Genomic DNA, 288,358 nt, shown 5'->3' with positions numbered 1-288,358 from the left:
CAGGTAACCTTTTAATGAGCGCGATCGAGGGTTTCTTGATGGTGCGGGGCCTGGCTTGGCCCCGCACGGACCCTTACAACTGATGTTCCTTTGTTGGGAACTAGAAGCAAACTGAATTCAGATGTCCGCTGGGCCGCTTATATAGCTAGCAATAACATTTTCTAGAATTCTTCTTTACTTCGTTATTAATTTTGAAAATATTTGAAAATATTTGTTCACCAGTAACAATTTTTAGGTAAAATCTAGAACAAACTACTTGAAAACTATACGACCTAAACTTCATGCTAAGGAATTTAGAGTAATTTAATAGTTTGACGGATTATGTCGAAACAAAGAAACAAATATGTCAAGGAAAATTTATAGTGAATTTTAGGTCGATTAGCTTTGAAATTATTATAAAAACATGAAATGATTAGAAAAACAGCAAGGTAAGTTTCAGGAATTATGAAACAGCAAGCGGGGCAGAGGTTTCAGACTTCGCACGCGACAGGAAAGTTCGCGAGAGCTTTAAGCATCTCCGTAACGTTATCCTGTGATTTTCAGGCGCAGATCAAGAAAATAGTAATTTAATTGGAGCCAGGGAATGCAATTTTAAAAGGTTCGATCAATTGGATTCTTACGCTAGAAACCAAAGAAGGGAGGAGTTACAGAGAAGTAATCCAGGCATGCAAGGTAAAACACTACATTACCCCAAAAACCACGGAAAAAAAAACTTTTACGTTAACTTCAACGGGAAAGTTTTTTTTTTAAATTTTTATTATTATTGTCTAATATACGTAAAAGTAGTGCAAAGTGAGGTGAAGTGCTAAAGAAAACATAGAATTAATTATTAAAGAAGAATTAGTGCAGGGTATGAGATGAAGTGCTAGAATAAAGTTAAACAAAATGAAGTAGGGAATTTCCTGTCCGTTCATACCTCTCTTTCAAAAATCACGCGATTATCCATCTCAGACATGAGTAAGGGGTTGTGGTTCACGTTCGATGACTCACACTCCTAAGGAAAAACTCTCAATGACCTATGGCTTGTTTTTTTTTGGGAGTAGTCGGCCGCTCCACTGGAAAAAATGATGAAAAATATATACAATCTAGTCGGTTTAGAGCCGACGAGAGTAAGAAAAATAGAGTTAGTATCTACTTAAGTTGTGGTAGGGGTAGACCTACCACGAGTATTGGGCATAAATAGAATGACCAAGTAGCTTAATATATATATATTTTTTTTTTATATTTTAGATTGGAGAACCGCTCCGGAAGAAGATGCCATGCGAGACATTGAAGTCTAGTCGCAAGCTGAAGCATATTAGATGCCTGGAAATATAAGATAAAAAAAAATAAAAAAAATAAACCTAAGATGAAGTGATGAATATTAATTTAAATAGGTATTAATAAAAATTAAGTTTTGAAGTCCTTAATGTGCCATTTATTTCTGGACCCATTAGGATCTTCAAGTATATAGACAAGAGGTGAGAGTTTTTGGATAACTCTGCATTTGATATATTTAGGGGCCAGTTTGGCACTAAAATAGTTGCCGGCATTGCTGAGGACGTAATTTTTCCTCCAAATTATATCGCCAACCTCAAATTCCTTAAAGGATTTTCTAAGGTCGTATCTAGTGCTGTTTTTAGAGTGTGCCTTAAATAGGGCGACTTGAACTTTATCGAAAATTGGGGATAAGAGCGCCAGGTTATTGGCATAAATATCTCTAGGAAGGAACACTATTTCGTCAAGATTTTGACAGTGTGAATAAATAGAACCACAAGGAATAGTTTCGCGTCCGAAAACCAAAAATGAAGGCGTGTAGCCAGTTACTAGGTTAGTCGAGTTATTCATAGCAGACTGAATTGTTGGGAGGTGAGTATCCCATGATCTATGATCATCACCAACCAAGGATGCTAGAGCAGTTATTATGGTTCTATTATATCTTTCTGTCGGGTTAACCTGTGGACAGTAAAGGGGATTAAAGTTAGCGAAGGGTATTTTATATTTATTAATTAAGTTGTGGAACTCACGTGAACGGAATTGAGGTCCGTTGTCCATGATTAACGTTTGTGGGACTCCAAAAACTAGAAACACGAAATTCTCTAGGTAGTAGATTATGTCTGGAGCTCGGGCACGCTTTAAAGGAAAAATTATACTGTATTTAGTAAAATAACAGTTTATGACTAGTATGTATTGATTTCTTTTTCTAGTCATAGGTAAAGGGCCTAGAAGGTCAAGGGATATACATTGGAAGGGTCGTGAACAAATTTTTGGTTTGCCCATAGGACCATAGGGTGAATGATTGGAGTGTTTGTAGGATAGGCATGTTTCACATGTAGATATGAGTCTAGCCACATCTTTAAACATGCCTGTCCAGTAATAGTGTTGTGAAAGTTTCTTGTAAGTCTTGAAGGTTCCCAAGTGAGGTGCCGACGGAAGTCCATGAAATTTTTCAATCAGCGACTTTCTTTCTGCAGGAGGTGGAACTTCTTTCCAAATGAAATCATTCGATAAGGAGTCTTGATTGCACCTCTGACGGAATAACTTGTTGTCTTTGAAGTTGTAGTTTGGATAGCTGTCGGGATTGTTTTGACAATCTGTAACAAGTCTGTTATAAAGTTCTTCGTCGTTGTTTCTATGCTGATTTTCTTGGACTATAGGTGCTGTATAGTGAAGATCCGAGTCTTTGTTATTGAAGCGTGATAGTAAGTCTGGGACGACATTATCCTTACCTCGTTTGTGCTTTAGAATGAAGTTGAAAGTTGAAAGTCTGAGAGTCCATCTGGCAAGTCTTCCTGAAGGATTAGATAAATTTGAGAACCATTTGAGGGCTGCATGATCGGTGTATACCGTGAACTGTCTACCGTTGTCGACGTAGCATCTCCAGTGCTCCAAAGCAGTAATTACAGCTAAAGTCTCGCGTTCAGTGGTTGAGTAGTTTTGCTCGTGCTTGTTCAGGGTCTTGCTCATATATGCGATGACAGCTTCTTTATCTTCATGTTTTTGAGTCAGAATCGCGCCGATTCCGTAATTTGAGGCATCACAATGGACGGCGAAGGGTTCTTCAAAGTTAGGGCAGGCAAGGACGGGAGTTGTAGCCAAGAGTTCTTTGAGTTTCAGGAAGGCTGTGTTAGCTTCAGAAGTCCAAAGGAATTTAGGAGCGTTCTTACCCGTAGCTGCTAGCTTGTTCAGTGGTGCTGCTATAGTGCTGAAGTTAGGTATGAACCTTCTAAACCAACTGCAGGTGCCGTGGAATCTTCTGATTTCTTTCTTCGTGGTTGGTGTAGGATAGTCTAATATAGCACGAACCTTATCAGGATCAGCCCTTAAGCCTTGTTCGTCGACGATGAATCCCAAGTATTTGAGTTCCTTTTTAAAGAATTGACTTTTTTCGAAGTTAATTGTTAGGCCAGCGTAAGTTAGTTTTTCGAGAACTTTTAGTAAAAGGGAGATATGTTCGTCAAAAGTTTTGGATACGATAACGATGTCGTCCAAATAGCAAAATACCTTATGTTCGAATTCTGGGGTAAAGAGTGTGTCCATAAGCCTTTGCTGCGTTGCAGGAGCGTTGGTGAGACCAAAAGGCATGACCACAAATCGGTACATTCCTCTGCCGGGAACGTAGAATGAAGTTTTGTCCTTGTCTGGAGGATGTAATGGAACTTCCCAGAATGCTTTAGCGATGTCGATGCTAGACAGGTATTTAGCTTCCCGCAGGTGATCCAAGATCTCGTTCATGAAAGGAAGGCTGTAGGCGTCACGACGAGTGATGGCGTTCAATTTCCTACTATCTACACAGAAACGCCACTCACCATTCTTTTTAGGGGTTATAATAACCGGTGATGACCAAGGGCTCTCGCAGGGTTCGATTACCTTCCAAGCGAGCATCTTGTCCACTTCGTTGATCAGCGCCTTTTGCTTCTCAGGAGAGAGTCGATAGCAGCGTTGTTTAATTGGAGGGGAATCACCGGTGTCAATCTTGTGGCAAACCAGGTGAGTTCTTCCAAGTTCGCCCTTTTCTTCAAAAGAAATCTGCCGAAAACGAGTAATTATATCTTTAGCGATGTTTTTCTGTTCAGACTTTAAGGCTTCGAAAGTAAAGATTTTTTCTTGTTCTAGTGTAATCGTGTTACACTTTAAGTCATCAAGAAAATTAGGTTTTAGTAAATCAGGAATCAAGTCAAAAGCTTTCCAGAAATCAACTCCAAGAATTATAGAAGGGTGTATTTCCGGGAATACGTGAGCTCTTATTGCGTGTGTTTTATTGTTAAAAGTCATGAGCAAGTCTATATGGCCAATTGAATGTAGTTTATTCTTCTTTTTGGCTGTAGAAACTGTAGTTGGACACGACTTAGATAAAGGATAACCCATTTTCAAAAGGCCGAAATGGGAGTTATTGCCCAGAATGGTTAATGAACTGCCGCTATCTAGTAAGCCAGAGAAGGGAATGTTATCTATAGTGAATGTTAAAAATGGTCTGTCACTATCTTGTTCTTCCTCATAGAGAACTGAAGAAATTTTATAGACAGTGAAAAAGTTACGAAGATAAGACAGCCAATCTTTCCAATCATTTGCATTAAAGTAATGAGCTTTATCTAAGTCGCGCTGAGTTAGTTTTTTGGAGAAGAACTATTTGAAGGATTGCATTTAGGGCAATCAGGGGACTTGTGACCTTTCAGACCACATTTGAAGCAAATAGGATAGTGAGGTTGGTTACAGGTGCTAAGGGAATGTCCATTGCTACGGCATCGGACGCAGAAAAGGTTAGCAGTAAATTTATTATTAATGCTATTTACTTGCTTTGAGAAATTATATCTGCCAGGTCTAACCTCCGAATTGAATGCAGATTTAGAATTATAATTAGAAGAGAATTTGGAAGTTGATGGAGTAGGCATATAGTTGAACTCCGAAGCCAGTTGGTCTACAGCTGGTTTGGGTTCTGTGAAGTTGCGGTCTCTGTCCAAAATATGTTCATAATTTTGGCATGCCGCTAGGAGTTCATCAATAGAATTTATTTTGTTGAGTGCAACAAAAACTGAGTAAGAAGGACGTATGTTTCTCAGGAGGATTGCCAGTTGTTCAGATTCCAGCAATTGCTTATTAAGGCGAGAGAACATGCCGTGCATAATGGAGACGTAGATAACGATCGCTTCACTTTCACCTTGCGTTCTAGCGTGAATAGCAGTCAAAAGTTTGTGATCGTAGTCCGTATTTCCGAAATCTCTAACTAATAAGTTAGAAATATCGTCCCAGGAAAGATCTGGTTTACGGATTTTTTGAAAGCGTATCCAATGAAGGGCTTTATCAGTGAAGATTTCAAACACTAACTCAGCAAGACGTTCCTTTTTAAGGTTGCGAGAGGTGCTGAATTCTTGTACCTTTTGAAGAAAAGATTTTGGGCAAGAGTCACCATTATAAGCAAGTTTCCTCAGCTCAGAGATTACGTTCGAAGGAGAAACAATTTGGAAGGTCTGTTGGCCGAGAGGAGATTTTAATTGTTGGGAGTTAGAAGTAGCTAATGATGTCTCAGAGGTCTCGGGCGCGGGAGCGTGTTGGGAAAACTGAGGGGTAGATTCCGCTGATTCAAATAGTAAGCCTTCATAACTGTTCTCCAAAACCTTGAATCTTTCAGAGAGAGTATTAAGATTATCTGCAAAAGGAGAGTCATGATCTAGATCAATACGATTAAATCTATAATGTAAGTGATTGATAAATGATTCCAACCTTTTAGTTGCATATAGCGAAGGTTTCGCTTGAAGCTGCTCAATTTTTGCTTGTATGAAGGTAAGGCAAGTCTCAATCTGTAATAAATCTTCCTGTGGAGGAATAATGGAATTAAGTACCTCCGATGCGGGTTGCGATTGACCCAAAACCTCTGCTTGCTTTTTCAAGGCAACCAAGTTTTCCCTAGGTTCCTCTAACCTAATGCGAACCTCATATTCTAGCTCTGCTTTGTTTAGATTAGCGTATTTAATGGTGCGTGCCATATTTGACTAAAGAAATAAAATAAAAAAATTAAACAGAAAGAGGCCGAAAAGTTATTTAAGATTTAAAGACACGGATTCTGTCTATAATTTAGAATTTAGAGGGTTAAGAAAGCCGGTAAATTTAAAAGTTGGGCGCCAAAACTGTCACGTTACTCCCTCCTCCACGTATATTGGAGGAGTGAGTAACGGAGCTAGGAGTGAGGAGGTAGAAAGGAAAAGATAGATATAACAGGGGTAGGTTCTTTATTTAACGGCTATTGTCTAAATATGACACGCTACAGATGGTTTAAATTACAAAAAGAATAAAATAAAGTTTATAGTCGCGCTAATAGCACGTGCAAGGCAGGAGCACGCACACGGATAGGCGCGCTGATAGCACGCGCAAGGTGAGGCGCGCTGGTAGCACGCGCACAGTAAGGCGCGCAGATAGCACGCGCAAAGGTAAGGCGCGCAGATAGCACGCGCAAGGTGAGGCGCGCTGGTAGCACGCGCACAGTAAGGCGCGCAGATAGCACGCGCAAGAGTAAGGCACGCAGATAGCACGCGCAAAGGTAAGGCGCGCAGATAGCACGCGCAAAGGTGAGGCGTGCTGGCAGCACGCGCACAGTAAGGCGCGCTGGTAGCACGCGAACGGTAAGGCTCGCTGGGTAAGGCGCGCTGATAGCGCGCGCACGGTAAGGCGCGCTGGGTAAGGCGCGCTGATAAGCACGCTCTTCAAAGAGGCGAGGCGCAGTGACAACACGCGCCTGTTGAGGCGAGGCGCGCCGATAGCGGGCGAGGCGCGGTGACAGCACGCGCCTGTTGAGGCGAGGCGCGCCGATAGCGCGCGCCTAGGAGACGAGGCGCTCCGCTAGAGCAACTGCAAAGCACCACCGGACTTGGGTGCGTGCAGAGAGCGCCAGACTTCGCCAGGAACACAGGTAACCTTTTAATGAGCGCGATCGAGGGTTTCTTGATGGTGCGGGGCCTGGCTTGGCCCCGCACGGACCCTTACAACTGATGTTCCTTTGTTGGGAACTAGAAGCAAACTGAATTCAGATGTCCGCTGGGCCGCTTATATAGCTAGCAATAACATTTTCTAGAATTCTTCTTTACTTCGTTATTAATTTTGAAAATATTTGAAAATATTTGTTCACCAGTAACAATTTTTAGGTAAAATCTAGAACAAACTACTTGAAAACTATACGACCTAAACTTCATGCTAAGGAATTTAGAGTAATTTAATAGTTTGACGGATTATGTCGAAACAAAGAAACAAATATGTCAAGGAAAATTTATAGTGAATTTTAGGTCGATTAGCTTTGAAATTATTATAAAAACATGAAATGATTAGAAAAACAGCAAGGTAAGTTTCAGGAATTATGAAACAGCAAGCGGGGCAGAGGTTTCAGACTTCGCACGCGACAGGAAAGTTCGCGAGAGCTTTAAGCATCTCCGTAACGTTATCCTGTGATTTTCAGGCGCAGATCAAGAAAATAGTAATTTAATTGGAGCCAGGGAATGCAATTTTAAAAGGTTCGATCAATTGGATTCTTACGCTAGAAACCAAAGAAGGGAGGAGTTACAGAGAAGTAATCCAGGCATGCAAGGTAAAACACTACAACGTCTCCCGACTTCCATCCTCATAAAGGCAATAGGTATGATTTTCTAAACCATGTACCTAGTTAGGTACTTGAAAATTTTGTTTAATCATGTAGATGTTACGAAAGTAAAATAGTTATTTACGATACCAGTGCGGAAAAGAGGAAATTCGAAACGTGTGGCGATAAATTGAAACGACCGCAGGGAGTGTTAAATCGACACGAGTTGCGAATTACCTTTTCGCACGTGTATCGTACAACGTTTTACAGTACATATGGCCCTTTAAACTTTCGACATATGCACGAAAAGTGCTCTTTACGCACTAGTTCGAGAAAGTAGCACCATATGTATTGTAAAATATATTATGCTCATGCCCCAAAACAGCCGATATGTTATAATAGTAACAAATGACGGTCTGACGTGACGTCTAATTTCCTAAAGAAAACTTGTTCCCATTCGCTCCTTGGGATGTGAAACAAAAGACGCGAGACGCGCGTATTACGCACAAGGCGGTAGCGGGGCTTACCTGCCTTAGGCGCTATTCAAAACAATGCTTAATTATGTACATTTTGTGAAACGATTCACTTTGTTTGCGGTAGAGAAACACATTAGCCTGAATACCTAAGCGAAATAAGACTACAGTTGTTATAAAAAATAACACGGACGGGACCAGTAGAATACGACAACTCAATTACGTTGAAAGTAAGGCTGTATTCGTTGCATGAATTTTTACGTTCGATATAAAGATTCGATTTTTTCCTATCGATAGAATATGATTCCTACGCATAACTATTAACTTAACAACATGTAAATAAAAATGGGTACCGCGTGTGTCTGTCCACCTGGGGACCACAGATGATTAATTATGCCGCAACCTAAATGATCCATGACAAATGACCCTGTCTTACACAAATGGTATCTTACGTATGTGGGTATACTTGACACAGCGACAACAACGTTGTCTCGTTTTGCGTTTTATGTATGACTAGCGAACCAGGCGTAGCCAACTTGCCAATCGCTTACGCTCCGTAGCGATCGAAACGCAACTGTCACTGTCGCACTAATATGGAAGAGTGATAGAGAGACACAAAGCGTTTCATTGTCGAAGCGATAGCGATTGTCACCTTGGCAAGGCCGGCTGATACACCTAAACCTTCCTCAAGAATCACTCTATTCGTAGGTGAAAACCGCATGAAAATCCGTTCAGTGGTATAGACATACAGACAGACGCGGTGGGGGACTATTTATAAGGTGTAGGATGTCGCTTTACATGATTTTTGTCAAAATTAACATATGCCCATAGCAAAATTGTACTTGTTATGCATAATCATAAACTGACTTAGAGTCAGTTTGTAGATATCAATATGGTTGTTTTCTTGTGTTACAGAGGGAACTCTGGGAGGGAAGGGAGGAAATAGGAATATAAGAACACCAATTACTAATAGTTACAACTGTAAACATAAATGTAGTTACAAATACTTACAAAATAGTTACAAGTGCATGGCCACTTTATGAGTAAATTCCATTCATAGTGTGTCCATGTAATTTTTTAGTTCACTGTACGTACAAATTGCATCAGCTAAAATGAAACAAAAACTATGGTTCACAAATAATTTTTGTTAATTTAGGTCTGACGCCTCACTGGAAAGTTTTGACAGTGGTATACCAGTCGCCCGTATCCGCATGTAATGCTAGCTTCCCAACGGCTTTCCCAAGGGTTATATAATTGGATTAAGCAAATCTGACAATGGTGCCCCTCTCCGCGGACTGTCAGCTATGTATAGGTAGGTACATTTACATTTAAGGCTAAAACTTCCTCCTATTGTATCGAATCACTCAAAAGCACTCGTAACTTTACACTGGTAACAGCGAATTTCGCAAAAGGAAACAAATAATAGCATGTTTATTATTTGTAGCTTAACTTAAATAAGGATTATTTTTTAACTTATACATTTTGGGAACATAATATCACGATTATTCTTTACAAAAAAATAATACAAAGGAAAATATTCTGAGAACGCATTGTATGTAATGACTTTCGTTCCCCTTGCTGATGAGTTTTTGTCGTAAAATCTGCATAGCTAAAGCAACAGAAAAAGTGGATACCAAATTACCTAAATAACCAGCAGTCAGGACTAAATTATACCTAACTCGGGCTAGCTCACTACTACATTGGGAGAACTAAGCTCAAAATTTCGTCCGACACGGTTGCTTTCACGAGCTGTAAGTATAGACAATTTGATGAATCTTTCTCTGTCACAGGATTAAGAAAACGCTTATGACAACGGACCCTCCCTGAGGATCCAAAGCTTTCAAAATAATAAATACTTAATAATTCTTTGTTACGCGTAGCCAAAAGAAAAGACTTGCTTTTGTTTTTCAATTTATAAAAAAAAAGCAAGCAAAGCTTAATCAAGAGGATTAATTCGGATTCGAGTTAGAACCTGTGTTGAAATAAATAAATGTAAGTCCATCGATCAATCGACGAGTGTCGGCCGCCAACCGCTTCCAATATTCACAGGGATTGCCTCGGGATGATTTATTGTCTCCGGGAATATATACTGAGTGGGCTTATATTGGAATATCGAGTGAATATTTTGTCAACCTTCTCCAATGGATAATTGCAAAATAAACTTTGTTATGTGCTGAATAAAGTTTAGACTTCGAAACAGCAAACATACGATAGTAAAGGATGACTCACTTTAGACCGGACCGGGACTGGGCCGGAGCTTCCGGCGCTTCGTTTTCTATGGAAAGCACCAAGTGATCACCGATCAGCCATCATAGAAAATGGCATGTTGGACGCCTCCGCCCGGGGCGGGGCCGGTTTAGCGTGAGTCATCAGATAAGCAGTTGATATGAATAAAATCTTCGGCAGGCATCTCAACAAATGACGTTGGCAAATCTGTTTGCAAGCGAAGTTAAGGCGCGGTGGAAATAAGCTAAGCCCGAGGGAACAATAATCTAATAAAATGCCGTTACAAAGCTGTTATCCAATGGATTACCTTTTGATGAATATAAAATCAGGGTAAAACGTATAGCGCGTTACTGACGTCATATTTATGTTTATTTTTTTATGTTTTCATATATTATGTGCGCTTCGTCTTGTTAGATATTGTAGAAGGTATATTGTAAATGAGAACGAACGTTCATTATACTCACGACGACGGTACCTATACAAATACGGCGATGTCTGTAGGAAAAGTGTCATGAAAGGTAATCTGGACATTTGTGTACCAACGAATGTTTTGAATGTTCCACTAACTTTGGGTACTATATTAGACAAGACTTAATAGGTAATCACCAGAGGATGCTATTATAGCTTTTGTATTTTTTTAGGTTGTAGTTTTTTTTTACCTAAAGCGACGAATGTGTGTGTGTGTGTGTGTGTGTGTATAACTTCTAATAAGTTTCCTCAACACGTTACTTGTTTATTCCCGCTATGAGTATCGTTCACCGTAATTGATTCACGAAACTTAGTTAGGTAACTGGCTTCGTATTCGCATACCGTTAAATTCACTTTACGGCTTCTGATAAAAAAGCTCGTTTCCTTAATCCAGAACAAAACGACGACTGCGCGATAGCAAAAAGGACGACCTTACCAAAGACTATGTAACTCCGTATTACATGGATACAGTCTAAGGAAAAAACGTGTCTCGGAAATCAAGAAAATTTGATTCTCGAACAGATGGCGCCACCACGTTTTACCACCTTTGGCCTACTCTCGAATAGATGGCATTGACGGTTTCGTTTGTTATTTAAAAATTGTAACGCATATCAGTCATTGGTCAAAATAATATAAAAATAATAAATGCAAATAATTTATATATAAATAACAAATTTAACAAATTCTACACGAAGTACCTAACTATCCTCAACTACTTTTCCTAAAGTGTTACGAGTAGAAACAAAAGGGATATGGCATGTTTAGTTAAACCTGTTTAATTGAATAATATATAGGTATGTATAAATAAATAGAAGTTTCCACTAATTAATAATTACAACCAAGTTGTCGGTATATACCGTATGTATATATTTTTTATTTTCAGACCTCTGCAACTGAATTTTATTTCAAATAATATACCAGTTTGTAGCCTGTTAGCCGTTATATGGCAGGCAATAAAACTACGTAATCCCGCGGGAGTAGGTACTCCGACTTACGTAGGTGCAAAGATAGATATAACTCCGTAATAGATGGATACAGTCTAAGGAAAAAACGTGCCTCGAAAATCAAGAAAATTTGATTCTCGTTCAGAGGGCGCTACTAGTTTTGGCCTACAGTCGTATATTGGCGTTGACGGTTTCGTTTGTTATTTAACAATTTTAACGCATATCAGTGAAAGAACATGGGTCAAAATCATAAAAATAATTAATACAAATAAAAAAAAACATTTATCTATATTTAAATACATTCTATCGTATTTTTATAAATCTTCATTTTTAGTTTTAAAGTGTGTCGACAGATGGCAGTGAATTTACTGGGGTTACAAAATTTACTATGACAATACCGCTCTAGTATAAGTTACTCTATGGTAGGTGCAAAGTCCAAGAACACAACTCACATCGTGTTAGCTTAGGTAGGTAAGTACAATGTACATAGGTAGGTACCATGTACTTGTACTCGCGAATGTTTGTGCCGTAATCACTTCAGAAGTTTTACTACGATTCTTTTGTTACTTTCAAAGACGTACGAGTGGAGTGGTTTTAAGTAGTTATTTGTGGAGTTTCTTCTAACTTGTTCTCATAATGATGTATTTATGTGAACTGTGAAGTACATACTTCACTTACTTAGATAGATGTAGATAAAGCACATACTTTACCTAATGTAAGTAATCCAAAAAGTAATAATAGATCAAATGTCCTTAATTTTTATTTATTTTTTATAAACTGATCGGCGATTGGCCCTAGTCACACCTGATGGAAAGTGAAGACAGGGCCTAAGATGGAGCTCACCGGTTCAGTAACAGCCTATTCACTTTTGCTTTAAAGAAACCGAGGTCATATTGATAAGGGAATATACAATATTGTAGTATTTGTATTTAAAGCGCCATAACGTATAGAAAAATTAACGTTCCTCTGGATTTAGTATTACCGTAACGTTTACATATACATAGTATATTTACATATGTTTTATTATGTTAAATTGGCAAATATTCCTGTGTGTGAAGTGAAGCTTTTACCTAAATGATCTCCAAGTTATTATCGATGTTTACGATGTTCTTGTTCAATATTAATTTTAGTAAATATTAAGTAATAGGTAATATTTACATAAACCTGGACGCTAGTTTTTTAAGGGCCACTTGCGCCAGCCAGGGTTAAGCCACTAACCGTTAACCGTTTAAGCTTGGAGTTACCATGGTTACCAGGTCAATCTAACACTGGGTAAACGGTTTTCACTGGGTTAACGGTTAACCCCGGGTTAGTGGTTAACCCCGGCTGGCGCATGTGGCCCTAACAGGTTTACACCCGGTTTGAAACGCACTACTCACCACTTGGCTGCCACTGTATTTATATCAATATTAATTTTTACTCGTCACCAGTTAGCGACGAGTGGAGGCAAAACTCTCACCTTTATTTGAAATAATCTTTAATAGAAAAAAACAGACAGCAGTACAGTTTGAAATGCCATTTAAATAGACTTAGAAAAAAATTATGTCGTAGAGAAGTTTCATTCTGGTCATCCTAAGCAGTTCCATTTCACCAAATAAATTTATCTAAATGCAAATGCTTGATTTCTAGATAAGCCTCGGTCCAGGTCCAGGTCCAGATCCGGGTTCAGATCCAGGTATAGAACAAGGTCCAGGGACGTGTTCAGGTCTCGGTCCAGGTCCGAGTCCGAATCCGTTCCGGGTCCGGATCCGGGTTCGAATCCGGGTTCGAATTCGGGTCCTGGTCCAAGTAAAAGTCGAAATCGAAATCTTAAAAAGCAAGTCAGGTAACTTGCTTAACAAACATAACGAAAAGGACTAATCGCCAAACGTGAACTATGCGTCGTTGAAGAGTTCCGTTCTGATCATCATCAGCAATTCTACTTCACCAAATGCTACTGTTTTTAATGTAAATGCTTTATTTTATGATGTAAATACATAAATGACTATACGCACGCCTGTAAGATTTGAGGAGATCCCTCGATTCCTCATAGATCCCATCACCAGAACTCGAGCTTGAAATAATTTTTAAGAAAAAGAAACCGACTTCAATGGGGGATGCCGTTGAAAGATTACTTATTGTTGATGGTGCACTCTTAGATTCCAGACAATGAAATGAAAAAGACAGCATCTTTTGCCTAATTATGTAGAAAAGGAGGTAAAACCACCCACTTTTCTAGTAGCATTTCGGTGGTTCTAGGGTCGCAGTTCTAACCTAACCTAACCCACTTTTCTGATAGCATTTCGTTTCTGTAAGGGTCACAGTTCTAACCTAACATAACCTACTTTTCTGATAGTTTTGTTCTGTGAGAATCGCGGTTCAATGTCCATGTCCGGCTGTCCGGGTCCAAGTTTGGGACCAAGTTCGGTCTGTGTTCGGATCCGAGTCGGGGTCCGGGTTCAAGTCCGGGTCCGAGTTCGGTCCGGGTCCGAGTAGGGGTCCATGTCCAGACCCGGGTCCGGGTCCGAGTCCGGATCCAAGTTTGGGTCTGGGTCGATAACGAAGAGAACAAATCGCCAAACGTGAACTATGCGTCATTGAAGAGTTCCGTTCTGATCATCATCAGCAGTTCCACTTCAACAAATGTCACTTTTTTAAATGGAAATGCTGGATTTGTTGATGAAAATACAAAAATCACTATATGTATGCCTTTCACATTTGAGGAGTTCCCTCGATTCCTCATGGATCCCATCATCAGAACTCGAGCTTGACAAAAATGTGTTTTGAAACCTAACTTGCTTAACAAACATAACGAAGAGGACAAAATCGCCAAACGTGAACTATGCGTCATTGAAGAGTTCCGTTCTGATCATCATCAGCAGTTCCACTTCATCAAATGTCACTTTTTTAAATGTAAATGCTTAATTTATTGATGAAAATACTAAAATGACTATATGTATGCCTTTCACATTTGAGGAATTCCCTCGATTCCTCATGGATCCCATCATCAGAACTGCGTTTTGACAAAAACGGGACCAATCTGTATGTATATACTTACAATCAAAAAAAGAATTTTCAAAATCGGTCCAGAAATGACGGAGTTATGGAGTAACAAACATAAAAAAAAGCCTACAACCGAATTGAAAATCTCCTCCTTTTGAAATCTTGAAGTCGGTTAAAAAACGGGGCCAATCTATATGTATATACTTACAGTATAAAAAATATTCAAAATCGGTTCAGAAATGACGGAGTTATGGAGTAACAAACATTAATAAACAAAAAATAACATAGAACCGAATTAAGAACCTCCTCGGCCTCCTCCTTTTGAAATCTTGAAGTCAGTTAAAAATAACCGATAGTATCAAACCATATATTGTTGGCGATGCAATGGATAGGCAACACGAACCTTGTAGACATAGACCTATTAGACATTTTAATTAAACGCGTATTGAAATATATCGACGTAGGGTTGTGCCAAGGGTTAAACTCGTCTAAAAAAAACATGTCTATAAGTTATGCAAACTTATACGAGTACTACGTCTTCCAAGGCTTCGTTGTAGTAGGTATATAGATAGATACAGTGTTATAACGGTTCTCTAAATCATTGCCGAATGTCATTCATTTCGCAACCAATTACCTATTCGCATAATTTCATTTCGCCGAATGATAAAGTGGCAACACAATAATTCGTTTGATTTCCAAACCTCACAGTTAGCAATTGCATGTTTGGCCAACTTGAAAAGACACTAAGTGTATTAAACTCGCGTTTTGTACACATAATTGATATTACTAACGGGTCTAAAGCGATAAAATTTCATTATTTTACCTTTTTTAGGGTTCCGTACCCAAAGGGTAAAAACGGGACCCTATTAGTAAGACTCCGCTGACCGTCTGTCTGTCACCAGGCTGTATCTCATGAACCGTGATAGCTAGACAGTTTAAATTTTCACAGATGATGTATTTCTGTTGCCGCTATAACAACAAATACTAAACATAGAATAAAATAAATATTCAAGTGGGGCTCCCATACAACAAACAAGATTTTTTTGCCGTTTTTTGCGTAATGGTACGGATCTCTTCGTGCGCGAGTCCGACTCGAACTTGGCCGGTTTTTTCAGGTTGCACTACTAACTGTGATCAAGGAATACTGACCACAGCTAGTGCAACCTGGCTGAAACGTCGGAAAAAAGGTAAAATAATGAAATTGTATCGCGTTAGACCCGTTGGTATTTAAAAAGATACTTTTTTAAACGCAACGCAAAAATAAAACCATAGTATAATTTGAATAAATTGCACAATTAAATTTTCTTGTAAGTTTTATGCTTGTCTGATATATGCCGTGCCGGTATATGCTTTATTTCGTAAACTCTGCCCTTCAGGGATTAGATGCGAAATTGCGAATCCAAGAGGGACGGGGTCAGTAGGACCGCGAGTGTTTTTACTGCCTAGATTTATATCAGATGTACAGGACGGCGGGAGAATAATGGCCTCGTTTTGAATGCATTATTGCCCTGTAGATACATATATTGCTTAGAATAATTGTCATGAAAATCCTATGTTTTTCAAGTTACCTTGCCGTACTCAAAGAGGATATAATAAGATAGAGCGGTACTATCATAGTAAATTTTGTAACCACTGTAAATTCACTGCCATCTATCGACATACTTTAAAACTAAAAATTAAGATTTATAAAAATACGTTAAAAAGTATTTAAATATGGATAAATGATTTCTTTATTTGCATTAATTATTTTTATATGATTTTGACCCATGTTCTTTAACGGATAATATGCGTTAAAATTATAAATAACAAACGAAACCGTCAACGCCCTCTATACGAGAGCAGGCCAAAGCTAGTGGCGCCATCTGATCGAGAATCAAATTTTCGTGATTTTCGAGGCACGTTTTTTCCTTAGACTGTATCCATCTATTACGGAATACGGAGTTATATCTATCTTTGCCGTACTGATATAACCCTCTCTTTTACGTCTTTGTGTATGTGTAACAATTAGAATAGGTAATAGTAGGTTGGCAAATCAGGTTTACAGGTGAAAGTAACCTACTTTCCGTTCATGTCATCTCGGATATGGGTGCAATGTATTGGTCTAACAAACTATTAAATTCACAATTCAGTGTTGACTTTGAACTGCAGCTTTTAATTGAAAATGGCTGAATGGATTATTCCAAATTTTATACCAAATGACTGTGAATATCCTCTAAACAATGTTCAAAAATAAATAACCAGAAATATTAAAAAATAAGAGAAGTACGTCAATTTGAATAACAGTATATAGGTACAGATTGCAAATTACTGAATGGATTCAGTAATTTGCAATCTAGAGCAGTTTAAATTCAACTCTGCATTGTGTAATTTTAGGACGTTTTTTTCTAATTTGTTAGACCAAGAGGTGAAAATGTTATAGTATGTTACATATTTCTAATCATCTCACAAAGTTTTTTGATTTGACACCGCACATGGTATCTTTAAGAGGCCGGTCTCGATTTTAGTCGCAAAAATGTAGAATTGATAGATTTAGACGGTGAAATTGTACACCTTTTGTTAACTAATTGAAATAACAAGTACTGGTTTCTATTAGCACGTCTTCTAATCTTGCCTTTTATCAGATAATTTTTTTAAAAACTGACTCACTAAATTAGTGATGTTTTTTTTTCTAATGGACATAAACGCGCGTAAAGCACTGATTTTGTCGCACTTATTTGTAAATTTCGTAGTTTGGACTGCTAAAAATGGTAAATTCGTATTACACATATTCTGTACTTGACCTTTATCAGATTACATTTTTGTTATATGACTAAGAGTTCGAGGAAATGAAAGTTAACGAATTCAATTTTCTCCATAATTACTTTAAAACAAGTGACAATTTCTCTGAAAATCTACTTAATTTCAACGTAATTTTGATACTTAAACAATCTACAACATTTGCTGAAACTGTTCTTATACATCAATTTGTATAATTTACCACCATAATTTTTTGATGAATTTTTAAAAACTGCCCCTTCTCTTCATATATTACCGGTGACGCACGCTCGCGACCTCATTATTAAAAGGCAAGATTAGAAGACGTGCTAATAACCAATACTTGTTATTTAGATATTACGTAACAAAACGTGTATAATTTCAACGACTATCAATCAATTTTACATTTTTGCTCCAAAATCGACTACGGCCTGTTTAAAGGAAAAAACAAATTTTATTTATACCGCCGACTTTATGACATCACAGATACTACCCCCACCATTTTCGCGCTTGTAATTTCATATATTTGTGTTCAGGGCATCATGCATGCATTACTGAATGCATTTGATACTAAATATACCCATATCCTAGAATCTAGATGATATGAGCGAAAATCGATTTCTAGAATACTTCTACACAAAATACCGACTTACTATAATTTGTTTTTCAATTTCAAAACACGTAATAGGCTCAAAAGGATAGATTCATTAATCTAATGTCTGACTAAGTACTATCTATCACCAATATGATGTATGTTGTGGTAATGTCGCAAGACACTCATATTAATGACTTCAACGCTATTAGGGAATGAAACGATGTGTCTGTTGTTATCATAATTGATGGAGCATTCGTTCTTCGGCTTGAGTGGTGTAGGTGGTCCCTGTCGCCATGGCGTCACCAACAACACTCTTCAATAATTTAGTTCAAGAAGAAGAAAATTGCTACATTGATACTGTGTCGACGGCCTACCTTTGGATGGAAGTGGTGTTCGGCCTCAACAGGCTGGTCTTATCCCTTAAAATAAAACAGATTTTTATTTTATTGGCATCTGCGTACAGTATTTTTTGGTGTGCTATTGTATTTTACGACGCATTCTTTTTTTTCCCTGTGTTCATAGACCACCTTGACACAGGCATAGATTCTGTACACTATCTATTGGGTGTCGTACTGAGTTCAATAGTTTGGAAGCGATTACAGCATTATTATTTGAAGTTACAGGATTTTGACACGACGATCGGTTGCAGACCAAAAATATCATCGTCATCGGTGGAAAACTTAATTTTGATGTGTATTGCGGTATCTCTGTCGATTCTTATTGTACCGTATTCATGGTACATGTACGACAAACTTGTCGTTTCACTGATGCTGTTGCCGGTGCGTCCTCTATTTCTAATTGAGATTCATTTCTACGGACACCTGCTGAGCCTGCTTGTTCCTCGGCTCCGACTGATCAATTATTATATGAAAATGTCATTGAGCCACCACAATAAAGTAGCTCCAAAAAATGACGAATTGACATTCAAGAGTGTTATTTCGCAGTCTCAAAATTGTCAAATGAAGAAATTGATGGACCTTTACTGTATGATAATCAACGCGTACGACATACTCATTGATGCTATCAAATGGCAGGTAAGTGACTAGTAGGGGAGATAGGGGACAGAATTATAATTTTTTCGTGATCAAAAGGGAACCCTTACAATTCCGTCATGTCATTTGTCCGTATATTGTACGTATATCACAGCAATTTTATTCGGAAACTATAAATTGTATTTTAATGAAATCTTATCTTAGAATATTTGCTTGTTACAGTTTGTAATGGTGCTAACTGCGTTGTTTATCTCCATTCTTAGTTTTTCATACAGCACCGCTTTGATGGTAATACGTAGCGAAGTAAGTATTATTATTATTTTATTTATCAGTCATTGTCTATTACTATTTATTTAGCAGTTCTGTTAGTATAGTGTAGGCAGTGTAGGCCATACCGGCTTGTCTCAAGAGCGTTGGCAAATACTAATATAGCCTAGGAGTCCTCACATCGCTGATCCCATCATTATTAGTTTAATATTTTTTATGTTCAAGTGAAATTTATCCAATTATGGAACGGGTAGGTACTCGAGTGACCAAGATAAAAAAAAATCATTCTAATAAATACAAATTTCTAAATGTCGAAGTGAAGTGGGCACCTCAGTGAAGGTGCCCATCCCAAATCATTTGCCAACGACAAAATGATAGGGGTATTTAGATTTGGAAGACTTTATAGGCAACGCTATTACTTACCTGTCAAGTCTCATTGAGATCGAGCCATCCTGACGGCCACGATTAAAGCCTACTTGCTACCGTATCATAATTTCACAAGGCCGTTCATTTACATGTTTGTCGAACACTGTCTTTAGAAACCTTTCTACAACGTTGCGATAGAGTCAGCGTTCCACTGTATCCGGCTGTTTCCGCTGTTCGCTCCGTGCGTCTTCGCCGACCAGATCCAGGAGGAGGTGCGCCGCTTGAGGGAGCTGCTGGCTTCTAGACTCTACGAGAACAAACTAGGTAACGTTTCAGTACCTTAATAAACAACATATTATTCCACTATTATGTTCGTGTTTTGTTCATTATGTTGTTGTCTGACTAGTATAATTAAGTAAAAAAAAAATGGTTGTCTGTAAAGTCGGATTACGGACGATAATAACAAGATAGAATTAGGAACAGTGTGATAAGGGAAAAGTGTGGACTGAACGAAGATGTAGTGACAAAAATTGAGAAAGGTATGTTGAGATGGTTTGGACACGTGGAAAGAATGAGTGAAAGAAGGCTAACAAAGAGAGTGTATAAGGGAGAGGTAGAAACGGGAGTTGGAAGGGGCAGACCTCGGCGGACTTTCTCTGATCAGATCGGGGAAATCCTGAAGAAAGGCCAGGTCAAGAGCACCCTAAACCGGCGAGCGTGTATGAGGAATGTTATGAAAGTGAAGGAAGCGAAAGAGGTATGTCAGGATCGCAGCAAGTGGAAATCCGTGGTCTCTGCCTACCCCTCCGGGAAATAGGCGTGATTATATGTATGTATGTATGTAATTTTGCGTGGTAACGTCATAAGAAAACATTGACGTAACGTTACCATGGAGATCTGTCCACAATATAGAATGTTACTTATTAGTATAATATCACGCTAGCTTGCGACCCCCCTGGTAATCGGCTGCTGTATTTTGTGGGCGCCTGCAACTACAGAGGTGTCGCATGCGCGTTGCCAATCTTTTAAAAACCAACATATACTATAGGTATAATAACAATATGTGTGCATACATAATTTATTAACAACTTTTTTATGTAAATTTTCTGATTCTTAAACCTGACGTTAGCATGGAGATCTGTCCACAACGTGACACTTTTTCGTGCATGCTACCGGTGTTCATCGATTTATAAGACGCTATCACGTCAAAATGAGTTAATTATTGTTAATATTGTAAAGCCTGTTAGTATATGAATTATACTAGGCTCCGGCTGTGGCTTACTCTTCATTGAAGCCGTTTGAATTTCATAAAATCATATCTTAACTAGTTACGTAGCTTCTACAACATTAGAAGCTTCTAATTTCAAGTTTCTACCTTGAACAGTTTTGACTGTGCGTTATCTACATAACGCGATTGTTTTTTGTATTTAGATGAGGTAGTTAATACCTTGTATATTTTCAGACAAGCCGGGTCGTAGCGTGGCGCGGGCGCTGCTTTCTCTGACGGAGGCGCGCGACTTGTCCTTCTCGCTGCTGCAAATTTTCGATATCGACATCTCTCTCCCTTTCAAGTTCATGGGACTGCTCTTGACTTACCTTATCATACTGTTACAGTTCGAAAAAGTTATCAACCCTTGAGTGTTTTCGTGACTTATTTTGTGTATTGAGAGTTAATTGTTTAATAAATGATCGTTTGTGTGCAACATATTCGTACTTCATTTACTTCATTTCGTGACATTTAATTTATCTGAATTTTAATAGTTCTAAACCATTAAAACAACTTGACAGGCACAAAACTTCGCGTTGTTTCAATGAAGAACTGTCAAATGTGAATTGTAAGATCGTTTTGGACATAAACTTTTCAAAATCGCAACGTTTCATGCTGCAACAAAATTATCCTGACTTATACAATTTAAAACCCAAAAATGACGAACCACGACCGTCAAGGGATAGAACATACTCGTAGACGTAAAACGATAAAAAACAATTTAGGCGTAAAGCCAGAAATTAGCAAGGAACAAAAGATATAACGCGCTACGCGAAAGCTGCGATGGAACATTTGACGATTGTGTGGCTTTTAACGTTTTACCTCAGTAACTCTGAAAGTATACTTGTGATTAAAATTTTGCTAGTCAAACCCCTCGGCTATATCACTAGCTATTTTTACTGCTATTGTATTCAGGGTAACGATACCTATACTTACAATTGAAAATAAATGAAAATTAGACAAGTTTTCGTGATTTTTTAGGGGTCCGTACTTGAAAAGGAAAAAACGGAACCCTTATAGGATCACTCGTGCGTCTGTCTGTTTGTCTGTCCGTGCGTCCATCCATCCGACCGCCTGTCTGTCAAGACCGTTTATCTCGGGACGCGTGGAGGTATCAAGTTGAAATCAAAACCATATACTCGTACTCAGGTCCCTAAGCTGATCAAATAATAATAATAATAATAAATTTCCAAATAAACATAAAAATATATACTTACGGGCGTTTATGACGCAAAAAACGTCGACACTCAAGGGAATCCAAATTGATAGGGTACTTCTCGTTGACCTAGAACTATGAAATTTGGCAAGTAACATCGTCTTACACTACAAATACAAGGAAAAATCTGAAAACTGTTAATTTGTAAAAAAAAAATCTTTTTGTATGGTATACGGAACCCTCGGTGGGTGAGTCCGACTCGGCGGACAAACACGACGCCGGCCCCAGTGCGTAGGTAATCCGCAATAACGTGGTAAAATTTATTGTCAGACTCGTTTGTGACATTCTTCATTACGGCACATTTCATTAATCTAGATTTTAAAAGTTCTAAACCATTTAAGTAACTCCACAGGCACAAAATTTCGCGTTGTTTCAATGAAAGCTAGCTGTGAAATGTGAATTGTAAGATCATTCTGGACATAAACTTTTCAAAATTGCAACGTTTCATGTTGCAACAAAATTATCCTGACATATATACAATTCAAACCCCAAAAACGACCACAAACCACGACCGTTAAGGGATAGAACATACTCGTAGAAGTAAAACGATAAAAACAATTTAGTTTTTAATCTTAAGAGGGGGCGTAAAGCCAGGAAATTAGCAAGGAACAAAATATATAACGCGCTACGCGACAGTTGCGATGGAAGATTTGACGATTGTGTGGCTTTTACCGTTTTACCTCAGTAACTCTCAAAGTATACTTCTGATTTTACTAGTTTAAATTTTACTAGTCAAATCCCTCGGCTATATCACTAGCCAAAAAAAATTGTTGACGTTGACCTATAACTATGAAATTTGGCAAGTAATATCGTCTTATAGTCCAAATACAGGAAAAAATCTGAAAACTGTTAATTTCTAAAAAATAAAAAATCTTAAATTTGTACGGTACGTAACCCTCGGTGGACGAGTCCGACTCGGCGGCTAAACACGGCGCCGGCCCCAGTGCGTAGGTAATCCGCAATAACGTGGTACAATCTATTGTCAGACTCGTTTGTTCACTACTTTACTGTACTCTAATCTATTACTGCCGTAAATTTATTACAGCGCTTTTGGTACCACTTTGAAATAGGGTGCTGGCAAATCACATGGTTGCAAATATTTGACATGACCGAAAATTGCCAGTCATCATTTTCCTCGCGTTATCCCGGCTTTTTGTCACGGCTCACAGGACCCTGGGGTCCGCTTTGCAACTAATCTCGAGAATTGGCGTAGGCACTAGTTTTTACGAAAGCGACTGCCATCTGACCTACCAACCCAGAGAGCAAACTAGGCCTTGTTGGGATTAGTCCGGTTTCCTCACGATGTTTTCCTTCACCGACAAGCAACTAGTAAATATCAAATGATATTTCGTACATAAGTTCCGTAAAACTCATTGGTACGAATATTGCCAGTAATAAATCATAAATCATGACAGTAATATAGTATTTGAATAATGTACGAGTATATATTTGTAATAATGTGTAATAATGTCTAGTGAAACTAACCGTGAATCATTCAAAACTCTAATGTGTAGGTATTCAAAATTTACATTTCATTACTTTTAGTGGTTGTACATTGTTGTTTTTGTTTGTCATTTATCGTTACTTATTTTCTACTCATTTCCTCAAAATTCTTTTTGTAACTGTGTTTCTCGTATTTGTTTTTCTATGTACAATAACAATAAAGAACACATACTCTTATAATAATTTAAAAATGGAAAAATCTAATCTTAATACATAATATTAAATTATGTAAAAATATTTTCTATAATATCAATACCCAGGGAGGAAAATGGGGACTACATTTGTGTAGAAGTTACGTTTGTAGATTAGAAGCGGTCGTCCAATATCGAAGTTAATATGTGTAACTCTGGTGTAATTTTATTTTATAAATAATTATGATTAACGTGTACTATAAACAACGTTGATGCGCGTTTCTATTACCTACTATATGAATTAATAATTTAAGAACTCTATTATTTACTGTGTTGCTTACTCCCTCTCTCTCTCGACAAAAGCCTCACGAAATATTGGAAATAGCGTACAGCAGGAGTTTTATAATAATTTGATACGATACAAACATTCTCTTTTTTGTACAATAAAGTGTTTACTACTACTACAGATGTCATGCATAATTGTTTTCCATCGTATTATCTCGGAAAAGTTCGTATTTGTCATGCTAGTTCAGTCAATGTCAGTACATTTTGTACGGACTGAAGTTGCAAAACACGTTCGTAAGTTTCCGTGAAAATACGATGGAAAACAATTTTACACTATTATATTTATTTTATTTTTTATTATTTATTGAGAAACAAACAGTCTTAAAGTAAACATAAGCAACTTAGCTAATAGCTACAAATTGATTTTTTATAGACCTATAGTTTCCTAATTCACATATAGAGGTACAATTAAAGAGTAATGATAAATAGTGCAAACTTGTAGTACCTAGTAGTTGTACATAATCAAAACAATAGTATACCAACTAATACAATAGCATATAAATGTATAAACAAGAGAAAAGACTTATACTTACACTTTTCACTTAGACTTAGACTTAGACTTAAATTACTAAGATTACAAGTACTTACTATCGGGTTGCTTGCAACATTTCACCCTTATTTTAATAAAGAATATACAGTTCTTTTAAACAAGCCTAATGAACTGCTAAACAAATCTGCGATTTACTGTCATGATTTATAATTCATTTCTGTAAATTTTTGTTCATGTCAAATATTTCCAACCATGTGATTTGCCAGCACCCTATTTCAAAGTGGTACCCAAAAGCGCTGTAATAAGATTACGGCAGTAATAAAATAGAGTACAGTAAAGTAGTGAGCAAACGAGTCTGGCAATAAATTGTACCACATTATTGCGGATTACCTATAGGCACTGGGTCCGGCGCCGTGTTTAATAGTACCTAACTGTCGAAATGACATAATAAAACCGGTCAAGTGACAAATACATAAATAACCCCATTGCGTCTAACATTGCTCTCACGGCTAAGATGATTCTAACTACATCTCATATTACTTACAGATTTTATAGAACAGAATTTTTACACGTTTTAATCAAGGGCAAATACTATAAAAAAATTCACTCGAAAGCTAGACTGTATTAGCTATCAAACTAAGCAAAACCGTAAAATGTTAAAGTTAGCTCGATAGAAAATAACAAAAAACCGGTCAAGTGCGAGTTGGACTTGCGTTCCAAAGGTTTCGTAAGTACATTACACAATTTTTAACAATGTTTCGTAGTTTCGGAGATAAAGAGAAGGGGTTGTCATTTTTTGCCTATCTTCTTGAATAACTTCTAAACTGTTTATCCTAAAATTATATAAAACATATATTTGAGATTCTCACAATGAGCTATTTCATATGATATGCAGGACGATATAGTTTGACAAACTTTCTAAAAAATTTTTTTTATTAGCCTGTTAGTGTGTCCCACTGCTGGGCAAAGGCCTCCCTTCTTTCCCGCCACTTGGCTCTATCCAGAGCACATTCCCGCCACTCCACACAGAATGTATCGAGGTCGTCCCGCCATCTCCGTTTGGGTCTGCCTCTGCCCCGAGATCCATCCTGTGGGATCCAGTCCGTGGCTAATTTGGCCCAGCGTTCTGGGTGCATTCGGCAGATGTGCCCTGCCCAGTCCCATTTCAGCTTAGCGGCCTTCACGCCCACATCCACAACGCCAGTTTTGGAACGCAGGTCCGTGTTTCTAAATACGGTCGGTTCTACGAACACCCAGTATGCTGCGTTCCATTGCTCTCTGGCAAACCTTTTAAGTCTGGTCTTTTCATTTTCAGTTATTATAAAAAGTATATTGGAGATTCTCACAATGAGCTATTTCATTTGATATATATATAACACGTTTAAAATTCATGTTTACGTCACATGCTGTCTTTGGGTCACAAACTTACATATGTGTATTTCGACTTAATTGGTCCAGTAGTTTCGAAGATGTATGTGTGTGACAGACGGACAGACAAATGTGATCACGAGTGATCCTATAAGGGTACCGTTTTTTCCTTTTGAGGTACGGAACCCTAAAAATCACGAAAACATGCCTAATTTTCATTTATTCTCAATCGTATACCGTTACCCTGAATACAATAGCAGTATAATTTTAATATAAATTAGCTAGTGATATAGCCGAAGGATTTGACTGGCAAAATTTTAATTAGAAGTATACGTTCAGAGTTCTTGAGGTAAAACGCAATCGCCAAATCTTCTGTCGCAATTTTCGGTACCTATATATTTTGTTATTTTCTATAGGTAAGTTGGCTTTACGTCCCCTCTTAAAATTAAACTACTTAAGGCTAAAATTTCTAAATTGTTTTTATCGTGTAACTACTTCAAGTGTGTTCTATCTCTTAACGGTCATGGTTCGTCGTTTTTGGATTTTGAATTGTATGTCAGGATAATTTTATTGCAACATGAGATCACCAGCAAAAAGACTACAATTTATAAACATTTATGTCCAAAATTATCTTACAATTCACATTTCAGGAGCGCTTTCATTGTAACAAAATTAAATGGCCTTTTGTGCCTGAAGTAAAATGGTTTAGACCTTTTAAAATCTTGATAAAAAAAAAGTCGTGAATGAAGTAAATGAAGTACCAATATGCACACGAAATATCATTTATTAAACAAATAACACTCAATACACAAAATAAGTCACAAAAACACTCAAGGGTTGATAACTTTTTCGAACTGCAACAGTATGATAAGGTAAGTCAAGAGCAGTCCCATGAACTTGAAAGGAAGAGAGATGTCGATATCGAAAATTTGCAGCAGCGAGAAGGACAAGTCGCGCGCCTCCGTCAGAGAAAGCAGCGCCCGCGCCACGCTACGACCCGGCTTGTCTGGAAGATACAATGTATTTAGTACCGCATCTCAATACAAAAAACAGTCGCGTTATATTTGTAGATAGTGAAAGACAACGCTCAATCAAAACCGTTGTACCTAAGGAGAATCATGAACTTTGAAGCTTCTAATGTTGTATAGGACTTATAAATTTAAACGACTTCAAAGGAGTAAGGCAGTTCTCACACTGGATGCGATTCCCACGTTGCTCCTATGTATGAGAGAGACAACGCTATGCGCTTATTATAGTGACGTCCCGCTCGCACATCGCAGCGTCGTGCGAATCGCATCCAGTGTGATAACTGCCTAAGAAACAGGCGGAGCCTAGCTAGTATAATTCATATACTAACAGGCTTTACGATATTAACAATAATTAACTGCATTTTTTACTTGTTCAATGATATTAGTCAGACAACGACATTATAAGCAAACAGCGGGCTTTAGCGAACATAGTAGGATAATGAAAGCTTGTGTCAGATATTGAGGGCACTCTATCCAGAGTTTCGGTGTGGGACCGGGACAATTTAGTGCGATTCAACCCCACCAAGACACAAGTTTGCGCGTTTACCGCTAAGAAACCCCATTTACTGTGGTCCCACAGTTCGAAGGCACAGCCCTTACCAAGTCAGGGAGTATTGGGATCCTCGGTGTCGACATTTCCAGTGACGTCCAATTCCGTAGCCACCTGGAAGGGAAGGCTGATCTGGCATCCAAAAAACTCGGTGTGCTCAATAAAGCACGGCGATACTTTACTCCGGGGCAAAGACTGCTGCTATATAAATCGCAAGTCAGACCCCATATGGAGTACTGCTGTCACCTTTGGGCAGGAGCACCTGGATGCCAGCTTGGACCCTTCGACTCAGTCCAAAGGCGCGCTGTACGAATCTTCGACGATGCCAAACTCACAAGCGGTATTGAACCTTTAAGTCTAAGGAGAGACTTCGCCTCCTTGTGTGTGTTCTACCGCTTGTACAATGGGCTGTGCTCTGAAGAATTGTTTGACATGATGCCAACGGCCGCTTTCTATCACCGCACCGCTCGCCATCGGCAGGGTGTTCATCCTCACACCCTAGCACCTAAATAGTCGCGTACTGTGCAGTTTAAGAGGAATATCCTCCCGCGTACGCTTCGGCTGTGGAATGAGCTCCCTGTCGAGGTTTTCCCGAGGGGCTACAGTATGGGGTTCTTCAAAAAAGGAGTGTACAGGTTTTTAAAGGGTCGGCAACGCGCGTGTAATATCCCCGGTGTTGCAGGCGTCTATAGGCTACGGTAACTGCTTACCATCAGGCGGGCCGTATGCTTGATTGCCACCGACGTGGTATAAAAAAAAATTATGTTGTCAATTAAGCTACTGATACGTTACTTAGTTTGTTCTCGTAGAGTCTAGAAGCCAGCAGCTCTCTCAAGCGGCGCACTTCCTCCTGGATCTGGTCGGCGAAGACGCACGGAGCGAACAGCGGAAACAGCCGGACACAGTGGAACGCTGACTCTATCGCCACGTTGTAGAAAGGTCTCTAAATGAACGGTCTATGTAAATGAACGGCCTTGTGGAATTATGTGGACTTCAATCGTGCGCGTCAGGATGGCTCGATCTCAATGAGACTTTACAGCTAAGTACTAATGGTTGTCCATAAACATCTGCCAAATCTGAATACCCGTATCGTTTCGTCGTTGGCTATGTTATTCCTTTACTATTTATTTATTTAAAATCACTCATAATGATGGGATCAGCGTTGTGAGGACTCTCTTAGGCTAAATTAGTATTTGCCAACGGTCTCTGGAAAAGCCGGTATAGCCTACAAACTACCTACTACTAACACAACTGCTAAATAAATAATAATAGACATATCCATATCCATCCATACTAATATACTAATTATACTAATATACTATTATACTATTATACTAAATATACTAATATACTATTATACTAATATACTATATACTAATATATACTAATTATACTAATAATATTATACATGCGAAAGTGTGTCTGTTTATCTGTCCGTCTGTCTGTTACTTCTTCACGCTTATACCGCTGAACCGATTTAGTTGAAATTTGGTATAGAGATAGCCTGAGTCCCGGGGAAGGACATAGGGTAGTTTATCCCAGTATGGGGAATCGATAAAAAGCAGATTTTGTAAAAAATAAACTACGCAAATTACTAACTCCACGCCGACGAAGTCGCGGGCAATAAATAGCTAGTAAATAATAATACTTACTTCGCTACGTATTACCGTCAAAGCGGTGCTGTATGAAAAACTAAGAATGGAGATAAACAACGCAGTTAGCACCATTACAAACTGTAACAAGCAAATATTCTAAGATAAGATTTCATTAAAATATAATTAATGGTTTCTGAATAAAATAGCTGTGATATACGGACACCATACGGAGAGATGAAATGCGGATTGTGAAGGTTCCCTTTTGATAACGAAAACATGATAATTCTGTCCCCTATCTCCCCTACTAGTCACTCACCTGCCACTTGATAGCATCAATGAGTATATCGTACGCGTTGATTATCATACAGTAAAGGTCCATCAATTTCTTCATTTGACAATTTTGAGACTCCAAAATAACACTCTTGAATGTCAATTCGTCAATTTTTGGAGCTACCACTTTATTGTGATGGCTCAATGATATTTTCATATAATAATTGATCAGTCGGAGCCGCGGAACAAGCAGGCTTAGCAGGTGTCCGTAGAAATGAGTCTCAATTAGAAATAGAACACGCACCGGCAACAGCATCAGTGAATCGACAAGTTTGTCGGCCACGTACCATGAATACGGTACCGTGAGAATCGACAGAGATACCGCAGTACACATCAAAATTAAGTTTTTGACTGATGACGATGATAATTTTGGTCTGCAACCGATCGTCGTGTCAAAATGCTGTAACTTCAGATAATAATGCTGGAATCGCTTCCAAACTATTGAACTCAGTACGACACCCAATAGATAGTGTATGGAATCTAACCCTAAGTCAAGGTGGTCCGTGAACATAGAGTAAAAAAAAAAGAATACTTCGTAAAATACAATAGCACAGCAAAAAATACTGTACGCAGATGCCATTAAAATAAAAATCGGTTTCATTTTAAGGGATAAGACGAGCCTGTTGAGGCCGAACACCACTTCCATCCAAAGGTAGGCCTTCGATACAGCATCGATGTAGCAATTTTCTTCTTCTCGAACTAAATTATTGAAGAGTGTTGTTGGTGACGCCATGGCGACAGGGACCACCTACACCACTCAAGCCGGAGAACGAATGCTCCATCAATTATGATAACAGCACACATCGTTTCATTCCCTAATAGCGTTTTAAGTCATTAGTATGAGTGATTCTTGCGGCATTACCACAACATACATCACATTGGTGACAGTAGTCGGACATTAGATTAATGAATTCGATCCTTTTGAGCTTACTACGTCTTTTAAAATTGGAAAACAAATTATTATAATTATTACTCATACACAAAAACGTAAAAGAGAGGGTGATGTTATGTCAGTACTGCAAGGTCTTTTTTTAAATAAAAAAACGCATAGAATTTTCATGAAAATTATTTTAAGCAATATACACGGTAATAACGCATTCAAAACGAGGCCATTATTCTCCCGCCGTCCTGTACTTCCATACTTATAATATTACTAGCTTTTGCCCGCGACTTCGTCTGCGTGGAATTAGTAATTTGGGTACCTTAATTCTTCAACAAATCTGCTTTTTAATCCATCCTTTTTTCACCCCCAAATTGGTCCACACTATACATTTCCACCCCATTTTTTACACCCTTAAGGGATGATTTCGGGGATAAAAGTTATTCTATATCCTTTCCCACAGCTCAAACTATCCCCATACCAAGTTTCATCTAAATCGGTTCAGCAGTTATTGATTCCCCATACAAATTTCCACCCCCCTTTTCACCCCCTTGAGGGGTGAGTTCTAGGATAAAAAGTATCCTATGTCCCTCCCCGGGACTCAAACTATCTGTATACCAAATTTCAACTAAATCGGTTGAGCGGTTTAAGCGTGAAGCGGTAACACACAGACAGACAGACAGTCAGACAGACAGACAGACAGTCAGACAGACAGACAGACTTTTGCATTTATAATATTAGTATGGATGAGGCGTAAAGCCAGGAAATTTGAAGGCAACAAAAGAGGACACACCGAACGAAAATTTACACACGCAGGTACCTACGTGTTTTTGTTTTTGTGGTTAACGTTTCTTTCCCTATGTTTATTATTTTACTAGCTGTGCCCGCGGCTTCGCCTGCGTGGAATTCGGTCTGTGTCAGTAAGCGGCTAATTCACCCCTAATTTATCTCCCTGTCCCCTGGAGACGGAACTTAAAGTAAAGTTGACAGATGGATACACTAGAGGACTGGTAGTCCAGATAAAATATTTTACAATTAGGTACCTACCACCAAAGATAGATATAACTCCGTAATAGATGGATACAGTCTAAGGAAAAAACGTGCCTCAAAAATCACGAAAATTTGATTCTCGATCAGATGTCGCTACTACCTTTTGCCTACTCTCGTATAGAGGGCGTTGACGGTTTCGTTTGTTATTATTTAACAATTTTAACGCATATCAGTGAAAGAACATGGGTCAAAATAATAAAAATAATTAATGCAAATAAAAAAAATCATTTATCCATATTTAAATACATTTTATCGTATTTTTATAAATCTTCATTTTTAGTTTTATAGTGTGTTGATAGATAGCAGTGAATTTACTGTGGTTACAAAATTTACTATGACAGTACCGCTCTATAATATTATATCCTCTTTGCTACCACTAAATAAAATTACACTCCAAAATGAATATTTTTTGTCCTTATTATATATATTTTTGACGTGATTTAAACGGCATAGAGTAGTAGGTGTATATCGAACGATACAGTACCATTTTTGTATTTTTACGTCCTTGACTGTACCTATCCAAATCGGGTACACTACATTTATTTATTTATTATTTCAAATAACAAATTGCACCTTACAGCTAATGCCAAAGTGGCACAAATTGAAATACATTAACAACATAAAGCAAGTAGAACATAGTCCTAGTCAATAACACATAACATACAACTAAGACACAGGTATAAATTATGATATGGTACTCTCAGGCATCTCTCTTTCTAATATCCTCTTGCATTCCATTATCACTCGCCCCATCGCACTCACAAACAAATCGCACTGTGGCTACGCCTCGAGCTGGGAGTTGAGCAACGCGTGCGCGCGCGCGACCGGCACCTGCGCGTGCGCCTGTGTGCGCGCCGCGCCCGCCGCCAGCAGCGGGTGCCGCCGCGCGCGGGTGTACTGGTTAGGTACATAATTCCGAAAAAATTTATTCCGAATTTTAGAATGTCGAATTTTATCATTCCGATTTTTAAATGCTCGACCCATCAAAATTCCGACTGTCATAATTACGAATGATGAAAATCACGAAGATTTATATTTCCGAAAACCCAAAAAGCCGAATTTTGTAAATTCCGAACTACATAATTCCGACTATAACAATTCCGATGGTGGCAAACACCGAATTTAACATTTACGATTTTCAAAATTACGAATTCGGAATTGCCCTTATTCCGAATTAACGTGATACCTATTTTAAATATCCCAATTTTTTAATTTCCACTTTTCTGGCAACAGTTCGTTTTCTTGGGGGTCGCAGTTCTAACCTAACCTAACCCACTTTCCTGGCAACAGTTCGTTTTCTTGGGGGTCGCAATTCTAACGTAACCTAACCCACTTTTGGCAACAGTTCGTTTTCTTGGGGGTCGCAGTTCTAACCTAACCTAACCCACTTCTAGCAACAGTTCGGGTTCGCAGGTTCGCAGTTCTGTCTAATTTATTATATAGTTATCAAGATAAAGTTTTTAACCCCTTTTTCACCACCATGGGGGATGAATTTTTAAAAACGCTAAAAGTAATTTTCTTGCTTTTTAATATAATAACGTTTTGCAAAGTTTTAAGTTCCTAGCTTAAAATAAAATTTGCACCCCAAGACAAACTTTCATCCCCTTTTCAACCCCCTGAGGGGTTAAATTTCCAAAAACGTCAAAATTAGTTTTTTTGTAATCGTCTATCATACCTTTCTAAGAAGTTTCAAAGCATTTGTAATGGATTCAAACTTTCAACCCCCCTTTAACCCTGTTAGGGGACGAATTCGTGAAAACGCTAAAATCACTTCCTGTATTATAATAATATGCCAATTATATGCCGCCGATCGTGTGCAATGCCTAACGTCGATATCCCGCCGCACGTCATATAGTGATTGCTCACTGCGACTATCCCCCTTCACCCCGGGCGAAATTAATACTATTATAACATCATCCATAGCGGCAAAAAATAGCACCGATGTTTACGGCCTATCCGCAAACCTACTTAAACAAGCTAGCCCGGTATTGAGCTTCGTACTCTCACAGCTATTTAATAATTGTATGCGGTTAGGATCATATCCAGACCGTCTGAAGAAAGTTAAGGTCTGCCCGTTATACAAAGGCAAAGGCAACAAAAAAGACCCTAAATCGTACCGTCCTATAGCTTTAGTACCAGCTCTCAGCAAGTGTCTTGAAGTGGGCTTAAACAAAAGGTTGCTGTCCTTTTGGCTGACTAGGAATGTTCTTTCGGACAGACAGTACGCTTATCGCCAGGGCCGATCGACCACCGACTTGGTAAGGGAAGTGACACACTGCGCGCTGCGCGCCCGCGAGGCAGGTCACCACGTGGCTATCATTTGCTGTGACCTCTCACGCGCTTTCGATACTGCCGACCACGGGCTTGTAGCAGACAAACTTGAGCACTACGGTATCCGTGGCCCTGCACTTAATCTCTTGCTCTCGTTTATGACCGGTAGGACCCAAGTGGTCGTTGGGGGAGGTGGCAGCGTCACATCGTCGGAGCGCCAGAACCTATTGGGGGTCCCGCAGGGGTCCTGCCTCTCAAACACCCTCTTCAGCATCCTTCTCAATGACCTACCGCTGGCAATAAAAGGTGCGGATATCTACATGTACGCCGACGACGTCACGGCAGTTGTAAGTACGCCTACGAAAAATCAACTAGGCGCCGTCGTAAATAGCGTAGCACTGCAGCTTAACGAGTGGTTTAAAACTAACGGTTTGGCACTAAACAAAAACAAGACCTGCTTCATGACAGTCAAACTAAACGGCCACCCCAGTGAAAGCCTACGCGTGTGTGCAGATGACTCCCCCTTACAGCAAGTGTCCTGTACTCGCTTGCTCGGGTTCCACATAGACAGCGCGTTTACATGGGAGCAGCACATAGATGAGATGTGCAGCCGATTGGGTAAGGCATGTTTCGCGCTGCGCCGCCTGGCACGAACAGCCGGCCGGGCCGCGGTGCGGGAATGTTACTTTGCAACGGTCCACTCGTTACTGACATACGGTACGGAGCTGTGGGCCCGGGCCGCTGATTGGTACCGCATTTTCTCCCTCCAGAAGCTTGCACTCCGCGGTATGGCCAGCAAGCCCAACGACGCCCCTGCCCGCGATCTCTTTATAGATTTTAAAATCATGCCCCTACCCTGTATACTTATACAACAGGTATATGTATTCACATACGATAATCGAGGGCTATTTAAGTGCAGAGGTAAAAACCTAAGGTACCCCCTACGTAGCAACAAACACGCAGATAGATTAGTAGCAGAGCGCCACAGACTAGCGAAGTCGGCGAAATCGGTCTATTGTCTCGGACCATCAGTATTTAACCGCCTCCCGGAATGCGTCAGAAATGCATCTTCCACCGCCGGTTTTAAATCTAGGCTAAACAAGTGGCTCCTTACTAATATGTTCTATGACTACAATGAATTTTTTGACATGCCACTTACCTTATAATATAATGATAAATTATGAATTTGAAATATATAAATGAATACATGAAACGTATAAATAATTATAAATTCTAAATATAATATAGTTAGATGAATGTAACAAATAAACATATATGTAATGAATTGTAAATATAATTGTCATTAAGACTGTCTGCCTAAAAAACCTCAACTTTACCACGTGTATGTAGATTGTAGGTTTAATATGTATAAAACATAAACAGACCTGTAACGATTGTTATCAATAAAATTTCATTTTCATTTTCATTTTCATTTTATACAAAGTTTCAAGTAACGCACTCAAAAAAAAAATGATCTCCATACAAACTTTCAACCTCTATTTCACCTCCTTAGGGGATGAATTTTCAAAAACGCTGAAATTAGTTTTCTTGTATTTCAATAATATATCTTCTTACGAAGTTTCAAATTGCTAGCTTAAAATAAATCTTGAACCCCATACAAACTTTCATCCCCTTTTTAACCCCGTTAGGGGTAAAATTTCTCAAATTTTTGTAGCCTATAACCTGGCCGTGGATTTTTTCGACAGATTAGTAAAGTTTGCATCAAAATCCGTTCAGCCGTTTTCATTTGTTGCGCGGTCAAATAAACAGACAAACAGATAAACAGACAAAAATTCTAATAACTGTTGGAATGTGTTCTGTTATCGATTCTAAGTATCCCCAGCCAATTTTTTTTCGAATATCTTCCATGTACAGACTTTCGACCCTCTTCCGCTTTATTATATGTATAGATAAAATTTCTCAAATTTTTGTAGCCTATCTTGCCGTGGATTTTTTCGACAGATTAGTAAAGTTTGCATCAAAATCCGTTCAGCCGTTTTCATTTGTTGCGCGGTCAAATAAACAGACAAACAGATAAACAGACAAGAATTCTAATAACTGTTGGAATGTGTTCTGTTATCGATTCTAAGTATCCCCAGCCAATTTTTTTTCGAATATCGAATTTTCGACCCTCTTCCGCTTTATTATATGTATAGATTTCCATTGTGTATCAATTCATAAACAACGAATTATAAAATACTAGCTTTTGCCCGCGACTTCGTCTGCGTGGACTTAGTAACCGCAGCTAGATTAAGAATAGCGCCTGGAGAAAATCTCATAGCAATCTAAATTTGAGCATATTGTGCACACAAATTAGCAGGCACTTCGTTAATTATCTCAATTCCACCCCGCTTTCTACTTTCTTAAGGGATGATTTTCGGGATAAAAACTATCCTATGTCCTTCTCAGGGACTCAACCTATCTCTATGCCAAATTTCATCTAAATCGATTCAGCGGTTTAAGCGTGAAGAGGGAACACAGAGACAGACAGACAGACAGACAGACAGACAGACAGACAGACTTTCGCATTTATAATATTAGTATGGATAGTATGGATTAGTATGGATAAATGCGAGTGTATCTGTCTAATACTTTATTGCACATAAGACAGGTTAAGATATAAGGTAGGTTAGGCTAGTCTCATATAAATCCAGGCAGTAAAAACACTCGCGGTCTTACTAACACCCTTGCCCCTTTTTTCGCATCTAATCTTTGAAGGGCAGAGTTTACGAAATAAAGCATAAACAGGCATCAAACACGAGCATAAAACTTTCAAGAAAATTTAATTATGCAATTTATTCAAATATTACTACGATTTTCTCGTAAATTAAATTAGCTATCAAGGAATCTAGCGTAGGTAAGATATTTGACAAACAGAATTTGTTTTGCTAATATTAAAAAAATGTGCATTTATACAAAGCGTACCCTCGTCAATTTATCAACATTTCTGTGTGAAATTAGATGTTCATCTTGCCTCACAATCAAGAATACTATTTATCTTCGACAACAACTCGGCGAAAAGGATCGTAATTTCGTACATAATACAATTTAAAGCCCTTTTTCGGAGACAGGTAAGTTTACTCATTTGACCGAGTGCTGAGAATTCCTTCCAATTTATATTTAAAGAACTGCTATTTATTATGCGGCTTTCGCTTCATATTTCGGGCGTAACTTGACTGGTGAAAAATTTGGTCACGGTACCGGTGTGTTTGTTGCCGACTCCCGTGTACCGCGGAGGGTGACGCGAGCGTCCTTCAGCCGCGACACGCTTTGTCTCTGCCTTCAAATTAACCGCGGAAATTTTTTAAAACGCCTTTGTTTGCCAGTGCCCGTGGCCGTCACCACAAGTGTTTTGGCAAAATGAGTTTTTTTTTAATGTAAATTAAAAAATTGGATATTAAAGGACAGTGCCGAATTTTGCCTAAGGATTCAAGAAGCATGTTATATAGGTTCTGATCAAAACTTCGTCTGCATGGAATGATGATGATGATTGATAAACTATCATATGCCCTTCCCCGGGTCTCAAACCATCTCCATACCATTTCATTTAAATCGGTTCAACAGTTTAAAAAGCCTAAATAGGTAACAGACAGACAGAGCGAGTTACTTTTGCATTTATAACATTACTTAGTTGAGATGATGAATTAGGTCCGCAGGTCAGTCCTCTTTACATAAGTATATATCAGTAATACCTATAGGGATATTACAGCCCCAAAACCAGTAAGAAAAACCACTATTAACTTTTTCCGTAAAGTGTCTGTTGATTCTAATTCTAAGTGCCTAGTTTTACTTTCAATCTATCTATCTTCTTCTCTCTATATACAGTGTGGAAAAAACGAATGGGCCCTGGATGGAAAGTACCTTTAAACCTTAAGTTAGCTCATTTTACTTAAATTCCTTTCCACATCCTTTTATTTTTAAAAAGAAATAAAACTGCATTCAAAGATCTTTTTAGGGTTCCGTAGCCAAATGGCCAAAAACGGAACCCTTATGGAATCGTCATGTCTGTCTGTCTGTCTGTCTGTCCGTCCGTCTGTATGTCACAGCCACTTTTTTCCGAAACTATAAGAACTATACTGTTGAAACTCGGTAAGTAGATGTATTCTGTGAACCGCATTAAGATTTTCACACAAAAATAGAAAAAAAACTACTTAGAGCTGAAACTCAAAAATTTTTTTTTTCATCAAACCACGTGTGGGGTATTTATGGATAGGTCTTCAAAAATGATTGGCCATATAACATATTTTAATTAAGTACTGATGATGCAAATTTGCCTTGCCTTTTAGTTTCCTCATATTCGATATCAAAAATAGATTGTTTTACTCCGGTGAAAGGCGCCAAGAATCATTTCATCCCTTTGTTAACAACCAGTTTAGCCACTTACTTATACTTTGCTCCATATTTTTTGTTATGACCTTATGCAATAAACCGAACCGATATTTTGTTATTGTCATTATTACTAATATAAAATTATAAATGTGAAAGTACTTAACTCTGTCTGTTACCTGATCGCGCTTAAATCGCTATGCTGTACTGATTTAGATGAAATTTGGTACGGAGATAGTTTGAGGCCCGGGGATCAACACAAAATAGTTTTTATCATTCTACCCAGACGAAGTCGCGGGCAGACGATACTAATAATATTTATTTATTTATTTTATTTTATTTATTAGGAAAACTTACAGCTGAAGTCACACGTTAGGTAATAACATAGAAGCAGTGAGCCAATTACAAGTTTCCACAGATAGAAACTGCGTAAAGTGCATGGTGTGCGAAATTACAACTAATAATACTTACTAACTTATAAATATACTTTACTTATCTTACTAGAGAGGGAAAATTGGTTTAAACAGTTAACAAGAAGAACAAAAGAGAGAAAAAAGAACAGGATAGAGATACCATGTTGAGTTAACACTTTTTCCACTGTTAACACTTAACAGTGGGAAAAGTCCTGAGTCATTAGCTTACGTATCGAACTAAAGCTATCGCAGAACAGATCGATGAGATCATGATGTTTGCAAAGCTGATTGAAAGACTTACCAGCTCTTAGAAGAAAGGAGTTTTTCCTGTAATTAGTATGAACGGAGGGAATATGGAAGGTTTTTTTGGTGCGAGAGGATATGCGTGGGGGGACTGTGAAATTCAAGTTGGCTAGTAGATCAGGACAGTCTACATGGTTCTGAGCAATTTTCATAATATATATTACGTCGGATATATTACGCCGGATGTAGAGAGGTAGCAGATGAAGTTTTGCACAATGCTGTTTATAACTTTGTTTTGGAATTTTGAATTTAAATCTCAGAGAACAATAAACAGAATATAGCGTAATCGTTTTATGTACATACTTAATTCTAACACATGTTGATTGCAGTGATACAAATAAAAATACGCTCTATTATCCTCAATGTTCCCATTCAAAATAATAAGAAAAAGATTGTAATAACGAGACTACATTACGGAGCCGAATACAATATCAACGTGACGTCGTCATCTAAGGGGCTGAAGATGTGCTGCTTCACTCCGCAAACATTAATATTCCGAACAACTTTATGTACCACAATGGAACTAATACGCTAGATTGCTTTACCAGTTTCGCTACATGACAAATTGCAAGCAATTCACTTAGCCCGACGACGTATTTAATCTCTTCGATTGGTTTTGTGCACTGGAAAATATATGCGTTTCCACTTGCAGCATAACTCAAACCTCTAAGTTTAATGAGAATACTGAAGTATGGGGAGAGAAATGCGGCGTTAGTGTACAGTTAGTCTAAGGCAAAGAAAAATAGGTGGAATCGTTGGATGCAGAGTTCAGGCAAAATTCTATCTCAAAAATGTGTATGTTTACGCTGTACTACTACTATGTACTTGTTCTTAGATTAATTATTTTATTTTATTTTATTTTATTTAAAAATTGAAATCAGGCAACAAAGCCCATATTACAAACACCTTACAGACTAACATATATATGCATTTTATTAAACTTAAAAAATAAAAACTACTTAGGCGACAGAACGACGTGGCTCCGTTGAATCGTCTGGTCTTGTGTCGGAACCTCCGAAACACGACACCCTTCTGCTAGAAGTCGGCGCACTTGATGGTCCCCTGCAGCGATCGCGGCACGCGCACCACAAAAGAGTTGAAGTGCACGTAGTGGCGCGACCGAAGCTGGAACACCCTCAGCGTGTAACCGGTCTTCTGGTGTACATACTCCACCGCTTCAGCAGCCGAGGCGGTGTAATGCAGGCGCGACACATACAGCGCCTTACTCGGTGTAGCAATCCGAAAGCCAGAATTAGCCGGTTCGGCGGTACCACACTCGAGTCCACGGGCGCGCCTTTTTTCTTTCTTGACACCAGAGTGAACTCCTCCTCATCCACACTGCCACCAGGGAGCTTTTCTTTGGGAGCCGCTTGCTCTTTCGGTACCTTCAAAGGTACACTAACCCGGTTCCATGCGACTTTCGGATTAATTTTGGGAACTCCTGACGGTAGTACTCACTCACTTAAAATTGCAACACGGCAGTACCTATCTACTGTGAGCCCATGTGTAGTAAATTGCCCTATGCCAATGTGCAGTGAAACGAAGTTCCTTGGCTTTATGTTGGATTCGAATCTTAACTGGAAGTGCCATGTTGACCAGCTATGCAATAGATTGAGTAAGTCTTTGCGTTGCGGAAGTTGAAACCCCTTATTTCGTACGTTTCATTAAAATCGGTTTACTATGCTCACTTCCACTCACTAATAACGTATGGTGTCCTTATTTGGGGAAACTCTACGGATGCCAATCGAGTGTTTATAATGCAAAAACAGGCAATGCGAACGCTAGCGGGTATGTGAAGCCTAGCCATTCACGCGGAGACCTTTTTGTGACACACAAAATATTGACACACTCATTATATTTATTCTAAATTATTATTTATGTTAGAAATAACATCTTTGTTTAAACGCGTTGAAAGGTTCATATGTATAATTTGTAGAGGTTTTGTGTAAATGTGTTGAAGTACCCGTACGAAGCCGGGCGGGTCGCTAGTTAATGTATAATTAATGAAATTAATTTATTTGGATGATCTTGCTATTATATAAATTTATTTCTGACGATCACAATATAGATTATTATAAATTGACATTAATTTAATTTGTACAGTAATCATATGTTGTGAAATAAATATATCTAATCTATTATTTATACCTTTTTTTAGGGTTCCGTACTTCCGTACCTCAAAAGGAAAACACGGAACCCTTATAGGATCATTCGTGCTCTGTCTGTCTGTCAGTCTGTCTGTCTGTCCGTCTGTCACAGCCTATTTTCTCCGAAACTACTACTTACTGGACCAATTAAGTTGAAATTTGGTATACATATGTAAGTTTGTGACCCAAAGACGGAAATGTAACGTAAACAAATGAATTTTAAACATCGGGGCCACTGGGGTAAATGAGAAAATTAAAAAATAAAGTTTTTCGAACTATATCGTGTTACATATCAAATGAAAGAGCTCATTGTAAGAATCTTAAATATTTTTTTTATCATTTTAGGATAAACAGTTTAGAAGTTATTCAAGAAAATAGGCAAAAAATTACCATTCCCCCCCTTTATCTCCGAAACTACTGGGTCTAATTTAGAAAAAAATACACAAAAATAGTTCTTTGCTTATTAGAAATGTGCAGTCAAGCGTGAGTCAGCCTTAATTACTTAGTTTTGATCCGACCCCTACGGGTTTTTTAAAGACATTTCACTCACGTTTCACATAAAAAATACATTGTTTAAATTGTGTAATGTACGGAACCCTTGGAACGCGAGTCCGACTCGGACTTGGCCGGTTTTTTTTTTAATCTGACTTCGGCTCTATTACATTAGGGTAATTAGAGCGGTAGGACTGTGTGGGGAAAATCCAGGACCCTTCCGCATAACACGAGACGGTTTTGCTACGCTATTTATTTATACCGTAATACAGCGTATTCAGCGTAGGTCTACGCTGTGTCTACCAACACAACTGCGCGTAGCAGCAACAAACGTAGCCGGAGCCAATCGTAGCATGCCTGCCATGATCTGATGTATGATCAAGGAATTTTTATATGTACACAAGGAACGTACTGCCAAAAACGTCAATAAATAAAATGTGCGCTATATTTAACCATTTTTTTTGTAATTTCAGAGTTGCTGCTACAGTACGAGTAAAAGTTGATCATAGAAATGAGTTCAATTGCGTACATTATTATATCTTGTATCACCTAAGAATGTCACCCAGTATTTTTCGAATGAATCTTTATTTACATACAAGATATATACAGTAGTACTACGTAAACGAAATTAAAATAGGCCCTTGAGGCATTGTACCAAGGATGCTGGCGGCATTTCCTCGCTGTATCGCAATGCTGATACGTTGTGCGAGGAAGCCGCCAGCTCTTCTGTCACCAGTTACGTCAACCAGACGCTTCGCGATTTCTGCAAACAAATTAAATTAAGATAAAAGTGAAAAACCTAATGAGGGACTACAAAAGTTACCATAATACTCGTATACAAATGTCTGTATTTGTAGGGAAGATAAAGATTAAAAAAGGTTATCTTAAATTAAAATACCTGAAGTACTTTTGTACATACCATATGTATCATTTCACAACACATTTAAATACGTGTAATTAAGCAGCGGCGAATAAATCAATGCTATAATTATTAATAGAACACAATATAAACAATAATCGCCCTAGGGAATTCGTGTCATCGATATGTAGCTGTCAGCCGCCCCGCTAGACAATAGCGTGTAATGGAACACCTAGTAGCGGTTGTTCGCGATAAACCTACCGGTGATTGATTGTGCGGACAAAGGCGGGTACTTGCCAAGTGTTCACATTAGTTAGGTAAACGCAAGAGTCGAGTTCAAGGGCATACCAGAGTAAATACACACGCGCGCGGACAGGGCTGATTGGCAGTGCCGGATTATCCTTTAGGCAAACGTGGCACATGCCAAATAGGGGCGCGGGATTAATACTCGATTCCGCGCTCCTCAATAATTCATCATCAAGACCACCTGAGGGGCGCCAATGAATCCCATGACGCGGTTAATGTTCGCGGGTAATGTGTAGTTTATGTGGCTACTACACAATGAAAAGCATTAAAATACGAGTGACGAGGATTCCACGAGTATTTTAGTGCCTACTTAAGTACATTTACATACCTATATCTTATCTACAGAAATAAAAAAATTGTTCTAATCACAGTTCATTTTAGACCTCTTCGTAATTTGCGGTTTTAAGATTTATGATATGTGTGCAGATAAAGATTAAATTATGTCTTTCTTTATGTCGAACTTGTTACCTAGACTAGTGTGGTTAGTTTTGCACATTGTAATTTTTGGCGGAGGCAAATATATTTTTCCTTAGTCTCCCGTTGATCACGAACGCTGTAAAGGATTTGAAACGTCGGCAACGGCATGTATTTTAAATTCATTACACCCGAAATAATCTGTTTACATAGTATTATTTCATAGACTAGTTGCCTTCATTTAAACTTGTTATTTTGAAAAGACTCAAAATGATTGTCTCAGTAATTTTGTCTATCAATCCATTGGTTTATATAAACATAGTATTTCAAAAGCGGAAATGTTCGGTAAGCAATCTTTACTTATTTACCTTGAGATATTATCCGTAATAACTTATCAGAGCGCCGTTAGTTATGCTAGTTGGCTTAAGTTTTGCTTATTTTGAGGCTAGTAAGATATGTATATATAACGGCAATAGACTCGCCTGTGCTTGGCGATTGAAATCATACCACAGAACTCTCCCAGAGTTTCCGTGAAGGATCATGTGACAAATAACAGCAAACTATCTTAATTTAGTCGTAGTTAAGACAGGATTTACAATGCCTTGTGTTACGTAGATTAAAGCGTTACAATATCATATTACGATTCATAATTGCGTGTAATATGCAAATATTGAAAAGCATATCGCCACAAAATATATAACGCATGATCACACCGACGAACATGCCAATTTATCACCAGGAAACCACTATATACTGTCAGTGTCAATATTTTTATTTTATCTACGTCAATATTATTCCCTCCCTATAATAATTATATACAGAAGCTAACGGCCTGTATCTGTGGGTGCATCGTAATTTTAACTTTACGTTATCGATAACCGATACTACCTTAATTACATTCAAACTTAGAACATCTCTCTGAGAAACAAAGAAATTTGATTTGGCCTCTATTCTAATATCAGTCGAGACGATGTTTTATTCGAAATGAAGTGTCTGTTGTAAACAATTTTATGAAATTTCGCATGTTACTTGATGTCGAACGATATAGCAGTCGGCCCCCGACTCTAGTTTTGTCTCTGAATAAAAAAAAACAACGAATGCGTGACATGTCCGAAAAAGTGCATTACCGCCATTTGACGTTTAATTAATTTGTAAGTATAAAATTACTTTGTTTTGTTGAAGCTTATGATATTGATGTAGTTGTAGATAAAGCAGTGTATGTAACTGTACATAATTAGGCATTAAAATATGTACTCTTGTGATTTTTTTATGAAACTCATTTCATTCGTTTCATAAACCCACACTCGTATTTTAATGTCTTTCTACTACTATTAACTACTATTAATGTGGTGTGCAAAGAGGCATTGCATAGACAAACACGAGCGGCCGTAGGCGCCGTAGCACTACATATCAGCCGCCTGAAGGTGTCGGCATGCTACGATTGACCACGCTACGCTTTGTGACCGCTACGCGCAGTTTCATTGCTTATATTTACATATACATATGCCGTATGTTGTACACATGTTGAATTTTATTACTAAATCTAGTTCTCTCTTTGTGGTCGCTCCCTCATGACTGAGGATCGTGGTCATCAGTGGATGTGGATGCTCCACACCTGGTTCTTGTAATCTGCCTCCATCGGTGCCTGTCCATCGCGTTTCTGACGACCGAGCAAAAGCTGGTTGAGGATGGGGCCCCTTTTATTTGATCGCTCCATCTAGTTGGAGACCGTCCCCGGCCTCGTTTGCCCTCCGTGCTTCCAACAATGATCAGCTTTTCAAGGCTTTCATCTCCCCTCCTCATTATGTGGCCGAAGTAGGACAATATGCGCTGCTGACAGACTGTGGATAGGCGAGTTTGGACACGAAGCTGTGAAAGGATCGATACATTGGTGCGCATGGCGGTCCAGGGTATCCTTAACATACGCCTCCAGCACCACATCTCGAATGCATCGATCCTTTGCCTTTCTCGGGCTCGTATCGTCCATGTTTCCACGCCATACAGAAATATGGGGAATACTAGAGCGCGTACTAGCCGGGTCTTGGTGGCGCTGGTTATACCTCTCTTCTTCCAGATGACATTCAGTCGGGTCATAGCTTCCTTAGCCAGACCAATACGCCTTTTTATCTCCGGTACGCAGTCGCCATCATCGTAGATAAGTGCGCCCAAATAGACATAGTGGTCCACGATATCAACCCCTGGGACGATGTTAACTATTCTGGGCAGTTTTTTGGCACGGTCTACTACCATTAGCTTCGTCTTGCTCCTGTTTACTGTGAGACCCATTCGGTCGCTCTCCGTCTCAAGTCTCTGAAACAGCTCCTGCATATCTTCCACAGACGTCGCCAAAAGGACCGTATCATCGGCATACCTCAGGTTTGATATCCGCTTTCCTCCTATGGGAAACCCCTTGTCCCAATTTTCCAGTACCTTCCGGATGATATATTCACCATATATGTTGAAAAGGGCCGGGGAACTTGTTTTGAACACACTGGAACAGTCGGTGCCGATTCTGACAAAAGAGCGGTTCTCAACATATAGGTGCTGAATCAAGCCAATTAAATGTTCCGGAGTTCCCATCTCGCGCAACACAGTCCACAAGTTGTCCCACTGCACGCAGTCAAAAGCTTTAGTGTAGTCTATGAAACACAAGACAACTGGGCAGTTAAATTCTCTGCTTTTCTCGATGACTTGGCGGATGTTAAGAAGCTGCTCCCTTGTGCCCTTTCCTTTCACGAAGCCAGCTTGTTCCTGTACTAAATCTAGTTAAATAGATAGAAAATGAGCAATTTATCATCTTGCATTGCGATACAGCGAGGAAATGGCGCCAGCATCCTTGGTACAATGCCTCAAGGGCCTATTTTGGACTAATCCCAATAAAGCCTAGTTTCCCCTCTGGGTTGGAAGGTCAGATGGCAGTCTTACGACTGACTTACCCTTGACTTCCAAGTTTTTACAAACTAGTGCCTACGTCAATTCTTAGGATTAGTTGTCAAGCGAACCCCAGGCTCCCATGAGCAGTGGCATGGTAAAATTATATTATATATAATTAATTATATATTATACATATTACAACAAAAAAGCTCTTCGAGTACCAAAAGGATCTCGATTTTGCTGAAAGCAAACATGACGCAGCGAAACTTCGAGGCTTATTGTGGAGTGCTTAAAATACATATTCATTTACGTCGACTTTTGTGTCTAATTTGAGTAATCTCCCGCTGTAGAAAGCTCTCTTTGCCCTTGTTTAATTAATTGGATAGATGAAAGTAGTACGAATAACTCCGGTTACCTTTTAGATCTCGCGTAAACGGCATTATTTAGTTCTAACTGATTTCCGAACGAGAATAGGCAATAACAAGTGCGAGCGGACTCGCCCACCAGCCACCAGGGTTCCATACTTTTTAGTATTTGTTGTTATAGCGGCAACAGAAATACATCATCTGTGAAAATTTCAACTGTCTATCACGGTTCATGAGATAACGCCTGGTGACAGACAGACGAACAGACGGACAGCGAAGTCTTAACAATAGGGTCCCGTTTTTACCCTTTGGGTACGGAACCCTAAAAAGATACCCATTAGTCACTATCCCAACAAACAATTAGGGAAAACTTAGCACGTATTTTATAACCTTTAGACATAGAACGGCTGTACAATAGCTGCAAAGTCTTAGCCCACTGGCTGAGGTGACATAAAAGTGTTTAAGAGGTTCAGCTATAGCTTTAAGACCCACAGTGGCTGTTTAGGCCGCTATTATCCATGTTAAGCAGCTAGTGTTAAAGCTCAGTGAATTTTATAACCTTAACATCTATATGAGTTCTAAACAGTTGCAATTTGTACTTAAGGTTCTAAACAGGCGATAAAAAATAATTATAGCTCCTTGTATCGCAAACGTTACTTAACTCCCTTGTATCACTTACAGTCGAATAGAGAAGTTATTAGTCGCTATTATAGATCATGTAATCGCAGACGAGCGTTATCCAGTACCTTAGTACATCTTACACTGTTATAAGAGACTAACTTACAAGCTAACTGACAGATGAATCAATTAGCAATAATAAGCAAATCAAAATCTATAATTTAGAACGTAAATATTGAATAAAAATGCATATCTTTACTTAATATTGACGTAATGTAAGTTTTACTATACTTAAAATCGAACTTCGCGAAGATTGTTAAATTTTTCGTAAATTAAATACCTACGGTGGACCACAATTAAAAGAGCTATTGCATTTTGATAAATATGCCACGGATCAGAGGGTCTTTCAAACTTTGTTAATACTACATATTTATAGCTATTCACTGTGTAATGAATTTCGCCGTCATAAATCTGTAGATAACGCTGGCACCAATGCACTACAATATTTCCTTTTATTTATCCGCATTAGACTTCACTTCAAACTGTAACAAGATAAGCTTACGAACAATAATACAAAAATGGAAACTTCTGCAAACAAAGCAGATAGTGACAAAGGAAAACAATGTGCCTTCTTGAGTGTTACAAATTTTGACCAGAAATGCTAATATACCATCTAAAGCTGAAAGTATCATCTATATAGACCTATACTACTACTCAATTAGTTAATAATCACTTATTTGACACCCCTTTACCTCTTAAGTACTTAATCAACGCTATTATAGCACTACTATAGCGCTCTTCTATCTCTTATTTCAACCTCTAACCCTATTGTAGCGCCGTTTTGCAACGGTAGGTGATAAATATGTGTGCCTAATTCGGGGGTATTACGGGGTTATAGCCGGCTATAACTCCTATTTTACAACGTCATTAGAACCTCAGGAGTAATCAAACGCTTATATAGATATCTTTTACCCGTTATATTTAGCGCCTAAGGTTAGTTGGGATATGGACTAAACTTGATTTAGATAATATTAAAAAAGAAAGAAAGTACAAATAAAAGTGAGAGCGCACTATTTGCCAACAAACTGTCTTCAGTTTGGCGAAAATATTGTATACCTAGTCCTAAGTGTTTTTTTTTAATAATAAAAAAAAATCTGAATTATATTAGGTATATAATGTAATTTTTTGTAGGATCCATTGTTATGACCACTGACCAACTTAGGATAATAAAATAAATGAAATAATATATTATGGGACAGTCTTACACAAATCGCCTTAACAGTCGGACTTCGCAGTAAACTCAATAAGGCTTATGAAGTTATGACGTGGGTATAGTAGACGAAATATATAAATAGATATCATATTAAATCCCTGTAAGTCAGATCATAAAACATTTCAAAAAGAAGTGCGTTCATAAATTAAACAAAATTTTAATAAATATATTTTTTTATGTACGATCCCTTTGAGTGTAACGGTCTAACAGAAAGTGTTGGGAAAATTCAAGAAGATTAGGATATTTGTTAATGGCTTATTCAAAATTGCAGACGTTTTCCTAAGTAAAGATAACATAAAAGGTTTTTGTAGAGAAACCTGAAGAATATCATTAATCACGTCTGTTGATCTTCCCTTAGACAAGTTTGTATAAAGTGTATTCATAAAACAGTTCCCTTCTAAATTTCCGTCGAACAATAAATGTCGCCTTAAGGTTGATTAATGAATTTAAAAACAGCTATACATAGAGATTAAGTCGGCAAAAACTTTCAAGACGCAATTAACGACCGTTATCAAAGGATTACGGCCATTCAAGTTCTCCGGACTTTGTCCAAAGGGGTTTACAATAATTAAAGTACGACTGAGAAGAAGATAATTAAATACACCTATTTACCACTAGAGCAGCTATATCTGTGTTAAGAAATATTCTTATAGGATTAAGAACTTAGCCTTTAATTTTAAGACTTTAACCTAAAAACATCTTCTCCTCATTTTACCTTAACGCCCTTAGGGTATGATTTCCGGAAATAATAGTAGGTAATCAAGAAATTCAGGTATCAACTAAATAATAAACTAAAGTAATATAGCCCAAACTTCTAACCATCCAAAATTCAAAACTTTCACATAATTTATAATATTGATTACTTACTTTACCAATGTCTTTACCATAATATTTTAATAATTACATTTATATATTTATTTTAGTTAAGGTTTAGGATAGGTAGTATATTTTAGTTACGTTTAGTTTATAAGTTTTGTTACTATATTTATAACTAACGAATTAAACGAAATAATCAACATATATAGCAATATGAGAATTATTCAATGTACCTACATGACGACGTGATTGTTGAGCTTGAGTTACGTGCAGCCTTTATGACTGCGGCATCTACGACCGAGGCTCACTTTATTAGATGTTTATTTGTAAAAGTCATTTACATGAGATGTTATTGAAGTTATACAGGAAGCTTCCATGACACCCTGTCAGGGCACACAAATTGTCTTATATCTAGCTTATTACTAAATTACATTTAAATTTCATTTACAGGCCATGCATGCTATTATTAATAATTGGTTAGAGAGATTTTTTGTATATGTATGAGGTATAAATATTGGATACTAAACATCTTATTTACAGCTTTCCTGGAAGCAAAGCTATAGCTAAAATTCCGATTTTACGAAAATCTAATCGAATAATATAAAACTATCATTATTCTAAAGAGCAACTAAAATGTTCTAAATAAGTCACTACAAAAATCCACAAATCCCGAGTGGCAGAATGTCAAAACTTGCACGCTAATCCGACCCACTCTGACATTACAGTTAAGAAGCGCCCATAAAACAAAGCAGGTGTAGCGGCAAAGCGGCGCCAAACGGGCAGCCAAGCAGCCAGACCACTTTAAATTGCTGTGTTTCAAGATTTAATTGCTGACCTCCCTAATTAGGCTGCCCTTTAATGTATGTTGGCACAAATTGGGCTTTCCGCTCGCAGACCCCCATTTAAATTCTACAAAATCGCATACTTATGTATGGAGCACAACTGACCGGATACACCGGACTAAACTTTGACTAAAGTTTGGCTCGTCAAAAGCTTTGAGAACTATTTGCTCCCTTCCAAAGTTACGGTTAGATATCTACCCAGTGCTCACATTACGCTTACTGGATCTATGAAAATGAGAACCCTTTTTATTTATTACACGACTGCCCAAAAAAGAGAGTGTTATGTTTTCAGCGTTCATGTTTGTATGTATATATGTATGTGAGTTTCTTTATTCCACCATAATTTCTAAATGCCTTAACCGATTTAGATGTATGATATATCATTAGAATCCTTACGTCATTCCGGGTGACATAGGCTATGTGACGTCATAATAAAATAAATATGGCGGACGTTATACACAATAATGCGCGACATTTGGAAAAAAAAATCTTGCAAACTTATCGAGTGGGGTATCAAAACTGACTGTACCTGTGTATTTTATTTCGATTGCAGTCGGGGGACCTTTTGATTGGGAAAATGCACTACATCAAGGTCCCCCGACTGCAATCGAAATAAAATACACAGGTACAGTCAAGTCATAAATGTGCATAAACCTTTGTATTTACTATAAATGACCGTAAGTGTACATTTATATTCCAATTTAAATTCATAAAGTTATGTAACTAACACTAACATCAAAATTATTTTTAGCTTATGAAATAAAACTATGCAAACGGATTATATCGCGTATATTGAATTTATAATACATCCCGACGTTTCGAACTCTTTACAGCGTTCGTGGTCAACGGGTGACTGAGGAAAAATTACAAAATGCAAAAATACCCACATACTAAAATAATGAACAATCATAGACTACAAACTTTAAGGCTGGTTGTACATGCAAAATCGGTTCATAAGGCTAGTTATACACTATAATTATTTTTCAAGTAAAGATATATATATATACGCGATAAAACTATGCCGGCTCCAACCCTACACCACGGACCCGAGAAGATTTAATTCCCTCCTAAATTGTAGGAGGGTATCCCAATATGGGACCGGCAACAAACTCGGCGGGACACATCTTTTCAAAACATCAGAATGTCCAGCATCATCCAACACTACGGTCTCACAGTCTATGTCTCGCTTGCTCCTTTATCAGGTGGACTACAGGATCCCAAGCTGGTGGTAGAGAAAAGCCATCTTCCCTATTAAAGTTTGGATATTTCTTAATCTCAATGGCCTCGCGCAGCATTCTGGGTATGTAACGCTTCTCCTTGGCAAGAACCAGAGGCTTATCAAACTTGATTGAGTGATTGGCTTTATCCATGACATGCTCACAGACAGCAGACCTAGGTCGACGGTGCTTGACATCAGCTATGTGTTCCTTCACCCGAGTGGAAATGCTCCGTTTCGTCTGCCCGACATATGATAGGCCACACTCACAGTCCAGCCTGTACACTCCTGCAGTCTGTAGAGGGGTATTGCATTTTACAGGCCTCAGGAATTGTGACATCTTCTTCATTGGCTTGAAATATGTTTTTATAGAAGCACGCTTCAAGATGTGGCTGATCCTGTCCGTGACCCCCCTGACAAAAGGCAGAATGGCAGGCCTGCGCTCGACTGTGGGGATCTTAATGTGGGACCTCTGGTTGACCCGCGGTATCCTGAGCTCGTTTGCCTGGAGCGCGCGCCTGGCATGCTGGAGCTCCATGACCAGCATCTGGCCGCGGAGCTCCAGCATGCCAGGCGCGCGCTCCAGGCAAACGAGCTCAGGATACCGCGGGTCAACCAGAGGTCCCACATTAAGATCCCCACAGTCGAGCGCAGGCCTGCCATTCTGCCTTTTGTCAGGGGGGTCACGGACAGGATCAGCCACATCTTGAAGCGTGCTTCTATAAAAACATATTTCAAGCCAATGAAGAAGATGTCACAATTCCTGAGGCCTGTAAAATGCAATACCCCTCTACAGACTGCAGGAGTGTACAGGCTGGACTGTGAGTGTGGCCTATCATATGTCGGGCAGACGAAACGGAGCATTTCCACTCGGGTGAAGGAACACATAGCTGATGTCAAGCACCGTCGACCTAGGTCTGCTGTCTGTGAGCATGTCATGGATAAAGCCAATCACTCAATCAAGTTTGATAAGCCTCTGGTTCTTGCCAAGGAGAAGCGTTACATACCCAGAATGCTGCGCGAGGCCATTGAGATTAAGAAATATCCAAACTTTAATAGGGAAGATGGCTTTTCTCTACCACCAGCTTGGGATCCTGTAGTCCACCTGATAAAGGAGCAAGCGAGACATAGACTGTGAGACCGTAGTGTTGGATGATGCTGGACATTCTGATGTTTTGAAAAGATGTGTCCCGCCGAGTTTGTTGCCGGTCCCATATTGGGATACCCTCCTACAATTTAGGAGGGAATTAAATCTTCTCGGGTCCGTGGTGTAGGGTTGGAGCCGGCATAGTTTTATCGCGTATATATATATATCTTTACTTGAAAAATAATTATAGTGTATAACTAGCCTTATGAACCGATTTTGCATGTACAACCAGCCTTAAAGTTTGTAGTCTATGATTGTTCATTATTTTAGTATGTGGGTATTTTTGCATTTTGTAATTTTTCCTCAGTCACCCGTTGACCACGAACGCTGTAAAGAGTTCGAAACGTCGGGATGTATTATAAATTCAATATACGCGATATAATCCGTTTGCATAGTTTTATTTCATGAGTAACTATCGCGGTAACCGAAGACAATATTTTATTTTTAGCTTTTCAGTTCGCTTAAATCCAGCAGTGTTTTTTTTAATTTTTTAATTAATTTATTTTATTATTTAGAATGATTTTTTTTGCTATAACACAAAGCATAAGTATACACAAATTTAAGTCAGGTGTTCCATGTTTACTGACGTAGAAATATATAAGAAAGAAATACTCTAATTCCAATCCCTGTAAACGACAGGTATGTAGGTAGGTAGGTACCTATGTATCCATAGAGGTCATCTTGGCTAGGCCGACAGTTTTGTCTTATGCGACAGTTCTGTCTATTTGTTATCTGTCATCTCTGTGTAGCAATCAATATTTCATGAATATTCTGTCAACTCTTATGAGGCAATCTACAGGTACCTATACCTAAGTAGAATTTGTTTTCTTTAACAAAGACAAATCTAAAAAAAATACCGCTAGATCACATAATTTAAATTTATCGCGGAACTATTACACTGCGTTTTAGCAATTATTCTTAGCAAAAAATATGAAACTAGTCCGAGGAAGTCTGCAAATTGAAATTTTCGCTCACGGCGCGGGCAGGCAGTGTGCCAGTTGAAAGCAGGACACTTTTCTTTTTCAGTCTCTTTGCGCGGAGCCGAGACACTTCATTCGCCCGCAGAGCTAAATCATGACACATTGTTGCTGTAGGACAGCAACACAGATTTTCTTTTAAAATTCCAACTGGATTATCATCTTCCATCTTATTGAGAAAAGTTTAGCGATTGAAACCTCGCCGTAGTTCCACATCCAACTCGAGATAAGTAAGATGCTCTCTACCCAGTTTCATGGTATTGAAAGATTTATTATTTTGTTTTTAGTTTATTTCTTCAAACTTCGGTCTTGCGGATGTTATCACTGATTTATTTTCAGTAAGTTTTGTGACCAGCTAGCCACGACGGGAAAATGAAAGATGAAAAAAATCTTATAAAAACTTGCGCTCGCTGTGCATTTTTATAAAAGTAAAACTCTTCAAACTGAACTCGACTATTCATACTTCGATATTTGGTACTCCATTGATACTAAAATATTTAAAAAAAAAGTAATTATGTGGTTTTATGAAACCACGATGCAAGTGAAACTTTTTTTCGGATTGTAGGCATTTAACTGAAAAGTTTCGGAAAATTATTCGATTTAGGGTATTAAAATCGCGTTTTTAATCTTAACTTAATCAATATCCTTCAAGGGCTGCAAGTAACTAGTATAAGTAAGCTGTCCGATTACGCATAGGTTGTTATGGATCTCACCGTCACTTTACACTGGGGTTTTCGAGATGTCTTCACGCTTGCCAACGCCAACCAACCAACGGTAACCAAACCAAAGTAGCCAACGGTTGGGAATTGTTTGACGGAATCGTGACTTCCGTCACGTCAAAACAAAAAGTCGTATGTGACTGTAAACTTCCTATGATGATATGACTATTTGCCATTTACCGAACAATTTGACAGATAGAGAGTTTGACGTATTAAACGTTACCGTATTTAAGGTTAATTAGCTCTACTGTCCTTAAAATGTATGAAATTACAAGCAAATGTCAGCCTTCGTAAATTAAGTATTAGTCTAATAATGAAGCTTATTTTAAAGACTATTAACTCTGAGTAGGTACTAAAATAAGATAAAAGAATAAGGTAAAAGAGAATTTTACTAATGCTGTAATTCTGTAATGCGACATGCTAAAGACGGACTAAAAAATTTGAGGCGATAGAATAATAAGTAATAAGTTTCTCTTTAAAAATACTAAAAAATTTGCTTATGGGCTGGAACTTTAAATACCTATATTAACCTACTAATCTACTGTTTGCCGTTCTTTGCTTATTCAATAAAAAACAAATACTAAGGACATTTAACCCCGCCCTATAAAATAAAACGTTAAGGTGGTTCACATCCTAACACCGCAATCTACCGCAAGTCCCGTAGCCCCGAGGGGATTAGGCGACATACAACATCCTTTGATTGCGATCTCGTAAATGAACACAAAATAACAAATAAGTGCGAAAATTCTGTTCACACCGATAAAAACATTGAACACGTACTCTCATAACTTTTAAGATCAATTTAAATGTTGTATAATGTTCTGTGCGGTTTACAAAATGTGTGCTCAAGTTGGTACGAGTTGTGTAATATGCCAGTTATTCGATACATATCAAATTTAATAGTATTATTACCAGGCATCGTAAACTGCGAGCGAAATCCATTAAAGTAGTAGGGTTGTTAGTGTTGTTGCTTGTCAAGTCAAGTCAATCATTACGTCATTTAAATGGATTTCGCTCTCAGTTTACGATGCCTGATATTTACTATAAACTTAATTTTTAGGGTTCCGTACCCAAAGGGTAAAAATGGGACCCTATTACTAAGACTCCGCTGTCCGTCTGTCCGTCTGTCACCAGGCTGTATCTCATGAACCGTGATAGCTAGACAGTTGAAATTTACACAGATGATGTATTTCTGTTGCCGCTATAACAACAAATACTAAAAACAGAATAATATAAATATTTAAATGGGGCTCCCATACAGCCAACGTGATTTTTTTGCTGTTTTTTTCCGTAATGGTACGGAACCCTTCGTGCGCGAGTCCGACTCGCACTTGGCCGGTTTTTTATATTAGTTTTAATTTCCAATTTGACATTAAGTACTTAACATATATTGTATTTTTTTATTATTTTAATGAATAAACTTAGTGTAAGTAATTACTAACAAACTATATGGGCCTATTTTGACCTGAAATAAATAAATTTAATTGAATATGGATTTCCAAAGTAACGCCTGATTCTACAGGTTGGCCCAAAAACTTGTTGACAAACAATGTTTAGGGATAATTTTCTTAGTCGCATCCATTAATTACTTGAGGAGAATAGGGAGAGAGAAGGGTCAAGCCGAATCTCACAACTCTCCACGTGTGGGGAGAGAAGGAGTTTAAAAAAATATCGAGTTATTACTTTGGAGCAAAAATAATAGGTATAATAAGAGGCAAATAAAAAAAAGGCCAAGTGCGAGTCGGACTCGCGCACGAATGGTTCAGTACCAATACACAAAAAAAAAACCGGCCAAGTGCGAGTCGGACTCGCGTTCCAAGGGTTCCGTACATTACACAATTTAAACACTGTATTTTTAAGTGAAACATGTGTTAAATGCCTTTAAATAACCCGTAGGAGTCGGATCAAAAACTAAGTAATTAAGTCCGACTCACGCTTCACTTCACATTTCTAATAGGTTTTCCTGTAATCTATAGGTAAAGATCTTTTTTGCGTATTTTTTTCAAAATTTTAGACCCTTCGTCATTTTTTGCCTATTTTCTTAAATAACTTCTAAACTGTTTATCCTAAAACTATAAAAAATATTTGAGATTCTCACAATGAGCTCTTTCATTTGATATGTGGTAGTGCCTTTATACCAATATTTAAGCGAAAAAAAAAGATGCGGGGAGATATGTATGGGAGCCCTCAAGACACCAGAAGGGAATTGAAATATTAAGTGGACTGTATCTAAAATTAACGAGAAGTACTTGTTTGACGCTTAGAATTAAGGGTGTTAGAAGAAATGCCTGCGCACATACCTTTGGAGCTCGTTGTGTGTCTCTTCGGCTGGCCAGCACTTCATAAAACTTTCACCAAGACTTCAGCGTCAATCACGTGTATCACATTCACTCCAGTTCAACAGTTTTTGCTAGTTTTCACACATTTTGATTTATTCAAATTAGAGACGATGCTGTTAGTCAAGCATCAATTCGGGAACTGACTTCGCCAAGATGGCGTCTCATATAAGTGCCGTAAAACGAGACGGCGATACGGCTTTGTGCGCGTTGGCAAAGGATAGGTAGCTTGGAAGGGTTTAGAGCGTTTTCACAAGTACCTACATTTTTAAAGAATTAAGAAAAAAAATAACTACCTTAAACAAAAAATATCAAATTTGAAACTCAACAATATGTAACACGATATAGTTTGAAAAACTTTATTTTTTAATTTTCTCATTTATCCCCCGAAAGTGCCCCCGTGTTTATAATTCATTTGTTTACGTTACGGACATCTTTGGGTCAGAAACTTACATATGTATACCAAATTTCAACTAAATTGGTCCAGTAGTTTCGGAGAAAATAGGCTGTGACAGACGGACAGACAGACAGACGCACGAGTGATCCTATAAGGGTTCCGTTTTTTCCTTTTGAGGTACGGAACCCTAAACACGCCAAAAATATCACGTTTGTTGTATGGGAGCCCCAATTAAATATTTATTTTATTCTGTTTTTAACCGCCTTCAAAAAAAAGGAGGTTCTCAGTTTGACCCGTATGTTTGTATGTATGTATGTATGTTTGTTCGCGATTATCTCGCGTTTGGCTGCACCGATTTTGATGCGGTTTTCAGAAAAGTGTTTGTTACATTCTGGAGAAGGTTTTAGTATATATAGAGCTGAGCAAATGCTGAACCCTGGCTGTACCTAGTGGAACGCAGGTTTGGTGCAACATAGGCACACGCTGTTTTGGTCTTCCGACACGTCTTGATGAGCAATTGGGAGAGCAGTACCCAAGATGGAGCTGATACTGAACCCTGGCTGTACCTTGTGGAACGCAGGTTTGGTGCAACATAGGCACACGCTGTTTTGGTCTTCCGACCCGTACTGATGAGCAATTGGGAGAGCAGTACCCAAGATGGAGCTGATGCTGAACCCTGGCTGTACCTAGTGGAACGCAGGTTTGGTGCAACATAGGCACACGCTGTTTTGGTCTTCCGACACGTACTGATGAGCAATTGGGAGAGCAGTACCCAAGATGGAGCTGACGATGAACCCTGGCTGTACCTAGTGGAACGCAGGTTTGGTGCAACATATGCACACGCTGTTTTGGTCTTCCGACACGTCTTGATGAGCACTTGGGAGAGCTGACCCTGACTACCTAGTGGAACTCAGGTTTGGGGAAACATAGGCATCTACTGTTTTGGTTAACCGACTCGTCGTCGTGTGCCTATGTTGCAGATGGATCGATCAACTTTTTTTAACCGCCTTAAAAAAAGGAGGTTTTCAGTTTGACCCGTATGTTTGTGTGTATGTATGTTTGTTCGCGATTATTTCACGTTTGGCTGAACCGATTTTGATGCGGTTTTGAGAAAAGTGTTTGTTACATTCTGGAGAAGGTTAAAGTATACATGGATGGTTTGAAAAACCAATTGGACCCGGTAGGTGGCGCTGCTATCGTCTTTGATTTGCTGAAACCGATTTAGATGAAATTTTGTGATAAGATGAAATAGTGGTAGTCGGAGTCAGTCAGAGTCCTGGAGCCTGGAACTGGAATTTTTTTAGGCTGCCGGACCCTCAACCCACCAACCGGAGCGGACTGCAGGAAAACAAGAAGATTTGAGGAGAATAGTGTGGGAATGCCGCCGGGACAGTAACCTGCAGCTCCAACTTCAGGGAACTGTGCTGAATGAACGCGACACGTGATCGACAGCCCGCCTACCTCCGGTCGGGCGTCCCTACACTACATCTACATCTACAACCGGAGCGGAGCAACAGTTGACGTCCACGAGGGCGGTTTATGTGTAATGAACCCAGGACACATAAACCTTAACCACTTTACGAGTTATCGCCCGGGATGCGATGACCAACGAAATTGATCCTAAGTCCCTAAATATTTATTTAACAGAACAACGTTATTTTTCCACTGCTGTTGTTCCCCAAAGATATATCTCTATGCGCCTTATTTTAGGAGTATTTACTAACTAGAGTTGGCTTTCTAACAATACATGTTTTCTGTCTGTCTATCTATAATGGTCGAGTTAAAGGCGATAATCTGTGGCGATACGTACCTTCTGTATGTGACCTTCTACTTTGTCGCCATATGTTCTCAGGATGCAGTTCAGGACAAATCCCCCAGTTACTGCGATCCGACGTAGAATAACTGAATAAATAATAACTCGTACATACAGTCGCCATCAGATATATCAGAGCGGCCGAGGTGCTCAAAAATATCTGAACACGCACTAGCGCCTTGACAAAAGAGGCGTGTTCAGATATATGTGAGCGATTTGGCCGCTCCGATATATCTGATGCGACTGTATGTACGAGTAACTTGCTGCATGATGCCAACTTTTAAAACAGTTTTACTAACTTTGTTGCATTTAATTTTTTACAAGCAACGACCTGCGGCAACGTCTACGTAGAACTGTCTCATTTATATAACTAAAACTATAATTGCGTTGCGGATATAAAATTATGGTCCCTGAATAAAAAACAAATCACTTTAATGTCAAAATGAAAACTAACATGGGTATGTTGTGGGTAGTCGTAGCAAATGTGACTTATTGGTATGGTATTCGACTTTAATTCATATTCTCTTTGGTTTAATGAATTTCGTTTTGTTTTCCCGGCACTTTTCAGGGCGCCCTCATAAACATTGCCTTGTTCTCAAATAGAATAATATACGTACCAGTTTTTATTTTTCACTTCCACCAATGAAAATCTGAAACTTGAAAGCTGACCCCGGCTCTCCGGCAATTATATTTAAAAATAGGGAAACGCCGAGCTAAGGCCGCTTCTTGTAGAATTCATGCCAATTATTAGCTGGATAGCCGGCAATGCGCGGCCCGTTCTTTGAGAGATTTTTTGAAACGAAAGGATCTAAAAATAATGCACCGTGATTATCCGTGTCAAACTAGAAAAATCAGTGATATGATGTCAGTGCTTAAGCCAGCAATGCGGATATTCCAATGTTTAATATACTATGAAAACGTAGGTTTTGGGGTACTTCGGATGGGATTTCAGTGGGTAGGGAGGATGTACCTACGTAATATTCTTAATTGGACAAGGAAGTTATAAATAAAGCTAGCATTTTTGTTGCAAAAACTAATAGGTAGCGTTATGATTTTATATTGAACTAGCGACCCGCCCCGACTTCGCACGGGTTACACAAATCCTTAACAAATTTTACACCTACACCTTCCTCAAAAATGACTATTGATAGGTGAAAACCGTATTAAAATCGGTTCCATAGTTTTTTACTTCATTGCCAACATACATACAGACAGACGCGGCGGGGGTTTTATTTTATAAGATGTAGTGATTACACTTTATAAGAACAGGTACCTACTGACATGAAGTCAAACCGATTTTCCCCCAGAAAACAGTTTATAGGATTCAAATTATACGTCACGCACGTCCATTCTACCTCTATTCTATTCCTTCTATTCTATAAGATTTATCGCAGCAGTATTTTTTAAGAAAGTGACTGCCATCTGACGTCTATACCAACGCCGTGGAAAAAATAGGCCCTTCTTGTATTTTAACGTTCAGACACGTTTTCTAGCGAAAAAAGTGTCCCCAAAATGTTTTGTCCGTTTGGTTACGGTTTTCAATACAAAACCTTCTATGACCGTAACAAAACGGACAAAAATAATTTTATGAAATTATGGGGACACTTTATTTCTCGTATTAGGATCGAAAAAGCTCGTGATTCTGAATGGCAATAATGTAAAAATTCCAAAATCTAAAATGCAAGTTGGGGGTAGGGACATTTTTAATTAGAAATGCCCAATAGCGAAAATAAAAACTCACGCAGTGCAATTTAGAGCCATAAGCATGAAGTATGCTTAGAGATGCAAACGAGAGAAAACTTTATCTATGTAGTTATAAAACTTCTGTGAAAAATTCGTTCAACGAGAAAATACTTAGACGACGCGTTCATAACGCGGTAAACTACTCGCGCCGCGCAATGCTCTCGAATTCGCTGCGACAGTTCTTTATGTTATTCATAAAGCCTGCCAAGCGCCGCGATTCGTGCAAACCACTGGTAGCAAACAAAGCGTACGGTATTCCTGATGGTAAGAAGTGCAATCTATACTACACGCTTGCAGGGGTAAGTGGGGGTTAGTTCATCTCAGCTAGTTTTCCTAAGAGACCAAGGGCGCCATGTCAGGATTTAGTCACTTTTTAGTCTCGAGGTCAATTTATAAAAGAAATGAGGTAAATATTGTGACAAGAAGTTTTATGAATTACTTAACAGGAGTAATGATGCCAGCTAGGGCTCCTAACTTAAAAAGGAAATACCCCCTTTAAAACGCTGAACTGTAAGCATCCATGTTTTCGTCTCAATCTCTAATTAAGACATATAGACGTAATCCAGTGTTTGATCCTAGTAATTAAACTGTGCTTTAATCTACGACTGATCAATAAACTCAGTGCTAATAATATTTTCTTGTTTTACTTAAAACTTCACACCAATAGGGATCACCCACTGCCAAGCCCTATACAGGCTTTTCTTTTAATAACGTGAAGATCCAACGGGAACGGGTGACGGGTGACGGCTCAAATAGGATGAACATAAATGTTGCATTAAGATTGCATAAGTTTGTCTTCACGAAAATATGAGCCCTTCGCAGGACAAAGATGATGAGGAGATAACTACTTTCAACGAAAGCACCGCTACATCGACGCATTTAGAGATTTGCATAAACACATACCTAGTATACCTACCTAGTTATTGTGAATGGTGTGGTAGAAATGCTTAGTCTGCATTATGGGGCAACTCCCTTTATGTATTTCCCATCGACAAGCTGAATTTCAAATTTATCAGACCACAAACAGCGAACATACCTTTAGGGGTATTAGTTAATTCATATACATGAATACTATGCAGGTACCTATTCTAAGCACCGTTAGCGCTAATTATAGTCGTATTTAGCACGATATCAGACGCAGCATGGGCGCGTTTAAATGTACGATAGGTAAATAATTAATTACTTTAGCGTCAGTTAATCGCGTGTCTGCGATAGCGCACTAAGAGAGGTATATTCGGACTTTACAAATTGACCTTTTTTAACATCACTCCTTGGGTGTCTCGCTCGTACTAATTCATAGATACTATATAGGTACTGTTACCTACTATATAATATAAAAAGAATGTAATTAAGAGCCAACAGGAGCTGAGCGAATTCTCAATTTTGAGATTTCAAACTGATTATCTCCGTCGCGCTGACGGGGGCGGCGCCGCCATATCCCCGTGTGTGTGGTGCACGCACACAGACGCGCACGTCATTTGCGCTCACGGACCTTATGCCTGCAAGTCGCGTCGCGGTCGCGGCCCGCTATATAGGCATATCATAGGCTATAGCTAGTTCTTACAAACTTTTTCTGTTAGCTTAGCTCGCTACCACCACTGAGCGTTTACTTATTTCCTGTTATTGTGATTTAACTTCTTGATTTTAGGTAGCTGAATTCAATATCCTTCTACAACCTGCAATCCAAATAACATTTTGACTTTTACAGGAGAGTAAAAAACAATCATTTCTTTTCTCGTTTCCGTGCGGAAAGTATCAACTTTCGACACGCTGTGCTATTAGTACCTACATTGTGCAACGAGGGGGGTAAGTGAGATTTTGTAAAGGAGGAGTTTACAATATTCTTACCCCCGGAGTTACACACAATGGTTTTCGTTACACTTGTGATGAAAAACTAAATTTTCAGGGAAATAATTATAAAATACGGTGACATTTCAAATATTCGTCCGCCATATTGTCATTTCTTGACAGGTTAGGCATCTAAGGCACAGACCTTCGGCATTCAGCCACGATTGAAAATTTTGTGTAAAAATATTTTAAACGGCTATTAAATTAATCCAATTAAATATTATAAACAAAAATACTAAATTATAATTGTCAGTATTTTAGAAGTAAAACTCCCTTACACACCCTTATACTTTAAACAAAGTATTTTACTTATAACTTACTTGGTTCGTACTTCGTATGAATTAGTGACATATCTAATTAAAAAAAGAAAGCTATAACTCCCGCGGGAACAATATAGGCCTTTTGTTTTCCCTTCAGTACACCTGCATGAAATAAGATCTTTTCGAGCAAGTGTGATGAAAAACAAATTTGTCGCTCTCCGGCTTCGTTGATTAGAAAAAAAGAAAGATAAAATTAGATAAAATCAGGTTAGATAAAATTATCATAACAAGGAAACATGTGACATGAGATATTTCTTACGTTGATGTAATTATACAGTTTTATTAATGGTCCGTTTTTTATTTATGAGTCAGATAAGGATTACTTATCTTATGTTATATATAAGGATTACTGTCTAAGCTGTTAATTATTTTGTTCAGGTGCATGATTCCATTTTGTTATTGAGCGCTTCAATCGCCAACAAACTGGTTACAGTTTGGCGATGCATAAATTTTGTTTGTAAGCATGTACCCTTTGTGTAAATAAATTAAAAAAAAAAAAAGATTTTGATTAAAATAGGTATGTTTGAAGAGCTCCTAATCCTGGTCGGAATGAATAAGAAACCCCAATTTGGGACAATAGTCTAGTCTACAAAACGTTCAAGGTGGTTAAAAATATAGTGTAAGCTGTTCGCATTAAAAAACCGCAAATCGATGTACAGGTTAGCCGTTTGGTACACGTATACTAGAGGTCAAAACAAAATTATCGACCCGCAGTTCCTAAAAAAAAATCCCTTGGGAGGGGAGTGCTGAAACTTTTTTTTGTATAAAAAAACTTTTTTTTTTAAACCTATCGTATTCTTCTCTTATCTATCATACGAAAGGGCTTTTTGAAGCGATTCTGAAAATATATCACATCATTACATTTTAGCCATTTTTCTTAAATTGAAACAAAAAGAATTTTCAAAACATACCAAGTTTGGGCTCCTCCAGATACGATATGGCTGATTTTTTTTTGTACAATATACCAAAAATGATACGTGATTTCCTCATATCTAACCCAAAAAAAGGAATTTTAAAAATAATTTTATTTAGTTTTTTTTTTAAATACAAAGTGACACAGTTAGGTTTAAAGATCTTTATTTTCTCATAAGAATACATAATATTCACTTACACGAGAATTAATTGTTTTTTCACGCAAAATACATTTTATCGGTGAGCGCACACTTAACCTATAACAAATAACTTAATACTGTAGGTATTAACATATATGACTTAAACTAAAAGTATACAAATTAAACTAAATTAAACAAAAAACACTTTTTTTTGGTTTTTTTTTTGTCGGGTATATCAATAACTTATAAACAGAACAATTAGCAATGGAATGCGAGCGTAGTTGCTACGGCCCGGACCGGCCGTTCTACTTCAATACCTATTTTACGAGACTTATGGAACTGTACTGCAGATACGGTACATATTAATCATACAAGGATACGTAATATCCATATATCCAACGGGAAATACCTCTTTAACCCTTTAACTTGACCCCAAACTTGGTATGTTTTGAAAATTCTATTTGTTTTAATTTACAAAAAAAAATGGCTAATTTGTAATGATTTGGTATACTTTTAGAATCGCCTCAAAAAGCCCTTTCGTATGATACCACACACGATAGGTTTTTGAAAAAAAAATGTTTTATTCCATACAAAAAAAAAATGTTGTAGCACACCCTTCCTAAGGGATTTTTTTAGGAACTGCGGGTCAAAAATTTTGTTTTGACCTCAGTATGCGTGTGCCAAACGGCTAACTTGTACATCCATTTGCGGTTTTTCTTTGAAATTGGGCTTGTACGGCTGCCACTAATAGAGATACTAACTCCTAAAAATACGTATGATACTTCATTAGATTCGGAATGATGTCTAGAAAAATTTATTCGAAGCATTCCCACATAAAAAAAGTTCAAAAGCTATTAACAAAAAACGCAAACGTACCATTACGCAAAAAACAGCAAAAAAATCACGTTTGTTGTTTGGGGAGCCCCACTTAAATATTTATTTTATTCTGTTTTTAGTATTTCTTGTTATAGCGGCAACAGAAATACATCATCTGTAAAAATTGCAACTGTCTAGCTATCACGGTTCATGAGATACAGCCTGGTGACAGACTGACAGATAGATTGACAGACAGTCAGACAGACAGACAGATATTATTTTAAAGGTATTAAATATTCTTTTAAAAATTAGAAAAAAATATGGTGCATTTAAAACATATCATGGAATATACTACGGTTATAAGTTGATAGTATGTAAAGTTATTTTTTCAACAAGTTAGGCAATTATTAAGTAACCACATTTTTCTCGAACTTTCGTCTTTGTTGTAAATAAAAAAAAAAGAAAATAATTAGCGTAAAAAGTATTTCGCCTCGTGGAGCCCTTTTCATATACATACTTACTAAGATCACGTCATAAACGATTTAATAAAAGTAATACTTTATTAAAAATAAATTTTAGAATAATAGTGAAAATTGTAAAATATAAAACAATATTTTAACCAATTTTAACAAATTACTAATTCTTTTTACAATCAAATGTATGAATACGTACTTAGAACTGATACTTTTCTAAATAACGAATAAATGGACTAAATTGTGTAATTAATTTTTAGTGCAAATCACCACAATTTGCTTCTAAAGAGCAAATCAGTGACCAAAAATTATATATGATTTTAATGTTTCGTTCATATATTCAGATTTGTGTATGAAAATGTGAAACTATTATTTCTAAAATAAATTATTCGTCCCTAATTTACACAATAATTATACCAAATTTGATCTCATAGCAACAGATATGTAGAAATAGAGGCAAACTGGACCGCAGAAGCCGACTTTTCCCCTCCCTTTTTCGCGGGTTACCAGGACTTAATCTCGTAGCTAGTGCGTCAGCTCAGCTTTGTATGAACCAAGGAATAATAAATAGTGTTAAACGATATCCCCTGAGGCCAAAGTGCATACTCACTTTACTTACTTCGTCTACTAAGAGGCAAATCGCGACTTTGAAAAGGTTTATCGATCTTATCACATCACTAGATTATCGACATTTAATGTCGACTATTGCCCATCACTTTTCTGTCTGTGTACGTATTTAGAAACTTGACCCCGCCCCTAAAATTAGTGCGATAAGAACAACTGCAGCTTAGGCGAAAAATCCTGCGTAAAAATCTCAAAAATCGAGGTTTTGTACTCGACTGTTTCCTCCTCCAAAACTTAACCAATCGTAACCAAATTTGGAAATCTAAATGATTATGAAATTGTCTGTGTCGGACTGTTTTGATTTTTTGGCTAATTGATACCAGTTTTGAATACCACGCCTGTCATTGCGGCATAGTCAGTGAGGCCATTTTTGGCCATGTGTGAAGGGCTCTAGCGCCTTAAAAAACAAAAATATCAAAAAAAGCAAAACACACCGACACAGATATTGACAATATTAATCTGTGTTGAAAAAATCATTGCTCTAGCTTCAAAAACCACGGAGGAAACAGTCGAGTACGTTTGTATGGAGAAATGACCACTCCTGTTGGCTCTTAATTCTGTGTGTGTGCGTCTGTTACCACTGAACTGACTTAGAGGTAGATTAGATTTAGTATGTAGACAGTATTGAGTCCTGGAGAAGGACAAAAAAATAGTTTATATCCCGGAAATCATCCCTTAATAAAGGGGTTGGAGATTACTATAGAAGTGGAATATGAAAATATTAATTTTGCACAGACGATGCCGCGGGCAGAATCTAGTAAATACATAATACACATATTGATGTGATGATACCAAAACGAGATCAATACGTAAAGTTCTAATAGGCGTCGCTAATATCTGAGTGAACTTTAAAGTAATATGTTTTACTTATTCTGACTTTCCTTCCCAACTAAGTAAAAGGTTACGACTATTACGACCCTTATTAACTTAGCAATAAAGTCCAAAATCTGCCATACAAACTGCCAGCTGCCCTGCCGGCGCGCCCCCGACCGGCGCGCTCCCGACCGACCCAAGTACGATTTTCTTTAGTCTTGAATAAATAAATACGGTAACGGTACCTACAATATTGGATATTTTTGTATATTTTACTCACAATCGAAGTGAAAAGTAGTGTATAACTCAGGCATAAATGTCCATTTCTATCCTCGACTATATTGGCCTGAATGAAAATGGATCGCTTTAGCCCTTGTTGTACAATCTACTATTGTTATTAAAGATAGTAGGTACCTACTATCGTATAGCTACACTCGCCCGCTCGGCGCACGAAAATGTGATAATGCAAGTTGCTCCTTACTTTTAAGATAATTAAATTCCATCCTTGTAAAGGTCGCTGAAAGTCGGCGGGCGGCTTATTTCTGAATTTCAGCTGAAATTCATCCGTGCCCGAGGAATTTACGAACTTTCAACCCGTTTCATTGGACGTTTTAACTAACGAGATGCACGATTACCTGTATCCTATGGCTCGCACTAATATGCGAGTCCGAGCGAGATGCATTGAAAGTCAGTTACGTTCTCTATAGCATTTATGTCAGTGCCACAGCTGAGGTATCGAGTTGCAATTTAAACCATATATACTTACTCAGATCTACGGTCCCTTGAAGCTGTGAAAAATCAAACTTCTAAGTTAACGTAAAAAAATACGGCCGTTTATGCCGCAAAAAAAGTATAAATTGCGACACTCTCAAGGGAATCAAAATTGATAGGGTACTTCCCGTTGACCTAGAGCTATGAAATTTATTTGGCAAGTAATATCGTCTTACACTACAAATACGGGGAAAAATCTGAAAACTGATTAATTTGTAAAAAATAATATTGTCTTCGGTTACCGCGATAGTTACTCATGAAATAAAACTATGAAAACGGATTATATCGCATATATTATATTGAATTTATACTACATCCCGACCCCCCGATTGTAAAAATAAAGAAAATAGTGATATTTGTACGGAACCCTCGGAGGGCGAGTCCGACTCGCACCTGGTCGGTTTTTTAAAAAAGGTTATGGCCTGTAAGCTAGTACTTAAAGCATTTGGTCTAACAGCTGATTCAGGCCGGTAGCCACAAGACCGTGCGTGACTACCCCCCAAGAAGAGGGGGGGAAGGGGCGGTTCCCCAGGTCTAATCTATGCTATATTTCTTCCTGCTCTTAGCAACCAGGGCAAATTGTATATCATTTTAGTGATAAGTATAATTTAAGGTTGAGGAATCCATTTTTAAAATAATTTAAAAAAAACTGATTTTTGCACAATAAATTAAAATATATGTAACATTTTGTGATAATTTTTGCCTTTACAATCACAGTGTGTCAATTTGCACTGAATAAAAATTGGACAATTTAGCCCATTTATTCTTACTTATTCTTACAAGTTTCACTTGAAAGTCGCGTGGCGGTGACGATTTTCATATAATTAAAAATGTTTAAAAAAACACACAATGTTTTAATGCTTGTTCCATGCGTTTTCCTCTATTTTGGTACAAATTTGTCTTGTTATACAAACTTTCAAAAGTATTATAATTTTAAAGACAATATTGTAGAGAATTTTATGGAGAATATACTCCTAGACATTTTTATTGTAGCTTTCACAGTTTTCATGAAAATTTATAAGAACTAAAAATGGTGATATAAGTGGGGGGAGGGAGGAAAACAATAACTTCTCGGCGTGTTTCTACTTCTATTTATTCTTATAAACCTAAAAGCTATATGCATGTCAAGTTTCGGGCTTTCGGCCGGATGGGACCATACCTCCATACGGAGCCGCACTATTCCGCACAGACTACAAAACAAAACTTAAATAGATACTATCTCAAAGCAAGTACTTACATACACTATACAGTTTTTAATATTCCTGAGTACAAGGCCCTCTGACGTCATACCAAACAACTTACGTAATTTAAAACGTTTCCCGTCTCCTCCTCCTTTCTTTCGGGCCGTTTTCTTTAGTCTCCATTGATTTGCATGTTCGGTTATATAAGCAATGATACCTATTATAATTAAGTACTGTACAAGTTGCCTTTAGTCTCTTCTAGGCAAGCGAGACATGTGCATGTGCTAACGAGCTCTCGCACAACGAAAGACAAGACAAGATGTTTAATAACGATTATGACAACAATGAATTGAATGCGAAAATTAATCAAAAATAACAGATTTCTTAGCTACGGCTAGGTATAGAAATAAACATGGAAGTATTTTTTGTGATCTTTATGTACCTATGAGTATAACCTATCTATAGTTATATAATATAATGACTTGGATCCAAGTAATAATTTTATTAAAATTAAAAACAAATTAATGGAATTAATAACATTGATATACCTACCTATTATCCATGCATAGATCGTGATCGGCAACGCAGGCTTCGTCAAGTGGACACAAAAGCAAATCAGCAACAGGCTTCGTCATCTACCTACAAATGATGTAATCCGCAACAGGCTTTGTCAATCTTAACCACTAAATTAAACTATTTAGGCTATGGTGCCACCCCGGACCGTAGCCGGCCCAAACGTCCCCATGACACTGGCAGCGTTGCCCCGCTGAATTGCCAAGGAGATCTGTTGGACCAGGTACGATCCGGAGCGAGGATTGCAACCCCTATCTCTAAAAACGATATTCCTAAGCAGATCATGAAACGCTGGCATTTCATGATCTGCCTAGCGACCACTAGCCATATCGTACAAACTTCAAGGTGTAATATTAATAGGCAGATCATGAAACGCCGGCATTTCGTGATCTGCCTAGCGATCACCAGTCATATCGTGCAAACCTCACGGGGTGATATTCCTAGGTAGATCATGAAACGCCGGCATTTCATGATCTGCCTAGCGACCACCAGCCATATCGTGCAAACTTCAAGGTGTGATATTCCTAGGCAGATCATGAAACGCCGGCATTTCGTGATCTGCCTAGCGATCACCAGTCATATCGTGCAAACCTAACGGGGTGATATTCCTAGGTAGATCATGAAACGCCGGCATTTCATGATCTGCCTAGCGACCACCAGCCATATCTTGCAAACTTCAAGGTGTGATATTCCTACTAATGGGTACGATCTGGCAACACTAGCGGACGCAGCGCCACATAGAATGCAGCGCCACCAGTGGTAAAAAATGCAATTATTTTACGATGCGCCCGGTATGAAGCTAGGAATTTCGACGAATAAATTGCTCCTATCGATCTGCCGCCTCTTTTATAAGGCATATGTGATATGCCTGGGTTAATCTTAGTCAGATCATGAAATGGCGGCGTTTCATGATATGCCTAGGCATATCTCAATGAAATTATTTTACGATGCGCCCGGTATGAAGTTAGGAATATCAACGAATGCAATTGGTATGATTGATCTGCCGCCTCTTTTATTAGGCAGATCGTGATATGCATGGGTTAATGAAATGGCGGCGTTTCATGATATGAATTTTACGATCTGCCGCCGACATATATAAAGACGGGCCTTACGGGCACTAAGAATGGTGCTAGTTGAGTCTAACGCGACTACGCACGCGCGTAGTTGCGACTTGGGTTTGCACGACGGATCCGTAATGTATGGGAAGATACGCGGATCCGGATCCGGATAATTTCATACATTTCGGATCCGGATTGCAAACCCTAGTTGAGACTCATCAACCAATCGCGTTGTGGCGTCAGACTGCACGATTGGCTCGAATTCGTGTGCGTGACACGTACTGGCACCATTCTCAGTGCCCGTCTTTACGAAGTAATATATAAGTCAATGGTGCAGCCGGGATAAAAACTTGAGTAATATTAGCAAACCTTAAACTAAGTACTAGATGTTAAAAACTTAACGAAATGAGTTCATAATGACAGTAAATGTCAACTTACAGTCACTCATCCATTTAAATGTAAGGAATTATTTTACTCTGAAGCCTTCATTAAATATAATTTCTAATGAATGAATCTAGTAGTGAACAGACTTCCAAAACGACCGAGTCGTCAGATGACACGAACTGTGAAAAATACGATGAAAGCGACGGGCCGAGGAAGCCTTTTGTCTTGCGTCATGTGGTTGGAGACAGGAAGGCTGGTGGGAAATTGCTTGTAACCTACAGCCTGCTGAAAACCTGGCCTGAAGTCTCTAGGGTTAACTACCTTGAAAGTCTCTCGGAATATATGGTCGGAAGTAAGCTCAAATCCTAATAAAAATTAATTATTAATTTAATGACAGACCAAATTAAATCCTTAAAAATAATCCAGTTTATATGTGAGATATCCGCAACCCAGGGTTCATCTGGTACAGGATTTTTTGGGGTTATGATCCCAAACATTGTATTTTTTTGTAGGTTTATATCACTCATGCATCAGGCAAGTGTGGTTTTATATATTAGTCGATTTATTCAAATCCGTAAGTATTACATTCTGATATGCGCTCAGATCATGAAAGGAATTTTTTCCATGATCTGAGGATATGACTAACGTACACAAGCGTTGGTGGCCCTACGACACGTGCGACGTTCTATCCGGAGGTCATTGTTTTGAACCTTTGTTCATTGAATGAGTTTGTCCGAACTATATAATATATATGCAATTGTTATTCGTACAACAAGAGAGCAAAGTTTTATATTTTTTCGAGTGCTTATTTTAAGTCCCGTGCAAGCGAAAGATTGTATGTATAATCTAATTTAGAATTTTGAGCGTAGTAAGGGACTAATTTTTTTTTATTAAGAATTCATACTCGTACGTTCTTGGAACGATGCGTTCTGGCGTTTTTCGGAGGTTTATTATAAACCGTCAGTTGATACACCGCTGAATATCGTTTTTTTCTGTCTTTTTCTTTTTGCTAACGACGTGAAAGGGACAGAGAAAATAGAATCCAAGTATTACGAACTTGTACTAGGCCCCGCATGTTGAAAGGACGTTTAAATATAAAGGTCGCTAGAATGTCATTTTGTTTGTAAGTAGCAAAGTACCCTTGTTCGAGCTGCTGAGGTGCAAAACATCTTTTGATATTTAACAGTGTCAGTGTGAAGTCCCCAGCCCGCTTGTGGCCAGCGTAGGACTATAGCTCCACCTCTCGTGCACATGAAGATATTTACACTCAGCAGCGGGATGTATATAGCCTAAATAATTATATAATATTTATTTAAATATGACGCAATGTAGGTACATCAACATCACAATAAATTACACAACTAGCTTACATTACATAATATAAGACTGAGTGTATTTGCCGGATTTGTACTTTTAGGTGCAGTTAGCAGCTTAAGACAAAGTTTAACAGCCCGTAGCGGATTCACGCTGCCTTGTCAGTTGCTCGAAGACATACGGAGTAACCCAGAGGAAATACCTATCGAAGCAGTAAGCCCAGTCCTTCCCACCACACTATATGACGAAAAACAAATCAGAAAATTTTCAGGCTTTTTTTTTCAATTCTACAAGAAACTCGCTTCATATTCCAATTCCCACTACGGCTTCGAAAATTAAAAATTCATTCACGTTTACGGGCTCCGGAAAACGACACGAAATCTGTTCGCGTACATTATTATATAATTATCATATTTTTCCAACTCCGAATCAGGCATACCTGAAAGTTGTTTGGCGTTGCATGTAAAATTCATGAATATAAACTTCGGCACGAAATATTGTCGTCAACAACCCCCTTGGCAATATAATATGCGGCGCAGGTAAAAGGGCCGTTAAACATCTTTTGAGGTGATGTAGGGCTCAAAAGTAACGGCAGGATCGCGTCCCCAACAATTTGATGTACGTCCCCTTGAGTAGGGTCACATTTCATCACTCGCCGCGACTGGTATTTCCCCGAGGTAAAAATATCTTATCGGATGTCGTTTTAACTTAAAATACTCGTACTGTGATTTTGCCAACCGAGAAAAATCAGAGAGCTCATTTGAAAGGATAATAAATTTTGTTGAGTTGCGTTTGTTTGGGTCTGATTAAGTCTTTTGTCAGTTACCGTACCCATTACACACTATATTAATCTTACCTTTTTTATCACAACGTTGCGTCCCTATATAAAGTTAAGGTCTTATCCCAAATATTCCATTTAAAAGGTATATATACTATAAATACTGCGTGTTAGGTTAGTAGAGTCACTTATTTTGTCAAAATTAAATTATGTGGATGCGGTATTTGGACCACGACTTCTTTGTAAAACCAAAAGACTTATACAACGTGTCCAAAACGCCTGTGCTCGCTTTTGTTTCTGCATTCCATTGCGGGGCCACGTATCACCATTCCTTAATCAGCACAATATCCTAAAAATGCACCACCGCCGTAAGCTGCACCTTGCTTCTTTACTCTTTGGAGTAATAAACTGTCAGACTCCTATTTATTTGTATGAGAAGCTTTCCATATCTGAGTCACGCTGGGGTCGGCGGTCTGCGACTCAACTTCTAACTCCTAGACACACATCAGCAGCCTTCAGAGGCAGTTTTCGTTACGCAGCCACTAGGTGTTGGAACAACATCCCACCTCCTATCAGAAACCTGCAAAGCATTCATAGTTTTAAAACAACTTTAAAAAAGTTTATGCTTAAACATCAATTTAACGAGGAATGCCTCAAACTTGAGACAAGCTACATTTAGATTCAATATAGATTATTATATTTACATAAGTGTATTAAGTATGTACTTACTGCCTTTTTTGTCCCTTCCGCAACCGCCACTCACTCTCATTTTTATTATTTAACGAATTGTTGTTTATTTTTATTTTTGCATCTTGTTTGTTTTAATTAATCTTGACGTGTCTTTTATTATTTGTTTTATACTGTGTTAGTATTCTTAGAACTGCACTAGTTCATGGCCCCGACGGAAGATCAGCGCTAGCCCAGCCAGGCTAGCACCATGCTGAGTCGGGACCATTTCGTGGCTTATATTATTTATGTTGTGTTTCCTATGTACGTGTTTTCCTCTTTTTTGCCACGAATAAACGCTATCTATCTATCTATATATATATAGCCGTAACAGAATGCATCCATTCTTAGTTCCCCCATAACGTGACGCCATTGATGAACGAAGAGCAACTGTGGGGCTGCTTCTACAACTTCCCTGAGCTATACGAGGACACGTACTCGCCGTCGGTGCACGTGCTCCGGCTGCGCGACGTGGCCGAGCTGGTCGGCGGGACCCTCACGAGGGACATGGTCGCCGCCTGCCTCACCTACCTGGACCGTACTCCGATACTGGGAGACTACGTTTATATCAAATTGAACCTCACAGGAAAGGTTAAAACCCTTATTTATATAATTTGTAAAACCATCTTGGATTGTAGTCTCTATAAAATCTTATTTATATAATATATGTAACAGATTTTTTTAGAATAATGTTGGATTTATATACATACTTAGACTTTTTTAAAGCTCTCATTACAATGCGGACTGTTGATTTAATTGTAAATGAAATCACTCTCATTTTTCACTGTCTGTTTTAATTACAGCGATTACAGAATATTGACGTACTGCAACATTATAAATATTTGGTGTACTTGGATTTATCGTCGAATCTGGTGTCAAACCTAAGTGTTCTGTCGCACCTTCTCTACCTGCAATATCTGTCCGTGGATTTCAACAGACTGGAAACCGTATTGGAGTATAGCACACGTAAAAAAAACATTAGTCTAGTATCGATACGTGAGTTGGATTACCTGTCCCGGGTGTAGAGGTGGAAAGGTTAACGGTAACGTAATGTACTCGTACCCAGCGGCCCCGCTCGCGCTCAATTCGATAGCTCTCGTTTAGCTCGCGCTAACCGGAGAGCGGGCGTTCCCGATGCAATGCGGGAAACGTGGTCCCGTCTTGGCACAAAACACCGGGTTTTATCCATTACAGAAGGTTTTCCTATTTACCGACTGGCTGTTCACTGATCTCCTTATTTCCAGCGACTTCGTCGTAAGCCGATCAGTACCGCATATGATTTTTCCAACCGGAAAAGCAATCGATTCTGCGAAAACAATTCGACTTAGCTATGTAGAAATACTATAAAATCTTAAAGAGTGGTTTTCTATTTCAGCGCAATGGTTTCTCACAGAAGTTCATTATAAATACAACTCAGTGAAAAAGATAAGAGACCTAGCTATGTTTTGGTCGATTACTATTTTAGACTTGTCTCACAACAACATCAAAAGTATAAGCGGGCTGCAAAGTTTAAGGTTTAATTCATATCATTCTTGTTGTCAGTTACACGTTTGCTCACAAACAAGTACCTACTCATGACAAACTTTTCTAGATATCTTCGTCATCTAGATTTATCGTTTAACCACATCCAGCGCTTGGAAAACTTGAACCATCTACGATTATTGTGGCTGGATGTGTCTTACAACAACATTTCGAGCTTCGAACTAGGATCAGACGAGGGACTTTGGACGTTATTGCAACTTGACTATTTAAATTTGAACGAAAATAATTTAAAGTCCATGAAGATATTTTCCGGATGTACGAGGTATGTATGAGATATTGGTTAAAAATATTTTCCAAATGTATAAGGTAAAATATATCAGTCTCGGTTTTATAAGTAATAGTTACTATTTTTAAAAGCATTTTTCAATAAAGAGACATGTCAAGATTTTTTACCCTTTTTCTGAATTTTCTAATGATATATATATATTAATAACGGGTCACTCACGTATGTTAAGTCGAAGTATTTCTAATGATAAGAAAAACGATGTACATATATACTCGTAAGCAAGCATAAAGCCGGGATTCCATCAGTGTGCGGCACTGTGCGGCACAAGCATTTTTGTACTGAATTTGCTTGTAAAAGAGAGGGCCGCGCGTAAAAACTAAATAGACACCATAGCTTAGCTACCTGCATATTTAACAGAAAAACATAACAAATATGCTAAGTATAATTATCAAAGCATTATATTATAAGTAAATATAATGCGTTCTCATTTTTAGGGTTCCGTACCCAAAGGGTAAAAACGGGACCCTATTACTAAGACTCCGCTGTCAGTCTATCTGTCCGTCTGGCACCAGACTGTATCTCATGAACCGTGATAGCTAGACAGTTGAAATTTTCACAGGTGATATATTTCTGTTGCCGCTAAAAAAACAAATACTAAAAACAGAATAAAATATATATTTAAGTGGGGCTCCCATACAAGAAACGTGATTTTTTGCCGTTTTTTGCGTAATGGTACAGAACCCGACTCGCACTTGGCCGGTTTTTCTATGATATATTGTCGCTGCTCCTCAACAGACGCTATGGAGCCAGTCCATAAGCTAAGGTAAGGACGCGAAGCCCGAAAAATTTCGTACATTGTCCCTCCTGTTCCTGTGTCTATCGCACGCATAATTATACTTACAGCGCGGGTCAGCAATATTATTATTACGCTTCTTCGTGCTTAGCGTCCTCACTTTAGCATGCCAACACTCGGATACTTTTACCAGTGGCGTAGCGTGAAACAAACAAATACTAAAAACAGGATAAAATAAATATTTAAGTGGGGCTCCCATACAACAAACGTGTTTTTTTTGTCGTTTTTTGCGTAATGGCACGGAACCCTTCGTGCGCGAGTCCGACTCGCACTTAGCCGGTTTTTAACCTCGACGGAACGTTCATTAGAAGGGATTGTGAGTTTGACGCTTGACCCGCTTGACCCTTCCGACGCGCATGCTCGACCACCAACGATTTTTTCTTAAGTACTATAAAACATAATTTACGAGTTACGGCGTAGTTCTACTTTTACATATTGTGTATACTTAATCACTTCATTCGCAGAGTACGCGAACTCCACGCCCGCAACAACAGGCTCGGCTCACTGCTTGAGCTAGCAGTTTACATGCGCCAGCTGCGCCGGCTCACTGTGCTCGATCTCCGTGCCAACCCCATCTGCGACGTGCCCGGATACGCGCACGTCGTCTGTGATACCTTCCCGCTACTCCTCAACCTGGACGCTAAGGATCTTGATCCTGTCCGTCAAGTAACTAACCTAAAATAATATACGAGGAAACTAGAACTTTGAATTTTGCCTACAAAATTATGATGCATCAGGTAAACTAGCTTTGATACATAATTTGATGAATCTGTTACGACTTGACCCCTATAACTTAATCGGCGGAGTGCATTGGACCTGTGTTCAAATCTGCACTTTTTTAGGGTTTCGTACCCAAAGGATAAAAGCGGGACAACTTTATGGACGGGACTCTATTACTAAGACTCCGCTGTCCGTCCGTCTGTCTGTCTGTCTGTCCGTCTGTTCGTCCGTCTGTCACCAGGTTGTATCTCATGAACCGTGATAGCTAGACAGTTAAAATCACAGTTTCACAGATGATGTATTTTTGTTGCCGCTAAAAAAACAAATACTAAAAACAGAATAAAATATATATTTAAGTGGGGCTCCCATACAAGAAACGTGATTTTTTGCCGTTTTTTGCGTAATGGTACAGAACCAGACTCGCACTTGGCCGGTTTTTCTATGATATATTGTCGCTGCTCCTCAACAGACGCTATGGAGCCAGTCCATAAGCTAAGGTAAGGACGCGAAGCCCGAAAAATTTCGTACATTGTCCCTCCTGTTCCTGTGTCTATCGCACGCATAATTATACTTACAGCGCGGGTCAGCAATATTATTATTACGCTTCTTCGTGCTTAACGTCCTCACTTTAGCATGCCAACACTCGGATACTTTTACCAGTGGCGTAGCGTGAAACAATCTAGCCGTGGGCGAAAACCACATCTGCGAGGCCCTTTTCAGTGTGTTTTCCCAAGGTAGTAAAAAATATTGGGTTTGCGAGGCCCCCCCTAAGTGCGAGGCCGACGCCTAGCTACGCCACTAACTTTTACGCAGACAAAATTTGCAAGAAAATAAGACCAATTTGTTCCTTATACATTGGTTTGAGATACATATGCCCTAATTTCCTTTTCTTAAATATTAATATGATACAAGATTAAACATAGTTTTCAGACCTAGTAACCAGAAACAACTTTAAATATTTTTTTACTTTTTGATATTATACTAGGCCTCTGAAATAGTTCGCTATAAACCACACTCATATTTTAAGACCTCATATTTAAGATTTAAGAACTAATATTTTAAGATCAGTTGCATAGACTACTATACCCACATGTGTGTTACGTAGTTAAGCTTGCGCTTAATACTAAGATTGGTATAATGTTTCTCTGTAATTTCAGGGAAATTTCCCAATACATCATCATCATCATCATCACTTAAGAGCTTTGCTCTTGTCGGTGGAGTAATTGCCAGTCCTTTCATTCCTGAGCCAGTCTTTTGATTTGCTCGTACGATGCATTCTCTTTTACTTGGCTCAGATATGTGATTCTAGGCTTTCCACTGCCTCTCGTCTTTTCAATTTTTCCTTCCAGGATGTTAAGGAAAAAGTTGTCGTTTCGTATTAGGTGTCCTAACATCTTGCCTCTCCTATTCCTTATGGTATTTAATAAGCTTCGCCTTTCTCCTACCATATTCAAAACCTCTTCATTCGTCTTTCTTTCAGTCCAGCTAATCCTTTCCATCCTCCGCCAACACCACATTTCGAAAGCTTCCAACCTTTTTCTGTCTTTTTGTCTCAGTGTCCACGTCTCACTCGCATACAACGCAATGCTGCAGATAAACACTTTTATCAATCGTTTCTTGGCTTTTTTGGAAATGCGTGCCTTAAGTAGGTCTTTTTTGTTATTGAAGGCTCCTTTAGCCATAGCGATTCTCTGCTTAATGTCTTCGGTGCACCTAGAGTCATTGGTTATCACGCTTCCTAAATATTTGTACTGATTGACTTGTTCTATGGGTGTGTCCTGTAGTATGATGGGTTTGTAAACTTTTGGGCGGTTCGATGCTGTCAGAATGTTTTTTGCAACTGTAAGAGTTTTAGTTTTTTTGCAATTTATTTTAAGTTCGAATTGAACAAAAAATTTCGAATTTAAACTGTTGTGAGACATACTAAAAATTTCATCCATTTTGGAGACTAGTTGCTGTAATTGACTTCGGTTATTGGCAAATGCCGCGATATCGTCCGCAAAACGTATGAAATGAATTTTGTTTCCGTTTACTTTAATTCCTCCTAAATCTGATTCTGTTATAATTTTTATGGCCTGTTACAATCCCAATACATACCTACCAGAAATAGAATTTGTATACCCGTCATTTCTGTAGTACCTAGCGCATCATATTTAACTCGTTTGACAAACAAAGCGAGCTTCGTTATAGTCTCAAAAATAAAATCCGCCTCTATTTTAAATGAATGCGGCATGTTTGCGATATTCGTCAATACCCGCGGTAATCACTGGCTTGACTGAAAATTTCTGGTTTAACACATATATATTTTATTTACTAGCTGTGGTTTATTTATTTAATCGTATGGCGATATAGTCACATAGGCAAAAATTATGTACAGTATAGTATTTTATTTTATTTTATAAGGCAACATCCAAGTTTTGCAACCACTGCACAGCATCGGGCGTCAGGCTGGCTGTGGTGATGTGGTCATATAAAAAACATGGAAACCATATTCATACGGATTACAATAACAGAAACTTACTTATTATTAATTCAATTTCCGAATGACTTTTTTAAGTGATAAAAAATATTCAATATTATTAATCTTTTCGCGTAGAGTAATGTTTTTGAACGTTTGAAAAGAACTTTAATTTGTATTCCATTCAGTATCAAAAACTCGTATCATACGATAAACTTTTAGTGTGTAAGAAGAGAGAGAGAGAGTTTTTGATACTGAATGGAATACAAATTAAAGTTCTTTTCAAACGTTCAAAAACATTACTCTACGCGAAAAGATTAATAATATTGAATATTTTTTATCACTTAAAATCGTATCCCTTATAAAATTACATTTCATTAAACAGAGCAGATTAAAAATGGATACGTGCCCGGACGTGACCACGTTTGCGTGTCGGCGCCTGCTGCGGATGCTGTACGTGGAACAGTTGTCTCGCGCCCGCGTATTCGTGACACCGCCCGCGGACACGGAAGAGGTTCCCCTCGTCGTGTTCGTTGGAGAAGAGGCCGTCGGCAAAGGTACCGTGCACACATTCTGCTGCGAAAGCTGTAAGTTAAAGAGCTGTCTTGTGCCCGCGTGACCGTGACACACATTCTGCTGTGAATGCTCTAAAAGTTTATCGCCATACGTGGAACAACTGTCACGTCACACGGAAGAGGTTCCCCTCGTCGTGCTCTTGGGAGAAGCAAAAGATATCGCGAGCACATGTTCTCCATCTCATCTTAGGGCTTTCCCGCTTGTAGCTTAAATAAGCCCTACGGAGTCTTCTTTTTGGTAACCTGATCCAAAGAATTTTCCCAAGCTTTTGAGCCTTATTTACGATAACGACTGCTATCTATTTGTCCAAACCAGAGGAAAAGCTAAAAAAATCCTTTGCTAGTAAATATCAAATTATAATTCATTCCTATTTGTACTTATGAGGAATATATCGTCCGCATGTCTTGATACAGCTTTTTTCGTCTTGAGGTCGCCTGCATACACGGAAGTTCCGAATTTCGTGTACGTTGGACAAGAACCCGTTAGCATACTTGCCGTGAACGTATTCCTACTGATATATTCGGAACAGCTGTTACGGACGTATCCGTTACGCCCGCGGACACGATGAAAATGCCCCTCATCATGCTCGTCGGACAAGAAGTCGTGCGCAAATATTTGCACACTGTTTTCAGACTGTTGAATATAATTAATGTTATGCGCGAATATTTTTAAATTAAGCTTAGAATAAATCTAAAAGTGGAAAAATTACTGCCTTGGGTGAGACTTGAACTCACGGCCTCTGGATAGATACTCCAGCGCTCTGCCAACTGAGCCACCAAGAACTCATCCATAGTCAGCAAATCTTCCCACTATATGGGTCTAGGGGACCATAGCGACATCTACCGTAAGAGCGTTACACTTCTTAAGCGGCCACCGGAGTTCCAAGTCATATTAGAAATTCACCAGCTACGATGTGCTACCCATTCTAAATTAATTCTTAACCAGCAGAAACGTCTGCGAACAATGCTATTAAGCTCAGAATAAGTTTAAAAGTGGAAAAATTAATACTGCCTTGGGTGAGACTTAAACTCACTGCCTCTGTTTAAATTGTTTCATTTCATTAATAATAATAATAACTACCTATCGCGGTAACCGAAGGAGATACCGGAAGACCAGCGTCAGCGTACTACTTCTGTAGGACATTATGCTGATTGTTCACCTTTTTCAGTGTAATTATATACAGTGTACAAGTTAGTTATAAGGCCTTTTTTTCTCTTTCTTTCTTTGTATATATTGTATAACTGTGTACTTATACTGAAATAAATGATATTCTATTCTATATAAATTTTATGAATATTTCACAATCATAACCTTGTAGTTTTTCTATGCATGTGCTGTTTATACAAATCCTTCGCATTTATTGTACTCGTAAATCTTGTATTTTTCAGTTGCACAACCGTGCAGACATAACTACTGTCGCTGTGCTGTCGATAAGGTTTATCATTCCAGTCCATACGGAACACAAGGCGTAAATCGTCAGATGTTAACGCTGCAGTCATTTCTCATCTGGTGCCTTTCTTCTTATTTCCTTTTTTTTTCCTTTCCTTTCCATGAGTTTATTAGTCCTAATTTTCATAAAACGTAAATATGCAAAATCCTCCCTGGTTGACATTTGTGAAACTTTTGCACAGGCTACTTCCACCGTATGCCGTTGGTTAAATAAAATGTTTATGATGAATAGAGCCACCTTGATAGTTGGCTATTAAATAGATATACGCCTCAATAAGGCCAAAGGGTCCTACAAGGTCTGGACAGAGCAAGTTTAACGGGCGCTCAATATTAATACCAAAACTTATTGATACTAGAGGACTTCACTTCGAACCAAGTGCCTAACCGTCTAGTCGGCCGTTGACCATTCACAATACCCAATAAGCTTGTACCTAGTGAAATAACTGTCCTGTCCAATCTTGTAGTGTTAATTTACCCTAATTAGCTTATATTATAATATAACAAATTAATTTATAAACAATAAAATGAACTGTCGAATATCTTAATAATGTAAATCATATCGTTAAGAGGCGGCTAATGCAAAATTGTAGTTATTAAATATATAGAATTTTTATACGTTTTAATCAAGGAAAAATGCCATGAAAAAATCACACGGAAACTAGACTATATTGGCAAGGGCTGAAGTCTGCCCTAGCAAAACCTTAAAATGCTAAAGTAGGCTCGATAAAAAAACACAAAAACATGTCTATAATTTTCATTTATTTTTAATTGTGTATGATACCCTGCATAGCGTAGCAGTATAAATTTAGTATAAAATAGATAGTGATATAGCCGAGGGACCTGACAAGCAAAATTTTAAACAAAATTTTATTTACAGAGATATAGGAGATATAGTCGAGTCGAGTCAAGAAATAGTCGTAAAACGTAAACCCGCGCGGTGGCCAAATCTTTCGTCGATAGTTTCGTGCGGCGCGCTATATCTTTTGTTTCCTTCTAATTTCCTAGCTTAACGCCCTCTCTTAAGGTTAACTTTAAATCGTAAAACTACGACCCAGAGGCCTATTCATATAGAATAGTAATTTCTTGTTATCAATTTGTAATAGATTTTTCAACACACTTGCTCAAAACGACGTTTTTATTCCATCGATTATTGGCTCATAATCCTAGATATTAAACACGCGTGCTCTTTCAGTGTATTATTCCACTCGTGCTTTTTCATTATATTATCCGACTGAGTTAAGAAGGTAACTGATTGCTAATAATATGCATGGAAAGAGAGCCTTCTTTAATTGGTCGGACTGGCGGGCACCGGCGCGCCCGACCGCCTGCGCGGTGCGCGGCCCGGCCGGCCCGCTCGGCTCGCCGCCCGCGGCCAGGGCGAGGGGCGGCCGGCAGTATGACAGATGCAACACACAATACTAACTGTTTTAACTATTAAAATTTGATTAATATGACTATCTTTTTTTTCTCGTAAGTGTGTTGAAAAACGTCGTATGAAACGCGTATGCATTGGTCTTTACACACATCGGCTTTCTTATTGCGCGCTCGCTTACAGCTCGCGCGCACAATATCGCCTCGTGTGAAGTGACCAACTTAGCACACTTGTATCATAATGTACTATTATCTGTCAGCTGTGAACAGTGACATTTCTGGTTGGAGAATTCTTTGAAGACTAAACAGGAAAATAAATCAAACTAGATTTGTATTTATATACACTAAGTAACAGGCGTCATAATAAAGGCACCAAAATACTACTGAAAACACCCAGACACCAACTACGCAAAATAGTAGGATTAATTACACGACATTAACACACTAAACAAACACCTACAATATGGGTAAAACAGACAGCCCCATGTGCAGAGCGTGTATGGAAGAGGAAACAGCAAAACGGGTCTCTATTGTTTCCCATATAGTTTTAAGTCATAATGTATTGTTTGTCCACATTTTCGTTAGTCATAATTTGTTTTTTCTCAGAAACACGTAACTTTTAAAGATTGCCACAAAACAAACCTAACCTAACCAAACCTATCTATAGGAAATCCTGAGGAAAATCCTGAAAAGTTAACGGTTTCAGAATCATGACTAATGATAATATGACAATCATTACATTATGACAAAACATATTCTCCTAGACTGTAAACAGGTAGAAGTATACAGGAACCAATACCTAGGGGACTCCGTGCACACTAAAGGAGGCAGTTAGCAACCTGAAGACACTGCTAGGTTCGTGGAGGGATTAGGGTGACTAGAGTAGTACTACCTCGTGTTCTAGCAAAATAGGCGCAATGGTTGTGGATTTGCGGAAAATGCCCAGCGTAACTAAGTAACAGGCGTCATATAAAGTTTTCCTCGCTGCATGCTATGAAACCCGGTTTACGTCTACTATAAAATAACCCATTCACGGAGCATAAACTTGTTGCAATATTGGTATGATAGGTACACCGTAAATGTTGCAGGCTCTCTGGCGCGCCGACTTGCTGCCGAATGCGACTCGAAGATAAAACTTGGCCGCCAGCACACAACAGCTGGTTTCCATACCCCGGTATTTATATAATAGGGGGGGTATTACTGTAATGTTCTGCTGCCCGAAAGCAGCACTAGCAAAAATTGTAAACCATAGAGTATACTTATACATACTACGCCTTAAATAGTTTTTTGACAAGTTTTCACTATGAAGTTAATGTTTGTTTACAGAGGCTTACCTAACGCGAAAATCGAAATGTCGTTATGCAAGATTCACTCGATTATGCAAGAGTGATAGAGAGACAGACGAAATTTCGATTTTCTTGTTTCGCGGTAGGCCCTCAATATGTGCTAGTAGCGCCCCCTATGCAGAGTTTTGCATAATATCCCCTATTGATTGTCATTTCCAAAAACGCGCCTTTTCATGCCTAAAGGGTAAGGCTCCGTTTCATTGGTCGATAACTCGGTCGATGCGGAGACTCCCCAGCAGGCGATATAACGACTAGTGCAAATTCATAATGGCATGCGTTTATGGAAAATGTCCCGCAACCCGCATACGGGCCCTGTTGAACAATAAACACAATTCCCCGAAATTTCTCCCTTGCGCGCTTTGAGCGTTTCAGTGAATAAAATGAAATGCTAATAAAGAGCTCTTACTTAGACAATAAAACCGAAATAGTTAAATTTTAAGCTTTAAAATGTTTCTCATAAAACTCCTAACATCTTATTCGAACCAATTCGAACATTGAAACGCGTTTTAGTTAAGTTTTATGTGGTATATAAAAGCCTCCCAGATGTTGGAATCCTTACGTTCAACCGTAGTCTGGATAATCCTGCTAAAACAGTTTGCCAACACGGCATTCTCGGAGTTAATCAACGCTTTATTTATCCTGTTTCATATTTTGTCTTGCCAAGATTATGCCAAACTGCTGAAATGGTCTTAAGTTTTGTTAAGCATTTTTAAATTTACTTTACCAGGGCGACTACATAGAAGTTTCTCGGCAAAAGTTCGATGACATGTTGCTCGCGGGCGAGTTCCTTACCTACAGTGAGATGGACGGCGAATCGTACGGACTGAGTTAGTAATACATTTTTACTTTAAAGCAGGTGTTTTAAACCAGTGAGGTACAAGGAAGGCGAGGACTGCATTTGCACCATGTGAAATATCTAAAAACAACGCTCAGATGTTTTATTATGTTATTATTTACACGAATTTAAACTTTAATTTAAAATCAAAATACGAGTACTAGTCAACCATTTGACGCGAAAAAAAGTTCTAAATGGAATTAACAATGTGTTTTTATCCAAGGTATCGTATTGTATTTCCTCACTTAAAAATTTAACTACTACCTACTTTACGCCACATTACGGCCGTAGCAGCATTTTCCTTCCATTTACTTAGTGAAAGTCATCCGTAGACGTTGAGCTTGTTATGTGATCGCATAACGCTACGGCGCTCGTGCTCCTAATATTAAATTCTCCTGCTAAAATTTCAAATATTAGAATTTAGTAGTTTTCACTCGTTTTAGAAGATATGCTAAGTAAATGTTCAATTATAATTGGTGACACGGTATTTTCTTGGCTTCAACTGCGGTGCCATGATTGATATCTAGGTACCCGTTGAAAATTGGATATTTATCAACACAGAACGTATTCCATTTAATACTCGTAAACCTTGGTTTTGTGACAAACATTTTTGTAACATGGATGAAAAATATTTCTTTATGTTTGTTCAACAAATACATTCAACAACCCAGATTAATGTAAACATGTGGAAAGCCATAACTATCTTAACATTTTTGTAAAAACATTAAAAACGAGAAAAGTAATAAATAACAAAAGAAAAATTACTGTTAAGAAGGAAAAGCGTAACATTTATTTGTTTACTATCCAAATGTATATTAATAGGTAGTTGTTTGTTTAACGATGGGGCAAAGTAGTTGTTTAACATCTCGTAATAATAATATTGATACTCGAACAAGCAAAAGATGACTAAATTTTACGTGTCACAACAAAAACAATTGACATCTTCGAAATAATTCATGCATATACCTATTTATTTTGTGCAATAAATTTATACTCACATAAATTATATGGCTGTGCAGTCATGTGGTTATCACCATAAGTATTAAATGCTCTCTAGTCCCGATGAAACGAACTAGCTCTAAAATCCTTAACATATTTTCACTGCTTTTGATATTTCTATTTAAACGTTTTATTTTGACGTGCCATATCATATCTTAGGAGGTCTATACATATGTCGGCGGCCGATCTTAAGACGGAGATCGTAAAATTCCTAGGCATATCGTAATAGTTATTTGTTATACAAGGGTGCAAAGTTGTATTTTACCCGCGAGTGTGGAATTGAAACATGAGCAAGCGAAAGGATTCTATAGTTGAACAACGAGCGAAGCGAGTGGTTCTAAAATAGAATCCTGAGCGTAGCGAGTGTTTCAACACACGAGAAGTAAAATACATTTGCACCCGTGTGTAACACAAAACTTTTCCCCTCACTATAGCGAGGAAAGTGCAACATCCACAGCTAACGCCCGCATCTTCATCACTGGAATCACTATTTTTTTTACGATATTATAACAGAAAACACTAGAAATTCGATTTTTACGTGAGTCGGTGAGAAGAACAGTAAAAATTTTGTTGACAATGTTGACATTTCTGTTCTGACGTTCAGAAATGTCAACGATGCGTTTTGAAATTGCATCGACTCAACTTGTGCGTTCAGAATTATATTTAACATCATTACAAAAAATCTAACGTTTCCTATGGAATTTTAAGGTTTATGACTTAAAATTATTAAATAAAGCTAAATTTGGTATTTTTTATTAGATTCTCAAACCATTTATTTAATGATAATTAATATCGAACGAACCATTATCATGAGCGTTTTACGTTTTGTTATCTGTCAAGCTACTTAAACACGCTCCATCCAAGGTCAAATTACTTTCCCCACTAGTGGATAAAATGCGTTTTTCCCCGCTTGTTTTAAAGGATAATAGACGGCTTTCCGAGCTAGTGAGGGGAAAAATATCTTTACAAGTCTCGTTCCCTGAGTCGACGGAGCCGCGTTATGCGGGGTTCCTATTTCTGGACAGTTTTCATTGTTTAAAAAAATTATTAACAAACATAATTGCAGGTCGCGAAGAGGCATTCATATCAGACGGCAAGGTGCGTGTCTGCAGCATGAATCTCATAAGTGCTTTGATGCTGAAGCTACGAGGACGACGTCCATATTTGATTCTGACCACATGCCATGACAAGAACGCATTAGCTGCCAGACAAATTCTACGCAAAGCGTAAGTACCTAATTCGGTTTACAGCCACATGGAGGTGAATCGACCTCCACTTCGATTCGACTACATGAAGAAATTGTTATGGTTTTGATACGACCTTGACGATCGACTTGGTGATTGAGACGCGTCTCACGCAGAACTCACTTCGAATTTTCGCATGCACCAGTCCAGTCAGCGTGAGCGATCTTCAAGGTCGTAACAAAAAAAGATGATGGTTTTGTTTTACCCTCGCAATTTTAGATTGTAAGCGCTTTACACGTTTATCACACTAATGCGGATCTGCACGTCGCTTCGGTGTATGAGCGAGACAGCGCCATGTACGTAAGTCGGCTCATAAGTTCTGTCACTGGCCTTTAAAATTTAAATTTGGAACTCCTAAAACAAAAACCGTTCTGCATTTGAATTTCGAATCTTTATTAAATATTTGAGTAGTATAATTTTGCAATTTTCTGTTTTCTTCAACATGGAGTGGACGCTTAAAGATAGCCGTACCGCAATAATTGCACTATATCGTTGTGGTCACTCGCCGACTAAAATTTTTAAGCTACTTGAAAATTTAAAATTCTCTCTAAGATTTGTGTATCGTACCATAGAAAGATACAGTGAGGTCTCTAGTTTAAATGACAAGAAAAGAAGCGGTCGTCCGCGTACAGCTAGGACTCCAGCGGTTGTACAAGCAATTAGGGCACGCATTGCCAGAAATCCCGCTAGGAAACAAAAAGTTATGGCCCTCCAGATGGGTTTGAGCAAAAACACGGTGAAAAGAGTGCTTAATCAAGACCTGAGACTTCGTGCTTATAAACGAAAAACTGGCCATCTGCTCAATGGTCGGCTTAAAGCTTTAAGGCTTAAAAGATCTAAAGCTTTATTGAAGAAGTACGCTAAAAATAAGCACCGTTGTATACTGTTTTCGGACGAGAAAATTTTTGACATAGAAGAAAACTGTAATAAACAAAATGATAGAGTGTACGCTCGCAATAGTAAAGAAGCGTCTAATAGCATTCCCCGTATTCAAAGAGGTCATCACCCTTCATCTGTGATGGTTTGGCTGGGAGTTTCTTATGCGGGCGTCACTAGTATGCATTTTTGTGAGAAAGGAGTAAAAACTAGTGCCAAAGTGTACCAATACACGGTGCTGACTAATATTGTAAAACCACTATCCCATACGATGTTTCTAAACCAGCATTGGGTTTTCCAGCAGGACTCTGCTCCAGCCCATAAGGCAAAGTCTACACAAGCCTGGCTCGCCTCCAATAAAATCGACTTTATACGGCATGAAGATTGGCCCTCCTCTAGCCCAGATCTTAGACTCCTTTAGACTATAAAATATGGCAGTATTTAGAGGAAAAGGTGTGCTCAAAACCTCATGCAAATCTAGACTCGCTGAAAAAAATCTCTTGCTACGGCAGTGGCCAATATCGACATGAAAGTGGTGCGTTAATCCATTGACGACTGGCCACGAAGACTTCAAGCCTGTGTAGATAATTATGGCGGTCATTTTGAATAAATGTTATACATTTAGATTCTCTAGTTTATAAGCTTTCAAACGCTGTACAAATTATACGGAATAAACTTAAACTTTTGATTTTATTTGATACTATGTATATGACAGAACTTATGAGCCGACTAGGTATATAACGATGTCCCGCTCGCATACCGGAACGCCTTGCGGATTTGTATCCAATATACAAGACTGCCTTACACAACACATTGCAATATTCCAAAATATGCACTGAGGTGGCTGTAAACGTTGAACAACTGCTACCGGGGTACCGAGACAGCATACTCGTACTTTATTTGGGCCCCAAATTTACAAACAAAGAAGACTGTAGGTACCTAGGTATAAATTATTCTATAAGCATTTACCTACCATATACATTTTTATAAATTATTACCTATGTCTCTTCTAGTCAAGTCACGTTTATATGAATGCCAAATTACACCCTGAAAAGTACCAATCATTGGCGCTCTTTGGAGAAAATTCAAAGTCACTATTGCTGTCCCACCTTGGTGTCCAACGGTGTGATGCCGATGATGGCGTAGCTCGTAGTTACTCTATGACAACATTTTCATATTTACGTTATGTTAATCTTATCACTCTTAATATTTCTGCGACTCCTATATATGTATGTATTTATTAGAAGTTTTATGAAATGTTTTCAGAGTGCGCAACAGCGAATACGAAAAGCGCACGTCAAACGAACCAATCCCACAGCCTTCCACGCTCCATGTGCTGCTTTCTGGACGCATTATCATCAACGGCATTCTTAATGAGATCATAATGGTATGTAACGGCGGTGGTGGAGATGACATGGTAGTGAAACAAATAAAGTGCGTCGAGATCTAGCGAGCGTATGCAATACGCATCTTTGCAAAAAAACATTGTAAGACTAACGCATGCATTCGCTAATGACGAACTAATGACACGCTTTCCCGTTCTGGACGGAAGATGATGAAGAAAGATGATGGAAGCGGTGTATTAATCAATAAGCAAATGAAGGTGTTGCTTAGATGCTCAAGGCACCACTTTTAGGGAAGCAACAAAAATCTTATTTGGATGAGCTTCGGCACCACATCATAGAAATGCCTAGGACATCATCATCTTCCTCGCGTTGTCCCGGCTTTTGCCACGGCTCATGGGAGCCTGTCCGCTTGGCAACTAATCCCGAGAATTGGCATTGGCACTAGTTTTTACGAAAGCGACTGCCATATTATCTAACCTTCCAACACAGAGGATAAACTAGACCTTATTGGGATTAGTCCGGTTTCCTCACGATGTTTTCCTTCACCGAAAAGCGACTAGTAAATATCAAATGATATTTTTAACCGACTTCAAGATTTCAAAAGGAGGAGGTTCTCAATTCAGTTGTTTTTTTTTATATATTTGGAGATCCAACAGCTGTGACATTAACATAAAAATTATAGTTGATACAGGAAGCCAATTATAGGAACTCACAGGGAGTGACATGATACTAAACTAATAGGTACTATAACTAAGGTTGCGCACTATCGCAGCCACATATGTGAACAGAGCGTATACAAACGATAACTAATAAGGGAGTAACTAAAATACAAATTAACTTAGCAATGAAGACTAAGAGGCAAGAAAAAAAAAAGAGAATACATAAGTGCCTATTATTATAGGCATTCAAGAAGGCGACAACAAGCTCACTCAAAAGACTCAAAATATCTCTGCACTAAATTACGTCTCACGCTAGGAATTCTACAGTTGAATATATCCACATCAAATTCTTTAGACAACTCATTTAGGTTACGACTGGCGCGCGTTAAAAAAATTGTCAAAACGCAGTTCTGATGATGGGATCTATGAGGAATCGAGGAAACTCCTTAAATGTTAAAGGCATACTGATTTTAGTGCTGGTAGAAGTGGAACTGCTGATGATGATCAGAACGGAACTCTTCAATGACGCATAGTTCACGTTTGGCGATTTGTCCTCTTCGTTATGTTTGTTAAGCAAGTTAGGTTTTCAAGACACATTTTTGTCAAGCTCGAGTTCTGATGATGGGATCCATGAGGAACCGAGGGAACTCCTCAAATGTGAAAGGCATACATATAGTGATTTTTGTATTTTCATCAACAAATCCAGCATGTACATTTAAAAAAGTGACATTTGATGAAGTGGAACTGCTGATGATGATCAGAATGGAACTCTTCAACGACACATAGTTCACGTTTGGCGATTTGTTCTCTTCGTTATGGACCCAGACCCAAACATGGAGCCGGACAGCCGGACACGGACCCAGACTCGGATCTGGACATGGTCTTAGACCTGAACCTGAAACTGGACCCGGACTAAGACCCGGACCCGGATCCGAATCCAGACCCGGACCCGGAAATGCTACTAGAAAAGTGGGTTAGGTGGGTGGTTGCATTTGAACTGCGATCCTCACAGAACCGAACTGCTATCAGAAAAGTGGGTTAGGTTAGAACTGTGACCCTTACAAAAACGAAATGCTATCAGAAAAGTGGGTTAGGTTATAACTTAGAACTGCGACCCTTGCAGAAACAAAATGCTAATAGAAAAGTGAGTGGTTTTACAATTAGGCAATAGATGCGGTTTTTTTCATTTCATTGTCTGGAATCTAAGAGTGCACCATCAACAATAAGTAATCTTTCAACGGCATCCCCCATTGAAGTCGGTTTTTTTTCTTAAAAATTATGTATTAGTTCCGAAAAACTCATTGGTACGAGCCGGGGTTCTCGAACCGCGACCTCCGGATTGGAAGCTGCAACGCTCATACCGCTAGGCCACCAGCGCTTTAACCTCCTAGGACATCAACATTTCTTAATCCAGCACAACTGAATTTTTCATTCACGTAGGTACGAGTATAAGCTTACTATTAAGCATAAACACAAACGAAAAATTTGGAGTTATAAAGGAGGTATAAAAATGGCTTCGCATAGTTCATGTGTCTTTTCGTCGTCAGTTTATTTTTCCCGAACTTGGTTTGACACGCTATATTTAGATTTTATTTTGGCGGTGTAAATCGTGTAATATCTACTGTAGGTATTTGTATTTTTTATTATTGCCAGAGTCTGCCAGAAGAGAAGTACAAGAGCGAGTTTGCATTGGATTCCGAATGTTCGCTGCTTGTGGAGAGCAACCTGCGGCAAGGGATGCGAACATTCGTCAGAGGCCCCGACCTACTCACAATACTCACCGATTCATCCGTAAGTGAACAAGTCTTATTATATACTACGTAACAGTAGACTATCTATTATAGTTTAAACTTGTCAGACGTTCGGTCGGTGTTATACCATAAATTGGCATAGGTACTAGGTATTTTTTGTGCACCAGGAACACAGTATTACGTACATACAAAGTAAGTAGCAGTGCTATTAGGGCTGTGGTGTTAATTATGTAATGTTGAACTGCCCGAAATTGGGATGGAGCGAATAACTTAGTTGATTTTACGTACATAAGTCCCATGAAACTTATTGGTATGATCCCATGTCCTCCGAACTTTAAATAACACATGTTCAATCTAATGGGCGTCGCCGAATGTCTACCTATATTAATTCTGATACATATGGGTCGCTTAACTTCAAACTCTGGTAAATCCATTCGACCCTCTCAGCAAATATCTTAGCAAAATCGGATTAAGACTAACTGCGAAATCTCTAGAACAGTCCAGAAATTTGGTATGTATATAAATTAAAGGCCCCTTTTTCATGTCCACACCATTTGACATTTAGGGACATCGAGGAATCGTTTGAACAAAACGTCAGTAGGAGATGAATTAGCACAACTTTTTGACTTCTGAGCCATATTTCTTTGAGATGGCTTCGATTTAAGGACATATTGTCGTAGACCTGTTTTGTGTGGAATTTAATAAGCTTTCACTTTGCTACACACAATAATCATATAAAATCCATAGCTACAGAGAAAAAACAAAGAAGACGTATATTTTTTCATATTCCGTCTGCTCCCCGTGGTCCCCGAATCTCAAATTTTAAGACACGCAAACAGGGATCCCGGAAATTGTAGGTGTCAAACACGAATTAATAAACTAGGTGTCAAATTTGATTACTGTCACTATTGTCAAACCCCATTTAAGACCTAAAATCTGTTTTTGCAATCACATTATTTAGCCCTAAACATTTTTTCTTCGTTACTTTTAGAAAATTTGTATTGCATAACACTCGTGTAGCAATTATGGATCTACTGATGTCTATTTTATTGAAATCCGTTAAATAGTTTAGGCGCCAGAAGAAAAATAGTTTTCCCCTCACTAGCTCGGAAAGCCGTCTTTTATCCTTTAAAACAAGCGGGGAAAAACGCATTTTATCCACTAGTGGGGAAAGTAATTTGAACTTGGATGGAGCGTGTTTAAGTAGCTGGACAGATAACAAAACGTAAAACTCTCATAATAATGGTTCGTTCGATATTAATTATCATTAAATAAATGGTTTGAGAATCTAATAAAAACTACCAGATTTAGCCTTATTTAATGATTTTAAGTCATAAACCTTAAAATTCCATAATAAACGTTTGTTTTTTATTAATTATGTTAAATATAATTCTGAACGCACAAGTTAAGTCGATGCAATTTCAAAACGCATCATTGACATTTCATCCTTCAGAAATGTCAACATTGTCAACAAAAATTTTACTTAATAACTTCTCACGTAAAAGTATAGAATTTCCAGAGTTTTTTGTTATAATATCGTAAAAAAATGAGTGATTCCAGTTGATGAAGATGATCTAACGCCTGAGGATGTTGCACTTTCGTCGCTATAGTGAGGGGAAAAGTTTTGTGTTACACACGGGTGCAAATGTATCATCTTCATCACTGGAATCACTCATTTTTTTACAATATAACAGAAAACTCTGGAAGTTGTGTATTTTTACGGAGTCGGTGAGAAAAGTTTTTAAGTAAAAAATTTGTTGACAATGTTGACATTTCTGACGTATGAAATGTCAACGATGCGTTTTGAAATTGCATCGACTCAACTTGTGCGTTCAGAATTATATTTAACATCATTATAAAAAAAACAAACGTTTCTTATGGAATTTAAAGGTTTATGACTTAAAATCATTAAATAAAGCTAAATTTGATATTTTTTATTAGATTCTCAAACCATTTATTTAATGATAATTAATATCGAACGAACCATTATCATGAGCGTTTTACGTTATTTTGTTATCTGTCAAGCTACTTAAACACGCTCCATCTAAGGTCAAATTACTTTCCCCACTAGTGGATAAAACGCGTTTTTCCCCGTTTGTTTTGAAGGTTAAAAGACAACTTTCCGAGCTAGTGAGGGGAAAATATGATTTAATTTTCGGCGTCCTCTTAAGGCGGCTGTATTGATTTTTCTTTAAATGAGTGTACACAGGTTGTGAATGGCAAGAGGAATCTACCGATACGTCATTTTAAAAAATCCGTCCAGTATCCTAAGCTACAGGGTGTACTGAATCATCAGTACATAAACCCATAACCCTACTTTCTGTGTAAGTCGCAGTCGAGTAAAATGTTGATATTAACAAATGTATAAACAAAAGTGGAATTCATATTCCTCCAAGTTTCCTATTAAGAGAATATCCCCTGAAAGGACATAAGCGCTAAATCTGGATTCAGCAAGTATTTTCTATAACAAGATGTATTTTTTCCGCAAAGATATCTAGGGCTTTATTGTGTAGAATTTAATAGACTTTAATGTTGCCTTACACCATATTCTCATAGAGAACGTAGATTTAGAGTAAAACGCGAATTTCGCCAGGATGGTACACATTTTTCAAGATGGCTGCGATTCCTCGAGGTCCCCAAATGTCAAATGGTTTGGACATGAAAAAGGGGCCTTTAATTTATATATATATATATATATACCAAATTTCAAGACTGTTCTAGAGATTTCGCAGTTAGTCTTAATCTGATTGTGCTATCTACCCTATTACCTTTTCTTAATACCAAAATCGCATAATCTGACAGATAGATTTACCCGAGTTTGAAGTTAAGCGACATATGCATTTAGTAAAAGTCAGTGATAAGTGAGGCATAATTGTTTACATCGACCTCAACTTACCCATCCATGTCATCGTCATCATTTCCATGTCATCTTTCATTCCTTTTTAGGGTTCCGTACCGAAAAGGTACAAAAGGAACCCTTATGGTGCGACTGTCCGTCCGTCTGTCTGTCACATTGCTAAAATCTCGAAAACTACTTAAGCTATCGATTTGAAATTTGGAATAGTCATGAAGAACGCTAACCCAAACACATTGAAAGTGTAATTTTTTAATATATCTTTTATTCATTATGGAAAATGCCCAATATAAATAGGGGGCAAAATTTCAAAGTCTAGTTGCTATGTCGAATGGGATATCATTTGAAAGAGCTCAAACTGAATATTAAAAACATTTTTTTTTTCAGTGAAAAAAAAATTACTTATGAAGGAGGGATTACGTGTCAAATTGGGTTAATTGTTCACTGCCTTTCGTTGCAAATATCTAGTAGCTATGTACTTCGCATATTGGTCGTTTCCCATTAGCAACGGTAAATCGTTTCACAATTATGAGGTAATTTGGAGAAAAAATTAAGCAAAGCAATCTGCTCATCAAATTATACCTAATTAAATTTGAAATGTGTCATTTCCATCAAGCGGAAAAACTTGCATAGAAAATTAAATATCTAATACAAAAAAATTAAGCGGTCCTCGCGAAAAGCTACAGAAAGTACCTGGGCCAATTTTAATGCAGTTTACTAAAGTGGGTACCATCTGGGAATTATTACCTTGCGTATGTCCTCGAATTTTTTGATATGAGGTACGAGCTATTTGTGACAAGTTGAAAGTCGTCAAAGAGATATATGATTGGATTGTCCAGCGTCAACCACAAAACTATAGATATAAGTACCTAGCTAAATAGAAAAAATCGAAAAAGTGCGACTCGGATTCGCCCACCGATGGTTCCGTACTTTTTAGTATTTGTTATAGCGGCAACACATCATCTGTGAAAATTTCATATGTCTAGCTATCACGGTTCATGAGATGAGATACGGACAGTGGAGTCTTAGTAATAGGGTCCCGTTTTTAGGGTTCCGTACCCAAAGGGTAAAAACGGGACCCTATTACTAAGACTCCGCTGTCCGTCTGTCTGTCTGTCACCAGGCTGTATCTCATGAACCGTGATAGCTAGACAGTTGAAATTTTCACAGATGATGTGTTTCTGTTGCTGCTATAACAACAAATACTAAAGAGTACGGAACCCTCGGTGGGCGAGTCCGTCTCGCATTTGGTTTTTTACCCTTGGGTATGGAACCTTAAAAAGTAACAGATGTTAAAGTAGGTACCTAATCGGCGTGGGAGCAATGTCTGGCAAATTGGCAATCCAATTGGTCAATAGAAAAGGTGTGAATGTAAAGCTCAAAATTTGTAACTTCAATTTCGCCACATTTTTTCTATTGATAAATTCGTTTTGCCAGACTATATTAACGCTAAAATAATGAGTCAAGTTCTTATTATTGCTTATTAACTATTTTAATCTGCCATTAGAGATGTCGGGGCCAGGTCATTAGTTTGATCATTATAGAATTGATCACTTCATGATACTCCACACTGGCGTTCGCGGCTTCGCGCCGCGTAGTCTGGAGCGCGCTTAAGATCTGGTCTGGCCACAGCAGACATAACTATAGGTCTGTGCGAATAGTAGCCAAGACGGGCAATGGGGTTGGCCGGTCGAAGTGTTTAGCAGATGGCGCCAGCATAGCTTGCCCTGTCAATCCCTAGAATTGTGTCAAATTTTTGTTTTTTTAATGCCCTGGATGCCAGCCCTTTACGCCAAACCTCATACTGGCCACAGTGGGCAAGTCACAGCGAATCAATTAATTCCATTCAATATATACTATGCGAGGTGTTCGTAAATTGTACATAAAGTGGAGTTCATAATTATAAGGTCATTTCTTCGGTGAACCAGTATTCCGAAAACTGCAGTATTTGGCAAGCCACTGGAATACAAGTCCCTGGCTTACCAAGAAACCGCAAGGAGAGTCTCGGCCATCTGGTTAAGCCTTATTAATAGATACACTTGTTTGCTATATTACTCGGGTTAGGTTAGGCCCTTGTTTGTCAGAACGTTCTTTAGAGTAGGTACGTCATTCGTCAAAACGACTACTCTTGAATTTACTTTACACTTTTCTTGTAAAATTGAGTAATTCGAATGTCGATACGAGCTCCAACTCTCCAGAGAACTAAGAAATAGCCAGGTAGTTTCCTTGCGCAGATGCATTGCCCACGAGATGGTGCACAAACCAGGTATTATGCCTACAGGTGTGCAAGCAGTGCAAGTTGAGGAAAGATGCCAAAAAATTGGAAAAGTTCAGGAAATTTTCCCGGGAAACAAAGGAAACTTTGATTTTGGAAATAAAAAACTACGCTTCCGATACAAAAATAAGCGAAGTTGCTGAAATTTTTTCATGTGGAAATTTCGCAATTTTCGAAACTTTCCGACGGCACACCAGTAATTGCGCCCATCAGGCATAAGTACTCACATAGTTAATTTACGTTTACGACAAAATAAAAGATAACAAGATCACCAAATTGACCAAATAAACATAAGTTGTTATACTTGTTATGATATAAATATAATAATGTACTTAGGATACATGGTGCGCAATAAAGGTTGAGTAGTACGGCTCGGGGCGTCGTACTTTAGTAATAAGACGGCCTTTGCGTCTGTTTTTTTTTAGATAATTTTTATTTTATTTTTTAATTGTTGATGATCGTTTATTGTTACTGTAATATAACTTGAGCTTGACGTGTGCGAATTCTATATGAGGTAGTCTATGTATATGCCCTCTTGTCATCGGCCAGGCCCGGCCGTTTTTCATTTCCTTATTGAATCCTTTCACCGCCAACTAAAAAGGGCATCCTGTCAGACCAGCTCCGTCTAGACCTAACCGTCCTCCGTCTAACCGTGGTTTTCATAATATTAATATTAGTATTAGTATGAATATGCAAAGGAACTCAAGACGGCATTAAACTGTACCTAAAACCGTTTCTCATTATGACCTATCGTTATGTCTGCTGTGGCCAGATCTTAAGCCCGCTCCAGACTACGCGCGCGGCGCGAAGCCGCGAACGCTAGTGTGCAGTCGATTTCGCTGATTAGCGAACTAGACTCCACACTCGCGTCAACAGGCTGTATCTCATGAACCGTGATAGCTAGACATATGAAATTTTTACAGATGATGTATTTCTGTTGCCGCTATAACAAATACTAAAAAGTACGGAACCATCGATGGGCGAATCCGAGTCGCACTTTTCCGATTTTTTCTATTTAGTAGTAGGTACTTATATAGTTTTGTGGTTGACGCTGGACAATCCAATCATATATCTCTTTGACGACTTTCAACTTGTCACATATTTGTGACAGCTATTAGACCTGTACCGCTGGCTATATTTTGACCCCTAGGTTATAAAAATATTAAAGTCAATTCTGTTTTCGCTTATGAATACTTTGTTAAGATGTAAATCTTACATTTTGTTTTGTGTCATATATATAATTTGCTTTTCTAGTAATTTGTTATTTTGTGGTAATTATTTTTTATTTTGAATTATCTTGGAGAAAAAAATATTCGAGAGAAAACATGTAACTGTGTTGCATTTAGGATAGAGTTTTTAGTGTGAAAACATAGTTTGTGTCAATTACGTCCACTGCAATCTGATACTATGTCATAATATTCTAAATGACACAAAAAAAAATTAGAGTTAAAAAAAATTACTTAGGTCGAATTTGATCGTTTAAATAGGTCCATTAAATGATTTTGTGTCTTATTAAGGCATAGCTTCATAAGATATTTGATGATTTCGTTGTAACAGGCTGTCACCGTTACAAAAGAATATTAAAGATATTAGAGTTTACATCTTATTAATTTGAAATGCGGGATAAATAAGATGTATGAATTTGTGTCACTTGCATCCACTGCATAAACAAATATTACAAAAATATTATTTGCGTTCAAACGAAGCTAGCGGGCGGTCTGAATGGGCAACGGAGGCCGTGCAGGGTGGGGCCGCGGCGTGACCTTGCCGTACGCAACGCATGTTTACTTCGCCTGTGCGCCAAATTAACGCAACTTATTCAAAGAAGTTACGCAAACAACACAACAACAAGCAACAAGCAAGCAAAGAATGCGTCGAATTATCTTTTACCTATTTAAAACTTATAGATATTGTACAATGTCACCATTATGCAAAAGAACTGTAAGTACATGTTTGATTTGCGAGCGAGCTGGCAACATTGCGCAGGGAAATCTTAAAAATATCGCGTTTACGTGAACGCCACATACATTTGGAACAGTGATAGGGAAAAGGTACCACTAAAGTAAAATTTGGTTATTAATACCGTGACTTTCTTTCATTCTTTGATAAAAAAAATGCTATTTATGCAACAAGTGCGGAAATCATCTTTACGCACGTGTATCATACAATGTTTTACTATGCATTGTGCGAGTAAATAAAAAAACATATCATGGCAAATAAGTTTAATTATTAAAAGGAGTGTTTTAAATCGACACGAGTTGCGAATTACCTATTCGCACGTGTATCGTACGTTTTACAGTACATATGGCCCTTTAAACTTTCGTCATATGCACGGTAAGTGCTCTTTTCCGCACTAGTGCGAGAAAGTAGCACCATATGTACTGTAAAAAAAAATTGAATACAAAAAGCACTAGTGCGGAAAAGCAGTACTTTCCGCACGATATGGCTCCGTAGGAAACGCACTTTTCGAGCACATGCATTGTAAAAAAAAATATAGGACTGTATCTCCTAAACCATGCGTCGTAGCGCAAAAATAATAAAAATTTCGTTCCCCTTTATGAAGCCCCAAAGTAATATACTAAAAACACAATGAAAAAAAAGAAAACAAAAAAATCTTTATAGGGCTGCATCTCCTAAATCGTGCATCGTAGCGCAAAAATAATCAATGTTTCGTTCCCCTTTAAGAAACCCTTAATTAATACTTAAAAAAAAAAACAAAAAAAACAGGAAAAAATCTTTATAGAGCTATATCTCCTAAACCGTGCGTGGTAGCGCAAAAATAACAAAATTTTCGTTCCCCTTTACGGAACCCCAAAGTAATATACAAAAAACTCAATGAAAAAAAAAACAACAAAAAAATCTTTATAGGGCTGCATCTCCTAAACCGTGCATCGTAGCACAAAAATAATCAAATTTTCGTTCCCCTTAAGAAACCCTTAATTAAAACTAAAAAAAAAACCAGGAAAAAAACTTTATAGAGCTATTATAGCTATATAAGTCTTGTCTGAGCAACCATAATTATCTAATTTCAGTAGTGGAAACTGTTTTGGCTTATGTATGTATTTAAGTGTAATTATCTATATGTGTCATCTTTCGCTGTTTGTTTCCCATTATCAATAAAAAAAAAATATATATATATATATATATAGATATAAAAAAAACAGCTAACAATAAAAATAATACCCATTAGTTCCATTATCATCTACTTGCCAACGTTTAAATGCTGTCTTCAACAATTCGAGTTAGGTATTTAAGTTTTGCATGCTTTAAATTGTATTAATGTTAAATTAAGTTTAAATTGTATCATTAATGTTAGTTTCTGAGCAACATAACTGTTATCATTCATTAGTGGAAACTGTGTGGCTTGTGAATGTGTTATCTGATTTTCTATGTGTGTTGTTTTTGGCTGTTTGTTTCCCTAAGGTTTAAATAAATAAATAAAAAAATAATATCTCCTAAACCGTGCGTGGTGGCGCAAAAATAATAAAATTTTCGTTCCCCTTTATGCAACCCATAATTTATATTTAAAAAAAAACGCAAAATTAAAAAAAATATCATTATAGGGCTGTATCTCTTAAACCATGCGTCGTAGCGCAAAAATAATTTAAAAAAAAAACCCTTTAAGAAACCCGTAATTAATACTTAAAAAAAAAAACAAAAAAACCAGGAAAAAAAACTTTATAGAGCTGTATCTCCTAAACCGTGCGTGGTACCGCAAAAACAATAAAATTTTATTTCCCCTTTATGCAACCCATAATTTGTATTTAAAAAAAACGCAAAATTTTTAAAAAAAATCTTTATAGGGCTGTATCTCCTAAACCATGCGTCGTAGCGCAAAAATAATAAAATTTTCGTTCCCCTTTATGCAACCCATAATTAATATAAAAAAAACGCAAAATTTAAAAAAAAAAACATTATAGGGCTGTATCTCTTAAACCATGCGTCGTAGCGCAAAAATAATTTAAAAAAACCCTTTAAGAAACCCGTAATTAATACTTAAAAAAAAAAAAACAAAAAAAAACCAGGAAAAAAAACTTTATAGAGCTGTATCTCCTAAATCGTGCGTGGTACCGCAAAAACAATAAAATTTTCGTTCCCCTTTATGCAACCCATAATTTATATTTAAAAAAACGCAAAATTTAAAGAAAAATCTTTATAGGGCTGTATCTCCTAAACCATGCGTCGTAGCGCAAAAATAATAAAATTTTCGTTCCCCTTTATGAAGCCCCAAAATAATATACAAAAACACAAGAAAAAAAAAAAGAAAAAAATAATAAAAAAACTTTATAGGGCTGTATCTCCTAAACCGTGCATCTGATGGAAGGAATGCAAATCATAGCGCCTGAAAATGTCGTCGAGCAAACACGCATCTACGCATTGATGCATGTACACAAATGTCAGTCCTTGCTAACGCCGATACGTGACACGACATAATTCAGTCTTATGTACTTGCTTATTTTTTATTATAATAAAGTTAGTTAAACAAGTTAAACGCGTTAATTATTTACAACAGGTTATGGGCCGTCCCTGCCTGATATAGTTTTTGAAAAGTACAGTGTAATAAAAGTGAAAACGAAAGTTAAAGTAAAATTAACATAACCTCAATTGCCGCGTACAAAAAAAAAACAAGATTTTTTTCAGCTCAAATTTATAAAAAATTGACAAAATGATGGCTACAAACACATTATCAATACAAAAATTAACTGGTAGAGATAATTTCTCGACATGGAAGTTTGCAATGGAAGCGTATTTGCAACATGAAGATTTGTATGAAAGTGTCACTACAGAAGATTATAGTGACAAGAAAAAAAATACAAAAGCGAGATCAAAAATAATACTATCGTTGGAACCACAGTTATATGTACATGTGCAAGAAGCAACAACAGCAAAACAGGTATGGGACAAATTGTGCAAAGCGTTTGAAGACTCAGGTTTACTAAGAAAAGTTGGGCTACTAAGAGATTTAATAAATACCAACTTAGAATCAAGTACAAACATTGAAGATTATATCAATAAAATTATGTCAGCAGCACACAAGTTGAGAAATATAGGTTTCAGCGTCGATGATGAGTGGCTCGGGACATTAATGTTGGCAGGATTGCCCGATGAGTACAAACCAATGATTATGGGTATAGAGAGCTCAGGCATAAAAATTAGTGCAGATCTGATTAAGACTAAGCTACTACAAGAAGTAAAAACAGCAGATACTACTACCGCTTTTTATGCAAAGTCAAAGAAATATCCGAATCGGTTCAGTAAAAGCAAGGATAGTCACTCAGGGAAATCTAAAGGCCCCCGTTGTTATAATTGCAACAATTATGGGCATTTGGGAAAGTATTGTTGGTTTAAAAATAACAAAAAAGAAGAAAAAAGCACTTCAAATGGTTTTGTTGCTGCTTTTTCAGCTACTACCGGTAATTCTGCTGATGACAAATGGCTAGTTGATTCTGGCTGTTCATACCACATGACAATGCATGAGGAATGGTTAGAGACTAAAACAACTCCACCTGTGCAGAGTGTCAAGATAGCAGACAAGACAATACTCAGAGTCCAAGACTGCGGAACGTTGACCATCCGGGTACCAAGTAAAATTTCAGGACAGTTTGATCAGATACAGGTAACAAATGTATTATTCATTCCTGATTTAGCCGAAAATTTACTGTCATTGAGCCAAATAATTAAAAGTGGAAACAGAGTTGAGTTTGATCGATATGGATGTTCAATAATCAATATGAGTGGAAATATTGTGGCAAGAGCAAAAGAAGTAAATAATACTTATGAATTAATAACCGGCCCAAGTGGGCATGCAATGGCAGCCACAACAGAGGACAAATGCGTCTGGCATCAGCGTCTTGGTCATATTAATTACAATGACTTAGAGAAAATTCCACAGTATACACTTGGTGTAAAGTTATCTCCACAGGGAAAACCAGATGATTGTACTTCATGTTTAAAAGCAAAGCAGACCAGGCAACCGTTCAAGAATGAAGGTTCTCAGGCAACACAGCTGCTTGAAGTTATTCATTCTGACCTCTGTGGCCCAATGGAGAAACAGTCTATCGGAGGTGCCAGGTACTTTTTAACATTTATAGATGGTTATTCGAGAAAAGTATTTGTCTATTTCCTAAAACAAAAAACAGAGGTATTAGAGAAGTTTTTAGAATTTAAAAGAAGAGTGGAAAATGAACTTGATATGAAAATAAAAACTCTTAGAACAGATTGTGGAACAGAATACAAAAATCATAAGTTTGATCAATGTTTGAAGAGTTTCGGGATAAAACATCAAACAAGCATACCTTACACACCAGAACAAAACGGATTGAGCGAACGCATGAACCGCACTGGTAGAACGGGCTAAATGCATGATGTTTAATGCTTCATTACAGACGGAGTACTGGGCTGAGGCTGTAGCCACAGCCGCATACATCATCAACAGATCTCCTTGTCGCTCTCTACCTGAAGTAACTCCAGAAGAATTATGGACCGGATCAAAACCAGACCTAAGCCACATGAAAATTTTTGGATGCCGGGCTATGGTGCACATTCCTAAACAGAAGCGACACAAGTTTGATCCAAAATCTAGAGAATTAATATTTGTGGGGTACAGTGACTGTACCAAAGGCTACCGATTTGTTGATAAAAGAAGTAAAGAAGTAATAATGAGCCGTGATGTAGTATTTTTGGAAGAGACAGTTGGACAAAACAAAACTATGGATAAATGCGAAACTGAAAAAATAAGAAAATTGCCTGAAGAAAATGAAACTCATGAAAAGCTAAATGAAGAAATAAGGGCAATAAAGAATAATAGGGATGAGAACGAGGAAATACATTTTGAAATAGAAGAAGACATACAACAGCCTAATAATGAAGAAAATCAGAGTGAATTAAGTGACACTGAAAACAATGAGGACTTTAGCGAGGTATTTGAAGACTCACGTGATATAGATGAGACATATGTCCCTTCAGATAACATTACTGCAATAAGTCCTGAAGTGCGTCGTGTGAATTTGAGACCTCGCCAACGCCATCATGTCGTTGATAACGTAGAATCGAAGTCATATTTATGTCTCAGCTCTGAATCAGCAATGAGCTTATTGGATAATGATCCTCAAGACCATGTAGAAGCCCTACAATGTGAAAATTCAGCTTTTTGGAAAACTGCAATGGAAGATGAATATCGATCATTAATTGAAAATAACACATGGGCTGTTGTAGATTTACCAAAGGGCAAGAAAATTATTCCCTGCAAATGGGTATTTAAAACTAAAAGGGATGACGTTGGCAACATTGCTCGCTACAAGGCGCGCCTCGTCATTAAAGGCTTTAGACAAACCAAAGGCATTGATTATCACGAAGTGTACGCTCCAGTGGTACGCTATGCATCGGTAAGATATCTCATTGGCCTAGCAGCTAAATACAGCTTAAAAATCCACCAGATGGATGCGGTCACAGCATTTCTCCAGGGTGATGTAGAGGAAGAAATCTACATGGCGTTACCACCTGGTTATGAAGTAGAAAACAAAGTTTGTCGACTTAACAAGGCCTTGTATGGTTTAAAGCAAGCGAGTCGACAGTGGAATAAAAAGCTAAATGCTGCTCTCTTAGAAATTGGTTTAAAGAGATCAAGCATAGATCCTTGCATATACTATAGACTTCAAAGTGAAGATGATGTATTGTTTATTGCAGTATATGTTGACGACATACTCTGTCTATTCAACAATGAAAAAACTGTTAAGTTTATTAAAGAAAAACTAGGAGAAAAATTTAAAATAAAAGATCTGGGTCCAGCTCAACAATGTATTGGCTTTAAAATAACACAGAGTGATAATCTGAATACAATTTCCCTCGACCAATCACTTTATGTTGAGAAGATATTGCACAGATTCAAGATGTATGATTGCAAGCCAGTACCTACACCTTTTGAAGCTGGCGTTCAGTTGAAGAAGCCTGAAAATGAAAATGAAATTCAAAGAAACATACCCTATCAAGAAGCTGTGGGATGTTTACTGTACTTATCACAGGGTACACGTCCGGATATAACTTTTGCCGTCAATTCTGTAAGCAGATTTAATAATTGTCCGACAACTCAGCACTGGGCAGCGGTCAAGAGAATATTTAGATATTTGAGAGGGACAATTAACTTGAAACTCACATTCAAGAAAGACAGCAATGGCATAACTGGCTATTGTGATGCAGATTGGGCCAGTGACACATTAGACAGAAGATCCTGCACAGGATATATTTTTATCTTTCAGGGTGCTGCCATAAGTTGGAACTCTAAAAAACAGGCCACAGTAGCACTCTCAACTACTGAGGCAGAATACATGGCTATGAGCTCGGCTGTTCAAGAAGCGCTTTGGCTTAAACAACTTGAAGATGATTTCTGGCATAAATCTTCAGGTACGCCAATAACTTTGTACTGTGATAATCAGAGCGCTATTAGTATTTCAGGTTCTGGTGCCTATCATGCTCGGAGCAAGCATATCGATGTGCGATACCATTTTGTGAAGGACAAGATTGCTGCCAGAAAAGTAAACGTCGAATACATCAGCACCAATGGCATGATAGCTGATGCACTTACCAAAGGACTACCTCGCCTGAAGCTAAGTAACTTCACCGCTGCAATGGGTTTGCATTCAGGAGAGGATGATGGAAGGAATGCAAATCATAGCGCCTGAAAATGTCGTCGAGCAAACACGCATCTACGCATTGATGCATGTACACAAATGTCAGTCCTTGCTAACGCCGATACGTGACACGACATAATTCAGTCTTATGTACTTGCTTATTTTTTATTATAATAAAGTTAGTTAAACAAGTTAAACGCGTTAATTATTTACAACAGCATCGTAGCGCAAAAATAATCAATATCCGTTCCCCTTTAAGAAGCCCCTAATTAAGATTTAAAAACGCAAAAAAGAAAAAGAGAAAAAAATCATTTTAGGGCTGTATCTCCTAAACCGTGTGTCGTAGCGCAAAAATAATAAAATTTTCGTTCCCTTTTATGAAACCCCAAAGTAATAACAAAAAACGCAATGACAAAAAAAAGAAAAAAAAACAACAAAAAAAACTTTAGGGATGTATCTCCTAAACCGTGCATGGTAGCGAAAAATAATCAAATTTTCGTTCCCCTTAAGAAGCCCTTAATTAAGATTTAAAAACGTAAAAAAGAAAAAGAAAAAAATTTATATAGGGCTGTATCTCCTAAACCGTGCGTCGTAGCGCAAAAATAATCAACTTTTCGGTCCCCTTTATGTAACCATTAATTTATACAAAAAAAACGCAAAAAAAAGAGATTTTTTTTTTTATAGGGCTTTATCTCCTAAACCATGCGTCGTAGCGCAAAAATAATTAAATTTTCGTTCCCCTTTATGAAGCCCCAAAGTAATATACAAAAAACACAATGTAAAAAAGAAAAAAAGAAAAAAAACTTTATAGGGCTGTATCTCCTAAACCGTGCGTCGTAGCGCAAAAATAATCAAATTTTCTTTCCTCTTTATTCAACCCTTAATTTATATTTAAAAAAAAAACGCTTTCACTAAACTGCTGTAACTCGGAAACTTAGAATCCACAAAGGGGACTTTACTAAATTATGACACATATTAAAGCCTGACCAGTAATATATGATCATTGTCAAGAGGGCGCTGTTCATTCTCATGTATAGGGTGACAGTTCAGTATAGTATGAAAAAATATTGTATTTAATTAACATCATCATCATTGTAATTAATGTTGCTTGCCACGCTTAAACATAACAAAAATCACAATAAATTGCGTGTTAAAATAAACTTAAAAAGTCTACTAAAAATCGAAACAAAAGTAATTTTTAAGTCGCTGATGTGACATTCTCAATCAAAAGGTAGGTACCACTTTGTCGTTTACCATAAAGACGAAATTTGATTATATCTTTATACAAATAACCTGTCAGAGAAAGTGGTACCTTTTGATTAGGAACGTCACAAATGTTGGTCAGTATGAGGAGTGCAGCCTACAGTTTATTTTTAATTATATTTATATACCTACTACGGTAAGATTCATAAGACAATGTAATTATGCCTCCGAATGAAATAAATACACTGTATCGCAAAACTAAGTGGCGAGACAGCTCATAATGCCATCTCTTTCACTCTTGGTTGGTCTTAACAAGGGTAAAGGAGATAGTATTAAGATCTCAGTCGCAAGCTGATATTGCGGCAAGTATAATAAGCACCCCACCCCCGTAGGTACCCTTCCCCGCGCACGCCCTTCTTGCTCAATTGAGTTTTATTTTGCCAGATAGTAAAAAAACCGTGGATCAAAATGACCCAAATTATGAATGATGTCTCAATGTGGTATTATAATATTGTAGACGTAAACTTAATAATATGAATTTTTTTTTGTGGCAGATACAGGGTGTTAATTAGAAAAAAAATGTTTTTAAATAAAAGCGGTGGATGAATTTGACACAGATTTGTTTGAATAACATATAACAATGTTCTCTAAAGTACAACACTTCACTTACCGACTCTAATATTTTTTTAGGCGTTTTAGGATCAATATTAGGTATTTATTAAATGCTATTATACCCGTGGATGAAAATGACACAAAATGCGTGTGTACGTCGGAAGCCACTTTGCCTTTACAGGGAAACAAAGAATTTCGTCTCTAATATTTTTTTTACAGAATGCTGATTGAAAAAAGAAATACCTAAATTTCTACCTAAGCAAATACCTAGGATGACACAAAATATTATTTTTAGGTTTAGTATATGGTCTGGAAACTATATATAAAAAATAAGCAACATTAATATTCTTATAACCTCAGAAGTTATTGGTACAGGTCTATATTGCTCGTACCTCATATTAAAAAAATTCGAGAACATACTCAAGGTAATCATTCCCAGATGGTACCCACTTTAGTAAACTGCATTAAAATTGGCCCAGGTATTTTCTGTAGCTTTTCGCGAGGACCGCTTAATTTTTTTTTATTAGATATTTAATTTTCTATGCAAGTTTTTCCGCTTGATGGAAATGTATTTCATTTCAAATTTAATTAGGTATAATTTGATGATCAGCCTGCTTTGCTTAATTTTTTCTCCAAATTACCTCATTATTGTGAAACGATTTACCGTTGCTAATGGGAAACAACCAATATGCGAAGTACATAGCTACTAGATATTTGCAACGAAAGGCAGTGAAAAATTAACCCAATTTAACACATAATCACGACACGCTCCTTTAGGAAACATTTTGGCTACATACCCTTTATACTTATACCGGAAAAAGTAGTTATGTACCTACATGCTACAGTCAACGGGCATTAAGAGGTACCTACTCAGTTGTCTAAACGTCTTCATTACAATAATCTTGTCTAGTATCCATTTGCTTAATATACTATGTACAATCAATCAACCAATTAATCTTTTATTGATAAATATTTTACATGTCAATACAAAGTTACAGCTAATGGGAACAGCATTTTATTATTAATATTAATAATGAATGTACTAAGTACAACCCTAATTCCTACACGGATTAGTGGGCTAGAAGCGTCCAAGTGTCCACCCCTAAAATGATTCATACAAGCCACAAAATAGAAAAGATTATCAAAGCCACCTACTTGACATATCAGATTTCCCGACACTCATACTGCCCACTTAATACTTACAGCCCATAAGTAGGTACAATTGAATTCTAAAGTAAGTTAATTCTTTATTGCACTTACATATATGTAAGTAGGTACCTAACCTAAACAAAACAAGGTCATTTCACAGAAGAATGCTTATATTCAACGAATGATAACTTTGCAACAACACATTTGAACTCGACAACTCCCTTAAATGGGGAAGGCAGCTGTCAAAATCACATTCCCAATGAGAAAACTATGAGCAAACCTTAAACGAGGTAACTTGAACGACGAAAGTACGAAACCAGTTTTAAGTTGTTTTGCGTAAATTGCCCGCTTAATGTTCCATCTCGGCTTTGTTCAGACATGGGGATCCGCTGTTTTCCGAAAACCGCCCAAATCAAAAGCATAGGAAGGGAAGCTTCCATGATTGTACCTGTATGGTTTCCCTATATTAGATAGGAAAACCACCCATCTTATCTCTTTCTTTCTTATGATTTGGAATCTAGAAGAGCACAATACAACACCTACAATTAGCTTTCAGCGGCTCCTCTTGCTGTATTTGCAGAGCGAGACATCTGTGTACCGCAGGAGGAGGGAGCGAATGCACAGTCAGGAGATGGACGCCAGCCTCTACTCTATTTACAAGCGGTCACAGGATTCCTCGGCGGCTATGAACATGTCGTGCGACGAACGAAAGAAGTAAGATTATTATATATATAATTTATTCGAAAAACACGATAGGTACATTTCTCCAAATTTTGGCCCCGAGGGCTGCAGCCAGCCTCCACTTCTTTTTCGTGGGCCGGATTGTATCAAATTTGGTATTTTTCGCACGCCGAATTGGCTGTTGCCGTAGTTTGACGACTCCTCTTCTAAAGGCACAGGTAACCACGTACCACGTAAGCTGCCGATTCAGTGGGTGTTTCTCACATTACAGCTGCCTAATCGTGTCTTTTTAGGGTTTCGTACCCAAAGGGTAAAAACGGGACCCTATTACTAAGACTCAGCTTTCCGTCTGTCCGTCTGTCTGTCCGTCTGTCACCAGGCTGTATCTCATGAACCGTGATAGCTACTAGCTATTAGCTAGACAGTTGAAATTCTCACAGTCCTCACAGATGATGTATATATTTCTGTTACCGCTATAACAAAAAAATACTAAATATAATATTTAAAATAGTTATTTAAGTGGGGTTCCCATACACCGTGATTTTTTTGCTATTTTTTGCGTAATGGTTCGGAACCCTTCGTGCGCGAGTCCGACTCGCACTTGGCCGGGTTTTATTTTTTTGACACTGACTTATTGGAAACAAATACGTAGGTATAGGTATCCTATCCTACTTATTAGGATTTTAAATGTATTTCCGTTCACTGTTTAAATCCTATTACTAGGTATATAGTTTCGCTTTTATTTCCGAAGTAAGTTTTGACCTTGTAGCTACTAAACTTCTTATATGGTACAGCGGTAGCAGAAAGAAAGAAACTGATCAACCGAAAACAGCATTTGGGCGCAGAAAAACCGATCCTGGACCTGGTACTAGATCAGGATCAGGGATGTTGCGAATATTCGCATCCGCATCCGCAACCGCGAAACTTCCGCATTATTTTCAACATACGCATCCGCATAAAATCGATGCGGAGCTTAATGCGGATGCGGATGTGGAACAGGTAGGTACAGTCCAAACGGCGGCGTAAGTGCTAGGTAATTTCGTCATTAGCCAATAGGAATCTCGTTTCGTTTTTGTGATTCGTCGATCGAGCACTTTAGCCTGTGACGGATAGCGACAAGAAGTGAATAATTTGTTTTATTTGGAATTTAGTATAGTAATGCGATTGTGGGGCACCTATATTCTTGTTCAAATATTAAGTTTCGTTTTATTCTTAAATAAAAATTACTAGTGACGTTTTTTTATGTGCCTAATCTCGACATTCGCATCCGCATCCGCGGATGTCAAAAAATCGGCATCCGCAACATCCCTGATCAGGATCACGGCAGATAAGTAATAATCATTACTATGTTTTTTAGGGTACCGTACCCAAAGGGTAAAAACGGGACCCTATTACTAAGACTCCGCTGTGTGTCTGTCTGTCCGTCTGTCAGCAGGCTGTATCTCATGAACCGTGATAGCTAGACTAGATAGTAGATTGCAGTAACTTAACCCTATAATAAATAAGAGCGAGATGACATTCCGCTGTGCCCTACTCATATAAATCTATTTCACTTTACTTTGGAACACCCACGCATTTGCATACATCACTACATAGTATAAAACAAAGTCGCTTCGTACTGCTGTCTGTCTGTCCCTATGTATGCTTATTAGATCTTTAAAACTACGCAACGGATTTTGATGCGGTTTTTTAATATAGATAGAGTGATTCAAGAGGAAGGTATATCAGCATTGCACCCGTGCGAAGCCGGGGCGGGTCGCTAGTATTTAATATAATTTTTCACCTCAGCAGCTCGAACAAGCCTACTTTAATCACTCCCTGGAGTGACGAAAGTGCAACTTTCCTCACTCCAGGGAGTGAAACAAAGTAGCTTTTTAATTTAGTGAAGGCCATGAACTGCCACTTCATACTTCTATTACAATTTTTTTTTTGTTTCTCTGTATTATTCTGTGTACTTCGAAATACATTTTAACCTTTAGTATGTTCTCACTACTGAGGTGAAACATTATATGTGCAACACCAGAGCAAAGTTATTTTACATCTCGTGTTTTTGAGTCTTTCGCTTTCTCGGGACTCAAAATAAACACTCGCAAGAAAAACCAACTTTCCTCTCTTGTTGCACAAATAACTATTGTTATGTTATAGCTTTCGACAGCACCAAGTCATCAAAATCTGTTACTTTTCCGAATACCTTTGGTCCGGCCACTGAACCAAAAACCGAACAAGACCAGCAAAACTCGAAATACGGTGAGCACCAAAATACAACACCACAATACTCACTGTAGGTGTAGGTTAGGTAGGTGTACAATTTGTCAGACAACACACAGAATTATTTCCATTAAAAGTCAATACGTGTAAAACTAGAAGTCAATATAGAAATAAGCTGCTACTACCTAGACCTAACTTAGCTATGTATAAGAATGGACCACAGTATAAATGTATCCAAATTTTTAATAAAATCCCTAATGCAATCAAATACGAACTAAATGAGAAAACTTTTAACTCTAAACTGAAAAGCCTATTAATAGAAAATTGTTATTAAATTACTCTACCGTCACTGGAAGCTTTATAATTGAGAGAGCATATCTGTTTCCGTCGAATTATCACCAGTCTAGTGCTTTATTTGACTCTTGTTTCTGGCAACAGTGGCGACACCTGGCGGACCGCGCCATTTTTACACCAGGTAAAAGATGTCCGGTGAACTGTTTGTCATTGGCATTCAGTTTCCCGTCGAAACAACAAGTCCGCAGCGAGTCAGGCTCACTGACCCTGCGGCCATTACAATTTAAATTTTAAAAAATGAAATGAAATTGTTACGTGTGATTCCTTAAATCAATACGTTATATTAATTAAAGTGAATTTAAGTGTAAAAAGTGACCACGTCACGTAAGTACCTTGATTTCTAATATTAGTAAAATGAGTATGTGGTCATATATTTTAACAGTTTTTCTGTTCGGACCACTACCTACATTTTAAATTATTGTGCCAAATAATTAACCAATTTATTATAGTGCTTTATTTGCAGATCTTTCTATCCGATTATACTTTTTGTGAGAAATTATACAATCGCTTGCATTTTTGACGAACGCTGAGAGTCAAGACGCAAATTTAAATTTGCCGTTCACTTTGATATTGAAACGAAATTAAAGGAACCTTCGGTCCCTAAGACTCCAGTATTTTATTTAAAATGCTTCTTGACGTTCAACGCTTGGGAAGCGCAGCATGGTCTGAGGGTAGATACTCTGATATACAAAAAATTTACAATCATACTCCAGGTTTCATAGACCTGAAAACAAACGAAGAGGTAATCATGTATATGCTATATGCATAAACTGATGACTATTAGTAAAGGACAGCAAAACCTGATTAAATACTATGTTGTTGATGAAAAAGTGACACCAATTCTTGGCAGGAAAACATGTGAAAAATTAAATTTAGTAAAGAGAATTGATGCTATTACAATAAATGATGACTTGTTTGAAGGAATTGGTTGCCTGAAACAGTACAAATATGATATTGATTTAGTAGACAATCCAAATTTACCAATATGCCCGGCACGTAAAATTCCCCACACCATAAGACAAAAAGTAAAAGCTGAGTTGGATAGCATGGTGGAACAGAAAATAATAAAACCAGTGACAAAGCCTACACCAGCTGTTTCACCTATGGTTGTAGTGAAGAAAAATGACAAAATAAGACTGTGCTTAGATCCCTCAGATATAAACAAAAATTTAAAAAGGAGACATTACCCACTTAATACTCTTGAAGAAATTGCGGCCAGAATTCATGGCTCAAAATGGTTCACACTGCTAGACTGTAGAAAAGGATTTTGGCAACTGCAAGTGACACCCCGCACATCAGAGTATCTCACATTTAGTACACCCTTTGGAAGATATTCTTGCTTAAGAATGCCCTTCGGCTTAGCATCAGCTCCAGAAGTCTTCCAGCAAGTTATGAGCTCACTCTTAGCGGACCTGGAAAATACAGAGGTGTCAATGGATGATGTACTTCTACATGCTCCCAGTAAAGACGAATTAGAGAAGACTACACAGAGAGTACTAGAAAAGTTTAGGAACGCAGGTCTTAAACTTAATAAGGAAAAGTGTGTGTTCAGTACACAAGAAGTCAAATTTCTGGGCCACATAGTAACCAGCGAAGGCTTAAAGCCTGATCCGGAAAAAATAGAAACCATCACAAAAATTAAGAGACCAGAAAACGTAAAAGAACTGCAACGGTTTCTAGGATTAATTACCTACTTGTCAAAATTCATAAAAAATATGGCAGACATTACCAGCCCCCTGAGACAATTATTACACAAAGATGTAGAATGGGTTTGGGATCAACCACAAGAACAAGCATTCATCAAATTAAAAGAGCTGTTAAAAAACCCACCTGTTCTGGGATTTTATGATCCTCAAGCACCAATTTTGCTCTCAGTTGATTCTAGTAGTTATGCCTGTGGTGGTGTAATGATTCAAAAAGAAAAACCTATTGCTTACTGTGCTAAATCTTTCACTAAAACTGAGCAAGGCTATAGTCAGCTGGAAAAAGAGGCCAATGCAATCTTAGTGGCTTGTAAAAAATTCCATAACTATATCTGGGGTTGCAAGGACTTAACAATAGAATCTGATCATAAACCTTTAGAAACAATTTTCAGAAAACCACTTACCAGTGCACCACCAAGACTACAAAGAATGTTATACCAGATTTTGCCATATAATCCCAAAGTGACATATAAAAAGGGTTCGGAGATGTATGTAGCCGACACTTTGAGTCGAGATTGTGAGAAGCTAAACTGTGAAGATGTTAACTCAGAAAACTTACAAATATGTGCTATTGTGCCATTTTCAAAAAACCGCAGAGAAGAAATCAAACAAGAAATTGAGAATAGCAGTGAGTTGAAAAACTTGAAACAAATTATACAAGATGGGTGGCCTGAAAAAATGGGGCAATTACCAGATAACTTAAAAAAATACTGGCACTATAGAGAAACACTCAGTGTATACAACGACCTCATTTTCAAAAACGACAGGGTACTAGTACCCATATCAATGGTACCACTAGTGATGAAACAATGCCACCTGGGTCACAAAGGTATTCAAGGCACAATACGGCTCGCCCGAGATAACGTATTTTGGCCAGGTATGACTACGGATTTAGTCAATTACACGAAATCTTGTACAGCATGTGCAAAAGTACAAAATGATAATCCAATGGAGCCTATTGTTGTACAAACAGCACCAGAACGCCCTTGGAGTCTTGTGGCAACGGATTTATTTCATTTGAAAGGCAAAGACTATATAGTGATAGCAGATGGCTACTCAGGTTTCTTTGACTTTAAGGAACTGAAAAGAGTTACCAGCTGGGACATAATTGACAATCTGAAATCTTGGTTTGCAACATTTGGAATTCCAGATATACTATTGACTGATGGTGGTAAACAATATGACTGCCAAGAGTTTAGACAATTCAGAAAGGAATGGAACTTTGAACACAGAATATCAAGTCCACACTTTCCACGCTCCAACGGATTATCGGAACGCTATGTTCAAGAAGCAAAAAACTTAATGAAAAAATGTATGGAAGACAACACAGACTTACAATTAGCGTTACTACATCACAGGAACACACCCCGACTAGATCTTGGGTCACCGGCACAAAGGATGTTTAATAGAAGGACTAAAACCTTACTTCCTACAAACAGTAAACTCTTTATACCAAAAATAATAAGAAATGTCACTAAACAATTACAAAAAATTAAAGAAGAGGAAAAGAAATATGCAGACAGAGGAAAAAAGGAAAATAAAGAGTTTGTTAGTAATGAAAACGTGATGCTACGAAAAGGTCATCAAAACTGGGTCCCCGCAAAAATAGTGACGGAAGAAGGTCATCGAGCCTACAAAGTAGAGACTGATGATGGTGCAATTTATAAAAGAAACTCCTGGCACCTAAAACCGACAGCCAATTCTACAGAGCTGGCCACAGAGGCACCAGAGCCAGGAACAGAAGATCCAGACACTGTTGGGCAGCCATCACCTATAGACCAGTCACCAGTCGCTGTAGGGCAGCTGTCACCTATATCACCAGCAAAACCCACACTGACTGTGTCGAGTCCAGAAATACAGCAGCTACTGACAGCTCCTCAAACTCGAAGTACTCGCAGTGGCCGGCTAATCATCACGCCTGCTAGATATCGCTGAAAAGGAAGGATGACATGGAAGCATGGAACGCATCCTTAACGCCGGCCGGAGGTCTCCCGCGTTTTCCATCTGTCACTGTCATTATTGTCAATACATGCATGATGATGCAATGTACAATGTTCTTGTTAATAAATCTTATATATCTCAATAAAAGTATTATTTAATATTACAGATACTTTACGCCATCTAGCTTATTCTGATAGAATCATATGCAGCTATTACATACTCCATTTTGAAACAAAAACAGGCGATTCAAGATAGATTTCGTAGTCTTTTATCGTGGGCTAAAAGTATGAAATTTTTCTTATGAATTAAATACTAGTTGATGAGCTCGATTTACAAAAGATTTCCTCTGATCTTCTGCAATTAGTTTGTGGTTACCGCGCCGAAGCTATTGAAATACGCAGAGAGGCCATTACAAGCCAAATTAAAGAGCCACTTGTCAAGGCATTAGTAAACAAAATCCCCCCTTGCACAACTAATAACATTTTTGATGCTGATTCTTTTACATCACCTCTTGAAAAGGCAGGAGGAGTTTGAAACATGTTTGGCCTCTTAAACATAATGATATTACCAAGGCAAATCAGCCTAACAGCCGCCCCTCGCGGGGGCAAGGCATACAAAAACCTACAATTCCATCGCGTGGAATTCAGTGCAATGCGAGCTCAGGGTACTTTTCCTTGCAAAATACGCATATGCAAACCTGTACCGACGCACCCTCGCGGGGTGTATGTCATTGGCAAAATTGTCAACAACCAAATTACCCTTGGGTCAACCTTCAAAAAAACCACCTTGCTTACCACACAAGTGGAAGAGCGTAGTTTCAAAATTGAGGCTCGCGGCCCGGTCGTGGAGGTAAGTACTAGAGGATGAGGAAATTCCAGTAGAGGTTACAAAGGCAACCAGAAACGGCAGAAACCATGACTCGGAACCGTTTCAAGTAGGCCGGTAGCGCACTTCCTCATACAGTGGAAGAAAATGGGAGCACCAGTATTTCTGGTGCTCCCATTGTCTCATTTGCTATTGCATTAAAGTTAATACGAGGGTATCGCATACCATTCCTTGCATAACCACTTCTGGTGTATCCCAATTTAAAATCAGGCCCCTTTCATCACACTCCTGTGTCAAAAGAAAATTTCTTCAATTGTGCACTAGAATTAATATTTATTTATTTGCATTGCTATTTTAAGAAATGGATAGTGATCAGAGAATGGGTGAGCTTCGCAAGCATATTGCAGTTGGCAATGTCAACACTCTTTGCCAAGATAATAATTGTTTTAAAAACAAACGTTGCCTCAAAAATTGCTTTCCCTGATAACGAGTCAATCCTGTCAGAGGTTAGTGGTGAATTATATAAATAAATAAATATTTGGGGACAATCTTACACAGATTGACCTAGCACCAAACTAAGCAAAGCTTGTACTATAAGTACTAGGCGACGATATATACCTATATACATATATAGAAATACTAGCTGTGCCCGCGGCTTCGCCTGCGTGGAATTCGGTCTGAGTCAGTAAGCGGCTAATTCACCCCTAATTTATCTCCCTGTCCCCTGGAGACGGAACTTAAAGTAAAGTGACAAATGGGTACGCTAGACTCTAGAGGACTGTAGTCCAGATAAAATATTTTACAATTAGGTACCTCCGTAATAGATGGATACAGTCTAAGGAAAAAACGTGCCTCGAAAATCACGAAAATTTGATTCTCGATCAGATGTCGCTACTACCTTTTGCCTACTCTCGTATAGAGGGCGTTAACGGTTTCGTTTGTTATTATTTAACAATTTTAACGCATATCAGTGAAAGAACATGGGTCAAAATAATAAAAATAATTAATGCAAATAAAATAAAAAACATTTATCCATATTTAAATACATTTTATCGTATTTTTATAAATCTTCATTTTTAGTTTTAAAGTGTGTCGATAGATGGCAGTGAATTTAGTGTGGTTACAAAATTTACTATGACAGTACCGCTCTATAATATTACATTCTCTTTGCTACCACTAAATAAAATTACACTCCAAAATGTTTTTTTTTGCCCTTATTCAAATTTTTGACGTGAATTAAACGGCATTGAGTAGTAGGTGTATATCGAACGATACAGTACCATTTTTGTATTTTTACGTCCTTGACTGTACCTATCCAAATCGGGTACACTACATATTTCCGAAAAAAAATTATTCCGAATTTTAGAATGTCGAATTTTATCATTCCGATTTTTAAATGCTCGACCCATCAAAATTCCGACTGTCATAATTACGAATGATGAAAATCACGAAGATTTATATTTCCGAAAACCCAAAAAGCCGAATTTTGTAAATTCCGAACTACATAATTCCGACTATAACAATTCCGATGGTGGCAAACACCGAATTTTACATTTACGATTTTCAAAATTGGCAACAGTTCGTTTTCTTGGAGGTCGCAGTTCTAACCTAACCTAACCCACTTTTCTGGCAACAGTTCGTTTTCTTGGGGGTCGCAATTCTAACCTAACCTAACCCACTTCTGGCAACAGTTCGTTTTCTTGGGGGTCGCAGTTCTAACCTAACCTAACCCACTTCTAGCAACAGTTCGGGTTCGCAGTTCTAATTTATTTATGCCGAATTTTTATGCCAAAAATATTTTATGCCGAATTTAACATGACGCGGCACGACAGGTACCCGTAATAATTACTAAAACGTGAGTCTTCATTTGAATATCACGGACTTCATTTTTCCAATCTTGTAAAAAACCGAATTTCTGAATACCGAATTATTTTATTTCCGATCGGACAATGATTTTTCGGAATTTAGGAATTCGGAAAAAAAATATTTACGGAAAAGTGTAAAATCGGAACTTTAAGCTTTCTGTCAAGTGACAATCGGATTTAAAGTTTTCGGAAATAGCACATTCGTGCTTTTATTCCATCGTATTTTTAAAAATCGTAATTTTGATATTTCGGACTTATAAATAATCGGGATTATGAAAGTCGTGGTTATAAAAATCGGAAAAACGTATTTCGGAATATTTGGGTGTTCCCATTAAAATCATGTCATCCAAATCGGTCCTCCAGTCAAATCAGTCTAAGCATGACGCCGGCGGCGGGCAGTGTCTGCCCCTTTTTTTTTGTTTTCGGAGTGGGAAATGCAACTGCGTAGCGTCTGCCCCTACGACTTGTTGATAGTCATAGCGAAGCAGACGCTCACGGGGACCTGTAGGCGCTTAAAGCGGAACGGGAAGTTGCTCGGAATGAGGGGGATACGCAGGATGAACACGGCTTCTCCGGCGCCACACTCCGTCAGGATCTGCGTCTACATATGTATTGCGTACGATGTATTTGGGATCACAATTGAGACTCGCGCTGGCTTGCCGTTTCAGCCGAAAGCGAAGCGACCTGCCTGGCTAGAGCGCCACTGAGTCTCTCACCGTGGTTTTTCTTAGACTCCTGAGACCGTGCCCCTTGTGGCCGCAATGCATTGCGAGACTTTCGCGAAAGATTCGATTTTTTTCGGGAAGGCATGGTAACGCGTATAAGTCCCAAATCGTTTGACATTTACTGAAAAATGTTTTTTTTTAAAGTACCCACCTTCGTGACCATTATTAAGAGGAAAGGGCACGGCCGCTTCTCCATGCAAACGCAGTCTCCATTTTTTGGATAAAAACTACCCTATGTTCTTCCACGGGACTCAAACTATCTCTATACCAAATTTTATCTAAATCGGTTTAGCGGTTTAAGCGTAAAGAGAAATTAAAAAAAGTTTTTTTCATATTTTTTGTGTTTTCACTCGGGAATGGTGTCATTTTGATATCATAAATGAATTCGGCATACCCGATTTATACAAAAACGATACCTAACTTGGCCTAGTAGCTAAAATGATATAGTTATCAAGATAAAGTTTTTAACCCCTTTTTCCATGGGGGATGAATTTTTAAAAACGCTGAAAAAAAAAATTCTTGCTTTTTAATATAATTAACGTTTTGCAAAGTTTTAAGTTCCTGGCTTAAAATAAAATTTGCACCCCAAGACAAACTTTCATCCCCTTTTCAACCCCCTGAGGGGTTAAATTTCCAAAAACGTCAAAATTAGTTTTTTTGTAATCGTCTGTCATACATTTCTAAGAAGTTTCAAAGCATTTGTAATGGATTCAAACTTTCAACCCTGTTACTTTTAACCCTGTTAGGGGACGAATTCTTGAAAACGCTAAAATTACTTTTCCTGTATTATAATAATATGCCCATTATACGAAGTTTCAAGTAACGCACTCAAAAAAAATTGAACTCCATACAAACTTTCAACCTCTATTTCACCTCCTTAGGGGATGAATTTTCAAAAACGCTGAAATTAGTTTTCTTGTATTCCAATAATATATCTTCTTACGAAGTTTCAAATTGCTAGCTTAAAATAAATCTTGAACTCCATACAAACTTTCATCCCCTTTTTAACCCCCTTAGGGGTAAAATTTCTCAAATTTTTATAGCCTATAACCTGGCCGTGGATTTTTTCGACAGATTAGTAAAGTTTGCATCAAAATCCGTTCAGCCGTTTTCATTTGTAGCGCGGTCAAATAAACAGACAAACAGATAAACAGACAAACAGATAAACAGACAAAAATTCTAAAAACTGTTGGAATGTGTTCTGTTATCGATTCTAAGTATCCCCAGCCAATTTTTTTTCGAATATCTTCCATGTACAGACTTTCGACCCTCTTCCGCTTTATTATATGTATAGATACATACTTATATACATAGAAAACACCCATGATTCAGGATTCTCAGGAACAAATATCTGTGTTCATCATACAAATAAATACCCTTGCCGGGATTCGAACCCGGGACCATCGGCTTCATAGGCAGGGTCACTACCCACTGCAGACCGATCGTCAATATATAGTTAATGATGTCAATGATGCTCCGTGCTCAAAATGAAGGCTCAAGGCATTCTAAGTGTAGCACTAACCGTCACCAAGCTTCATTTCTCCTCTTTTCCTTTTATCGGACGGATCAGCTCGACCAATTTTCAACTTGAAAGCGCTAAACGGTTTATATACTGATCGAACCGTTTCACCACATAAACATGCATCGGATACCCGACTTCCTCAACCAAATGACGGGGTGTGCAGGTATATGCCATAATAATCATAATATACTTCCACGTACAAGTCTCACGTTTCACGCACGTACGCCAAGTGTATTTTCTATACTGACAAAATTGACAAAAACGTTGTCAATACTGACAAATTGGGTAGCTCAGACCTTGCGGCAACAATGGAATGTCAGAATTGTAGTTTACCTAGACGATTTTCTGATTGTCCATCAAAATGCCATACTACTAGATCATGTCAAAATCTTTATTCGAACCCTCATAAGTATCGATGGTAAGTAAATTTCACCCTGCCAGACCCATCGAACACATCGTTCCTAATACCGCAAAGTGTGTCGAGCGATTAAATTGGTGGGTATAAAGTTGACAGGCGTCAACAACTCTACATCACCCTCCCCACCAATTTTCTAAAACCGATGTCCGGGTCGCAGTTGAACGACCTAGCTCTTTCGGGAGCTTCGGAACCTTCATTGCAATCAGAAAGAAATGTTAGCGATTCTTCATGTTCTTCAAGGTTACGCTCACCTGTTGCATCACAGTTTGATGCGTATACAATGCGACAACAGGACGGCCGTAATCCGTCTAATGAAAGAAGGGGGATCGAAATCGTTAGCCCTGGTAAACATAACCCATCGGACTTTAGATCTTCTAGATCAAAATCAAATACACTTTAGCATACATTATCTACCGGAGAAGTACAATTGTCAAGCCGATCAATTATCGCGTCGTCACCTACCGCCGGAATGGCACTTACTACCGGCTTGCGTGGATACAGTTTTTGCGAAGTGGGAAATACCGGTGGTGGATCTATTCGCCTAGGCAACAGCCCACATGGTACACAATATTATGTATCCCGAGACCTGAAAGACCCTCAAGCGATGTACCACGCATTCAGTATTCCGTGGAACTATCCACTCGCGTGGGTATTCCCACCACCTTTTCTGATGCCCATAGTCCTCGCTCACTTGAACCAATCGACCGGGATATTTCTGGTAATGATGCCTTGCTAGGGAAAAAATGTTCTGGCGGGCAGATCTCAAAGCCCGAGCGCTAGCAAGGCCGCTTACTCTGAGACACCTGCGGAAGAAACTCAATCTCATCGACACGTCGACAGGGTTACCACCTCCCTAAGTCGAGGAAATGATTCTCGAGGTTTGGAAGTATACTCTGTATAAGTATACTCTCTAGTCATGGAGCTCAGATCAATTATCATTGCTTAACAATTCTTGCAGAAAAATGACTTTAAGAACTTACAAAAAAGCTTGAGCTTGGCAACGTTGGATTTCTTTGGCATGTACAAATATATATATATAAACTAGCACAATTTTTATCGGATTTACATCAAATAAATAAATTATCAGTATAATACCATACTTTTACACAAGTCAGTCGTTTCTACATTGTGTAACACTGAAACATCAAGTTGTTTGAGTTCACATGTTCTGATAAAACATGTTCTTAAGTCGATTTCCTTAACGTGTCCTAAAACGACTAAACCCCCATTTTGGGATGTTGATTAACTGATAATTCTTTAACAATGCTTTCCAAATAATGTGTCATACTGCCACTTTACTACTTCTTTGCTCTGGTAGGCGCATACATAATTTAACCTTGCTTACGATTGACTATGACAACTGTATAAGATCAGATAAATGTATCATTTTTTGGCCACAGTTTGGCTCAAAAATAGACTAGTAATTACAGGCAGTCAGGTTGGAAACTATTAGCAAATACGAGTAACAGTATGCTAAATCTCCCTTTTTTGGATAGAAAGAACCATATCACTTGTAAATGACAGACGTAATGCTGCTAAATAAATCATTTAATTTGTTCATGACAAGTGTCAAGAATCGGCCGCAGCCAGCCTCACGGACGATCATTGCTAATTAGATAAAAACTTTGTTTAAAGAAGCGAATTTCTTTAAACCGAACATAGCAGCTGCCCAAGGTAGTATTAGATCAGCTGCAGCTTCAAAAAGTTGGTGGGAAAATCATTCCCTTGATGACATTATGGCTCGTGGAAACTGGCAATCAGCTAACACATTTCCAGCGATTTTACAGGAGACAGGTAGCAAGAACAAGTATTTCTTCTACAAATGTCACACAATTGTTTAATTCTGTATAGGTATTACGATCATTGATTTATATAATATAGTAATAGTAAAGTAAATTTCATTTCTCAGGCACTGTGCCTGGTTGCAATCATTGTACCTGATCGTTCAGGCAAGCGTATACAATTAAAATAAGTACATAAATAAATTATAATAAGGAATAACTATAAATCATTACATTTGAACTACTAAGTGTAAAATTATCTGTTTGAAGAATAAAATAATTGAAATCGATATTTCAGTATCATATATTTCAGTCATCATAAATTCAGATACTAATCAATCACATTGGCGCTATAATACATTAGAATTAATCTAATAAGGGGCGACACCAGGCGATAACAAACAGGTCTCAATTATAAAGCTTCCAGTGACGGTAGAGTAATTTAATAGCAGCGTTTTACCTGAAATAAAACGCATATTAAAATACTTACCTCACTGGAAGCTTTCATTTAATTTCTGCCTGGTGAAATTGAGCCAATGACAAACAGTTCACCGGACATCTTTTACCTGGTGTAAAAATGGCGCGGTCCGCCAGGTGTCGCCACTGTTGCCAGAAACAAGAGTCAAATAAAGCACTAGACTGGTGATAATTCGACGGAAACAGATATGCTCTCTCAATTATAAAGCTTCCAGTGAGGTAAGTATTTTAATATGCGTTTTATTTCAGGTAAAACGCTGCTATTACACAGTCGAATCATTCCTGGAAGATAATACGTTAGATAAATATGACATCGAATTAGTGTAAGACTGTTAACTTGACATATTGCTGCCATAACTTTAATATTAATTGACATTCATTAAATAAATAATAATTATAATAATTTGACAAGTTAATTCAATCAGACATTATTATCGGTGCATTGTTGACGTCGCTATTGTTGAAGTTACTAAATTAATTTATGAGACTAACTAATAGGTTACTGATACGCTAATATGTTATTTTTATTATGTTACCTTAATTACAATATGTAGATTAGAATTAATAGAATAGAAAAACTGTACTATTGTGTGCCCTTACAGGGTGTCATGAACTGGCTATATAAAATGTAATACCTTATTATGTACATGACAATGCAATATTGAATAAATGACTAAATGACTAGGATCGCACCGATCCGGTACTATCGGATCGTTCTGACAAGTATGATGTATGTATATATTACTGTAAAAGCCCGAAGTCCCTTCCCAAGTATACAGTGTGGAAAAAATGAATGGGCCCTGGAGGGAAAGTGCCTTAAAACCTTAAGTTAGATCATTTTGCTCAAAGGAAACATTCTTTTATTTTTTTAAAGAAACAAAACTGCATTCAAAGATTTTTTGAAATTCGCTTGTTTCACCCTGAATCGAACCGACTAAAAATAAAAATAAATAAACACGGTATTTTATTCTATTATTCGATACAGTTAATGAATGATAACATTTCTCCAAGAAACATTAGGTCTTACACTCGTCTGTCGTACAAAATATCCATAAAATCGAATATTATTTTAGACAAGCAAAATTGAAAAAAAAAATGAAGTCTTTGAATGCAGTTTTGTTTATTTTCAAAAATAAAAGAATGTTTCCTTTAAGCATAATGAGCTAACTTAAGGTTTTGGGGTACTTTCCCTCCAGGGCCCATTCATTCTTCCACACTGTAATACTAGCTAGGTATATCAGGCGGGGACAAATGGGAATGCACCGCAGTGGCGTTAGGCTGGATACGAACCGGCATCTTCAGCTACTCGGCTGGACCTCTTGTTCCCCGAGTTGTATAAGCTATGAACTTATGAACTATCATCCCATTTTTTGCAGATCAGGAAAGTAAAGGCATATCCATTAGTAAATGCCTCGCCGATAGTCCACCAGCGGCCATAGGCTCGCCAACCAAGGGAATTTACGATAATCTAGAGGATGCGGACCTGTGGCTTGCGTTTCTTCTGGAGACGGGACTGCTTGAGATGAGTGAAGCAGGTTATTGACTAATGTTAATCGACATTATTCGCCGTTCGTCTCGCACACACTTATAAACATCTGTATGTACATATTATAGCTAAAAATGTTCAAATCAAAAGCACAGCTAACACTTAGGTATAGGTATCGCCAGAAGAGTTGAGCGAATGATTATGACTAAACAAACTTGTAACGATAGTTATTAAAAAAACATTCATTTTCATATGATTAGATTACACACAACACAGCGTCGGAAAAACAGTATATTGAATGAATGAATGAGTGACTACTGACTGTGACTTGAGCGCACGATATTAGGTAACCTAAAAAAAAATTAAAAAAACCTTGAAGAAACTTTTTGGTCGATTTTGCAGTTGGCTGCGGTTCAACTTGCTATCTTACGAAAAAGAATACTAATTTTAAAAACTCCCTATCATTTTTCACCACACGAGCTGGTAAAGGCTCTCTTGATTGTTCAAAAACTGATGAGAAAGTTGCATTTTATCCACATGGGGGGCAAAGTAATCTCATGCAAATTTTGAGTTGTTTCCTTGTGTGGGCTGGTAGAATTAACAGTAAAATGATGATTTGGAATGAAAAATGTTTAATAAATTTCATTTAGATTTGATTTGATCTTGTTTGATATTTTACAGTTAGAATTTCCCTCGCGTTGGTGTGGTGAAAAGTTTTGTATTTCACTTGGTGGCAAAATTTGCCTTGAAACTCTCGCAACGCTCAAGATTCCACTTTTCGATCCACTCGCTACGCTCGTGGTTCAATTATGGAATCTCGCTTCCTCGGGTGTCAATATTAGCAAGAGCGGTTAAACAACAACTTTGCCCCCTTATAAAACAACTATTAGTACCCAATATCGTTATTGTATACGTGACTTCAACTCTATAGTATCCAAATACCCATAGGTAAGTATTAACGAACGAGTTTAACTGCGAGTACTACTAAAATACAGATAAATATGAAATTTCAATTGTCAATGTTCGCGGTAGCCTGAACCTTTAGGAAGATTTTTAGCGGGTTCTCTTTGCAGGTCCAAGCCCATCCGTTCGGGTGGCCACCCGTCGGCTAACACTAGCAGACAGCCCAGAATCTATCCTTCAGCAGCTTACTTACTACACCAAGGTACCTAATATTCTGTTAACTTAGGATTTAACAGGATCGCGACAGGATTAATCAGTCGCGCCTAAGATTTGTCAAATCAGTGAGTAAGCGGGTAACTTAACAGATATTTAATAATTTAACCTTTATTGCACAAATGAAAACCTTACAATACAAAAGGCTGACTTAATGCCACAGGGCATTCTCTACCAGTCAACGTCGAAGTTCAAATCAAATAGAGAAACGAACGAAGTTTATCGGGATCATAGCAGTGACATTAGTGACACATACTTTTTAGGGTTCCGTACCCAAAGGGCAAAAACTATTAGGTACTAAGACTCCGCTGTCTGTCTGTCTGTCCGTCTGTCACCAGGCTGTATCTCATGAACCGTGATAGCTAGACAATTGAAAATTTCACAGATGATGTATTTCTGTTGCCGCTATAACAACAAATGCTAAAAACAGAATAAAATAAATACTTATTTAAGTGGGGCTCCCATACAACAAACGTAATTTTTTGCCGTTTTTTGCGTAATGGTACGGAACCCTTCGTGCGCGAGTCCGACTCGCTTTTTTTAACTTCCGCCGTCGTTAGGTACTATTAAACAGACGCTGCAGGCTATGCTTTAATTCAATAAGATATCAATTTCCATTTTACCGGGAACAAAGGAAAACCAGCAGCATTAAATGTAGTTCCTATTGGTAGAATTGAAAGTCGACACTATTCGTAGCCAACTGCCAAGCCATGGCAAAATAATTGAGGCTCATATTACTTTCCAGACGCCCACGGCGACAGTTTCCGCAACTTTGAGAGACGACTACGAGAGTATACACCGCCTGTGTCCAGGATTGTTTCATGATACTGTTAGTAAATAGTTTATAAACAGCGAGTTGTTATGTTTATTATTTTGACGTCTGTCCAAACGGCGGCGGGAAAGCCATCAGAGATCTGGGTGCCTAGCCAAAATGCCAATCGTTTACGCTTTGTAGCGAACGAAACGTCAATGTCTCTGTCGCACTAATATAAAAGAGTGATAAAGAAAGATGACCATATCGTTCGCTACGGCGCGAACGATTGGCATCTTGGCTAGGCACCCTGCTATTTCATGGCGCAGGAAACCTACGTGTCTAGGAATATGAGACACCGTGTGAATGCGAGCCGCTTTTATTAATCAATTTTTTATTCAGCATAGACTGCTTAATACGTTTTGAAATAATGGAAAAATGGAACACTGTCTCGAATGTATCCAGCCTACAGTCATAGAGACACGAAGAGGTTTACTGCCGCTGAGTAGGCACAGATTTCAAAAGTAAAGTTAGGCCCGTATGCGAACATGCGCACCAACGGAATGTGCACAAACGCCATTTGCGCACCAATTTTCTGGCCACTACGTAGTGCCCGTAAGGCCTGCATTTACAATAGTTATTTGTTATACAAGGGTGCAAAGTTGTATTTTACCCGCGAGTGTGGAATCGAAACACGAGCAAGCGAAAGGATTCTATAGTTGAACCACGAGCGAAGCGAGAGATTCTAAAATAGAATCCTGAGCGTAGCGAGTGTTTCAACACACGAGTAGTAAAATACATTTGCACCCGTGTGTAACACAAAACTTTTCACCTCACTATAGCGAGGAAAGTGCAACATCCACAGGAGTTAGATCACACTTTATCACTGGAATCACTTATTTTTTACGATATTATAACAAAAACTGTATTTTTACGTGAGAAGTTATTAAGTAAAAATTGTGTTGACAATGTTGACATTTCTGACGTATGAAATGTCAATGATGCGTTTTGAAATTGCATCGACTCAACTTGTGCGTTCAGAATTATATTTAACATCATTATTAAAAACAAACGTTTCTTATGGAACTTTAAGGTTTATGACATAAAATCATTAAATAAAGCTAAATTTGGTATTTTTTATTAGATTCTCAAACCATTTATATTTATATACCATTTATATCGAATAATTAATATCGAACGAACCATTATTATGAGCGTTTTACGTTTTGTTATCTGTCAAGCTACTTAAACACGCTCCATCCAAGGTCAAATTACTTTCCCCACTAGTGGATAAAATGCGTTTTTCCCCGCTTGTTTTAAAGGATAAAAGACAACTTTCCGAGCTAGTGAGGGGAAAAGTAATATTTATATATCAATGGGAGTAGATACTTTTTCTGAGAGAAGACAATCGCCCGCATGGGAATATCTCTCGTTATGCTGACCGCTGCTTTTCGGACAGCCGGACGATATCGGCCTGTCAGTTGTTCGGAACTGTCAAATTTTTGTTCTAACTGACAGGCCGATATCGTCCGGCGGACTGATAGTCAGTGGGCCTCTTAAATTCCTCACAGAAGCTATTATAATATTTGATTCGCGCTTTTCATATACGGAATTGGAATAAATCAACTACAATACAACAAACTTCAAATATAAATGTATCCCTTTTTCAGGCGTGTAGCCTAATATATCGATATCCTTTTATTAGAAATCAACCTTGGTACTTTGATGTAAGGTTCAAATTAGATTCCGCATGTGCGAAATACTTTGATCTGCTTACATTTCCTATGTAGCGTAATTTGTCTAGAATATGTATGTACATACATTACCATTAGTCTACTAATTATAATTTCCATAATCTGGCTTCTCACATGTACCTCGCTTGCAGATTGCCTTGGATGATTCTAAGGAAGCCTTCCGCAAAGCCAAGAGCATTATAAAACATATCGTCAACTCACAGAAGGGATTGGGCCCAATGTTTGACATTGACTTCGCCAATAATCTTGATTATTACCCCACTGTGAAACAAAGACTGGAAGATATTCGTCAGGAGATAGCGCCCCGACAAATTTTCCATTAAAATTAATGTGTTAAAATAAGAATTGTTTTATTGCGATATAATTAAGTAAATTAATACATAATAATATATAAGTAATATACACAAGTGGACATGAGACACGGTGTACTGCGAGAATGGATTCCTTTATTTGCCACTTTATAGCCTTAAATAACACTGTACGGTACAAAACGTCCCACGTCACGATCATTTGAACACCATGGTGTCCAGCATCGCTCCTAGATTTTGAACTATATTGTTTGACATTAGGACATCTACTTTCTCTTCTAAATGCCTCTTGGGATCCTGCTTGCCTACGTTCTTGATGGCGAGCTGTTCGGGCGTCATCTTTTCCTCATCTTCCAAGGCCTTGTTATAATTCTTAGCCAAGTCTAACATGTCTGTAACTGTGGTTTCGTTGATCGCGCAGTGCTCCTTATAGTCTGATAGTGTGAGTCCGTCCATCCAGGACTTTTTGTGAAGATTCAGCAGCATTTTCTGTTCCAATTCGTTCTTACGGTAGTTTATACTGATGGAGTAGTAATGACGATTCAGGCCATGGATGAGCGCTTGTACTGAGGGTTTTTGAAGATGTCCCAAGTTGGAGGTGGTCTGTCTGGGCTCCTGGCCGAGAACCATCATGTTAGGGTTGATGAGACGGAATGCATCGATAACGACCTTTCCTTTGACGGACTGGATGGGGTCGACGACGACGGCGACGGCGCGCTCGGAGAGGGCCTCGAATGACTGCTGTGTGTTGATGTCGACGCCTGACAGCCAGCAACCGAATCCAGGATGTGAGTGGTACCTGGGGCGGAATTAGTTCGTTTTATTTTAAATATATTGCTAGGTTAATAAGAAGAGCTATTCACATGTTACAATATTCCAGTAGCATTTGGTTGTTGGCGACTGCGACGCGCGACCGCGACCGGCGACCGCGACCCACTGTTTTGTATGGATTACTATGAAACACTGACGGATGCAAGCGACCGCGTCGCGCGACCAGTGGGTGTGGCCAGCGAGCGACACAAGCCGCGCGACGCGGTCGCTCCAGAGGCAGTATCGTACACTGCCGAGAGTCGAGACGCACGCAAAATGGCGGCGTTTTCTTCGCAGAAGGATGAGATATTGGTGGAATTAGTGTCTAAAAACCCACCTATAGATGATGTAAGGCTCAAATCTTACAAAGATAACATTGTGAGACAAAATATTTGGGAAGAAATAGGAAAAGCATTGAATAAATATTTATAACTGTTGAATAATTATATTTCTATTTGTAGTTAAAACTTCCGACATCTTGAAACAACCGTCCTGTACGGCAAAGGCAGCAAAAGTGAGCTTGGGTCGTCGGTCGCCTCGCCTTGGTAGCGATGATCCATATGCTATCAGTCGCCGACCGACAGGCGACTGTGGTCGCAAGGCCGCGGTCGTGCGTCGCGGTCGTCAAGAACCGAATGCTACATGCTACCTTCTGCATATGCATACAGTTCTGGTCTTAGACCATCAACTATTGAAATATTGTAGGAATGAACACTACTCAACAATATTAATTTCTGAAATAAAACTATGAAAACGGATTATATCGCGTATATTGAATTTATAATAATAAGTAGGGGACAAGTTCTTACCAGCCAACCACCATTTCCGGGCGTCCTGTTTGCTTCAGCATGTCCAACATCTTAGCTTGAAAGACAGGATCTACAGCCTCTACTGACACACCTGTACCAGTCTGAGGCATCGCAAATACATCTATCACGCGAACTGTGTAGTCATCCACAAATTCACCTGGAAATATCACATCAAGATGGTTGGCAGGATTCATAAACAATAGTATTATGACAAAAGTTTTTCAAGTTTTATTGTCAATAGAAGCATCTATGTATAGCTGAATGAATAGGAACATTGATACTTATTTAGAAATTTCAGTTAAGAAATTATTGCTTTTTAGATATCATGTCCACATTATTGCGATTTATAATGCCATGAATATTATCTCTGGTCCTAACATAAAAATAATATGCCCATAAACTGTAATCACAACACATCATATACCCGTGTATATTTGTGCCGTTATCAAGAACATTTTCGTAGGTTCACATTCCTGCATACAAAAGGTTAGCATGATGTTAAATGGACTTGTCTCAAAGACCTTGGGGCAAATAAGGTTTTTTAGGAACTTGATAAACTAGATTTAGGTATAAGAATGGAACAAGCCTTATAGAAAAGAAAATCACAAAAAAAGAAGATGAATTAAAATTGCTAAGAGGACCTAACTTGTGAAGGTAAATATCAAAAACAGACAACAGTGGAAGTTGTTGAAGAAGACAAGGTAACCAGCACACCAAACCGAGAGACAAGGTAACCGGCACACCAAACCGAGAGACAAGGTAACCGCCACACCAAACTGAGAGACAAAGTAACCGGCACACCAAACCGAGAGACAAGGTAACCGCCGCACCAAACTGAGAGACAAGGTAACCGGCACACCAAACTGAGAGACAAGGTAACCGGCACACCAAACCGAGAGACAAGGTAACCGCCACACCAAACTGAGAGACAAGGTAACCGGCACACCAAACTGAGAGACAAGGTAAGGTCTTTAGTTCTAGAATACTAGTATTTCAAACTAAAAAAACATTGATCATTTGTATTAAATTGAAATAAAAGGGCTATAAATTAGTAAATAATAGGTAATTCTTAACAAAAACATTTTAAGACAATCCTTGGTGATCATGGTATTTCAATAATGCCATGTCATCAAATCTACAAATGGTCATATTTTCTACTTAATCTAACTCCTAAGCAGTCAAAATGGACTAAAACATTACTTATGAGTGAATAAAAAGGCTGGCCCATATTTGTGTCATGTAAACCAAATTTAGGTTATGATTGTTTGTTGCTACAATAGTAAACTTGTAAATAAAATAAAGCAAAATTTACCTAACATAAGACCCATGACCTCCATGGGGACACCAGCACGACCATGTTTCAGCATTTTAAGGAGGGCCAAAGACGAAATGTATACTTGTTCGGCGGTGTCCACCACCGGAGCGTCTGTAGGCGGGGGCGCCTGCGACAGCCCCGTCATCCCTCCGCCGAGACGTAAAAGACGGTCCATTATACTCTTATTACTTGTATTTTCTGTAAAACAATACAAACACTAATCAAAGCGCAATAACGAGTAAGCACCAGCTTCCTCGATGCCGTTCACACATCACTAAAACAAAAACACTTGTTTATTTTTTATAAAAATACGCTATGACAAACTAAACTTTACTCACAGAAAACTAGATTCATTGGCTGTACTCGAGATATTTCAATAAATCTGTGAGTTCGTGGATTTTCTAAATGAATGAATGTGAATGTGAATGACAATTCGTTTACGTCGAAAATGCAAGCTCACGTAAAGCTGTTCTGTTGCCTGTAGAAAAAAAAAATCAAAGCGTAAAAGACTACCGCACGGCACCGCGACTGGTGCGGCGCGGGCGCACGTATCACTATGTGTACAAAAAATGTAAATGGCCCTCCACACTCATCGCGGCGCGAAGCCAGTCGCTAATCAGTGAACTAGGCTCCACACTCGCGTTCGCGGCTTCGCGCCGTGATTCGCGCATGAGTGTGGAGGACCCTTAAGGTGGTCGCCGTACGTGCGGGAAGAACGCAGCTATAAGTTAGAGCGAGAAAGAGATATTTTGACCGCACCAAGGTCGCGATGCTGTGCAGTAGTCTGGTTTTTATTTTTTTTAAGCCTACTAAGTGTCCCACTGCTGGGCAAAGGCCTCTCCCCTTGATTTCCACGACTCCCGATTTGGTGTTTCCTCGGGCCAGTTGTTCAGGAAGCTGTCCAGGTCATCCCGCCATCTCCGTTTGGGCCTGCCCTGTCCACGCCCCTCTACCGGCATCCACTTGGTTGCTAAGCTAGCCCACCTCTCCGGATGCATGCGGTGGACGTGACCGGCCCAGTCCCATTTGAGCCTAGCGGTTTTCTCGCCTACGTCAGCGATGCCGGTTTTTGAGCGCAGCGTGGTGTTTCTTATGCGATCAGCTAGTTTAACACCTAGAATGCTGCGCTCCATAGCGCGTTGGCAAACCTTCAGTTTGGACTTCTGGATCTCTGTGAGTGACCAAGTTTGGGCGCCGTAGGTTAGAACAGGCAGAACACACATGTCAACGAGTTTGCGCTTCAGTGACAATGGAAGGTTACCCTTCATTAGCTCTTTCATAGACCAGTAGCTCTTCCAGGCATTTTGAACACGGCGCTCAACTTCCTTGTCTTGCCTGTTACTGAAAGAAACTAGCTGGCCCAAGTAGATGTACTCGTCAACATAATGTATGATCTGCCCGTCTACCTCGACACTATCTCGTGTCTTGCTATTGGTCATCACCTTTGTCTTTGCGCGGTTCATTTGAAGTCCGACCTGAAGGCTTGCGTTGCTCAGATCTTGGAGCATTTTCTGTAGTTCTGCTGCAGAAGGGGCAAAGAGAACAATGTCGTCGGCGAATCGAAGATTAGATAGCCTCCTATCACCGACGACTATTCCCTCAGCCCCCCAGGAAACCGCCAGGCTCTTAAAAACTTCTTCGAGGGTGCTTGTGAATAGTTTAGGAGACAGCGGATCACCCTGTTTAACACCTCGTTGTATAGGGAACGACGGACCGGAGTACTGAAGTTTTATATCGGCGGTGCTATTACTGTATATATTTTTGATTAGGTTTATATAGGTAGGATTAATGTTTTGATTTATGAGTGCGGTTACTATGGCAGAATGGGTTAAGCTATCAAATGCTTTCCTGTAATCAACAAATGCTAAATACAGGGGGATCTTAAATTCATTATACTTTTCAATGATTTGGTTGAGTGTGTGGAGGTGGTCGGTGGTGGAAAATCCGGGACGAAAGCCTGCCTGTTCGGGGGGTTGATGTCGGTCGAGCTGCCCAGCAATACGACATTCGATAACTTTAATAAATATTTTGTAAATATGAGAAACCAGACTGATGGGGCGATAGTTGCCTATGTCGAACTTATCGCCTTTCTTATACAAGAGTATCATATGAGAATGAAGCAGCTTTTGGGGTAATTTTCCTGTTTTTATGATGTTATTGAATAATTTGGTAAGGGGAAGTAAAAGGTTGGTCTTTCCGAAAACAAGTTCTTCTGTGCTAATTCCGTCAGCTCCAGGGCTTTTATCGAACTTCATCGTGGACATGGCTTTACCCACTTCCTCGGTTGTGATGGGAGAGATAGTTTCAGCACAGTAATACTCTGGTGTGCTATGTGAGTTGGATGGCTCCGAATATAGAGAAGTATAGAATTGTGTGCAGATGTCCATAATTTTGTTCCTGTCACTATGCTTTTGGCCATTTTCATCCTTTAAGCTGGTGATCCATGATTTCCCTTTCTTTATTCCATTTTTTGCGGTTCTAAGTGATCTATTATTAATTAGTGCTGTTGCGACTAGATTAGTGTTGTGGTTGCGGAGGTCGGTTCGGATGCTTCGTTTAGTCTTCCTGTCTATTGCACGGTACTCAGCAGAGCCTATTTCGAAACCAGTCCGCTCTTTTATTAAATTTCTGGTGGCATTTGATAATACAGTGCGTTTCTTTTGGATGGTCTTGATTTTACTATTCGCGGATTGAATCGCATTCAAAATGTTGTCATATTGAGTTTCTGTATCGTCGACGCCTGTATTTAATGTGCTAAATTTGTTTTGCAGTTCCAAATTATACTGATCGTAGTTAGCTGTTAGTGTGGCTCTGTCTAGTTTTTTGTGTCGTCTTGAGAATATGTTTTTGCGGTGTATTTTAAAATTAAATTTTAAGGTGGTCCGAAGAGGTCGGTGGTCTGAGTTAAATTGCATTTTATTTAAAATTCCTGTATTACTTATTATGTCGTTGTTTGTGGTAAGTACGAAATCGATCTCGTTTTTGGTTTGCCCATTTGGCGACACCCAAGTCCAGCGGCGTTGTAGTTTTTTTGGAAAGAAGCTGTTGCTGACTTTTAGCCTTTGCCCAAATGCGAACTGGATCAGGCGAGAACCACGTATATTCCGGTCTCCCAACCCGTATGGTCCGAGAATTTCATCGCTGTCCAGTTCTTGTCTGGGCCCTATCTTAGCGTTGAAGTCACCGAGGATAATACTCCAGGATCCTCGATGCTCCTCGCAAGCCTTGTTTAGAAGGTCGTAAAAGTCCTCAACCTCGTCGTCGCAGTGCGCGGATGTAGGTGCGTAGACTTGGATCACCGTTAGGGTCTGGTTTGGTGCTAGCCGAAACTTGAGAACTGCAATTCTGTTGGAGTAGCTGCAAAATTCGATTATATAGTAGTCTGGTTAGAGTTTTAAAAATTGTAATGGCCTCTCCAACATCGCCAAAGAAGGCATGTGATTTGCAATAATGTCTGACAAGAAATGAGGTTGGCCGGTCGAAATAATGAGGGCTAACGCGTATGAATTCGCCGCTAGGGGCGCTAGTGTAGATGGTGGTCTTTTCCATAGTTCGAAATGTCAAATGTCCCTTGTCACTTCAATGACTGACAGCTATTCTTTAGTCTTTTGGACCACCATCAACAGAGACGCCAACTGGTGAGCAAAAAAACGATAGCCCTCATTAGCAGATGACGCCAGCATAGCTTGCCCAATCCTGAATGAGGGCTAACGCGTATGAATTCGCCGCTAGGGGCGCTAGTGTAGATGGTGGTCTTTTCCATAGTTCGAAATGTCAAATGTCACTTGTCACTTCAATGACTGACAGCTGTTCTTTAGTCTTTTGGACCACCATCAACAGAGGCGCCAACTGGTGAGCAAAAAAACGATAGCCCTCATTGTGTCAAATTTTTGTTTTTTTAATGCCCTGGATGCCAGCTCTTTAAGCCAAATCTCGTAGAAAAAGGGGCAAGCTATGATGGCGCCATCTCTGCAAACCAGTGACAGTTGGCAACCCGCGCCACTTCCTACGTAACTGCTAAAGCTCCCTCCACACTCGCGAAGCCGCGACCGCGAGTGTGGAGCGCCTTTGCAGATCTGCGATCGACTCCACACTCGCGTTCTCGGCTAACCCTAATGACACGCAGGGTTGCCACTTTTTCATTTCTACTCTTTTTTGCCAGACTGTAGTCTTATTGCAAGGGCCTGACACTTTGATAGAGAAAGATAGTCTTATTGCGATTCCTATAAGAGGAAAAAGGAAATAGTGCCATGCTTTGTCCTTATCACCGACCGGGTTTTTTTCATGGTCGGGTTATAGCAGCATAGGTAGGAGGCGATGGCGAAATACCGAAATTTATAAGAGTGAAAGAGAAAAAGGATTATGCTGCCATACATTAACCTGTCAATACATGAATATGTCTTTCTCTTACCCCTGGTCGCTCGGTTTCATGTCTATAACTACTATACTATGTCTATGTCTTATTGCGATTCCTATAAGAGGAAAGAAAAAATAGTGCCATGCTTTGTCTCTATCACCGACCGGGCATTTTTTCATGGTCGAGTTATGGCATCATGTGGGCATCATAGCAAGTAGGCTATGGCGAAATACCGAAATTTATAAGAGTGAAAGAGAAAGACATTGGACATGCAAACCGGATAAATTGAGTAGTAATATATCTATACATTTTATATGAATATTCATTCTCTTACCCCTGTCGCTCGGTGGCGCGTCTATAACTATTTGTATATACTATGTCTATGTTCAAAATATTTTTTATCAACTGTTTTGCATTTTTTTTTTATAAACATTTCAAAATAACTGTCTGGTCAAACCAAATTATCAGTAAAAGGAACAAAAAAACTCCTTTTCTTTTGGGTGCTTGTAAAATGTGTAAAGGGCCCTCCACACTCATGCGCGAATCACGGCGCGAAGCCACTTAAGTGTGGCGTCGATTTCGCAGATTGTTCACGCCTTCGCGCTTAGTTCCCCGTTTTTTGTCGGTTTATTAGCCTGCGTCAAAAGGTCCCTCCACACTCATGCGCGAATCGCGGCGCGAATATTTTACGGTTTTACAACAAAACAATATGGAAAAATAGATAGCTAAATCACGTATGATGCCATAGATAACTAGCAGTTAAACTCGATCAGCTGATGATTTTCCGCCATCTTTACGCGAACCAAACTGCATAATCGCCGTGAAGTTTGCGAGTGTGGAGTCGATTTCGCTGATTAGCGAACTAGAGTCCACACTCACGTTCGCAGCTTCGCGCCGCAATTCGCGCACGAGTGTGGAGGGCCCTTAAGACAAAAATATTAACGATTGATTTCTTGGTGATTACTCGTTTAAAGCTCGCTCCAGACTACGCGGCGCGAAGCCGCGAACGCGAGGGTGGAGTCGATTTTGCTGATTAGTGAACTAGACTCCACACTCACGTTCGCGGCTTCGCGGCGCAATTCGCGCACGAGTGTGGAGGGCCCTTTAGACCATTAATCTCGTAAACAACTGTCATATAGTTTGTCAAAGGACTGTCTCATTTCAAACATAGACAGAGAGAATCATACTATCTTTGTCGTACACTAGTACTAGCACCCAAAAGAAAAGGATGAGTATAGTTTTTTTCGTTCTTATTTACTGTCAAATTGGTTTGACCAACTATAAATATCATATTAATGTCAGTGTCAATGTCATTGTCAACATACATATTTTAATACTATCTTGCCATTCTCATAGTAATCGAAATAATAGCAAATAGCCCAACATTCAAGAATTCTGAATTACATGAAAGTTTGAAACTTACTTAATAATGACAGAGGAGAAGACGGTACTGTCTAAAAAATTATCTGAAGGACCGCATGGCTTAGGTTAGTTCAAGTTTACGTAAACTATTCATCCAATAGTAAAACGAAACTACCCATGTAAATTATAACATTTATGCTTTAGGTGATCCTGATGACCGCAGCCTGAGAAAAGTCGAATTGGAAGTCATGATACCCAAATTAATGAGGGATAAAGCTAAAGCAGAGAAATGCATTAAAGAGGTTGCAGAATTTGAGAAATGTGGTAAAGAGGCATCCTTGTTAATGGTGGTTAAATGCCGGAAAGAAAATGCTGCCCTAAAGGACTGCCTCTCTAGTTGGTATCGCAATGAAAGCTTTAGAGCATTGTGCACTGAAGAATATTTAAAAGAAAGAAGTGAATTTAGGAAAACCGGAATCAAAAAGTCAATAAGAAGGGCTTAATCATATTTTATTTGTAAGATACCAAATGTATTAATCAATTTCATCATTTACTATTATTGGAATGTTCCTAGTAAGATGTATTTCCCGCACACTGTACTCCCTTAATCCTTCTGGCATATTTTCTGGATATGCACTGGGCTCATCAACTTCTGCAATCAATACTTCCTGAAGAGTAGAAAATAATAAAATGTACATAGAAATATAAACAAGTTAGCAAAAAACATTCATAATTGTGTTATTATTGTAAATAAAAATAAAATTTATATTTTAATCAGAGCCTCTACAGTCTACAACATAGGACTAAGGGTCAGTTGCACCAACCACAATTAACAGACTGATCAACGTCAAGCAGCAGAAAACTATGAAACTTCCCATACAATGAAATTTAGCAAACGCTAAAACGGTGACAGACGGTTTGGTGCAACCCAACCTAAGTAGATTTAGAGACCTCACTCTAACTCAACATTTATAGTTGGTCAAACCAAATTGGCAGTAAATGAGAACCAAAAAAACTATACTCATCCTTTTTTTTGGGTGCTAGTACTAGTGAAGACAAAGATAAGTATGATTATCTCTGTCTGTTTGAAATGAGACAGTCCTTTGACAAACTATAGATTATTTCTCATGCCTAACATATAAACAGAGAAAGGGCTTTCAATTTTTAATTACCCTGTGTATACTAGGTGCCCATGAGGAACTCGAGAGATTTTAACCACAGATTTCTGAGGCCAAAAAAAAGGAAATAAAGTTGTTTGGGTCAATTTTGCCAAAAAAAAATATATTTAGGTTTTTTTTCTAATTTATTAATGTATGAGTTTGCACTACTTAAATAACAATGAAAATATGTTTTTTTTACTGGTTTTAACTGAAACTATACGAATTCCAAGTTTATCATTTTAGTCTTTAAATATGATCAGCAATATACTGTTAAAATCTCTCGGGTTCCTCATGGGCATATTGTATAATCTATCATTTAATGTTATTATGTATTAATTTTAATTTACCTTTGTAGTAGTAGTGGCCATTCTCACATGCCCAAGAACTGACACAAAATCAAATTGGTCTTTTTTGCATTTTACTACTATTATGTAATCAGAATGCATTACTCCAGGACCCTCTCTGTACAACACTGAAATCATCAAAGATAGATACAATGTAATGAGCCATTAATAGGAAAATTCAGTAGCTCCAAATTTAACTACAATACAAAAGCCGTATTTACCATAGTCTCCACCAAATTTGATTCCTGATTTGACAATGTAACCCTTAGATCTGAAGTAATGATAAACAACATATTTGGGGACAAACTTCTTATCCATATTTGTGAACAAATTCCAGCATTGCTCTATTGTGAGCATCTTATTACCACTACCTATAACTTGTAAACAACCAAGACCATAAGAAAGGAAAAAAGCCTCTTCCAAACTCAGCATTAGCTTTTCTTGAAGCTTTATATTATTTATGCAGCATTTTGGTTTTAGATTTTCAATATAATTACCCTCTTCGGTATCACTGTCTGGAACAATAGCAACCAATTCTTGGTCACTATGTGGCTCAAAGTTATCAAAATGGCCCTGCTCACTGTCCAAAGCATCATTACTAGCACTATTACTATCATCACTAGACACCAAGTCTATTACATCTTTATTGCCAATTTTTCGGCTGTCATGCTTTATCTTACTGATCAACCCATCCATGTCTGTTAATAATTTGTCTACAACAGATTTCCCATGGTTATCAGCAAACTTTTTATACCAATAGTTCCGTTTGAGAAACTGCCGTTTGCGCATAATTAGGCTATAAGCACTATGAGCTGCTCTTGGCTTGGAACGCGAAACGGAGCCCTTGCCAAAACACCCCATGTGATACAGCAGAGCCATTTCATCTGGCGATCTCACCTCGACATTAAATCCATTGTAATATCCAGTAAATACTATCCGCATCGAGCTATCCACCGGAAAACGGGCAGATTCCACTGCGATAGACAGCACGTTATTTGGGTCATTACTCTGACATTCGTCTTGTGTTTGTGAAGAAGTCATGACAATAGAACTGGCCGGTTCCCAAATTTATTTAAAGTCGTATGTGTCACGCCAGCAAGTTCAAACGCAAATTTCATGTATCAGTCAGTTTTTTGGTAGTTTCGGCATTATTATGCACTTATAAATTTTCGGCAACAATTATACGGTTTCGAAATTGTTAAAATGTCTGAACCAAGTAGACGCAAGAAAGAAGATAATGTAGAAGAATATCAGTGTAAGTACTTTTTGTTTTAAACACAGACCAGTACCGTTAAATAGCTAAATCCAATCCAAACGACCTTGCTAAATTTATCATTTAGTTTTTGACTTTGACTTGACTGCTTTGACAGTAAATTTGACGTTTACTGAATACCATAGAGAATAGGTACTTGATTTTTTTTTTCGTCCTGATGGACTTGGTTTATTGATTCCTAAACGAAACGAAATGACATTTTACCTTTTTCTAATATTGCAGCTCTGATCAATTCCCAAGGTAGACAACATAAAAAGTTATATATTTGTCTCTTTTTTTCTCAGCATGGAGGGTATACAACAAAGAAGGTAAGAAAATATATGTTTTCGCACTATACCAACGTCACTTTATGTAGTCACAAGACCTCTCAGCTGAGGCTGTCGTCTTTACTTGTATTTGGGATTTATTGAATTCCTTGATCTTTATTCCAATTATTATTGGCTTGATCATAATTCTATGATATCCTAGCCAAAATGGCTAACATCAACGAGGAAAATGTTAGTAAACTTATTGGCGAAGAGAATATCGGTAAGTTCCTGCCCATTGTACCTTAACTTGCTAGGACCAATTTAATGGAAAAGATAACGTGATTACCACTCCCTTGTTTTGCAGATATGATTGCCGCCACCAGCGTCCTGCAGCTAAGGGCCAGTGAAATCCGTCAAACGGATATAAAATGGCAGTCTTATTTGCAGTAAGTAAAACTAAATTATTCCAGCTTAATCCATAGATGTGCTTATAGAATTAGGTAAATGTGAGGTACATTATAGGTCACAGATGATCACGCAGCGCGACCACGACTTCGTGTCGGCCCTAGACCATGGCAAGAAGGACCTCCCTGATAAGAACCCCGAGGAGTGCTGCTCAGTGTTTATCAACCTGCTCACCCATGTCAGCAAGGACCACACTATCCAGTACATTCTGGTCATGATTGATGATATCCTTTCTGTAAGTATTTCTTGGATAATATTATTTTTCTACAAGTTAGACCCATTCACTTACTTTTTCACTAAACTTTAGTTGTGGTATATGGATGTGACAAAATAAAGTTTTGTTTTTATTGTGATCATTGTCCGTCTATAGTTAAAAGGACTGCTTAACTTTTAGGTAACGTTATTGAGATGAAAATTGACATACTACATGGCAAGATTATAATTAATAAAAAAAAGTTTAGTTCTTTAACTTTTTTTAATTAATTATAATCTTGCCATGTAGTATGTCACTTTTCTGTTCTATTCTTATAAACAAACATTAAAGATTTCAGCTAGCAAATGGTTTGTTGTGCAAGTTACTGTTAATTTATAGTAAGAAGACAGGACAAAAAATTGAAATCAATGTCATACCAGGTTCATGAATTTTGGTGAAAATAAATCATTCCAGGAGAACAAAAACAGAGTGAAGATTTTCCGCGAGCACAACAAGTCGGGACAAGTCTGGCAGCCTTTCCTGAATTTGCTGAACCGCCAAGACGAGTTTGTGCAGCACATGACTGCCCGCATCATTGCAAAGCTGGCCTGCTGGCACCCGCAGCTCATGGACAAGAGTGACCTCAACTTCTACTTGACCTGGCTTAAGGAACAGCTCAAACACAATGTAAGTTACTAATTTAATTATGAGCCTTGTAAACTCTGTTGATAATTTCTGGATACTGACTATAAAAATAATGTTCAATTCGTATTATTGTATTTGTATTACGTAATTGTACGTATTGTGTAATTCATATTTCATTGCCGGAATTTACTGATACTTTGTGAACATATTCTGTTTGTTTATTATATATATTTTATTATAGCCTCTTTATTTCCATACTCTTTTCAATTATTTAGTTTCTATTTTAGTTTTTAAATTTGGTTAAAATATGTTTTAAGGTGTTGTTGTTTCTGTTGATTTTTCTTTCTTGGGGTGTGGATCCCGTTTGGGTAAAGGCCTCCTCCCATTTCTTCCATAAATATCTATGTTTGGCATTGTACATCCAGTCTTTTCCGGCAACTACTATGTCATTGGTCCACCGTTTGACAGGTTTTCCTCTTCACTGGTAATGGTCCTTTCCATCTTGTTGTTAGTGTTGTCCATCTGTTATCTGTATACCTTGAGATGTGTCCTGCCCATTGCCACTTGAGCTTTAGAGCTTGTGTGAGCGCATCCTTTACGTTTGTTTTACTTCTTATAGTTTCGTTTCTAATTTTATGCATTTTGTTAATTCTCAGTATGCTTCTTTCCATAGCTCGTTGTGTAGTGTTTATTTTTTGTTTGTTCTTGCTAGTATAACTCCACATTTGGCATCCATATAGTAAACTGGGCAGAAGGCATGTGTCCATTACTATTCTTTTTATCTTCATACTATAACAGTTGAAATCTGACATTAATAGCTTAAAAATATACAGGGTATTTTAATCTCAGTTGAGCACATTATCACTTACAAAATTACCACTTAGAAATTAACAACTGCAATACACTAACTGTTATCTAGACATGCGGTAGCCTGTCTAGCCAAGTTCAAAGAAAAAATAACTGGCGACACAGCAACCGTGTGTAATATTACAACAACCATTTCGAGTTACTTTTGACCCCTTCACAACTTGAAACCTATTTAACTTACACACATGAAATTTGACACATTTATTTAAGCATCTTACCTTGTCTAGAATACACAATTTCATAAACATAGCTCTAACAGTTATTGATAAATTCACGTTTAAAAACCGGCATTTTTATGACTGTCTGACTCACTTATAGATCAAAAACCTAACCCACTTCCAGATGACCTGGAAACTTGAAATTTGGCAACAGGGTAGACTATTAGGTTTATATAGAGGGTAAAATCTGAAAATTGAAAATGAATCTATAATTCGATGGAAAAAATCATATCTTGATAATATTAGATTAATTAAGACTTGCCAAAAACCTAACCCACTTCTAGATGACCTAGAAACTTGATATTTGGCATAAGGTAGACTATTAGGCTTATACAAAGGTAAAACTAAAAATCTAAAAACTGAAAATGTTTGACAAAAGGGAATATTGCGCGAAACTTAGCGCAGAAGGTGCCACTACCACAACCTGAGAGTCTATCGCGAAACAAGAATATCGAAATTTCATTATCTAACATCTCTGTCACTCTTGCATATTTGAGCGGTAAAGAGGCAGATAGCGAAATTTCGGATTCGCGTTTCCCGGTAGGTACTCTGTAAAGAAACCGCCTTGATGCAGATGCATCATCATCATTGACGTATCTTATTATCTCTGAAAACTTGTCAAAAAACTGTTAAAGGCACAGTATGTATAAGTTACTCTATGGTTCACTAAACGGGCTAGTGATGCACTCTGGTGGCAGAACATTGCAGTAATATCCCCTATTGGCCGAGCGTTAGCGAGTGTCTACTTTTCAACTTGGGCAAAACTGCTTTCGTATGTCCAGATGTTCTCATCTGGAGGTCGCATTTGGGTCAAACCCACGAGAATTGGAAAATCGGTCAAACACAAAACTGTGTTCACGTCTTTCCTGTAGACATACCCAAACGAACGTTAAATAAGAAAATTAACCTTTATAACCTTTAAGTTTTGGGTATGTCTACAGGAAAGACGTAAACACAGTTTTGTGTTTGACCGATTTCTCAACCGATTCTCTAGACTAGATTATTAGCAGGTTTGATAGATATAATTTTTTGTCGTTTTGTTTTTCGGAAGGTTTTCAAAATGACAGAAATGTCATAAAGGACTTAAGCGCCAGTAGGCTTTATGGCGCTTAAGACCATTGTGAGTTCGCTGTGATAATGACTCGACGTAGTATGTAGTTTATATTATAAAAAAAATTAAGGTGTCGTGAGGAGGAAATCACTCGAATATTTTAAATTCACTCACTCAAATTAAATGCATTCACTGGGAAATGCACTCTAATAAGAATAAAATAGCACAAAAAAACCGGCCAAGTGCGAGTCGGACTCGCTCGCCGCGGGTTCCGTACAAATTTAATTATTTTTATTTACAAATTTATAGTTTTCAGCTTTTTTCCTGTACTTGTAGTGTAAGACAGTATTACTTGCCAAATTTTATAATTCTAGGTCAACGGGAAGTACTCTGTTAATTTTAATTCCCTTGAGCGTCAAAATAAACGTTTTTTGCGGCATAAACGGCCGTACCTTTTTCTTACGTTAACTTAGAACGTAGAAGTATGATTTTTTCACAGCTAGGGGCTGTAGACCTGAGTATATGGTTTTAATACTTTTAATATCAACTCGATACGTGCCTTTACATACTTGAAACTGCAGTCTTCGTCAAAGCAAACTTAACATTATTTAGAACGGTCTCAGAGGTCTTTCCTAGAAGTACCAGGTATGGTAATAACCTATTTACAGAACGCGCAAACACCGCGCTAAAACGCAAAAGCGTATTTTGCTTAGCGAGCAAAATGTATAATTTTCATTTTCATTATAGGTAATTCAAAATGTAACATATATAAAAAATACCTTGACATGTAATTCAATTATTATTATTATTTTTTTCTCTTTTCAATGTATTTGAAATGTATTTATTTTTTGTAATGAATGATTTTACTGTTATAATTTAAGCTTGGCAATATTTTTAATGTTTTTATTTTTAAGATTTATCATGTTAGTTGAGTTATTTTAAGAACATGTTTTTGTACGCCAAAAGGCAAAATATAGTGAGGCCAATTTTATAATTTTATACACCACTGTAACAGTTTTACCTATGTTTTACAAATAAACACTGACTTTGACTTTGATACCTAGTAAAAACTAGCCTAGTCAAATCCTTTATAATTTCAGGAGTTTCTACACAGCACAGAATTTGGCACCCATATAGATATCAATTCTTTTGTCGGCGAGTCAACAACGACACATTGTATATATTGAACTTGGCTGTCATTTCACATTTATATTGTTGTTGGGATTTTATAAGTAACTGGAAAATATAAACAGAGTTTATAAAGTCTATAGATGATTTATATGTTTGATTGCATCAAATAATTTGTGATTTTGTTTTTTTTTATTGAGTTATAGAGTGACATGTCATTTTGTCGATAACATCATTGCTTGGCTGTTATTTTAACTGCTAGCATGAAATTTTAGCACCTACACTTCACTGAACAGTTTTTTTATTTTGACAGGCACTTGCACCTATTTGATTTATTTGCAAGGAAACAAATTCAAATTTGTACAAATTATTAAACAAACTATGATCCACAAAAGCTTGTAACTTATAATAGTAGCGGAAATCTCTTTCATACTTTCTTTTATGGATAGGAACTTCCATTTGGTACAAGTTACAACCCTTATTTTGATCTGTTGCACTGTTTCTATTTTCAATACTTCCTGTTGTAGTACGTCAAATATAATAAAATTACTAACAGACTATCCTGTAGAATGTCTAGATCTTTTATATTTAAACAGATTTTAATATTTACTTCTATTAGAAATTAGATTCAACACCACACAGAACACAAAGTTACCAAATCACCTAGATATTTAATAATATTAACATACTTGCACAACTTTAGTGCGGAGCTGCATGTGCATCTTCATCAAAGCTGCAGTAACACCTTAACAGACTTTATTTCTTAAACAAATATTTTTAACATTATGGAAAACTGCTGGCAGTTTACTTAGTTAAGGTGCGTCTAGATATTGTTAAAGCGCCATTTGCGAAAGGATCGCTAACTGCTTGCCTACATTTCGTATTACGATGATCGGAGCATTCACCGATCTGAATGCAACTTCTTTGTAGCAGAAAACCATGATGTTAAAATATAGTAAATAAAGTCATTAATCTAGAGCAGTTAACAAGTCGTGTTCATCGCGTATCATCGCCGGGGCAATCGCATGTGCACTGTTACTGAGAGGTTTGTTTTCTGGTAAGGCGGAGAAAATGTCTGCCGAGTTAGCGCATGCCGAGCAGGTTATGTTGGCTCACGAGAAACCGATTCTGGACAAACACAAACACAAGGACAAGGCCCCCGAAGCCCAGGGCAAATACCACAACCTTTACGCCTCCTTCGATGACCTTGCGCCGCTCGAGGACCTGCCCCCGGGCTCCAAGAAGGTACTCTGTGTAGCCGCAGCTCTCAAGAGTGTGTAATAACTATGCTAACCTGGTTTTAAAGCTGTTACTAATTTATTAATATTTCTTGTGCTCATTAATCGTTTAAGACCGGCTTAAATCTTAACCAACTGTAAGTAGAGTGTTGTGTGTATAGTATACAGTATACGCCTGAGCTTCAGACTTTGTGTAAATAATAATAAACGCAAATAGATGGTCTATTTATAATTTGCACAACAAATAGCGGTTACGCCGGCGCTTTCCGCAGCGCACGAAAGTAAAATTCGCAATTAACTCAATCAATGTGCTGGTCACTTACCTAGCCGGTTATAGTAAAACTAAATTAATAAAAACCTATCTATAAAAAAAAGTAATGTAATTTTATGTTTATGTAATTACTTAAGGGATTAATTACGATGGGGTTTTGGTTCCCGTGTTGCTATTTGTTTTATAGATTACTTAAATGTGAAGCTTAAAGCACAATGGGCTTAGTTTATCAAAAGAGGAATACGAATAACTCTACGGCATTGCTTTTTAGCCATATCCGTGGTCCAGTCAAATTGACGCGTATTCAATTACGTTCCAGTATCTCGCAACTGACGCGCGCGGCTACAATGCAATATCAACCTTCGTGCATTTCGAGAAGGTTCACGTTCAGATAGGCGTGGCGTTGAAAGGGTTATATCAATACCGTTCCAAGCAATACGTGTCGAGTTCGCTGGTCCTTTGAACTCTCAAGCAGCATATGCTAAAGTTGGACTTGCGTGGTTTTCAGCACATCGACTACATCCAGTCGGTGGCGCGTTGCCTGCAGATGATGCTCCGCGTGGATGAGTACCGCTTCGCCTTCCTCTCCGTTGACGGCATCTCCACGCTGCTGTCCATCCTCGCCTCTAGGGTCAACTTCCAGGTATTGTTATTTATATGAATTTATCTATTATTACCTACACTTAACATTTTGTTGTAGGGTAAATTGTGGAAAGGGCTTATGACTACCACAAAAATGCATATTTGGTTAATTTAAATGCCAAAAAACCAGGATTTAAAGAGGGACCCCAGCAACCCTAACCATGGCAACGAGTGACAAGAAAAAGTTGATTCACCCAGTAGGTAGTTTAGCATGAGTCCCATCGTTGACTAATTGTGTCGTAGCGTAATAAAGTCGACTAATGGTTAGTTTAGAGTGTTTCCAATAATACGTATCTTAGTCTTATGCTTAAATACGATATTTTGAATCACGCGGGAAAGATGATACAAGCTAGATTCATTGGTAACTTAAGGACACAAACGTCTATTGAATGCAGTATGTGATGAAACGCATCAAATTATGTCCTTGTTCTCAGGTCCAATACCAGCTGGTGTTCTGCCTTTGGGTGCTGACCTTTAACCCGCTGTTGGCCGAGAAGATGAACAAGTTCAACGCCATCCCCATCCTGGCCGACATCCTGAGCGACTCCGTCAAGGAGAAGGTCACGCGCATCGTGCTGGCCGTGTTCCGCAACCTCATCGAGAAGCCGGAGGACGTCCAGGTATGATCTATTCATCACTAGGGACAGTTGTGCTGATATTAAACCTTATAAGATAAACAAGCTCAATGCCATTTTTATCCTGACATTCCTGGCTGACATCCTGAGCAACTCGGCCAAGAAGAAGGTCCAGCGCTGAATAGGGTTTTTTAAATACTTTAACATAATATTTCATGGTCAATATAGAAATTTGCTTTTTCCATACATTCAACTATGTCTGATGAAAATTTCTGGCGTCGGCTATTGTCAACTCAAAAGTCGCGGTGTGTAAGGGCCCTTAGGTTTAGAGCGTTTGAGTCCATTGTACGTTACGAATTATATTTTTAGCTTTTGTGTTTCTTTAATACAGTCGAAGACATTTGATCCTGAAAAGATCGGCACTTGACGCCACAAAAAAGTTAACATACAAATGAATGTATGTTATTTGTCCAGGTGGCAAAGGAGCACTGCATCGCCATGGTGCAATGCAAAGTCCTGAAGCAACTGGCGATCCTGGAACAGAAGCGCTCCGACGACGAGGACATCATGAACGACGTGGACTTCCTCAACAACCGCCTGCAGGCCTCCGTGCAGGACCTGAGCTCCTTCGACCAGTATGCTACTGAGGTCAAGAGTGGACGGTAAGTTATTTAAGTCTAGTGTGTTTTAGAAGCGCTCCGTTGACGAGGACATCATCTGTGTTATTATTAGAATATTTGTAGAATAACTACGCTAAAACGCGCTGTCAAAAAGATCGAACTCGGTATATGGGTCACATGACATGTATATGTAGCTAAAATGCTGAGTTTTCTGATTCAAACATGTGAAGTAAATTTCACTAGCGTCGAGCACTTTTAGCCTAGTCTAGTTCATACGAAGCCATATAAGGTAAACGTCCGAGTGCTCGACGCGGTAATAGTATATATGTTCGATCTTCTATGAGGTTCTCTTCAATAAATTCACCTTTTATGATGTAACTAATTTTTTATTACTTTGGAAAATTACAATATATATATAGGTAAGTATTATGTGTGTTCGCGTGACCGCGCTCGGATCGCGTCTGGTTTTGGGAGGTGGGGCGCATCCAATAGTGCAGCCCGCTATCGGTGCACAGTGGGCCTTTTGTGTGTCTGAACATGCTCCGCGCCTTGAAAGCTCCTGCTTTCAACATTGTTGTTGTTGGTCAGTATCCTCTCCGTCCTTCAGCAAAGGGCATATGCAGGAAATACCACGTCGAACTAGGCCCTTTCGTGTGCGTACATCTACAACGCGGCATAATCCATCAGAGCCTTTGTGTAGCTTTTCAATGCGGCCGAGCGGCCATGTCAACGGCGGGCCGTGGGGTTGCTTCACCAAGACGAGCTGACCCGGCTGGAGGTTAGGCTGTCGCGAGCGCCATTTGGTACGCTGCTGCAGGAGGCTGACATACTCGTGGCTCCATCTGGCCCAAAAGTGTTGGCGCACTTGCTCCATCCGTGCGTATCGGTGCAACTGGCTCGGTTTGGCTTCTTCGAGGTTTGGCGTTGGCAGCGAAGTCAACGATCGTCCGATCAGGAAGTGCCCAGGGGACAATGGGGACAGGTCGTGAGGATCGGAGGATAAGGGACATAAAGGCCTACTATTCAAAATCGACTCAACCTGAACAAAAATCGTCTCCAGTTCGACATATGTGAAGTGCATATTACCAATTATTCTTTTAATGTGATATTGCGGGTGCGAATCTGAACTGAATGTGTTCATTAGCAAACGTTTCTGAGACAGAGTTATAAGAGCTATGAATAACTTGGCCTATTTCGTTACTAGCCCCCAGAAAGTTTCGGCCATTGTCCGAAAAAATCTCGTAAGGCTTTCCTCTCCTTGCAATAAACCGCTTAAGAGCCAAAATGAAACTTTGCGTGCTGAGATCACTGGCGAGTTCAAGGCACCTTTGTTCTCAGACAGCACATTATGCACAAAAATGATTTTATTAATTGGGCTCCACGCCCTTTTTTACTTAAAATTAAGAACGGACCAGCATAATCAATGGCCGTGGATTGAAATGGGTACCCTGGCGTCACGCGCTGAGCGGGCAGGTTTCCCATAAGTTGAGTCGCAACTGCTCCTCGCAAGCGCTTGCAAGTTATACATGTTTGATAAGTTTTGCGCGCTAGCAATCGTCCGCCTATTATCCAATATTCTTCGCGAACGCTTGAATGTAGCAGCTGTGGCCCGGTATGTTTTAATTGTTTATGGAAATGTCCATATATTAACTTACTTACATAATGTTTACCGTCTAGAATTATCGGATGTTTTTTATCATATATATAATCCGAGTTGGATAATCTGCCGCCAACTCGCATAACACCATCTTCATTTAGGAATGGGTTTAAGGACAAGACCTTTGACCTTTTGCTTATAGGTAAATTATTTTTTAATAAATTTAATTCGTCAAGAAATGAAGTCTCTTGCGAATATTGTACAAGCTTAGTTTCAGCCGCATGCAATTCTGAAACACTTAATGGCCCTTGAAATTTATTCTTAGGCTGTTTACAATTATTTATAAATCGTAATATGTACGCGACTGACCTTTTCAAGCGATTGAAGTTCGAAAAGTTTTCTAATTTAATAAAATCCATTGACGCGTTCTTCCTCAGACTCGCGCTCATTACTTGAACAGTGGATTTAACTTCCGGTATATTTGAATTTAATTCAATTGAATTGTCTTGAGAAGGCCAGTCACTTTCGTTACACTTTAGAAAAGACGGCCCTTGAAACCACATACCGTCAGATGTCAGCTGATCGGGCAATAACCCGCGACTAGCTGCATCAGCTGCGTTTTGACCAGACGGAACGTGGTTCCATTGAGCGCCGCGAGATAATTCCGTTATCTCAGACACTCGATGTAATACAAAGGTCTTGAGTTGCATTTTATTTGATTTGTAAATGTTTAACCACGAAAGTACGATTTTCGAGTCGACCCAAAAATACACTTTATCAATATTCTGTCGCAATGACTTCCTTATTTTGTCGTAAAGTCGACAGGCTAACAATGCGCCCAGTAGCTCCGCACGTGGGATAGTAACAGCTGGCCGAGCAGGCATGACCTTGGCCTTGCCACAGAGCAACCGAACCACTACTCCCTTATCGCTTATCGAGCGAATATATGCGCACGCGGCGTAGGCCAATAAGGAAGCATCCGAGAAAAAATGCAACTCAATATTTTCCGCCTCAGGTTGCAATACATAACGATCAATTTGGAACGAAGTCAAAATATTTAATCCGCGCACGATCTTATTCCACGTTTGCTTTATATCGGAAGGCACTTCATCGTCCCATTCCAGGTGCAATGCCCAGATATTCTTTAAAAGTAATTTAAATGTGATTGTGCAAACACTTAACAGACCCAAAGGGTCAAATATGCTTGCAATCGTGGATAAGATAGTACGTTTTGTACACTTAGAATCGGCATTGTTTACATCTTTAACGCCCTTCGAGCAGCTGATTAACAACTTATCCGCCGCTGGGTTCCAACGAATTCCGAGCGTAGAACACTCGTCATTAAAGTCGACATTCGATTGCTCGTTAAAGTTTTCCTCATCTTGAAAGAGTTGAATGCAATTAGATTTTATTTTACGTAAATTCATCTGCGCCTTTGCTAAGGTTTGTGAGACCGATGTTAAAATATATTTTAACTGGTCGGAACTGTCCGAGCCCGTAACTAAGTCATCTACATACATATCTCTCTCAATTATAGTTTTTATATGCGGATCGTCACAAGTCTTAGCAATTTCATATAAACATCTTATGCTTAAATAAGGCGAGGACGACATGCCGTAGGTAACGGTATCGAGGCGCAGATATTTAATGGGTTCCGTACTATTTTCGCGCCATAAAATGACCTGTAAATATCTATCATTTTCGTTTACTAGGATTTGGCGATACATTTTTTCAATATCTCCGATCAATACATATTCATGTTGACGAAAACGAGTGAGAATTGAAAAAATGTCATCCTGTATTGTTGGCCCAACCATTAATATGTCGTTCAACGACATACCCGACGATGTCTTCGCTGAACAGTCGAAGACGACACGACAACGTGTCGTGGCCGATTTTTCACGTAAAATTGGGTGGTGGGCAAGAAAATTCGCGACCTCCGGTTTTTCTATTGGCGTAAGGTGCCCTAACTCTTGATACTCGCGGATAAAATCGCAATATTGTTGTTTTACGTGAGGTTGCCTTTCAAATCGTTTTTCTAAATAATGCAATCGTTTTTTAGCAATATGAAAGGAGTCACCTAATTTCTCGGGTGACTCTTTTAGAGGCAAACTCACGCAAAACCTGCCGTCTGGCAATTGGTAGGTATTTTCGAGGAAATGAGCTTCGCATGCTTCTTCCTCGGCTGTCCACTTCTCCTGCGGTGGCAGCTCCTCTAGTTCCCAGAACTTCCTTAACTGGACGCTGATTTCGTGGCTGAAGTTACAATGAACTTTATTGCCTAGCCCGTTATTATTATTTGACATAAAAGTGGTTGGACCGACAACAAGCCATCTGAACTGCGAGTTCTGTAGGAACGGTTTATTTTTTCCTAGCTTTATTTGTTCTTATATAAGAAGACCCCAAAAAACGTCGCCCCCTAGTAACAATTCTACTGCAGAGGGACGATAAAATGACTCATCCGCCAAATCTACGTTTTTAGGTATATTTAATGATGAAATATCGACCTCGTTTTCAGGGACTTCGTTGCCTACATCATCGACTACGGAGCAAATTATAGGTATTTTTATTGACCTATCCCTGGATTGCACTTCTATCGTGCACCGTCGTAACGTTGTAAAAGATAATTTATTAAGGCCAAAGACCTCAGTCTCATATTCAAAAACAGGAAGATTTAATTTTTCCTGTAATGACCTTTTTATAAACGAAGATTCACTTCCACAATCAAGTAACGTACGTACGCGATGGCACTGATTATTTTTGTTTACAATATCTACCATAGCCGTAGATAGCAACACCTGCGTTGCGTCCGACGAACAGAATGATATCGGAAATGCATTTTTTACTTGATTGTCACCGGCTGTTGAGGTACTAGCCTGAGAGGTACTAGGTACCTGTGAATTGTTTGGTACATACGTTCGATGTAATAATGAATTATGTTTACGTCCACATATTTTACAAGGATTCGCTCGGCATTGAAATGCACGATGACCACCTCGAAAACAGACTGGACACACCTTTGACTTATATATTTCGTCACCTCTCACTTCTGGTGTCATTTCGAGAAATTTATTACACGTAGATATACGGTGGTCACCTTTGCATATCAAGCACGATGATTGAGGCGAGCTGGTTGTCGTTGGGTTCGAAACGGCTGCGACAAATGTTTTTTGAATTTTATCTAATTTCTTTTGAGGCTGTTTCGTTTCAGGCCTTTCAAAGTGACTGCCGCTTCGAGCCAATGACTCCAGTATATCGGCCCTGCTACGAAGAAAGTCAGTGAACTCAGATAGCTTCGGCGAGTCTTCTAGACTGTTTCTTTTTTCCTCCCATTTTCTTAATGTGATCGGGTCAAGCTTGGAGGAGCAAAGAAAAACAATAAGCGTATCCCAGCAATCTACCCTCTCGCCGAGGCTCTCAAGCGCTCGTAAATTTTTTGTTACATTATCAATTATGTTACGCAAACACTTATCTGATTCTCTTGTCAAAGACTCTATGCGGAATAAGGACTGCAAATGGTTATGAACCAGTTGACGCTTGTTGTCATACCTATTACACAATAAACTCCAAGCGACGGCGTAGTTGGCGGCAGATATTTCCAACGATTTAATTACAAGCGCGGCGCTGCCCTCAAGGGAGGTGCGCAGATAATAGAACTTATTTATATCATTTCAAGAACTATTATTATGCACAATAGACGTAAAAGTATCACGGAACTCAAGCCATTTGCCATAATTTCCATCGAAAGACGGCAGCTTAATTTGGGGGAGTTTAATATTAATTTGATGGCTTGAATTTCGGCTACTAACACTTCCATCGTCAGCATCAGCAAACCTTTGTTTGTGCATCTCTATAAATTCTTGCGCGCAATTGATAAGATCAAAGAAATCGTTTTCAATCTGTATATTTTCAGTCAGCTGATCGTTATCGCTGGTTATCGATTCTATCTTTTCCCGTAAGTCATCAAAATTATTAAAAACAATTTCAAATCTGCTCAACCGCAATGCCAGCTCATTAACTTGACTGGAAGTAATACTTGTATTGCTCTCAAATTCCGCATATTTATTTTTAAACACAGTTACTTTACCCTTAATTACACTACGTTTTTTTAATAAATCTTTTAACTCTGCTTCAGACATTGTAATGAACAACAAGTAATAAAAATGTTATAAATACCGTTTAATCCGGCAAACCTTGCAGTTCAGATTCAAACCCGTGCAACGTTGATAGTCTTAAGAATGTGCTATCACGCCGATGGAGTGGCCGATGCGCGTGATCCTTTGTTCTCCGCGCCGCGTGGCAACTGTCGGCCCGGCCGCTCGACTTGTTTACGCAAAACCTGGAATAGTCGGCGAGTGCAATAAGTACCTATGCAATTACAATGCAAATTTATTCTTTATTGATAGCTAAATGGCTATATGTTATTAAAGGGATTTGATCTTTTACTTTAAATGTCTTACTTTTGCACAAAAAAAGGGTAACTTTCGTTTCACTATTTTTTCGGTGGAAAGGAGTTAGAATGAGTGGAAGGATGGAACGGGCACTCCCCTGAAATACGTAGACCAGCAGGCAGCAGGCAGGAGTCCACTTTGCCTCCACGTCACGCCTCCTCCTCGTGGACCTCGTGGTTGCAGGTTACGTTGTCCTTAAAGTTATTGCGCCTCCGCGCAATGTCCTGTCACGGTCGCCAAAATTATGTTCGATCTTCTATGAGGTTCTCTTCAATAAATTCACCTTTTATGATGTAACTAATTTTTTATTACTTTGGAAAATTACAATATATATATAGGTAAGTATTATGTGTGTTCGCGTGACCGCGCTCGGATCGCGTCTGGTTTTGGGAGGTGGGGCGCATCCAATAGTGCAGCCCGCTATCGGTGCACAGTGGGCCTTTTGTGTGTCTGAACAGCATGGGCACTCTATGTCAAAGTGACATGGCATTCGAATGAAGAAAAATCTTCTTAGTTTGAATTTAAGCCCTGTCACTTTCACATAGAGTGCCCAAGCCATATACTAGTACCGCGTCGAGCACTCGGACGGTTACCTTACGGCAGTTATAAAATGCAACTCTATTAACAGCTATTTAAAGTTCAAATTTAAACAAAAAAATATATGACATGCACTAGAGTAAGTACTGTATTTGGCAGCATACAGAGACAAAAGTTTGTTCGCAGATTGGAATGGTCGCCCGTGCACAAGTCCGCCAAGTTCTGGCGCGAGAACGCGGCGCGCCTCAACGAGCGCGGGCAGGAGCTGCTGCGCACGCTCGTGCACCTGCTCGAGCGCAGCCAAGACCCCGTCGTGCTCGCCGTCGCCTGCTACGACGTCGGCGAGTACGTGCGCCACTACCCCAGGGGCAAGCAGTGAGTACACCTACACCTGCCAGTGCCGGTGCCAGTGCCACTCACCAACTCAACGAGCGCGGGCAGGAGCTGCTGCGCACGCTCGTGCACCTGCTCGAGCGCAGCCAAGACCCCGTCGTGCTCGCCGTCGCCTGCTACGACGTCGGCGAGTACGTGCGCCACTACCCCAGGGGCAAGCAGTGAGTACACCTACACCTGCCAGTGCCGGTGCCAGTGCCACTCACCAACTCAACGAGCGCGGGCAGGAGCTGCTGCGCACGCTCGTGCACCTGCTCGAGCGCAGCCAAGACCCCGTCGTGCTCGCCGTCGCCTGCTACGACGTCGGCGAGTACGTGCGCCACTACCCCAGGGGCAAGCAGTGAGTACACCTACACCTGCCAGTGCCGGTGCCAGTGCCACTCACCAACTCAACGAGCGCGGGCAGGAGCTGCTGCGCACGCTCGTGCACCTGCTCGAGCGCAGCCAAGACCCCGTCGTGCTCGCCGTCGCCTGCTACGACGTCGGCGAGTACGTGCGCCACTACCCCAGGGGCAAGCAGTGAGTACACCTACACCTGCCAGTGCCGGTGCCAGTGCCACTCACCAACTCAACGAGCGCGGGCAGGAGCTGCTGCGCACGCTCGTGCACCTGCTCGAGCGCAGCCAAGACCCCGTCGTGCTCGCCGTCGCCTGCTACGACGTCGGCGAGTACGTGCGCCACTACCCCAGGGGCAAGCAGTGAGTACACCTACACCTGCCAGTGCCGGTGCCAGTGCCACTCACCAACTCAACGAGCGCGGGCAGGAGCTGCTGCGCACGCTCGTGCACCTGCTCGAGCGCAGCCAAGACCCCGTCGTGCTCGCCGTCGCCTGCTACGACGTCGGCGAGTACGTGCGCCACTACCCCAGGGGCAAGCAGTGAGTACACCTACACCTGCCAGTGCCGGTGCCAGTGCCACTCACCAACTCAACGAGCGCGGGCAGGAGCTGCTGCGCACGCTCGTGCACCTGCTCGAGCGCAGCCAAGACCCCGTCGTGCTCGCCGTCGCCTGCTACGACGTCGGCGAGTACGTGCGCCACTACCCCAGGGGCAAGCAGTGAGTACACCTACACCTGCCAGTGCCGGTGCCAGTGCCACTCACCAACTCAACGAGCGCGGGCAGGAGCTGCTGCGCACGCTCGTGCACCTGCTCGAGCGCAGCCAAGACCCCGTCGTGCTCGCCGTCGCCTGCTACGACGTCGGCGAGTACGTGCGCCACTACCCCAGGGGCAAGCAGTGAGTACACCTACACCTGCCAGTGCCGATGCCAGTGCCACTCACCAACTCAACGAGCGCGGGCAGGAGCTGCTGCGCACGCTCGTGCACCTGCTCGAGCGCAGCCAAGACCCCGTCGTGCTCGCCGTCGCCTGCTACGACGTCGGCGAGTACGTGCGCCACTACCCCAGGGGCAAGCAGTGAGTACACCTACACCTGCCAGTGCCGGTGCCAGTGCCACTCACCAACTCAACGAGCGCGGGCAGGAGCTGCTGCGCACGCTCGTGCACCTGCTCGAGCGCAGCCAAGACCCCGTCGTGCTCGCCGTCGCCTGCTACGACGTCGGCGAGTACGTGCGCCACTACCCCAGGGGCAAGCAGTGAGTACACCTACACCTGCCAGTGCCAGTGCCAGTGCCACTCACCAACTCAACGAGCGCGGGCAGGAGCTGCTGCGCACGCTCGTGCACCTGCTCGAGCGCAGCCAAGACCCCGTCGTGCTCGCCGTCGCCTGCTACGACGTCGGCGAGTACGTGCGCCACTACCCCAGGGGCAAGCAGTGAGTACACCTACACCTGCCAGTGCCGGTGCCAGTGCCACTCACCAACTCAACGAGCGCGGGCAGGAGCTGCTGCGCACGCTCGTGCACCTGCTCGAGCGCAGCCAAGACCCCGTCGTGCTCGCCGTCGCCTGCTACGACGTCGGCGAGTACGTGCGCCACTACCCCAGGGGCAAGCAGTGAGTACACCTACACCTGCCAGTGCCGGTGCCAGTGCCACTCACCAACTCAACGAGCGCGGGCAGGAGCTGCTGCGCACGCTCGTGCACCTGCTCGAGCGCAGCCAAGACCCCGTCGTGCTCGCCGTCGCCTGCTACGACGTCGGCGAGTACGTGCGCCACTACCCCAGGGGCAAGCAGTGAGTACACCTACACCTGCCAGTGCCGGTGCCAGTGCCACTCACCAACTCAACGAGCGCGGGCAGGAGCTGCTGCGCACGCTCGTGCACCTGCTCGAGCGCAGCCAAGACCCCGTCGTGCTCGCCGTCGCCTGCTACGACGTCGGCGAGTACGTGCGCCACTACCCCAGGGGCAAGCAGTGAGTACACCTACACCTGCCAGTGCCGGTGCCAGTGCCACTCACCAACTCAACGAGCGCGGGCAGGAGCTGCTGCGCACGCTCGTGCACCTGCTCGAGCGCAGCCAAGACCCCGTCGTGCTCGCCGTCGCCTGCTACGACGTCGGCGAGTACGTGCGCCACTACCCCAGGGGCAAGCAGTGAGTACACCTACACCTGCCAGTGCCGGTGCCAGTGCCACTCACCAACTCAACGAGCGCGGGCAGGAGCTGCTGCGCACGCTCGTGCACCTGCTCGAGCGCAGCCAAGACCCCGTCGTGCTCGCCGTCGCCTGCTACGACGTCGGCGAGTACGTGCGCCACTACCCCAGGGGCAAGCAGTGAGTACACCTACACCTGCCAGTGCCGGTGCTACTCGCCATGTCGACCGCGTCACATAGTCCCCGCTTACCATCAGACTAGCCTTAACTTTATTTGCTACCGAAGGGGTATAGATAAAGTACGAAAATTTTGTTCAATTTTTAACGTACCCATAAGTGCTAATATTGCTTTTATAGTTATATCAAACCGCTGCGCTCGTAATGTGCTCACACCTACCTGGCGTTCCGGCGGATAGTTGTGCGTGCTCGTTCACTGAAAAGATCGCACCAAACTAGTACAATCTCACAAATGTACTAGTTCGGTTTTATTTTTATTTTTGACTTTTTTTTAGTTTACTGAGAGAAACTGAGCAAAATAATAATGTAACGGAATGGAGCGCAGTTGCAACGGAGTGTCGGCTACGTGTTATCTCGCTCATATTAGCCAAACGAGAACCGTTCGGTCGGTTTGGCAAGCGCTCGGCATTATGTAGTTCGGTCCGATCACTCGGATCGCTTTAAAACTCCATGCTTTGCTGTCAATGTCACTCCTCGCTCCCATCCCGTTTCGCGTGTAGTGTACTAAAATGTACTAAAAGCCGTAACAGACTACCGCACCGCACTGCGACCTTGGTGCGCCGCACCCATAAGTGAGAGCGAGAAAGAGATCTCTTTATATGTTCTTTTCTCTCTATATATGGGTGGGTCGCGGTGCGGTGCGCTACTTACGGCTCTAAGAGCAGAATCATTAGGGAATAGTTCAGTCTAGTACAACGGAGGGAATACTGTCTTTTTGACTTTAGTACATGTACTACACAAGCCTAGCGGCGAACGATGTCCTAACACTTCTTTAGTTATTACTTTGCGTGCAGTTTCCCTACGCACTTCGAATATAGCGCGGATTATCAATATTATGATATTAACAGTGGATTAAATATATTAAAACGGGACACTCACAGTGATCCGTTTTAATATATAAGTACAATATGTCCGAGCCTCGAAAGTTTTATAATTAATATTTGCAGTGTGATCGAGACACTCGGCGGCAAACAGCGCGTGATGCACCTGCTCAGCCACGAGGACCCCAACGTGCGGTACGAGGCGCTCCTCGCCGTGCAGAAGCTTATGGTGCACAACTGGTACGTAACGTAATGTTGACATTCATAATAGGATTTATTGGAATTCATTGGTCTTGAAACATGATAATTCTTGAAATAACATGACAAAAATTAAATTATATTAGCTCAAAAATCTAGAAACGCGTGTCAAGCCAAGTTCAAAAGAGAACTGGCGACGCAGCGACCGTGTGTTATATTACACGAACTATTTGGAGCCACCCCGGCGTAACTTAATATCTATTAAATATAAACATATGAAATTTGGTTCATTTAATAAGACCATTTATTAGGGCTAACTAGAACCCCAATTTTCATGAATATCACTCAACCGGTTATTAAGATATAAACATCTAAAATCGAATAATCGGGATTTTTCCTACTGACTGACTGACTGGCTCACCTAACATGACCTAGCAAGTTGAAATTTGGCATCCAGCTGAGTAATTGTGTGGTTACGAACCTAAGATCAAGAAACAGTTATTTTTACTATTTGAAAATTTTCCAAAAACAGTTTTTATGGTTCCGTAACCCAAAGGGTAAAAACGGGACCCATTACTAAGACTCCGCTGTCCGTCAGTCTGTCTGTCTGTCTGTCCGTCTGTCACCAGGCTGTATCATATGAACCGTGATAGCTAGACCCTGATTAACAGTGATGATAATGAGTGATAAAGTCGGTGCCACACGGAGTTAATGACCTCAATCATTATGCTAATACGGATATGCCGCGGGAATCCCGGGAATCGTGTTGCATATACTTCCTACTACATTGTTTCTAATTTTAATAACCTAATGAAATTATTTTATATTAGAGTATAGTATAATAATTAACAGGGGTGAAGGTTTTACAACAAACACTGAGCATTACACTTTAAATCACAAGTCGTGATGTGCGAACTTAATGATCCGAGGAACATAAATAAACATATTTTCTACTAGAAATGGGTTCTTAACCAATTCCTTATCATTAAACTAGAAAAGCATGAGAGTTTTGAATGATTCACGGTTAGTTTCACTAGACTCACCCGTGAACATGATGCATGTAACTGCGTCGAAATATCGGGAGCTCACAAATAATACAAAAGGTAATCATGGTCTATATCCCGGTCAATATAAGTCTAGTAGAAAAGGATGGCATTAACTAATAAAGGGACACTGTTTGCCGTCTCTTTCGCGCTAGTTTTTTCAACTATGCACCCGTTGCACGACGCTAACAATAGAAAATCCAGCAGTGACCTTCGACAAGCCAGAGGTAGTCAGGTAAAGGGTTACTTATCACTTTAGATAACTTAGATAAGTATATTTTAAGCAACACTATATTTAACACGGGTGCAAAAAATAAGCGGTATAATAATATATGACTTATAATTTATACTGGAAATTGAAACAATAATGAAACAATCGTTTAAAGCGTATCAATGTTTTTAATGAATAATGATACAATTTACACGATGCGATATTCAATGTTTAAAAGTCTTTTTATAAATAAATAACACTCAATACATACTCAAATTACTTTTTCGAACAAGATCGCGGCATTTGACATATAGTTGGTCAAACCAAATTGGCAGTAAATAAGAACAAAAAAAACTATACTCAACCTTTTCTTTTGGGTGCTAGTACTAGTGTAAGACAAAGATAGTATGATTCTCTCTGTCTATGTTTGAAATGAGACAGTCCTTTGAAAAACTATATTTGCCTAATATTACGCAATTTTTGACTTATGTTTTTTTTTAGGGAGTACCTCGGCAAGCAGCTCGAAAAGGAACAAATCGACAAGCAGGCGAGCACTGTCGGAGTTAAGGCTTAAGCAATATCTATAATATATTTAAAGCTTTGTTGTTATAGTGTATTTAGATTACGGGCTTCTATTACTGTTACAAATGTACTAATGATATGATCTAACGCTGTTGAGTGTGACCATGAATACATTTTACACGCCCAAACTTGTAAATAAGTCCCAATTGATGTTACCTAATTTCAAATATTAGCAGAGTATTATTGTTCAGTCGATATTTTAAAAGCAATTTGATTTATTTATTGTACACCTACAGTTGTTTTTAAAAGTAAGAAAGTCTAATGATTGTCAATATCCACATTCCTATTTATAATTGTTATATAAAAACGATTAATGTATGCTTCAAGATAAAATACTGTTATAATTATTAAAAGTAAATAAAGTGTTAGAAGAAATTACGTAGCAACTTAAAGTTGTTGAGAGCTACGACAGTATTGTGAATAAATTAAATAAATAGCGCAAATAGAGTTTCATTTACTAAGTTAGCAACTGAGAAGACCAGTTTTATAACTCGTTTACATGATTCACATAAACTACCTATATAGGTACTTCACAATAAAATGTTAAATTTATAGGATACTAGAACGTAGTGATTATATGCTCTTTGCTAGCTCCTGCATGCAACTTCGTCCGAGTAGAATGATGATTTCCGTGATAAAACTGTCCTGTCCTTCCCTAGGACTAAAAAATATCTCCAAACAAAATTTCATCTAACTGTTTAGCGGTATCAGGGCCGTTGCATAATAAACTACAACTAATATTACAAGCGGAACTCCTTTTCTAATTTCACTTTTAGAAAAGAAATTCCGCTTGTAATATTAGTTGTATAGTTGGTCAAGCAAATCTTGTCAGTAGAAAAAGGCGGCAAATTTAAAAAATGTAGGTGCGAAGAGATCGTCCCATTGAAAATTTGAATTTCGCGTCTTTTTCTACTGAGAAGATTTGCTTGACCAACTATAGTTTATTATGCAACACGTCCGTTGTCAAACACATTTTGCTGAGAGGGACAGAGATATAAAGTCTGTCAAGTCGCTTATTACCAAGATAGCAGAAAATGTGCTGTGAAAGGACAGGTCTAATATCCCCTTTACTTTTTTTGCATTTATAATAAAGCGATATCTCTGTCTCGCTCTTACTTATGGGTGCGTCGCACAATGACCTTGGTGCGGTGCGATGGTGTGTAACGGTTTTAATATTAGTAGAGATGATTACATTTTTTCGAAACACATTCATGTTTTAGAACGAGAGTAATATACGATTTTATCACTCTTTCGCGGCTTTAATTCATTTTCATTATTTTTTATATTTGCTATCGTGTATGAACCTCATAATCAACCTGCAACATATACTTGGTCAAGCAAATCTTGTCAGTAGAAAAAGGCGGCAAATTTGAAAAATCGCGGGTTAGCAACACTACGTTTGAATTGTTCGTAAATCGCGTGTCATTTATATCTTATCTGTGGAGCTGTTTTGTTCACATTTCATCGTTGTTCGATGTACATTGCTGCTTTTTGTGCGTTTCCTAGGGATACCATACTTTAGTTTGCTTTACATTGCTACAGACATATCCAGCTTGACAGACTATATATGCAATGTTTTTTAATGTAGCTCAAACAGACAATACTTAAGTTGAAAGAAACGTTAAACGTTAGTGTTTTTAGTTAAGTATTCCTTATGGCATTGTAACTTTTAAATTGTATGTTGATATGGGTGCACAACTGTACGTGTTGCCTGAAATAAAACTTTTTTTATTTTATTTTTAAAGGCAGTATGGCTTAGAGCTTTAGCCTGTCCAGATGCCCCAGAATGACGAAAAAAATAATGAAGAAACGTCAAATTGACATTCTAATTCAAATTGTAATTTGTATTTGGTTTATACGAATTGTAGGGTCTATTTCATTGTCTTTGCGTTAAATATTAAGTGAAAAATAATGGATAGCAACGTTTTAATTTTAAAAGACTACAAAACAGTACCAGACGTAGTGCTTGAATATGAGCCTACGTTAAAATTTGGGCATATACCTTTAGTTATTGATAATGGTAAGTTGTTGTTTGTAATATCTATAATTTATTGAAATGATTCTTTTCTGTACGAATGTTAAAAATTGGAAAATTCTATCAGGATCGTACCAGTGCCGTGTGGGTTGGTCAATATACGATGAACCTCATTTAATATTCAAGAATTTAATAGCAAGGCCTCGCAAAGATAGAGTGAAGAAAGATGCTGAGCCGCCGGTAACGCCGCCAATACAAATCGGAAATGATATTATTAATATAGAAGCAGTGAGGTACAGACCAATATAATTAACAAAATAGATTTTATAACATGTATAGGTACACAAAATGTTTGCGTGTGTGTGTGTTTTGTTAAGCTTTCTTATAATAATATTTTTTGTGTAATTTCAGATTTCAGTTAAAAACCCAATTTGATAAGAATGTGGTGACACATTTTGAGGTGCAGGAGCAAGTCTGTGACTATATATTCTCTCACTTGGGCATAGACAATGAAGGAAGTGTACCCCATCCAATTGTTATGACGGAAGCTTTTGTTACCCCAAATTACTGCCGACAGTGTAAGTTATTTCCTATAATGTATGCTGTTGCTGTGTATCTTTTTTGCATGACATGTGCAAATTTATTAACTGTTGTATAGGTAAAAACCGGCCAAAAGCGAGTCGGACTTGCGCATGAAGGGTTCCGTACCATTACGCAAAAAACGGCCAGAAAAATCGCGTTTGTTGTATGGGAGCCCCACTTAAATATTTATTTTATTCTCTTTTTAGTATTTGTCGTTATAGAGGCAACAGAAATACGTCATCTGTGAAAATTTCAACTGTCTAGCTATCATGGTTCATGAGATTCAGCCTGGTGACCGACAGACAGACAGACAGCGGAGTCTTAGTAATAGGGTCCCATTTTACCCTTTGGGTACGGAACCCTAAAAAACTGGATATGCCCTATGTCTAAGTAGCTTTGTATGATTATTAATAATTTTACGTCAAAATTCAAGTACTTAAGTATACAAACTAGCAACCCTAGGAAACACTTCTTGCCGAATCGTGTGGTAAATGTGTGGAACTCTCTACCAGAAACTGTTGTTAGTGCACCGTCAGTGAACACTTTCAAAAATAGACTAGATATACATTTTAGAACTTTGAAAAGTGCAAAATAAAATACAAGTGCTATATACACGCATCAGCTCCAAGAGCTGCTAGTGTATCAAATAAATAATAAATAAAACTTCAACTTATGTATACAATTCAATTCAATTATTTATTTCAGGCAAATGCCCATATAATTTGTTAGTAATACAATTAAATTAATCTTAATATGCTAATGTTAGTAAACACACATTAAATTACAAATAAAAATATATATCACTTTTAACTATTTACATAATGAAGACTGCCACATTCCAAACACTACTGCTGTACATGCAACAGCATCCAGTGGTGTTGGAACGGGCAGCCTCTCGGCCAGCACATGCAACAGACTGTACCGCGCAACCGCCGCATCAGTGAGGCAGTACACTTACGCATTATGGCCTGGAATCCATCAGTTCGAGCTTCCGCAAACATACCTGATGCACTGCAGAAGCGCGGCAGACCCAACAGTATCCTAAACCCATTATTATATTGTACTCTCAGGGTGTTGAGAGTACTCTGCGTATATCTTACCCACAGGCTGCACGTGTAGAAGCTCTGGCAGTAGGCCTTAAACAATGTTATTTTGACTTCTTTTGTACACCGTGCAAACCTGCGCTGCAGGCAAGCATATTACAACGCGCAGCCATGGAGCGTCTCTCCCTTTCCACGTCTGTGCCATCTGAGAGGTCCGCAGTCACCCAATGGCCCAAGTATTTGAACTGTTACTTGGCATAGGCTGAAAGCTGTTTTAAAGTTTTTTTTTTACTTTTTGAAATTCTTGAGTTCCTTAATTGGCAGGAAAGATTACGCCTTTTCTTATAATCCTAAATTCATACAAATGAGTCCTCCACAAAAAAAAGGTTCACCTACTACAAAAATCTTCGATTTCAGTGATGTCTGAGCTGCTATTTGAAGGTTACGGCGTGCCGGCGGTGAGCTACGGGGTGGACTCCCTGTTCGGCATGTACAGGAACGACATTGGGGACACTGCTCTCATTGTCAACTGCGGCTACCACACTATACACATCATTCCTGTTATAAGGGGACAGGTTATTGAGGAGCATGCAAGGAGAATTAATTTAGGTATGGGTCACTCAGACATTGAACAGAAAATTAAATGCAGATATAATAATTAATTTCCAAGTGCCATCTCCATTTTTAAGCTGCCATAAAGCCAAGCTTTTATAGTTTTGTCTGGAAGTGGAAATCATAACCATTAATTGTAAACCAGTGTTTTTTTTTTAATAGAAATGTGAGTGTGGTACCCTGCATAGGCGTAATTCTATAAGGAGTTTGATAATTATCTCTCAGTACCTAGAGTACCTACCTACACTGTGCTTACGTTTCCTCAAGGCCTATATGTATTCAACAAAAGTTGTACAAGTATCTTATGCCCACAGTCCCATAGTACCTAAAATTACTAGAGCACCATAATATAATATCAACTAGAAACTTGATCATTAATCTGACTAAGTGATTATTATCATATGTAATGTTTTCAACTAAAAGGTACTACATTGTCAGTTGTCGATAAGGTTGATTTTAAATTCAATCTTTATGGAAATGGCACCTTATTGACAAGCGACCATAAGTACCCGTTTGGTTTATAATGGCACATATATTAAACCAGGTGGTAGTGAGATGGTCAGCTACCTCCACAAACTTCTCCAGCTGAAGTACCCGGTGCACGTGAACGCCATCACCATGTCGCGAGCCGAAGAGATCCTGCAAGAACACTGCACCATAGCCCTGGACTATCAGGAGGAGATCAAGAAGTGGGCCAACCCTGACTACTATGAGGCCAATGTGAAGAAGATACAACTGCCTTATGTGCAGACAGCTAGCTCGTCGGGTTTGACAGGTAACAATTGTTAGAATACATTATTTTATGTATGTTACTGCCATCATGTGTGTGTTAGGGTCGGCAACGCGCATGTAACACCTCTATAGTCGCAGGCGTCCATAGGCTACGGTGACTACTTGTTTACCGCGACGTAGTATAAAAAAAACATAATGAGGCGTGATGAAGAGATCTTGCAGGAACACTGTATCATAGCTCTGGACTATCTACGACTACTAGGTGGCAATCAAGAAATTGGCTAACAATACACAGCTGAATTTTATTGTTTTGTTGATTAGCTGATAGGCTACTGTTTTCATCTATGGTGAGATTTTATAAAATACTGATATTTTAAAACGATAGTGTTTTTGTTTATCCCTATAAACCCTAGAGTTTTAAATTATATATGTATATATAGTTGGTCAGCAGTAGACGATCGGGGCGGCCTCGTACCACATGGAGGCGATCAGTTGAGAAGCAGGCTGGCTCAACTGGACTCGGCTGGAAAGAGCTGGAAGTCGCCGCTCAGGATCGCGACAAATGGAAAATTCTTCTGAGAGCCCTATGTCCCTAATGAGGGATAACAGGATTACATCATCATCATCATATAGTCAGGGACCGGACAACCCTTTCCGCGATAAAACCCTTTCAATGGGCGTCCCTTAAACACGGCTAACACATTGAAAGACTTTCCCTTTTGAACTGCAAGCCCATTCATACCCCTACCTTTGACTAACCCTTACCGAAAAGCTAACCAAAAATAAGGCTAGTCCTTAATAAGGGTTACCCTTATCTTTAAGCGCTTTTTATAAAAGTTTCCCTTTGCGTGAAAGAGACAGGATTAGTATATATCTACGCTAGTGTATGAAAAGGAAAGAAAATACGTGCCTAGTCAAAGAACGCCGCCGTCGCCGCCGGATTCGAAGTAATGTGTGCTTTATGAACAAGGTAGACGACTTAAATTAGCACGCTTATATGCTAAAAGGGAAGCCCTTTATAAGGCTAACCCTTATAAGCAATATGCAAGGTGTTGGTGAGCGGATGATAAGAGTTATTTAAGGGTATTTGGGCTACCGATTACTCAATATTTATTGAATAACTGTGTACAGAGATGTTGGCAATAATACATTTAGGAAGCAACAGTTTATCCATCACGGACGTACAATATACTTAAGACTAACCTATAACTAAATAACAAAATTAATACATGCATGCACTATTATCATAATCGTGAAATTCTTTTATGCTGTAGAACACTCTACTAATAAGCCATTGTTAGCTTTGTATAAGGGTTTTTAAAAGCAAAATTAAAGGGTTTCATCTGGCAAAGGGTATGGTGAGTCAAGCCTTATGCAATACCCTTATAAAACCCGGATAAGGGATAGCGGGCCGGTCCCTGCATATAGTTGGCCAAACCGAATTGTCAGTAAACAAGAACAAAAAAAAAACGATCCTCTTCGTTTTCTTTTGGGTGCTAGTACTAGTGTAAGACAAAGACAGTATGATTCTCTCTGTCTATGTTTGAAATGAGACAGTCCTTTGACAAACTATACCTATTTTTCTTACAGCTGAACAGCAAAAAGAAAGAAAGAAAGAGATGGCTCGGAGGCTACTGGAAATTAACGCGAGAAAAAGAGAAGAAAGACTGGCGGAAGACGAGGAACAATTGAACCATTTACTTTCATTACAGGTAAATAATTTGATTGAAATATAGGCAGCGCGTATGTGTTAAGTTAGAAACTGAAATGTATAAAACTCTGACGTTTTTTCTTTTAAAAATAACTACGCGATGCGATACTTTGTTTGAAGTATTTATTGTGCAGGATATGATAGAGGGCGGTGACACGGATGAGTTCAACGAGGCCATCAAAGGATTGGACTTTAAAAGCTATGAGGACCTTCAGGTACGTTCCCAAAAACAATAAAATGTCTAGACTAGTATTAGTCAGATTTAGACAGACTATGGTATATACTTGATAACTCGAGGTGGATTGGTTGGTTACATTTCCCACCTCCCTACCCTAAACGCCTCACGTAAATAGTCGATTGGAGCCAAATCACACTAGAAAGAGAGGGGGGGCCCAAATGTCTGGGTGGGGGGCTTCTTACATAATAAGTGGACGCTCTCTATGAGTAATCTGTAAATGGTCACAAATATTTAAACACAACTCTATTGCTACCCATCATTATTCTAACGTCCTGTATATCTTTATTACAGAAACAAATAACAAATCTAAACATACGTATAGAAAAAAATAAGCAGCGTATTGTAGCGGCGGCGACGGCCGACGAAAATATTGAAGTGCGTCCCACCGGTCGCTTCCAACCTCCATCGGACCCTGAAGCTTTCCAGATATGGCTCAACGACACAAGAACGAAGGTAAAGTTTCTTTTGGTTATTAACTTATTATTAAAACTCTATAATTGGGTAGTTGACAATTTTTTTTAATGGTATCAGTCGGTCAGGTTTGTTTTGAGGATCAAATGTCTGTATGGGACCCATTGTCTTAAAGCAATACAAAAGTCACAAATGATGGCGGCGCCCCCGGCGGGTTGGTCAACGACACCCGTAACTCTTGAGGCCCTGGCACCTGCTCCTTGCTAAATTCAATTTTAAGACAGTTTTTTTCTCGATTTTGGCCACCGTAGCCTATGGAGACTAACAAGCAACGCTAAGCGGTTTTCGTAGGGTATGGATGTTGCTATATGAAGGGTGTCACATGCGCGTTTCTGATTTATGAAGCAATTGTTTCTACTACAACATAAAATAAAATGTTTTTGTTGGCCAACCAATCACAAAGCAGATGCGACGCAGTTTATGTAGGCTAATTTGCATTGAATCGAGTCTCCTTAAACAAGAAATATTTAATCCAAATGTATGAAGTTCTATTTTCAAAATTTTTATAATTCACTAAGCCGTATCGATAAAATTCTTATGCTCGAGTCGGAAGTGCCATAGACTATCCAACGTTGAAAAGAGTAAGGTTGTAGTGTTGCATATGAAGTTGTAATACACAGATTATAGTCGACGTAAAATGAAAACAGTTCTAAAAAATTTTCAACATCCCTATTGCGTAAGTTAAGGTTGGTTTTGTTACAGTATCGCGAGTTAGTCACTCGCCGTGAAGCTCGGCGCGCGCGGCGCGCGGCCATGGTGAAGAGGCGCACCGCGGCCGCCGCCGAGCGCATGCGCGTCATCTCGCGCCTCGCCGCCGCCGGCGACGACTTCGGCAACCAGGACTCGGACTGGGACGCCTACAAGAGGTATTTTTTATTTTTATTTTATTTTATTTATTTGGAGATCCAACAGCTGTGACATTAACATAAAAATTATAGTTGATACAGGAAGCCAATTATAGGAACTCACAGGTAGTGACATGATACTAAACTAATTACCGACTAAATGTTACAGTATGAGCTAGTGTTGCGCGGCATTATTCAAGCTCCTCGGACTCGGAGCGGCGCGTGCTCGGACCATTGGCCTTAGCTAGGGACAGCTCGGACACTCGACTTCGTAATATGCATGCTCGGATGTGTCGAAATGTATTTGTCAAATAGAATTAGATCCAGAAGAAGATACCCATCAAAAATATTATACATGTAAAAAGATGAAAGTCTCGCAACGCAATTCTTCTACTACAAAAAAGTTTTCAGATGTAATGTGATGTGATACCAAGTCGGTTATTTTAGTCAGTGCCAAGGGGTGTTAAAACCGCATCAATATTAGACATATTTAATTTTTTATACATACAATGACTTGATCATCGCCATTGGGACAAAAAAAAACAAATAAAATAATAAGTAAAAATGTTTCTTCCAGTATCAGCCGCGAAGCCGACTCGGACTCTGAAGCGGACGGCGAGCGGCTGGTAGAGTTGGAGGAGACGCTGCGCGAACACGAGCCGCCGCCGCCCAGCGACCAGCGCCACCAGCTGCACCTCGCCATCGAGCCCTTCAGGCTAGTCACGTCTTCATAGTAGTACAGGAGGCGCTGCGCGAACACGAGCCGCCGCCGCCCAGCGACCAGCGCCACCATCTGCACCTCGCCATCGAGCCCTTCAGGCTAGTCACGTCTTCATAGTAGTACAGGAGGCGCTGCGCGAACACGAGCCGCCGCCGCCCAGCGACCAGCGCCACCAGCTGCACCTCGCCATCGAGCCCTTCAGGCTAGTCACGTCTTCATAGTAGTACAGGAGGCGCTGCGCGAACACGAGCCGCCGCCGCCCAGCGACCAGCGCCACCAGCTGCACCTCGCCATCGAGCCCTTCAGGCTAGTCACGTCTTCATAGTAGTACAGGAGGCGCTGCGCGAACACGAGCCGCCGCCGCCCAGCGACCAGCGCCACCAGCTGCACCTCGCCATCGAGCCCTTCAGGCTAGTCACGTCTTCATAGTAGTACAGGAGGCGCTGCGCGAACACGAGCCGCCGCCGCCCAGCGACCAGCGCCACCAGCTGCACCTCGCCATCGAGCCCTTCAGGCTAGTCACGTCTTCATAGTAGTACAGGAGGCGCTGCGCGAACACGAGCCGCCGCCGCCCAGCGACCAGCGCCACCAGCTGCACCTCGCCATCGAGCCCTTCAGGCTAGTCACGTCTTCATAGTAGTACAGGAGGCGCTGCGCGAACACGAGCCGCCGCCGCCCAGCGACCAGCGCCACCAGCTGCACCTCGCCATCGAGCCCTTCAGGCTAGTCACGTCTTCATAGTAGTACAGGAGGCGCTGCGCGAACACGAGCCGCCGCCGCCCAGCGACCAGCGCCACCAGCTGCACCTCGCCATCGAGCCCTTCAGGCTAGTCACGTCTTCATAGTAGTACAGGAGGCGCTGCGCGAACACGAGCCGCCGCCGCCCAGCGACCAGCGCCACCATCTGCACCTCGCCATCGAGCCCTTCAGGCTAGTCACGTCTTCATAGTAGTACAGGAGGCGCTGCGCGAACACGAGCCGCCGCCGCCCAGCGACCAGCGCCACCAGCTGCACCTCGCCATCGAGCCCTTCAGGCTAGTCACGTCTTCATAGTAGTACAGGAGGCGCTGCGCGAACACGAGCCGCCGCCGCCCAGCGACCAGCGCCACCAGCTGCACCTCGCCATCGAGCCCTTCAGGCTAGTCACGTCTTCATAGTAGTACAGGAGGCGCTGCGCGAACACGAGCCGCCGCCGCCCAGCGACCAGCGCCACCATCTGCACCTCGCCATCGAGCCCTTCAGGCTAGTCACGTCTTCATAGTAGTACAGGAGGCGCTGCGCGAACACGAGCCGCCGCCGCCCAGCGACCAGCGCCACCAGCTGCACCTCGCCATCGAGCCCTTCAGGCTAGTCACGTCTTCATAGTAGTACAGGAGGCGCTGCGCGAACACGAGCCGCCGCCGCCCAGCGACCAGCGCCACCAGCTGCACCTCGCCATCGAGCCCTTCAGGCTAGTCACGTCTTCATAGTAGTACAGGAGGCGCTGCGCGAACACGAGCCGCCGCCGCCCAGCGACCAGCGCCACCAGCTGCACCTCGCCATCGAGCCCTTCAGGCTAGTCACGTCTTCATAGTAGTACAGGAGGCGCTGCGCGAACACGAGCCGCCGCCGCCCAGCGACCAGCGCCACCATCTGCACCTCGCCATCGAGCCCTTCAGGCTAGTCACGTCTTCATAGTAGTACAGGAGGCGCTGCGCAAACACGAGCCGCCGCCGCCCAGCGACCAGCGCCACCAGCTGCACCTCGCCATCGAGCCCTTCAGGCTAGTCACGTCTTCATAGTAGTACAGGAGGCGCTGCGCGAACACGAGCCGCCGCCGCCCAGCGACCAGCGCCACCAGCTGCACCTCGCCATCGAGCCCTTCAGGCTAGTCACGTCTTCATAGTAGTACAGGAGGCGCTGCGCGAACACGAGCCGCCGCCGCCCAGCGACCAGCGCCACCAGCTGCACCTCGCCATCGAGCCCTTCAGGCTAGTCACGTCTTCATAGTAGTACAGGAGGCGCTGCGCGAACACGAGCCGCCGCCGCCCAGCGACCAGCGCCACCAGCTGCACCTCGCCATCGAGCCCTTCAGGCTAGTCACGTCTTCATAGTAGTACAGGAGGCGCTGCGCGAACACGAGCCGCCGCCGCCCAGCGACCAGCGCCACCAGCTGCACCTCGCCATCGAGCCCTTCAGGCTAGTCACGTCTTCATAGTAGTACAGGAGGCGCTGCGCGAACACGAGCCGCCGCCGCCCAGCGACCAGCGCCACCAGCTGCACCTCGCCATCGAGCCCTTCAGGCTAGTCACGTCTTCATAGTAGTACAGGAGGCGCTGCGCGAACACGAGCCGCCGCCGCCCAGCGACCAGCGCCACCATCTGCACCTCGCCATCGAGCCCTTCAGGCTAGTCACGTCTTCATAGTAGTACAGGAGGCGCTGCGCAAACACGAGCCGCCGCCGCCCAGCGACCAGCGCCACCAGCTGCACCTCGCCATCGAGCCCTTCAGGCTAGTCACGTCTTCATAGTAGTACAGGAGGCGCTGCGCGAACACGAGCCGCCGCCGCCCAGCGACCAGCGCCACCAGCTGCACCTCGCCATCGAGCCCTTCAGGCTAGTCACGTCTTCATAGTAGTACAGGAGGCGCTGCGCGAACACGAGCCGCCGCCGCCCAGCGACCAGCGCCACCAGCTGCACCTCGCCATCGAGCCCTTCAGGCTAGTCACGTCTTCATAGTAGTACAGTCGGTGCTCTCAGGGTCGATACAGTCGGACTGCAACTTGAATGGGAACAGTCGGCGTGCAGCTACCATACAAATTGTAACGGGTTGCAGTCCTGTATCGGCCCTAACATAAGTAACCACTTTTCTATACAGCTGGTATGGCGACGTGGGTAGGTACTTAAATTGGGGCACTTACTGTACCTAAATAAAACGAATTATCTATTACGCTGTTTTTACCCGTCTTCGTGCCCCAATTTAAACGAGCTTGGGCGGAGGCTTAATGCATGCATGTGACGTGCAGCAAAGAGCTTCATTGTCGGCATAGGCACCTATGTTTCGCAGCGTATTATAACAAACATAAAGACAATATTTGCGCGCATGTTTGATAAAAAATCAATTACCTAATGTGTCGTAAAATCATCATACATGGTTCCTCCCATTGGAGCGTTTCCAATCGATAATCGCTAGTTGAAAATAAAAAATGTATCCAAATGACAAGTGACATGGTTACTTCTCATATATGATTTATTTTACTATTCGATTGGTGTTGACGATTAACGATTGTCACCTTGGCGAAGTTCTGTAGACTACTCATAAAGTACCATATGTTTGATTAACAGGGCTCCAGAGCTGATGTTCCAGCCGTCGATGATGGGCAACCTGGAGGCGGGGCTGGCGGAGACCCTGGAGTACGTGTTCAAACATTTCAGCCCCGAGGACCAGCTGCTGCTGGCCAATAACGTCTTTCTTACGGGGGGCTGCTCGCAATTTCCTGGTAAACACCATTAGTATTCATTCATTCTCTCGCAGTGTCCGACGACAGCGACTCTGTCGATCAATCTTCTTCGCATTATGGAAGGCCCGGGTATGGCTCGCAAAGCCAAACTTCCTCTTGAAGACGCACTATGCAAATGTGGTAATCAAAATGACTTCCTATCATTGTAAAAAAATAGGTTTCGGCATTATTTTCTTTGTAGCTGCTTTTATTGTTAACCGTTCCTAGTTAATTACCCCTACTTGTTTGATCAACCATATTGATCCCAGAGTCATGCAGGCCTGCATAATAAAGTCATAGCTATAACTTTATTAACGTTATTATAAGTTCCATAGTGGTCCAGCCAAGGTTTCACTTTGGCTACTGTACTTCACGCGTTGTGCTACTGTCATCTGGGATACTAGAACGTAGTCAAACATCAACATTATTAAATTCCAGGTTTAAAAGAAAGACTAGAAAGAGAGCTCCTAGAAATGCGTCCGTTCCAATCGACGCACAAAGTGGTCACCGCTAGAAACGCAAGCCTGGACGCTTGGTACGGCGCTCGCGACTTCGCCGGCAGCAACGAGTTTGAAAACTGGTGCGTGTCTAAAGAAGACTACTACGAGCTAGGGGGAGAGTACCTCAAGGAACACCACGCGAGCAACAAGTATTTCAAGAGTCCTGCACCTATTGTTGACAATACTTTGGCTCCTGCTGGCGACGCTAATGTGGTGAAGGAAGAAATTGTTGTAGACTGTTAGTAGTTCTTAATTTTGTGTTTCTATATAAGCCGAAATTTTAAATGGTTTTATTATTAACAAAAAGAAGATTCTCAGTTTAACAATATTTCACACTTTTATTTACTAGAAAACCCTTATACCCGGAGAGTCGCCTTATCAATGTGAAAGTCACATGCTTTTAGGAACAGTTGTTTGTGTATTTCCACTTGTCCCCACCGGGCATATAATACGCGTTTGTCCCCGCCTCATGTATAGCGGTGGTCACGTAGGGCAAGGTTTTCGAGTGCTACTCCCGACACTCGTGCGCGAATCGCGGCGCGAAGCCGCGTAGTCTGGAGCGGGCTGTATACCATACTAGTCCAAGTCAAATTGCCCAGTCGGAGTCTACTTAGCTGAAATCGAAACCGTAACCATTGAATAAAATAATCCCACCAAAAACATTTTCATGTAAAATGTTGCCAAAACAAAACCATAATAAGGCTCGCACTGTCAAAAAGTTATCAGATCTCTTGTAGAGCCAAGCTTCTAACTCTACGAGCCCACAAACTGATATCTGATCTGATAACCTTTTGACAGTGCAAGCCTTATGGTTTCGTCTTGGCAACATTTTACATGAAAATATTTTTGGTGGGAGTTCACTTCTTTTTAGGGTTCCGTATCCGTACCTCAAATGAAAAAAACGGAACCCTTATAGGATCACTCGTGCGTCTGTCTGTCTGTCCGTCTGTCACAGCCTATTTTCTCCGAAACTACTGTACCAATTAAGTTGAAATTTGGTTTACATATGTAAGTTTGTGACCCAAAGACGGACATGTAACGTAAACAAATGAATTTGGAAAGCCGTCTTTTATCCTTTAAAACAAGCGGGGAAAAACGCATTTTATCCACTAGTGGGGAAAGTAATTTGACCTTGGATGGAGCGTGTTTAAGTAGCTTTCGACAGATAACAAAACATAAAACGCTCATAATAATGGTTTGTTCGATATTAATTATCATTAAATAAATGGTTTGAGTATTTAATAAAAAATACCAAATTTAGCTTTATTTAATTATTTTAAGTCATAAACCTTATAATTCCATACCAACCTTTGTTCTTTTATAATGATGTTGATCATAATTCTGAACGCACAAGTTGAGTCGATGCAATTTCAAAACGCATCATTGACATTTCATACGTCAGAAATGTCAACATTGTCAACAAAAATTTTACTTAAAAATTTCTCACGTAAAAGTACAAAATTTCCAGTTTTTTTTTGTCATAATATCGTAAAAAAAAGAGTGACTCCAGTTGATGAAGATAATCTAACGCCTGTGGATGTTGCACTTTCCTCGCTATAGTTAGGGGAAAAGTTTTGTGTTACACACGGGTGCAAATGTATTTTACTTCTCGTTTGTTAAAACACTCGCTACGCTCAGGATTCTATTTCAACTATAGAATCCTTTCGCTTGCTCGTGTTTCAATTCCACACTCGCAGGTAAAATACAACTTTGCACCCTTGTATAACAAATAACTATTAAACATCAGGTCCACTTTTGGGGGGTAAATGAGAAAATTAAAAATTGAAGTTTTTCTAACTATATCGTGTTACATATGAAATGAAAGAGCTCATTGTAAGAATCTTAAGTATATATTTTTTATAATTTTAGGATAAACAGTTTAGAAGTTATTCAAGAAAATAGGCAAATAATGACCATCCCCTCCCCCCCTTTATCTCCGAAACTACTAGGTCTAAAATTTTGAAAAATTACACAAAATAGGTTTTTACCTATAGATCACAGGAAAACCTATTAGAAATGTGCAGTCAAGCGCACTTGGTCGGTTTTTTAAGTTGCTTATGACTATCTTCCATCCCCTAATTTAAAGGGTTGGGGGTAATTTACTATTAAAATCCTGAAATACGTGTTCAGCGGCGGTATCATGGTCGCATTTTTGTCACTTGTCATGTCATGCGTCACTTTCGTACTTACATACTTGTTAGAACATGACAGGCATGATGACAGATGATAAAAAACTGACCATCTTAGCCCTACTGGAGGCATCTTTTACACATCCGTTTTTACTGATTCCCCATACAAACTCCAATCTCCTTTTTCCCCTAACGCTCTTTTTCACCCCCTTACGGGGTTATTTTGGAGTTAAAAACTATTTTATATCCATCCCCATAACAAAAACTATCTACACGCCAAATTTCAACTAAATCAGTTCTCCACCCCCTTAGGACTAAAAATTTAAAGTTTTTGAATTTTTCTGTTGTTTATGTACCTATACTAAGTCTATCTTACAATACCAAATTTCAGCTTCCTAGGATTTCAGGAAGTACCCTAAAGGTTTTGATGATCATCAGTGAGTGACGAAATCGGGGTTTTTTAGATATGAATAAAATCTAAAGTATACGAGCTATGTAATCGAATTTTTTTAATGCTTAATAAGTCTACTAATGACATCATATTTTGAATCCGATAATTTTGTTTATCTGGTATAATCCAAAGGGACCGGACAACCCTTTCCGCGATAAAACCCTTTCAATGGGCGACACTTAAACACGGCTAACACATTGAAAGACTTTCCCTTTCGAACTGAAAGCCCATTCATACCCTTACCTTTGACTAACCCTTACCGAAAAGCTAACCAAAAATAAGGCTAGCTCTTAATAAGGGTTACCCTTATCTTTAAGCGCTTTTTATAAAGGTTTCCCTTTGCGTGAAAGAGACAGGATTAGTATATATCTACGGTAGTGTATGAAAAGGAAAGAAAATACGTGCCTAGTCAAATAACGCCGCCGTCGCCGCCGACGATCGCTCGGATTTGAAGTAATGTGTGCTTTATGAACAAGGTAGATGACTTAAATTTACACGCTTATATGCTAAAAGGGAAACCCTTTATAAGGCTAACCCTTATAAGCAATATGCAAGGTGTTGGTGAGTGGATGATAAGGGTTTTGTAAGGGTATTTGGGCTACCGATTACTCAAATGTGGTAGCTTTATATAAGGGTTTTTAAAAGCAAAACAAAGGGTTTCGTCTGGCAAAGGGTATAAGGGTGAGTTAAGCCTTATGCAATACCCTTATAAAACCCCGATAAGGGATAGCGGGCCGGTCCCTGTTCCAAACCCAAGTTATGAGGGTTCAAAAAAAACGACGAAGCGCTTCGAGAAAATGTAGGCAGTGCCCTTGCGCTTCGCTTTGCTCGTCTTGGCGGGGGCACTACCGTGCCCCCAGATACATGTTTATGGGTCTCTACTGTTTTCCAATTCTCATATAGTTTTAAGTCATAATATATTGTTTAACCACATTTTCGTTAGTCATACTTTGGTTTTTCTCTGAAACGCGTAATTTTTTAGGATTGCCATAAAACAAACCTAAACTAACCTATCTACAGGATAACCTGAGGAAAATTCTGAAAAGTTAACGGTTTCAGAATTATGACTAATGATAATATGACATCATTACATTATGACTTTCAATAATTATGTCAAGCAAAGGGACCCCACATGTTTATATATCAAAGAAAATAGATAGTACGGAGTCACATATATCTTTGTTATATATATAACTCGATATTCTTTTCCATCATAAATATTTAGATTAGCAGGTTCTAGCTAAGGGTGATATAAATTAAAACAAAAGATCTAGCCACAAATATCATGGCACGTTTATTTTTCTCCACTACATGGCGACTTCTAAAAGAATCGTGACTTGTTATTTTGCATTTCACATAGTTTCTTTTTTTATTAGAGCTCTGCAAATGAGCACTAAAGAATAATTTTACAATGTATATTTTTCCATAAAATTAAATAAACTCTGTATTTATTTTGATCTCGATATAAATCACTATAAACTGAAAAAAATTTCAAACACTTTGTTAGTTCGCTAATTATGTTGGATGAGACTATAATAAAGAGTACATTTAAAAAATCACATTAAAGCATATACATAATGCTGACTACATAGACACTCTTACAGCCCCGCCTACTGTTTAGGTTGCATACTCAAAGTATAACAATAAACAATTATAAACAAAAAGGATACCTAATATAAGATTTATAAGAAAAAATCAAAAATATTTGATAAAATATCACAAGTAGTCAGACTATAAACAAGTAAATAAATGATTATTGTAAAGGAGGCTGTAAGAGCGATATTCGCGTGCAGTTTAATACACCACAGTTAACAGACCTAACTTAAAACTAGCCTAAAAATTTTAACAATAAGAAAACAGTTTAGTAGTTAAAAGTATTGGTCATTAAAACTCTGAAGAGCTATAACTAAATGACAAACGTACCAAAACCATCATGCCATGATGTTTGCTTAGAGACATTTTTAATAAAAATTTGGAATTAAATTATGTAAAGTACTCCAAAATTTGGTTAAGTATGGCTTTAAGCCACGTATAATTTTATTATAATATAGATGATAATTGTAAAAACAATAGTGACTTAGAAATAGCTCTCAGTATACAAAAAAAAAGTTAAAATCCTTAGGCTGTACTCTCATAATGATTACAATGTAAGCAACGCAATAATTGGCAAAGCGGAAGTTCGCATAAATCTAATGATACAATAGAACTAAATATATGTACCTTAGACATTATGATTACACAAGGCTCACTGTTATCTGCTCGTTAACCTACACGACCCAATGTAACTCGTAGACGGCGCGGGCCGCCTCTAGAGCTAGACTAGGACTCGGCCTCAAGGAAGTATACATTACACTCACGGGATAGGATATGTACGATTTCAATAACTGAATGTAAAAGGGGCGTACAAAACAACGGCCATCGCAACAACCGCTGACGGTAAATGAATAACAAAAAATATAACGCTGCCAATATGAATTCAAGTGAGTATTCTTACGTTTCAATGTGGATTTCATTCTTTTTTAAAGTAATTCAGTCTTTTCTACGTTTGAAAATAAGTAGAGGAGACGATAAAAACTATTTTTACGGTTACGTAAATTGAAATGGCTCATTACTTCTCTATATATAGTAACTAACATCGGTATGTAAAATAGTTTAGCCGTGAAGGAACAAAATAATAGATCCTCTACCTTATTGCCAGACCATACAGTTTATGTTCCTTCACTGCTGTTATATTATATATGGGTTCTAGTGTCTTACGAAATATACTCCCAGTGAACAAATTCACCAGATTATGTAGACGAATGTACCTGCATTAATCGAAAAAGTCAGAAATATATTTCGTAACAAACAAGATCTTGCGCCAACTTCTGGAATGGCTCGGCTAGGGTGAGATACCATAGCTCATATTATCATATATGTATGTATAATTTCAAGTGAAAACATTAATAAAGAAAGTGAACAAATTATAACGAAAATATATTATTAATTCTAGAAAATAAAACGCGATCACCCTCGCCGCGCCACATAGAAGTTGTAACGCAATATACATTTATATATTTTATATGTACCTAAATCGCTATGTTGGTGTTCCTATTTCCATTCATATATCTATGGATAATACATGGTGTCAACGCTGTGAAGCACCTAAAAGGTAGTGCTACACAATGTCGTTACAAACTATGTTTTATAATTTTCAATGGTGAGTTACAATGGTAGCTGAAAGATATATACTACTCGTAAAACTCAAGTTAGTTTGTCTAAATAATACTGTTCTCAATGGCTTGGTAAGAAACTTACTAAAAGTGTACAAGAACTTGAAGACAATTATCTGATAGTCGTAATTTAAACTTATATTTTTATTTCTGGGCAACTAAATGCATCCGTCGTATTCATATGTATTACCGTATTTTATCTTAAAATATTGTGTACATATTTTTTATTTAAAATGATAAATGAGATATTGGCCTATTTTCTCGTGTTTTCTTTAAAATACAGAACTATCAAAATATAAAAAAATATCGAGGACTATCAAACAACATCCATATGTATATTATTATATGTACATACATCTACAAGGAAATTTTGTTTTTTTTTTTAATACCCAAAAGTAGTCCCGCACTAAGTATTTTAATTTTAGTCGAACGATGTTTTCCTCAATTTCGACTCGTATTATTGGTAGACGACTCGTCGTTAGTCCCTATTATTTCTATCGTGGATTGTTTTCTTTCCATATCAATCAATAAATAAACCCTACTAATATTTACAATTTCTAATCCAGCACATGGACACACGCAACAAGATGGAAATAAAATAATGCATCTATGCAACAAGGTAAACAATAACAAGGAGAAAAATAAATCCAAATAAAACAAATAAAAGTATGATGTCGGTACGTAACACACTAAGAGAAGGCGAGACTCTTACAATATTCTATTTCCAATTCTACCCTGACCTGCAGACTTATCTAAACTTACTCTACCACTCATTTACAAGAAATGGCACCAATCTATCTTTGATATCAAAATGGCAAACCATAAGGAACCCCCGCAGCGGACACGGCACTGACCCGTCCCGAGTGCACGAACGTCTCGACATTTTGGAAGACTACTGCGCTATATACTATTCGTTATTACTATTATTCGACAAACGACTAAGGGAAATAAATAGTATGGGTTTTTATCGATTTTCCTTTGTGATACGGATAAGGGCATATATACTATATTATATCCTAATTGGTAAACGATAACACTCTGTGTACGACATTTTCAAGAAAATACTCTACATGAACATTCACATTGAAAATTAGTTAATGTATATGAAGTTTAATCAATGGTGTTACGATGATATTGCCTAATGTCGCTATCCGCTAGAAGGCACACAAAGTTTAGTAAGAAGCTTCACAAATTATACGTTCTGTCCGTGCGAGCCCGCCGGCGCGGCGCGGGCGCACTTATTGCCTACGAGTAGGTACCGTACCGACCGCCACCGCCGGCGCCGGCGCACGGTGGGCGGTGGGCGGCTATACGTTCTGTTTGTGCGAGCCCGCCGGCGCGGTGCGGGCGCACTTATTGCCTACGAGTAGGTACCGTACCGGCCGCCACCGCCGGCGCCGGCGCACGGTGGGCGGTGGGCGGCTATACGCTCTGTCCGCGCGAGCCCGCCGGCGCGGCGCGGGCGCACTTATTGCCTACGAGTAGGTACCGTACCGGCCGCCACCGCCGGCGCCGGCGCACGGTGGGCGGTGGGCGGCTATACGTTCTGTTCGTGCGAGCCCGCCGGCGCGGCGCGGGCGCACTTATTGCCTACGAGTAGGTACCGTACCGGCCGCCACCGCCGGCGCCGGCGCACGGTGGGCGGTGGGCGGCTATACGTTCTGTTCGTGCGAGCCCGCCGGCGCGGCGCGGGCGCACGTATTGCCTACGAGTAGGTACTGTACCGGCCGCCACCGCCGGCGCTGGCGCACGGTGGGCGGCGTCACACGCATTCAACACTGAACATAACGTTACCAACCAACGCAATACGATTCAAAAATATTGCCAATTTTATGTTGCAACAGGCACTTCGCTGGATTTCTCCAATAAACATCATATTAAAGTTATTCATTTTGTGAAGCTTTCAATATTGCCTCTGAGGAATCTGCTCTTTGTGGAATTATTTGTACTTCTTCATTATTATTAGTTTATATGAACTGGAACCGTTTTATGGATTACTACGGGAAGTATCATCTAGTAATTTGATCTTTTGAGCGATCAAATTACGTCTCATCGGTAACAGCTCTATAAAATTATCCGACTTCATTATACACCGACACATTTTATTTAAGTTAAAGCATCGCAATAAGATATTGTTACAATTAACTACGCCTTAAGAAGATTGTATGTATACGACAAGCGAACGGCGAACGTCAAAATTTAGAATTTCACAGTTGGAGATTTACCATTCACAATCCAAAAGTTACCACTAAGCAAATTAGAATATGAGATCAAAAATTTAGGCCTACAATCTATATGATGAGACTTTTTTTTAAGTAACGATTTATGAATGCCACCACGAAGCTTAATATAATTATGTGATGGTATAGATAAATCACAGTTGTGGATATAAATCACAATGCTTATCATAGGCGGTACCGCTACTGACTACTCGCTACTCTCGTCCTATTGTGATGTCCACCCGTGGCGGCCTCGGGACCTCGGTGGCGCGGCCGAGCCGCCCGACGCTCCGCGCGTCACGCCCGACGAACTCAACAGTAGCTAAACTAAATAAACAATCCGTGCCTGGTCCATGCCCACAATCCAGACGGGAACAACCGCTCTCCTCGATATTGATGACTTTTATATTTAATCTTATTCTGTAAATAGCTGCTCTTGTTGATGTTGATGGCTGCCACACTACTTTATTGCACTCGGGCTGCTTACAAGCCAACCGAGAGCTGAAACAAAAAAACGTGCCATTAGATGATAGAAATTTTGAAAGTTTTCTTACTAATTCAAATATATGGACGATAAAAACGACAAGATCCTCTATGAAATCGAACTTATTTTTTTTTGCAGAAAAGTCGGTAAATTTACAAAACAAGTGTTACCTATTGTGGCGATCAGTCTGCCAGGTGCATCTGACCCGACATCTGGGGCTGCGGCGTGGGGGTGTGCGGCGGAGGCGGCGAAGCTAGATACAAACAATTTCAACATTATTTGGAAACGTACATTAAGTAAATAAAGATATACTAAGATGATTCAATTGTCGGTGCAATTTAATTAAATCTCAGACAGCTAAACTAAAAGATGTACTTAAGAAGACAAGAACTATGCCCATATGAGATAACAACTTTAAAGTTTTGTAGTTGTTTGTCAGTGGAGCATACATATAATTGTACTTACTTTTTTCTTCTTATGTTAGTATTAACCTCAAAAAGAGGGATGAGTATAGTTTTTTATTCTACTGTCAGTGACAAAACTTATTTGCCTGACTATAAATGGCGCAGACACGCCACCATTTTCAGTCGTCTGTTCGGTTCAGGTTCACATGTCTGAAGCTGAAGCAACACATATGAAACAATAAAGCGAAAGTATACTTACATATCGACGCGATAGACTGTGGCGACATAGCAGACATCTTGCTCGTATCTTGCATAGAAACCTGCGTTCCTTGCGACGTCATATAACGATTCACCATAGGAACAAAGCTAAAAGATAAAGTTGACGGTCAGTTAAACAGTAGGGTATTAGCTTCATATACAGGGCGTAACACATACACCCTGACATATTTGTTTACATTATTTGCCATTTTTATTGAACAATAGTTATTAAGTATATTATGTATATTGTGTGGCTGATGAAACTGTTAGTTTAAGCATTTCAGTTAAAAAATTAGTTTAATAGGTTTAGTGTATAAAAACTGAGCGCATCTCGCCATCAAACGTAACAGTTTGGCGAGAATAAAATGTTTAGTAAGTAAGTTGTAAATTTGAATATATAAATAATTTAAAAAAAACATCCTGTATATATAAGGGTCAGTCTATAACTGAGTTCATAAGGTTAGAAAATCCCCACTGTACCTTAAGTCACAAACGCCGGGCGAATCAACAAAATTGCTGTTATTCGAGTTGTTGGTGTTGGTCGCGACGTTGTTGATGGTTCCGATGCTGTTGGCCGACATGTTGCTGTGATTGTCGCGGTGCACGCGATTGTGATGTCTACGTACAAACCAATAAAGTCCAGATTAGATCTGCGGTAATGGTATATGCTCTTCTTATAATCTTAAAAAGCCCGTTATCGATTTTAGTCGCAAAAATGTAAAATTGATAGATTTTAGTCGCTAAAATTGTACACCTTTAGATACGTAATAGAAATAACAAGTACTGGTTTCTATTAGCACGTCTTCTCATCTTGCCGTTTTACAGATCAATTTTTTGAAAACAGACTCACTAAATTAGTAATGATTTTTTTTCTGATGGAGGTTTAAGTAGACGCGCGTAAAGCACTGATTTTGTGGTCTTATTTGTAAATTTCGTAAAGTTTGGACTGGACGGCTAAAAATGGTAATTTTGTATTACACACTCCTGTACTCCACCTTTTACAGACTACATTTTAATTATTACTAGCTTTTGCCCGCGACTTCGTCTGCGTGGACTTAGTGTAACAGCAGCTAAAGTAAGTATAGCGCCTGGAAAAATTCTCATAGCAATAATATATCAATATCTTTTAATTTAATTTTTACTTTAATTTTTAATTTAATTTTTACTTTTAACACACTCATGACATTTGACATTTTGACATTTTGTTCTTAATAAATTTTTTCTTATTCTGACATGTAACTGATTTAATTAAATTATTTTTACTTTTTAATTGTTGACATTTTATTATTTATAATTGATTAATTCATGTTTATTTTGGAAATTTCTACTTTTTTTTATTACGTCTTATTAATATTTTTATTGGTGGCTATGATGTTTGTTTTTGTAATATTTTTATGTGTGCATGTGCCTAGTTTTAAGATTTCAAACACAATGTAATATTGTTCTTGAATAAAAATGATGATGATGATGATGATTCAATTTGAGCATATTATGCACACAAATTAGCAGGCACTTCATTATTTATCTCAATTCCACCCCGCTTTTTACTTTCTTAATGGATGATTTTCGGGATAAAAACTATCCTATGTCCTTCTCAGGGACTCGACCTATCTCTATGCCAAATTTCATCTAAATCGATTCAAACAGACAGGAAGACAGACAGACAGAGCGACTTTCGCATAATATTAGTATGGATGACTTTGAAGTAGACTGAAGTAGTGTAAATAAAAGTTTGACGAAATCAATTTTCTCCAGAAATTACTTCAAAACAAGTGACAATTTCTCTGAAAATCGACATAAATTCAACGTAATTGATACGTTGATACTTAAACAATCTACAACATTTGCTTAAACTGTTCTTATACATGAATTTGTATAATTTACCACCATAATTTTTGGATGAATTTTTAAATACAGTCCGGGGGCAGTCCTCTATTTAAAATTCTCTTCATATATTACCGGACATTCACGCTCGCGACCTCATTATTAAAAGGCAAGGTGAGAAGAATTGCTAATAGAAACCAATACTTGTTATGTAGATATTACGTAACAAAACGTAATAATTTCAACGACTAAATCTATCAATTTTACATTTTTGCTCCAAAATCGTTACCGGGCTCTTAAACTATACAGGTTAAATGCAGGTATTTATAATAATCAACATAAAACAACTAAAACTTGGAATTAGCCCTTTATAAAATCGGCCAAGTGCGAGTCGGACTCGCGTACGAAGGGTTCCGTACCCTTACGCAAAAAACGGCAATTAAATCACGTTTGTTAACAAAAAAAAACCGGTAAAAAAAACCCAAAATAGGCCAATGTTTTTAATTATTTTATGCTATTTACGTAGGACTGAATCGTGTATTTAGGTATTATTAAATTGTCCCATTAAAAAAGAAATAATAAACCAAAGAACGAAAACGAACGTAATAATACCGGTATTTTTTGTATGAAGAAAAAGCCGGTTCCGAGCCTTGGTTTGTTGTATGGGAGCCCCACTTAAATATCTATTTTATTTTGCTTTTAGTATTTGTTGTTATAGCGGCAACAGAAATACATCATCTGTGAAAATTTCAACTATTACGGTTCATAAGATACAGCCTGGTGACAGACAGACGGACGGACAGCGGTTTTTACCCTTTGGGTACGGAACCCTAAAATCCTGTTAAAAACCCTTAAAAAAAGAATAAATACACTTTACGGCTAGGTTCACACGGCGTTAATTTATCCCGTATACCGTATACGGGATTTTATCGAATACCGTAGGGGACAGCAAAACTTGTATGGCAACTTACAAAGTTATTCTCACGGCGTTTATGCGGGAAAGCCGTCTAGTCGTGTGAAAGACTTTTTAAAGTTGCCATACAAATTTTGCTGTCACTACGCTATTCAATAAAATTCCGTATACGGTATACGGGAAAAATGAACACCGTGTGAACCTAGCGTATGTGTCAATTATAATCGTGACGTTCGTAAAGTGTAGTACTATGTGTATACCGTATTAGATAACTGTCGCGGACGAAGGTGCGGCCGCAGACGCTACACTCGTAGCAGGAGCCGGCCGTGTGCGTGCGGATGTGCAGCGCGAACTGCGACTTGGATGTGAACGTCATCGAGCAGCGGTCGCAGTTCAGCGGCTTGTCGGCCACGTGGGACCATCTGCCAACAAAACAAAACGGATCAGTCGATCGTCAGAAAAGATGAGTGTAAGGGATCATTTATTACATGCGATTTAAGTTACATTGAGGACTATTGAGGTTATATCCAACCGATCAAATACCGCAATGTATAAATGATCCCTATGTAAGAATATGGTCATTTTTTGAGAGTAACAATTTTATAGGTCCACATCCATCGTGAGATCAGCGGGTAAACTTTTTAGCATAGCTCATTTTAGGAAGCAGCTTAAATCATCAAAGCTCAAATCATCAAAAGTTAGCATTGATTCTTAAATGGGTCAACAAATTTTTTTGACAGCTAAAAACTTTAAAAATGAATCTGGATTATGATAAATTGATAATTACCTGTGTGCTGTTACGTAGCTCTTGACGGCGAATCGTTTCTGACAAATGTCACAGGCATAAGGCCGTTCCCCTAAAAACACAAAAAAAAACAAATGACCGACAATCGAGAAGTTGCGATTCGGACAATCTACAATCTAATTAAAGCACACTAATGAAAACTGATTCAGAAAAGATGTAAAAAAAAGCAAAAGTGAAAAGCAAAATGATGTTAGAAAGACGGCAAGATGCAATTAGACAATGATGCATTCTGAAATCAACGAAGCCAGGAAATTATAATAAATAATAATTAAAATGATGATGCAGCGTATGATAAAGAGATTATATAACAAGTTGTCGGTGCCACATCATTGGGTCCATCATGACAAAATGTACCTGTTATCGCAGTTTGCCGTCTTCGTAACTATGCGTGTATGCGCTCTGGTGTCGCGGTAACAAATTAACACAAACAACTCATTTCTGTAACTGAATTCAGGATAAATGGCTTACTCCAACACCGCACTCCAACGGCCTCTGTGCAACAATATGTACGAAGCAAGTAGTGTTTACTATTTCCGCAAATAATTTAGTGCAACAAAGCGCTAAAATACCTAGCCACAACATACAATTGCTGGCCAGTAACCAAGTGATATTTTCTTAAATGCTCAATTATCAACAATGAATATAAACCAATAACTGTAAAAGCTTGTGTGAATATGTTACCGGAACACGCGTTGTGTATTCTGAATGGTGTTTAGAGCATTTTCTACCATTATATGATAAAATACATGCCATTTATTGAACTTCAACACACAAAATAAACTCACTCTCAAGTTAGAAGGCATCAATCTGAACTAACTAAACAATACTTCAAAATGGGCTGTCTGGGCTAGCTTTTCGAAAACGACATCCGGCGAGTAATATCATGAACACAATGGAATATAATCAAATAATCAAGTATTTTCAAGATATCTAAGGACACAGGAAATGGAAAAGTTCTCCCGCTAGCTGTTGAGGACCGTGTATATTGTATAAGGTCGCTTCTCTACATATCATGTATTTACGATCACGATTGTATTTCACTATGAGTCTCGAAACTTGTGCCTGAAGCGCTTGTAAGTTATAATTATAACAGATATCGCAATCATACGGTTTCACACCCTTATGGGTCGAAGTACGGCTTGCAAGTGAACGAACGCGACTCCATGCACTACTGATTATTTGCTCAACAGCGAACTGTATCGAACTACACATTGCTTGCGGGTGTGGTGTAGCAAAATCATGCAAGAATTGAGCGGATGTCACGCCTAATAATATAAGTAGAAAAGTGACTTGGGACCCAATTTTAGATACCATCAAAGACCATTTAATAGATTAATTAGCTCGATTTTATTTTACCGATCAGGTCTAAACTTGTTTTGCGGCACGAGAGACTAAAATCTGTCGATCTCGAAGGCACCCAGAGCCGGGCCCCTAATTATGTGACGTCATACCAGTGTGAATTCGCTTGTGAATGTTGAGCGTTGATTTCTGCGTGAAGCGCTTGTAACAGACATCGCACTCAAACGGCCTCTCGCCGGTGTGAGTCCGCATGTGTATCTCCAAGTACGGCTTGCAAGTGAACGCAGCCGGACACTCCATGCACTGATACGGCCGACCTTGCACTAACCACCATTAAATGTTAGCATAGACTTAGGAATGATAAGACGCACAAAGTGGAGTAATATATAGGTGGCATGCTGTTTCAACAGCCAAAACAGATGGCGCTGCACGCCGTCGTACGATCTGCGGTAACGGTAACTAGGTATTACTTATTCTGTAACTTGGGCCTTGGTTGCCATGAGCTAACTTTGTCAATTCGGTTACCGTAAATAAAGACCGACAGCGCCATCGAGTTGAGCTGTCAAAACCCGCCTACAATATATACCGTCACTTTGTACGTCTAATATATTAGCGCCCGAATGTTTCACATTAGACACACCTTGACATGTTCAGGGTTAAGCATGTGGCACCGACAATTACAATTCATAATTCAGAAGGTAAATAGAATGTGATGATTTAGATAATGATTCAATGAATAGAGAAGCCAGAAAAAGATCACGTTGTCTGAGTGGCGCGAACAGATCTAATATATAATTACTTTTACACCAGCAAGGCAGGCGAGATGGGTAGTTTTGTAAAATTGGCAAAAAACTATTCACACGTTTTGTCGCCATCTACTTTTTGTGCACTATCTTGCGTGCCAAGTAATTATTTAATTGCATATTATATTTCCGGGTATACCTGGGACGAAAACATGGATATAGAAGAATTATGTTTAGAATCTTCAGTTTGAAATGGCCCTCATACTGCATAAGTATTCTTACTGAATGCCGTAACGGTTATTCTGCTATTTCTTTTATTTATGTTAAAGTACGATTCCTTTATTGTTATATCATCAATATATTTATATCCTTTTAATATCACTTTTGCACTACTAGACTGAACGCACATCTACGTCCTAGCCTAGGTAATTAATTACAATTTTAGTGTCTTATTGGCATTTCGCACAAATCATGTCACTGATATTTCGTGTCTGGATTGGTTACCTACGTGACAGGCTACGCCTAGTGTAGGAACCGGTACAACCGTCATTGTAAATGCATAAATGAACATAAATAGTCCCTTAGTTTTAAGACCAGTTAATTTTTGTGTCTGCCTAATTCTTTGTGTACAATAAATGATTTTTACTTTTTACAATTCGTGCCACCAAGATAACGGAATTAATTAGGACGAAATAATGGTATAATGGAACCGAACATACCTGTGTGCGTTCGTTTATGTATATTGAGTGTGGACTTTTGCGCGAATCTCTTGAGGCAAACATCGCATTGATAAGGCCTTTCGCCTGTGTGCGTGCGATTATGGATCTCCAGGTATTGCTTGCAAGTGAAGGCGGCCGGGCACTGTAGGCACTGGAAGGGCCGGCCCTGTACTGTAAATTAAAAATTCGGTTAGTTATAATTTCGCGCTGAAGCCTACCATCCCCAAAAGTAACCCACATCGTTCATTCATCCCTAAGTAGGACTTGCTCCCGGTACTAATTTTGTATGGCCGGTACCGATAAATTCGCGATTCTTGTGTACAAAAGCAATCCCCGGAGCAGGCCCAATTCCTACGCAAGTATGTCAGTACCTGAGTGGGTCCGCTTGTGGATGTTGAGGCTGGACTTCTGCGTGAAGCGCTTGAGGCAGATGTCGCACTGATAGGGCCGCTCGCCGGTGTGCGTGCGCGTGTGAATCTCCAGGTACTGCTTGCACGTGAAGGCGGCGGGACAGGACAGGCACTGGAACGGTCTGCCCTGGACTGGTGCCCAACATAGATATTATAGCAGCGGCCAGGCGGCAAGGACGCTAGGCGCCCTCGCGCTACGGACGGAGATCGCGGCGCCGGCGCGGACTGGTCGCCGCTCGCCGCTAACTCCGCTCCAAATCTTTACGAGCCGCGAGACACGTTTATATTCGATAACACACAAGCACGACAAATAAAATAAGAGAGATTTGGAGGAGAGGCAGAGTGTGAGTGGAGAGAGACATTGGGCGGGCGGAGGGCCAGTCCGGCCCGGTTGCCGGCTGTACCCACCTGAGTGCGTCCTCTTATGTATATTGAGGCTGGACTTCTGCGTGAAGCGCTTGAGACAGGCGTCGCACTGATAGGGCCGCTCGCCTGTGTGCGTGCGCAAGTGAATGTCCAGGTAGGGGCGGCGGGCGAAGGCCGCCGGGCAAAGCCCGCACGTGTAAGGGCGCCCTTGCACTGCGCCCAGTGCACACACAAAAGCGAGTAACGCACGTCGCCGACGCCAGGCCGAAGCCGCGCGAGCCGATCCCCGCCCAATCGATCACCGGCCGAATGGCAGCGGTGACTGTACCCCAATTTTGAACCCCTTTTGGACACGGTATAAATACCGACGCGCATGTGCGTCATTGCGGCGATTGCATTACCGCTTTTGTGAAAGAATTAATATTCATGAAGAAATGATGAAATACAAAAAATGATATCTCTAAAATCACCGATATGCATGTATAATGAGAGCGGATGACCGGCATTAATAAAACATGATAGGAGGAAATGAATGGTGAGTGCAGAAGAACGTAAAGCGCGCGGCGAGGAGGTTAACGATGTCGAGATGTTAGTCGAAAGCAACGAGTTCGGAAGCTTGAGTGGGAACGTAAAACAACGGGTTAGGCGGGCAACGGAAAAATAAGAACGAAGCATGATTCTAGATGCTGAATTTTGACATGGATGCAGAACTCGTCTCTGATCGAGCTATCGCGTTAAGGTATATGTAGGTATGTGGGCTACTAACCCGTATGTATTTTTTCGTGCAAATTGAGCGCGCACTTCTGCGTGAAGGACTTGAGGCAGACGGTGCACTGGAACGGCCGCTCCCCTGCGCGACCGACGCGACGGGACGCGGGGGGACAGAGAAACAAAACAAAACCACGATGGACAAATAATACCGTGCGATAGTAGGCCGGCCCGGACCCCACCACCTCCCACCGGTCGGCTCTTTACTATACTCTGCACTACCATGAGGGAATTATAAAGCACTTTATTTGTCCATCAGACATCTCTCTCTCCTACTTTTAACTTAACGAAAATCCTCACAACGTACACATGCTTTACTTAATACCGTTTGTGAATAGTTTTTGAGCGTGTGTTACCTAGTTACGTTTTGAGGATTACTAAAAGACGCTTTTAAAATAACCCCGATTCTAACGAACAAAAAATAGGTCAACTGGGCAGCCCTTAAAAACTATTCACAAAACGTGGGTGTCAAAGCCACAACAGCAAAGTCTGAATTTTCAGAAGGCAATAATGGATTGTGGCTTAGAAACCGAATGCAAATAAAAATGTAATGTCAAGGGACCCACCAGTGTGTATACGCTTATGAGTGCCCAGGCTCGACTTCTGCGTGAACCTCTTGTCGCAAATGTCGCATTGATACGGGCGCACCTTGTTGATCAGCGATTGTATGTGCTCCTCTAGAAATACCAACAAAATTCAGCTACAACAACCGTCGGCGAACCAGAATAATAGTGCCTGATAACGTGAGCTAATAACAAATGCATTGTCTACTTAAGGATTTTAGGGCAAAATGCCTACCAGTATGTATTTTCCCATGTCGGCCCAGGCTGGACTTCTGAGTGAAGCGCATAAAACAGATGTGGCACTGGTACGGCCGCACTTTCTCTAACAGGGCTCGTCTGTGCTCCTCTATAAGGTATACGATTTTCGATATAGCAACTGTGTTCCCTCTCAAACAATTAATGAATACACCTAGCGCGTTAACAGTCAAGGTTTGCTCATTCACACACATTCAGGGGGAGGTAGGCTACGCGTTAGTAAACCGATCTGCCTCGAATAGCGACACGCACAAGTTGGCAGGAGGAATAAGGGACCCACCGGTATGAATTTTTCCGTGCCGGCCCAAACTCGATTTCTGCGTGAATCTGAGATAGCAGACGCCGCATTGGTAGGGCCGTTCCTTGGCCAGCAGCGCGCGTCTGTGTTCCTCTGAACGAAATCGTACAAGTGAGAATAGTGACTTTACGGACTAAGGGGCAAAGTTACTATGAGCTTGGGAGGGTTAAGGAGAAGAACCCACCCGTGTGTATTTTCTTGTGGCGGTTGAGGCTGGAGCTCTGCGTGAACCTGACGCCACAGAGCTCACACTTGTAGGGCCGCTCCTTCACCATCAAGGCGCGCATGTGCTCATCTAGAACCCCAACACACGCGCTCACGACATGTCGAGGACCACCAACGGCCGGGCACCATTTTATGAAGCTAACTTACAATTTTACAAGCCTAAACCGGCAACACTGGTAGACAGACCTGTTGCCGTTGGTGCAGCGTGTGTCAATCCCATCAACGTTGCAGGTCTATGCCTGTAAATTAGTAACTTGTAGCTTTATAGAACCTGCCCCTGGCGTTGCGAGTCCTCCACCTCCCCCTGTTTGCCTCTCAATGCCTTCCTCACGCCCTGATTTATTTGTGTACTCAACACAACTCAAAAACTATTCACAATGTCTGTTAAGCATATGTATTGTCAACTACTCCATGATGGAACTGTGTGTCGCACCAGTGTCGTTTTTATTTGGATCTATAACTATAATAATCAGATAGCAATAGATAAGTATCATAATATGTAAATAGGTATATGTTATGTATCTATCTAATAGCTCCATCCAGAGGCCGCGGTTCAAATTTACTGGAGAACTCGATTTTGTTCAATATTAAAGAGATTAAAGATCCTGATCTGTAACGTACACCTTGTACAACTTTGGTATACACAATCTGACATAAAAAAACAATAGATAGGTATATTTAAATCTCGATCATATCTTTTGATCCCTTATTAATGAGAAAATTGAGTGAACATCCTATCCAAAATGACTGGTTCGAGCACAAACCGTTTCGTATTGTTCTGTCACTTTGAATTAGACCTCATACAGTTTTATCATTAGTAAAGGACATAAAATACCAATTAGCTCGCGCAAACCTGACATACAAGCAATACAATACAAAAAACTCAATAAACAGTATACTTATGCAAATTTTAAAATAATATCTGTAATAATCACAAAGAACGTCGCAATTCCAAAAACTTTAGCCAATATTTCAAAAATAAATAGTAAAAAGACAATACATATAAAATATTTAATACATCAGGGCGTCAAAACAGGACAATAAGCAAATGTACTATAGGACTTGGCCAATACGAAAAGATGTATAAAAGAAAAACTAAAAAATATTTAATTCCAGTCGCGGAAACAGGAGGAGGTTTACTTGAATGAAAATATAAAAATTCAATAAGTGACTCATAGATATTTGTTTTGGAACAATCCCCTCATGGTATAATCAACAAGGGAGCTACTTTTCTCTCTACTATAATGTAACTTCCATATAAAGAGGTATTGCTCCCTAAAACCTCCCTCCAATAACGTGTTTTTAAAATCAACTAATAGTGTTTTTAGACAAATTAAACCCTACTCGATATAAGTAACTCATGCCTCTCATACCAATTAATTCTCATATCAATTTGGGTATTTTTGGAAAAATAAATCAAGAAATAATATGGAAATTACATTAAAATTGAACATTGGTAAGATGGTACATGAATAACAATTTCTGTTATGTGTAAGCCATTCATGTAGCATTCTCTCGTCAATCATTATAGCAACATAGAACAGAGATAACAAGACAATTAGTATTTATTAAAATAAAATTATAGCAAATCTGTTCAATGTGAAGAAAAGCATGCTTAATTGTTCAATACTGTACTTTTTGCGATGCTACCACCTACAGATTTCAGAAGATAAGCACGCTGATGTTTATCGTCGACGTTACACATTCGTCTCTTTCTAGCAAGACACGCTCCCGCTAAACAAATTTGTCGAAAAATAATAATAGCCGCGTGGTCATCAAGGCAATGATTTCAGCTTTCGACTCGTGTACTTAATGTTCGTCGCAAGGAACAAAACTATAATTAACATTAACTTAACAATAAAATTTTCGGATTTTGTATATAGCCTGCCGAGCGGACTTTTAGGACGAAAACGGAAATATACGAAACGTTGTCGACGATAGAAACCAGCGTACTGTGGCAGCACGGCATAGTACGCACAGACACGTTCAAGTAGACGCTATTTTCACTCAAAAGCGTAACGCGAGCGGCGATATTGCCTGCTTATCGACACGCGTCGACTTACCGGTGTGGACGCGCTTGTGCGTATTGAGGCTGGACTTCTGGGTGAAGCGTTTGAGGCACAGATCACACTGGAAGGGCCTCTCGCCGGTGTGTGTACGCATGTGGACTTCCAAGTACGGTTTGCGGCAGAAAGCTGCGTCGCAAACCTATGCGTTCGAACAGATAGTCAGAATGGTTGGCATAACATGATACTAGTATCAATAATTAATAATGTAATTAGTATCAATAGTTATTTCTTCCCTAGGGAAGAATTAACCTTAGAGAGAAGTGAAAAACCATAAGAAGATCTGTTTAACCCAATAGAATTTAAATAAAGAACCTTGCAATTAAACTTGTTGAGAAAAATACATACCGTGCACTGAAAAGGCTTGTTTCCGGAATGAAGCTTCATATGAACGTAATAAGATGAAGCGGACGAGAGTACCTTCCCGCAAACCTGTAAAAGGACAATTCGATTTACTAAATATCCGGGTCGAAGTACCAAAACCGTCCGTTATTATTGGAGTAGGTATTTTCCGTTATCAACCAGGAACCTAACATAACAAAAATATATGGTACCTAACCATGGGCCATGGTGTTGAGGAAAGATTTTTTTTTCGAAGTAAGTACTTAAAATTTATTCATTCTTGTGTAATAGGCAAGTCTTACGGGTGTTTAAAAACCACGGGAGCTGACACAAAAAAAACCGGCCAAGTGCGAGTCGGACTCGCGAACCGAGGGTTCCGTACCTTTTAGTATTTGTTGTTATAGCGGCAACAGAAATGCATCATCTGTGAAAATTTCAACTGTCTAGGTATCACGGTTCATGAGATACAGCCTGGTGACAGACAGACAGACGGACAGCGGAGTCTTAGTAATAGGGTCCCGTTTTTACCCTTTGGGTACGGAACCCTAAAAAGAATAACCATTTTACACAACATTTGATAGTAGGTAAGTTTGTTTATATAAAAAAAAATATAGGTAACTCAATACAATTTTTTCTCACCTTACAAGCCTGTGGTTTTGATCGTGGTGTTGTTTGGCCTCCATTTGATACTTCCATTTTTGTTTGAACTGAACCCATATCGATGCCCAAGCCCTGTGAATAAGATAGTACTTTAAGGGGCATAGCACACTGCCGTCGCACGAATCGCGTCTACGTAAAAAAATCCGTACGGTACTATGGAGCTCGGTGTGGCATACCCTGCGGCGCGCACCGCATCTTCGTCCGAAAGCGCGAATCGTCGTGCGATTCGCACCTTCGCACCATAAAATAAATAAAAATAAAATTCATTTATTTCAGACATGGTCCATCTTTTGTTAGTTGTTAAATAAAACTTATAACTACGGTTAACTTAAAATTAAACTTAAATAACTATCTTAGGTGCTAAAGATGAATGCAGAGAGGACCAGTGTCTTATCAGGCCACTGTCCCATCTGACAGCCACGACGGTCAGGAGACTGTGGCGGCTGCGGAGCGTCGCGGCGCAGCGCTTGCGCAGTGTCGCGTGGAATCCGTCCACATGAGCATCCGCGAACATGCCCGACGCACTGCAGTACCGAGGCAGCCGCAACAGTACCCTGAACGCGTCATTATACCTATATTGTACGCGCATGGCGTTGAAACTGTTGAAAGCCCTTTGCGTGTACAGAGTCCACAGGCTGCAGGTGTACAGCGATGTACAGAACGCTCGAAATAATGTTACTTTAACTTGCGCTGTACACCGGCTGAACCTGCGAGCTATCATATTGGCCCTGACGGCCAGGGCCCTCCGCTCCCTCTCAATATCGGCGTCATCACGGAAATCGTCGGTTACCAAGTGCCCAAGGTATTTAAATGAGGAAACCCTTTTCAGTTCCACGCCATTCAAACGAATACCGTGCGATTTTGCATAAAAAATTATATTTATATACAGGGTGTTTTTGTTGTCTGGCCATGCTCTGAGGGGTACATATGTTGGTCATACTGAACAACTTTTAATAAAGACCCCGAAATCGCGAAATAAAAATCTGTTGTTTCATTAAAAAAATTGGTTTCGCCGAAATGTATGACAGCAGTGAACCTACTAGACTAATGAAATTGACATGTAAAAAGCTTATACCCATGAGAAGGAAACGAACTATTTTTTTTATTCACCCCTGGGGAAGTGATGGGAAATGACACAGATCGAATCCAAGGCGATTACAGCCGCGAAGAAATACTTTATTTCATTAAAAAAGGGGAACATTGTTGATACTCTACCTGTGAGCATTGGCGACCATCCATATCCATTTCGACGCCTTCATCATCCATTCCTTTAAAGCTTAGCTGTAAATTCAAAAATAAAACATTGACATACACATCTCATATAATATAATTTACAACGGATCATAATGGACTTAGATCAGGAGTCGACAAATTATGGCCCGCGAGATACCTGCGTAATTGCAGCCCTTCAAGACATCGCGCGGCGGCGGCAGCGGAGAGCGGCGGCCATAGGTGGGAACGTAAGGTCCGATCGCTGTCTCGCTCCAACCTATGGCCGCCGCTCGCCGCTGCCGCCGCCGCGCAATGTCGTGGCCGGGCCGTTAGGCTGCGGACTGGACGCAAGCGGCACGCGGCGAGGCGAACGGCAAACCAAAGACGTTCATACATTCGGTCGAGCACAATGTATGAATTGCCTTAATTTTCTGTCCAGTTCACGGCCTTAGACATATCTAAAACTGATGATTTCTACAGTATTTGGCTTCTCTTCAAGACTTTGCCGACCCCAGGCCTAGAATAACCAGGTACGAGGGGAGGTACAAATATTCGCGGAATGAAGTAGAAGGAGGTAAAATGGTACAAAACCTCTTTGCTTATCTGGTATGAGAACTCATCAGAAAAAATATATATAAATGTCAATTCAAAACCGTCATTTGTTTTTTAAGATATTGCCCGTCAAACAGATTATTTCGGAATTAACGTGCGACTATGGAGCAAATTGAATATCGTGCCGTGATAAAATTTCTATCTAAGCAAGGAAAACCTCCGCAACTTATAATTAATGAAATGAAAGCCGTCTACGCGACTACGGGGACCAGTGCCCAGCTAAAACCATGATTTAAAAGTGGCCTGGCCTCTTCAAACATGGCAGAGAATCAATCGAAGACGACCCTCGCCCAGGACGGCCGATTGAAGTCGGATCTCGTTCAAAAAGTTGAAAAATTCGTACTAGAAGATGCTCGACTTAAAAAGAAACAATTAGCTGCATTAGTTGGTGTATCATCAATTCATCAACAATTTTGAGGATCCTACATGACCATCTTGGTACGACGAAAGTGAGTGCTACCCACCGTACCGAGAATGCTCAAGCCGCAGCAGATGCAACAACGAGATGAAGCATCAAAGCAATTTTTTGAATTTGTGCGTTGACAATCCTTCCCACATATTGGAACGAATTGTAGATAGATAGCGTTTATTCGTGGCAAAAAAGAGGAAAACACGTACATAGGAAACACAACATAAATAATATAAGCCACGAAATGGTCCCGACTCAGCATGGTGCTAGCCTGGCTGGGCTAGCGCTGATCTTCCGTCGGGGCCATGAACTAGTGCAGTTCTAAGAATACTAACACAGTATAAAACAAATAATAAAAGACACGTCAAGATTAATTAAAACAAACAAGATGCAAAAATAAAAATAAACAACAATTCGTTAAATAATAAAAATGAGAGTGAGTGGCGGTTGCGGAAGGGACAAAAAAGGCAGTAAGTACATACTTAATACACTTATGTAAATATAATAATCTATATTAATTCTAAATGTAGCTTGTCTCAAGTTTGAGGCATTCCTCGTTAAATTGATGTTTAAGCATAAACTTTTTTAAAGTTGTTTTAAAACTATGAATGCTTTGCAGGTTTCTGATAGGAGGTGGGATGTTGTTCCAACACCTAGTGGCTGCGTAACGAAAACTGCCTCTGAAGGCTGCTGATGTGTGTCTAGGAGTTAGAAGTTGAGTCGCAGACGCAGACCGCCGACCCCAGCGTGACTCAGACATGGAAAGCTTCTCATACAAATAAATAGGAGTCTGACAGTTTATTACTCCAAAGAGTAAAGAAGCAAGGTGCAGCTTACGGCGGTGGTGCATTTTTAGGATATTGTGCTGATTAAGGAATGGTGATACGTGGCCCCGCAATGGAATGCAGAAACAAAAGCGAGCACAGGCGTTTTGGACACGTTGTATAAGTCTTTTGGTTTTACAAAGAAGTCGTGGTCCAAATACCGCATCCACATAATTGTGACTGGAGATGAGACTTGGGTTCATCACTTTAAGTCGTGCAGTGGCATAAAGTGTGCAACACCTCCAAAGGAGTTCAGGGTATAAGAATCGGCCGGAAAGGGGGTCGCTACGATTTTTTGGGATTCAAGAAGAATTCTCAAAATCGACTACAAGGACAAGGGTGTTACCATAACTGAGACATATTATGCAATGCTATTAGAAAGACTATCTGAAGCCATTAAAGAAAAAAGGCGGGGAAAACTGTCAGAAGGTGTGTTGCTGTTGCACGACAAAGCACTGGTTCACAAGAGCCATGTTGCGACTGCAGGGGCCCGTTTATAAAAAGCTTGTAGCTTGTAATACAAGTGAAAGTCCCTTTTTGACAGCTTTTGTTAGAAAGGGACTTCCACTTGTATTACAAGCTACAAGGTTTTGATAAACGGGCCCCTGCTCTTAACAGGTGCGGCTTCGAATCGCTGGTTCACCCACCCTACAGCCCGGATCTGGCCCCCAGCGATTATTGTTCCCAAATAATAATAAAAAAGTACTACGAGGAAAAAAAATTGTGACGATAAAGAGGTGAAGCAGGTTATTTCGGGTCATTTTGAGAACAAGATAAAAAATATTCGTTTGATGGTCTACATAAATTAATGAGTCTATCTGAAAAATTCATTAAACTCGAGGGTACATATATTGAAAAAGAAAAACACTTCTATTGTTTTACTTAATTTGCAAATACTTCATTCCGCGAATATTTGTACCTCCCCTCGTACTAAACTAAAGAAAAGGTACTAACCTCACTAACCTCGTCATCCTGCTGTAAATCTTGCTGGTGTTGTTGATCCATCAGATCCTGCTGATGTTGTACTTGCTGTTGTACTATGAGGCTGTCCTTGGAGTCTTCGGGGTGGTGCTGGTTCATGTTAATGATGGCGTGCGAGTCAGAGCGGACGATCGTGGGCGGGCCGGAGTGGACGTGGGCGTGGGATGTGTAGAAGCTGGGGAACAAGCTGTATTATGTTTATATTTCTTCATTCAAAGGAGCATTTCACCAGAGTATCGCCTGGAGCATTTCACCAGAGTATCGCCTACAAACGCTGCTCTTTTAATACATCTTGAAATGCTATTAAGTCGATTTCTCGTCAGTTATTCCATGACTTCAGTAAAAAATAAGTAGTAAGCCAAAAAGGCTTCTTAGCATTCTCAGAAAACTTGGGAGTAGGTAGTTTCCATATAAGCGACATTCTGGACGAATGCTTCGAAAGTGGTTCAAACCAGGTTCAAACAAACATATCATGAACGTCCAGATATTCAACAACGTAAAAATTGTACAAGAACAATCCATACTAATATTATAAATGCGAAAGTCTGTCTGTCTTTCTGTCTGTGTGTTCCCTCTTCACGCTTAAACCGCTGAAGCGATTTAAATGAAATTTGGCATAGAGATAGGTTGAGTCCCTGAGAAGGACATAGGATAGTTTTTATCGCGAAAATCATCCCTTAAGAAAGTAAAAAGCGGGGTGGAATTGAGATAATTAATGAAGTGCCTGCTAATTTGTGTGCATAATATGCTCAAATTGAATTATTGCTATACTTACTTTAGCTGCTGTTACTAAGTCCACGCAGACGAAGTCGCGGGCAAAAGCTAGTTTATTATAAATATCAAATCCAGAAAGGAATTCCTATTCGTCATGAGCAATATAATATTATTTGTCAGGCCTTTTCCATAAATCATGTGATCCAATTGGTGCCTAGTTAGTACATATAAAATCCTGGTAACTCATCAAGGGTAGAAGTTTTGAAATGCAATCTGCACTGCAATAAAATTCAATTGGCTTGATCTTAAAAAGAAAATTGAAATATTGAAAGCACCTTGCTGCTCAAGTTGCTTGTGCTGGGCCTACCATGATGAGACTTGTTCAGGTGTTCAAACATGTGGGGAGGAGTGCCGAGACCGGAACATGGACGCCCTGTGCTGGAGCACTCCGCCATTACAGAAGATATTATGGTGGTGTAGACTAACCTCATGGGCTCAGCCTTGATCTGCTGTTCGAACATGGATATAGTGGCGAGGAGGTCGCCGGGGGGTGGCACGGGCACGCCCACGCCCCGTGCCACGCCCCCGACGCCCACGCCCCAGTGTGCCGGGAAACTAATGGTGCCGTCGGTACACCCCCATTCTTAACTGCTGCCACCTGCAAATTATTTGGCTTTTACACTATAGAAGAATACATTTTGTATGAAGATCCAATACAAAACGCACTCAGATACAAAAATAAATATAACAAAAAGGCAAAATCTGACAATAAGGCAACTAAGGCAAGGCACTTGACCCTATTAATTCAGCCAGTCATATAATTTTATGAGGCCGTGGACTGGACGCACACGACCAGCGGGGCGACGAGCGGCAGATCAAGGCCATTCATACATTGCGCTCTACTAAGGTCGCGTTGCACCAAACCGTCTGTCACCGTTACAGCGTTCGCTAATTTTTATTGTATGAGAAGTTTCATAATAGTTTTCTGCTGCTTGACGTTGATCAGTCTGTTAATTGTGGTTGGTGCAACTGACCCTAAATGTATAAACGGTCTATACATATTTGCCGCCCCGCCAGTCGCGTGCGTCCAGCCTTATGACAGATATTTTAATATTTTGTTCTGTTAGATACTTGTGAATGGATTTATTGTAAGATAATTTGTAGGTTCCTAACATCTTGTTAGATGTAAAATTTTGTTTTGTTGAGACTTTTAGGGTACACCAAGATAAAAATGAGTGCACCAATATTACAAAATGTTACTACTCTTACTCCACAAAGCTGGTCACAAGAAATATTACAAATATCAACATGCTATCTAATGGATCCTGTGATCCGCGTCAGCTAGGTCTACTAGGTCTCTTAACTTTATCCGAAGGTCCTCTTTTTTAGGGTTCCGTACCTCAAAAGGAAAAAACGGAACCCTTATGGGATCACTCGTGCATCTGTGTGTCTGTCCGTCTGTCACAGCCTATTTTCACCGAAACTACTGGACCAATTAAGTTGAAATTTGGTACGCAAGTAAGTTTGTGACCCAAAGACGGACGGATGTAACGTAACCAAATGAATTTTAAACCTATACTTTTGGGGGGTAAATGAGAAAATTAAAAAATAAAGTGTTTCAAACTATATCGTGTTGCATGTCAAATGAAAGAGCTCATTGTGAGAATCTCAAATATATATTTTCTGTAATTGTAAAATAAATAGTTCAGAAGTTATTTAAGAAAATAGCCAAAAAATTACGATCCCCCCCCCCCCCCCTATTATCTCCGAAACTACTGGGCCTAAAATTTTGAAAAAAATACAAAAATAGTTCTTTACCTACAGATGACAGGAAAACCTATATTAGAAATGTGCAGTCAAGCGTGAGTCGGACTTAATTACTTAGTTTGGGTTTTTTAAAGACATTTCACTCACGTTTCACGTAAAAAAGTAGGTACATTGTTAAAAATTGTGTAATGTACGGAACCCTTACAACGCGAGCCCGACTCGCACTTGGCCGATTTTCTAAACAATTGTCAACTTCAGGCAACTTAAAGAAAACCAAAGCATTAGGTAAAATGATTCATAATAATTTTATTGTCCTATTGGACATTATTTAAACACTTATTTGGAATCACTTAAAAATGTTTCAATACCATAAGGGCATACAGGGCTTGTGCCCAGGGTCTCCATGCCCTGGGGGAAGGACAGAAAGTAACAGTACATATACCTATTTGATTACCTATAATAAATGGAAGATCATAGTAGAAGCGCACGAAGAATTCCGTACCATTCGCTAAAAAACGGCAAAAAAAAATCACGTTTGTTGTATGGGAGCCCCATTTAAATATTTATTTTATTCTCTTTTTAGTATTTGTTGTTATATTGGCAACAGAAATACATCATCTGTGAAAATTTCAACTGTCTATCTATCACGGTTTGTGAGATACAGCCTGGTGACAGACGGACAGACAGACAGCGGAGTCTTAGTAATAGGGTCCCGTACCCTTTGGGCCCCAGCATAGTTTAACCTTTTCGACTCCGTGTCAAACACAAAAGCTGACACTCGGACGCCACGCTCTGTGGTCTGTGACGAATTAATCGGTCTTTGGCATTGGACCTACGCTGCCGATATATCGGTCATTGGCGTCCAAAATTACTTATTGGAATTATTATGAATGTGCTAACATAGTTACAGAACTACAAAATATTTATTGGCCTTATAGTGAATATTTTAAAGTACTATTAGTTTCTTAATAGCACATCCATTGACTTAAATTGCAGGAAATTCCAAACACCAGAATACATTCTTAAAATTTATAATAAACCTAATTGCAATAGGTTTATTTGTTTTATATTCTAGGTATACAGGATGTTTTTTTAATAACCTGCAATATTTGCAATATGTTACGATATGTCAAACTGAGCGACTTTTACCATGGGACCAACCAAAAAAAATGGAAAATTTTACACCTCCGGCAGGACTCGAACCTGCGACCCTTGGAACACCGGTCCAATCGCTTCTACCAACTGAGCCACGGAGGCCTACCAGATGAGTGTGAATCTTTCCATTCCTAATATGTAATTTTAGTAAAAAATTACATAGGCGGGGTAATAAGCTCTGACCAATCTTATCACCTGGGATGTAATGGATCCTGTAATGGATCCAATCACCTGGGATGTAAAACTGTCGCACTAAGCAAAGGTGCAATAATTAAACTTGAAATCTCATTAAAATATATAAGATATTGTATTAGAACAAGGTAAGAAACCAATTCAATATTATCTCCAAATTAGTTATTGCACTTATGTGCGGCAGAAAAACAGTTTTACAACAAAGCTCTTAAACACTCCGGAGTTCTAAAGACTCAATGCATTCTAATCAAATATGTTATAAACAGAAAATAAAAATAAAAATTTAGAAAAAAACTATTTTATTAAATCATAAACAATAGTACAAAAATTTTTTTTTACAAAAAAATTTAATTACTTTTGAACCAATGATTAAAAAATACATTTAATACATTTTTATAACACTAATTACAGAATTTTAGATTAGAATTAAAGTATGTTTTGTATTAAAACAAGTAAATACTTTTATTCAATAAGTGACATTTGAGTGTCAGTTCATTAGTCTGATTAGAATACATTCTTAATATTCTAATAATAAACATCCCTTCGTAAAGTTACTACGTAGAATATTATTAGTTACCTATTGTAAATAAATTGGTAGGTATAACATAATACAAATATATATTTTAAAAAAAACTAAAACTAAGTATTTATTAAATGACCAAAACAAAATAAATTACAAAATTGTTAACATTGAGTAATAGGCATTAAGCTTACATTAACCGAACAGTTCATGCAGAAGGGCCAATGACCAGCGAAGTTAAAGCTCTAAATACCTACTGTTGCAACCTACAGTCTAGACTTTGCTACGGGTATAAATATACATTTACTAATAGGTATGTAGAACGGCAGTGTATAGATGTAATTATAATACAGTACACAACGCACGCTTATCTACTCTATATCATATAGGTACATACATCAGTAACTTAGAAATGTTTGAAACAGTAAACAAAAACATTTGCTATAAAAGCAAGAGTAAAAATTGTTTTTAGGCAAAAATTAAATGGCGGAAGCTCACCGACCGTCCGTCTCCACCCAGCCTCCCCCCCGGCCATCAATAAAATGGCCAATTCGTTATTGAATTTTGTCCCTAACATTCAGGCCGAAGCTGCGCGATGCCGCCGGTTGTTATGCGACTTGTTAATTTCATACCGCTACTACTCAATGTAAACAATACAAGTTTATAACGCAATAATCTCTACTATTTTATAGAAAGTTATGTCACATCGTAATTTAAAGTACACAAAATACATTCAAATGATCGTTAATAATCAGTAAACATAAACACCCCACACGAATAAAAGGTTCTTTATTGGAAATACATCGACCTTTCGTATAGCGAAGGGAATGAGATACAAATTTATTATTATTCCTTTTTTATGCAAAATGGTAAGGTCTGATTTGTGTCTATCTATAAACTTAATTATTATATATACGGCAAAAGTAAGATTCTACTTACATAAGTATAGAAACACCTATTTACAGTTGCGTGTATAGAAACACATAAATTACAGCACTAATTACACAATTTCGTTAAGATTGGCCATTCGAATTATGTTTTTCTTTAGACACCGATATAAAATGGCTGCTACCTCATTGTTCTGCGCGTTCGTTCGTGCGCATAGAAGCCGTGAACGCTTGGGGACGACTTCTCCGCCAATTAAAATTATGGCGCGAAATTTAAGGCGCCATTAAATTGATTTTAATGTCCATGTTATATGAACAAATTTATCTTTGCAAACCGGTAAGAGCTCAACGTTACAGTTATATAACAAAATAAGTAAACTGTAACGAAAACGATCAGAAACATTGGGAAATATAATTTGGGATTGTAATCAAGAACATCGGTCGCCGCAGTTTTATTTCCATTGAAAGTTAATGTTATCTGACGATATTGATGCGGCCCGCCATTTATATGCTGGTCCATTTGTCTTCCTGAGTTTGTGTATATATCGCAAATAGAACAATAAAACCTTAATGTTTTATGATTTAATGAGCGTGATTGTTCCATTATTAATTACTTTGTTCTTATAAGACTTTATTACGCGATGGTGGACGGTGAGGTAGTAGGCGTTCTAAAAAGTAATTAACGATTGGTGGTACCGTGGTGGTAACTGCATTTGTAGTGGGTAGTCATTAAAATGGTGACGTTAGGTAAAAGTTATATAGTTGGTCAAACCAAATTGTCAGTAAATAAGAACAAAAAAACCGGCCAAGTACGAGTAGGACTCGCGCACGAAGGGTTCCGTACCATTACGCAAAACACGGCAAAAAAATCACGTTTGTTGTATGGGAGCACCCCTTAAATATTTTTCCCCTCACTAGCTCGGAAAGCCGTCTTTTATCCTTTAAAACTAGCGGGGAAAAACGCATTTTATCCACTAGTGGGAAAAGTAATTTGACCTTGGATGGAGCGTGTTTAAGTACCTTTTGACAGTTTTGACAGATAACAGAACGTAAAATGCTCATAATAATGGTTCGTTCGATATTAATTATCATAAATAAATGGTTTGAGAATTTAATAAAAAATATCAAATTTAGCTTTATTTAATGATTTTAAGTAATACTTAAACCTTAAATTACATAAGAAACATTTGTTTTTTTAAATGATGTTGAATGTTATTCTGAACGCACAAGTTGAGTCGATGCAATTTCAAAACGCATCGTCAGAAATGTCAACATTGTCAACAAAAATTTTCTCACCGACTCCGATACGTAAAAATTCACAACTTCCAGAGTTTCTGTTATAATATCGTATTATCGTAAAAAAATTAGTGATTCCAGTGATGAAGATGATCTAACGCCTGTGGATGTTGCACTTTCCTCGCTATAGTGAGGGGAAAAGTTTTGTGTTACACACGGGTGCAAATGTATTTTACTTCTCGTGTGTTGAAACACTCGCAAGTAAAATACAACTTTGCACCCTTGTATAACAAATAACTATATTTTATTCTGTTTTTAGTATTTGTTGTTATAGAGGCAACAGAAATACATCTTCTGTGAAAATTTCAACTGTCTAGCTATCACGGTTCATGAGATACAGCCTGGTGATAGACGGACAGACAGACAGACAAGTCTTAGTAATAGGGTCCCGTTTTTACCCTTTGGGTACGGAACCCTAAAAACTATACTCATCCTTTTCTTTTGGGTGCTAGTACTAGTGTAAGACAAAGATAGTATGATTCTATCTATGTTTGAAATGAGACAGTCCTTTGGGCTAGGCTAGGTTGTAGCGAACCAGTGACAAAACTCCCATTAGCTCGATTCCCTTTACACCCTCAGAGCAGGTTGAGACCGCTCAACCGATCTGCGCTGGAGCGAAAACTCTTTAGGAGTATTCCAGCGTAGCAAAACCGTCTCGTGTGATGCGGAAGGGTCCTGGATTTTCCCCAGGCTACCATCCCCCACACAGTCCTACCGCTCTAATGAGGGCTATCGTTTTTTTGCTCACCAGTTGACGCCTCTGTTGATGGTGGTCCAAAAGACTAAAGAACAGCTGTCAGTCATTGAAGTGACAAGTGACATTTCGAACTATGGAAATGTATGGAAAAGACCACCATCTACACTAGCGCCCCTAGCGGCGAATTCATACGCGTTAGCCCTCATTGCCCTAGGTGCAATAGAGCCCGTCAGGTTAAAAAAAAAAACAGTCCTTTGACAAACTAAACTTCAAACTCGGGTCAATCCATCTGTCATCATCATCATCATTGGCCACGACATCTATAGCAGATGATTGTTGCAGCGTCAGGTAAAATCAGGTGTTACGGGGAGGTTGATTGCTTAAGAGTCCAATACCAGAGCGGCATCTTCTGCCACAGCAATCACAAACATGACGTGAGTCCAAGGGAGGAGGTCTAGCAGCGCGAAGTCTTTTCTGCCTAAGGTTTTCTAACCAGTCCTCGTCATGTTTGTCCACACCCGCTTTGAGATCTCGACGCCACTCTGGTCTCATTTCAGCCTGAGACTCCCAATTGTGAGGCTGAATGTTGAAGCAGATCAGGTCTCTCTTGCAGCAGTCCTTAAATCTAAGCTTAGGGCGTCCAACCGGCCTCCTGGCGTTTGCGATTTGGCCCAGCATGACTTGACGTGGGAGTCTGGTAGGGTCCATTCTATGTACATGGCCAAGCCAAGTGAGCCTTCTTAAGGAGGTTCTTTGCTTAAGGATCCATCTGTCAGATTTTGCGATTTTGGCTTGATTTTGATATTAAGAAAATTTCTGTGGGAGCGCGGTGGCACGTGATTGGACAATTTTTTTATAGTTGACTACAGCGTATCGAAATGAATATTATAGTTGAGTTGGTTTGAAGTTAAGCGACACATGTTATAATTACTAAATTTCTGATTGGATTCTAATCATTATACTCGAATAGCTAAATAACATAATGCTGTAATAAAGATACATATATTACATAGGTGTAGGTAATAAAATAATAGTACATATTTTATACAATCGTGATATAATAGAGCTTAATTTTCAGTGGAGTACCGTGTTAAGGCAATGAAGCTTGCTGAGTTGCCTAAGTGAGGTATAAGATTGAAAAGCCTGATTATATCACTATTGTATAAAGCCGGCAAAATGTGTAATATTAAGGGAAGCTATTCACGCCCAAGCACTTTATTTCACTTTGCAGTCAGCTGCAAACCACGAATGGCCAAAGTCACCCTGGAACTCGGTCGCGGCGCAATGCAACGTGGTGGCACAGGCAAACCGTCCACCCGGTTGGAAACCAGGATTCTTTTTCCGAAAGCTAAGCTGTCAGTTGTGTTGAAGGGGTTTTATCACATTGTATCTAAAATCTGTCAAGCCATTTCCGTCAGTAAAAAAGAGCGGCAAATTTAAAAAATGTAGGTTCGAAGTTTTATCATTCCATAGAAAATTTGATTTTCGCCCCTTTTTCTACTGACAAATTTATTTGACCGGCTATAATTTAGAAGAGAGCCCTTTACAATAACTTTCGCCGGCCTTTCTACATTGTAATTATCGCAGCGCGACCTGAGGCGCTGTTTAAAAAAATATACCTATTGAACGAATATTTACTCGTAATTATGAAGTGCTTCTGGTTTTATAGATATAAATAAAATTAGTTGGTGAAGCAAAAATTGTCAGTAGAAAAAGGCGCGATTTTTTTTTTATGGGACGATATCCCTTCGCGCCTACATTTTTAGGGTTCCGTACTCAAAGGGTATAAACGGGACCCTATTACTAAGACTCCGCTGTCCGTCTTTCTGTCTGTCTGTCACCAGGCTGTTGTCGCGACAGTCGATCCGATCGAGTCAAGTCGGATCGGTTCGACAGTGTCGCGAAGATTTAAATAAGATATTGTCTATGGTTTAACATTTCGATGAGACAAAAGTTTTCATATTTGGGGAATAACAGCCATTCTCTCATTAGAAGAAGAACAAGATAGATTTAATAATGTGATCTGATATAATGTGTGCTATCAAGTGTTATTATCAAGAAGCCAAGAAAGGCGACGCGCAGAGTCGGTGACCACATGGGCTGGTTTACCTGAAAGCTAAGTGTTTACTGCTTTGTATCTATTGTCTTATACTATTGTACAATTATCTTGATTTATAATTTAAAGGCCATCTTACTGGTTGCCACGCGGCAATCCGTGGATCCAGTAAGTTTGTACCTATGAGTTCACGATGAAGGTCGTGGAAGTTCTTTGGAGCCCATCTTAGGTAAGGCGGACTAGGTAATTTATAGATTATGTAGGAGAGAGGTGGCTTTGGCTGCTAGGTTCTCCTTTATCCTGTGCAGGAGTGCAGAGATGACTACGGTCGCTTGGTATTCCTTTATCAGCACGTATTATGCATGTACTGAGTACACCCTTTGCGAAGGGCGGGTACATTGGTAGCCGATATAACCTACATCCGGTCGGGTAAGATGGTTCTCATATATGTTATAGTAACGAATAGATATTATGTAACTCTTATTTATGATTGATGGAAGATGCCATCATCCTTAGAAACATATAGACATAAAAGATAGAGGTTTAAACTCTCATACTTAGTGGTAGACACTTAGTGATGAGTCATTTCATATAAACCCTTTTAACCACAGATGGTGCATAAGGCAGATGAGCGAAGCAGATTATCAAGACTACAACTGGACTGTGAGGTAGGACTAACCACTCCTCAACCCTCTCATACAATACCATTTATTCCTATTGTCGCGGCGTTCTGGACTATTATGGTAGTCTTGTATATTTGCTTGTCTATAGTGTTCATTATGAGAGCGTCGCGACAAAATGGTGAAGTGTGCTGAGATTTAGGATTGATTGGATCCTTGGACCTTTCCAGTACCATTTGTGGTTTATAAACTTTATGAGAGATGACGGACAGATTTTCTAACTACTTTACAGTTGTGCGTCGCAAAGTTGCTTGAGTTTCAAGTCTGTTAATACTAATAAACAAGTGTAGATACTTGTAGTATAGTGTAGCATTGAGTTAATTCATTATTGATACTCATTGACTATGTAATTTAATCTCATTTGGCTGGAAGTGCTAAAAGTCAATACCTAGTAAATTTGTAAAGTCTAATATTTGAATGCTTGTTTCAATATAATTTGTTTGAAATATTAGTTTAGGGATGAGGCATTAATCGCTGCATCTTTCAGTCTGCGGCCGAGGCTGTTTGGTGTTGTTATCATTGCTTCATGGGTTAGATAGTTCACGAGTAGCTTCGGGGAGGCTATTACAAGTAGTGGTATTCAAAAGTTAAATGAATTTTTGTTGTTAAGTCAATTGCTTGATCTAAATTAATAAGTAATGAAACTTAAGTACTAAATGATCAGTTTCTAAATTGCCTTAAAGTTCACTTGCTATGGCACTTATTACTGAGTGACTGACAAAAAAGCTATGTTATGAACCCCGACAGACACTGATAGTGAAGAAATTGTCTAGAGCGACATAAGATTCACAAATTAACTAATGAGGTATGACTCAAAACGGATTGAAATTTTACATACCTACAGATGTACCCTATTAAATTCTGTTGAAAATAATATGATAGTCAAAATACTTCTTGATAAATTAGAAAGTAGATATTCACATCATGCTATGCTATGCATACCTACATGTACTGATTGTTAGTGTCAAATAAATCAATTGATTTTATTTCTCTTGTCCCAGGTGTACCTAACTTTCTAAGGAGAGTCAAACTTGACATATTACAGTGGACAGAGATAAATCAAAGTATCAGAGAAGCACACTAGATATAATTTCAATAATATATGATATAGTAATGTCAAGTCATTAAGGTACATGATTGTAGTCATTGGACAGTAATATTTCAAATGAAAATGCTACCTGAGAAGTGGGCCTAGATTTGTTTTTTATTGCGCTTTAGTATTGTTGTAAGCCGTTGACGACACATATGTGTCCGTACATAAGGACGGTTACCTACTAACTAACTAGTTGAGCTAACTACTTTAATATATTTTATATTACCGAAGTATATTAATATATTACCGAAGTAGACAAAATATTTTAGTACTTGTTGAAATTACATTACATGCCGACAGTAAGTAAGTCAAGATTAATCTGTTCTATGTGTCACAACACGTTTGAGTATCTCATCTTCTTTCCTGATTCCTGAGTTCAAAGTAGTCCTTTGATTTCAGCTTGACTGTAGGCGGGTAGACTATATAGTACATAACTCACCTTGATATACCTGCAAAACTATAAATTCAGTTAATTTATTTACTAGAGTTGAGCATCAGGAGTTTCAAGAAACACTCAAGTGTTAAACATATGTATTTTGCTGACCATACATGGTCTATGGTACATAGTACCTACAGTATTAAGTAAAGAAATAAATATTCTTGATTGTACACATAAAGCGAAGGAAAATGTACATTAAATGAAATACCTACCTACAAGTAGTCAAAGGTATACAGATTTACCGCAGTATGTAATAGATAAACGTAGCGCCTAGCTTGTTCAGTTCGTTCTAAAATATCTACATGTAGCAAGGATATTTAACCTTTATAATTTTCCTTGTGGGCCCCTAGAGTTGGTATATGTTGGTCAGAGTATAATAACTAGAATGTAATATAAAGTTGCTAAGGGGAATTGTACCTTAAGAAAGTAAGTAAGGTGACCCAGGGAATAACACTCTTGAATTCCCTATGTACTTTTCTTTGGACAGCTAAGTCTTACTTTGCTGTGATTGTAGAGAATAATAAGAAGCATTTTAAAAATTGTTACTTACTGCATTTTAAATTCTCACAATATTTATAGAAAGGGGTAAGACCATATTCTAATGTGACAATGCAATATGCTACACTGAGTAGCTAAATACAAAAAATAACAAAGCTATCAGTTGGTTAGCGTGCTTGTCGATACAGTGTCTTAATAAATTTTCACTTGTGAAGTTGAGTAAAGCCTGAATTCGACTTGGGTTATGTTGAAATAGAATGTTGACCCATATTCTTACACTTTGTTTTAAAGTATTGAGTAAAAAATGCATTATTGGACAAATTATCCATTTATATACAGTTTCAAATTTCTAGAGTCGTTGCTTACACTTAATGCTTGCAGGAAATTTTGTAAAGCATTGTGTATTCTTATCTAATAGTAATTAACAAATAATACCTACAATTATTATCAGAAGGTATACATACCTTAACCATAAATAGAATGCTATTTAAAGAATAAAGGGCTGACGGATGTTTATATACGGAATGACAATTTTATTTGACACCAGTCTGGTGTTCCAGTATATTTCTTTAATTCAGCATGATGTAAAGAATGAAAGGTGATATTCGAAGGTACAAATGAAACAAAAACATAGTCATGAAAATATAGTTTAATATTCAATATTACAGTAATGTTGTGAAAAGAAATTGTTCTGTTAACATTTTGTTTTGAGTGTCTATAGCAGAATATGCAATTAAATTTGGAAGAACAATTTTGTTGATAAAGTGATTATTTAAACTTTAAATAGTCACTTTAAATTTTAAAGTTTTGACGTTTGTCCAAGGTACAAAAGGTATCACGTACTACGTTTGCACACGGATGGTAGCCTGTTCGAGAAAGGGGCTTGTATCGCGTATTGTTTGAACAACAGATCAATCATTTGAGTGCGTTTAGATCTGAGGTCGATTTAAGAGGAGTTTCTGTTGTTCCCTAAGTGACACAGCTAAGTGCACGTATGATTCACCCACTGGTTTTATATGCAGTTAAGGAAATTTAGCACAAAGGTCACTGCTAGAACATCATACACACATGTCCCATAAGTACGTAACGTACACCTTTAGTATATCATTCTTAGTTTTAAAGGGCTAAGAAAGATTGAAATCAACCGAGCCGCCGAAGGTCAATGACATCTTGACATGGACATAGACTGACAATCTTGACATTTGTCAAATTCACTTCGCGCTATTTTCGCCCGCGAATATGTCAACTTGAGGTTCGTTTGAGTAACCGTTTTTGACGCTTGAATAAAAATTGCGATTGTTGATAAAATGAAACTCTCGTTTATTTGTGGATACTACGGGGAATAATTGTTTTGTTATCGTCGTCGGCCGTTAGGGCTTTGCTTGAAAATTAAAGGTATTATTTTCTAGTCCGGTCAAAATAGTTGTTGTATAAAGGAAAGTATTATACACAAATTGTAATAAGTCCGGTGTATAGTTGAAAATTTAAATTCTAATAATTTATTACTTGTTATTAATTTGCTGTTGGCAAAGGACCTGAACATGAGCGATTCGAATTTTGTTTTTATTAGTTTTTAGAAGTCTCGCCCCGCGCCCGTGATATGAAATGTTACAAAAGGACTTAAATTCGAATAATGTATGGATGTATGTTTTCCTAATTCCTACGATTAATTGAACAATTGGAAATTTTAGTCTCTTGAGTCGTTAGACATATGCAAGAAATTATTCGGGACACCGAATATTATGCCTTCGTATAGCGCTCAAAGGAGCATGGGCGTATAAGCTCAATAAGCTCTTATGAGCATGATGACATGAAAGATATGAAAATAATTCCTAATTTTACAAGTCACTAAACGCAAATGCTTGTGACAAACCTTAAAATTTGTAATTGGTCAAGTTAAGTTTGATTGTGTAGAGTATGTAAGAATACTTCCGTGGGAAGAATGAGAATTAGTAATAAATTTCGTAAAATAACCGACAAGTTTAGCATTATACATGAACTTATAATGTAATGAATTTAAATTGTAACTAGTTGCTTGTTACAGTTGGTTGTTTGAAAGTGATATATTAGTATCATATTAATAACAGAAGATTAGTTCTTCACTATGTTTTCTTTATGATATAGAGAGCATATATATATATATATATATATACCTAATAAATTTAAATTTTACCTTATAGGTATAAATAAATACATGCCTACTTAGTAATTCTTGAGTCAGAAGTAAGGAAGTTGAAAGTAAAATGACTATAGTGTACCTAACCGTGATAATTAGGTAATTATTCATTCTTGCATAGCTCAAACTGTGAGCTGATGACAAATTAGTATAATTGTGATAAATTAGTTCATGCACAGCGTACTTTGCTATAAGTAAAGGCGAGTCAGCAGAGGTAGAAACATTCAGTATGTTTCTATTATTTGAGATCATTATCATCATCATCATCATACAACTAACAATTTTTTTTATCCTGATATGAAATTTGTTGAATAGAGAGTTGGCCTAAAATCTAGAAGTTAGATGTTTTGCTGAGCATGTAAAAAAGACACAAATTTGGAAGTAGAAAAAATAAATAAAATAAGAATGGAAAATGTTCCTTCTGCCTAAATATTCAGATTGATTACTTCAGTAAAGTTAGCTCCCGGATGGATTTTAGCTCCTTGCCACAGGTAGCAACCTGTGGCAGGGAGATCATGTTCATCCGTTTTATTAGTTACTTGGATAATAAGAATAAATTGATAAATTTAAGTAACTATTGAGTAAAAATGTGAATTTAAAAGAGTCTTTGGAGAATTAATGAGAAATTTGACTTAGAGATGAAATGAAATGAAAAGAAAAATCATTATCTGGTTGAAACTTACTTACTAGCCAGTGATATTTAGTAATCAATCGCAATAGAATCAATGGCAACAACTTAAATGATGTTAAATATACTATACTGTTTAGACTCACTTGTTTTAGTCACTCGTGCGACATGTTTCGGAGAGCATAAGTTTCGTTTCTCAAGCACTAACAGTGCAAGCAGCGTTCACGACGGCTGTGTATCGCGTACCTACCGTAAAATTTATTTGATGTTAATATGTCTGACGACAGATTAAATTCGATTAAGTGGTGTTATTCAGAACGAATGTAGTCGAAGAAATAAGCTATAGTATATACAGATTCAGAATGAATGAAGTCGAAGAATTAAGCTATAGTATATTCAGATTCAGAACGAATGTATTCGAAGAACAAAGCTATAGTATATTGTGGTTTTAAAGTTCCAGAAGGGAAAGATGTCCTCTTGAAGATTACTAGCGATTCATAGAAAAATATGTTGAATTATTGAGCCTTTGTAAGACAGAGGGAATATATTTCTCCCATGATTGAGAACTTTGTTTCAAAGTGATAGAGTTCAATTTTGCATAATTTCTGACATCCTTATGCCTTATGAAGGATCAATATGATGATGAAAGAAACGGAAGATGTGATTCTTATTAGTTATGTTATGGTCTTAGATACCTATAGTATTTCTATTAGAATGGGTTCCGTAACAAGAGCGGTGCGAGCCGCGAAATTGAGGAAATAGCAATTCACCTAGTATTAGGTGCAATAACTTGTTGACCCATTCATATTTATTGCTTATAAACTTTCTTGAATTGCCGTTTACATCCTATGTATTTACATCTCAGATGCACGTGAGGTTTCTCGTCATATAGTTTGAAAAGGAGATACCTATGTTATAATAGCTACGTTGACATACGGAAGCGTTTCACATCGATTGATTGAAACGAATCAAGAGTTCACATTTTGGCCGTTTGGGTTATAAACGCCGCGCTTTGATGATATATTTGTTATGTAACAATATAATGTGTTACAACAAGAACTTTAGCAAAATAGAGTTTGCAAAGTAGATGAATATTATTGAATATATAATATATATGTCATTAAAGTTCTTAACTTCAGACACGTTGGTTAACACGTTGGTTAACAGTAATGGATTACAATGATATAGTTTGCCTTTATGTGTAGAGAACGATAATATATTCAGTAAACAAATTAAGAGAATTTGTGCAGACATTATATGACGTAATTGAAATTGAGTATGAAATTTGCATACAACTTCGGGAGTAACGATTATAAAAATGAATTAATATTGGAGATCGTTACAAGTAAATTAAAGTTTGATGTACCTATCAAGGAAACTCTCGTAACCAAATTAGATTTTGAAATAGTAATTTAATTGAATTATTATATATATGCTTACAGGCAAATGATGTTGCCACAGAATAACATAACGGGTTTTTTAGTCTCGTGGGTAAGAGTAAGCGATGTTTATACTATGTGAAACAGTTATTTTAGACTACATGTTAAAACTACATTGGAATCGCTATATTAAGCACTGAATTAATGGCACATTTAAGAACAACAGTAATTACGTAGGTAATCGACAATTAAGATGTATGGTTCTGAGCCATTTTAAGTTTCGCTTTGGCTATTAATTATATAATAAGTTAGATTTTATTTGTGCTTTTACTTGAGTATGAGGACCCACACCCTTCTCGCGCTGGAGAGGAGGCCTGTGCCCAGCAGTGGGACATTATGTGGGCTAAATATTTTAGTAATACGTAGTTGTTATTATACAAGTAATTAAAACGAAGTCTTGAGTTACTTTCGATCAAAAGCGATCTGTGCCAGAATTTAAATGAGTTTGTCATGTACATGTGTATGTACTTATATGAAGTGCCTAAGGGCAGTATTTACGTCTAATATAAAATATACTCTTGGAGATAAAACTTATAAATATGATACTTACATCTAGGTGTTCAAATAACACTTTATGAGTAGTCTTGTTAGTATACAGACTGTCAGATATTTTCGTTATTAATGTTAAACGATTACGACTTGAAAGTGCACTTACTTGCTTTTCTTCCTTTTATTGGGGAGGGCTGCCAAGCAGGATAAGTCCATATAGTAACGAATGAGGTTGACAGACCAAGACAGACAGCAGGAAAGACAGAAGACAGATTCCTGCAGCTACTGCTAGATTTAGCAGCAGCTACTTTGTTGTGACATCGTGTAAGGCCCGCGGTGGCATCGATGTTTTTATTCACGCATGAGGCGGTGAATGTAAAATCTGTACCTATCGTGTAAGGCCCGCTGTGGCATCGATGGTTTTATTCACGCATGAGGCGGTTAATGCAATTTCTGTATCGTGTAAGGCCCGCTGTGGCATCGATGTTTGTATTAATGGGTGTAAGACCCGTAAGATATCCGAGTAAGATTGTAATCAAGTAAGACCCACAGTGACAGTGTGGGTTCGTATCAGAGTATAAAGCCAAGGGTAGATTTAGAATATAGTCTAGATTCATAATATTAACAAGTGAGATAATAGTGACGTTCTAACAGGGTTAGAAGTACAATACAGAGTTATTATTTGGATAAATAGAGATGAATACGACTTTTATGTGCATAATAAATTAATAACATATAATTATTCAATTTCAAGACTAAGAAAAGGAAACTGAGTTTGCTTAAGTTGTTAGCAACATTAAACTTAGAGGATGATATGGTGGTTATCCTGGTAATGATGAGTGTTTATAATAATCATACATATTAGAAGAGGTCGCGATTTAATTCCTTGAGCGAATATCTGAGAGATTTAAATTGACAGACGAAACGACTATTAGTTAGTTAATGAAGGACTGACTTTAAACAGAGTTGTTCGTAGTACAATGTCAGATAGTTCAGATACCAAAGTTGGGTATTTGTTCTAGGAAAGTATTAATTGAATTAGAGTACCCACATTTTTAAGTATTTTTACGGAATATGTAAGTAAGTAAATAAGCATACTTAATAAAGCTGACTGAGACTTATTATCCCAACTTTACTACACTTAGAGGAAGCTACAAGTAAATGGAAACTTGATGACGATAAAGCTAAGGTCAGTTAAAGAGGAAAGATCCTAGACCTTAAGACAATGGATAGAGAGAAAGAACGTAATCAAAATTGAATATCTATCTATAAATCGTCATTTTTCCTGTCTAGTCGGCAGTGTCGCGACAGTCGATCCGATCGAGTCAAGTCGGATCGGTTCGACAGTGTCGCGAAGATTTAAATAAGATATTGTCTATGGTTTAACATTTCGATGAGACAAAAGTTTTCATATTTGGGGAATAACAGCCATTCTCTCATTAGAAGAAGAACAAGATAGATTTAATAATGTGATCTGATATAATGTGTGCTATCAAGTGTTATTATCAAGAAGCCAAGAAAGGCGACGCGCAGAGTCGGTGACCACATGGGCTGGTTTACCTGAAAGCTAAGTGTTTACTGCTTTGTATCTATTGTCTTATACTATTGTACAATTATCTTGATTTATAATTTAAAGGCCATCTTACTGGTTGCCACGCGGCAATCCGTGGATCCAGTAAGTTTGTACCTATGAGTTCACGATGAAGGTCGTGGAAGTTCTTTGGAGCCCATCTTAGGTAAGGCGGACTAGGTAATTTATAGATTATGTAGGAGAGAGGTGGCTTTGGCTGCTAGGTTCTCCTTTATCCTGTGCAGGAGTGCAGAGATGACTACGGTCGCTTGGTATTCCTTTATCAGCACGTATTATGCATGTACTGAGTACACCCTTTGCGAAGGGCGGGTACATTGGTAGCCGATATAACCTACATCCGGTCGGGTAAGATGGTTCTCATATATGTTATAGTAACGAATAGATATTATGTAACTCTTATTTATGATTGATGGAAGATGCCATCATCCTTAGAAACATATAGACATAAAAGATAGAGGTTTAAACTCTCATACTTAGTGGTAGACACTTAGTGATGAGTCATTTCATATAAACCCTTTTAACCACAGATGGTGCATAAGGCAGATGAGCGAAGCAGATTATCAAGACTACAACTGGACTGTGAGGTAGGACTAACCACTCCTCAACCCTCTCATACAATACCATTTATTCCTATTGTCGCGGCGTTCTGGACTATTATGGTAGTCTTGTATATTTGCTTGTCTATAGTGTTCATTATGAGAGCGTCGCGACAGCTGTATCTCATGAACCGTTATAGCTAGACAGTTGAAATTTTCACAGATGATGTATTTCTGTTGCCGCTATAACAACAAATACTAAAAACAGAATAATATAAATATTTAAATAGGGCTCCCATACAACAAACGTGATTTTTTTGCTGTTTTTTTCCGTTATGGTACGGAACCCTTCGTGCGCGAGTCCGACTCGCACTTGGCCGGTTTTTTTAAATTTGCCGCCTTTTTATACTGACAATATTTGCTTATAAAGATAGTTTGAGTCCCGAGGAAGGACATAGGATAGTTTTTATGTCGGAAATCATCCCTTAAGAGAGTAAAAAAGGGGGTGGAATTGAGAGAGTTAATGAAACGCCTAATGCAATTATTAAGCTTATGCTCAAATTTAATGATTGCTTGTACACTTTATCCAGGCGCTATACTTACTCTAGCTGCTGTTACTAAGTCCACGCAGACGAAGTCGCGGGCTAAAGCTAGTACATAATATTTGTACCAGGCCGTAAAATCGGACAGTGAATGGTTTTCAGTAATTTGTTACCATTTAATTTAATCTTATACTGGTCATACTGTTTTGACACTGACGTTACAGTGTTCTATATTGTTTATGACTCCTTCAAATTCTTTTTTAGGAAATTGTGATCATGGCGGTACGTGTTTTGTTAATAACCAGTGCATTTATCCATTTTAATCTGTGAAAATATTAGGAATTGAGGAATTAGTTATTGTTTAAGTGGTTTTATATTCATCCGTGTGCATTAGTAATTCTATATTTTTAGTCTTAACGTTCGTTGTGAGGCTTAACCTTAAATCTAGAGCTGATCAGTCAACATAGAAAACAAGAAAAATATTTGTGAGAAGATGCCTCTTTTGAATTAAATATGTATTTTTCAGCGTGTACCACCGCCCGCGTTGAACAAAGGCAAAAAGGATAAGAAGGAGAAGAAGCCTCCTAAAGACAATTCCAAAAATGTTATGCGAAACCTTCACATCAGGAAACTGTGCCTGAATATCTGTGTGGGAGAGTCCGGAGACAGGCTTACCCGTGCCGCTAAGGTTAGTATTCAATTTATTGATTTAACAAAAAATAATATGATAAAAGCCGGGTGTATTGTGTACTCGTCGACATGTTTAAGGTTATGTGTGAAGCAAGTGGTAGACAGCATGAATTGTTCAAGTCTCACAATTCATTTGTGTTGCTTTGTAAATTCATGCAATAGTATTATTTCTTATTTGCAACTTCTGAGCACTATTGCATTACTGTTCAGAATACTAAAAGAAATGACAAAACACTTGTATCATTAGATGTATGTCTTTTCTCAAAGTTTGTATTGTATCCTTTATGTAATTTGAAGATTATGTAGGTTTTAAAATGTGTTTATTAAGTATGTTTTCAAGTGTCAAATTTTGGTTTAAAATTATTTATAGTCAATTATCTGTACCATGTTTTTAAATGTGTGGAATGCTATTTATGAGTTGTTGATTTCCAGGTGTTGGAGCAGTTGACTGGCCAGCAGCCAGTGTTCTCCAAGGCTCGCTACACTGTACGATCCTTCGGTATCAGGCGTAATGAAAAGATCGCTGTCCACTGCACTGTCCGAGGTGCCAAGGCCGAGGAAATCCTTGAAAGAGGTCTCAAAGTGAGTAGTGAATGCTGTGGTTATGATTAATTATGGGCTTAGTTTATGGAAGTGAAGTGAGTGCCATGAAAGCTAGTGTTTTCTATGTAGTCTGAATTACGTATCAATTAAATTTGGGGCCATTTACTACATAAGGCTACCAATTTGATTCCCCGTATAGGAGCAAAAGATTGTTTATGTGATCTATGAAAGTTTCTGACATCTGCTTACTTTTGATTGACTTGATTAAGAATACCAATGTGTGCAATTAATAATTGCTCATAATCACAGAAATGTATTGGATTATAATGTCATTCCGTCAATATCTGTATTGCAATTTAAAAAGTTAAATGAATCTTTCATATATAGGGTTAATAATTGAACACAAGATTATTCTGAAGTTGTTTAGCATGAATTGTTCAAGTCTCATAAACTATTTGTGTTGCTTTTAAAATTCATGCAATAGCATTATTTCTAATTTGCAACTTCCAAACACTGAACTTTTACTGTTTGGAATACTAGAAGAAATAACATCCTAACCAATAACACTAGTATTTTTTTATGAAAGTAAAGAACAAAGCAAGATACATTTTTCAGCTGTGTGTGCTTGTTTATTTTTGGTCATGTAAGTCATGTTAAATGATCTCAGGCTGGTTGGCATTATTATTAATGATATGCTCCAATACCCTCATAAGGCCCATGGTCCTATCCCTAGTACTAATTATTTCTGTCTTATTTACAGCATTTTCAATCGGAACAGTGTTGCATATCTTTTATTTCATTCATTTTCAAAACTAAAGAAATTAAACCATATTTCCTTCACTATTAGGCAGGTCCACACAGAGCGAGCATACGCACGAGGCAACTTCCTCGCGCGCCGTCTCGGCCGAGGCACATCTACACTGCCCGTTTTGTGCGCGAGGAATTTGCCTCGCGCGTATGCTCGCTCTGTGTGGACCCGGCTATTGACTTAGTTCAAATTCAACTGGCATTTTTTTGCTTGGTAGACCTTAAGAGGATACAAAAACAATGTTTAGTGATGTTATCCTGACGCAATATAGGCTCTAGTTGTCAAGAAGTTAAAAATTTACAATACAATAGTGATGTAACTGATGTAATTGCCAACAGCCTAAAAAAACCCTTTTACGTATCTTTTATTTTGTGCTTCCAAAATACATTTCCTATGTAACATTGTGGATTCGCAAGACAGTAACAGTCTTCTAAATAATTTTATGTATCTTAGGTTTCAATTAAACTGGAAAAAAGGATAAAATTTTACTTTCTTAGTATTTATTATTTAATAAGCAGGCAGGCAGTTATGGCAACTGATATGGCCTGTATCCAGTAATCATAAAGATATGTAGTTATCATGAACGAGTATTAGATGTAGTGTTATGCTTGTCTAATTTATTTTTAAAGTGGTTCACATTTTGTGCTGAAACTACGTCTTCTGGGAGTTTGTTCCAAGTCCTTACTACTCGGCTGCTCAGAAAGTGTTTGTAAGGGTTACTGTGAGACCTATGCCTTTCTAGCTTTAAGTGATGACCTCTCAGACAATCGCTGTTGTTGCGCTTGAACATCTCTTGAAAATCCTTGAGGTCATAGTGCCCAGATAGTATTTTGTAACTCTCTATTAGGTCTCTGCGTTCTCTGCCTTATGCCTAATGTTACTTTTCCTTGCAGGTAAGAGAATACGAGTTGCGTCGTGACAATTTCTCCGCCACCGGCAACTTCGGTTTCGGTATCCAGGAACACATTGATCTGGGTATCAAGTATGACCCCGCCATCGGTATCTATGGTCTTGACTTCTACGTTGTCCTAGGGCGACCTGGTAAGTTCATTTCATTTGCGTATTATTTTATTATTATTTATTATTATTCAGAGCCCACTGTGTCCCACTGCTGGGCAAAGGCCTCCCCCCTCTTATCATACTATAGAATCTAGAGAAAGTTAGCATAAATCTAAATGAGTTTTTGGCAAAAAATTCATTTTTGGTACAAACAGCAACACTGGTAACTGACCATCTGTGGACCTTGTGCCTTTTGTAATAAGGTTTACCAATGGACAGTTAACAGTGTAGGAGATGGTACAAGCTTTTATCGCTGACTGTACTTTTCTTTCCACTGGCAACAATACTCATTGGGTCAATTCTAACAACCCCAAGCACAAGAAGTTTGCATTGTTTTATCACAGAGTTCTCATGGCCACCTCCCATCTTCATCATCATCATCATCAGATAACTAACAAACATACATACTAACTAACAAACATATATACTAAGGGTTCATCCATTAATTACGTCACACGAATTTCGAGGTTTTTTTGTCCTTGGCAAACCCCACCCCCTCCTGGTGTGACGTCACATTTTTTCAATGAAATCGGTAAATCGAAATATTAAGTATTATTAATATTTTACTAAAATATTTTTGACAAAAGAAATATTAGTAGTTTTATAACCCAAAACAGATCAGGAAAGGAAATTAAACGATTAAAAACGATTATCATTCCAAAAACTTGTTATTTCACTGTACAGCGAATAAAATAATTTAAATAAGTGAATGTGACGTCACAAAGTTTATGACTCCCTCTCCCCCTTGTCACAACATGTCACATTTTCTTGACCCCCTCCTAAACGTGTGATGTAATTAATGGAGGACCCCTAACTAACAAGCATACATACATACTAACAGGGCAAGTTAAATAAAAGCTTGTTATTGACAACTGTCATAATGGGCGTGTTTTTGTACCAATCAACAATAATGTACAAACAAAACAAACGTTCAAAAATATTCAGAATAGACATTCACTTATTTTTGGATTAAAAAATAAGAACCACAAACTGGTGAAAAGACTTAGCTGCTGTGCTGGTGAACTAGACAAACTTTATACTGATATATTGTTTTGCCAATTTGTTTAAATCAAGTTTAAAGTAACTGATTTGGCCTATTTTGCCATTTCAAGTACACATACTATACTAGTATGCTAAAAACGACCAATAGGTATAGTAACTAAGTACCTACTTACAGTTATAAATCGTAATCCATACTAATATTATAAATGCGAGTGTGCGTGTCTGTCTGTCTGTTACCTCTTCGCGCTTAAACCGCTGAACGGATTTGGATTTGGTATAGAGATAGTTTGAGACCCGGGGAAGGACATAGGATAGTTTTTATCCCAGGAATCATCCTTTACGGGTGCGAAAAGGGGGGTGGTAGTTTGTATGCAGGTATGATATAAACGAGCTCCACGCGGACGAAGTCGCGGGCAGAAGCTAGTTTAAAATAATACAACACAAGTAAAAAATACGACTTCCCTGCCCTTGCCAATTTCCAAGCACTGAATTAAAATTTTGCTAAAAGTGACAACCCCGAGACAGGCAAGTACGGTAGGCAATTATATCGCGGATTGGGCCGGAAATAGCCTACTGCCCTCTTTCTTTATTCTATGGTGTAAGTCACTTTGACAAAAATAAAAAGTGGTCGCTTTCTACAGAACTACTGTCATTATTGTGCATGCACATTTGTTCAAAAGTGTAGAATTCACCAAACCTTCACTTTGTAAAGTATGTGCTATATGAAAACTTTATACAAAGAGATTTACTGCATTATTAAGTGTTTCTCTCTGTAATAAAGGTACATTTTTTCTTTATACATATGATTACTGTGAAACCCCCCCAAGTATCTCCCAAAATCTCCCAACTGTGGCCAAAAGTAACTTGAATATCATTGTTCAGGTGTAAGTATTATTTGAATGTAGCAGTTCTGAGGCAAAAAATTTTCATACAAGGAAGAAAAGAGTCGCAAAAAGTGTTGAACTTGTGGTTCATAGTTGTAGTAATAGAGTATAGTTAGTAATGTTAGTACATAAAAATTATAGTATGGTATATCAGCCCCTTGACCGCCAACGACGCTGACACACTGCATAGTCATAGATGTGGTAATCTCTAATGAACATTCAGATTGTGTTTGTACACTTACCCTGTATTCAAAATAGACTTATTTCTCCTTTCCAGGTTTCAACGTGGCGCACAGGAGACGCAAGACTGGCAAGGTTGGCTTTCCCCACCGCCTCACGAAAGAGGATGCCATGAAGTGGTTCCAGCAGAAATATGATGGTATCATCCTTAACAGTAAGAAGTGAGCTAAGAGTAAATGACCTGAAAAATAGTACTGTCTTTATCTTTGTACGATCCTCCCATCACTATATTTACTCATACTCATTGCGTCTAAAAGAAACTTTCCCGATGTTGTCGAGACGGGGAATGCATTAATATGCTGGCTTGATTTTTTTAAAGCTGTTGCATGAACAAAATAATGCAATGTTTTTAACTTTTTAATTTTTGTCTGACCTTAAAGGACATAAGAAAAATATACAGGTGATCAAAACCTGTTTTAGTTAAATCGTAAATTCGATACACATCCAATTCACAACTTACTTTTTCAACACACTTGCTCGTAACATGCAAGTTAATGAACCGCTTTTAGGCTCATAATCCTAGACTAGATACGCGTGCTTTTTCATTATATTATAGAACTTGTTAGGTAATGAAAGTGATTATGTTAACTTATCTGGTCTGATTCTGATTATGTTAATGAATCTGATTATATTTATTACAACTCTTTCACTGCTGTATCCAAAATGTCATAAAGACATAAACCAACACTGTTGGTGGAACAAGACCTCATTTAAAAGTAGGAAGGCCATTTTAGTGTGATTTTGATGGAGCACGAAACAGTTAATAGCCGGGTCCACACAGAGCGAGCATACGCGCGAGGCAATTTCCTCGCGCACAAAACGGCCAGTGTAGACGTGCCTCGGCCTAGGCGGCGCGCGCGAGGCATCTCTAAAAATACCGTTTTGGTACTGAAAACACAATGACCTCTCTTCTTGTCATAGCCAAAAGTGTCATGAACACTGTAATTTATTAGGGTTCCGTACCCAAAGGGTAAAAACGGGACCCTATTACTAAGACTCCGCTGTCCGTCCGTCTGTCTGTCTGTCACCAGGCTGTATCTCATGAACCGTGATAGCTAGAAAGTTGAAATTTTCACAAATGATGTATTTCTGTTGCCGCTATAACAACAAATACTAAAAACAGAATAATATAAATATTTAAATGGGGCTCCCATACAACAAACGTGATTTTTTGGGTACGGAACCCTAATAATATATCCTACTGCCTGCTGAAAGCAAGTATCATCAAACTCAATCCTGGAAGGCCTTTACCTACGTCCTGCAAATTCCATATATGTATCTAGGAATTCGTGTAACCCAGCCCAGCCAGAGATTATAAAAACTTACAAGTAGAAAATAGTACATTTCGATGCTAGTGCGGAAAGCATGTCATTACCTGAATGACATATCCGCACGTGTATCGAACGACGTTTTTTAATACAGTTGCGAAAAAATAAGAAAAGCAACAAGTATTAAGGAATGGAATTCGAAACTTTTTATATTATTAATTCTGTGACATCATTGACATTATGAAGAGGCGTTTTTCTAGCTTTTAATCGACTAGAATAGATTTTGTTATTATTATCGAACCCACTTCAATGAGTTTTTTTTTCAAATGCATGTTCTATAAGACAGAAACAATTGTAAATATTAAAACATTTTACTATTATTACCTAAATATCGTTATTTACGATTATTTGTGTATCGTATATTTATAAAAACAATATCGAATGTTGCCTTTGGAAACTTAAAACATTCTTGCAGTAAGAAAATACGCCTCTTCTTTGACAGACGTTCCGTTCCATTCAGATAACTTATTAAGAACGGTTTTTCAACATTAAAAAATAAACGTGTTATAATACTTATAATGATGAAGAGGTAAGTAATAAAATATGAAATATGCATATTTTTCGTTTTTATGTTGATTACGACGTTTAAAGGAAACTAATATAAACACTCATCAATAAGTAGTCATGAATTGAAACAAGTATAAATTTAAAAAAATTGGAAAAGTAAAAACCACTAGTTCGCGAAAACCAACTTTCCGCACGCTAAACAGCCACGAAAAGTAGCACTTTTTGAGCATTTGTATTAAAAATATCTTTACTTAATAAACTGCAAGTAAGTAAATATTTTGACAAGCACACAGCTGTTTATCACTATTTGTCACAGTCGTAAAGCCTGACCGGAATATATGATCACGCGCCATGTTGCGGAATTTCACTGGAACAAATTTTTTCATAGTATACTGAACTGTCACCTTATACATGAGAAAGAACCTCTATTCTGAGGAAAGAACAGCGCCCTCTTGACAATGATGATATGCGACGTTTTCAATCAAAAGGTACCACATTGTTAGTTATCGATAAAGTTGATTTTTATTTGAAGCTATATGTAAATAGCGCCTTACTGACAAGCGACAATAAGTACCCTTTTGGTTGAAAATGGCACATATATATTACTGGTCAGGCTTTACGCATAACCGGAAACCTAAGGAGGTTTGGTTTGTTGCACACATTCAGTGCCAGCTCAAACTACGAGCGTATTTTAGTTAGATATATATCTATGAGCGTAGCCGATGACAGGGGAAAAACCGTATGTAGCGAAAAGCGCCTACAAACAGAAAACTCGCCTCAGCCTGCGCCAGACTAGCGTGAAAATAGGAATAAAAGGAAAAGGTTTTAAACACTGCCTGAAGTGTCACAAGATGGTGACACTTTACCTATATACTTACTTTTTATTGCTTTACCTTCACGTCTCTTGTCACGTCACCATAGCAACGAAATTTGTTGAAGCAGTTTGATGGGACATTTTATACACAAACACACGGCCGCGAAGTGACCAATATGTACGGAAAAGACGATGATGACGAGGATAATGTGCTTGCCCCGAAAGAACCTCAAGTATCATCGCAGGATCCTGATGAGCGGAAGGCAGCCAGAGCCCTCCGTATCAAGCGCCGGCAGGAGGCTATCAAAAGGTAAGTTGAATTTATTGTTGTTGCTGGGCTATCTACGTAGTGATGATGTCGTCTTATTTGACCCGAGATATAGTTAGTACTATACGTAAACAGACATCACCTCTATAATGGTCCATGTGTAAAATGTATAGTAAAATGTATGATTTTTGTGGCTATCAATTAGTACCGACATCACGACTGTTTATTGTCGCGTGACTTTACGGTAGGTGTAGGTACCTATTTTAATATTATACCTATTAAACGATACCTGCTTGCAGTAGGTAGAGGTACCTACCTACGTGCTGCAAGCTGTAATTAGCTGCACTTGAACATGTCATAGAGTACCTACCGTTTAGACGCTTCGTTATGAGGGTTAATTTACGTAGATTCCGGTTACCACATAGTGCGCTCAGTTGCACCTTCATCATCATTGGCCACAGTATCTTTGCAGATGATAGGTAGTTGCAGCGTCTAACATTGCAGATGATAGTTGCACCTTACATTATTTTACACTAAAACAGTTTGACGGTTTCTAAAAAACTATTTTTATATGTTGTGTGACCGCAACTGCAGTAAACTGCTTCCATACCACAGACAAAACATGTTAATAAGGTAACCTTAATATTGTATTCCGTGTTCCATACGGGATTAGTATGGCCGACAGTTCCAGTTGTCTTATTATCTATTACATTACATACTTACTCTCGTATTAGGTAAGTGGTCTGTGTTGGGTACGAGTAAGCGAACGTTTTGTTTGTCAATTTGCAATGACGGAAATAGTTATTTGTAAAGGAATATTTAGCACTTTCGCCTTAGTCATTAAAATAGGACTTTGTCTGCCATACTTTTGTTCAGCGCTTTCTGCACTTAGTTTTCTTGTCGACTGTACTTATATACGTATATATATAATCTATACTCTGTACTTATAGAGCGGAAGCACCTCCTGAGGAAGCGGCGTTGGAAGAGGAACCCGGACTTATTGAGCAGACTACGGCCGCCGCGGCCGAGGAGCTCCAGCGGCTGGCGCTAGACGGGGCCGCCAAGGTCACCAACGTCAAAGTTACTACCGATGAGCGGGAGGTTATCCGTCGTGCGCTCTTTACCAAGAAGCAGACAAGTAAGTAACGTGGTTATCACACTTGACCCCTTATTGAGCACGCCACGGCCGCCGCGGCCGAGGAGCTGCAGCGCCTGGCGCTAGACGGGGCCGCCAAGGTCACCAAAGTAACCACCGATGATTAAAGTGGCCGCCCGAGCCTCCGGCAGGGGGGTGTCACTTCGCAGTTTAGGTACATTTGGCCGGCGCGCCTCCCGGGCAGGCGTATGACAATGGGCTGCCGCTCGACTTGCGCAAAATTGAAAATACATAATGCCTTGCCTTCGAAACCTAAATCTATAGATATTGTTCTGTTTACGGATGTCTGAATAAACGGAAGAATAAGGAAGCAGAAATAACATTTTTTTAAATTCCGGACAATATATGGACCGACATATTTTCAATCTCCACTCACATGCAATCTCCGAAAAAAAAATATGTTTACAGATTCAACGTTTGTAATTCCTACATATTTATCTTAAAAATAATAATTCAGTAGGTATAGGTACAAAAACTTGTCAAGTGACAACCCCGTGCTCACTCACATCAGCTTGGTCATAAAACTGCGGCGCGCAAAGTAGGCCATCAAGCAATAAGAAGGTATAGAGGGAAATGCAAGGAACACAATTTTTAACTTCGTAGCTTTGTTTGGACTAGTTAGGAGATGAACATATCAAAAGTCCCCGGCCGTAGCCCTGGTGCTGGGGGGGAGGGGGGTTTGAAGGTTCCATTTTTAGGTTTTTCCATTATATCTCGGAAACTATGCGTCTGAAGGACTTGGCCACTTATACAAAATGAAAAGAGATTTAATTTGTTACAAGTTTTATTCAGTCAAGTTTTTCGATATCTTGTATAGTTTTTGAGATATCCGCTCTTGAAGGTTTATTTAGGGCTCTCATTTTTATCTTGATTATCTATATCAGTAAAGCTGCTAGGCCGGGTTTGGTAACGTTTTCGTATAAATCGGGGGTGCTGAATTCATTTATGGTATCGACACTTCACACATCCGATCGTCCACATAATAAATAAATATAAAATGTTTAAAAAAAAGTACGTATCTAAAAATTTGTTTCGGTATTAGCGTCATGTCATGAGAGCAAAAGATTATTATTTTTAAAATAAATCCGTACCTATAATAATAATCATGGTGAACTTTTTTCCAGTGCAGTTATCACTTTCAGAAAAAAAAAGTGTTGGCAACTTTGCCCAAGTCACTTCTGGGCAAAGTTATCAACTCTCACTGTTTAGGTACCTACCTAAATTGAAACTCAATAAATGTTGGTAGTCAAACGTATTTCATTTGCAAATAATAAATAGGTATATGTATATTAATTTCCGTTTGCCACTTATTTTAACCCTAACTAATTAATAAATATATAATAATGTTCCAAGTGTCTATGCAAAAACTGGAAGCAGAAGCTAAGGACGCTCAAGCGCAGTATGAAGTCATCACGGCAAACTGGGATGTCATGTTAGCTGTCAAGGATCCCCTGGACATTCAAGCTGCCATGAAAGAGCAGAAGGACCAATGCGACTTTCTTTTAGCTCAGAAAATTAAAATGGTTGACGAGTTAAAGAACGACCTCAAACTCATGGACATCGCTTATTACGATGATTTAGAAAAACAAGTAGGTTGGCTCAGAATCTTAGTTGATAATATATAAGCATTCCACATTTCTTCTTTTATATTAATGCCATTTCTTAATATGATTTAAGGACAAGGATATAAAAGAACTCTCGGAAAGGATTGAAAAGCAGGTGTCCATAATGCAGAGAGCTTACCAGAAGCAGCTTACCCTGATACAAGAAGCCATCGAGATAGAGCGTGAAGCTATGGTCGACCACAATAACAAGCGATGGGATGCTTTATATAGGCAACGTGATAAGGAGGAAGTAGCTCATATGGAGTATAAAACTGAACAGGTCCGTTCTCAGACGTTTATGTTATGAACAAATACGTTGTACGAAGAATACGTAGTTTTTCAAAATAGTAGCGACATTACAATTTGACTTAAATTAAATTAAATTAAATTAAATTCTTTATTCAACGACCAATAGTAATCTTATACTACGGTTAGTAACAGCAAAATTAATTATATTATTATCAATTCCGTATTACATATTTATTTACAGATTTAAATATTTATAAGTTCCTGCGCACATGAATGAGGCAGCAGTTGTTCAAATAAACACCGTCAACCCTGTCTGCAATCATGGTCAGGATGCTGTTGGAGCTAGCCCGGACTCTGCGCACCAGGGAGGTTGCTCTCTTGCGCATAGTGGTGTAGAAGCAGTCTACCCGCGCCTCCGCGAACATCCCTGACGCGCTACAGAACCTAGGCAGCCCCATCAGCACCCTGTACGCGTTATTATATTGAACGCGCAGAGCGTTGTACCGTTTACGCGTATAGTCTGCCCACAGACTGCTGGTGTAGAAGGAAGTACAATAGGCTCTAAAGAGACTGAGCTTTACCTCCCTCGAGCAGTGAGCAAATCTGCGGGCTATCATATTCGCTCTGACGGACAACGCTCTGCGCTCGCGCTCAATGTCGTCGTCGTCTTTGAGGTTGGATGTCACCACATGACCTAGATATTTAAATTTATCGACAACTTTTAGTGATTGGCCATATAGTTTAACAGGTGGAAACAGCGGTGGGCTTTTACCCTTAACCCTAAAGACGACACACTCGCTTTTCTTAGAATTATAAATTAGCCCATGGCTCGCTGCGTATCGCTCGCAAATGGAGATGAGCTTGGCAAGTCCACACGTTGAGGCGCTCAGCAACACCATGTCGTCAGCGTAGCTTAAATTATTAACGCTCACTCCATCTACATCGCAACCGACACGGGTGTTACTGAGCTCCTCTATAAGCGCGTTCATATAGAGGTTGAACAGCTTAGGCGAGGTCAACCCGCCCTGCCTCACTCCGCACTCAAGTCCATACGGCTGTGAATATGTATCCGCCCATCTGACCACATTGACCTGGTTATGGTACCAATATTTAAAAATACTACTAACCTCGGCTGGCATTTCCAAACTATCTAGCTTTTGCCACAAGATGTTATAATTAACCAGGTCAAATGCTTTAGATAGGTCTAGAAACCAAGCATAAACGGCTGTCCGCCTGTCCGTATAGTACCTAACTGTCTGCTTTAGCGCCAAAATAGCACTTTCAGTCGATAGACCTGGTTTAAAACCAAACTGATTATCGTGTAAAGTTAAGCACTTGTCTAATTGTCGGTTCAGCAGACAGTCAAGCACTTTTGCGACTATTGTAGCGAGGGAAATAGGCCTATAGTTACATTTATCACTGACGTCACCAGTTTTATTTTTTACAATTGGGACCACTACAGTTTTCATCATGTCTGCAGGCAAGTATGAGTGTTGTACACAAAAAGTATACAACATCGCAAGCACTCTATTTAGATGATGACCAGCATGATGCAGATGCTCCACACTGAGGCCATCGTGACCGGGAGACTTCCCTCGCGTTATCGAACTTATAGCGTTTTTTACATCTTTCGCTGTAAACCGAGTACATATCTCCCGCCCACTAAAGCCGCAGTGCGCAGCATCCGCCGCCTGCGATGGTCCCAAAGGTGACTTAACTGTAAAATGATCTCTAAATAGCTCTGCTATAGACCCATTGTCGCTCACTCCATCGACGCTCACGGGCAGGCTTGTTTTACCGTTTAGCTGATTCGTAGACTTCCAAAACTGGCGAAAATCTCGATTAGAATGATGTTTCGCAATGATGTCCAATTTTAACTGCTCTTCGTGCTTCTGACACCATTTTAAACGAGACTTGAACACCTTTCGACTTTCACACATATCGTCGTAAATATGGCCCGACTTATATTCGTAAGAATGGCTTTTGATCTTTTTCTCCGTATTCAACTAGTATTTTTTTTACAGCTGGAAGAACATAAACTAGAGATGGAAGCTATTATGTGGGATCATCATGAAAAGTTTCGCGTTGCCAAAATTGAGCTAGAGGTCTTGATACAAGAACTACAAAAAGAACTCGAAAAATTAAAAGCCACATGTATAATAAATACGGAAAAGATTGGGTATAATTATCAAGTGGGTAAATCATAAGAATATACATAATTTATATCTTCAGGATTTAGGGCCACTGAAGCGGATATCACACTGTTGCGGTTTCTACAGCAGCGTAATAGACATGCTTCGATTCATAAACATAGACATTTATTTATAATATTTTTAAATATTACATGTCAAGCATTATTCAATTTGTATATAACATTAATAAAATATAAGGATTAAATTATTCAATTAAACAGTCTTGCTTATAGCCTAAAGATACGTTATATGTGGTCGACCTTCACCGATACGTCTTGACGGATGAAACTTATATTTTATGAAAGAAAATATATGCCTGAACATAAATAAATAGGGTTGCCTAAAGAAATATGGTCAAGGCTATTTTTAATTAATTTTTGAAAAAAAAAATTTTTTTCTTTAAATTTCACCGACTTGTCTGACGAACGAAATAAGTTCCAATGGTAAGTATACAACTTGTACGACATAAATCAATTAGGTTGCCTATCTTTTTCCGGTCACCATTATGTGGTTGCCTTGTTTAAACTTACAGGTGAGTTTATATCGATAATTGCACTCATCTGTCTGACGCTTGAATTATATGTCAAAACGATGGTAATTATATTGCGAATACAGTGGTTGCCTGCGAAAATCCGGTCACAAATAAGGGTTGCTCGGCTTTTAAATAAAATAATAAGGGAAAACTTTTAGCGATAATTCATAAACGGCTTAACTGATCTTCTTTCATAAAATATAAGTTTCTTCCGTTTGACGTATCGGTGAAGGTCGACCATATATAACGTATGTCCAACTATTACACAAATTTACCGCATCCGGACATTCCGGATGCAGTGCCAGCGCGATAGCCGTCTATGTAAGTAGGTATGCCCTTTGTGTGAATAGTATGATTAAAAAGGGTAATAAAGTTACATATATCATTATCAGGTTTTGAAAAAACGTGAAGAAGAAAATGTATTTGTGAGATCGCAACAGAAACGTAAGCTTAATAAAATGTCCGATGTCGCTAATAAATTGCGCGCGAAAATCCGTAAAGCCGCTGAAGATGGAGCTATCGAAGAAATCAAGGCCGACACGGAAATCGTGAAGTTAATGCAAGCGATGGACGATTTGGAAAAGAAATCTTATCAATTTGCTCATGTTAACAATTACAAATTTAGTCAGATTTGGCGCATGTCTGTGGCGCGATGCACAGAACTGGCTAAACAGTTGAGACTAGCGGAGGTTGCTTTACATGCTCATATTTTATCAGAGCCTCCGCCTCCGCCACCGCCACCTCTCCCAAAAAACCCTCTCTGGAAATACGGTAAGTAGAATAATTTTGATTTATGTATTTTTATGTGTTTGTTGTTAATTCGTAGGTCCTAAGTTTTAAAACATTTGATTTTATTATAGAACATGAAGCATCCAGTGAATCTCAAGCAGTAGCGTTAGTTGAAGAGGAAACAGTCGATCCTAAGGATATGGTAGCTAAAACAGCAAAAGATAAACTGGTAAACAAATGATGTACTTCGGTATTATCCATATTTGGGCAGTAGGTACAGTCACGAACCGCGATTGTTGAGAATGTTGAGCCATTTAGGGTTCTAGCTAAATTGGACATTCCATAGCGTAAGTATTAAACAACAAATTTAACTAGGACCCTAAACGGATCAACAATCACGGTTCCTGATGGTACATACGGTGCTCTATTAGTCTGATTAACCTTTGATTTCTAGGTACGACACATCCTTCAATTGGTCGCTGATAACACGGGATTTCTAGTAGAAGATCGTTTACTAAAGCTTATAGAAAAATATCAGCTTACATCAAGAAACTTGTGCACTTTAGATTCCATTTTTATGGTAATTTATCTTTACTATTACTTACATTTATATACATTGAATTCATCTGCTTTATAAATTTCATGACCAGAGTTCAGTTCAGAATTTATACCACCTAATGATTATTAGTACATACCTACAAAATTCAAGGGTACCCTGTTGTATAAGTGCAAGTTTATACATTTCCTACTTGTCCTTTATTGCCGTTACAAGAAATTTGAATAACACTCATATTTGTTTTTCAGGCTCTTGAAATTCAAGCCGAGGAAGATGTTGAGTTACTGTGCAAAGTCTTTTTGAATTACGCTTTTTGTCCCGTTTGTGTTGGGACGGATAACGAATCGGAATCCATAGACCAATCTTCTATTCTTGTAAGCGTTTAAACTAGTAGTTAAGTAATTATTGGAATATTAGTAAACTCGACTGACCTGCGCACCAAAATACGATGGCACATTTTTCAAAGGTAATAACTTTGCCTACTGAAACAGGGGTGTTGCGAATATTCGCATCCGCAACCGCGGAACTTCCGCATTATTTTCAACATCAGCATCCGCATAAAATCGATGCGGAGCTTAATGCGGATGTGGAACAGGTAGGTACAGGAACGTCTTAGCGGCGGCGTAAGTGCTAGGTAATTTCGTCATTAGCCAATAGGAATCTCGTTTTGTTCTTGTGATTCGTTGATCAGCACGGATTGTTTTTCAGGCTTTAGCCTATGACGGACAGCGACAAGAAGTGAAAAGTTTGTTTTATTAGGACTTTAGTATAGTATAGACATGCGACTGTGGGGCACCTATATTCTTGTTCGTTTTTTTTTATAAAAATTACTAACGTGTAATATTTGACGTTTTTTATGTGCCTAATCTCAAAATCCGCATCCGCTTCCGCGGATGTCAAAAAATCGGCATCCGCAACATCCCTGTACTGAAACATGCATACAAATACTACCAATTCAATAAAAAAATAATGTTAAATTTAGGTTTCACGGTAATACTCCAGGGCAAAGTTGCATAGTTTTACGGCATACATGCGGTTTTTCCCTTTCACCTTCCACTGCTTCCAACTTGTGAACATGAATTTATGACGATATACATAATATAACTACTTATGCCTTCTTTTGATATAGGTAAGGTAACTATGATCCAAACTCCACTAACATGCCGCATTTCAGGAGGATGCCGCATCACGTCACACAATGCCCAGATCAGTTCGAGGTAATATTTCTCAATTAAATTAAAGATTGACATATGTAAGATATTGTTGTAACCTAGGAACGAATATTTAATTTGTTGGATAATTTATCTGTGTAGGTGATAGGTCCTCAATCCGGGCACGATCTAGTGTGGCAAAAAGTATTTCAGCGAGTGCATCTCGATCAATCCACGTAGGGTTTAGGTAAGTAACAACCTATTACAAGTTTGTAATTTTGCCAGTATGTTGTAATGTATGTGTGTGTGTGTGTAAAATTACAAAAGTATTAATATCATGATCATGAGCAGTAATTTTTTTGACGGTCCTTATGTACGTTTTGTGATTTTAAATTAAAACAACAGAAAGTTTGATTACTGCCTTATGTACCTAGCTACCCCTGTGTCTTTAGATCTAAAGTAACCCCCTCTTATTGCAGAGGCCAGGAATTATCGCCGTCAGACGTACAACTAATGACAGAAGCTGATGAAATTATACAAAAATGCGGAGAACTGAGTGGTAAATATTTTATATTTCACTTATAACTCCTTAAAAATCCCTATAAAGTCAGACCAAGCTAACTCTGCAGCGATTTTGATAGCACAGACTATGCGAGTGTTATTTTAAACGCATCGATGTACAATGGGTATTGTACATCGATATTTAAACGTTATAATTTCATAGAAGTTTGACGTTTAAAATAACACTTGTACAGTTTGTGCTATCACCATCGCTGCAGAGTTAGCTTCCTCTGACTCTATGCTTAAACCGTATTAACCTAATATACACCTTTTTTGTTATAGTAGTGAAAATATTTATTATTAAAAAGTGGTTATCCATGATATTACTATGAATGCTTATCAATTATAATGTTTTAGTGGGCACAGCGGGTACTAGCGCGATCACGGAATCAGGAGTCTCAGCAGGTCAGCGGCGACCGCACGCGCGAGGTGTCACGGTTACTTCCCAACTCTCACTTGCTAAGAGCACCAAGGCCATTAATCCTTTCCTTTGCCCAAGTATGAACTTCTTTGTTTTGTAATTATACAGTCAAAATTAATAAGACGCCGTATGGTAATAAGCTTAAAAATACGGTGTGTACGAAAAATCTAAATTTTGTGTGAGGACTTCGTTGGACTTGTGGAGGAGAAGTAGGAGAACGATAAAAATATAACAGATACCTGCATATTTTTAATTGCAATCATGCCAAAAGTTAATATACGTCGTATACCTTGTAACGATTTATACGGTCTGTCAGCGTAATTAAAAGAGGTTTTTAGTTGATACAATTAAATTTGGGGCAAGAGGCAAGAGCAGGTTCTTGGTTGGGGCTAAACACTTTCTCATATTTTTAAAGTTCGTTTTTGGCAAGTTCTTGGTAATATTGTAATTTAAGACTCGTAGTTAAGATTTGCCTTTTTTTTCAGTGGGGCACTACTTAGAAATTGAACCAATGCAGGTACTTACAGCCTTAGGAGAGTTTGTCTCGGTATTCGTCCCGCCGGAGAAAAGGAGACTTTATGATATACTGTAAATATGAACAAATACATGGTGTTTAAGCATGTTAACTAACTTATTAATTACGTTGAATTCGAATTCGGAGATAGGGACAAATGCACTACACGCATTTGATTCATACGCTTTTGCTTTCGAATACTTTGACCCTTCCTTCGAGTTGCCATTTGTTGTTCCACTTTAGCATAATTCCATCGTACTTTGTGTAAAAATAAAAGTTGATACGTTTACGAACTAACGTTATATAAACCTGTAATGTTTTAGGAATAGTGTGAAACCGCCCGATTTTACAACTCCATCCCGTAAATTAAAATCTGAGGAAGTACAACAGTATTGGATGGAGTGGAAAGATGTTTTTCCATCAGAAAAGGACAGGTTTTGGGATGGAATGCTTTCGGCGCTTAATAATTATTTGCCAATTTTACAAGGTAAGCAAAACTTCGCCACTTTCGTCATACCGTTGGCGTCTTCCGCTGACTGTATTTAAAATAAATTATTTCACACCATGCACAAAATAAAGCACCAGATAATTATTAGAAAAACATAGATAGCAGTTCTATTTAATAAATCGGATAGAAATATAAAAAGTAGGTGAGTTGACCGTGACGTCATTGTGTAATGTTTCATATAAATTCCATATTAGCAAATCGTTTTGACAGTTCTAAAACAGAAACTGATTCTACTAGTAGGAGAATACCCTATTGGGAGACCTGGGAGTCCGCTCTCCGCTCGGCAACCTAATCCCAACAATTGACATAGGCACTAGCTTTTAAGATAGCGACTGCAATCTGATCTTCCTAGTTTTCCTTACGATGATTTCCTTCATCAAAAAGCGATTGATGATTTACTTAATACTACATACCAGAGTTAGAACCCGTCAACTTCGTTTTGAAAGTCGCACGCCACACCGCTACTAGACCACCAACGCTTCCAAAAATAAAATGTTTTTTTTAGAACGAGAAAGACTTCATGAAGAGGTGTGCGGTCTCCGTCGACGCAACGCGGCCCTGCGACGCCTTATGCGCGGCGCGTTGCCCGAACTGCCCGTGGTGCTGCCGAAATACATGGGTTCATACCCTAAAGCGTTCACGGGCACAATCCCCGATGATGCACCAAGCGCTTATTCGAGACTACCGCCTATTTGAACATTAATAAGTCATATTGACGCGACGAGATAAATATTTAAATAGGTACTGTGACCTCTGTTTTGTAGATGCATGTGTTAGTGTTAATTGTTTCATGGAATGAAATTTTACTTTAGCGAAAAATCTAGTTACGTTTTTTTTGGCTGTATAAATGTCTGTGTTATATACCTATTTACCTGTATCTTTGCGGTCTGTTAATTTTTAAATTTTTTGTTCCTATAATTAACTATTCATAAACCTAAATAGAATTTTAAGAATTTGTAACTCAATTTGTTATCCTGAAGTTTGTTATCCATACAAATAAACCTAGTAATACCTATTGTTAAAACACGACGTAATCTATTTCTTTCCAAATAATTTTATACCTACGCAACAGGTTCCTGGGCAAAGTTACAAAAAAGGGCAAAGTTGCGCGCCCTCCTTTTTATAAATGAATTATATATGATATAATATTTTCAATCATGTTTTCGCCGTATAGGGCGGTCAATTGTATTGTTTATAGATACTTAAGTGTGTATATCTATAGAGTGCCATGTAAAGACATTTTCAATAAAAGATATATATTATTTTATTATACAAAGTTATTTCTTTATTTAGGTATTTCTCATAAACAATAGTGGATCTACCGCGAAAATCGAAATTTCGTTATCTGTCTCTCAAGCTCCCTCCACACTCGTGCGCGAATTGTGGCGCGAAGCCGCGAATGTGAGTGGGGAGTCTAGTTAGCTAATCAGCGAAATCGACTCCACACTCGCGTTCGCGGCTTCGCGCCGCGTAGTCTGGAGCGGGCTATAATATGGAGTGTAGAAGTAAAAGGAGGAAAATCTATATATATATATATATATGAAGTGTCCATCAAAAAACAGTAAATAGGCTTCGCCACCATACACGGAAGTACCTAGACCATACACCTAAAGGTCCCTCCAGACCCAGACTATGCGTGAATCGCGGAGAGAACATGTCGCGACGTTGACGTATGACTCCACACTCGCAAACTTCACGGCGATTTCGCAGTTTGGTTCTCGCCAAGATGGCGGAAAGCATCAGCTGATCGATCTTAACTACTAGTTATCTATGGCATCTTACGTGATTTAGCTATTTTTCCATTTTGTTTTGTTGTAAAACCGTAAAATATAGCCGCTTTATATAATATAAATATTATTTATCTTGCCACGTATTTTATAGTCGCACCAGACTATGCGCGAACGCAAGTGTGGAGTCTAGTTCGCTAATCAGCGAAATCGACTCCACACTCGCGTTCGCGGCTTCGCGCCGCGTAGTCTGGAGTGCTTGCCATAAAGGGCCCTCCACGCTCATGCGCGAATCACGGCGCGAAGCCGCGAACGTTAGTGTGGAGCACCGCAGTCAGTTTAAAAGCTTGGCACAGACTAAACTTCCAGGCCAAGTCGTAACTAATACATTTTTTTTCCTATCTGGCTTTTACTCCCTGCAATTTTGCACAGGGTGAATTTGCCAATGTCGGTTTTTGACTTTCACACGTGAGGAGAATGTACGGTATTCTTGGGAGGATGTTGGGAATAATTTCGGAACGCCGTCCGGTTTGTCTTCTGTCAAGTTCTGTCATTGTATTGTCAAGTCAAAATTTGTGCTTTGCTTTAATTTGGATTTGGAACAAGTTGGTTCGATAGCTTCAGAAATTTGTGATTAAAAACTTAATATTAATAGGAATTTGACGAATAATTATCAGTTACCCCTAGGTAGTAAATAATTACGATGGCGGGTCAAATTTTGTTCCATTTGCTTGGGGCTTTACAGTTCGCCTATGGGTGTTATTACGATCACACGTATGTAAGACTCCCGGGCACGACTGGTGCAGGATCCTTTGGAGGAAAGTTAAAGTTTTTAACTTTCATTGATGCCGTAAGTACTTTTAGATAGGAAAACGACCTTCTGAACTACATCCGTCAGATCATTTTAAAGCATACTTAAGAGCTTGTCTGTTCTTTCAGATAATTCAAACTGTGTACTTCACTGTGGCGCTAACAAACGATGTTTGGGGCACCAACGAGCCGACGCCGTCAACGAAGCCACTGATTCGACGCATAAAGGACACCTTGTTTAGTACATTAGCATTCCCAGTGGCAATGTTTGTTGGCATCACTTTCTGGGGCATTTACGCCATTGACAGGGAGTTGATTCTACCACAGAGATTGGATGCAATTTTCCCATCATGGTTGAACCATGTCATGCATACCAATATTGTTGCTTTTACTTTAATTGAACTTCTAACATCATTCAGAATGTATCCACCGAGAAATCATGGTATTTTCCTTTTGACCGCTTTCATGTTATGCTATATGGTGTGGATACATGTCATCTATGTCCATACTGGAGCTTGGGTCTATCCAGTGTTGGAAGTACTCAACTGGCCATTGAGAGTTGTATTTTATTTGTTCAGTCTTGGATTTGTATTATCACTGTATGTTGTTGGAGAAAGCATGAACAAAGCTGTGTGGTCTAAAGAAATAGAGAAGACAGTTAAGTCAGGAAAGAAAAAAGCTAAGTAATTATGTAACATTTAGTACAAAATAGGGTTAGGAAAGTACTTGTAACTTATTTATTACTAATTGGGATGGTAATATGATTATTATAAGTGGGATGGTATATTGGTGCCCTTACATAAAGAAGTGGTTGATTGATAATGTTTTATGGCTTGTGCTTACTATAGCTGTTTCTTTATGCAGTATGTCTCAATTTTTAAATAAACTGGTTGTGATCAGTGACATAATAGCAAAATAAAGTAGCCTATACTACTAAATACGAATAATAATAATATGAATTCTGTTCTTACTACAGGAATAGGTCTAGATGTACCTAGAGCTCTATCTGATAGTAACCAGGCATGTTGCAACCCATACCTAGCGTTGCTTTGGGCATTGTTAGTAAAAAGTCTCAATCCTGTTACTCATTTGTGTCTTTACGGAATACATTACTGATACAGAGGCTCCCAACCTTTTTGTTTGGCCACTCTTTTATTTTATTATATGGTCCCTTTAATATTTTATGATATGATGGTATAAATCCAAGCAAATGTATAGATTTTGTTAGTCAAGCCTGTGTCTGGGAACTTCTGTATCAGACATCAACAATTATACAACTATTTAGAAAGCCTAGATAAATTAACATGTTTTAAAATGACCTAATTTCCAAGTGTAGCTGTGATATGCTATGCTAAACATATAATAGCATAGCTATAAAAATAGTTAAATGACCTAGTCCTAGGAAAATTTAAGCTTGTAATATGTCAAATACACAAAAAAATATTATGGGTATTTTAACAATAATACAAGTACCATGTAGTACATGGTCCAATATGTTAGACCAAAATTGTTAACAATAGAGAAATATAAACCCAACATTGTAAAGTTGGATGGTTTTAAGATTAGGTTTCAATTTTAATATTGCCTGTGTTACACTCAGTATTTTTAATACAAGGTTAAGCCAATCACAATAATAAAGGAAATATATTTCCTTCCTTCCTGTAAGTGAGAATGAAATAAAGCTATTTAGAAGCAATCTGATGAAAAACAATTTAATTATTTGTATGGGGTTGTATTACTACATTACTAAATTGATATTTCCTTTTGATTCTGAAATTCCAATCTCAAATAAAATTTAAAAGCATTTCGGAAAAAACGTAAACTTACTCACAGTCGTCTTCGGAAACATCAGTACATACAAAGTTCTCACAAATATTTGACATGGCTCAAAGTGAAAGGTCCAGATGTTTTTGAGCAACCTGTATATATTTTTGATGGTGACTGAACACAAAAGCAATAGGTACTTACGTCAAAAATTACCTGTTTAACGGTGTGGCCTCGTCTAATATTGCTTGGTTCATGTTTCATTACTTTCGTTAATAACCAGTGAACTAGAGAGCATGTTTCATTATTTTAATTATGTAAATTTTGGTCACAAACTAATCTGGAAATGTAGAAGCGAAGACCTAAGATTTCTTTTAAGTTAAAGATAGGCCTTTATATAAATATTATTTTTATAATGAATTTTATTGAGAATAGCAATCTTTACAATCCTATTGTAGAACAGGGATTGCCCGACTTTTATTTCTAAACGGCCTAGCTTTCGCTCGCCAGTTTATCGCGCACTCGCCCGGTAAGGAAAATCCTTATCCTACGGTGTGTTAGCCTATAAAGATTAATACGTAACTCATGATTTCATGACAAATATGTAAGTGTTCATTTAGTCGCATTTCTTGAAAATTTGAGTTTGTTGTTTTTTCAGCAACTTTGTATAATTTATAGTTATTTAACGTTTTGACCGCCAAAGGCGTATACTGACGACTGACGCGCACGGATACAGTGTAATATAAGTAGACTTTCACACATTCCATTAAGGGTTGCGATGGTTCGTTATATTTAATAGAAGTGGCGTTAAAAGGGTTAATAATCTCTTGTAATGCGTTATGCAATATATATGAAAACTGCTGCCCACCTGTACTTGTATCATTAATTTTCAGTACTTATAATTTTGTAATGAAGTGTTCATATTGCTTATCGGCGATAGAATAAGTCCATCACTTGCTAAGTTTTGTTAAATAAAGCAATACTGTTTTTATTACAAATGTGTTTTCATTTAAAATGAGTCATAAGATACCTACGTGCCCATATAGAGATCTTAGTATGTTGTAGATGTAGTTCAAATTCGATTCAAACAATTACGCACTAGATGTAGATGTAGGCCGAGCACATGATTGACGCGACAGTATTTCGCCGCAAGATAGACTACCCGTCTTTTACTAACTGTATGAATTAAGGGGGAAGGGTAGTCTATGTCGCGGCGAGACACTTTCGCGCCAATCATGTGTTAGTTAGTTATTTAAATGCTTTTTTGTTAACAATCGCAACAACTGAAAATTATGTAGGTAGGTATGACACCTTAAGGGATAAGAAAGGTACTTACTATAGTCTGTATCTTTAGGTAGTTAAATAAATGTAAATGTGTTTTTACATTTTCGGGTACTTGAAACGTATATCAGTTAACCAACCAAAAAGAAAACTGCCTGGATCTGTTCCTCATCGTTTTGGCTTTAACCTATTTCATTTAACCGTGTAATGTTTTCATCTACCCTCTATCTCAAATGGCTAAATATTCGATCTTGTTTTAGGTTCTTTACTAGGGCGAAGTAATAGCGTATATTACAAAACTAAATTACTATTGATTAATCAAATCATTCCGATATATTCCTATTAACAAAACAGCACGCTTATAGCAGCTTCGTTGTTACGTTGAGTAAGTAATATATCGTAGTAAAACTTCTGTAAGTTTTGGCATTTCGAGTTAAATTAATTGACTTGAAGAATTTTCTTGCCCAATAAAATACCTAATTGTGGTTTGTTTATATTCTTTTAAATAACTAAAGATACAGACTATAAGCTTGGACGAATTAAACAAAAATACCGACAACGTCTATAGTTAACGTATATCACTATCTAGCTCACACACCACACACCGGGCGGCGCGGAGTGCAGCCGTTTTAAATAACACTTTTACAGTCTGGGCTATCAAAATTGCTGCCAACTTAGAATAGAATAGAACTTTGACTTACAAATAAGAAAAACGTCAGTCTCGTTTTAAAAAGCCTCATTTAATAAAGAAAAATACTTAATAAAATCTGTGAACCTTAGGCGGGACATTTTATTTAAAGATCTACCTATAACACTACACTTGTAATACTTTTATTGCGGATTTTGTAATTTTATTTAAGAGAAAATTTTCATACATTTTTCGATCCTTCCGTTCCGTTATCATAATAGAACCTAATACAAAGTCTATGAAAAATGGTAACGGAATGGAAATATTTTTTTACCTCATATTAGGATTGAAAGAGCTCGTGATTCTGAGAAGAAATAACATAAAAATGATGAAAAAAAAGCGTAGTATACAACTTTAAATAAAATAGCCCAGGTGTTATAAAATACATTGCACTTTAAAACCATCGAGAAAACTATTAAATTTTTCGTCTCAGAATCAAAATTAAATTGCTGTCTAATCATACAAAATCGACATATAATAAAAAACAAGTCATTTCATATTTGCATTCTCTTTGATTAATTTAAATTTTGAATTCCTTAGCTGTAAAGTGTAAAAAAATAGTAACTCAAACTGGTAACATATACACTACTATATACACTATAATGGGACTAGAACTGAATTTCGAAAGTAAATTAATTTTGTAACACAATTTAAACAGCTGTTTCTGTCATTTATATAATTAATAATTCATAGCAATAACCATAGCATCATCATAGCCAAGGTTTTATACATTCTTTAGTAAAAATACAGCTTTCAAGTGTGCATTGGTCATTACACACATCAGCTTTCTTATAACTGTACTTTTTACTAACGGAATTTTATATTCATGTATCACTACATAAGTAGTATAAAACAAAGTAGCTTTCCGTTGTCTGTCCGTCCGTCTGTCCCGATGTATTTGTATGCTTAGATCTATGAAACTACGCAACGGAATTTGATGCGATTTTTTTAAATAGATAGAGTGATTCAAGAAGAAGGTTTATATGTATAATTTATAAAGGTTTTGTGTAAATTTGTTGAACTACCCGTGCGAAGCCGGGGCGGGTCGCTAGTACTTAATAATTAGGTGTTTGCTTTGATACATCTTTAATTCTATTTACGTCAACTGAATTATATAACATGGTATCATAGTCTAGATTCATATTTGTGCAAATGCCTCTACATAATGTACAGTCGGCCTGGGACGTTGCTTCAGACCTTTATCGCAGTAACGCACAAATGACAAAGTGCTTAAGCATTCCACGACTCATAAGGTCGACTGTACCATAGTATAAACATGGCAAAGTATGTATGGGCAAAGTATCTATGCGTCGCCGCACGCACACTCAAAACTAAATCTCCACTGGCGCACTGAGAAACGGGTCGAGATTTTGTTTGAGTGTGCGTGCGGCGACGCATAGATACTTATGGCGCACACATACAATTCGCGCGCGGTGCGTTGTATGAAGATAAAATACTTTGCCCTGTTTATACTATGACTGGACTAAAAATTAAAATCTACATATTTACTTTCTTATGACATTGTGGATAGGTATTTAGCCGTATATTACAATATTTATTTTACCTGTCGGTGTGAATGTACCGGGCCACTATACACCGATATGTATGAATATGCAGTTGTCTTGTTATCAGCGGCAGCGCAACCCTTTTAAGAAACCTTAAATACATAAAACAAGTAGTTGAGTGCGTAATAATACGTGGCACCTTTATACCTATGTCATACAAAATGGAATTGAATAATACTGGAATGTGACCTAAAAAAACACAAGTAATGTAGTTTATACAGTAGTAGTTTCATGAGAGGCGTCCAATAATAGTAGGTAGATGGTTACGCCAGTTTATCATTAATTTAGTTGTTACATCACATATGGTTAGGATTTTAAAACAATATATCTATAAAGTATGTTTAAAGTAGATACATAGTCTAGTAGTAGTTTTAGTATGAGTTTTCTCAAATGATTTTTACGCCTAAGACTCTAATCTGTTAAACAAAAGCCATTGTTTCTTACTTCTTCTTATACTTCAATGTGTATAATTAAGAATATAATGATAAATATCCTTACTCTAACTCTAATGTATGTATGTCCTAAGTTCTAAGTACATTGATTCACTTAATTATTTACATTAAAAGTCACAGTAACAAAAACATGCAGTAGCCGTGTAAAAAAGGCTTTAAAATAAAGTAAATAAAACATTTATTAAGTACTGGAATGTAAATATACTAGCAAGAGAATCGCACGTAAAACAATATTACATTTAAGTCATACTGAAATTACACGTACACTCAGCGTCAAATACTTTGTAGCAACCAAAGTAGTGAAATAGTTCGGTACACCTACACCATATATTTAGTATGGTGTACCGAACTATTTGGCCACTTTGACTGCTACTGGGGTATTTGACGCTGAGTGTACAGCACACAAATTCTATTTTGTTGCATATAAATTGTTTAAATACATTTGATTTATGTAAGTTTTTGTGTGTCTTAGGTACTTCTTAATGCACCGAACACAAAACTGAAGACTAGTGAGATATTATGGGTCGTTCCTTCTAGTTACCACCAAGTCGTTGTTACCAGTGGGTGCCAGTGGTAACAACGCACGATTAAAACATGAGATAGATACAGAATCACACCAAAATATACAATGACATATACATTTATTTTTACATGTTACCTCACTTGTCTATGGCTTGATCATTATATGTATACCTAACAAAATTACCTATGACACATTATAGTAAAAATACCTAATTCTAGCTAAATATTTTCATATATTTTTCAATGACGACTCACGTGGGTTGTTGTGTTATTTTATTACAATGTTTTCACGTCTAACGCTTTTCTTGTCTTAATTTTCTGTATTTTAAACATATAGTATAGTTTTTGCAAATACAAAAACACGCAATTTTTTCTAAACTTGTCTTTGACATGAAGGCAAAACGGCGTTTTCATTGGCCAAAGTCCTGTTTATCGCGCGGTAATTACAAATTGAGACTCGTTTTCTAACGCATTTTGATAGAAATAGTCGAATGTTTTCTAAGGCTTTTTCATAGACACATTTTGGCCGGTGATTATTTAGCCATGGCTTCATGAGTAAAGCGGGATTTACATTACGAAATTAGTGGCGTGAAATTGATTTCGTGACAGTAGTTTTACCAACAGTTTCACGTGTAATTTAATATTTTCGTAATGCATGCATTCATTTCATGAAAACAAATCAATTTCGATTCGATTTTTTTGTGAAGTTAGTGTCATGCAACTAATTTCGTAGTGTAAATGCGACGTGAAAAACTAGTGTCGCGAAAGTGCCCGCGGCTGTGCGGACATGATGCTTCGATGCTGTTGGGGCCGTGGTCACTGCGATACTGTGATAGTACTTTCGCATATATCGAAACTACTATCGTGAAACTGATTTCAACATGCATGGCACTAATTTCGTAATGTAAATCCCGCTTAAACGTACATATCAATCGCAATATACAGACTGCCACTGGTGTAAAGTTCCTATTAGCCAGCTAGACGCGTTACCTGTCCTACCGTCGGTATTCGCGTAAGTATCAAAGTATCCAACACATCTGTGCTCGCGCCCGCGCCACCACGTAACTTCTGAGCTACGTCTTCACTTTCCTGTAAATAATTATTTTTCTTAATAAAATATTATTAATGTTAATTTTATATGTACGGAAAACTATTCCAAGAGTCTTTTCCTATTTGGTTAGGGGCGAACCTTGGCTTATCGGTGATACTTGGTAATTCGGTGATACTGCGTTATTATCTTACGCTTACGCACATGTTTGATCTTTTTTTGTGTGTATTTCCGTAAACTTCACAACTTAACTGTACAATATATAGGAAATATTTAGTCACCTGGGGCCTATATCAAAAAACTTACAATTACAATTTACAAGTAACAAGTTACAAGATTGTAGATTTAACAAGTTTGTGTACCAGAAAACATAATAGGCGACAAATTTTTATTATTTATTTTTAACAAATATGTAAATTGTAGGAATAAATGTACATTTCACATAAGCATAAGCACCCGTTTTTTGTTACGCGTTGTTGTGTGAATTTTTTGTAGAATGTAAACTTGTAGATCTTGTATGTATGTAATAATTGTGCATTGTTACACACATTATAACAATATTGTCGACTTGTATACTTGTAAAGTTTTTTGTGATAGGGCCCTGGTGCCGTAGTGTCCGTTCTTCTTGTGGTTGTGCGGTGCCTCGCCGTTCATGAGTCGCGTCGCGAACTATGTGGTTTTGCATAGGATATATTAGTCACCTCGTGCCCTTGTAGTGTCCGTTCTTCTTGTGGTTGTGCGGTGCCTCGCCGTTCATGAGTCGCGTCGCGAACTATGTGGTTTTGCATAGGATATATTAGTCACCTCGTGCCCTTGTAGTGTCCGTTCTTCTTGTGGTTGTGCGGTGCCTCGCCGTTCATGAGTCGCGTCGCGAACTATGTGGTTTTGCATAGGATATATTAGTCACCTCGTGCCCTTGTAGTGTCCGTTCTTCTTGTAGTTGTGCGGTGCCTCGCCGTTCATGAGTCGCGTCGCGAACTATGTGGTTTTGCATAGGATATATTAGTCACCTCGTGCCCTTGTAGTGTCCTTTCTTCTTGTAGTTGTGCGGTGCCTCGCCGTTCATGAGTCGCGTCGCGAACTATGTGGTTTTGCATAGGATATATTAGTCACCTCGTGCCCTTGTAGTGTCCGTTCTTCTTGTAGTTGTGCGGTGCCTCGCCGTTCATGAGTCGCGTCGCGAACTATGTGGTTTTGCATAGGATATATTAGTCACCTCGTGCCCTTGTAGTGTCCGTTCTTCTTGTGGTTGTGCGGTGCCTCGCCGTTCATGAGTCGCGTCGCGAACTATGTGGTTTTGCATAGGATATATTAGTCACCTCGTGCCCTTGTAGTGTCCGTTCTTCTTGTGGTTGTGCGGTGCCTCGCCGTTCATGAGTCGCGTCGCGAACTATGTGGTTTTGCATAGGATATATTAGTCACCTCGTGCCCTTGTAGTGTCCGTTTTTCTTGTAGTTGTGCGGTGCCTCGCCGTTCATGAGTCGCGTCGCGAACTATGTGGTTTTGCATAGGATATATTAGTCACCTCGTGCCCTTGTAGTGTCCTTTCTTCTTGTAGTTGTGCGGTGCCTCGCCGTTCATGAGTCGCGTCGCGAACTATGTGGTTTTGCATAGGATATATTAGTCACCTCGTGCCCTTGTAGTGTCCGTTCTTCTTGTAGTTGTGCGGTGCCTCGCCGTTCATGAGTCGCGTCGCGAACTATGTGGTTTTGCATAGGATATATTAGTCACCTCGTGCCCTTGTAGTGTCCGTTCTTCTTGTAGTTGTGCGGTGCCTCGCCGTTCATGAGTCGCGTCGCGAACTATGTGGTTTTGCATAGGATATATTAGTCACCTCGTGCCCTTGTAGTGTCCGTTCTTCTTGTAGTTGTGCGGTGCCTCGCCGTTCATGAGTCGCGTCGCGAACTATGTGGTTTTGCATAGGATATATTAGTCACCTCGTGCCCTTGTAGTGTCCGTTCTTCTTGTAGTTGTGCGGTGCCTCGCCGTTCATGAGTCGCGTCGCGAACTATGTGGTTTTGCATAGGATATATTAGTCACCTCGTGCCCTTGTAGTGTCCGTTCTTCTTGTAGTTGTGCGGTGCCTCGCCGTTCATGAGTCGCGTCGCGAACTATGTGGTTTTGCATAGGATATATTAGTCACCTCGTGCCCTTGTAGTGTCCGTTCTTCTTGTAGTTGTGCGGTGCCTCGCCGTTCATGAGTCGCGTCGCGAACTATGTGGTTTTGCATAGGATATATTAGTCACCTCGTGCCCTTGTAGTGTCCGTTCTTCTTGTAGTTGTGCGGTGCCTCGCCGTTCATGAGTCGCGTCGCGAACTATGTGGTTTTGCATAGGATATATTAGTCACCTCGTGCCCTTGTAGTGTCCGTTCTTCTTGTAGTTGTGCGGTGCCTCGCCGTTCATGAGTCGCGTCGCGAACTATGTGGTTTTGCATAGGATATATTAGTCACCTCGTGCCCTTGTAGTGTCCGTTCTTCTTGTAGTTGTGCGGTGCCTCGCCGTTCATGAGTCGCGTCGCGAACGACGTGGTTTTGCTCTTGCTCTCGAACAGCACGTCGGACTCCGTCTCCGATTCAGACAGGTCTTTGGCAGTGACTGACAAAGGAATAAATAAGAAATCATAAATAATCATAAGCGCCACTTGTACCACATCACTAACCCGGGGTTAACCGGTTAAACTTGGAGTTACCATGGTTACCAGTACAATTTGACACTGGTTTAACGGGTTAACCCCGATTTAGTGGGATGGTGCAAGTAGCGCTAAGTGACTAATTTTCAGGTTGGGTTAAGTATTTGTCCCAATATTTTTTATTACCATTCTGTTACCAATTTTCATAGATTTTGTATGATAGTAAGGGAATGAAAGTAATGTAAAATGTATGGGCATTATGGGATACTTTTTTTCTCCTATTACCTAGTGTCGAATGAGCTCGTGATTCTGAGCAGAAATAACATAACAATTGCCAAATCGAAAAAAAAAGTGTACTGTAAATATAACTTTAAATAAAATAGTCCAGGTTATGAGAGATAGTTTGTCAGGTATTGGTTGACGCCAGAAGCTGCGTAGTGAGTATCGCTTCACAGTGCATAGAAATGTGCCTGTTTTAGTCAACAGCGTACGGCGTGTAACGGAGATCATGGCACGTAAAGTTAAGTATGTACTTAACTTTACGTGCCATGATCTCTGTTACACGCCGTACCGTACGCTGTTGACTAAGACATACATTACTGTCGTAAAAAATAACTTGTACCAAAAGAACCCCTTTAATAGTTACCCATTTCAAATAGGTTGATATCTAACTACAAATGTGTCATAAAAACATTAGAACATTACACGTTTAAAGAAATTCAATAGTACCTACTGTAGCATGTAACTATCGTGAAAATAATAACATTAAGGTGTAAGAACCTGAGAATGTCTACTTACACACTACAAGCTGTGTTATTTGTTCGCGACGAAGACATTTCTTTCGCATAGATAAAATAAATATAAATAAAATAAAACAATTTTTTTTCTTATTATTACAAGTATTCTCTCGGAGCCCCAACAGAGGCTGTGCGGAGCCCTCGGGGTCCGCGGAGCACACTTTGAGAATGGGTGGTATAGAGTACTCACACGGCTTGTCTTCGTTGTCAGCGACGGGCAGCAGCCTGTACTTGGGTCTCCGGGGCGGCTTGCGCGGCGCGCACGCGCACGCGCACAGCCGGCGCAGCGCGCGCGCGCAGCCCCAGCAGCCGCCGCCCAGCGCGCACAGCAGCGCCACGCCGCCCAGGCTCGCGTACACCACCGACCAATCTGTAATGCATCTATTCATACTCTCCAGGGTTTCCAAAACTTTTACGCCGCGGTAGGTCATACCTAATCAATTTCCTAGACTACTGCGCATTTCATGACGAAAAAAAAAACAACACTATATGAATGAATGAATAATATTTATTGCAGGTCAAGTCCCATATTATGACATACAATTACAAATAGTACAATAACATATCAACAAATAAAGTTACATATAAACGAATTAAAGTTACAAAACTAATACGAGTATAACCTACCTACGTGGAGCGCGAGACGCATCAGTGCGGAATCCCAGCGGTCCACGAAACGACGACGTCGTATAACGACGTGTTTATCACGAACCCCTTTACGATCGCCGGCGAACGCCTGGGCGTCGCATACCACACTGAGAGCCCCTGCTATACATAAACAAACAAGTACCTACAGCAGTACTATTACACGCGTCTAGTGGATACAGCGGCAGCGGAAGTAGATGAGCGGGCGGGGTGTTCTTAATGATTAGAACTCAACTTTTCTGTTAAGAAACCTAGCGTGTGTGCTAATACGGGTATCGCAATGCAAAATATTGTAGCCACAATTGGACATTTAAACTAGATGGCGCCGCTATACTTTTTGTGATAACTGGATTATCAATCACTACTTCAATTGTACAGGGACGGATAGGATCATCTTCTTCGCCTGTAAAATTTGCTGATCGGGCCTCGCCTTAAAGTCCATTGTCTTATGAGACAGGGAGAGTGCGCGGAAACCTTCCATCGTTGAATAGTGAACTAGTGAAGATATACTGACCGCAGTCGGGCACTCGGTGCGGCTGCAGCTGTGCGAGCAGGCTCTGCATCCAGAAGGCGTCGCAGCGGCACTGGCGCGTGGCGTCGTCGCACACGCCGCGGCCCGAGCACGAGCTGAGACAGCGCGTGGTGCGCACGCGCGCCGCCGCCGAGCGGGACAGCGACACTGCGCGGAAACCTTCCATCGGTGAATAGTGAACTAGTGAAGATATACTGACCGCAGTCGGGCACTCGGTGCGGCTGCAGCTGTGCGAGCAGGCTCTGCATCCAGAAGGCGTCGCAGCGGCACTGGCGCGTGGCGTCGTCGCACACGCCGCGGCCCGAGCACGAGCTGAGACAGCGCGTGGTGCGCACGCGCGCCGCCGCCGAGCGGGACAGCGACACTGCGCGGAAACCTTCCATCGGTGAATAGTGAACTAGTGAAGATATACTGACCGCAGTCGGGCACTCGGTGCGGCTGCAGCTGTGCGAGCAGGCTCTGCATCCAGAAGGCGTCGCAGCGGCACTGGCGCGTGGCGTCGTCGCACACGCCGCGGCCCGAGCACGAGCTGAGACAGCGCGTGGTGCGCACGCGCGCCGCCGCCGAGCGGGACAGCGACACTGCGCGGAAACCTTCCATCGGTGAATAGTGAACTAGTGAAGATATACTGACCGCAGTCGGGCACTCGGTGCGGCTGCAGCTGTGCGAGCAGGCTCTGCATCCAGAAGGCGTCGCAGCGGCACTGGCGCGTGGCGTCGTCGCACACGCCGCGGCCCGAGCACGAGCTGAGACAGCGCGTGGTGCGCACGCGCGCCGCCGCCGAGCGGGACAGCGACACTGCGCGGAAACCTTCCATCGGTGAATAGTGAACTAGTGAAGATATACTGACCGCAGTCGGGCACTCGGTGCGGCTGCAGCTGTGCGAGCAGGCTCTGCATCCAGAAGGCGTCGCAGCGGCACTGGCGCGTGGCGTCGTCGCACACGCCGCGGCCCGAGCACGAGCTGAGACAGCGCGTGGTGCGCACGCGCGCCGCCGCCGAGCGGGACAGCGACACTGCGCGGAAACCTTCCATCGGTGAATAGTGAACTAGTGAAGATATACTGACCGCAGTCGGGCACTCGGTGCGGCTGCAGCTGTGCGAGCAGGCTCTGCATCCAGAAGGCGTCGCAGCGGCACTGGCGCGTGGCGTCGTCGCACACGCCGCGGCCCGAGCACGAGCTGAGACAGCGCGTGGTGCGCACGCGCGCCGCCGCCGAGCGGGACAGCGACACTGCGCGGAAACCTTCCATCGGTGAATAGTGAACTAGTGAAGATATACTGACCGCAGTCGGGCACTCGGTGCGGCTGCAGCTGTGCGAGCAGGCTCTGCATCCAGAAGGCGTCGCAGCGGCACTGGCGCGTGGCGTCGTCGCACACGCCGCGGCCCGAGCACGAGCTGAGACAGCGCGTGGTGCGCACGCGCGCCGCCGCCGAGCGGGACAGCGACACTGCGCGGAAACCTTCCATCGGTGAATAGTGAACTAGTGAAGATATACTGACCGCAGTCGGGCACTCGGTGCGGCTGCAGCTGTGCGAGCAGGCTCTGCATCCAGAAGGCGTCGCAGCGGCACTGGCGCGTGGCGTCGTCGCACACGCCGCGGCCCGAGCACGAGCTGAGACAGCGCGTGGTGCGCACGCGCGCCGCCGCCGAGCGGGACAGCGACACTGCGCGGAAACCTTCCATCGGTGAATAGTGAACTAGTGAAGATATACTGACCGCAGTCGGGCACTCGGTGCGGCTGCAGCTGTGCGAGCAGGCTCTGCATCCAGAAGGCGTCGCAGCGGCACTGGCGCGTGGCGTCGTCGCACACGCCGCGGCCCGAGCACGAGCTGAGACAGCGCGTGGTGCGCACGCGCGCCGCCGCCGAGCGGGACAGCGACACTGCGCGGAAACCTTCCATCGGTGAATAGTGAACTAGTGAAGATATACTGACCGCAGTCGGGCACTCGGTGCGGCTGCAGCTGTGCGAGCAGGCTCTGCATCCAGAAGGCGTCGCAGCGGCACTGGCGCGTGGCGTCGTCGCACACGCCGCGGCCCGAGCACGAGCTGAGACAGCGCGTGGTGCGCACGCGCGCCGCCGCCGAGCGGGACAGCGACACTGCGCGGAAACCTTCCATCGGTGAATAGTGAACTAGTGAAGATATACTGACCGCAGTCGGGCACTCGGTGCGGCTGCAGCTGTGCGAGCAGGCTCTGCATCCAGAAGGCGTCGCAGCGGCACTGGCGCGTGGCGTCGTCGCACACGCCGCGGCCCGAGCACGAGCTGAGACAGCGCGTGGTGCGCACGCGCGCCGCCGCCGAGCGGGACAGCGACACTGCGCGGAAACCTTCCATCGGTGAATAGTGAACTAGTGAAGATATACTGACCGCAGTCGGGCACTCGGTGCGGCTGCAGCTGTGCGAGCAGGCTCTGCATCCAGAAGGCGTCGCAGCGGCACTGGCGCGTGGCGTCGTCGCACACGCCGCGGCCCGAGCACGAGCTGAGACAGCGCGTGGTGCGCACGCGCGCCGCCGCCGAGCGGGACAGCGACACTGCGCGGAAACCTTCCATCGGTGAATAGTGAACTAGTGAAGATATACTGACCGCAGTCGGGCACTCGGTGCGGCTGCAGCTGTGCGAGCAGGCTCTGCATCCAGAAGGCGTCGCAGCGGCACTGGCGCGTGGCGTCGTCGCACACGCCGCGGCCCGAGCACGAGCTGAGACAGCGCGTGGTGCGCACGCGCGCCGCCGCCGAGCGGGACAGCGACACTGCGCGGAAACCTTCCATCGGTGAATAGTGAACTAGTGAAGATATACTGACCGCAGTCGGGCACTCGGTGCGGCTGCAGCTGTGCGAGCAGGCTCTGCATCCAGAAGGCGTCGCAGCGGCACTGGCGCGTGGCGTCGTCGCACACGCCGCGGCCCGAGCACGAGCTGAGACAGCGCGTGGTGCGCACGCGCGCCGCCGCCGAGCGGGACAGCGACACTGCGCGGAAACCTTCCATCGGTGAATAGTGAACTAGTGAAGATATACTGACCGCAGTCGGGCACTCGGTGCGGCTGCAGCTGTGCGAGCAGGCTCTGCATCCAGAAGGCGTCGCAGCGGCACTGGCGCGTGGCGTCGTCGCACACGCCGCGGCCCGAGCACGAGCTGAGACAGCGCGTGGTGCGCACGCGCGCCGCCGCCGAGCGGGACAGCGACACTGCGCGGAAACCTTCCATCGGTGAATAGTGAACTAGTGAAGATATACTGACCGCAGTCGGGCACTCGGTGCGGCTGCAGCTGTGCGAGCAGGCTCTGCATCCAGAAGGCGTCGCAGCGGCACTGGCGCGTGGCGTCGTCGCACACGCCGCGGCCCGAGCACGAGCTGAGACAGCGCGTGGTGCGCACGCGCGCCGCCGCCGAGCGGGACAGCGACACTGCGCGGAAACCTTCCATCGGTGAATAGTGAACTAGTGAAGATATACTGACCGCAGTCGGGCACTCGGTGCGGCTGCAGCTGTGCGAGCAGGCTCTGCATCCAGAAGGCGTCGCAGCGGCACTGGCGCGTGGCGTCGTCGCACACGCCGCGGCCCGAGCACGAGCTGAGACAGCGCGTGGTGCGCACGCGCGCCGCCGCCGAGCGGGACAGCGACACTGCGCGGAAACCTTCCATCGGTGAATAGTGAACTAGTGAAGATATACTGACCGCAGTCGGGCACTCGGTGCGGCTGCAGCTGTGCGAGCAGGCTCTGCATCCAGAAGGCGTCGCAGCGGCACTGGCGCGTGGCGTCGTCGCACACGCCGCGGCCCGAGCACGAGCTGAGACAGCGCGTGGTGCGCACGCGCGCCGCCGCCGAGCGGGACAGCGACACTGCGCGGAAACCTTCCATCGGTGAATAGTGAACTAGTGAAGATATACTGACCGCAGTCGGGCACTCGGTGCGGCTGCAGCTGTGCGAGCAGGCTCTGCATCCAGAAGGCGTCGCAGCGGCACTGGCGCGTGGCGTCGTCGCACACGCCGCGGCCCGAGCACGAGCTGAGACAGCGCGTGGTGCGCACGCGCGCCGCCGCCGAGCGGGACAGCGACACTGCGCGGAAACCTTCCATCGGTGAATAGTGAACTAGTGAAGATATACTGACCGCAGTCGGGCACTCGGTGCGGCTGCAGCTGTGCGAGCAGGCTCTGCATCCAGAAGGCGTCGCAGCGGCACTGGCGCGTGGCGTCGTCGCACACGCCGCGGCCCGAGCACGAGCTGAGACAGCGCGTGGTGCGCACGCGCGCCGCCGCCGAGCGGGACAGCGACACTGCGCGGAAACCTTCCATCGGTGAATAGTGAACTAGTGAAGATATACTGACCGCAGTCGGGCACTCGGTGCGGCTGCAGCTGTGCGAGCAGGCTCTGCATCCAGAAGGCGTCGCAGCGGCACTGGCGCGTGGCGTCGTCGCACACGCCGCGGCCCGAGCACGAGCTGAGACAGCGCGTGGTGCGCACGCGCGCCGCCGCCGAGCGGGACAGCGACACTGCGCGGAAACCTTCCATCGGTGAATAGTGAACTAGTGAAGATATACTGACCGCAGTCGGGCACTCGGTGCGGCTGCAGCTGTGCGAGCAGGCTCTGCATCCAGAAGGCGTCGCAGCGGCACTGGCGCGTGGCGTCGTCGCACACGCCGCGGCCCGAGCACGAGCTGAGACAGCGCGTGGTGCGCACGCGCGCCGCCGCCGAGCGGGACAGCGACACTGCGCGGAAACCTTCCATCGGTGAATAGTGAACTAGTGAAGATATACTGACCGCAGTCGGGCACTCGGTGCGGCTGCAGCTGTGCGAGCAGGCTCTGCATCCAGAAGGCGTCGCAGCGGCACTGGCGCGTGGCGTCGTCGCACACGCCGCGGCCCGAGCACGAGCTGAGACAGCGCGTGGTGCGCACGCGCGCCGCCGCCGAGCGGGACAGCGACACTGCGCGGAAACCTTCCATCGGTGAATAGTGAACTAGTGAAGATATACTGACCGCAGTCGGGCACTCGGTGCGGCTGCAGCTGTGCGAGCAGGCTCTGCATCCAGAAGGCGTCGCAGCGGCACTGGCGCGTGGCGTCGTCGCACACGCCGCGGCCCGAGCACGAGCTGAGACAGCGCGTGGTGCGCACGCGCGCCGCCGCCGAGCGGGACAGCGACACTGCGCGGAAACCTTCCATCGGTGAATAGTGAACTAGTGAAGATATACTGACCGCAGTCGGGCACTCGGTGCGGCTGCAGCTGTGCGAGCAGGCTCTGCATCCAGAAGGCGTCGCAGCGGCACTGGCGCGTGGCGTCGTCGCACACGCCGCGGCCCGAGCACGAGCTGAGACAGCGCGTGGTGCGCACGCGCGCCGCCGCCGAGCGGGACAGCGACACTGCGCGGAAACCTTCCATCGGTGAATAGTGAACTAGTGAAGATATACTGACCGCAGTCGGGCACTCGGTGCGGCTGCAGCTGTGCGAGCAGGCTCTGCATCCAGAAGGCGTCGCAGCGGCACTGGCGCGTGGCGTCGTCGCACACGCCGCGGCCCGAGCACGAGCTGAGACAGCGCGTGGTGCGCACGCGCGCCGCCGCCGAGCGGGACAGCGACACTGCGCGGAAACCTTCCATCGGTGAATAGTGAACTAGTGAAGATATACTGACCGCAGTCGGGCACTCGGTGCGGCTGCAGCTGTGCGAGCAGGCTCTGCATCCAGAAGGCGTCGCAGCGGCACTGGCGCGTGGCGTCGTCGCACACGCCGCGGCCCGAGCACGAGCTGAGACAGCGCGTGGTGCGCACGCGCGCCGCCGCCGAGCGGGACAGCGACACTGCGCGGAAACCTTCCATCGGTGAATAGTGAACTAGTGAAGATATACTGACCGCAGTCGGGCACTCGGTGCGGCTGCAGCTGTGCGAGCAGGCTCTGCATCCAGAAGGCGTCGCAGCGGCACTGGCGCGTGGCGTCGTCGCACACGCCGCGGCCCGAGCACGAGCTGAGACAGCGCGTGGTGCGCACGCGCGCCGCCGCCGAGCGGGACAGCGACACTGCGCGGAAACCTTCCATCGGTGAATAGTGAACTAGTGAAGATATACTGACCGCAGTCGGGCACTCGGTGCGGCTGCAGCTGTGCGAGCAGGCTCTGCATCCAGAAGGCGTCGCAGCGGCACTGGCGCGTGGCGTCGTCGCACACGCCGCGGCCCGAGCACGAGCTGAGACAGCGCGTGGTGCGCACGCGCGCCGCCGCCTCGGGGCCCGCCGCCGCCGCCGCCGAGCGGGACAGCGACACTGCGCGGATGCCTTCCATCGCTTCACCCTGAGATAAAACGCAAGGTTGCACTAAACTGTTTGTCATCGTTAAAGCGTTCGCTAAATTTTACTGTATGGGAAGTTTCATAGTTCACTGCCGAGTGACGTTGATCAGTCTGTCAAGCGTGGTCGGTGCAACTGGCTCTAAATAGAGATGATATGACGTATGTATTCTAGTTTGGTAGCTGAGAGACCCGCACCATAAAAACCTAGACGAGACACAGGCTCCTAGACCTACTAATAGGTACGTCAATATTCGAGAGGACGGCTGTACATTTGTTTCTTTTATGCAAAAATCGCTAAACGTATTTAAACGTAATTTGAAACAGAAACATACTTGAATTTAAAAAAAAAGTACTTTTATAGGAGCTCTTCTAATAATAAGTTGTATGCAGAGGAACTCGAAAACAAGTTGATAGGGACAAAACTTGAAATGTGATTTACTTGATTTTTTTTAAGAAATACCCACAAAAATTGTATCATTCGATTGAAAATAATAGTACATTTTGTATGATACAACGTGTGTGAATATTTTTTTAAGAAACTGTCAGGTAAATCTCATTTTAAATTTTTACCTAATATTTACCCCGGCTATCCCTATTCACCCTGGTTGACGGTATACTTACATTTTCCCACAATAAGAATATAAGTTGTGTGTTCCCCGAATCGATTTCCCCGCGCACTTCTGTGACATTGATCTTGACATCGTCCTTTAGGAGAAGCGTCATCTTCTGTATGAGCGACTCGAGCTGTGTTTGCGTGAACGATGATATGGGAATGTTGAGGGTCATCTCTAGTAGGTTGCGTTCTAGACGATCTGGCTTCACCTGCAAACGGCTCACAAATACACTACGTTCAAAGTTTAACTCAAATTAAATGGTGGTATTTTGTACATAACGCTCCACTAAACATACATAACTATAAATATATGTTTTTTTTACGTGTAAAAGAGCTGGATTATGGTCTCAGGCCGAATTAAGAACATCAGTGGACGTCAAACATAGGCCTGCTGGGCAAGTCTGAGCTATTTTACAAGCTTTTTATTAACTTGCAATGTATGGAACTATTTTTGTACGGGTCAAATCTTGCAAGTTAAATTTGACCCACTTCCCGACTTCCAATGAAGCTGAAAATTTGCATACATATGTAAGTCGGGTGACAATGCAATATTATGCTACTATCGAGCTGATATCATGATGGAGACAGGAGGTGGCCATAGGAACTCTGTGATAAAACAACGCAACCTAATCGTGTTTGGGGTTTTTAAAATTGTCTCCATGAGTATTAGTTGCCTGTGTAAAGAAAAGTACAGTCAGCGATAAAAGCTTGTACTAAAAATGATTTTTTTCCCAAAAACTTATTTTCTTTGCATCTGTAGTAATAAAGTGTAATGGTTGGTTTTAGAGTTGTGCCGTTCCCGGTAACATTACCCATTTTGTATGGAAAATGTTACCGAACGAGAAATTTCCCCATACAAAATGGGGAATGTTACCGGGAATGGCACAACTCTAGTTGGTTTGCCACTGATTGTCAGTCTACTCGTAGTTACCTGCACGCTGACAGTGTCTCTGTCGGAGTCGCCCTGGTCGTCCGTCACCGTCAACTCGAACACGTAGCGGCCCGGCTCTATGTTCGTTAACTAGGAGCAGGGAGACGTAAGTTACTGAGTATTCCAACCTTCATATCCCGGCGCATTTATGTTTGCTCAGTTAGCTTTGGACATAGAGTCAGACGACCCTAAGTTGGCAGCGATTTGGATAGCCCGTACGGTGCAAGTGTTATTTTAAACGTCAAACTTCTATGAAATGAAATGATGACGTTTACTTAACACTTGCACCGTCTGGGCTATCAAAATTGCTGACAACTTAGCTTGGTCTGACTCTATCAAATCTATCAATTAATTTTGAAACACGAAATTCGCAATCACAGGCATACAATTAAAATAAAATCATAATACTTATAAAAAAAATTGGCTTGTTACTTGTTAGCACAAGGTAATTGTTTTAATTACCTACATACAAATGTTGCCAAATTTAAATAATAGGTGAGGGTAGAAATTCGTATCCAATGGATTTTCCCAGTCTCTTTCTACTATACGCTTGGACGGGACGAACAGATCGCTTCGCTCGGTCAATTACCGGCGTGAAAGGTTTAAAGTTTCAAGTGAAGTGACTCACCATAAGCACGGGTTCCCTGTCGGAGTCGAGTATGACGGTGCCGGCGGCCAGGCCCGAGCCCGAGCGCGTCCACTTCCACGACACGATGCGGAAGTCGTCCGACGATTTCGACCCGTTCAGAATAAGCACCGGCAACGGCAGGTACAGTACTTGGTTGCCGCCCGCGTTCGCTTTCGGGGGACTATTCTGGTCTACAGATCGAATGGGGTTATTAGGTTTAATTTTGTGTTAATCAGAGACGTCTGCCAACGATACTACAATGTTATAAGAAAAAAATTGAAAAATTCAGTCTTTATTTCAAAAAACCATTAAATAAATAAATATTATAGGACATCCTTACACAGATTGACTAAGTCCCACAGTAAGCTCAAGGCTTGTGTTGTGGGTACTCAGACAACGATATATATAATATACAAATACATAGAAAACACCAAAGAACACGTAAGAACAAATATCTGTGCTCATCACATAAATAATTGCCCTTACCGGGATTCGAACCCAGGACCATCGGCTTCACAGGCAGGGTCACTACCCACTAGGCCAGACCAGTCGTCAACCAAACCAGGCCAGACCATTAGAGGTGTAACAATGTGCAAAACTCGGGTGAGATTAATAATGTTTCAGTAAATAAAATAAAAACATTTAGGTATAGTAATAGACAAAAGTATAAAATTATAGTAGCCTCACTATAACAACAGTATAAAAATATAGTTATTTTACCATAGGGAGCAAAACGGGCTGGACAAGGTATTGCGCATGTCAAGTGCATGCATAGTGCGACAAATACATTATCTACATCTCCTCGAAAATAGTTACAGGGCACAGCATATTCAATACATGATTTTGCCGACACCGTACCATAATAATTATATAGACTCATGCAAAGAACATGCAGCATGCTTATTGTTAAATTTATGTTGTAGTGATTAGAAATATCTGAAATAAGATAATGAGCCCTCATTATCGCGCTCAATTTCGCCGCTAGCGGCGCTAGTGTAGATGGAGGTCTAAAAGTTCCAACTAAACTATATCCAAAATTAAACAGGTTGAAAAAACGGCAAATACACGTTAAAATAGCTTTGTGTATATAAAAATAAGCATAGAAGAATTTTGAGATCTGTTTTTCTGGACCACCATCAAAACCAGCTAAAAAACCTACTTCTATACTATATGGACGAGGTACCTAGTTAGGACGCTAAATATGGCGCCGAACCGATAACAGAATGTAAGTGATGATTATGAAAATTAAAATCTATCGTTCACGTTTAAAGTCCAAAATTTGTATGCAGCGTACCTAAAGAGGCCGTCAGTCATATTGTGCCATTAAAGCTACAGTAATTAAACAAAACTACCGATATCATAATCTAAAGTGTTTAATCAAATTGGTCTTCAAATGGAAATACATTTTTATTTTTATATTTATTATTTTTGGTTTACATTTGACGATCTTTTTGTGAATTTGATATATTTTTAAGTGAAAATAACATGTAATTTCCAATTAGAAATAAATATATCTATCTATCATTTTTACTTCGATTTCAGATATTCCCAATCAATATTAGTATTTGAAACTTACTCTGAGCCACATTGACAGTCACATTATCCGAGGCGGAATTCCCGTTATCGTCAAGTACAGTCAGCGAGAAAACGTACTGGCCCTTCGTGAGGCCGGTCGCGTTGGCGACGGACTCATTGAAGTTGAGGATGGTACTGTTAGTGGGGCCGACGAGGCAGCGCCATGTGTATGCGACTATACGGTGATCGTCGTGCGAGGCCGAACCGTTGAGGGTTACCCACGTTTGGGGGAGAGATATGAACTGGAATGAGAGTTGTTTGAAGGTTAGTGGGACCGATGAGGCAGCCTGCATCAGGTGTAAGGGACTATGAGGTGGCTATCGTGCGAGGCCGATCCGTTGAGGGTTGCCCACGTTTGGGGAAGAGATGTGACTTAACGGAAGTTCTTGTAGGAAGGAGAACCGTTGAGGGTTACCCGCGTTTGAGGGAGGGATATAAACTAAAATGAGAGTTGTCTGTTAATGGGGCCGACGAGGCAGCGCCATGTGTATGTGACTATATAGTGATTGTCGTGCGAGGCCGAACCGTTGAGGGCTACCCACGTTTAGGGGAGGGATATGAACTGGAATAATATGGTATCGTATAGTTATTTAACAGCTTAAAAAAGTAAAATGAAATATCTTCGGTTTGTAAAACTTTAATTCAAATTAGTTAGACCACGCTACCTTGGAAGCGATTTTGATAGGCCAGACTGTGAAAGGGTTATTTTAAACGTCAAACTTCTATGAAATTATGACGTTTAAATAACACTTGCACAGTCTGGGCTATCAAAATCGCTGCCAACTTAGCTTAGTCTAACTCTACCTACTTTATACATAATTCCGTATCCATAAGTGAGTAAAGGACAGAGCACATAGTTATTACTCATGCTGTTATTAACAAGTCTGGGAAATGCCAAAACTTGCATGCAGAAGTCCCTACCTGATCCGGGCCGGCGTGGGCCTCCGGCGGCGTGTTGGTGGGCGGTTTGACAAACACGTGCACTTCGGCGGCTGACGTCTGACCCGAGGAGTCCGTCACCTTAAGCACGAAGGTGTACATGCCCTCCGATAAGTTTGATAGCTGGTAAACAGAAAGTGATGTTAATAAAAGGAACCAAAAAGGAATCTGAAAGATGGTTACTTCGCTACGGGCTAACTAATCTTTAGTTATGGTACTAGTTTTTGGGGAAGCCACAACCCATAAGGGTAATTCTTGGAGCTATACACCAACTTAGTGACGACAAAGCTTTCAAACAAACCTCCAATTGACGAAATATGTCTTGCCTACCTGTGTATTTCTAAAGCACCTACTCAGTTAGTAACAATTGAAAGTGCTAACTCATTTACAAATAAAGTTGGTTTAAGTTCGCATTATTGCTATAATAATCGCATTATTGCGAACACCGCTAATCTTAGAGAGCAACCATACATAACTATTTAATGGACAAACATAGAACAAGGAACGATATAAATTGCATTATCACATTAAACAACTTAATTTTTAGCCTACCTGCATGTAAGGCGAATGTGTATTCTGCATGTCGACGGCTTTGTTCTCGTCCTCGGCGGCCTTCGTCCACTCCCACGAGGTGATCTCGTGGTGGTCCGTCTACAGGCTCCCCTTTTCAGGTCGTCACAGTTTAACTGTAGCCTACCTGCAAGTACGGCGAGTGTGAATTCTGCATGTCGACGGCTTTATTCTCGTCCTCGGCGGCCTTCGTCCACTCCCACGAGGCGATCTCGTGGTCGTCCGTCTACAGGCTCCCCTTTTCAGGTCATCACAGTTTAACTGTAGCCTACCTGCAAGTACGGCGAGTGTGTATTCTGCATGTCGACGGCTTTATTCTCGTCCTCGGCGGCCTTCGTCCACTCCCACGAGGTGATCTCGTGGTCGTCCGTCGATAGGCTTCCGTTCAAGGTCAGGTTGTTGTTCGGGAGGTAGATTATTACGTCTTGACCTGACAAACAAGAACGATTGAAAAATTGTACCCCGTCTAAAGGTTCTTTTCGTAAAGATCGGTTTGTTTGACTCCAGACTCAAATGTACAAATTGTTATTATATATGAACAGATTGACTTACCTATTATTTATTATTGTCCTGCGCTACAGTGGAACCGATGTAATAAACACAATTTTCTAGTGAGGAAATTGGCTACGAATAGCTTGAATAAAAAATGCAGCTTTAGAGATAACATAACCCTAAAAATGATTGTTTTTTTTTGTTCTTGTCGTCAATTTATTTATGTGTCAGTGTTTCTTACCTGCATTCGCTTCTGGCGGGTAGTCGGTATGGTTCAGCACTGTAATATTGGCCGTGGTGGAGTTCTTGACATGGTCGGAGTCTTCCACTGTAAGCTTGAACGTATAGTTCCCCGGCTGCTTGAGGTCCTTCAGTACAAGTGTGGGCTTGTCTTCTAAAGGCGGCTGGTAACCGATAGGGCCGGATGTGAGCTCCCAGTGCCATGATATTATTGCATCGTCGTCCTAAGTAAATCGATAATAGAGAATAAGCAAGTGGCTCATCTAAAATTGCACTAAAATATATGCGTAACCTTTGAAAGAAGGAAAGAAAGAAAATACATTTATTGTAAAAACCTTCTACAAACAGCGCCACTTCAGTTACAAAAAAGAACTTACTCACTTAACACTTAAAGCTAGGAACACACCTTTGCCTGTGCCTTTAACGTTTTACTGTAAAGTTATAATTTGTTTTTTATAGTTATAAAGTTATATTATCGCAAGAAAATCTTTCATCCTTTGAACGCTACCCTTATCGTGTACGGCGCGTTATCGTGAACCTTGTCGGTATGCACGAAGGTTGATATTGGGCTGTAGCCGCGCGAGTAATTGGCGCCTTTGTGGGTCAACGGGTTAAAAAATACTACACTCCATTGCTCAATCCTTTCTTTTCTTGTGTTCACAAACGACAACGCCAATTACACTCATAAGTTGTATAACTTTCCATAGTAGACTATTGTGATTGCAGACCGCGTTAAGGCAAGCAAGGCTGGGGATACGATGATACTCGCTGGAGTTATGACCTGTGTCTTTTGGCATTGCTGTATAAGAGTTATAAAGTGGGAAGCGATAGACTCTACAATGTAGATTAATGTATTCGTACCTTGCTGGAGCTGCCGTCGAGCACCGCTACCGAATTCGGCAACTTAACAGTCTGTGTCTGCGGCGTCACTATCGCCTGCGGCGGTGTGTTGACTCTTAGTGGTGGCAACACCGTCACGTTAGCGAAGCCTTCGCCGTACGCGTTCGTGCCGTTCACCGTCAGCTTGAAGCGGTACTGGCCCTCGGTCAGCTCGGTTAGAGTTACTGTTGCGCCGTTTTGATTCATGTTGCCTAAGGAATGGGGATGGAAATTTAATGGAGTTTTGCTAAAAGTTGATTTTTATCAACCTTTTCATGTTACCATTATGTTAAATAAAACACTATAATCGAAAAATGTGGGTGTTCATTGAGAAACTTACAGAAAAACATGTGCCTCATTTATCACACGCTTTCACGCTTTAAATGCATTACATTGTATAGGTAATTCTAATTATTTACTGGCGTTTCTATGTTCTTGTAATGAACACTGAACTAGTATTTTATATACAATCGTGATATAATAGTGAGCTTCTCAGTCGAGTACTGTGTTTAGGCAACGAAGCTTGCTGAGTTGACTAAGTAAGGTACGAGATTGAAAAGCTTGATTATATCACTATTGTATACAATTCTTTTTCTACGAGTCATCTAAAAAAAACTTTTTTTACTATGAAACCTAAATAATTAATCAAAATTGATAAGTATCTCAGTAGACAAAAATAGTCGCGCGTTTATTTCTTTTCTATGGGAGCGCGGCGGCACGTTATTGGTAAAATTCTTTTACAGAGTTGACTACAGCGTATCGAAATGAATAGGTATTATAGTTGAGTTGGGAGTCCATACATGAAAATTACGCTAATATAGTTTGGTATACGAAATCTTAATTCAACCATTACAGTGGACGAGTAGAAAAATGTGTTTTATTAGAGTCTGTTTAATAACGCCTTGGTAAAGTTGACAGACGTTTATGAATAACTCTTGGAATAACGCCATTTGAGTGGGAGACCTCTGTTTTATTTTAGTTTGTTTAATAAAAGAAATGAATCAAACCTGTAAATCCACCATTAGGCTGGTCAACTAGCGTCCATGCATAGTTATAGTGGCTCATTGTAGCCTTCTCATCAGGAATTGTATATGCTGCTAAAGTTACTTCATTGTCTGGAAGTTGGACCTGCAAATGTTCACTTAAGTAGGTAGGTAAGTACCTACAAAGGAGTTGGGCCACATCTTATTTGAATCAAAGCAACTTGAGACTTCTGCACAGTAATTACAGTATTTAAATAGTAGTGCCAATGCCAATTGACACAGTCGAAAGATAAAATTCCTTTGATTCTTGTAAGCTGCGACTCTCTTCCAGCCAGGCAAAAATATTTGTGTCTAAAAAGGGGCCGACTTTTTAAAGCATATTCATGCTAGTATTTTTACATTAGCAACCGTGGCTACCGGCAACTCGGCATCGGCACCTTGAACCAAAAAATGGCATATCATCAGAAAAGCTATAGGTACTACATATTTATATGATAAACTTAACTTACTTACCGTTTTAGAAACAATGGAGACAGTCAAATTCTGATCAGTCTTAGGCGCTTCAGATTTAATGTCTGTTTTGTCCAACGCCTCCCCACTCTTCTTGCTGTCCATAGGAATGGTAGGCCCCTTAGAGAAAGGCCTCAACATCTGTACGCAAACTCCTTGCGCGTTCTCTTCAGTGCCGGGTACGCATTTGCAAATGCCGTTGCGTGTTTTCAGACCAAGTGGAATGCATTCAGAGTTGAAAGGGCAGTCCCCTGACGCGCCGACTTCACAAGGAACTTTTTCCAGGAACCTTAAAAAAAAAAAAAAAGAAATTGATAGTGAACTTTTAAGGTAAACAAGATATAATTTCTTAAATGAGGTGAAGTGAGTAGGCCCTTTTACAATGTAGGCAATCACTACTGATCTTTTATCATCATAAAGACAAACTTTAGGTAGTTTTTACTAGTGTAATACAATACTTTTGATTGCACACTTTAAAAATAACAGAAACAGTAAGATTTCTCACTTGTACCTACAAGAATATAAATATAGAATATGTATATATAAATTAAACAATGGACTAATTCATCACTAAATATCAATTTCCAAACAACTCTTAATTTTATGTTAATGTTATATAAACTGAAAGCAATAAATAAATACCTAGTTGCATCCACTAACAACTCATTGTCAGTACTGTCCCTGTATTTATCATACGGCCTAGTATCATCATCCTCCATTGGCAGATTATTAAGGAAATGCGACAGGAAGTTTGATTCCTCATCGTCGGTGACGAGGTTTTGGTTCCTGGTGTATGGGGAGTAAACTGACTCTTCCTCAGGGGAATAATTGCTGCCAGCTTCTCTGTAGCTGGACTGATCCAGGATGTCAGACCAGTTTTCTGAAAGATAGGTAAAGGTTATGATCATTTTTGGGGCCCTCCTCATAACTCACATATTCATGCTTACTCTCCTACTCAGTTCGAAAATGCGAGAGGAGAGGGCTCTGTTTGTACAGTGTAGTTGAGGATCCACAAATCAATAATCTTAGTGACTAAATCTCAATCTAACATTCTTAAGGTTCTGTCCAAATGGAATGTATAAACTGTTACATAAAAGACCTTAAGAAACTAGAATCAAATTAATATTATTGGTAAAGTTTTGGATTCAATACATACCATTGGGCAGCACAGGCTTGACCAGTATCATGGAGACATGGGACTCCCACTTGGGGCTCCCAACCCGCAGCAGTGGCAAGCACAGCTCATCACTCACACACTCCACATGGAAGCAGCGGGAATCAAAGATAAACACAATGTTGCAGGTCTCCTCCAGGCAGCATGCCATCACACATTGCCGAAGACCCTTGAGACCTGTTTTTTCTGAGTAGTTTCCAGCAGTTAAGTTACCTTAAAGAAGAAAAATTCAAAGTTATTACATTTAGCTTGTATTAAAATGTTAAGGACTGCAATATTTTTAACAATGGGGTCCCTAGAATTGTGTCAAATTTTTGTTTTTTTAAATGCCCTGGAAAGGGGCAAGCTATGATGGCGCCATCTCTGCAAACCTTTGACAGTTGCTAATCCCATTGCATGGTAGAATGCTGAACAGTGAAAATAAATGTAATGAGTTAGTAGGAAAAAGATATTGAATTTAGATAAATGATTGTGCCTTATTAAACAATGTTGTTATGAAACGAGTCGGACTCGCCCACCGAGGGTTCCGTACGTTTTAGTATTGGTTGTTATAGCGGCAACAGAAATACATCATCTGTCAAAATTTCAACTCTCTAGCTATTACGGTTCATGAGATATAGCCTGGTGACGGACAGACCAATAGAGGAGTCTTAGTAATAGCGTCCCATTTTTACCCTTTGGGTATGGAATCCTAAAAACAGATTATACACTATATTCTCAATAATTAAAATACTGATGAAACCTTTTCTGTAACCACTCATTTTATTTATGTATCTTAGCAAAGCCTAGTCATTTTTATTAATTATAATTTAATAACTAGCAAAATTCAATATTATTACAATAATTAACATCAAATGCTGTACATTGAATGTGTTTTTATGTATTGTTGTATGTCTACACCCCATGTAAAATTACTGATTCTATATCAACATAAAAGTATTTTGTTGCTTACATAAAAGTTTTTATATAATATTATGGTAATTATTAGGAATTATATATGTTACTTACCTACTGGGGCATAATTGATAAAATTCTTTGGGTATAGTTTTGGACACTTATTACTCTCATATTTGTCACTCCAAGGCTTGCTGTATTGAGACAAAGAAGCACGTATGTTGACGAAAAGTACAAGAATACACAAACTAATGCAAGCGTTCGAAATACTGATCATTATGTAGGTGAGACGTTTCAAATAAAATAGTCAATATTGTAAAAACTTGTGCCTTTCAGAAGTACCACTATGGTTTGGCCAATGCTTATCTGGATTGGAATTGGAGTAACAATAACAGTTTAGGTTTGTAATATTCACGTGGGTGTGAAGATAACATTCAATGATATTAAATACATTAGGTTTTATCTTTATTTTGCTTCATTATCACTATGGATTTTAATTTTGCGGACGCGACTGACAGTTTGACTTGACAAGAATCAAAATGTGTGTGACAGCAACGAGATGTATTTTCTTATTTGACTTGGCATATGCTTGGCATTTATTAGACGAGCCATTCACTGCCCAGCAAGGCATCATAACTCCAACGCTGCCAATATTAGTAAATAAATGTCACAAAAAAACGCGGGAACAGTTTTAAAAATAAATTGACAGTAAAAAAAACGGCCAGGTGCGTGTCGAACAACACACCATGGTGGGATTCGGACCTTAATATTTATTATATAGTTGGTCAATCCAAATTGGCAGTAAATAAGAACAAAAAAACTATACTCATCCTTTTCTTTTGGGTGCTAGTACTAGTGTAAGACAAAGATAGTATGATAATCTCTGTCTATGTATGAAATGAGACAATCCTTTGACAAACTATATATGTGCCATTCTCAACCAAAAGGGTACTTATTGTCGCTTGTCAATAAGGTGCTATTTCCATAAAGATTGAATTTGAAATGAACCTTTACTACCACCGACAATGTGGTACCTTTTAGTTGAAAACGTCACAGACAAAGTCTGTCAAGCCATTTCCGTCAGTAGAAAAAAGCGGCAAATTTAACCATGTAGGCGCGAAGGGTAATCGTTCCATAGAAAATTTCAATTTCGCGCCTTTTTGATAATAATTGACCAATATGCGGTAATAATTGAGTTTCTCACTTACCATTTAAAAATGATCGTGTTTCATTTTATTGTGTTCTCCTGCATCTTGTGCAATAAAATTAGAGATGGGCATTCATTGATTTTGTCGACCTAACAAACGATTCAAATTGAATTAATCTGAATATTAATCGACTAAATTTTCGATTAAATCTCGATTGAAAGTTGACAGGGGGTCAAGTTTGTGCGTAAAAAAAAGATGTTTTTCGAAAAATGTGGCCTACATACATAGACATACTATATACAAAGATAGATATAGTTTCAATTTTTTTTTTAACATGCAGATACGTCTGCGAGCGATACTCCAAATTTTATATTAAAGGAAAAAATGGAAAAAGTTACACTTCCGGCAGGATGTGAACCCGCAACCTCCGCAATCCGTGCGTTGCTCTTAACCAATTGAGCTACGGAAGCCTACCAGAACCTTGCAAATCTTTCCATTCCTTCCCTTATGTATACACGCCTTTGGGGTGGCGTAAAGCGACATCTACCGTAAGACGATTACATCTTTTTAACGGCACCGGAGTCTCAAGTTGCATTGAGAATTCACCAGTAACAATGTGCTAACCCATACTAAAATCAATTTTTTAACATGCAGATACGTCTGCGAGCGATACTCCAAATTTTATATTAAAGGAAAAAATGGAAAAAGTTACACTTCCGGCAGGCAGGCTTCCTGCGATCTCTGCTATCTTTCTCTATCAAAGAGTGTCAGGCCCTTGCCTACATATATTGGAATCCAAGATGGCGGCCACACACTTCATCATAAATCATAAGTCGTCATGGATGTCGTTTTATAGGTTTTAGGGAGTGCCGGTTTTGAAAACGATGACCATTTTGGAATCCAAGTTTTCTTACCAAAACGCGAGTTATTTCGTAGTCGGCATCTAGCGTCAAGTAGTGTATATATTTATCAGTACCGCTACTTGACACCAGATGTCACGTGTGTCGCGACTAACGAAAAATGTGTTGCTAAAACAATTCACAACTAATATTACAAGCAGAAGGAGTTAAAAATAGAGTTCCGGTTATAATATTAACCGAAAATTTTTGAGCATTAGACTTTTCGTTCGTCGCGACATCTATTGTCAACTAGCTGTACTGTTAAATTCGCTACTTGACGCTAGATGTCGACTACGAAAAAAACTCTCGTTTTTGTAAGAAAACTGATGTATTGATTTAGCACTCTTTCCTAACTTATATTTCTCTATGCTACATAATATATGTATATAATTAACTATGTATTATTTATAGGTAGTCCGGGTCAGGAGCTACAAAAGTCACGCCGTTTCAAAATATCTACTTATTTTTTTTAAAGATATGCTTTTCGCCGAATGTTTACAAAGTTTACAAGCGTACCGTTAAATTAAATTCCTTACAAATTTTAATTAAAATTTTCATAGTTCGACACACAGTCGACGTAGGTAGCTGAATTATCGTCCCTTTACGTCCCTATTGTTAGTTAAGATGGGTGCAGGACAAATTGGAGGAATTGCTACTATGCGTAAATTTTCCTGTTTTAAATATCTATTTAAATATATGAGAAAAGTTTACAGGATCAGAAAAGTTTGTAGTCACGGTATTTTCACCTAAGGTCCTCCGCCACGACTTTGAACTTTTTGATTACCTACTTAAGTTATAAGTTTTAATCATGTTAAGTGGAAGTTTTAATTACGAATACGTACTAAAAATGTCTTGTTTTTTGCAGTTGATTTTGATTTTAATAATGCCGCCGGTTTTGTTGGCAGGCCTGCCACAAATCTTGATGGACAATATGTCGTAAGTTGGTTATCATAATCACCATTATGTACTTACTGAAAGTTAGGTGAAGCTACGTACCTTACCTTACCTTTTACTAGTGGCTAGTAGGTACTTATAGGTACTTAAAATTTTGCTATTTGAGGTAAGGTGGGCCCACGATATGTTAATTTTCTATTGTGATATACCTATATGTAACTTAAATGTAGTTAGGTACATTAAGGCGGGATTCCACTTATTATCTCGCCCATGATACCGGTTACAATGTCACTGTGCGAGTTTGACAGTAATATAATTAAGCGCGTGCAATAGAGATAGCAACAGGCGGGTCAATGTACGAAAATCTACGAGTATGTGGAAAGCGTCTCTTCTTTACACATACCTACAAATATTTAAACGCGCTGACAGGTAGACTGGGTAGGAATTTACATATTCATTTATTAGTATTAAGCATACATTGTCAAAGATATTACATCTTACATAATAATCATTACATTACAAATTTGGAAAATATTTATTCACAGTTAAAACATAAAAACACACACATACACTTATGAGCTTGCGTAAAGAACATACTTTGTACTTATCTATATTTTTCATAGGTAACTTAAAAAAAAACGAATTAAGCATTAACTCCCGTTTCTTCCAAACCGAAGTTTAGAGGACTCCGATGACCATAAAAATTGTAAATAAATAGTATATTTGGGGTCACTGCAATTACGTTTACGTCTCTCCTGTAGACTTACCCAAAGTTTTCTGATTAAACCCTTAAACTACTCTATGAGACTGTTACACATTAGTGTTGAATACATTAAAGTTTGTTCCTTCATTCGTATAATCAAATGAAGTCAAACATGCCACCAATTCTCGATTTTTCTCGCCGATGATATAATAATATACCACTGAAGCCAAGTGTTGCTCGTCAGGTCTATTACTTTTCCCAAGCCATGCTGTTCTGCGCGGGGGCGCTCCTGGAGCCCCACGTGGTGTTAACGCCCGCCGTGTGCGTTTATGGAGAGGACTTCATGTTCAATGTCTACGGCGGTTCGCACAGATTTCAAGAGGGCGTTGGCACGAAAAGACAAGTTGAAAACATTTGTATGCATAGAGGTAAGTATCTTGAAAAAAATCTTTTTACTCATAAGAAAAAAGGAACATCAAAAAGGATAAAATAAAATATTTTCATGTCAATCAAAGAGTAAAATAGTATATGTGATGTCAACACACTCGAACTAAATGCCAACCCGGGTGCACATGTCGGCGGCCGATCGTAAATTCAGGCATATCATGAGTGAAAATCATTGCCCCGTTCCCCAATCCCCAAGTACACGACTATTTCTGGACAGTTTGCCCTTCGGGCATCTGAAGCAACCTAACGAGCCTATCCTACCTTGGTAAGTAATAGAAAGTATACAATAGTATATTGCTCAGAATATATAAATTCAATTCGTATAATTTTGTATGGCATAACGTGCAATAAGTATAACGTGCGATACGTATTACAATGAAGTCTATAATTGTATAATGTATAATGAACTTTATATATAATATCGTATGTATATAAAAAGGTATAACGTTGAAATGATAAAAGTAATATACAAAATAAATATCACACAATAAATATAAGCGCCTATCAGTTTTAAGATCCAATTACGCAGATAGCATGCATTGCATAGTTGCTCCATTATTTTTAATTATTGCACATGAGCCACAGTTCTAAACTAACCTACTTTTCTGGTAGCAGTTTTTTTAGGGGGTAACATTTCTAATCTAACCTAACCTACTTTTCTGGTAGCAGTTTCTTTCTCTGAGGGGTCACAATTCTAACCTAACCTACTTTTCTGACAGTAATTATTAATTCCGTTTCTATGAGCTTTGAAATTCTGAACTATCCAAATAATTTTACTGATGTTTTATTTGGTCAGATATATACTTACAAAACTTATAAATATCAGATGTTATGAATTATTTTAAGAGGGAAAGGGACGGCCGTTTCTCCATACAAACGTAGTCCCCATTTTCCTCTCTGGATATTGAAATTATGGAAAATATTTTTACATTATTTAATGTATATTAACCATAGCTATGCCCCTACCATTGAATTTTTTAGATTTTTTGATTATTGCAAAAATTTGAACCGAAAAACAGATTTCATACAAATTTTTGAATACTTCTAACTCTTATAATAATAAAACATTCGAAGAAAATCAAACGTAGAGAGAGATATAGGTGTGGTTGATATACAACAACTTGTGTCAAAATATTTTCAATAATGTTAATATCCAGAGAGGAAAATCAGGACTATATACGTTTGTATGAAAAGGCGATTTCGCGCGGGTCCTCCACTTTCGTCTTAATTTATATGCGTAATGAAAGTTATTTTAAATGTAATTCGTTTAAATGTATGTTATACCAAAGAGCGATATATCATATCGTATGTTATTTTATTTTAATGTTATACCGTTATACCTAATCAAAAATATACATTTTGTGCATTTTACCTAAGATTAGTATACTTTTTGAACGTTTGTAAACTGAAATTATACCAAAGTGCGTATTCATTATGATACGCACCCATCCAACCTACAGCTGATGTAGTGCATAATGTGAGTAATGGGGACTACCTTCAAACAACAACAACAACATTACACAGGCATTTTACGATCTGCCGCCGGCACGGATAAGGAATAGAGAAAGCTGCGCTTCGCTCATCTCTCGCGCGACTAAAGCGAACTGTTATACTTAATCGTCATAATTTAAGACTTAAGAGAGATATTTACTTTTTAACATAATTATCATAAGTAAATATACTTTTTACTCAGCTTACAACCACTCAGGACGATGGGAACACTGTGTGACCGACAACATAGCCTTGCTCGTGCTGAATAGCCAGTTTGTCATGCGCCAATACGAGCCGAACACAGAGTACATCATGAACAGGGTGCGCTACGGTGTTGGCATGGACGCTTTGGTGGAGAAGAACGTGGATCTTAGGTGCCGATACCACGGGTGGGGTAGTCGGAGGAATGTAAGTGTTTATAGGGTAAACTCAAGTAACGATTAGTCCTACACACACAACTATGATCCAGTTTTTAACGTTGATTTTTAACGAGCCTTTTCAATTTGTACTCATTACATTTATTTTGGAGCTTAGATATACTATTCTAACACTATTCACTTTAATTTCGTTTACGTAGTACCACTGTATATATCTTGTATGTAAATAAAGAATTTTACTACTATTCTAATGCTTTTTCTATATTAGATACTCAACATAATTTGAAAAATATCTTTATATATCTTACTGGAACTTGAATTTGGACCATAGGTCTCCATTTTCAAGCCCTAACAGTCTTAAATCCTTCGGCGGAATTCCAGTGAGTGTTGTGACAGTGTAGTGGACATAGTGAGTTCGTGTCGTGATGTTTATGATGTTTATCGTTACAAGTGTTGGGTGACCTAAACCCGCGGTTATCACATCCCAGCGCGCGGCGCGGCGTGCAGCAGTACGCGGGGCGCGGTTATGGTAAACGCTACTAATGCACTGTTAATGCTTGAAAATGGAGCCCTAGGCTCTCCGAAACATGTCACGACCATTTAACCTTTTCGACGCCGTGTCAAACACAAAAACTGTCACTCGGACGCCATGTTACCGAAGTATCAAAACTAAAATAGAACTTTATGCGAATGCACGTAAGTCTATGTTGCTACCGGGGGTCTGTGATGGATTAATCGGTCTTTGGCGTTGGACCTACGCTGCCGATATTTCTGTCATAGGCGTCCAAAAGGAAGGTTAAATTCGATAATGTGAACTCTTCTCGTATAAATATATCATAGGATAGCGCCTTGCCCCTGGTTTATGTTATATACCCCTAAAAAAATACACTAGGTAAAGTGCACCGAGAGAAGCGAGCGGTGCCCTGGCTTCGTAGCGTGCATCGTCACTTGTTTTTTATTTAACTTGGACCGCGCATATAGACTTTTCTTATTAGATGTTACTCTAGGTACTTTATACTGCTTAGGTAGAATGCTAATAACCAAACAACACCTATTTTTGATCGCCAGCTGATGCCACTTTTAGGATTAGCTAGGCGGGTAGAAAAGACGTTTACTTATGTACTGTTACGTTTAAAATCATCAAGCTATAACTTTCACTTATTTTCAGGGCTTTCTGCTACCATTGTTAATACATATGCGTAGGGTGGATGTCAAAATTATGAACAACTGTGAAGAAATGTGGAATACTGAGGGCAAATTTCTATGCTTGAGCCAACCAAATTGTATAGTAAGATCAGAATTATTAATTATATTATATCCTATTTTATCGTTTTCAAAAAATATCTAAGCAATCTAAGCATATTATATTATTCCTGCATTATTGACAGGTTGCCTTTTTTATTAAGTTTAGTATATTAAATAATTTTCTTTTCACCACACAAGCTGCTAAAGGCTCTCTTGATTGTTCAAACACTAATAAGAAACTTGCGTTTCATCCACATGTGTGGCAAACTTGCGTTTCATCCACATGTGTGGCAAACTTGCGTTTCATCCACATGTGTGGCAAAGTAATCGATTGCAAATTTTGAGTTGTTTCCTTATGTCGGCTGGTCGAATTGACTTTTAAATGATGAATTTGAAAGATCAATATTTTATAACGTTAATTTGGATTTGGTTTGATTTTGTTTATATTTTATAGTAAGTATTTTCCTTCTCGCGGTGAAACATTTTGTTGTGTTTCACTCGGTGACAAAATTTGTTTAACCCTCGTGCCTTGAAACCCTCGCAACGATTCAATTCAATTTTTCAACCACTCGCTATACTCGTGGTCCGTATTCGTATATTTGCACGAGCGGCTAAACAACAACTTTGCCTCGTGTTTGCCCCCTTGTTAAACAAATAACTATTTCATTTGACTTACTTAACGTTTTTACAGAATGACAAGTTTGGAGCATTGTGTCCGGTAAGTGCGGTTCTTTTATATCGTTTATTATGATTTTATTAAGAATTTAGAAAATTCACATCCCAATCTCATATACATTTGGCTACAGAAACGAATTTGTTTAAAAACATATTTTAGGGCAAAGATTCTCATGTAGGCAGAGTTAGTTTGACGGTATTCAGCGCAAATCACGACACGTTGTCGTTTTCCCTATACCAAGACCTATGTAATTCCGTATAAGATGAATACAGTAGCTTAAATAATATTTTTAAACATCATAATTACCTCATAGGTGATGTGAAAAGCGGTATGTGTCACATGGTAGCAAAATTATTTCCATCTTGGGCGTAACACACTTGAATCCCTCATTACGCTCAGGATTCTACTTTAGAATCCCTCGTGACTCTCGGGATTCTATTATAGAATCCTTCGCTTCGTTTAGGATTCAATATACGCCCTCGCCGTGAATATGACTGTCATTTTGCTCCCTTTTGTAACACAATCTACTATTGCCTCTACGAAGCATTTTCGCTACACCGCGAAATAACCCATGCTATCGGCTACGACGTAGCGCTACGACTCATAGCTCAGCGGTGAATGCGTTAAAAACTTACAGGCCAATTCTTATTTTAATTATTAGGTCCGTTTCCAATATGATACTTATCTGTCAGTTTCAAAAGTGATGTTTTTGGTTGAAGAAATGTCACTTTTGACACTGACAGATCAGTCTCGTATCAGTACCATATTGGAATGAAATCTAATACTTATCTAAAACTTGAATTGGCCTGTTATTCACTGCTAAGCTACGCTTGTACTATCGGGGACATTGGCGGTGAACCAGTTCAGAAACATTTTACCTCAATCCTTACGAGCGAGCTAAACTCCGCCTCCCATAGAGATAACCATATAACCAATTACGATGCATTTAGGATTCTTTATCTTAATATTAAAAGGGTAAAAGCAGGTAATGCGACAAACAATAGGTAGTAAGGACAGTTTATTAGTTGTTGTTTAGGCTAAGCTTCGCCTCCCCATAAAGATAACCAATGAGGATGCATTTTGGATTCCTTATCTTAGTTTGCAAATGCCGACCGTCACAAAGACAATGGACGGTAATAAACTTTACCTGTGCTAACTTTTTTTTAATACCTACATTTTTAAATGCCATGCGGTCATCGCTTTTATCTCCTGATCGCCTGCAAGATGTTTAAACGATTTTTGCCCTTAAGGTGATTCACCGCCAATGTCCCCGATTGTACCTAGTGCTTTAAGTCATAGCCTGTAAACACAGCTTTCCTGATATGGAGCGAAAATGTTTGGCAAAGGTTTATCAACAATGTGTCGTAATTCGATCATGATTAATGGTAGTCAAATGTTTATTCAAGTAGGTAATTTGTAGAGTCTGTGCGGAAAGAGTATGGGGCCAAATACATTACACGACTCACAGGCTCTAATCCCCCAATAAATTCCACGACTCTTCTGTTTCCGAACAGACTCTAATCCTAAATATTTAAGTAAATAGTCTCGTGTACACGCGGAGAGGTTTTTGTATTCACAAGTAGTTAGTTTTTCGTATTTGATGCTAATGATTTGTTTGCTGTTGTCATTATACAATTTTGTTTAAACTTGAACTTGTTGGAACTTATGTACCTACGAAATATCATATGATACTTACCACTTACCAGTCGCTTTTCGGTTAAGGAATACATCGTGACGAAACCGGACAAATCCCAACAAGGCCTAGGTTCCCCACTAGGTTGGAAGGTCAGATGGCAGTCGCTTTCGTAAAAACTGTGTCTACGCCAATTCTCGGGATTAGTTGCCAAGCTGATCCCAGGCTCCCAGCCTCCCATGAGCCGTGGCAAAAAGCCGGGATAACGCGAGGAAGATGATGATTATACCATTTTGTTTAATTAAAGGGGCCCACTGACTATCAGTTCGCCGGACGATATCGGCCTGTCAGTTAGAACAAAAATTTGACAGTTCCAAACAACTGACAGGCCGATATCGTCCGGCGGACTGATAGTCTGTGGGCCCCTTTAGGGTCTTTTGCACCAACCACATTTAGCGGACTGATCAAAGTCATTCATCAGTCAACTATAAAACTTTCCTTGATCTTTCTTTGAACGCTTTAACGGTGACAGACGATTTGGTGCAACCGATACCTATACGACGTAACGACTCCAATTTTTCAAACGTTATTGGGTTTTAAAAGACATGCTTTACACCATTGTAGAGCACGGAGAGCTATCTTCGAATAATGGTAAGCGATTTCACGACGAAACGTGACAGTTAGTTTGCTATGCTATCATTGTTACTTTATTCATGGGTCTGGCAGCTGTTCATTGGTGGAGGTCAGAGAATGCATGGCACTTGAAGGTTTTTAGTGTCAGGAGCCGTCTTACGTTATTCATAGTTGTTGCTGGTGGTTTTGGTTTCCGTAATAATGGGCAGCAGGTTTTTGTTTTAATGACAAAATATAAGACCTAAAAGAAATATAGATACAATAATAGGCAAGTTCGGTACTTTTCACGTAATTTGGCATTCCTTTTTTCCTTTACCACCATTGATGAACAGCTACCAGATGCCCGGATTATAAAAATAGTACCTAATAGCAAATGAACGACGAAATTCGTTGCTCTTGAAACCGTTGACCGTATTCCAGGGCTAGCTGTTAGTCTAATATATTACTAAACAAAGTGGTTACGATTTTGCTGATTTCAACGCTGGGTCTGGGTACCTAATACCAGAAGGTGGATTCTAATTTCACAATTTGATATGGTTTTCTTGTTTTGACACGACCTTGTGTCAGCGTGCGTCGCTAACGCCGATTGGTAAACAAGATCAAAACCATATCAAACAATCTACCTACCACAAACTATTCTTAATAAACTGACACTGTTTACCCTTGAAAAATATTTAAAAGAGTGAAATCGTGATACATATTTTAAAGTATATAATTATACTCAACCCGTTCGGGACTTTTCTTCTTTAATAAATAAAATAAATATTGAAAACCTGATTCTCACAGATCCTGGTGTTTTTGGGTTCTTTCAACTCAGAATCACTCCTGATGGTAAAAACAAATGTCCCAATTTGTATAAAAATTGTACATTCCACTACGTCATGCACATACAAGTGAAAAAAAAATCACACTAAAACGTGACGTAATGGAATGGACATTTTGGGACCTCTTTTTTTAATGGCAAGATGGAGAATGCTGTCGATTTGAAAGAATCAGGTTTTCAATATTTAGACATCGAAAAGTTAAGGGAATCTATGTAAGGCCTAAGATACACTTGTAAGTTTTACTTACGTAAGTAAGGTCAAAGCTATTTGTTAGAATGAGAGAATTATATTCATCTCTCATTCTGTAGTATTAAGGGACAGGGACACACTTACGTAAGTAAAACTTAAAAGGCCTAAACCAAATTTTTTCGCTTCACCCGTACAGGCGGGATATTTTTTTCACATCAACATCATCTATTCGAAAAAGGGTTTTTTCTTCCCCGATAGGAGGGATCAAAGGCAGAACAGTGCCATGTTCTAGGCCATGATTTTTCTTTCATTTTTGCATATTTTTTTTAGGTTAAATCATAATCTGGAACATAACAATATCCTCATAGGTGATGTGAAAAACAGTATGTGTCACATGGTAGCAAAATTATTTCCACCTTGGGCGTTAACAGTTGAATCCCTCTACGCTCAGGATTCTATTTTAGAATCCCTCTACGCTCAGGATTCTATTTTAGAATCCCTCGCTGCGCTCAGGCTTCAATTATAGAATCCTTCGCTTCGTTCAGGATTCAATGTACGCCCTCGCCGTAAATATGTCATTTTGCTCCCTTGTGACACAATCTACTATTTCAGTACTTGAGACAGTATAAGAAATACGGGATATATTTTGTACTAGTCGTTAACTTTCATTGTATGTAATATTTTCCACTGAATTGTCCTTTAAAAAAAATGTGTTTACCCGATAGACGTACCAGCTGATGCTGTTTGTCTCAAATGAAATAAAAAAGGAGAAAACCGAATCGGCATCGTTTCCATTTTCAGGACGATTTAGGCTCAGTGGTCGTATGCGGCGGTTACATTCAGGGCATGATGACCTCCGAACTCATCGACCGGCCCTGCGGCGTGGGGTTCCTGGACCTCTCGAAGTACATCAAATTCCTGGAATGTGCGGTTGACGACTCCCGCGATGCCATTAAGGAACAGCCGCCGGTATTGGCGGTTCATGTTAATGCACAAAACGTTCCAGAAGAGCTGGGTGAGCATGATTTTCAATCTTTGGGCACTTAGTTTTCAATGGTCATAGTTCTCATGTGTATAACGGTCACAGAAGTTTTGTTATAATGATGTGCGAACTGCGAATTCAACTTTTACCTTTTCTGTGCGCTTTTGAAGACACTTATTGCGCGAGAAGCTCCAGAAAAACCAGGTTAGTATAGTTTTCAATCAAATATATATATTTGTAAAAAAAAACAATTATAGTAACGGCACCAGTCATGGGACTTGTAAGAGGAAATTTGGAGTATTTGTGATATTTCCCTGATACATGTAAAATGTTACCGCCTTGCGTGTTAGAAGTTGAATGTCCCATCCGTCTTTTATGTTTCAGGCGTGTTGTATCAAAAATTCAGCAATTAGTTTCCACATAATTAACAAATTAAAACTATGTGTTTTTTCTCCAGTCATGGTCGGCAAAGCTCCAGTAATGGTACCCCGGTAATGGGCGTGGATCCAGTAATGGTGCCCCTATAACGGGCATCCCTATGAGTATAAAATATTGGAATAGGAAATAAGATTTGGCAAATTCAGCTTCCAAAATTTGACCCACACTAATAGACCGGGAGCCAGGAACGGATTTCCATGACCAATCGCCTCCCGAGCGAAAACTCGTATGTACATCGAATAATTTTGTCTCGATTAATTTTAGGAATAATTATGATCATGGTTGTTTTATAGGTTTTAGGGACTGGATTTCGAAACTGATAACCATCTTGGAATCCAAGATGGCGGACATGCACTATGTCATAAAAGTCGTCATGGATGGCGTTTTATGGGTTTTAGGGAGTGCTAGTTTCGAAAATGATGACCATTTTGGAATCCAAGATGGCGGACATGCACTATGTCATAAAAGTCGTCATGGATGTCGTTTTATAGGTTTAAGCGAGTGCAGATTTCAAAAATTATGACCATTTTGGAATCCAAGATGGCGGACATGCACTATGTCATAAAAGTCGTCATGGATGTCGTTTTATGGGTTTTAGGGAGTGCTAGTTTCGAAAATGATGACCATTTTGGAATCCAAGATGGCGGACATGCACTATGTCATAAAAGTCGTCATGGATGTCGTTTTATAGGTTTAAGGGAGTGCAGATTTCAAAAATTATGACCATTTTGGAATCCAAGATGGCGGACATGCACTATGTCATAAAAGTCGTCATGGATGTCGTTTTATAGGTTTTAGGGAGTGCTAGTTTCGAAAATGATGACCATTTTGGAATCCAAGATGGCGGACATGCACTATGTCATAAAAGTCGTCATGGATGTCGTTTTATAGGTTTAAGCGAGTGCAGATTTCAAAAATTATGACCATTTTGGAATCCAAGATGGCGGACATGCACTATGTCATAAAAGTCGTCATGGATGTCGTTTTATAGGTTTAAGCGAGTGCAGATTTCAAAAATTATGACCATTTTGGAATCCAAGATGGCGGACATGCACTATGTCATAAAAGTCGTCATGGATGTCGTTTTATGGGTTTTAGGGAGTGCTAGTTTCGAAAATGATGACCATTTTGGAATCCAAGATGGCGGACATGCACTATGTCATAAAAGTCGTCATGGATGTCGTTTTATAGGTTTAAGGGAGTGCAGATTTCAAAAATTATAACCATTTTGGAATCCAAGATGGCGGACATGCACTATGTCATAAAAGTCGTCATGGATGTCGTTTTATAGGTTTAAGGGAGTGCAGATTTCAAAAATTATGACCATTTTGGAATCCAAGATCGCGGACATGCACTATGTCATAAAAGTCGTCATGGATGTCGTTTTATGGGTTTTAGGGAGTGCTAGTTTCGAAAATGATGACCATTTTGGAATCCAAGATGGCGGACATGCACTATGTCATAAAAGTCGTCATGGATGTCGTTGTATAGGTTTAAGGGAGCGCAGATTTCAAAAATGATGGCCATTTTGGAATCCAAGATGGCGGACATGCACTATGTCATAAAAGTCGTCATGGATGTCGTTTTATAGGTTTAAGGGAGTGTAGATTTCAAAAATTATGTCCATTTTGAAATCCAAGATGGCGGACATGCACTATGTCATAAGTCGTCATGGATGTCGTTATATGGGTTTTGGGGAGTGTCGATTTCGAAAATGATGACTAGTGTATTGGCGTCTCGAGCACTTACGTCATAGTGACGTCACTGACAGTTAGGTGTTAGTCGATGATAGACCGCGAGCAGAGCAGTCGTATCACGTGATGTTTGGGTTGACGAGCCGTTGGAAATACATTACATCGTATGATTTACTGTGGTAAATACAGGACATTACAATGACCATTTTGGAATCCAAGATGGCAAATTTACGACGGCTCAGCCATACGGTCAAAATTAGGTGGGGCTTGCTCGACCAAATGTCATAGAGGGACCCTGGCAGTTTCTGACGCCGCCATTTTTATTTCAAAATGGCTGATTCTAAATGGCGCCCGATTTTCAAGTTTGTCCTAGCGCGCTAAATGTTGGTCACGGAAACTCGGGGTCCCATGGATTGCTATAAAAATTTTTTTTGAAAAAATCCAAGATGGAAAAAATTACCACTTATTTTGTATAGCAACTTCTTAACGGTGCGAGATGGGTGAACGGTGCTCGACCAAATGTCATAGAGGGCCCCGCGACAAATTGGTCTGATATTGCTTAATCCGTTTTTTACATACACATAGCTTCTTTTGATAGGTACTGTAAAGGTTTTGTAACCTTTACAGCCTTTTTTATCAGTAACTGGTGACAGACACGTTTTGAATTTAGAATCGTATCGCCCTGTCAAATGGAACGGGGGTGCGTGATCGCCATTCCTGATGAGGCAGTCATTCTGTATAGATGATTTGTCAATTAGCTAACCTGTGAGAAAAAAATAATACATTGAAGATCAATCCTCTATGTTTAAATATCTACCACATCTTCCCCAATAGGCGTATCCACTTTACAGTACTGGCCGCTTATTGCACTCCCTAAAACCCATATAACGACATCCATGACGACTTTTATGACATAGTGCATGTCCGCCATCTTGGATTCCAAAATGGTCATCATTTTCGAAACTAGCACTCCCTAAAACCCATAAAACGACATCCATGACGACTTTTATGACATAGTGCATGTCCGCCATCTTGGATTCCAAAATGGTCATAATTTTTGAAATCTGCACTCCCTTAAACCTATAAAACGACATCCATGACGACTTTTATGACATAGTGCATGTCCGCCATCTTGGATTCCAAAATGGACATAATTTTTGAAATCTACACTCCCTTAAACCTATAAAACGACATCCATGACGACTTTTATGACATAGTGCATGTCCGCCATCTTGGATTCCAAAATGGCCATCATTTTCGAAACTAGCACTCCCTAAAACCCATAAAACGACATCCATGACGACTTTTATGACATAGTGCATGTCCGCCATCTTGGATTCCAAAATGGTCATAATTTTTGAAATCTGCACTCCCTTAAACCTATAAAACGACATCCATGACGACTTTTATGACATAGTGCATGTCCGCCATCTTGGATTCCAAAATGGCCATCATTTTCGAAACTAGCACTCCCTAAAACCCATAAAACGACATCCATGACGACTTTTATGACATAGTGCATGTCCGCCATCTTGGATTCCAAAATGGCCATCATTTTCGAAACTAGCACTCCCTAAAACCCATAAAACGACATCCATGACGACTTTTATGACATAGTGCATGTCCGCCATCTTGGATTCCAAAATGGCCATCATTTTCGAAACTAGCACTCCCTAAAACCCATAAAACGACATCCATGACGACTTTTATGACATAGTGCATGTCCGCCATCTTGGATTCCAAAATGGTCATAATTTTTGAAATCTGCACTCCCTTAAACCTATACAACGACATCCATGACGACTTTTATGACATAGTGCATGTCCGCCATCTTGGATTCCAAAATGGTCATCATTTTCGAAATTAGCACTCCCTAAAACCCATAAAACGACATCCATGACGACTTTTATGACATAGTGCATGTCCGCCATCTTGGATTCCGAAATGGTCATAATTTTTGAAATCTGCACTCCCTTAAACCTATAAAACGACATCCATGACGACTTTTATGACATAGTGCATGTCCGCCATCTTGGATTCCAAAATGGACATAATTTTTGAAATCTACACTCCCTTAAACCTATAAAACGACATCCATGACGACTTTTATGACATAGTGCATGTCCGCCATCTTGGATTCCAAAATGGTCATCATTTTCGAAACTAGCACTTCTACTATACGAGTTTTTGCCCGGGAGGCGATGACTGACGAAATTTGCGTCTGGCTCGCGGTCTATAACTAATAGGGCAAGTTAATAATAGTTTGTAAAAACTATATTAATTTTATCTGAAGTCCGAGCATACCTCCTGACAAATTTCAATACTACATTTTATTGTTTAAACATGAAATGACGGCATGGGAAGCATCATTATGTAAATTGTCCCATCATAGGAGGCATGTAGTTTTACAGCTCCTATGATGGGATTGGGCAAAATACTACTATTACATCTCTGGAGTCAGAAATTAGTGTGTTGTATACCTTATCTCATGGTGAATGCAATTAACAAAACACATTCTAGTTTACACCAACTAATAATTAATTAAAATTAAATATATGAACTCACCTCTCTTAGCAAAGTTGTTAAGAATTCTCACTCGTTACTTTTTTCAGTGACACGACAACTTTTGGGTTGGCGCCAATTCCTTAAATAATAACCGAATTTCATAAAAAGTCAAACTTAAGCAGCTCTATGACTCTTGTTTATGGTCAAATATTACCAGTGTTTATAAACTAGTTTAAGATACTTATTTTACAAGATTTGTAGTTTTATGACCCATAACCGGTTCCACGCCCATTACCGGGTCCACTACTATATCTAGTACTCATTGAGGTAATAAATAACGAGCCTAAACTCAATGTGGTGTTGCATTGTTTTATCTCATCATCAGATTATCATAATAATGGTGCCAATTTCAAATATCTATATTGCCAAGGCTGCTTCTGGTTTAATAGATATTAGCGATTTTCACAATTACCCGGCTCGCTTTCTATGTGACCTCCAAAGCACCTTACTACTAACATGATAAGTTAAATTCGAGCTTGTAGAGTCGAACCATGCTAACTTTCGATGGAATTTGCAATGACAATGTCATCATTATTGTCAAATTTCTATGGAAATATGACGTTTATAATAACAATCCCTCACTTTATTCTGTTTAAGTCAGTGCAAAGTTAGCTTAGACTGACTCTAGGTAATAAGAATGAGCGTGGCGCACCCCCGTTCAATATAAAGATAGTATAAGCGCGAGACGGAAGAACGTAAGTTAGCAGAAAATACTAAGTGATAATGTTAATAAGACATTAATTCTAAGTTGTACGTCAACAGGCGAAAAAGAGACCACCTTGCTGCCGACGGAGGAGGCTCCAGGTCATGAAGATGCAAGAATGGGAAAATACTACGATTATTAACCTGGCAGTAGTCTCTTCCAAGGTACGAGTACCTAGGTATATCTGGAGGTACCTGCGTTACTTTTGTATGTAGATATTTTATGGAGAACATTGTACAATTTTTTAACACGGATTAAAATAAGTTTTCGGCAAAACTTTCATTTTTGGTACAAGCTTTTATCGCAGACTAGGTACTTTTTTTCCACAGGCAACTAATACCCCAAACACAATTAGGTTGCGTTGTTTTATCACAGAGTTCCTATGGCCACCTTCTGTCTCCATCAACAGATCAGCTCGATGGTACCATAATATTGCATGGTCACCCGACTTACATGCAAATATTAAATCGCATGTCGCAGTTGCATGTAAGTTGCAAATTTTCAGCTTCATTGGAAGTCGCGGAGTGGGTCAAATTTAACTTTGAAGATTTGACCCGTACCTAACCTTGCCCACGTTGGCCACGTTGCCATCATTTGTATACAAAAATATTACCTACACTAGAACTAAGAATATCAATTTTTTCGTTTTATTTAGAATTGTTTAACAGTTGAGTCCCCGGCAAGCTCGGCCGAATTTCACCTTCCCATACAAACGGAGTTTCGTTCTCATTTTAAAACTACGTGTTGGATTGTAATTAAACTTTGAACTTTGCACATAGCCACATACAATGATAATTGAGGTATATTTAGGTCTGTAATTAGTTTATATAGCTCTAGTATATAAAACAAACGAAATAGAGCAAAAACAAGTTTTGCATGAAAAACTTAAATTCGTTGTATTTTTTTTACTATTGTATCTGAAGCTACATAAACTAATTACAGACCTACATATACCTTATCCTATATTGTAAATACAAAGTTTCAGAACAATCTAGCTAGTCGTTTTAAAATGAGAGCGTAACTACGTTTGTATGGAGAACCAAGCTTGCCGGGGACTCTTAAGTAATTAATAAGTATATGGTAAAGAATATTTCTTCGATTATTATTTTTTAAATTAAGCCCAACCAAAAAAAATTTGAAGAAGTCATAGGAATCATCATTCGATGCGAAAGGTAAGTATGAAGTAGCAACAAAAGCGTTTTATTTTTTCATTATGGTACTAAATAAGGAGGTAAAAGTTAAACAATCAATTGGAATCGTAATAATAATATATTACATATAAATAAATAACACTGAACGTTCTCACTTACCCACATAATACAAGTACTAACTTAATTGCAAAATATTATTTTTTCTACCAAAACCCGGCTAATATGCACCCCCACGGGCTGAAATTATCAGAAATTAAGTACCTATAGGAATATCTATAGAGTTAGACCTAGATAAGTCTGCAACGATTTTGATAGCACACGCAGTAGTGTTTTAAACTTCTATGAAATTATGACGTACATATAAATAACACTTCCACTGCGTATAGTGCGTATGCTATCAAAATCGTTGCAGACTTTTCTTGGTCTAACTCTTGTCACGTTTTTGTATGGTGTCAATATTCCGTGACTAGGTTTAATTTCTGATGAGCTCATGCTCTTTAATATGAACTAAAGTTACATTAGAATAGGTATCTAAGAAAGCTGGGGTTAGTCCCCATACAAAAAAAACAAATAATTTCATAGAAATCAAATATTTTTATATTATACTGTTCTTAGAGTAAATAATTTCATGATCTAAATACATTAAAAAAATTCAGTGATAAAAATATTGATTCATTGACCCATTGGAAATTATTTTACCATTTTGTACCTATGTAGTAGATACCTAGGTAACTCAACCGGCACGTATAGTTACTACCCAATTGGAAAAATGTTTATAGTTTTAACAGAATACTAATCCATAATATGCCCATTCGATGGTTTTCGACCTGCTGGCAAAAACTCACTCCTCATTAAAAATAGTAGAAGAAAGAGTTTGTAATCTCAATACTAAAAACTCATTCTGGACATTTATGAGTTAAGCTTTCTAATGCCAAATGCACCGATTTAAGATGAAAGTGGAGGACCCGCGCGAAATCACGTTTTCATACAAACATTAGTCCTCATTTTCCTCTCTCGATATTAACAGTCTTGAAAATATATTGACACTATTTGTTGTATATCATCACAGCTATTGAATTGAATTGAAATTCTTTATTTCGAACTTGACGTCCATAGGGTTAGGTCATACAATAACTTAATCTAGAGTTAGTATTACAATTAATTAGACAAAACAAACAATTGGACAAAACAAACAGAACAAAACATTACATAACAGAACATTACATTTATAAGTTTCGCGGCGGCGCAGCAACAGGTGCGTGTAGCTGCATGTACCGCTTGACTAGGGGCGAGTCCCAACGCTGCGCCAGCGTACTTAGGATGCTGTTCGTGCTGTTTCGGCTGCGATTGAGGAGTGACGCGCATCGCTTCCTCATGATGGCAAAAAAACAGTCTGTTTGAGCCTCAGCAAACATCGCTGAGGCACTACAATACCGCGGCAACCTGAACAGCATCCTAAATGCATCATTGTATTGAACACGCAGAGCGCCGTACGCCCTCTGCGTAAAGCTAGCCCACAGACCGCACGTGTAGAAAGTTTGACAAAAAGCTTTGAACAATATTAACTTTACTTTAGTAAAGACTACCACGTGCAAACCTGCGGGCCAACATGTTACAGCGGACACACAGCGCTCGGCGCTCCCGCTCGATGTCCTCGACGTCAGACAGTGTGTCTGTGACCCAGTGGCCCAGGTACTTAAATTTATCCACTCTCTTTAACGGCGTTCCACAAAGCTTAACCTCCTGCATTTGGTAACTTTTGTTGCCTGATTTAAATTGCAAGAGCTCGCTTTTAGACGCGTTGTACCTAAGCCCATGGGCCTCAGCATACGTTTCACAAATGCCTAACATTTTTATTAGACCCCCCATCGAGGGGCTCAACAGCACCATGTCATCAGCATAGCTTAAGTTGTTGACACACATGTCCTCTATGTGACATCCTACACAAGCGCTGCTGAGCTCCTCGATGAGGCCATTTATATATAGATTGAACAATGTAGGAGAGCTCAATCCACCCTGTCTGACCCCGCACTGCATCACGTACTCCTCGGACAAGGCACCCGCCCACTTTACACTATTTTTTGGTTACCATACCAATACTGAAAAAGAGAGATGACGCCACGGGGGACCGTCGTCTCCTTGAGTAATTTTCTCCACAATAGGTCGTAAGACACCATGTCAAACGCCTTCGACAAATCCAAAAAACAGGCAAATATCGGCGTCTCGCGTGACGTATAGTAATGGACGGTCTGCTTTAGACATAGGATTGCGCTTTCGGTCGATAGACCCGGCCTAAATCCGAATTGAGCATCGTTTAGTTTAATATTTTGTCCTAAAATATCATCAAACAAACCGTCCAATACCTTGGCCACAACAGTGGCGAGCGATATAGCTATGCTCACTACGTTTTTTTTTTAAATTTTTAATCATTATAAGTTAGCATTTAAAAATTTGTATGAAATCTATTTTTCGCGCCTAGTTTTTACAATAATAAAAAAATAAAAAAGTCAAACGTATAGCCGATGCCTACGTCATGTAAGTATTATAATATAATAATCATAGCTCAATAATGAAGTAG

General features: G+C 39.5%; 16 protein-coding genes and 1 non-coding gene across 39 annotated transcripts; 10 read left to right on the top strand and 7 right to left on the bottom strand.

Annotated features, from left to right (window-relative positions):
- The first annotated feature begins 18,216 nt into the window (after positions 1-18,216).
- LOC134746910 (uncharacterized) lies at positions 18,217-21,248 on the top strand. The gene is made up of 4 exons (XM_063681481.1): positions 18,217-18,881; positions 18,930-19,019; positions 19,784-19,934; positions 21,073-21,248. The coding sequence occupies exons 1-4, from the start codon at positions 18,279-18,281 to the stop codon at positions 21,246-21,248; spliced, it is 1,020 nt and encodes a 339-aa protein (XP_063537551.1). The 5' UTR covers positions 18,217-18,278.
- Positions 21,249-26,760: 5,512 nt separating this feature from the next.
- On the bottom strand, positions 26,761-30,358 carry LOC134746909 (uncharacterized). Its single transcript, XM_063681480.1, has 4 exons — positions 29,420-30,358; positions 29,161-29,241; positions 28,301-28,451; positions 26,761-26,936 (listed from the first exon to the last, which is right to left on the bottom strand). The coding sequence occupies exons 1-4, from the start codon at positions 30,164-30,166 to the stop codon at positions 26,761-26,763; spliced, it is 1,155 nt and encodes a 384-aa protein (XP_063537550.1). The 5' UTR covers positions 30,167-30,358.
- Positions 30,359-39,711: 9,353 nt separating this feature from the next.
- LOC134746908 (uncharacterized) lies at positions 39,712-46,653 on the bottom strand. Its single transcript, XM_063681479.1, has 4 exons — positions 46,626-46,653; positions 44,820-45,656; positions 39,948-40,117; positions 39,712-39,897 (listed from the first exon to the last, which is right to left on the bottom strand). Exons 1-4 carry the CDS (start codon positions 46,651-46,653, stop codon positions 39,712-39,714), a joined length of 1,221 nt encoding a protein of 406 aa, XP_063537549.1.
- Positions 46,654-71,393: 24,740 nt separating this feature from the next.
- LOC134746907 (leucine-rich repeat and guanylate kinase domain-containing protein-like) lies at positions 71,394-113,133 on the top strand. Its single transcript, XM_063681478.1, has 16 exons — positions 71,394-71,470; positions 73,113-73,352; positions 73,565-73,727; positions 74,137-74,275; positions 74,353-74,565; positions 75,847-76,048; positions 78,946-79,117; positions 83,045-83,130; positions 84,030-84,129; positions 86,203-86,362; positions 88,523-88,643; positions 90,915-91,052; positions 108,313-108,446; positions 109,208-109,300; positions 112,306-112,630; positions 113,071-113,133. The coding sequence occupies exons 2-16, from the start codon at positions 73,137-73,139 to the stop codon at positions 113,131-113,133; spliced, it is 2,325 nt and encodes a 774-aa protein (XP_063537548.1). The 5' UTR covers positions 71,394-71,470; positions 73,113-73,136.
- Positions 113,134-119,673: 6,540 nt separating this feature from the next.
- LOC134746906 (uncharacterized) lies at positions 119,674-128,107 on the top strand. Its single transcript, XM_063681477.1, has 5 exons — positions 119,674-119,719; positions 123,609-123,767; positions 124,792-124,883; positions 125,640-125,723; positions 127,531-128,107. The coding sequence occupies exons 1-5, from the start codon at positions 119,674-119,676 to the stop codon at positions 127,720-127,722; spliced, it is 573 nt and encodes a 190-aa protein (XP_063537547.1). The 3' UTR covers positions 127,723-128,107.
- LOC134746682 (26S proteasome non-ATPase regulatory subunit 14) lies at positions 127,736-131,118 on the bottom strand. Its single transcript, XM_063681195.1, has 4 exons — positions 130,980-131,118; positions 130,639-130,839; positions 129,327-129,483; positions 127,736-128,506 (listed from the first exon to the last, which is right to left on the bottom strand). Exons 2-4 carry the CDS (start codon positions 130,814-130,816, stop codon positions 127,906-127,908), a joined length of 936 nt encoding a protein of 311 aa, XP_063537265.1. The 5' UTR covers positions 130,817-130,839; positions 130,980-131,118; the 3' UTR covers positions 127,736-127,905.
- Positions 131,119-136,309: 5,191 nt separating this feature from the next.
- On the top strand, positions 136,310-136,900 carry LOC134746700 (COX assembly mitochondrial protein homolog). Its single transcript, XM_063681223.1, has 2 exons — positions 136,310-136,485; positions 136,565-136,900. The coding sequence occupies exons 1-2, from the start codon at positions 136,428-136,430 to the stop codon at positions 136,861-136,863; spliced, it is 357 nt and encodes a 118-aa protein (XP_063537293.1). The 5' UTR covers positions 136,310-136,427; the 3' UTR covers positions 136,864-136,900.
- LOC134746675 (tRNA-splicing endonuclease subunit Sen2) lies at positions 136,854-139,228 on the bottom strand. Its single transcript, XM_063681184.1, has 3 exons — positions 138,086-139,228; positions 137,868-137,992; positions 136,854-137,028 (listed from the first exon to the last, which is right to left on the bottom strand). Exons 1-3 carry the CDS (start codon positions 138,903-138,905, stop codon positions 136,894-136,896), a joined length of 1,080 nt encoding a protein of 359 aa, XP_063537254.1. The 5' UTR covers positions 138,906-139,228; the 3' UTR covers positions 136,854-136,893.
- On the bottom strand, positions 138,674-203,674 carry LOC134746641 (zinc finger protein ZFP2-like). Of its 22 annotated transcripts, XR_010128245.1 has the most exons (23): positions 203,502-203,674; positions 199,415-199,586; positions 198,188-198,401; positions 195,392-195,457; positions 194,156-194,248; positions 193,523-193,606; positions 193,172-193,316; positions 191,068-191,178; positions 190,866-190,976; positions 190,566-190,676; positions 190,334-190,444; positions 189,766-189,849; positions 189,042-189,212; positions 188,595-188,765; positions 188,224-188,394; positions 186,914-187,084; positions 185,445-185,514; positions 184,918-185,079; positions 182,401-182,538; positions 181,922-182,028; positions 181,429-181,511; positions 181,220-181,275; positions 138,674-138,685 (listed from the first exon to the last, which is right to left on the bottom strand). XR_010128245.1 is itself a non-coding variant. In XM_063681106.1 (22 exons), the coding sequence occupies exons 2-21, from the start codon at positions 199,447-199,449 to the stop codon at positions 181,441-181,443; spliced, it is 2,388 nt and encodes a 795-aa protein (XP_063537176.1). In that variant the 5' UTR covers positions 199,450-199,586; positions 203,502-203,674; the 3' UTR covers positions 180,324-181,275; positions 181,429-181,440. The 22 variants fall into 22 exon arrangements, 21 of the variants coding, with proteins under 21 accessions (XP_063537176.1, XP_063537175.1, XP_063537177.1 ...); XM_063681106.1 differs by lacking the exon at positions 138,674-138,685 and having other exon boundaries at positions 180,324-181,275; positions 198,197-198,401; XM_063681105.1 differs by lacking the exon at positions 138,674-138,685 and having other exon boundaries at positions 180,324-181,275; positions 203,502-203,673.
- Positions 139,470-160,298, top strand: LOC134746669 (V-type proton ATPase subunit H). 2 transcript variants are annotated; one of them, XM_063681177.1, is made up of 10 exons: positions 139,470-139,665; positions 139,750-139,831; positions 139,908-140,085; positions 140,518-140,730; positions 145,970-146,104; positions 146,538-146,723; positions 147,153-147,340; positions 154,070-154,258; positions 157,948-158,061; positions 159,775-160,298. In XM_063681177.1, exons 1-10 carry the CDS (start codon positions 139,611-139,613, stop codon positions 159,845-159,847), a joined length of 1,413 nt encoding a protein of 470 aa, XP_063537247.1. In that variant the 5' UTR covers positions 139,470-139,610; the 3' UTR covers positions 159,848-160,298. The 2 variants fall into 2 exon arrangements, with proteins under 2 accessions (XP_063537247.1, XP_063537246.1); XM_063681176.1 differs by lacking the exons at positions 157,948-158,061; positions 159,775-160,298 and adding an exon at positions 145,015-145,197 and having other exon boundaries at positions 154,070-154,277.
- Positions 161,706-173,091, top strand: LOC134746654 (actin-related protein 5). The gene is made up of 12 exons (XM_063681155.1): positions 161,706-161,875; positions 161,958-162,123; positions 162,242-162,408; positions 163,873-164,064; positions 164,612-164,842; positions 166,390-166,511; positions 166,645-166,725; positions 167,040-167,201; positions 167,922-168,085; positions 168,642-168,779; positions 172,109-172,263; positions 172,702-173,091. Exons 1-12 carry the CDS (start codon positions 161,767-161,769, stop codon positions 173,004-173,006), a joined length of 1,992 nt encoding a protein of 663 aa, XP_063537225.1. The 5' UTR covers positions 161,706-161,766; the 3' UTR covers positions 173,007-173,091.
- On the bottom strand, positions 201,878-201,952 carry Trnat-ggu (transfer RNA threonine (anticodon GGU)). Its single transcript has one exon. It is a non-coding gene; the product is annotated as a tRNA-Thr (tRNA).
- A 14,076-nt stretch (positions 203,675-217,750) lies between the features above and the next one.
- Positions 217,751-223,026, top strand: LOC134746689 (large ribosomal subunit protein uL5). The gene is made up of 5 exons (XM_063681213.1): positions 217,751-217,891; positions 218,136-218,297; positions 218,732-218,881; positions 220,544-220,691; positions 222,873-223,026. The coding sequence occupies exons 1-5, from the start codon at positions 217,886-217,888 to the stop codon at positions 222,998-223,000; spliced, it is 594 nt and encodes a 197-aa protein (XP_063537283.1). The 5' UTR covers positions 217,751-217,885; the 3' UTR covers positions 223,001-223,026.
- A 2,578-nt stretch (positions 223,027-225,604) lies between these two features.
- Positions 225,605-236,662, top strand: LOC134746593 (dynein regulatory complex protein 1). Its single transcript, XM_063681017.1, has 16 exons — positions 225,605-225,794; positions 226,703-226,890; positions 228,262-228,497; positions 228,586-228,792; positions 230,786-230,953; positions 231,878-232,256; positions 232,346-232,443; positions 232,669-232,794; positions 233,019-233,144; positions 233,945-233,987; positions 234,084-234,168; positions 234,401-234,480; positions 234,840-234,980; positions 235,389-235,491; positions 235,741-235,904; positions 236,431-236,662. Exons 1-16 carry the CDS (start codon positions 225,661-225,663, stop codon positions 236,619-236,621), a joined length of 2,469 nt encoding a protein of 822 aa, XP_063537087.1. The 5' UTR covers positions 225,605-225,660; the 3' UTR covers positions 236,622-236,662.
- Positions 236,663-238,214: 1,552 nt separating this feature from the next.
- LOC134746592 (androgen-induced gene 1 protein-like) lies at positions 238,215-241,217 on the top strand. Its single transcript, XM_063681016.1, has 2 exons — positions 238,215-238,502; positions 238,592-241,217. The coding sequence occupies exons 1-2, from the start codon at positions 238,356-238,358 to the stop codon at positions 239,147-239,149; spliced, it is 705 nt and encodes a 234-aa protein (XP_063537086.1). The 5' UTR covers positions 238,215-238,355; the 3' UTR covers positions 239,150-241,217.
- A 7,012-nt stretch (positions 241,218-248,229) lies between these two features.
- On the bottom strand, positions 248,230-267,633 carry LOC134746703 (dyslexia-associated protein KIAA0319). Its single transcript, XM_063681226.1, has 16 exons — positions 267,203-267,633; positions 266,177-266,407; positions 265,663-265,900; positions 265,024-265,309; positions 264,535-264,655; positions 263,510-263,739; positions 262,650-262,872; positions 262,189-262,346; positions 261,329-261,469; positions 260,409-260,649; positions 258,833-259,023; positions 258,205-258,294; positions 257,282-257,482; positions 256,446-256,662; positions 249,401-249,580; positions 248,230-248,379 (listed from the first exon to the last, which is right to left on the bottom strand). Exons 1-16 carry the CDS (start codon positions 267,363-267,365, stop codon positions 248,231-248,233), a joined length of 3,060 nt encoding a protein of 1,019 aa, XP_063537296.1. The 5' UTR covers positions 267,366-267,633; the 3' UTR covers position 248,230.
- A 2,069-nt stretch (positions 267,634-269,702) lies between these two features.
- LOC134746905 (uncharacterized) lies at positions 269,703-284,771 on the top strand. Its single transcript, XM_063681476.1, has 8 exons — positions 269,703-269,796; positions 270,001-270,071; positions 270,977-271,160; positions 272,873-273,078; positions 274,216-274,335; positions 274,984-275,010; positions 279,049-279,262; positions 284,689-284,771. Exons 1-8 carry the CDS (start codon positions 269,760-269,762, stop codon positions 284,769-284,771), a joined length of 942 nt encoding a protein of 313 aa, XP_063537546.1. The 5' UTR covers positions 269,703-269,759.
- Positions 284,772-288,358: the final 3,587 nt, after the last annotated feature.

Source organism: Cydia strobilella, chromosome 13 (assembly GCF_947568885.1).
Source record: "Cydia strobilella chromosome 13, ilCydStro3.1, whole genome shotgun sequence".
Lineage (NCBI taxonomy): Eukaryota > Metazoa > Arthropoda > Insecta > Lepidoptera > Tortricidae > Cydia > Cydia strobilella.
Note: the sequence above shows the minus strand (reverse complement) of the source record. Positions and strands in the feature narration are given on the sequence as shown.

Bases quoted from the DNA above. Each gene is read 5' to 3' on its own strand.
- LOC134746910 (XM_063681481.1), top strand. From the start codon at position 18,279: ATGGCGTCACCAACAACACTCTTCAATAATTTAGTTCAAGAAGAAGAA. The intron at 18,882-18,929 runs GTAGCTCCAAAA...GTTATTTCGCAG, and splicing joins CATTGAGCCACCACAATAAA to TCTCAAAATTGTCAAATGAA. The intron at 19,020-19,783 runs GTAAGTGACTAG...CACTGTCTTTAG, and splicing joins TTGATGCTATCAAATGGCAG to AAACCTTTCTACAACGTTGC.
- LOC134746909 (XM_063681480.1), bottom strand. From the start codon at position 30,166: ATGGCGTCACCAACAACACTCTTCAATAATTTAGTTCGAGAAGAAGAA. The intron at 29,242-29,419 runs GTGAGTGACTAG...TGCTTGTTACAG, and splicing joins TTGATGCTATCAAGTGGCAG to TTTGTAATGGTGCTAACTGC. The intron at 28,452-29,160 runs GTAAGTATTATT...CCGTTCATTTAG, and splicing joins TGACGGTAATACGTAGCGAA to AGACCTTTCTACAACGTGGC.
- LOC134746908 (XM_063681479.1), bottom strand. From the start codon at position 46,653: ATGGATAATAGCGGCCTAAACAGCCACT. The intron at 40,118-44,819 runs GTATGTTAAGGA...TACTACCGTCAG, and splicing joins CGAGATGTGGTGCTGGAGGC to GAGTTCCCAAAATTAATCCG. The intron at 39,898-39,947 runs GTACCGCCGAAC...ACACCGAGTAAG, and splicing joins CGCCCGTGGACTCGAGTGTG to GCGCTGTATGTGTCGCGCCT.
- LOC134746907 (XM_063681478.1), top strand. From the start codon at position 73,137: ATGAACGAAGAGCAACTGTGGGGCTGCTTCTACAACTTCCCTGAGCTA. The intron at 88,644-90,914 runs GTATGTAACGGC...TATTATTGCCAG, and splicing joins TTCTTAATGAGATCATAATG to AGTCTGCCAGAAGAGAAGTA. The intron at 112,631-113,070 runs GTAAAAGAACTG...AACAATTTTCAG, and splicing joins AAATTAAGAGACCAGAAAAC to AAAACCACTTACCAGTGCAC.
- LOC134746906 (XM_063681477.1), top strand. From the start codon at position 119,674: ATGCATCGGATACCCGACTTCCTCAACCAAATGACGGGGTGTGCAG. The intron at 119,720-123,608 runs GTATATGCCATA...CATTTTTTGCAG, and splicing joins CCAAATGACGGGGTGTGCAG to ATCAGGAAAGTAAAGGCATA. The intron at 125,724-127,530 runs GTTAGTAAATAG...CCTCGCTTGCAG, and splicing joins CAGGATTGTTTCATGATACT to ATTGCCTTGGATGATTCTAA.
- LOC134746682 (XM_063681195.1), bottom strand. From the start codon at position 130,816: ATGGACCGTCTTTTACGTCTCGGCGGAGGGATGACGGGGCTGTCGCAG. The intron at 129,484-130,638 runs GTAAATTTTGCT...TGATATTTCCAG, and splicing joins GGTCATGGGTCTTATGTTAG to GTGAATTTGTGGATGACTAC. The intron at 128,507-129,326 runs GTAAGAACTTGT...ATTCCGCCCCAG, and splicing joins CCGGAAATGGTGGTTGGCTG to GTACCACTCACATCCTGGAT.
- LOC134746700 (XM_063681223.1), top strand. From the start codon at position 136,428: ATGACAGAGGAGAAGACGGTACTGTCTAAAAAATTATCTGAAGGACCG. The intron at 136,486-136,564 runs GTTAGTTCAAGT...TTTATGCTTTAG, and splicing joins TGAAGGACCGCATGGCTTAG to GTGATCCTGATGACCGCAGC.
- LOC134746675 (XM_063681184.1), bottom strand. From the start codon at position 138,905: ATGACTTCTTCACAAACACAAGACGAATGTCAGAGTAATGACCCAAAT. The intron at 137,993-138,085 runs GTAAATACGGCT...TGATGATTTCAG, and splicing joins CAAATTTGGTGGAGACTATG to TGTTGTACAGAGAGGGTCCT. The intron at 137,029-137,867 runs GTAAATTAAAAT...TCTACTCTTCAG, and splicing joins TGGCCACTACTACTACAAAG to GAAGTATTGATTGCAGAAGT.
- LOC134746669 (XM_063681177.1), top strand. From the start codon at position 139,611: ATGGCTAACATCAACGAGGAAAATGTTAGTAAACTTATTGGCGAAGAG. The intron at 147,341-154,069 runs GTAAGTTATTTA...GTTTGTTCGCAG, and splicing joins ACTGAGGTCAAGAGTGGACG to ATTGGAATGGTCGCCCGTGC. The intron at 158,062-159,774 runs GTACGTAACGTA...GTTTTTTTTTAG, and splicing joins AAGCTTATGGTGCACAACTG to GGAGTACCTCGGCAAGCAGC.
- LOC134746654 (XM_063681155.1), top strand. From the start codon at position 161,767: ATGGATAGCAACGTTTTAATTTTAAAAGACTACAAAACAGTACCAGAC. The intron at 168,086-168,641 runs GTATTTTTTATT...TGTTTCTTCCAG, and splicing joins GACTGGGACGCCTACAAGAG to TATCAGCCGCGAAGCCGACT. The intron at 172,264-172,701 runs GTAAACACCATT...ATTAAATTCCAG, and splicing joins GGGCTGCTCGCAATTTCCTG to GTTTAAAAGAAAGACTAGAA.
- LOC134746641 (XM_063681105.1), bottom strand. From the start codon at position 199,449: ATGTTCGAACAGCAGATCAAGGCTGAGCCCATGAG. The intron at 182,539-184,917 runs GTATACACATAG...GTTTGTACGTAG, and splicing joins CGCGACAGTTATCTAATACG to ACATCACAATCGCGTGCACC. The intron at 182,029-182,400 runs GTACAGTGGGGA...TTTATCTTTTAG, and splicing joins CCCGGCGTTTGTGACTTAAG to CTTTGTTCCTATGGTGAATC.
- LOC134746689 (XM_063681213.1), top strand. The intron at 218,882-220,543 runs GTGAGTAGTGAA...TTTTCCTTGCAG, and splicing joins TCCTTGAAAGAGGTCTCAAA to GTAAGAGAATACGAGTTGCG. The intron at 220,692-222,872 runs GTAAGTTCATTT...TCTCCTTTCCAG, and splicing joins CGTTGTCCTAGGGCGACCTG to GTTTCAACGTGGCGCACAGG.
- LOC134746593 (XM_063681017.1), top strand. From the start codon at position 225,661: ATGTACGGAAAAGACGATGATGACGAGGATAATGTGCTTGCCCCGAAA. The intron at 232,444-232,668 runs GTAAACAAATGA...TTTGATTTCTAG, and splicing joins AAACAGCAAAAGATAAACTG to GTACGACACATCCTTCAATT. The intron at 233,988-234,083 runs GTAATATTTCTC...TTATCTGTGTAG, and splicing joins AATGCCCAGATCAGTTCGAG to GTGATAGGTCCTCAATCCGG.
- LOC134746592 (XM_063681016.1), top strand. From the start codon at position 238,356: ATGGCGGGTCAAATTTTGTTCCATTTGCTTGGGGCTTTACAGTTCGCC. The intron at 238,503-238,591 runs GTAAGTACTTTT...CTGTTCTTTCAG, and splicing joins TTTTAACTTTCATTGATGCC to ATAATTCAAACTGTGTACTT.
- LOC134746703 (XM_063681226.1), bottom strand. From the start codon at position 267,365: ATGATCAGTATTTCGAACGCTTGCATTAGTTTGTGTATTCTTGTACTT. The intron at 262,873-263,509 runs GTACGAATACAT...CGATTTACTTAG, and splicing joins TCGACGGCAGCTCCAGCAAG to GACGACGATGCAATAATATC. The intron at 262,347-262,649 runs GTAAGAAACACT...CTTGTTTGTCAG, and splicing joins CCCGCCAGAAGCGAATGCAG to GTCAAGACGTAATAATCTAC.
- LOC134746905 (XM_063681476.1), top strand. From the start codon at position 269,760: ATGGGTGCAGGACAAATTGGAGGAATTGCTACTATGC. The intron at 273,079-274,215 runs GTAAGTGTTTAT...ACTTATTTTCAG, and splicing joins GGTGGGGTAGTCGGAGGAAT to GGCTTTCTGCTACCATTGTT. The intron at 274,336-274,983 runs GTAAGATCAGAA...ACGTTTTTACAG, and splicing joins TGAGCCAACCAAATTGTATA to AATGACAAGTTTGGAGCATT.